Here is a 288358-nt window from a genome sequence, read left to right as displayed (position 1 = left end):
AGTAGATTTCTATTATCAAACCAATAATAATTTCTGCCCTTATAAACTTCAAGGAGACAGACTAATATTTTAATAATGGATTTCAATTTACTGATACAAAGGGCAGCTTGTCAGCTGCTATTCCTTATTTTAAATTTTTCTGTTGCCTGTCTCGGTGAATAAGTTCTAGGCTATTATTAGGACACAATGCATGTGAACATAGAGTGCGATTATAGGGAATCAAAATCAATATCCCGCTTTCAGCCTCTTATTATAAGTATAATACCGCTATTCAGTGCTTATTCTTTGATTTCAATCATAAATCAACAGAACATCAGATTGTAATGTGTAATGGGGTAATAATGCTGCTGCTCACAAAGTGATCCCCTATAATAACTTATGATTATCACGGCAGTATGCGTTAGACTAAGACACGTATTTGGATGGCAAAATAAGGTATCCCACTCATTGTATGCATTGTGTTGATTACACTGATCGGAGACTCTCTAACATAAACTATACCCCATCACAGCCACGTATTCAGACAGCAGGGTAACGTATCCCGCTTACTGCCTGTATTATAATAACATAAATTCATGCTGCTTGGTGGTTCTCTTATGTTAGCAGTTCCCTATTATAGTCATGAAATAATCTCCTGTGATGAATATTAGTTATCACAACAGTGTGCGCCAAACTAAGACACGTATCTGGATGGCAAGGTAGGATATGCCACTCACTATCTGTGTAGTATTGTTGGCACTACTCCGTGGTTCTCTTGCATACACTATTCCCCATCACAGCCACATATTGAAACAGCCGGGTAAGGTGTCCCACTTGCTGCCTGTGATCTATTGACATGAAATCACGCTGCCTAAAGCACTTGAGCCTAAAATTAAGATCCACATATGAATTAGCAGCGGTATATTTTAAATACACTTTTTCTTAACTTTTCACCTACTGAATTTTAATATTTCATCAATTCTCATATGATATTTATTACATACCAATAAAAATTATAAGTTTTAGAATTAGCTGGTTCAGAGTGCACCAAATATAATGCTTTCTTTCTTCTTGAATAAAATTGTCAATGTCATCATATCTGTTTATAAAAAAAATAGTTTTTTTCCTAATCCCCTAAAACAAAGATTGCCATATTCCCAATTGGTGAAAGCGACTTGCATTACCTTGGACTGTACTAAATTACCCAAATCATTAAACTCTATGGACATACAGTGTATGAAAGGAGGCCAAACAAGCTATTCAAAAATGCCTCAATCTGGACAGAAACAAGTTATTGAGCCAGAGTATTCTTTACAGTTATTTTTATCAGCACATACTCTATATCTTCCAAGAGAAACTCATCTTTGAAAATACATTATACTGTATCTTATGCAGATATCAGCATCAACACAAAAAGTGCCAATTGACTGCCAATTAAACCAGGTTCATACAAATATATGAAGGTATCAACTGCACACATGTTATGATTGGAGATATATTTTTACATCCTCTAAAAATCATTCAATATAAATTGAAATACAAGATGAATTATGAAGCAAATTTATCATATATGCAGTTGTGTGCCCATGTAATTTCATTTATGTTGCTAACACAATAATAAAAAATAGAAAGTAATTGCTCATCTATAAAGAATGCTAGATTTTTAAAGGATGAGAACACAAAATATTTGAGCACAAGGTCATTTCTTAAAGGATTTTCAGAGCCTGCCCCTTGATCATGACCCACCTCTCTGTCGTATTACTACAAAGCAAGTGTCAATGGATTTATTGCTTAAAATGTCTCACACCATTGGGTCCTAATGAAGAGTTCAATCTGTCCTGTTCTTTTTTTAAACATCAACATTTTACTGGGGACTAATTAACATTTTGTGATAGGGGGTCCACAATGTTTGAGGGGCTTCACATCAAAATATATTGGATGTACTGATCTGAAATTTGGCATGTTCATGAAGAAGTATCATTCAGTGCTGCATGCCAAATTTACGGCCAGAAAAATTAAAATTGTAATGATCAAAAGTTGAAAATCACATGGCTCTAAAAGCGACAGTGATTTTCACCCTGGGTACAACCTTATTAAAGAGATATCTATATTGGAGTGCCATATTAAGAGAAAATGTACTAAAAGATACCCTTCTAAAAAGACATTTAGCAGAAGAGGAGGAAGAAGAGTTGGAAAGCATAAGACATAATAAAAGACAACACAAGGTTTTTTCATTTACCTTTTAAATCTCCTACCAACTCAGAAGTATCCTTATTGAAGCAAGTTTTTTTCTTTTGCACCAATAGTTAAATATAATAGTTTACAAATGTTCACAGATCTTAATAAATTCATAAGGAAATTGAACCTAAAAAGACAACTTTTTGAGAAAAGACACGGCTATTATTTAAAATTATGAACAATTAGAAAATAAATCTGGTTTAAAAAATCTATCCAAGTATTATCCTCTTGAACCAAGAATAGCCAGATAGAGACTTTTTATGATTTTGTAAAAAGGGATCTTTACAAGGAGGAATATAGCAACAAGGGTACAGATAGCCTTAACGATTTTGAAAAACATGCACTCAGTAGTTTGGAAAATGATAATATTATAGTGATAAAATTAACAGATAAAGGTAGAGGTCTGGTGTTCATGAATAAAAGTAGTTAGAAGAAAGAGACATTCTGTTTATTAAATGATAAAGCCTCTTATAAAAAGTTAGCAGATGACCCTACATTATTATTACAAGGCTTACTTAAAGGATTTTTAAGTAAGGATGAGTACCAATTTTTTTGTGAAAATCACCAGGTTATTATGACATTTTGCTTTTTACAAAAAAAATATATAAGTATGTAGAAGTGTTTTTAAGTAAATATGTCAAATGTTTAAAATCTTTTGTAAAATATACCACAGCCTTGTGTGCAATTGATCAAAGAAGTACAGTTATTTTATACTTACATTAAACATGAAAAAGGTATAGAGTCTTGTAAAGAGATTTGAATAAATTATATGGAGTTAAGCCGCGAGCATAAAGATTGGATTTGACTACAGATTGAATTTATCCACACACACAATTATTTTACATTTTTAGAAGGATTTTATTGACAAAATTGTGGAACCACAATGGGGACTGTTTTTGGTCCCAAGTTTGCTATTTTGCATATGGGGAGCTGGCAATTAAATAAATAAAAGTTAAATCGTATACTTGAATCTTATTCTGGTTGGAAAAGATGATAATGTTGAAATTAAACATTTTATTAAAAACATAGACACTGTTATTTACATTTTAAAAGTAGACATTTGCATAGTTGTCAGACTATTATCTCTTTTTCTCAGTTCAGAAGTTTGTAAAGAAATTGTAGTAATCTAGAAGTAGATGATGAGCAAGTAAAAATCTATGCAGATCGGTTTCCAGAAAAGAAGTATCCAAACATCCTTGAGGAACAAGCGTTTCTTAAAATTAAAAATACTGATCATCAAAAAATTTTAGCATGTAAAAAGAAGGGTGACATGCAGGATACTGTCAGTTTTAAAAATCATTATAAAACTATTAAGAAAGTTTTAACACTGGGCCATTCTACAGGTCTGAAATTAAAAGAAATTGTACTGAAAAAACCTAAAGTGATATTTTGGAAGGCCAGAAACATTAAAGAAATTCAGGCACCTAGTATGCTTAAGAATTAAAAATAAAATTAAGAGTACAGTATGTAGGTATATGGGCAGAGGCGGATATACTGTTAAACTAATGAAGCTTAAGCTTCAAGGCCCCTAACCCCGGAGGGCCCCTGAAGCAATTTTTTTTAATGAGTGAATTTTTTAACAAAACCAATGGAGTTTTTTAAGTGTGTGTTATTAAAATAAGGTTATTTTAATGATAGAATCATAAGCCAATGAATTTGAAGTACTTAATATTGACCTTAGAATATGCTCTACAGTAGTTCATGTAAGGGGGTTTCTGAGTAACCAGAAACCCACCTGATTGCTGGCTGGCAGACACTCTATCTGCAGCTCTGACCAGGTGCAGAATAGAGAGCTGCTGTCAGTGTCACTGCTGAGTGCAGTACTGCCAGGTTCCACTAGGTGCTCCCATCTCTATTTATACTGTCTCTCCAGCCAGAAGTTGGTCAAGCAGTGCTGACCACAAACTAAAAGCTGAGCTGACTGAAGGATGGCATGCAGCTCAGAGGCAGGAGCACACAGCATGAGGGAGAGACCTGACTCAGAGGGATTCCAGATATCCCACTCAAGAGAATCAATAGTTGTAGTCCTACAGAGGAAGTGAGTAAGTTTTCGCTCTTTCACCTGGGGTTTTTCCTATCTATCTATCTCATATCTATCTATCTATCTATCTATCTCATAGCTATCAATTTATCTGTCTATCACATGTCTATCTATCTATCTACAGTCTCTCACTCTGGGGGGTTTCTACATCTATCTATCTATCTATCTATCTATCTACTGTATATATCTATCTATCTATCTGTCTACAGTCTCTTTTCCTGGGAGATTTCTACATTTATCTATCTATAGTGTCTCACTCTCTGGGCGGTTTATACATCTATCTATCTACAGTGTTTCACAATCTTGGGGGTCTCTACATCTATCTATCTATCTATCTATCTATCTATCTACAGTGTCTCACTCTCTGGTGGGTTTCTACAGATGTGTCCTCATACATCTAGCCTCCATACATGTTAAATAGCCTAGCCCTTCTAGTTGTGCCATGCCATGGCATGACTCGGTAGTGCATAGCGTCTTTTTCTGCAACTTATTCACACAGTGAAGCGAATAGCTAGAACAAGCTCCTTCTGCTGATTAAAATGATATGCAACATGCCTATTATCTCTGTACATCTGTGGGTGTTTCTGCATGTGAAATGCTACATTACAGTGTTATAGCAGCTGACACTGTAATGTAGCCTTACACATACAGATACACCCACAGATGCAAAGAGAACATAGGCATGTTGTATATCATTTTAATCAGTAGAAGCTGCTTCTGCTAGTTATTTGCATCACTGTGTAAATAAAATGCATTTGAAGGTAAAAAGTCACACAGAAGAAGCTCGGCACTACCGAGGCACATGGAGCTCATGCATAGTGTGGTGCGACTTGTAGCACATGGAGGATAGATGTATGTGGACACATCTGTACATCTATCTACATTGTCTAACTCTCTGGGGGGTTTCTAAATCTATCTATCTATCTATTTATCTATCTACAGTGTCTCACTCTCTGGGGCATTTCTACATCTGTCTATATATATACAATGTCTCACTTTCTGGGGGTTTTCTACATCTATCTACAGTCTCTCTCTTTAGGGGGTTTCTACATCTATCTACAGTGTCTCACTGGCTGGGGGGGTTTATACATCAATCTATAGTGTCTCATTCTCTGGGGGGTTTCTACATCTATCTACATTGTCTCACGCTCTGAGGGGTTTCTATGTCTATTTATCTACAGTGTCTCACTTGCTGGGGGTTTATATATCTATTTATCCATCTATCTACAGTCACTCTCTCTGTTGGCTTTCTAAATATATCTATAGTGTCTCACTCTCTGGTGGGTTTCTACACCTATCTACATTGTCTCACTCTCTAGGGGTTTCTACATCTTTCTATCTATCTATCTACAATGTCTGACTCACTGGGTGGTTTCTACATTTATCTATCTACAGTCTCTCACTCTCTAGTGGGTTTCTACATCTATCTATCTAAAGTGTCTCACTCTCTTTGGGGTTTCTACATCTATCTATCTATCTATCTATCTATCTACAGTGTCTCATTCACTGGGGGTTTCTACATCTATCTATCTATCTATCTACAGTCTCTCTCTTTTGGGGACTTCTACATCTATCTATCTATCTACAGTCTCTCACTCTCTGGGGGGTATACACATCTATCTCCCTACAGTTCTCATTCTCTGGGGGGTTTCTACATCTATCTACAGTTCTCACTCACTGGGGGGTTCTACATCTCCATCATTTGGGCCTCAAGGTCCTTGCAAGGGCAGCAAAATCCAATGGACCTTGTTGAATTTTGAGCCATTGTTGCTAGTTGCAAAGGAGGCCCCATAACAGTTCAAGCTTCAGGGCCCCAAAAATGTAGATCCGACACTGCATATGGGGTAACAAAATAAAAGGCTTTCACAAATGTGGCCACTAGTATATGTAAATTGCCACATTTTAACTCAAGCTTTTTCTCCAATTATGACAATACCAAATAATATCCTATTAAGGATTTTATCAATTGTTCTACTACCTTTGTAACATTTATTTTAGAGTATCTTTGTGGATATAAGTGTGTAGGAAAAACTAAAGGTTTAGTACACTACAGAATACAAGAAAATGTAAGGAATATCTGGAATAATTTTGACATTCATGCAGTTCCCAGGTACTTTTCTAACTATCATCAGATTTTAAAAATGTTTCCTTTATAGTGATTAAGCATGTGACATTGGAAGAAAGAGATGGAGATTTAGAAAACCATTTGGCTAAAAGGGAAATGTTTTGGATTTATCAACTGAATCCTCTTGCACCATGTGGATTAAATTAAGATTTTGAAATTGCCTCTTTTTTTATTAAATTTATTGTTCTATAGCTGTTTTTATAGTTTATTTTTACTATTATTTAACTGTTATTAACTTGTATTGTATTGTGAATATTCAATGAACTTTATATTATTTGTATTTATGTGCCTAGTTGTGTGAATATAGGGCCCGATTCAGAGCCGCTCGTTCGCTCCGAGCGATGTTTGCCCAACTGCGCATGCGTACGGATCGTAATACGCATGCGTGAACCAGTCAGTGCGGCCGAAAATCGTTTGTTCGCTAAATAGCGAATGCCTGCTATTTTGAGTGACAGAATGAGGCGTATGTGGGTGGTTACAGGGGATGGTGCTTGAAAACGGGGAGTGGAGATCCAAACGCAGGCGTGCTTAAAGGTCAAAACAGGCGTTTTAAGGGTGTGCATAATTAATACAGCAGCATCATTGACCACGTCACTTGGTTATTTTATAGCCAGAACTGCTCGCAAGATTGTGGTAGCAAAAAGCAACCACAAGAATAGCGAGCAGATCTTACACTGGTCGATGTACTCGATTAATCTAATAAATAGCGGACATGACGTAGGATGTGAGCGGCCAGGGGGCATATTTGTTCAAAAAACGACCGCAAGTTTTGTTCGCTTGTTCAGACATAGAGGCGTGAACAGACCGTAAAGAGCGAACGGATCATTTGAAAAGCCACCCCTATTTTCTGGACGAACTACCGCAAATAGCGTCCGGCTCTGAATCAGGCCCATAGTCCTGTAAGAAGTAAACATTTAGTGAGTGGTAATTAAGCAATTTATATAAGTTAGTATATAATGTAAGCACTTTACCAATAATAATATTGTAATACCTTATTTATATAGTCTATCAATACTGTAAATAAGTTTTGTAGGATGGAAGTGTTATATTATATTGTGTAATTAATGAGTATGGTGGCTAAGCACATGGTTTGGGAGATAACCATTGTTATGTAAAGTCGTGTCTAGGGGCTTTTCTGCACAGATGTAAAATCCAAGATTGTGCCAGAGACCTGTTTATGGTCTCTTAGATACTGCAGAAATCTTGCTCATGCACAGTAGAATGTGGAATATGCCCCATATATCAAATAACTGTATCTTATATAAAGGATGCCTTATTGAGTACTCAAAAATTATTCCCCTGAGGAAAAGGACATAGAAAATGACAAAACCTTTGATTTAGACAAGTCTGATTTTTATTGTCTATATGTACATATATATTATGTTGTTATATATATATAATAAATAGTTGTTTTTGAACATACTACGCTATGTAAAACCCCTTATTTTCCCTTTGAGATTATCAATGGTGGTTCCAGGAATATAGTCAATATTTTTGTTATTTAAGTATAGATTACTATCCAAAATATATCTGGTACAAAGTTTTGATGTCACACTCACATGTTTATTTATTTTTTTGCACAGGGTGTGCCACTAATGCACAAAAGGACATTTGACTAACCACGTGGTAATTTTGCATTTGCTTAAGAAGTTTGTTTTGTGCACCTTTTTGCAAGTGTGGCACTATAGCAGTTTATTGAATTGTTATATAGCATTAAGCTATGCACTTTATTTTTCCTTTTTGTGAAACCTGTTAATACTGGAACACAAGAAGTCAGGACCAAAAGTTGATGCAGATGAGCCTATATAATTTATGTTTTGGTATGTGCCCTAATTTGTTACAAATGTGCAATTGTCAACACTGATGAAATTAATTTTCCTATATGTTGTTTTAAAAATATGTATGAACTTCTGGAATAACAGTTTTCCAGTGAACAAACATTTGTGAATTAGCAACTCAACCATTTTGTGAGAATTCTGAATCTGCAGTTACCCACAGGGTGTGATGGCATGCCATATCTGTATTGTGTAAGGAACACGTCCATTAAGGCGTCAGCCTTAATTATCTGAATTTAATAGCTTTTTTTTGTTTTTTTAAACATTAGATATTTTAAACGGTAAGGTTTTATTTGTCTGTGGAATATAAATATATATTCACTGGGTTATAGGGGCAATAAGGTGAAACAATGTTTGCATTTCTTTTGTGTTCCTAATGACAATGCAGTAAAAGCATTGAAATATGTGATTATATACAGCCTGCTGTCTCTGTGAAACCTGAGTCTGCACCAAACCACATACTGTGCATTCAAATTATTTTTCCAGGGCTGGCCCCAGGTCTACTAGCACCCTGTGTGAGATGCACCCCCACCCCCTGTAACAAAAACATACATTGCCCCCCACAGTAACAAACAATACAAAATGGCACCAATTTTAAAAAATAACACACATTGCCCCACAGGAAATAAAATTACCGGCTTGATTACTCAATATTCTGCAATACATCCATGTTTTACATGTATCATGAGACTGATGGGACACTGAAATTATCTGCATTATGTGTCCTAAGAATGAAGGGAAACTGAGACTATGTGTTACTAGTGTCCAGAGAATAAGGGAACACCGGGACTGTCTTTGTAACATATATCACTACAGTGAGTGCATCTTAATCAAAATGCTGCACAGAGGCACAAAATTAATCCAATTAATTGAAAAAAAAACATCCCTATAATGAATTAATGTGTCCACTCTATCCCTTTGTCTCGTTTGTTATAATATTGTTTTGCAAAATGATATCTTGCTCTAGTGTCCTCATCCGTCATATCTTCTCCGTGTGGTCAGTGTCATGCTGCTACTCATCATCAGCAGGGCAAACAGCTGCTCTAGCACAGTGCATTATTGTATGCACTGAACTCAGCAGCCAGCATAAGGGAGCAAGTGCATGATCTCTGTACTGATGAGTGATACTAACAAGGGACAAGTTCTAAGAGGACTAAACTACAACCCCCAGAATGCCACTATCCAGGAAGAGGGCGTGATTTATGTCTTTCCACCATATTCATGTATTGACAAAGGCTCCCATTGAGCCGAAACTGGTAGACAAAACATCTAAAGGACTGTGAAACTTTTAACAAATGGAAGTTCTGAGGTAAACTTGCATCTACTTATATCTTATGATATGGGTTTTTTCTTTTTAATAATGGGTGTACTTTTGCTTCAGTTTTGTTATATTGTCAAAGAACATACCTTTTTTTAAATTTTGTATCTGTGTATTTTACCCCAACTATGGGGAATATACTGTATATAAAATAAACTTTTTTATTATACACATTGGTTTACATCCCTGTTTTTCTTGGTTTGCTTTCATATATCAAACTGAATATGGTGGAAAGACAAAAAATCTATCCAAGTATTATCCTCTTGAAACAAGAATAGCCAGATAGAGACTTTTTATGATTTTGTAAAAAGGGATCTTTACAAGGAGGAATATAACAACAAGGGTACAGATAGCCTTAACGATTTTGAAAAACATGCACTCAGTAGTTTGGAAAATGATAATATTATAGTGGTAAAATTAACAGATAAAGGTAGAGGCCTGGTGTTCATGAATAAAAGTAGTCAGAAGAAAGAGACATTCTGTTTATTAAATGATAAAGCCTCTTATAAAAAGTTAGCAGATGATCCTACCTTATTATTACAAGGCTTACTTAAAGGATTTTTAAATAAGGATGAGTACCAATTTTTTTGTGAAAATCACCAGGTTATTATGACATTTTGCTTTATTAAAAACAATATATAAGTATGTAGAAGTGTTTTTAAGTAATATGTCAAATGTTTAAAATCTTTTGTGAAATATACCACAGCCTTGTGTGCAATTGATCAAAGAAGTACAGTTATTTTATACTTACATTAAACATGAAAAAGGTATAGAGTCTTGTAAAGAGATTTGAATAAATTATATGGAGTTAAGCCGTGAGCATAAAGATTGGATTTGACTACAGATTGAATTTATCCACACACACAATTATTTTACATTTTTAGAAGGATTTTATTGACAAAATTGTGGAACCACAATGGGGACTGTTTTTGGTCCCAAGTTTGCTATTTTGCATATGGGGAGCTGGCAACTAAAGTACATCTATACCAGCAACCTCTCTAAAGATAACACTTTATCAAAGGTACATAGATGACATTATAACCATATGGAAAGATGATAAGCATAGTTTACTAAGCTAATGAACCACATCAATAATTATGAATACAACTTGTCATTTACATTTAATACAAATAAAAGTGAAATCGTATACTTGAATCTTATTCTGGTTGGAAAAGATGATAATGTTGAAATTAAACATTTTATAAAAAACATAGACACTTACAGTTATTTACATTTTAAAAGTAGACATTTGCATAGTTGTCAGACCATTATCTATTTTTCTCAGTTCTGCAGATTGTAAAGAAATTGTAGTAATCTAGAAGTAGATGATGAGCAAATAAAAATCTATGCAGATCAGTTTCCAGAAAAGAAGTATCCAAACATCCTTGAGGAACAAGCATTTCTTAAAATTAAAAATACTGATCATCAAAAAATGTTAGCATGTAAAAAGAAGGGTGACATGCAGGATACTGTCAGTTTTAAAAATCATTATAAAACTATTAAGAAAGTTTTAACACTGGGCCATTCTACAGGTCTGAAATTAAAAGAAATTGTACTGAAAAAACCTAAAGTGATATTTTGGAAGGCCAGAAACATTAAAGAAATTCAGGCACCTAGTATGCTTAAGAATAAAAAATAAAATTAAGAGTACAGTATGTAGGTATATGGGCAGAGGCGGATATACTGTTAAACTAATGAAGCTTAAGCTTCAAGGCCCCTAACCCCGGAGGGCCCCTGAAGCAATTTTTTTTAATGAGTGAATTTTTTAACAAAACCAATGGAGTTTTTTAAGTGTGTTATTAAAATAAGGTTATTTTAATGATAGAATCATAAGCCAATGAATTTGAAGTACTTAATATTGACCTTAGAATATGCTCTACAGTAGTTCATGTAAGGGGGTTTCTGAGTAACCAGAAACCCACCTGATTGCTGGCTGGCAGACACTCTATCTGCAGCTCTGACCAGGTGCAGAATAGAGAGCTGCTGTCAGTGTCACTGCTGAGTGCAGTACTGCCAGGTGCCACTAGGTGCTCCCATCTCTATTTATACTGTCCATCTTGCCAGAAGTTGGTCAAGCAGTGCTGACCACAAACTGAAAGCTGAGCTGACTGAAGGATGGCATGCAGCTCAGAGGCAGGAGCATGCAGCATGAGGGAGAGACCTGACTCAGAGGGATTCCAGAGATCCCACTCAAGAGAATCAATAGTTGTAGTCCTACAGAGGAAGTGAGTAAGTTTTCACTCTTTCACCTGGGGTTTTTCCTATCTATCTATCTATCTATCTATCTATCTATCTATCTCATATCTATCTATCTATCTATCTCATAGCTATCTATTTATCTGTCTATCATATGTCTATCTATCTATCTATCTACAGTCTCTCACTCTGAGGGGTTTCTACATCTATCTATCTATCTATCTATCAATCTATCTATCTATCTACAGACTCTTTTCCCGGGAGATTTCTACATCTATCTATCTATCTATCTATCTATCTATCTATCTATCTATAGTGTCTCACTCTCTAGAGGGTCTCCACATCTATCTATCAACAATGTCTCAGTCTCTTGGGGGTTTATACATCTATCTATCTACAGTGTTTCACAATCTTGGGGGTCTCTACATCTATCTATCTACAGTGTCTCACTCTCTGGTGGGTTTCTACAGATGTGTCCTCATACATCTAGCCTCCTTACATGTTAAATAGCCCTTCTAGTTGTGCCATGCCATGGCATGACTCGGTAGAGCAGAGCATCTTTTTATGCAACTTATTCACACAGTGATGCGAATAGCTAGAACAAGCTTCTTCTGCTGATTAAAATGATATGCAACATGCCTATTATCTCTGTACATCTGTGGGTGTATCTGCATGTGAAATGCTACATTACAGTGTTATAGCAGCTGACACTGTAATGTAGCCTTTCACATACAGATACACCCACAGATGCACAGAGAACATAGGCATGTTGTATATCATTTTAATCAGTAGAAGCTGCTTCTGCTAGTTATTTGCATCACTGTGTAAATAAAATGCATTTGAAAGTAAAAAGACACACAGAAGAAGCTCGGCACTACCGAGGCACATGGAGCTCATGCATAGTGTGGCGCGACTTGTAGCACATGGAGGATAGATGTATGTGGACACATCTGTACATCTATCTACATTGTCTAACTCTCTGGGGGGTTTCTAAATCTATCTATCTATCTATTTATCTATCTACAGTGTCTCACTCTCTGGGGCATTTCTACATCTGTCTATACAATGTCTCACTTTCTGGGGGTTTTCTACATCTATCTACAGTCTCTCTCTTTGGGGGGTTTCTACATCTATCTACAGTGTCTCACTGGCTGGGGGGGTTTATACATCAATCTATAGTGTCTCATTCTCTGGGGGGTTTCTACATCTATCTACATTGTCTCACTCTCTGAGGGGTTTCTATGTCTATTTATCTACAGTGTCTCACTTGCTGGGGGTTTATATATCTATTTATCCATCTATCAACTGTCACTCTCTCTGTTGGCTTTCTAAATATATCTATAGTGTCTCACTCTCTGGTGGGTATCTACATCAATCTACATTGTCTCTCTCTCTCAAGGGGTTTCTACATCTATCTATCTATCTATCTACAATGTCTGACTCACTGGGTGGTTTCTACATCTATCTATCTACAGTCTCTCACTCTCTAGTGGGTTTCTACATCTATCTATCTATAGTGTCTCACTCTCTGTGGGGTTTCTACATCTATCTATCTATCTATCTATCTATCTACAGTCTCTCTCTTTTGGGGGCTTCTACATCTATCTATCTACAGTCTCTCACTCTCTGGGGGGTTTCAACATCTATCTCCCTACAGTTCTCACTCACTGGGAGGGTTCTACATCTCCATCATTTGGGCCTCAAGGTCCTTGCAAGGGCAGCAAAATCCTATGGAACTTGTTGAATTTTGAGCCATTGTTGCTAGTTGCAAAGGAGGCCCCATAACAGTTCAAGCTTCAGGGCCCCAAAAATGTAGATCCGACACTGCATATGGGGTAACAAAATAAAAGGCTTTCACAAATGTGGCCACTAGTATATGTAAATTGCCACATTTTAACTCAAGCTTTTTCTCCAATTATGACAATACCAAATAATATCCTATTAAGGATTTTATCAATTGTTCTACTACCTTTGTAACATTTATTTTAGAGTATCTTTGTGGATATAAGTGTGTAGGAAAAACTAAAGGTTTAGTACACTACAGAATACAAGAAAATGTAAGGAATATCTGGAATAATTTTGACATTCATGCAGTTCCCAGGTACTTTTCTAACTATCATCAGATTTTAAAAATGTTTCCTTTATAGTGATTAAGCATGTGACATTGGAAGAAAGAGATGGAGATTTAGAAAACCATTTGGCTAAAAGGGAAATGTTTTGGATTTATCAACTGAATCCTCTTGCACCATGTGGATTAAATTAAGCTTTTGAAATTGCCTCTTTTTTATTAAATTTATTGTTTTATAGCTGTTTTTATAGTTTATTTTTACTATTATTTAACTGTTATTAACTTGTATTGTATTGTGAATATTCAATGAACTTTATATTATTTGTATTTATGTGCCTAGTTGTGTGAATATAGGGCCCGATTCAGAGCCGCTCGTAAGCGGCCGCTCGTTCGCTCCGAGCGATGTTTGCCTAACTGTGCATGCGTACGGATCGTAATATGCATGCGTGAACCAGTCAGTGCGGCCGAAAATCATTTGTTCACTAAATAGCGAATGCCTGCTATTTTGAGTGACAGAATGAGACGTATGTGGGTGGTAACAGGGGAAGGTGCTTGAAAACGGGGAGTGGAGATCCAAACACAGGCGTGCTTAAAGGTCAAAATGGGCGTTTTAAGGGTGTGCATAATTAATACAGCAGCGTCATTGACCACGTCACTGGGTTATTTTATAGCCAGAACTGCTCGCAAGATTGTGGTAGCAAAAACCAACCACAAGAATAGCGAGCAGTTCATATGCTGGTCGATGTACTCGATTAATCTAATAAATAGCAGACATGATGTAGGATGCGAGCGGCCAGGGGGCGTATTTGTTCAAAAAACGACAGCAAGTTTTGTTCGCTCATTCAGACATAGAGGCGTGAACAGACCGTAAAGAGCGAACGGATCATTTGAATAGCCACCCTATTTTCTGGACGAACGACCGCAAATAGCGTCTGGCTCTGAATCAGGCCCATAGTCCTTTAAGAAGTAAACATTTAGTGAGTGGTAATTCAGCAATTTATATAAGTTAGTATATAATGTAAGCACTTTACCAATAATAATATTGTAATACCTTATTTATATAGTCTATCAATACTGTAAATAAGTTTTGTAGGATGGAAGTGTTATATTATATTGTGTAATTAATGAGTATGACAATAAAGCAGCTCCTCTGAATATTTTGGACCTTTAAAACATGGCTGCTAAAAGTTTAGTAAAGAATATTGAATTGTATGTATACCAAAATATGGTGCCCACAGGTTAATGTAATGAGCTTCTAGAAAATGTCTGCTAGGTCTCTATATAATACATCGATTTGTGTCCATGGAGTTTAGCGGTATTTATGTTGGGATATAACCCAATTTATAAAGGTGGCTAAGCACATGGTTTGGGAGATAACCATTGTTATGTAAAGTCGTGTCTAGGGGATTTTCTGCACAGATGTAAAATCCAAGATTGTGCCAGAGACCTGTTTATGGTCTCTTAGATACTGCAGAAATCTTGCTCATGCACAGTAGAATGTGGAATATGCCCCATATATCAAATAACTGTATCTTATATAAAGGATGCCTTAATGAGTACTCAAAAATTATTCCCCTGAGGAAAAGGACATAGAAAATGACAAAACCTTTGATTTAGACAAGTCTGATTTTTATTGTCTATATGTACATATATATTATGTTGTTATATATATAAAAAAAAGTTGTTTTTTGAACATACTACGCTATGTAAAACCCCTTATTTTCCCTTTGAGATTATCAATGGTGGTTCCAGGATTACAGTCAATATTTTTGTTATTTAAGTATAGATTACTATCCAAAATATATCTGGTACAAAGTTTTGATGTCACACTCACATGTTTATTTATTTTTTTGCACAGGGTGTGCCACTAATGCACAAAAGGACATTTGACTAACCACTTGGTAGTTTTGCATTTGCTTAAGAAGTTTGTTTTGTGCACCTTTTTGCAAGTGTGGCACTATAGCAGTTTATTGAATTGTTATATAGCATTAAGCTATGCACTTTATTTTTCCTTTTTGTGAAACCTGTTAATACTGGAACACAAGAAGTCAGGACCAAAAGTTGATGCAGATGAGCCTATATAATTTATGTTTTGGTATGTGCCCTAATTTGTTACAAATGTGCAATTGTCAACACTGAAGAAATTAATTTTCCTATATGTTGTTTTAAAAATATGTATGAACTTCTGGAATAACAGTTTTCCAGTGAACAAACATTTGTGAATTAGCAACTCAACCATTTTGTGAGAATTCTGAATCTGCAGTTACCCACAGGGTGTGATGGCATGCCATATCTGTATTGTGTAAGGAACACGTCCATTAAGGCGTCAGCCTTAATTATCTGAATTTAATAGCTTTTTTTTGTTTTTTTAAACATTAGATATTTTAAACGGTAAGGTTTTATTTGTCTGTGGAATATAAATATATATTCACTGGGTTATAGGGGCTATAAGGTGAAACAATGTTTGCATTTCTTTTGTGTTCCTAATGACAATGCAGTAAAAGCATTGAAATATGTGATTATATACAGCCTGCTGTCTTTGTGAAACCTGAGTCTGCACCAAACCACATACTGTACATTCAAATTATTTTTCCAGGGCTGGCCCCAGGTCTACTAGCACCCTGTGTGAGATGCACCCCCACCCCCTGTAACAAAAACATACATTGCCCCCCACAGTAACAAACAATACAAAATGGCACCCATTTTAAAAAATAACACACATTGCCCCACAGGAAATAAAATTACAGGCTTGATTAATCAATATTCTGCAATACATCCATGTTTTACATGTATCATGAGACTGATGGGACACTGAGATTATCTGCATTATGTGTACTAAGACTCAAGGGAAACTGGGACTATGGGCCAAATGTAATAGGTAGTCAGTTTTAGTAACAGTACAAACTCGCACTTTCTCGCACTTTTAAAAAGTGTGAGTTTGTACTGAAACTCGCAAATCCAATAGCCTGCGAACTTTTCAGCTCGAGGCTACTGCATTTGCGAGTGCAGGCGAGTTTAGGACTATGTAAACTGACACCTTTTAATGCAAGTAGCATTAAAAGGTGCGAGCTTTAGAGAAGCCATCACAGATCAGTGAGATCCGTGATGGCTTCTGTATGTGTTAAAAAAAAAAAACGTGTACCCCCTCCCCAAAAGCATAACCAGCCCCGGGCTTTATAAAGCCTGTTCTGGTTCTAAAAATCCAGGGGCCAAAATGCGTAGGGGGCCCCTGTATATTAAGAACCAGCACAGGGCTTTGTTGAGCTGGTCCTGGCTCTGGAAAATCAGGGGACAAAACGAGTAGGGGTCCCCAGAAAATTCTAGAACCAGCACCAAACTCTTTCTAGCAGGTGGATAATGCCACAGCCAGGGAAAACCATTCACCGGTTTCCCCGGCCAAAGCATTATCCCTGACTGCTAGTCAGTCCAGGCCGGGGATCCCTGGGGAGGTGGGTACCCCCCCAATAAAGGGGTACCCCTCTCCAGGGCACCCCAGGCCTAGACTGATAGCCCGGGGCTATCCCTGGCACCCTAGGGCGGTTGGTGCCGGGTTGATAGTGTAAAGTGAAAGTGTAAAATTAAATTTACCATATTGTCTTTATTTGTAGAACCACAAGTACCAGCAAGCCTCCCCTGCATGCTGGTATTTGGAGAACCACAAATACCAGCATGCGGGCATTACGGGCCCGCTGGCACTTGTAGTTCCACAACTAAAGAAATACGTAAATAAACAAACTTACACCGTGAAAGTATAATTTTAATAAAACATACATGCACACTCACACACACTCACACTCACACATACTCACCTATTATCCGAAGTAATCCATAGGGGTGTACCTGAAAAAAAAATCCATACTCACCTCTCCTATGCGTAGATCACGTCCTCTTCTCCAAGTAGGCAATCCAGGGGTTAAAATAAGAAAATGAAAAAAAACCGAACCATACGGACTGAGCAAAGGTATGTGTGTACACATACCTTTGCTCCGCGTAAATGAACGGGGCACACGTGTGCCCCGTCAGTGTAGGGGCCGCCAGCCAATCAGGGAGCATCTCCGTTGGAGCAGCTCCCTGATTAACTGAATGCGGCCAGCCTCTGTCTCCCATAGCCGTCTGTGGTGAGAAATCCCCATAGCCGTCTATGGTGAGAGCCGCTACATAGTAACCGCAAGATTAATTGATGTTAATCTTGTGGTTACATCAATGATACAATGTCGCGAGATCTTCATACCTATATTTCTTTTTTATCTTGATATTTCAGAGACAGTACTACATACAGTATTGTATCTTTTAATTCTTATTTTACATGTTCTATAGACACAGCAACTAAATGAAGTCAAGAAGCACAAGATTAAGACAACAAACATCTATTACCTATACCTTCATGAAAAGGAACATATTGTATTCATTTTCCTTGTATTCTTATTTTATTTATAGTGCCTAGTGGTACACTTAAACACATTTGGGTGTGGTGACATCGATTTGACTGACAGATACGTATTATGGCTGCTCTGTGCATATTTTGAGGATTAATCCAATTTTCATTATATTAGAGGTCAAACCAAATCCATAGCTATTCTCTCAAACTGGACCACTGGCAAACTTCTATAATGTGGCATGTGACCAGGTACTGATGCTCAACGCAGGATGCACAGTTTTCAATTACATCTTTATGGACCACTGGTCAGAATAAAACACTGCACAATACAATCAGAATGTTATACCACTGGATTTCCTGCAGTTATGTGACCATGAGCCAGATCTAACACTATTCTTCTGTATGGCTTAGGAACTATAATTTTTTCCACAATATCTTCTCCTTTCTTGGACACTTGGTACAACAAATCTTGATGTACTGCCATGTGAGGGTATGACATTCTATAATCAAGCTCTATTGGGTTTCCATCAAGCACTTTTACATTCTCTATAGTCATTACCAGAGTAGGGTCTTTTAGCTTTCCTGAGCCAAAGAGCTTTCATCTTTTATCATTAGAAGGTACATTCTATACCCCACTACTGCTCTGGTCATCATCTGATTCACCAACCATGCTTGAAAAACTGAACACTCCCTCTGTATCAGTAATATTATTTTAGTAATATTATCAAATGGAAATGGGTTATTTACCACTTTAACAAATTGTATTTCCCACAGCTTCCAGAAGTGTGAAAAATATCTCCCCAATATTGCATCAAACAGCAAGTAAGGAACTAAGCATGCAGTGACTACAATGGGACCACACTGTGTTTCTATATACACTTCAGTAGACTACATTATTTTTCCCGTGACTTTTTAAAGGGGTTAACCAACTTAACTTTAACAAGAGTAACCAGGCTACCAGATTCTAACAGAGCCTCTACATATTTGCCTTCTACAGTAATTAGAGACATTTGTTTATCTGGATCAGCTGAGCATAGAAACATACTCTATGCTTCACATTAGCAATATCACATTGCAAATATTCAGTGAAAAGTTGACAATTAGCAACACATTTAATACATCTGATCATGTTTATTTAACTCTTAAATTCCTGGCACAGATGGCCTGTCATGGCCAGGGTATTTCAGCATGGCGCTAGGCGAGTGTTACCTGTGAGGTCATTGTGGCACGGGCTGTCTGGTGGCGGAGCTGGTGCTGGCGGGGGGCTTTGGCTGCGCGCGTTGTTGTGCGGGCCTGTTGTCACTCTGCGCTGGTAAGGCCTGGCGGCGTCTCCATTCCGTTTGGCATGGGCGCCGCCATCTTGCCTTATGGCCATGTGATGCGGCTCGCCAATCCTGGTGAGTCACATGTTCCCTCCGGCCAGTAACAGCACGGCATGGGGTATTTAGGAAGGATCAGTGCCTTCCTTCTTCGCCAGTGCAACGTGTATCTCAGCCTAGCTGAGAGGGAGTTCTCTGTGCTTTCCTGTTCCTATGAATTCGCTGTCTGACAGTCTGCCTGTCAGCTCCTAGCTCCCACTGGACTACCCCGCTTCCTCCATCACCCTTGCCCATACCTGAGTGCCTGAGCCTGCTGACATCCTGCGCTTCAGTTCACTACCTGCATACCTGGCTTGATTATTTTCAGTTCACTACCTGCATACCTGGTTTGATTATTTTCAGTTTCACTACCTGCACACCTGGACAGCTCTAATTGTTCTACTTGGACATTAACCCTTTTACTCCCACCACAGAACTCTTGTGCACATTTATATATTCCTGGACTTTTATTTACTGCCATTATATGTCTACTCAAGCACTTATTAAAAATCCTACTTTTATTTTCAAATCTGCTTCTGTGATCACTCCTGCTTCCACCCCGGGTCCACAAACAACCCAGAACATAACAGTTTGCACTGGCCCCATGGAGCCGGCCACGGATCAGGAGTCAGGAGTGGATTTGTTCCGGTGCATTTCTGGTCGTTTAGAGAATCTGGAAAACATGCAGCATCAGATGGCTCAATTTCTGCAAGAGATGTCCAAGCGACAGGATAGTTTGCAAACTTCCTTTTCTACCCCTGAAGTACCAGCATCTACATCCGCATCAGCATCTGGGAATACAGGAGGCAGATCATCTCCCCGCTTACATCTTCCTTTACCAAATAAATTTGATGGCAATCCTAAACTCTGCCGAGGATTCCTAAATCAGTGTGACATACATTTTACCCTGCAGCCTGACAACTTTCTAACTGCAAGAACTAAAGTGGCTTATATAGTCTCTCTATTATCCGGCCAGGCCTTGGAATGGGCTTCCCCTCTCTGGGAGCGCTCAGATCCGCTGCTGGATAATTATGCAGGCTTTGTGTCATCCTTCAGGAGGATTTTCGATGAACCTGGGCGTACTGTATCAGCATCATCAAACATCATGACACTGAGACAAGGAGTCCGTCCTGTCAGTCAGTATGCCGTGCAATTTCAAATTTTAGCATCAGAGCTCAAATGGAATGAGGAAGCCCTCACCTCGACCTTCTGGCATGGGTTGTCAGACCGACTAAAGGATGATCTAGTCATTTACCCAAGCAGGAGTGGGTCACACACCTGGTGCCCACACTGCACGGAGAAGCACTGGAGGCCTATCGAGGAGTGGCCACCGAGGACTGTGGTGACTATGACAAAGTCGTAAGGGCACTCTTACAGCGATACTTTGTCACTCCTGAGTCCTACAGGAAAAAGTTCCGGGACTTGCCCAAGAACCCTACCAGCACCCATGAGCAGTTCGCCACTCACCTGAAGCAGTACGTGGTGAAGTGGGTGAAGGGATCTGGTGCCACTACCTTGGATGCACTGATTGATCTGCTATGTCAAGAGCAGTTCTACCGCAGGTGCGCCCCAGAGGTGAAGGAGTGGGTGCTAGACCGGGAGCCACCCAGCTTGAAGATGGCGGCCCAGTTAGCAGACAAGTATGTGGCAATTCAGCCACAAGGGCAGAAGCGCCCGACTAGCAGCAGACCCCAATGGACTATACAACCAGGGGAACACCCCTCTTCTGCTCATCACGCCCCAAAGCGGGCATCCTCCAACCCGGGTGCTCTTGGCCAGCAATCGCCCCATCATGTCCTTGCAAATCAGCAGAGACCACCGGGGCACCGACTGGTCAAGAAGTGTTATGACTGTGGGAAAATCGGACATCTGAGGATGAACTGTCCCACCCCCAAAGCACCCCAGACTCGTGCCCTAAATCCGAGTGCTGGAGCCCGGCTTGCTTGCCTGACCCGGGGAGGTGAGCCCAAAGAGACTGTTCCTACTCCAGCCAGTCCAATGGAGTGTGGGGAGAATCAGGTGGACTCTAAGGTGAGAGTCACCTGCATGGCCAAGGGGCCACCCCAAAATATGTGGTGGCACCTGCAGACAGTCCAAGTGGGGCCCCTGCAGGGACAAGGATTAAGAGACTCTGGGACCTCAATCACTGTTGTGAGCCCCTGCCTAATTGATCCTGCCACAGTACTGCCAGGTCGCACTGCCAAAGTGACCATGGCAGGCGGAATGGAGCGTGAGGTACCTGTGGCGAGAATCTACCTGGACTGGGGAGCTGGACCAGAGTTGAGGGATGTTGCTGTCATGGATGGCCTTCCAACTGATGTGGTCCTGGGGAATGACCTTGGTGGTGGAATCGTTACCATGTTTGCTGACGCCATCGCCCGGAGTCAAGTTTCCAGATCACAGTCTACATCAACTGCACCAGAACAGCCCAGCCCAGAGGAAAAGACTACAGCGGCTAGACAACTGCCAGCACAGCTTACCACAGCATCAACCAGCACAGAGGAAAAGATTACAGCGGCTAGATCAGCACGACTACCCAGCATGCCTTTTGCCTCTGGTATGCCTACGTCCCCTAACAATGCAGAGGATGTTGGTTCCGGCTTGTTTGATCCTGTGAGAGTTCCCAGTGAAGCTACTGCCCCTAGTGGTTTGCCAACTCCGGCGGTGAGTATGAATGACCACACTGACTTCCCTTTGACTGACCTCAACCAGACTGACCCCAGCAATCCCAACTCATATCCCCCTGTAGACTGTCCCTACTTAGAAGGAAGTGAGGGCCCCAGACAGGAGTTCAGGGAAGCTCAGCTTGCTGACCCACATCTGAAAGGCATATCGTGCCAAGCTGGCAGCGGCCTTTCAGGGATAGCAGCAGTGAGTGTGACCTGGCGGGAAGGGTTAGAGTACAGGGTAGCCAGGGAGGTAGAAGGGGATAGGCCAGTTAGGGAGCAAGGTCCCCTGCTTGTGCCAAGTAGATCGGGGAAGACACGCAGCCTACCCGTGGTGGATTCCACACGGAGTTCAGAGGCTGGTGATCTGTCCGCCATCACTGTGGAACAGGTAGCGGACAAGGTGGTGAGAGAAGGCCTAGGTGACAGGGTAGGTTCCCCTAGTCATAGGTCATTGGAGGAGGATGGTAGGGCAGGTCTGACAGGTAGTGCAGACAGATGCCAGGTGGAGGTGACAGAGGTGCAGTGCCTGGTGTATAGAGTGGGGGGAGACAGTGGTAGGCCCAGACCAGTGGGGGTAGAGGCAACCAGAGACTGTCCCCGGCCCACAACCCCAAGACAGGTACTGACCTTAGAAACTGTAAGGCCCTATGGACGAGTTGTCCCTGACCTTAGTGCTGTAGTGACACCCCTTACAGAGTTGACCAGGGAGGGACTTCCCAAGTCAGTGGACTGGATCCCTGCTTGTGAGTTGGCATTCCAGTCAAGGCTGCTGGATGCTGCAACACCTTTTTTAAGGCTTTACGGTCTTGGTGCTTTTTAGTGTTCATCAATGGACAATTTATTTTGCAAATGGTTTTCCTCAATAGCGTATTGCTGTTGATTCATATCTCCTTAACATCCAATTACTGTTGCCTCCAGGCCTCCTCAATGGTTAACTGCTATATCCTGGTAGCTTCCTGCAAAGCCATGATTGCCTGTAGCAACAAATTAACTATGACTTATGTGTTATTAATTGGTGCAAGAAAGGAAGCATAATCTGGTTTCCCTAAGCATTTGATGATAAACACAAAGAAGTTCACAAAATAACAGTCATTAAAAAAATGGATGTCTGTTACTAAATAGAATTTTATGGCTACAATTTAAGTGAAATGTTCTCAAGATCAAGTTTGGGTTTCCATCTCCTGGTTTAAATGGCAGTACCATTCATGCTGCAGCTAACTAGTAGCATACCAGTACTGGGCCTTGATACAATTAACTACAGCTAGTTTTATTTGGATCACAAAATAAACAAATCATAGAATTAAATACTAGCCTGTCCGGCTCTATCTAACATACAATTCCCTCTTAAAATGTGGAAGGACCTAGTCTCCAACTCACAAAACAGCATTTAGCACAGCATTTACAATCACAAGCAATGGTGTCTCTCTCTGTCTCTCACTGCTCTCCAGACATTGAGAGACAGACTAGAGAAACTGCTGTATTTTTATCAACCTCTCACAGGTGGTCTGTCGAGGATGTAAATTAGATAACTGTCTACCAGACAGAAGCTACATACCTTGGGCATATATACCCCTCCTCTTCCCAACTTTCTCAGTGTTTTTGTCAAATATACTTTAAACACAGATTAACCTTTGAAAAACATGGATATACAGTAATAGCAACATGGATTATTACTGAGCAGATTTAGTAAAACCTCAAAACTGTTCAGTATCTAACTCTAGAGTGCACAAAAAGATCTGTCATTGAAGTACTCTGTTGCTGGACTATCATTGACCTATAACTTGCATGTATTTGGAATCCACATTTGGTAATAGCAATATGCTTAGTATCTAATGCTGTTCTTTCCTGATAGATAGCAATAACTTTGGTTTACTAATGACAATGCACAATAGACACAATTCTTCTTGCAATATATCCCAATTTTCTTTGCACTGCACAGTAGCAATGACTCAGTTCCAAAGTGCTCTTTAACTCAGCTCATTACTCACACAAAATGGCTGCTGCTCTTTACACAGACAAACTCAGGCTCTGTTTATATAGTAGCGCAAACAAAATGAATATCACACTGTTTATCCAAAATCAATTTCTTACTCAAGTCAGGATTACACAGAACTTTAAATATAGCAGATCTCTCAATACCTCTTAGAAATTCTCAGTATCTGCTGATAACTCTCACTATGTCTCATATACTCTTGACATAGCTCTATAACAGGTCTCAGTAGCTCTCAAACAGTAAGGACATATCCCTTTTACAGGTCTTACAGCCTCCACAGATCAAAGCTGTGGCTCCCATTGCTGTCTCCAGCTCTCAGTCTCAGAGTTCACTGGCACTTCTTCAGTGGTCACTTAGTGCACAATCTTTGGGTGTTCAGTGGCTTCTTTCACTTCACCAATTTAGCAATAACACTTTGCCCAGTCTTTTATTCCACATAGAAAACCTATGGCAGCTTACCCCACTCTGCACTCTTCTCCTCAGTGTCTCAACTGCACATGAGCAACCACAAACCCACTGTCCTGTTTCTGACTTGTCTAAGTTTTGGAACTTAATGACTAAACCTGTTTGCAGTCTCCTATATTGCAACATAAAATGGCTTCTGTCAGAGCCAGGGGAATCACAGAGTTCTTTAATTTTGAAATAATTATACTAATGTATGAATATATTACATCTACGAAAAAATTTGCATTACAAAAGATCATTTAGAGGACCAAATGTTATAAATTACAAATGGAACATAGATCAGTCCACTATGAGTATAGAGAAGTTTTTACTGTAAGGGAAGCTATGCTGTTATATCATACTGTCTGAGATAGTTATTCTTAAATACAATTTATAATGAATTGGATGCCTTTCTTTTAAGAAATGGTATTTGAACCTATGACTAGTAGAGGACATTAAAGAGAAGATTGACCCAGGATATCAAATTTAAATTTTTAGGGTCAGAATATTTTTTTTTCTCCTGTGTGAGACTAAATTGACAACTGTCACTCTAGGGGGTTTATGTTGGATTAATGCAATTAAAATGTATGAAGGGTTGAACTCAATGAACCTGTTTTTTTCTACCTTACTAATTATGAAACCATGTAAAAGAAAAATCAACCAGACAGATTTGTTTATAAAACATCAATGCAATTAACAGTATTCTGCATGGGCTGACATTCATGGATATAATTAAATGCAGTACACTGTTAACATATATTTCATTACTGAAAATGGATAAGATGTGTGTCATTAAAAAGTGACTGCCTACTGATTTCACATAACAACCATTAATACACAGGAGAAGTAATTTACACATTTGCATTTAATTGATAATGTTGTAATGACAATTAACATTACTGTAAAAAAGCTGTATTGGAGTATTGGAAGACCACATTTTAAATAAAATAAGAAAGTATTGTAAAGGAAGTATCAATATATAAATAAAAAAACTCTCTAACCACCACCATCACCATGAAAACACAATGGTGATGGATGCCGTTTGTATGGCCATTAAAAAATCTTATGACTGGTATTGCTGTACATTTATGACCTGAGGGCTCAGAAAAAAAACATTTGGTAGATCTAAGAAGAGGTGGTAAGTGTCAAATAAACTATAACCAGTGTTATTTGACACTTAAAACAAACTTTGGTATGTATGAAAGCAGATAACGTAGAGAAAGATATCTATGTTATCGGCAAATATCTAACAATTTCAAAGAAATCGCCATACTATTGTTTGGCAACAAAAATCATTCAGATATTAATAAGTGATAAGTGTTTCCTTTTGTTTTTCCACATATTGGCAGGAGTCAGGAGGTAAGACACAGCATAGTAGCTCTAGGCTGATGTGTTGTGGGTCTTGCAGAGATCTCTGGAGTGGGGAGATTCTCTCCCCCACTCTAGTGGCTAAGATATTAATCATTCTCAGTATTATTGCTGCCATGTTAAGTGCCACTATTGTACATCTCCCCATTTATGTTTAATTCTGATATTATATAGCAATATCACAAACTCTCATCCAAAAATATTTCTTATAGTGAATAGCATATCTTCATTGACTAAAGTGTGTTCCTGTGCTTTTGTTTTGTATTTTGAAAATACAGTCACAGCTGTAATATGATTTTATTACAATTCCATTTAAAGGGTGAAACTTTGCACCTGGAGAAACCATTTGTGATGCAAAGGGCACAAAAGCAATTTTTGTTCTTCATGAATCAAAAATGGTGCCTGTTTTTATTTAGCTTGGAAATACTAGACAGTGTTTCCTCAATATAGAGTTGATCTATAAAGTCCTCACTCCATACTTTAAATCTGTCCAAACATTTTAGGTGTGCCCCATCTCCCATGTACCATGATTTTATCAAAGTGCAAATTTGCATCTTCTAGCTGGATTGACCCCTAACTGTCAATGAGACCCTGAATGTATGGCAGTTATAATTATCAATTTCTAGAAGTTTATCATGTCTGCTTAGAACACCCATGTACAGCACACCAATACATGTCAGTGTTACCTTTACATTATATAGCCTACTTGTCCATATGCATTTTCTCTGTCTATACACCAGTATATACCCCAATTCCTATCCTCTTACTTATCATCATCCCCCAAATGTTCTGTCCTTTCTCTTCTTCATCTATATCTCTTTCCTCAGTGAGCTTTTTCTGCTTCTCCTTCCTTAAAAAGCCACATGCATTCCAATAATAGACAAATTTCCCTTCCTTCCCCTGAGCTCTCCCCTTCCATCCTCTCCCATATTGCCAGCTGTTTAATGACCATCTCCTCTTAGAAGTAATTGTCTTTCCACACTCCAAGATCCTTTCTCCTTCCCCTCTTCTTCTCAACTACCAATACATTTTTCTCTTTTGTCCCCCATGTCTACTGCCTAATCTTTTCCAATGACTCCACAGTTGTTGTCACCCTCATATCCAATCTCTCTCTCAAAATTGTAATTTCTACCACTAATATTTCCAGGATTTCCATTATTCACCCTGAAAGCTGTTACAATTTGTATTTACACCCATCTCATCACTCAACTACATTACTGCATCTTCCCCCCCCCCTGTGCCAGTCACCTCACTGGCTCCCTATCTTATTAAGAATTAAGTTCAAAGTACCTTCACTCACCTACAAATCTCCCACCTATTCTTCCACTCCTTTTATGTCCAACCTAATTTTTGCACAAATGAGAGATGTACTAAGCCTTGGAGAGACATACAGTAGAGAGAGATAAAGTACCAAACAATCAGCTTCTAATTGTTACTTTACAGGCTGTGTTTGAAAAATGACAGTTAGGAGCTGATTGGTTGGTACTTTCCACTTTATCTCCAAAGATTAGCACATCTACCCCAAACTCCCTCCCACCCACTTTGTTCTATCAACGACCTTACTACATTCATGATTACCTCTGTCACAAGCGTGGAATTTAGGAACTGTGTTCCCGGACTGGGCCTTGGATCTGTATTACTTGGCGCAGACGCTCGCTGGAGGAGACTTGGCTTAATGAAGTTTCTCCACATGAGAGGGTGCAGCGAACTGACAGGAGTTTGAGGAATGCGGCAGTAACGAGGTAGCTAGGAAGCTACGTGGAGCGGCTGGATAGCCGAGGGTAGACGTTGGTAGCTGAGCGGCTATGTGGAGCGGCTGGATAGCCATGGGTAGACATTGGTAGCTGAGTGGCTACGTGGAGCGGCTGGTTAGCCGTGGGTAGACGTTGGTAGCTGAGCGGCTACGTGGAGCGGCTGGTTAGCCGTGGGTAGACGTTGGTAGCTGAGTGGCTACGTGGAGTGGCTGGATAGCCGTGGGTAGATGTTGGTAGCTGAGTGGCTACGTGGAGCAGCTGGTTAGCCGTGGGTAGACGTTGGTAGCTGAGTGGCTACGTGGAGCGGCTGGATAGCCGTGGGTAGACGTTGGTAGCTGAGTGGCTACGTGGAGCGGCTGGTTAGCCGTGGGTAGACGTGGGTAGCTGAGTGGCTACGTGGAGGGGCTGGATAGCCGTGGGTAGACATTGGTAGCTGAGTGGCTACGTGGAGCGGCTGGTTAGCCGTGGGTAGACATTGGTAGCTGAGTGGATACGTGGAGCGGCTGGTTAGCCGTGGGTAGACGTTGATAGCTGAGTGGCTACGTGGAGCGGCTGGTTAGCCATGGGTAGACGTTGGTAGCTGAGTGGCTACATGGAGTGGCTGGTTAGCCATGGGTAGACGTTGGTAGCTGAGTGGCTACGTGGAGTGGCTGGAGCGCAGTGGGAAGGCTTGCTTAGCTAAACTAAGAAACTAGTTGCACTGGCAACTTGTGTGAGCATTGGGGATCCTTTTATAGTGGACACTGGGAGCTGACAGGCTGAGAGAGAAGGAGAAGGCTCCTCATTGGTGGTAGTGGGGTCACATGGGCAATCCAAGATGGCCGCGCCCATGGACCGGAGGACAGCGCTTCCTGGAGGTAGTCAGCGGGGACCAGCAGTCAGCAGGAGCCGACGTGGGAGCAGCACAGCAGCGGGACCCTCCAGAGGACAACAGCGGAGACTGCCTTGGGAGAAGAGAAAGGAGCATACAGCGCGGGAGCCGGAAGACAGCGCGGGTCAGCGCCCGCACAGGTAAGCGACGGGGTCTGATTCTGGGGTCTCCAGGCCGGCGTGTGACAACCTCTTCATAGCAGGATTTCTTTCATGCATTTCAAACTCTGGTGTGTCCTCTCACACTGAATTAAACCTCCATCCAGCTTTAAAATGTGCATTAAAAGTCAACTCTTCTAACGCCCTCCATCTCTCTCTTTGTTTCATCCTATCTGGAATTTAATCTATTTCTCTTTTATCTATTCAACATACTGTACATAAGTAATTTTGAGTTGCAATTTTACAATGTATATATATATATATATATATATATATATGTGTGTATATATATATACATATATATATACAGAAGGGTGGCACTCGATAGTCTTATTAATAATTATTAAGAAGGTCCTTTATTGCAGGAGACCACCAAAGAAACAGAGAATTTGGTTTTCAATTTATCATAGACTCCTTTAAATAATGCTGAATATAGTGTGTAATCCAAGGGATTGGCATTTTTTCCCACCACAGGAATTGATACCATCCAGTGGAAAGTGGATATGTTAACACTAGGGATGTGCAGGCTCGGATAAGTTTAGATTTTCCTGCCAAGTTCAGATTTTTCCCGCTAATTATTGGGTCTCAGAAAGAGGCAGAATGTAATCTTTGATGGACAGACATCATCATTCCTGGACAAAAGTACATGAAAAATGATGTTTGTCCACGACAGATTATGTTTTGCCTCTTTCTGAGACCCAATTTTTGGTGGGAAAAATCCAAATTTGGTGGGAAAAGCCGAACTAATTCAAGCCTGCACATCCCTAGTTAAAACTAAAATGGACATAACACTTAAAAGATAATTTTGGCAAGCAAAAGCCAGACTTCCTAATAATAGTGCAGATCCTATACTTCACTCATTGAAAAAGATTATACCCCATTCTAAATTTGATCTGGCATCCCAAAATGCATTCAATAACGCATTTACATGCCTTTTAGACCAGGAAGGTCTTCAGTCATCACAGGGACATTACCATCATCACAATTTAAATAATTAAGAATGTATTGCTTTAAAATCTCTATCTGAAAGAAATTATATTGTGATACGCAATGCCGATAAAGGTGGAGCGGTGGTCATGCACAATCTATCTCAATACAAAAATTAATGTTATCAGCAATTGAGTGACTCTTTAACTTATGAATGTCTGCCTAAAGATCCAACTCTGCCATATAAGCAAGAATTAAATGAGGTTTTGGATCAAGCGCATTTAGAAGGAATTATACTGTATCTACAGATTTAGAATCAGCATTGACAGTGGAGTATCCCATTACTCCACTGTTTTATACACTGCCAAAATTACATGAAAATTAACATATTCCACCTAGGTGTCCCATAATATCCACTCATGGTTCATTATACCATTCTGTCTCAGTTTTCCTGGACTCCTTGTTAAAACCATGTATCCAGAGACTTCCATCATATTTACAGGACACTAATGCATTGTTGGTAATTTTGAACGATTTACAATTTGAGGGGAGTTCATTACTGATGTGTACAGTGGATGTTACCAGCCTCTACACCTGTATCCCTCATTATGCAGGTGTGGAGGCTGTTAAACAACTGATCTTGGATGATCCTGAATATATTGGTCTTTCCGTGGATTTTTATGTAATGTTGTTGAGGTTAGCACTGATCTTAACCTACTTCCTATTTGATGGCAGTTTTGACCTGCAGGTAGCAGGGCGTGTGATGGGGTTCTATGTGGCGCAATCATACGCCAATGCTTTTATGCGCTCTGTTGAATATTTAATGTTTTATGATCAAAGTCATCCTAAAGCTGAAATAGCATTATATCTAAGTTTGATAGATTATTTACTAATTTTATGGTTTGGATCTGAATCTTAATTAATAGCTTTACTAGAAACACAGAATACATCAAACAGCACAGTTAAGTTGACACATCAGATTAGCCCATTTAAAGTGAATTTTCTTGATGTTCTTATTTCCTTTGATATGGGAAGATTTAATACATCTTTGTTCACAAAAAGCAAAGACAGGAACACTTTACTTAGTAATGACAGTTTCCATCCTTACCTCTTGAGAAAGGGGTTATCATATTCCCAACTCTTGAGAGTAAGACCGATTACATCAGATGTAAGTAAAATAGAACAGGCATTGCAAGACATGATAGAGAAATGTATCTGTAGAGGTTACAAATGTCAGGAACTGGAAGTCATTAAGAATAAATTATTAGGCATACCTCATGATGATCTTTTGGTCCCAAAAGGTAGATTAAATAAATTAATGGGAATTGAATACCATGGGTTAACCAATTTAAATTGAACAGCACACATATAGTTAAACAGGCCAACCAAAGGTGTCCCATTGTTAATACTGTCAAAGATTTGCCTGCTCTGCAAGGCACTAGATTATTGCCCAGTTTCACAAGAAGTAGGAATATTAGTGATCAAATTGTTCGGTTAGTCATCACAGAATTGATCCGTCATAAAAAAAACCACACACTTTTTGAGTACTAGGGGTAAGCTGAGAGTTTTTAGAAATGGAGATGATGTCCATAGCAACCATAGCAACCAATCCGATTTTAGAGATTATCTTCTAAAAGGTGATATTTAAATGTTAAGTAGAATCTGATTGGTTGCTATGGACAACATCTCCATTTCTAAAAACTCTCATCTTAGTAAATTTACCACCTAGAGTGGGATGTTTTCGCTGTCTTGGTTGTGTAACTTGTAGATCTTTACTTATTGGAGCACATTTTGCCACCTCCATACTGACAAAAGATATAAAATTAATTTTCACTTACCTGTTCAACCACTTCTCTCATTTACATGCTTACCTGTTCCTGTGGCTTGTCTTATGTGGGTAAAACCCAGAGACAATTCAAAAAGAGGATGGTTTTACATTGCACCACCATACGACAAGCCATAGAGAGTTGTTCCAGTGAGCAACCAGTAGCTCGCCACTGTGATCACTATAGACATGGAGAAGCATCCATCCATGCAATTCTGATTGATCATGTGCCCCCTTATTGAGGGATGGCAAGAGGAATAAATTCCTCATGCAAAAAGAAAGCAAATGGATATTTGTTCTCAATACCATTTCACCTAGGGGTCTGAATGAGTTCCTAGGACCAATGTTTAAAATTTGTTGAGTTCCATCCTCTAGTAGCATATATATATATTCCTTATTCTTAATGTACGTAGTACATATAAAAAATTTTACATTTGATATATAATTGTTTTTTTCTGTGATAGTGCTGAACCTTGTTCTATGTCATTTGTTAGCACAGTATTTTAGATCACTGTATATGTGTGTTTAATGGAGGTTTAATATCTCCATTTGTTTTTAATTTTTTCTTTCTATTTCATACACCTTTGTTTTTGTTGTTGGTTGCTTAGCAACGTGTTTATTTCATCACACTCCTGGGCAGGCACCGACTGATGATGTCACGAGGTCCACGATGTCAGTTCCCGATGCGCGGCCTCTGATGTCTGATGCTGGTGTCCTGCAGGTGAGTGGTATTATTATCATGATTGTGGCTATATATGTTTGTTTCATTGCTCATTTGTTTGTAAACTGCTGTCCCTGACAAAGGGGAAAACTCCAAAACGTTGTTATGCAATAAAGGACTATTTGTAATAATTATTAAAAAGACCATCGAGTGCCGCCTTTATGTTTATCTATGTTGAGTGAATGCACACACTCTGGGAAAGCACCAGAGCAATATGACTGATTTATCCCACCATGTGAGTGCCAGGTTTCTATAGTTGAATATATACTATATATATATATATATATATATATATATATATACATATATATATAGACGATTTGTAGTAGACTTGATGTGCAGCAACAGTAGTGCTCAGATAAATTAATATATGGTGTAGGTAAACGTGTTTATAAGAAAAAACATGTATAATACAACAGTTTAGATGTCTTTACTCACTACTACTAATAAAATTATAACTGTTAATATTTATATATTCTTGTGTACAATTCATATATAAAAGTGCAATAAAGTGTCAGTGCAAAGTGCAATAAAGTGTCAGTGCAATTGTGCAAAATAATTATTTGTGTAAGCCTATGTTCATACAATGTCATCACACATGAAATCAGTCTCTTATACTCTAATGGTGCATACACACGTAACGATTTTGTAACCAACGATTTTCTTTCAGATTTTCTGTCAGATGTTCTGTCAGATTTTCCCTTGAAAAAGTGAACGATTTTTTGGAAATGTAATGACGATTTTTTTGAACGATGACTGAATAATGTACCTTCCCTTAATGAAAATCGTCATGTTGGACAGTGTAAAATGGATGATGAATGATAACTACAAACTACAAATGGGAGTGCGCATTTGTGATTATTGTTCATCATTATAACTCATAAACTGAATGATTTATTTGAATGATTTAACGATAACGCCGTCGTTATCGACAAATCATTAAAAAAATTGTTACGTGTGTATACACCTTAAAAGACTAGATGACAGTCCCTTATTTCCATTTAACGAATAAAATATAAGTGGCAATTTATAAGAAAAATAAATACAGTTTTATTTGGCCAATAACAAAAGTTTATAATCTATAAATACATAAAAAAAATGTAAAAATATATAAAACACATATATAACAAGTTTATACCAATGAATTAATTAAAAGTACATTTCATGGTAAACATATATCATGCAAAGTAGAGCAAATAAATAAATGGCAAAGTGCTGGATGCTTATCTTATTTGGAATGCTTAGGCAAGTTCATGCAGGCCAAGGACATGGAGCTCCAAACACATTTCGTCTGATACACCGACTTCCTCAAGGGAAATGTGGCTCCATTAGGGTTTCTTGAGATATATACCCCACTAACTGGGATTAATTGGTAATAATCAATGACATTGCTTCCTGTGATAGGGATAGCGTTAGTTATATCCCTATCATTCTAATGAAATATATATGCATATTTCCTCTTTAGCTTACACTTGAAACTAGATGTACTTAAAAATGTATAAATTTGATATATCTTATAAAGAATATACTGTATAAACTGCCCAGACTTCCGATCTTAACTGGAGTCACTTCTGTCCATGACTTTCAGGTCTCTCTAATGCCCCCGGAGTGCCGTGGGTACCGCTCCGCCCTTCCTTCCTATGCCATGTAGCTCCTGCCAGTGTTCTCGGGCCATGTCACTTCCACCCATTATATTCTCCAGGACACCAAGGCCGCGTCACTTCCGCCAGTGACCTTCTCCTGGACACCCGGGCCACGTCACTTCCTCCAGTTTCCCTAGTGATTTGTGTCATATTTCCAATATTACCATTTGATGAGGACCATGGGTCATATGACCAATATATGATTAGTTTGCATATACAGACATGATGATTTCTTTGCTCTGCGGCATGTATAATTTAAATGTATATACTGTTGTAATTTGTTATGTGAGATATATGCTTATTTGTTTACCGGTCTCTTTTAACATGTTATATATATATATATATATATATATATATATACACTGAGAAATGGATTAGAGTATATGGTGCACTGGACACTTTATGCACAGTTTTTTCATACATTATCGTATTTTAATTTATATTATTGTATTGCCGATACTTGTTATGTTTCCATGGCACCGGCTCAGCCCCCAACTCCCGTATCATGCATGATGTCATCATGCCCACAACCGGAAGCTGTGTGGCCGCAGCCAATGCACATGAGGGTGATGGTGGGTATATAAGGTGAGTTGTTGTATGTTGTTTTATCCTTGACAAAAGATGTAGTAAACATCTGAAACATTGGCTGAGCTGGCTGTATGCTGTGACCATCATTTTGTTTAAGTTCCTGGAGTGCTGCTGTCTGAGACTCTGTGTGAGGGGTCAGTTTGGGCTTCTTGGAGGTGCACCTGGCCAGATTTATCATTTCCTTTGGAGTGCCGGCCTCTGCTGCTGTTTATATATATATTGTATATATATATATATATATATACAGTCAGGTGCATAAATATTGGGACATTGACAGCATTTTCATATTTTGGCCTCTATTCACCACCACAATGGCTTTGAAATTAAACAAACAAGTTGTGCTTTAACTGCAGACTTTCAGATTTAATTTGAGGGTAATTACATCCAAATCAGGTGAACGGTGTAGGAATTACAACGGTTTCTATATGTGCCTCCGACTTTTTAAGGGGCCAAAAGTAATGGGACTATCAACTCAAAAGCTATTTCATGGACAGGTGTGGGCTATTCCATCGTTATTTCATTATCAATTAAGCAGGTAAAAGGTCTGGAGTTGATTCTAGGTGTGACATTTGCATTTGGAATCAGTTGCTGTCGACTCTCAATATGAGAACCAAAGAGCTGTCACTATCAGTGAAGCAAGCCATCATTAGGCTGAAAAATCAAAACAAACCCATCAGAGAGATAGCAAAAACATCAGGTGTGGCCAAATCAACTGTTTGGAACATTCTTAAAAAGAAAGATCGCATCGGAGAGCTCAGCAACACAAAAAGACCCGGAAGACCACGGAAAACAACTGTGGTGGATGACAGAAGAATTATTTCCCTGGTGAAGAAATACCCCTTCACTACAGTTGGCCAAATCAAGAACACTCTCCTGGAGGTAGGTGTATATGTGTCAAAGTCAACAATCAAGAGAAGACTTCACAAGAGTGAATATAGAGGGTTCACCACAAGATATAAACCATTGGTGAGCCACAAAAACAGGAAGACCAGATTAGAGTTTGCCAAACAACATCTAAAAAAGCCATTACAGTTCTGGAACAACATCCTATGGACAGATGAGACAAAGATCAACTTGTAGCAGAGTGATGGGAAGAGAAGAGTATGGAGAAGGAAAGAAACTGCTCATTATCCAAAACATACCACCTCATCAGTGAAGCATGGTGGTGGTAGTGTCATGGTGTCGTCATGTATGGCTGCCAATGGAACTGGTTCCCTTGTATTTTATTGATGATGTGACTGCTGACAAAAGCAGCAGAATGAATTCTGAAGTGTTTTGGGCAATATTATATGCTCATATGCAGTCAAATGCTTCAGAACTCATTGGACGGCACTTCACAGTGCAGATGGACAATGACCGGAAGCAAGCTGCAAAAGCAACCAAAGAGTTTTTTAAGGCTAAAAAGTGGAATGTTATGCAATGGCCAAGTCAATCCCTTGACCTGAATCCGATTGAGCATGCATTTCACTTGATGAAGACAAAACTGAAGGGAAAATGCCCCAAGAACAAGCAGGAACTAAAGACATTTCCAGTAGAGGCCTGGCAGAGCATAACCAGGGATGAAACCCAGCGTCTGGTGATGTCTATGTGTTCCAGACTTCAGGCTGTAATTGTCTGCAAAGGATTTGCAACAAAGTATTAAAAAGTGAAAGTTAGATTTAGGATTGTTTAGTGTGTCCCATTACTTTTGGCCCCTTAAAAAGTGGGAGGCACATATAGAAACCATTGTAATTCCTACACCGTTCACCTGATTTGGATGTAATTACCCTCAAATTAAATCTGAAAGTCTGGAGTTAAAGCACATCTTGTTTGTTTAATTTCAAAGCCATTGTGGTGGTGAATAGAGGCCAAAATATGAAAGTTCTGTCAATGTCCCAATATTTATGCACCTGACTGTATATATATATATATATATATATATATATGCAATAGCATACAAGAGAAAATAACTTATAGACATCCTATAGTAATATATACTCATGCCCAAAGTCAAACACTAGTTATAGTTGCAAAATGTTCCAGCTAGTTAGGCATAAAACACACAATAGGGGAAAACAAAGAATATACAGATTACTACTGTGACTTCTTGAATATGGCCCATTCCAAGTGATTATAAGTCTCTGGAAACAAGATATAATATAATGTTGTTTGAAATTTAAACCCAATGATGAGCATTCAAACACCCTATGTCGAATATGTACTACACAACCAAAGTACAATGCTTCATAATGGATGTATTACTATCCTAATATAAGCCTCATTAGTATAGATATATATAATACATCCAAATACTTGGAATTTACTCTTTTGATCTTCTTAATAGGAGATGGATAAAATGGTGGAATAATAATTTTGCAATTGTGTACTCCTCTCTTCATATCATATAACATCTCAGTAATATAAAGCATGGATATCGGATAATTTTTTCATACTCTTCCTCTAAGTCCTCAAAGGATATAGTTCATATATGTAGGAATCTTTTGAATGGATTGTCAAACTGTAGTTGGTAGAAGGTGGTTCTATCTCATAACTTTCATTGAATCCTTTTGGGACCATAGTTCTCAATTCGAAAATTAAATACATTTCGCGTTGTGATAATTTTTTTTGAGATCTCTTCCTCTTTCTCCCATCGTTACTTGTTCGATTGCTTTGAAAGTTAGTTCCTCAGGATCTGAGTTGTGGTATAGCATGATGTGTTATGAGATGGCATGACCCTCTATCTTGTTCTTAATATTTCTTATATGCTCTTGGATCCTTAATTTCAGAGGTCTTTTGGTCTTGCCAATGCATTTGGTCCCCCAAGAACATTTGAGTAAGTATATAATTGACGTGGAGTTGCAGTTCATATTCTGCTTAATTTTATATTCTTTGGTACTTTTAGAGTTTGAAAACATCCTTCTTTGTGGGTGTACTTACCTACACACATTGCATTTCCCACACTTGTAGCAGCCCAAACATTTTGGAGAGATCCTTTTCCTTGTGTTGTAACAGTCCTGGTTGTGCTAGGTGCCAAGATCTCCTTTAAGCTGCAAGCTTTTTTTAAATACAATTGGAGGGAAGTTGTATTTCAATACTGAATCCATTAACAAAATGTTCCAGTGTTTTGTAATGGCAGTTTTAATCTTCTTCTAATGACCATTGTAAATAGTAATAAATGGTGTCAAATCATTCCCTTGCATATTTTTATTCTTATACTCCAAGAGTGTGGCTCTTTCCAAGTTATTGGTTCTGTTAGCAGCTTCACTCAATAATCTTTCTGGTTAATCCTTGGTTATAAAGCTCTGATTATAGAGTTGTATCTGTTCTTCACACGTTTGTTTTGCTGCAGTTGCATTTTATTCTGTAAAATTGTGAGTAGGGTTTATTATCCCTCCATTTCTTCAGGTGTCCACTCTTATAATGCAACTAACTATTGGTGTCCACTTCCTTGATAAAATTCTTCGTAACTATTTCACTCCCTTCTCCTATTAAGATCAGATCCAGAAATTCAATAGATGCAGCATTAATTTTATGTGTAAGTTTCAGATTCATGTTATTAGCAGCAATGTGGCTTAAAAATGACTTAAAATCTTATTCCGTGCCCTCCCATATGATTAAAATATCATCTATATATCTCTTATAAAAGATTATGTTTTCCTTGTATGGGTTATTGTTGTAAATAAAATGATTCTCCATTTTTAAAACACTCTTTTTGTCTTTCAAAATAAGATTGAAGCTCTACTACATATTTGCATAGAAAAAGGTCCAAATATTCTGACAGATGTGCCATTAAAGAATTAATTTCCGCTATAGTAGGTCTTCCTGGAGGCTCTGTTATAGACTTTTGGGTAGAAAATAAAAAATGGGGGTGAAGGGACTCATCTGCAGGAGATACTGAAATTCTTCTTAATTCAAAATACCATTATGTAGACCAGATACCAGTAGTGGTCTTAATTCTTCAATATACTCCTCCAGTGGCTCTTTTTCTAATACCATTTATGAAGCTGTGTCTCCTAGAAGTTTCCTGGATTCTTTAAGATAGTATGAGTGGCCCATGATGACTACCCCCCCCCTTTGTCAGCTTGTTTTATAATGATATCCTGTTTTTTTTTCAATATCATCTATGCTTCTTTTTCTGAGTTTTTATTGGTTGTGGGTATTCCTCACATAAGTCTATTTTGACTAGATCATAAAATATGTTTCTATGGTTACATTTAGATTCAAGTGGATAAAACTTAGATTTTAGTTTAAGGCCTGATATTGATTCCCTTGTATTTCAGTTATTGATTATTGCATCATCTTTCCTCAAAAAGTGCCTTTTCAGTTTTAAATTTCTCACAAATTTGTTTAAATCGATGAATGTTTGAAACTTGTTCATCTTGCTTGTTGGAGCAAAGTTCAAACCTTTCTTCAATAATGATATTTCTGGTTGTGTTAAGTCATATATGGATATGTTGAAGATGCCTTTTTATTGGGGGTTCATTGTAGGTTTCTCCTTTTGTAACTTCTTCCTCCTATCGCCCCATTTTCCTCTTCTTCTCTTGCTCTTCTTTTCATAGGTGATGTTAGACTTTTTGTTTCTTTGAAGAACATTTTTCTTGGGTTGTAGGTCATGTGGTCTGGGGATAAAAAATGGTCTATCGCTGTTTGAATATAGCCTCTGTAGGTTGTAGAATCTATTCCATGTATTCTTGAAATGAGGGGACTCTGTTTTCCATTGTTCATTATGGAAGCTTGGTTTCTTCCTATATGGTATTGTTCACCATTGATTATTTTCTTTACTGATTGCAGGTTTTAGGTGTACCGTTGATGATTTATAAAATCTGCTCCAATTTTATTGGATTCATAATCTTGTTTATACCTAATAAATGTATTTTCCTTGCCCTTTATGCCATCGTCTTCTTTTCTCTCTACTTTCTGAATTAGGACTTTATCATTATAATTGTATTACTTGTTCTGTGTCATTTGTTAACACAGTATTTTAGATCACTATATATGTGTGGTTAATGGATGTTTAATATCTACATTTGTTTATAATTTATCATTCTATTTCATACACCTTTGTTTTTGTTGTTGGTTGCTTAGCAACTTGTTTTTTTCATCACTCTCATGGGCAGGCGCTGATGGATGATGTCACAAGGTCCACAATGTCTGTTCCTGGTGTGCAACCTCTGATGTCTGATGCTGGTGTCCTGCAGGTGAGAGGTATTATAATCATGATTGTGGCTATAGGCTATATATGTTTGTTTCATTGCTCATTTGTGTGTAAACTGCTTTCCCTGAAGAAGATATATATATATATATATATATATATATATTGGGATGAGATCAAGTAACGTACAGTGTTTGCCTTTAAACATGTATTAGGCCTCCAGCTCTAAAAAAAGAATTTCAAAACATTCACTTTTAGGAGGTGGGCATAATCAGGTATGTGGACGTGGGTATTTTCCCTCTACAACAGAAGGATCAAACAGCCAGCTGTCAGGATTTAGAAGGGTTACCTGTACCCACAATTTGTTTTGCAGTAATGTAGCTTTTTAATGTGAGAGATCATATGGTAGGCTGTCACTGCAGTGGAAGTAGCAGAAGAGCTTCTTAAGATCTATATCAGAGTGTACCTCAGTCTCCAGTTTGGGGAGGTTGCCTGCCTTAATAGTAGAGATTTGCCAGGGGAGATTAATATGTTCTGAGGTGTGATCTGCGGGATGAAAGCTCAAGTTGTTTACATGAGCCAGGAGAGTATTACCAGTCAATTGATGCACAAAGTTAAATAAAGTAATTTGGATGGTGTTCCATGGCATTTATGTTTATGAATAGGAGTTGTGCAAAACCACATCCAGTTTTGGGGGGCACTAAGCAATACAACTTTCTTTTTAAACAAATACAGACTTCTTTTGTGTTGGAAATGATGCATGTGTGCAGGTGTTGATATTGCAGTGTCAACAGCGGTTGACTCAAACCATGAACAGCCCAGTTACTTAACCAGTGGTATTGGTTTATTGAAGTAAAGTAGGTACAGCCCTGCTCACTGTTACATGTTCAGTACACTGGTAATGGAGTGGTGGTTGAGTGCAGCTCACCAGTCAGTGATTGCATGCTGCAAATTGGTAGCGGTGAGGGATCTGGAACAGCTTCATAGCAGGTAATTAAAGATATGTCTCTCATAGGAGCTAAGTGAGAGTCTTCTGTCTCCTACCATGTCACTATACACAGCAAAGACAAGATGGACTCTTCACTTGCTCAGTAGTGAGCTCAATGGCTATCTAGGGACAGGGCATAACACATCCCTGGAGAACAAGAAGACTGGAGTCTATGCAGTAGTTTACTCCTCTTTCAACATTTTGACATGAAATGTCTTTGAATTTCATCCCATATATAAGCCTAAAAAAATATTTGTATTGCTTTTATGGACTTAATCCAAGGACCATATGTAATAGGGTGAGAGTTTACAAAATGTGAGAGTTTTGCAGTAAACTCTCACACTATTACATAAAGTATAACTTTGCATATATATGTAATTATTGAATTATTAGAATACAGAGGGGACAGGGCCCTGATCATGACAGTTTACAATCCAGAGGGGATATGGGAGGATAAAAAGACAGTGGGGTGGACAGAGTTGAGGAGTACAGAGGCTGGGGATTAAGACGAGGGGTGGTAGCCTTCAATAAAGAACCCAGTTTTAAAGTTGCTTTTGAAGTCTAGGTGGTAAGCTTGATTAGGTGTGGGAGGGAACTGGGTAGAGAATGACATGGGAGAAGTCCTGATGGTGATATTTGGAGGAAGTAATCAGGGAGGGGGAAAGGAGGCAAATGTTGGTAGAGCAACAGGTATGTGGGTGAGAGTGTGAGTGGAAATTAGACTGGCAATTTAGGAAGGAGCAGAGGATTTGATGGGCTTAGTTTAGTTGATGCTCATTACAGATGTGTCCTCTTACACTGCAGTTGTGCCAAACAGCACAATTCGGCGCTCCAGGTCCCATGTGAATCGGCTTGTGCTGAGCATCTTTTTTGCATATTTGTAGCCTAGAAATGCATCTAAGTCACAATTGGATGAAACAATCTGATTCACAAGACTGCACTGCATAATTTAAAATGCAACACTTGTGTATCTGTGTGCAACTGAGTCTGAATCTTAATATGAAGTGCTACAATGCAGCAGCCGTGGCATTTTTTCATGCCAAGTTCCAGTGTGCTTTGTATGCAGACTCAGATGCACGAAATTGTTTGTCACATCCAATTGCGCCTAAGACCCTTTTTTGGCCAAGAAAGATATTTGGCGCAAACCAAGTCACATGGGACCTGGCAGCTCAAGTGCTAGGCATCTTGCACAATATGGTGTATCTACAGGCAAGAAATAAGATAATTCGATATGGTGGAACTATGAAGTACATTAGTGTAAACTGAAAACTGAAAATATTACTTCTACTATCTTAGTAATATTGAGATCCTATGGCTAGAGCACTGGAAGAGGGGGGAATAATGTCAAAAGGCTCTTAAGTCCTTGAAAATTCACTGCCATTAAATCACAAGTCAGCAATCATTAGTAACCATGTGTCAGATATTTTGACACTCATCATTACATTATTAATGAAGTATATTAGTCTTATTGTGGATTCCAGAACCCTGTTAAACTTATCAATGAGTTTAGATCATAAGAGATGGTACCACACTGAAATACTAATATGAAAAGAGAGAGCTTAAAAAACAAGTTATAAGGTTTTAAAACAAAACAGAAAATGTTATGAAATCCTATCTTTTTAAGATTGATAGTTAAATTTGGGCATATGCTAAAACTATTCAAAGCATCCTCTATTTTATATTATTATACTAAACAAGGCTAATACATATATGACCTAAACACAATATTAAGTTTACATAAGGTGTTTATAAATAGTCAAAAGTGTTGCTGACAATCTGAGTCATAGCAAAAATATAAAAAACATTTACAGTAAAAGGTAGCACAGATAATTGATTAAATTGTAATTTTATCTATTTCATCTTCACTATAACACTACTCGTGATTATGTAAATATGTACAAATACTTCATTTTAGAATATAAATATTTAGGCAAACAAAATATATATATATATATATATATATATAGTACTGATGTGCCTGGTACTCCCAATGACACACTATAGATACCTGCTGCCGGTGCCTTCACATAAAGAAATTATACAATGTAGCAAGGTGCCGCACTCCAGGCATAAATAAAAACACAACTCTCAGCTGATATAGTCAACATTTCAGTTCTTAGCAGAACTTTTATCAAGATAACACAGTAAGTAAGTGTACATAACTTTATATAGCTATAGCACCACGAGTGAGGCCAAGTTCCGGGGCTGGGACCACTCACCCGCCCGGTTGGCGCATTGCGATGACGTCATGATGCTGGTCAGCGTGCATATGGCGTCCTCTCGCGTGTCACCATCACCATGACTACAGTAAACAAAACAACACATACATCGCAATGCACCAACCGAGCGGGGTGAGTGGTCCCAGCCCAGGAACTTGGCCTCACTCGTGGTGCTATAGCTGTATAAAGGTATGTACACTTACTTACTGTGTTATCTTGATAAAAGTTCTGCTAAGAACTGAAACGTTGACTATATCAGTCGAGAGTTGTGTTCTTATTTATGCCTGGAGTGCCGCACCTTGCTACATTGTGTATATATATATATATATATATATATATATATATATATATATATATATATATATATATATGTATGTATATATATATATATATATCTATATATATATATATATATATATATTTATATAATTTCAAACAAAATATATATTTAGATCATTTCCACCTGAAATGTGTTGGCTAATTTATTGAGTCATACAAGACTTGCACATCTGAAAATATTTTTTTGTTAATTATTTATCTCTGTAAAAATGTGAACACCAGCAAAAATCCACAAAATCAATTACTCTTTCATTCTTAATGTCAATTAATTATACCAACCATTGATTTTTTAAACATCATTCTCCGTTCACACATTCATGAGCTAACAAATTATAGATATGTAATCAATAAATGTGAATCTAAACTCATTTCATCCAACAATTGGAAATCCATAAAACACATTATATCAAGTGTGTGTGTGTGCGTGCGTGCGCGTGCGCGCGAGTGTGCATGTTTGTTTATAGGTGTATTATAAGTCCCCTACTGAAAATAATTATCAAATAATTACAATGTTCATTTACACTCTTAAGGTTGGAGGAGGGAGTGTTAATCATTTAATTGCAGTACAGCAGGTATTACATGAATTGAAAATCATACTTCATGAACCATCATATTACTGTTTTTGTCTTTTGAAGTTACAAATGTACATTTGTAAATACATATTAAAATATTTCATGATCTTGTTACAACTGAAAATAATGGATAAATGCACATTTAATTTTAATTTATAAGAAGAAGAACAGAAGAAATGTACTAAGCTTGCTGTAATACACATCAGAAAGTAACAAAGATAAACTGCTGAATAAGTAAGGAATTGAAAAACTGGACAATTTAACTCAAAAATTACAAATGGTATGAGTTGTACTTTTAACATAACATATGTTATTATTGGAGAGATAAAGAAACATACAATAAGAATACACATGGCCAAATACCTCTGACACAATCCTATAATCCATATGGTAATCATGCAGTATGTAAGTATATAAGAGTATGTATTATATATTTAATAGTATACTGTAGCACACTATAACCAGCATAGGTGGTAGGGGAGTGCTGGGGAGTCAGGACCAGAAAACTCCATCAAAGACAGTAAGCATAACAGCTTACATCTGATTACAAGGTAAGTGTGGCTAGTATAGCAAACTAAAATCAGCAAATTCAAAAATGGTGTTTGAAAGAAAAGGGGGTACCTCTATATTTGTGACAGTAAACATAACTTCTGCTAAAAATTACTTTTTCAAATTATGTTATTAAACCAGTAAATTGCAAAATGTACATTTTGTAAACTATGTAGATCATATCCCTTTATTATTACTGAACAATGTTAATAGCGATTCCCATTGCTGCAAAATATAAACAGTCTAGAAATCCTTGTGGCTATATTCTTGATTAAATCTGAGTAGAAATAAATAAACTAACAATATTATTGTAGCTCTTATGTTTTACAATGTATTGTAATATTTATACAAATGTTATAAATTAAAGCATTGATGGGATTAAGCAACACTGTATATGCCTACAGCCAAGGGAGAAAATAATGTAAATGCATACTTAGTTTGTTATTTGCTTTGGTTTACATGAAATGAAGTACTGTATAAACTTTTAAGTATTGGAAGCTTGCTTTTAAAATGTGAATTTATAAGATTCTAAGATACATTATGACTTTGATTCTATAAGATGCATTATGACTGTCATTCTGAGATACATTATGACTGGCGAGTCAGTGAATATATGTAATAAACAACATTAGATTTTCCCATTAGATTTCCTGCTTTTCTTAAATATTTTTTATAAACTTACAAATACATTTGGATTTATAAAAGGTACAAAGTGTGCAGTAATCATGGGCTCCTGGGTCCAGGGGGACCCCTCAGCACACAACCTGCACACAAGGTATATGTACTTACCTCGCTCAGGTTGTGTGCAAGCGGGTCCCTCTGCTACGTCATATTCCCAGTGACATATTCGGGAAGATTGCTGGCACTGTGGAGAGCCAAGACTCTGGTAATGTGCCAAAGCCTTTGCTCTCTAGTGCACATGTGCCATCTTCTCGAATATACCTGTGAAAAAATAAATGAGGGGGGTGGTCTGCACTTCACAATTGTGGTGTGGTGGTGGGGTTAGGGTGTGGGGACTGGGAGGGAGGTGGGATGAGGAAATGGTAGGTGCAGCAGCGTAAAAACAGGAGTACCTGTGCCTGTTGGTTCAGACAAAGGAATATGTGGTACATGTGCGCTCCTAAGGGTGCGTGTGTGGGAGAAACGGAAGGTGAAAAAAAGGGTTGTAGAAGGGGGGAGTTGTGGGATAGGAAGGGAGTGGAAATGTGGGGCTGTTGGGGAAATGGAAGTGTGGGTATGTGGCTGTTGTATAGATAATGTTTGTGGGTGTATGTGGGTGAATACAAATGAGGCAGACTAAGTGTAGGATCCAACTTTTTATTGGGTAAGGCACAATGCTTCCCTAGGTAGTTCCGTTATATGGTGTGGGGATTAGCAGATAAGTATTGTGATCCTCAGTTGGGGAGTGGGTGTACCCTTTCAGGGGGCTCCTTTCCATGCGGTCCTTAGTCTTGCACGTTCCACTGCTGGACCTTTGGTCTACAGTCTTACTGAACCAGGATGTGGGGTGTGAATAAATTCCAGTACTTAGTGCAGTAGCGGTGTCCTGCTCTGTCTCTGGGATCTTTGTACCTACCGGCAGGTGTAGATTGTCCTGTAGTTCTTTGTAGATTTGGCTGTGATCCCAGGTGTTAGCCGGATGTTACATGACACCTCTGCGAGCCCGCAGGTTGTCTGGCAGCCATGTGCCCGTCGACGTTCTTTGATGGTGTGATGTGATGCAGAGAGCTGCGTGGTGGGGTTGATCCATGGTCCCGTGAAGTCAATAGGTGGTATTGGGCACAGTGATGAGGCTGGTGGGGGGGACCCAGGGTCTGCCTTGAGGTGCAGTGCTGGATCCTCTGCAGCCTTTCTTTGTGGTGTGGTAATGAGTACAATGGCCAGAGTTCTGGTGGTTGGTGGAGGGTGTTGATTCACCAACGCGTTTCGGCACTGGTGCCTTCTTCAAGGAGGTGTGAAGATAGTGCCACAGAGGAGGAAGGTTCCCCTTGCTGGAGTGATGAAAGATATCTGCCCGGGATGGGGGTGCTGGTCAATTGAGGGAGTCCACTAAACACACTACACACAAGCCCCCTCAGGCTTTAATATGACCCTGAAGAATAGATACATTTGTAACCAAACCTGCATGAATTAAGCTTTCCAGTTCCTTGAGAGTTTTCATAGGCTGTATGTATATATATATATATATATATATATATAGGGCCTGATTCAGAGCCACTCGTAAGCGGCCACTTGTTCGCTCTGAGCAATGTTCGCACAACTGCGCATGCGTATGGGTCGGAATGCGCATGCGCAAACCAGTCATTGTGGTCGGAAATCGTGCACTCGCAAAACAGCGAGGGGCTGCTAATTTAATTGACAGAATGTACCGTTTGTGGGTGGTAACAGGGGAAGGTGTTTGAAAACGGGGGAGTGGAGATCTGAACGCAGGCGTGCCTAACGGTCAAAAGGGCGTTTAATGGGAGTGCAAAATTAGTAAAGAAGCGTCATCGACCTTGTCACTTGGTTGTCTTTTAGCCTGAACTGCTCGCAGCGATAGCGGTAGGAAAAAGCTACCACAAGCACTGTGAGCAGTTCAGATGCCTTTCGATGATCCGGATTAATCTAATAAATACAGGAGATGACGTGTGATGCGAACGGCAAAGTGGCGTCTTTACAAAATAGCGAGCGCATTTTTAGTTCGCTCGCTCAGACAGAGAGGCGTCAACAAACCGCAAAGAGTGAGCGCTCAATTTAAATAGCCGGCCCCTTTTTTGGAACGACCGTCTGCAAATAGCGTCCGGGTCTGAATCAGGCCCATAGTCACCATTAGCATCTCCTATGGGTATCGAAGTAGGACAAAAAATGGAAGAAAGAATAAATGAAAGAAAGATTAAAAGAAAATCCCAAATGACTGAGGTGAGCAATAAAAAGGGCGAGTCTTTATTTTTTTTTTTTTTTTTACATGACGGTGATGTGCTTATTTCTTAAACTCAATTTCACAAAATACCAAAATACCAGCACAAATTTATTATGTCTCCAGCCTCATTTCTGTCTGTGGTGTTAGTGTTCTTGTGAAACATGAGTTGATGGAGTCTCCAAGGACTTGATAGCTAATTACATCCCAGAGAATATAGATTAAAATAAATATGTAACAGAAAGCAACATTTTTTATCAGATGTATTATATATATATATATATATATATATATCTTGTTCATAACACACTGGTGGCCATTTTTATAAATATTTGAATCAAGCAAAACATATATTGGTAAATGTAATAACCTGTGAGATGCAGGCACCTGTTACTTTCTGGCGAGTTTCTCCAATGTTTTAGATGGCATTAATTTAAAAGGCAAACCAGGTTGCTTTTGCCTATTACATTAATACCACTTTCAAACATCAGGCAGACTCACCAGAAACTTGCACAGGCTATTACATTTACCCAATAATTTTTATCACATGCTTGTTACATCATGTGCACAGATTGACTTTGTAATTAACTCTTAATCTACTGATTGTTCAAATTTGCATTTGTAAAAAATCTTTAAGAATTCAATCTGGGCTTTTATAGTAGGCATTTACACCTAACTTATAACATAATGCTCCAAAATGTATAGAATATTCAACAATGCAGGAATGATTTCATAATATTACCCTCTAATGAAACCATCAATGGGTATTGATGGAGAAACAGGTTAGGATAGCTGCAAGGACTTTATTTGGATGCCAGCTCCATTTTCCACTTGATAAGGTGACTGTTTTCTGCTGCATTAACTACAAACCGAAACTGTCAGCTGAATTATTACCAAGTGCCTGGGAATCATCTCTGCAAGAGGGTAAGAAAACAATTAACAACCCTCATACTGCACTTATTGGTGTCCTGGACTGGAGATCATTTTAGGCTGTGAGGTTAAGCATAGCACTAAACCAGATACAAACAGCGGCAAGCACTCTCTCCCTGCCCCTAGCACATTGTGACAGCATTGGGATTCCCGACTTGGGGTTGAGCATAGCACTAAGCCAAATGTCACCAGCGGCTAGTGCTCTCCCCCTACTCCCGCCTCAAGAGGATAACATCTATAAGGCTTGCAGCATAGCACAGCATATTTGATTGGATATTTCTCTTTGCTATCCCCTTTGTGCATATACCTGACAAACAGGTGTGTATGATATTCATGATTGCAAAACAGAGACACTTTACCGGTAATACCTGGCACTTATTATTAATATCACCTAAGTGGACAACAATAAATACTGTACCTCTTTGGAGCGGAGACACTTGTTAGATGGACTGTTCTATAATCTATATGAAAAAGTATAACCTCTTATTGATGTGACTTGTTTATATGTACTGTATAATTGAATACATTTTTTGAATATATATATATATATATATATATATATTAGCAGATCAATCTTTGCACCCCCCTGGTGATAATTGTTTACCATCTAGAATATAACTGTATCAATTTTAGCAGAGCAGACATGCTAGCTGAGGTGCTGCAATCAAATTATTCAATTATTTCATCTTGTTTGTTCCCTGTTTATTGGTGGTAGTAAATGCGTTATTTACTGGCACCAATAAACAATTGGTGGCAGTAGTTCTATGTGTCTCTGATTTCATAATGGTATAGTACAGTATTTCATTATTTTATAAAAAGTTGCAGCAGTATATAGATAGTTTTGATGAGGGATGTCCAGAAAATATTGACAAGGGAGGCAGTGCCTCACCTGCCATAGACTTTTTACTCCAAAGGTTTGACTATAAAAATTATTAGAATAATACAAAGAAGATATTTATAATATTTTCTTCAAAGTGTTGACTATAAATATGATAACAAAAAATTAGAGTATACCTAAGTATGACAGGAAAGGTTCTGCAAACCTGCCTCACCTGACCACACATCACTGCATACAACATCAAAAGTCATTGCTTAAAACTGAGAACCTGTTGTAAGTAAAGATTGGAAATGTCCCATCAAGCAATTGCTTACTTATCATTGGTCAGATTCTGTATCAGAATGCCCAAGTTTTACTCAGGTAGGAATGCTTTGAAATATTGAAAGGGAGTTTGTGATTTTGCATTGCCAAAAAAAATCACAAACGGCTAATGCTGAAAAAAGTGAAAATGCTCAACTTATAAAAAATAATACAAAAATGGCTTACACATAATATCACCCCCTTATTATTATGGCTTTTGCTATTGTGCTAATGGGTAGATGTATGAAGTAGTGAAAAGCATAGAGAAGTGTACCAGTGAAGAAGTTGCCCATGGCAACCAATCAGCTCCTACCTATCATTTTATAGAATGTACTTGATAAATGCAACATCAAAGCTGATCAGTTGCCATGGGCAACTTCTCCACTGGCACACTTCTCCACTCTTTTCACTGCTTCATACATCTCTTTCTAAAATAACATCTGCAGTACAGTGGTGTCTGACTAAAATGTGAAAAAAAAGTCTGAAAGAAAACTACAGGACACTAAAGAAGCAATCATGCAAGAAAAAAAAGTGCCATACAGCACATGCAAGTAACAAAGACGTACAGGTGAAGAGGTTGGAGCAGACACAGGCCCTATTTGTGAGAGATAACAATGTGATTAGAAGTGGTCAGACTGAGACAAGGTTGGAGATATAGGGGAATGGCCTTGTCAGTGAGTAAGAGGAGTTTGCACTGTATTCTGTTTGGAACCAATGAAGTGACTGACAGAGCAGATAGGCAGAAGTTTTAGTGCTGGAAGTTGAAACTGAGTCTACTCATCACATTGATTATGGAGTAAAATGGAGAAAGATGGGTAAACGAGAGGCCAGACAGATGTGGTTGCATTTCTGAAGGTAAAATTTAGTGAGGGAATGGATGTTAGTTTTGTTATGGTCAAGGAAGAAAAACAGACTTAAGATGGTGACATTTGAAAGGTGGAAGTCACAAGATTAGGAGAGAGTTTGAATGTAGGGAGTAACTGAGAAAGAAAAAAGAGAGAATGCAGTTTCATCCATAATTTTAGGTTAGTGTTAAAACCTCTGTAATGGAGATATCCGACATAAAGAAGGACCTAGGGGAAAAAAGTAAGGGGAGAGGTTGGTAGAGAAGAGGGATTTGGGAGTGTCATTAGTGGTAATAGAGACTGCAGGTGTAGATTAATTCACCACTGGAGAAGGTATTTGCCATTTTCCCTTTGATTGTTTTAGAATATATGTTGTATGTACATAATTTAGTTGGTGCATTGCGCAATGTGTGCCTTCATGGCTTAGAGGCCCATCTGCACTGCACAGCATGCACCCATTATGGATATACCACTGGATACAGAAAAACTCTGTGATTGATGCATAGTTGATGGCAAAATTGGTGTATATTAATGGGCTGATTTTGTGCCATATGCAAAGTGTCTGTAGTTGCTAGCAGAAACAGAAGCCAAATATACTACCTGGCTAATGCGAGTATCCTTTCAATTAATGCAGGGGTTCATACATGTGCAAGTGGAAACCTGTGCCACCCATTATTTTATGCTGGCTGATGCAGCTGTCATTAGTATCTGCACTTGTATCAGCCCCTTGCTAGGATTTCAGTGTACAATTTACACGTGTTAATAAAAATTCCATTTTAAATGATTGAATCACATCATATGTTTTAAAGTGTGCCCCAGAAGAAGAGTTGACTAATTTTTGCTCTTTAGCAAAAAACCCTAACTTGAAAGGCCCCAAAAGAAACTTGTGCTCATGTGTCAATTCCCAGGTCACACAATTCCCGAGGAACACTGAATTTGGAAGCAACTGATACTTATTCTACCCAAAGGGCTAGGTATATTGCTATAGAATTGTTCACTACATGAATATTACAATATTTTTACATTTTCATAGAATACAGAAAAAGGAATGGATATGTACTGAGGCAGTCAGGAACAACAGAATCACAAAAGTGGTATTGTAAACAAAGTCAAAACCAAAGCACAGGGTGGCAGGGTCACTCTTCCACTCATGTGGATTTTCTGGTGAGGTGTACTGTGCTTGACTTCACAAGCCAGGCATTGATTGGCTTCACAGGCAGGGCATGAACAGCTCTGCCAGGATCACTTCCATTAAATGTAAAGAAGTATAAAATAGTGTCCAAGCTCTTACATTCCCTAAAAACTCAGATTACTCAGAAAGGGGGATGGCCTGAAAGATGATTTCTCCCCCCTTCACCTAGAACAGAGGTGGGTAATAAGCAGCCACCCATCTGTTGGTGAACTGCACATCCCAGCTTGCCTTGCAACAGTTCTAGCATGGTCAAATAGCAAAATCATGACAGAGCATGCTGGGATATGTTGTTCTACAACAGCTGGGGGCTGCTTATTGCCCACCCCTAATCTACAGAGTACTGGACCAGCACTGACTAACACTTGGTACCCTTGTTGAGTATCAGGATAAAAAAAGTGTAAAATAAGACAAATGCAAGCATGCAGTGCCGTATTATTGGCGGAATGGGCGTCCTGCCAAGTCTCCCACACATACAGAGTTGGTTAAAGGGGGTGCACAAGATCATGGCGCTGAGCCAGTTCTTAAAGAATTAAAGAGAAATCTGGCCAAATAGCTACAACTCTTGCTACAGTGACAATGAGAGAAGAGCAGAGTTGATCATTTCTGCTACAGTATTCTGTTATATTCCTGCTTCCTGCATTTAATAGAAAATAGAAATATATCTCCTTTAACATAGTATATAAATGTTGTGGGTCAATAAGGATAGATAGATAGATAGATAGATAGATAGATAGATAGATAGATAGATAGATAGATAGATAGATAGATAGATAATCTACCATAATTTCTACTATACAATGCTTTTCCTGCTGAACTGTAACTCTTTGCGCTATCATTTTTTTTTTAAATAATGGCATCCAACCTAGGATTTTGTGATTGTATGACTTTAATCATAATGTTTTATTTAAATCAGATTCAAAGAGGCATTTATTCTTGACAATAATGGTGATTTTCTAAAGGGTTTTAAAAACTCAAAAATCATTAAATTGAATCTCTATTGATTGTGCTTTCCTCTGTTTTACACAAAGGCACAAAGGAAACCAAACCCCAAGATACTGTATTATCTATTTTATGTCAACCCATTGTATGATGTCCAAATTTTGTATCAATTGATGGAATCTGTCAAATATTGAGATCATATGATGGCAAAATATAAAATAAGTAAAATCTCTATAAAAGTAAAGAATTTGTGCTATCTAGTTCTACAATAATTGAGCTGTATATTTGATAAAAATAAATTACTTTAATAAAAGTTGAACCATATGTTTTTGCAAACAACATATTAGAAACAATGAAAACTTTATATTATTATCAGTTTAGTTTCCACAAACTTCTATATCAATGAAATTAGCAAACTGTACATTTTGTGATGAATGAAAAGCCAGATAGTTATTCAGATTTATATACATCAAACAAACCTGCATGGATTGTATTAAGAATCTTTGAAACCTTCCTTCTAAAAAAAATAACCATATTTAATCTTTTTCTATTTTCCTTATAAAAAAAATAATCAGAACAAATCTGTAATAACAACTAAAACAAAAACTGGAGTAACTAAGAACAAAAATATATAACTCAGACTAGAAACACCAATAAGAAGAAAACAAAGTCAACGCCCAAAGTTTTATTTACAGTTTGTAATGGCTAAACTAGGCTTTTTGCAATACAAGTTTATGATTTAGACTAACACTTTTAGAAAATATTAATTTCAAATCATAAGGTGCTGCAAATTAAAAAGAAATCTGCACATAAATAAATGAGTTAATTAAACAACGTGCTAGCAATTAAAATGAAACAAAATAAAGAACAAAAAAGTTGAGTATTTGCAGGCTGTTTATTACACAGCATTGTGTAATAAACCATTTGCTCCTTCCTGATATCTGAAAAGTTGGACTTTAAACAGTATATACTGTACATATCATTTAAGAAACAAACTAATGGGGACATTTTGAAATCTACAATCAAATATCTCAACACTAACAGAAAATGGATGGACCTTCATGTACCTACAATCCTTACATGATATTATTTTTTTCCAAATTATAACATCTTTTACTTCCTCTCCCAAATCACACACCTCTCTCTACTTCATTTAGAAGGTGAAATATTGGTAGGGCAAAGGGGGCACATGGCACCAGCCTTAATCTCTCTGGGGCCCCCTGGACGGATTACCAGTTTTTCCCTCAAGAAGTATCAGACAACTAGCCCGATACAGCATGCACATACCCAGCAAACACAGGATTCAGCATACACTACACATGTTGTAGATGTGAGACAGATATGTAATTGTGTATTCCCTCAGCAACTCAGATGAGGAAGTACTGTGTAGAGATCCTTTAGCAACACATGAGCTCCCTCCTTCCTCTGTGGGCTCATATTGAGAGTGGTGAGTGATATCTGAGAATGCACTGCAGGAATAAACTTATTGGAATGGATTCTGAGAAGAACAATGACAATGAAAGCAGAATCTATTTGAAGAGTAGGAGAATATATCTCTCAAAATAGTTCTGGCAGGAGGTGTACTGTATAAACCATAGAGAACAGAGATCTGCAACTTGGGATCGTCAAGTCATATACAGATGACATCACATTGCGACTTAGATGTATTTTTGGCCAAAGAGATGCTCGAGTTAGCTCAAACCAGGTGTGCAAAAAGGGCTTTTTGGCAAGACTGCTGCAAAGACAAGTGAGGACACATCTGTAGCTCTGCAAAAACTTGATGTACATATATAACATTTGCTTCAGACAACTTGCACCCAAATACAGTGAGCATTTGGTTTTCAGTCTACCTGTGTCAAATATCATGTCAGGGGCATATGAGGAGGTCTGATTGAATGTCTTTGGCAAATATGGAGGTCTGATGGCATATCTAAGGCATATGAAAAAGTCTGATTTAATTTATTTTGCATATATGGAGGTCTGTTGGTATGTCGTGCATATGAGGAAGTTTTACACAGAGCTTAAAGTGCTCCTAGAGAGCACACCTTGTCACTACCAGAAGTGCAACTAGGGTTGCTGGTGCCAAGAACAAATTAAAAAAAATGTTGCTCCTTGAAAAATCCTGTCTCTATACTTATATTGATACTGAAATACACTTTGGAATAACAAATAAGGGAACCATGTCACTCCAACATTAACCACATTCACCTGCATCACTTCAGCCTAATTTCTGCCTGCATCTCACCAGCATAATATCCTCTTGCGGCTCTTCAGAATCCTTTTACTGTGTCTCACCAGTCTCATGCTCCATGCATTTCTCCAACACCAAGCCCCCCTGCATCTCTTCAGTGTCATCCCCCTGCATCTCTTCAACACCAACCCCCCTTGGGTCTCTTCAGCACCATCTTACTGTGTCTCACCAGCATCCTCCCCCAGCATAACACCAAAACCAACCCTCCCTGCATCTCTTGAGTGCCATCCCTTTGCTCATCCTGCCTGTGTCCAACCACAGCTCATCTCACCTGTGTTCCTCCTGCAGCTCACCCCACATGTGTCCCATCAGCAGCTAAACTTAGTGAATTAACTTGAATTCAGTGACTAGTCACAGCCTGAAGAGCTGGAACCACAAGCCAAGAGAGAGGGGCATCAGTGAGTGTCAATCAAGCCACATCCTAACATGTTTCATAATCAAATTTGTTAGAGGGGATACGGTGAATATGCCAGTGGACTGGATCCCGGATGTCAATATACCAACGCCGGAACCATAATGCCCATCAAAATTCTGATGCCGCCATCCTGAAGTCATCAGGATACCAATGTCGGCATCCTGACCACCAACATCTGGAAGGTAAGTATGCGGGTAAGTATGAGGGTTAGCCCGGGGATGGGGGGTTATGTTTAGGGACCTCCTGGGGTGGGTTAGACTAAGGCTGTGGAGAGGGGGTGTTAGAGTTGGGCACCACCTGGGAAGGGTTAGGTTTAGGGTGTGGGAAGGTGGGGTTAGGGTTAAGCACCACTGGGGGAGGTTAGAGTTAGGCACTACCGGGGGAAGGTTAGGGTTTGGCACCACTGGGGGAGGGTTAGGGGGGAAAGTGGGAGGGTTAGTCCACATACCAGCCCCTGTCGGTATGTTGAATATCGGGATGCCACTGTCGATCTTCTGACTGCCAGCATCCCACCTGCCAGGAAATCATACTGATTTCCATTAGAGGGCACATTAGGGTGTGGCTTGATTGATGCTCACTGATGCTGCCATTAATGTGCCTTTAACTTTATACAAGGTTCCTTCAGGCAATGTCCAGCTTACCTATACTAGATAACTAAACATTAGAGATCCCCCTTTCCATATTTCTGAGATTGATCTTAACCCACTATTTAAAACTGTTACATGAAAAGTAATTATCTGGACACATTGTGTCATTTTAATCAATAAAGTTTTTAGAAAAAAAGGAATCACGGAGGCAGGAATAAAGAGGCTGCCCAATGAAACAGACATCATCCTTAATAAAGTACGCATTGTATGAAACACGTTGGAGACAGAGCTGCAGGTCGCCCAACTGACTCTCTCCCCCATTAAAAGAAAGACGCCGCTGACCCCCTGTGCAAGTAGGCATAGAGCATTCAAGCCGAAGGGACGGAGAAGACGTTGCGCACTACGCTGTAAAGTGAACACCAGTGGGACGGCAACTTTAGGGTAAGAACAGGGACAACATTCTTAACTAGATTTATGTTCCGGCATTCACCGGACCACTTACGGATATTCCACTCCATACCACTTAATCAGCAAAAGAGCTTTAAACAACAAGTGTGTATGAGGAATCCATTTATTCATTTATTGTAACAATTAAATCATGGTATAAACACATTATTACATAATCAAGTGCTCTTTTAAAATCTATTTGTACAGTGTTTCTTATTGAGCTGCTAAAATTTGTGCAATCGCTGCAATTTCTATCTGATTATGGGGTTCACATTCGAGGTGCAGGGAACCCCAAAAGATTCTAGCCAAGGACCATCCCCAGTGCATCACACGAAAAAAGGAAAAAAGGTGATAGTGAAGTGTAAAGTATAGATGTGTAAAGATAAATCAATAGTGTTAATATAATGAGAGAGAATTAAAATTACATAATTAATAGACAAACAAATATAAAGTTGATGAAAAAATATCTATGTGAATTAAGTGGTGATGCCCTGAAAAGGCCCAGCCAGAGCAACTCTAGGGACCCCACGCCAAAACGCTCACCCCAAAATAATTTTTGCTACCTAATAGTAGCACCCACTCTGGGTCATATAATTACAATTTAATGTACTGCATGATGACAGCACATGTATAAGCTGAGAGCTGACTCACCTAGGAGGTACAAACAAAAATGGCAGCTGCTCAATCAATCTAGCAGTACTAATCAGGTGCATGAAAGGGAGGGATCAGACTAAGTAGAAAAAGGAGGGGGATTTAACCCCCTATTGTACCTCAGCACACTGAATAATACCTGCAACAATATATGAAGACTATATGGTCATAGAAATTCAGAGATATTAGTTGCATGCATTTGCAAATACATGGGAGGCTGCTGGGCCACGTCACGGCTTCTCTGTTACCAGCAGTCCCTAACACTAAGGGGTTCACGTCCAGGGCGCAGTGCACCCCAAAAAACGTCCAGCCCAGGACCCCCCCAGGGCATCACACGAAAATGGAAAAAGAGTGACAGTGCAGTGTAAAGTATAGCTGTGTGTGAGTAATCATTAAGTGTGGAATGAGAGGTTAAAATATATGTGAAAAAATACATGAATAATAAACAAACATAAAAGGTGATGTGAAAAGCAACTATGTGTATTAAGTGGTGATGCCCTGAGGAGGCCCAGCCAGACCAGTCCCAGGGGCCCTACGCCCAAACGCTCACCCCAAATGTAAAATATACCAATTATAAGGCCTCATGATAAAGGCACATATATAATTTTGTCAAATGTAAGGCCTCATGATAAAGGCACATACATAAATGCATCCAAATTGAGAGCCAGCTTACCTGGGAGTCACCCCTGGGAACTCCAACTAGCACTACTAGAACCAGCATGCCCTACTAATGCTGGCTCCTTCATGCAACTCATAACAAACAAACAAAAATGGCAGCTGCTCAATCAATCTAGCAGTACTAATCAGGTGCATGAAAGGGAGGGGTCAGACTAAGTAGAAAAAGGAGGGGGATTTAACCCCCTATTGTACCTCAGCACACTGAATAATACCTGCAACAATATATGAAGACTATATGGTCATAGAAATTCAGAGATATTAGTTGCATGCATTTGCAAATACATGGGAGGCTGCTGGGCCACGTCACGGCTTCTCTGTTACCAGCAGTCCCTAACACTAAGGGGTTCACGTCCGGGGCGCAGTGCACCCCAAAAAACGTCCAGCCCAGGACCCCCCCAGGGCATCACACGAAAATGGAAAAAGAGTGACAGTGCAGTGTAAAGTATAGCTGTGTGTGAGTAATCATTAAGTGTGGAATGAGAGGTTAAAATATATGTGAAAAAATACATGAATAATAAACAAACATAAAAGGTGATGTGAAAAGCAACTATGTGTATTAAGTGGTGATGCCCTGAGGAGGCCCAGCCAGACCAGTCCCAGGGGCCCTACGCCCAAACGCTCACCCCAAATGTAAAATATACCAATTATAAGGCCTCATGATAAAGGCACATATATAATTTTGTCAAATGTAAGGCCTCATGATAAAGGCACATACATAAATGCATCCAAATTGAGAGCCAGCTTACCTGGGAGTCACCCCTGGGAACTCCAACTAGCACTACTAGAACCAGCATGCCCTACTAATGCTGGCTCCTTCATGCAACTCATAACAAACAAACAAAAATGGCAGCTGCTCAATCAATCTAGCAGTACTAATCAGGTGCATGAAAGGGAGGGGTCAGACTAAGTAGAAAAAGGAGGGGGATTTAACCCCCTATTGTACCTCAGCACACTGAATAATACCTGCAACAATATATGAAGACTATATGGTCATAGAAATTCAGAGATATTAGTTGCATGCATTTGCAAATACATGGGAGGCTGCTGGGCCACGTCACGGCTTCTCTGTTACCAGCAGTCCCTAACACTAAGGGGTTCACGTCCGGGGCGCAGTGCACCCCAAAAAACGTCCAGCCCAGGACCCCCCCAGGGCATCACACGAAAATGGAAAAAGAGTGACAGTGCAGTGTAAAGTATAGCTGTGTGTGAGTAATCATTAAGTGTGGAATGAGAGGTTAAAATATATGTGAAAAAATACATGAATAATAAACAAACATAAAAGGTGATGTGAAAAGCAACTATGTGTATTAAGTGGTGATGCCCTGAGGAGGCCCAGCCAGACCAGTCCCAGGGGCCCTACGCCCAAACGCTCACCCCAAATGTAAAATATACCAATTATAAGGCCTCATGATAAAGGCACATATATAATTTTGTCAAATGTAAGGCCTCATGATAAAGGCACATACATAAATGCATCCAAATTGAGAGCCAGCTTACCTGGGAGTCACCCCTGGGAACTCCAACTAGCACTACTAGAACCAGCATGCCCTACTAATGCTGGCTCCTTCATGCAACTCATAACAAACAAACAAAAATGGCAGCTGCTCAATCAATCTAGCAGTACTAATCAGGTGCATGAAAGGGAGGGGTCAGACTAAGTAGAAAAAGGAGGGGGATTTAACCCCCTATTGTACCTCAGCACACTGAATAATACCTGCAACAATATATGAAGACTATATGGTCATAGAAATTCAGAGATATTAGTTGCATGCATTTGCAAATACATGGGAGGCTGCTGGGCCACGTCACGGCTTCTCTGTTACCAGCAGTCCCTAACACTAAGGGGTTCACGTCCGGGGCGCAGTGCACCCCAAAAAACGTCCAGCCCAGGACCCCCCCAGGGCATCACACGAAAATGGAAAAAGAGTGACAGTGCAGTGTAAAGTATAGCTGTGTGTGAGTAATCATTAAGTGTGGAATGAGAGGTTAAAATATATGTGAAAAAATACATGAATAATAAACAAACATAAAAGGTGATGTGAAAAGCAACTATGTGTATTAAGTGGTGATGCCCTGAGGAGGCCCAGCCAGACCAGTCCCAGGGGCCCTACGCCCAAACGCTCACCCCAAATGTAAAATATACCAATTATAAGGCCTCATGATAAAGGCACATATATAATTTTGTCAAATGTAAGGCCTCATGATAAAGGCACATACATAAATGCATCCAAATTGAGAGCCAGCTTACCTGGGAGTCACCCCTGGGAACTCCAACTAGCACTACTAGAACCAGCATGCCCTACTAATGCTGGCTCCTTCATGCAACTCATAACAAACAAACAAAAATGGCAGCTGCTCAATCAATCTAGCAGTACTAATCAGGTGCATGAAAGGGAGGGGTCAGACTAAGTAGAAAAAGGAGGGGGATTTAACCCCCTATTGTACCTCAGCACACTGAATAATACCTGCAACAATATATGAAGACTATATGGTCATAGAAATTCAGAGATATTAGTTGCATGCATTTGCAAATACATGGGAGGCTGCTGGGCCACGTCACGGCTTCTCTGTTACCAGCAGTCCCTAACACTAAGGGGTTCACGTCCGGGGCGCAGTGCACCCCAAAAAACGTCCAGCCCAGGACCCCCCCAGGGCATCACACGAAAATGGAAAAAGAGTGACAGTGCAGTGTAAAGTATAGCTGTGTGTGAGTAATCATTAAGTGTGGAATGAGAGGTTAAAATATATGTGAAAAAATACATGAATAATAAGCAAACATAAAAGGTGATGTGAAAAGCAACTATGTGTATTAAGTGGTGATGCCCTGAGGAGGCCCAGCCAGACCAGTCCCAGGGGCCCTACGCCCAAACGCTCACCCCAAATGTAAAATATACCAATTATAAGGCCTCATGATAAAGGCACATATATAATTTTGTCAAATGTAAGGCCTCATGATAAAGGCACATACATAAATGCATCCAAATTGAGAGCCAGCTTACCTGGGAGTCACCCCTGGGAACTCCAACTAGCACTACTAGAACCAGCATGCCCTACTAATGCTGGCTCCTTCATGCAACTCATAACAAACAAACAAAAATGGCAGCTGCTCAATCAATCTAGCAGTACTAATCAGGTGCATGAAAGGGAGGGGTCAGACTAAGTAGAAAAAGGGACTGCTGGTAACAGAGAAGCCGTGACGTGGCCCAGCAGCCTCCCATGTATTTGCAAATGCATGCAACTAATATCTCTGAATTTCTATGACCATATAGTCTTCATATATTGTTGCAGGTATTATTCAGTGTGCTGAGGTACAATAGGGGGTTAAATCCCCCTCCTTTTTCTACTTAGTCTGACCCCTCCCTTTCATGCACCTGATTAGTACTGCTAGATTGATTGAGCAGCTGCCATTTTTGTTTGTTTGTTATGAGTTGCATGAAGGAGCCAGCATTAGTAGGGCATGCTGGTTCTAGTAGTGCTAGTTGGAGTTCCCAGGGGTGACTCCCAGGTAAGCTGGCTCTCAATTTGGATGCATTTATGTATGTGCCTTTATCATGAGGCCTTACATTTGACAAAATTATATATGTGCCTTTATCATGAGGCCTTATAATTGGTATATTTTACATTTGGGGTGAGCGTTTGGGCGTAGGGCCCCTGGGACTGGTCTGGCTGGGCCTCCTCAGGGCATCACCACTTAATACACATAGTTGCTTTTCACATCACCTTTTATGTTTGTTTATTATTCATGTATTTTTTCACATATATTTTAACCTCTCATTCCACACTTAATGATTACTCACACACAGCTATACTTTACACTGCACTGTCACTCTTTTTCCATTTTCGTGTGATGCCCTGGGGGGGTCCTGGGCTGGACGTTTTTTGGGGTGCACTGCGCCCCGGACGTGAACCCCTTAGTGTTAGGGACTGCTGGTAACAGAGAAGCCGTGACGTGGCCCAGCAGCCTCCCATGTATTTGCAAATGCATGCAACTAATATCTCTGAATTTCTATGACCATATAGTCTTCATATATTGTTGCAGGTATTATTCAGTGTGCTGAGGTACAATAGGGGGTTAAATCCCCCTCCTTTTTCTTCTCACCTAGGAGGTACCCCAGAAACCTCAAAATGGCACTTTATGGACCAGCACGTCTTCCCAATGCTGGCTCCCTTCATGCCTCACAGAACTGCAGACAAAAAGTGTGGTGGTCAAAAATGACAATATGCATTCAGCTCAATGGTGGATAAGGATATTTATCTACCAAACCTGGCTAGACCAAGCCTGTTAATTGATTATCTGGCAAATATTCCCTTTTATTCTCTTGTTTACATTATGAGGATTTCCAAATTATCTGTGCAATTATACATCATTGCTTCAATTTACTCCCCAGGTTGTGGAGTATTACTACCAAAAATCCATAGAATAAATCAGTTTATACTTCTGTCCTCAGCCTCCTGACCAGCATTTCAGAATTCCTAGGACTATCAATTTAATTGTTCCAATTGACCATCAAATCTTTATTGAGTGTTGTTTTTATATATCCACCTTGCCTGCATTTAGGAGTCTTAGCTTCAATGAGATCCACACAGCCACTGATACTCAAGTAAGACAACAAATGGAGGAACATTGCTCAATAGGTGTTGGAGGCAGGATATCTTTAGTAGCCACTGGTAATATGGGGTGTCCTTGTCTCATATACAATCAAATATAGTATACATAAATAGGACTCTCCAAGATTACCTAAATATTTTTCAGTCCTTCTGTGAAATGGGGATGAGGGTCTAAATAAATGGTATTACAGTACATCAACAGTATACTAATAGAATACTGATAGCACAATCGATGTCCACTTCAATCTACTTGGATTGGTGATGTAATCAGTGAGGAATGTAGTATTCTGTAAATATTATATTATTATATTGTTGATGTAATACCAATGAGTTAGACCGTCATCCCTATTACACAGATATACTGATTTATATATATTCAGGCAATCTTGGAACAATATATATATTGATGCTCAAGCACTTAACTTATTTATCTTCATACTCTTGCTTCAGTCATTGCCTAGACACCATACAAAACCACTTGTTAATCATGACTCTCAAACTGCTTAAGCACTATGGACTTTAACATCTGTTTCTATTAGGGACCACCACTTTCAAAAGATACTATCTAGGTACCTCATACTCGACTCCATGGATGCTCCTATGGCTCCATGCATGCGCCGGATCTGCATACCCATACAGATGGGGATTGCTAGTGCATATAGATTGATCCATCCATCGATGGAGCACACTATTCATGAAATGGGCATTTCTGGGCGGTATCTGGGTAAAACTCTTCGGCCTTGTGGGATTGTCATCATCTCAGTATATGGGGGCATGTATGCTGTCATCCATGGTCAGACATAGGGGTATATTTACTAATGTGTGGGTTTTTAGAATTGGAAATGTTGCCCATGGCAACCAATCAGATTCTAGCTATTATCTTCTAGAAGGTGTTAGATAGATGTTAAGTAGAATCTGATTGGTTGCTAGGGGCAGCATGGTGATGGTTGCTGCTGCTGAAACTGCAGAGGAAACAACAGGTGGCTGGCGAGTCTTCCACATTCAGAATCACAGATTTTTAGTATACAAAGGTGGACTGACACAGTAGCACAGTAGCACAGCACAAGTTAGCACACTTTTACTCACAAGATGGATCAAAGTTATTATGACTTTATTCTCCCTGAAATTCTTAAACACATGATATGGATAGCAACAGCTAACAATTCATGTGGACTTTCATAGAGATCATTATATTGTATGTAAACCATGGTTAAAACTGCTTTTCCACTTAATCTGAGCCAAGCATGGCAAAGAATTATGCTGATAACAAGCTACAGCAAAATACATATTGTCATGTACTGTGGACTGTTTGCTGTATGTGACTGTTTTTTAACATGATCTAATTACAATATTTTATGTGTCATTTTGAACTAGTGATTTGCATATTACTGGCTACAGTATGTACTTCAGACAAACATTTTCTTTGTTTCAATATTTGATTTGAATCAAAATAATTTACCAACTGTATACATTTAAATACATCATTTACTTGGCACATTTCAGTGTGTCAATTTGCTATTACATTTGTTAGCTATTCTGTACTTCAATATACAGGCAGCCTTTAACTCTACAGTACCATAATACTTCTTTTCTACATCTAAATGAGCATCAGTACTGTACATATGAAATCAAATGCAATGTGTGGTGATTTGCAAATTCCCAAAATGTATGTAGTTTAGGTTTAAATACAAACCTCATACATCAACTGTTATATTTGAATCATGATTTTTTAATATGCAAATTTAATTTACAATAACACTTAAAATCTGGGTAATTGCAACTTCAGATCACCTATGAATAGTTTGGCTCATCCACATTATCTCTGTTAGTGGAGATACTGTAAGATAGGAGTATTACATTAAGATCTACGTATTATTAGCTGTTACCTAGCTCTTTCTATTTTCATGTGTGTCTTGTGTTTTGTTGTCTTGTCACAAATTTCTTATTCATTCCGTTTTCTTTGCATTTTACTTTTTGGGGTATATTTACTAAAGTGCGGGATTTTAGAAGTGGACATGATGCCCATAGCAACCAATCAGATTCTAGCTATTATCTTCTAAAAGGTGCTAGATAAATGTTAAGTAGTATCTGATTGGTTGCTATGGGCAACAACTCCACTTCTATAAATCCCCACTTTAGTAAATACACTATGCCCCTTAGTCTTGTCTATTTTTAGGGTTTATTCCAAATATATCTAACGATTTGATATACTGGTATTAGGTAAAAAAATGTTTTTATGAATACTAGAATGTACAGCATTTTGAAGAATTTTAGATATTAATATTAGATATTAATGTGTATTTACACATAAGACCTTGCTTCATACAGTATCTCTGTTATTAGGGTCTGATTCAGCATTGTATGCTATACTAATGGAGGGATTCTTTGTTACTGACCATGCAACTGAGTTGCACTGCACATGCGTCAAGGTACGTCACTGTAGTCACACGCTGCAAGTCTTTATTTGCAGTGTGATTGACAGTTAAGGCGTGATTGAGGAAGGCAACGGGGAGTGTCGGATAAAATCATAGACCTATCTCGACCACTTTGGGGTCGTGTCACATCCTACATCTGTGATTCTGTAATCCCGTATGCAGGTATCAAGGCTCTTCATCTCAGTTATGTCGTCCATTCTGAGTGACCATAGATTCCATAGTGTATGTGGATTTGCATGTAACTCAGCATTAGCCAATATCTATTTAGCATTTTAGTACTTTCCTTTTATTTCCCTTTTTCAAAGGCTGGCTACCATATATGTGGAATGATTGAATAAAATAGACAGATTTCCATAGTGTAAAATGTTAAAAAAGATTTGTAATTATAACTGCCCATATTTAATAAACTTGACAAAATGTCTATATGGTTGTGATAAAAAAAGTCCTTTAAAACTTCATGAAACATTCCGGAATGGCTGGGTAATGTCACAGTGACAAGTAGCCCCACATTTTTTTTGTCTTGGCTCAGCAGAATTGGGAATATTTCCCTGTGATAAATGCTGTTAGCACATTGTAATTTCTCAGCCATTGGGCAGTATTCAATTTGAGGTGAAAACCCGTAACGTCATTTTCACCTATTTCAATTATCCCCGTATTCAATTTCAAAGACTTTTTGCTGGTACGAAAAGTCTTTGTAAAAAAATGGGCAAAAGTTTTCACCCTGTTTTACATGGCGAATAAAAGTGCAGAATTGGGGTTTAGGGGTGCAGGCATAAAAAAATAGCCTTCACCCCTGGGAGTGTCTTCTAAAAATAAACTGTGTCAAAAAAGTAAAAAAAAAAAAAATCGGGAGAACCCCAAAAAATTTACATTCATTTTGGGGGTGAAAAAAATTAATTAGCTAAATTAATTCCAGAGGGTTTTCCAAATATGCGGCAGGTGTTTTATTCATTGTGGATGGTAGCGGAAGGTGCATTTTTGCAGAATTTTTAAAAATTACTTTAGGGACTTAAAAATATGCTTGCACCCATTTTGATGTACCACAAATTTGATGGAAATAATTATTTTTCCCCCAAAAAAAGCAAAGTGCTATTCTTCTCCACTTTTTCATAGTTGCATTTAGGCACCTTTGTTGTGGCTATTTAAAAACCCCGACAATATGCAGAAGGCTAAATCTGCAAAATCCCGAAAATTGACAGGACCTTTCGCCAGTGAGTTTTCTGCCGGGTCCCGATTCCGCATCTTTTAAAATGAATACGGGGATAAGCGGGCACGTGCCCGATACTTTATCCCCACTCAAACCTCCGATGTGGTGCAAAAAGTCTGGCATGTGAAAAACCTGGACTTTTCGCACCAAATTGAATACCCCCCATTATTCACCAGAAAAGAAGTAAAGAAGTGCTGCAGCTACACCCAGAATTAAGCATTTCTAGATGCTGGCAAAGAAGTCTGGTGCTTGCCATGTGCAGTTGGCAATCACAATTACTGTGTATCTGCTGACTGCCTGAATGGTCAGTAATTGCAGGTTACTGATGGTATAAGTACCATAGTTAGGAACAAGCAATAAAGCCACAGATATACAACTGTTGTAAGATAAGATAAGGCTACAGAGTAAGCAAGTCTGTATGGAAACTTGACATCTTCTTGTACCAGCACAAGCACTGAGAATACTCTGGAACTACTGCACATGCACATATCTCTGGGATAATGACAGTAGAACTGGCACATTTTCCTAGCGATTTCTGCAGCAGAAAGCTAATTATAGTAAATGGTTGCAGGGTGAAAAATGTGTGGTGCCCTTGTCTTTGTCTTAGCTGGTACTGACCTTACCCTTGTTCCCTCAAAACAATGCCTCAAGATCTGCTCATCTGACAAACCTTTGTGGTACTTGTCTACCCTAATTGTCAGACTTGCCAACCTAATCTTCCTTGACATCATCCTGCATGCCACAGTACAGATGATCTTCCTAGGTATCACTTTAAACATTATTGGAGCAAAGCCTTCACATCTTTTCAGTAGGTCATTGACCACGAGCTGGAATATGGCTCATGCATTTTTCATTCTAACTGTATGATCTTAAACTTAAACAAGTTAAATAGGGATTTGAAAGCCAACTGTTCTTGAGCCTCAGAGGTCAGTGGCATCTGTCAGTACAAGAATTATACTTTGCTTTTGCCAAGTTTTTGGAGATGTTGCTCATAGCAACCAATCAGATTCAAGCTATTATCTTCTCGAAGATGCTAGATAATTGTTAAGTAGAATCTGATTGGTTGCTAGGGGCAACATCTCCACTTCTAAAAACCCTCACTTTAGTAAATGTTACTATATGAAGGGATATCTCCAAAGAATATCTGGTGAATGTTTGTAGCTGCTCAGCAATTAGAGTGCATGTAGTTCTAAGGAGATAAGGAAAAGGACTCATAAAAATGCAGACGGATGAGGAATATATTTTTGAGGGGTTCATCAGGTTGATCTGAGTTCTGATTTTCAACAGTGGGGTGTGAAAGGGGAATACTTTTAAGCAAGAGTTGGAAAAGGTTAGCAGATTTGGGGTATGGTTTTTATAAGGGTTGGAGGTGGGGGCATGCAGGTTTGGGCCCAGTGAATGATTTTTAATGAGCGAGGAAAGATTAGATCTGATCTATTAATTGCAATAAAAGAGAAAGAGGGTTTGCAGATTTGGGGAATTATTTTTAATGAGGTATGTGGGAGGCAGATTTGGGGTATGATTATTTTAATGAAGGAAGGGGGATATATGAAATTTTATGTAAAAAGGTGACAGATCTGGTGTATAATTTTAAATGAGGGATTTAGGGGGTCAATCTGTAGAGTGATTTTAATGAAAGCATATTATGAAGTGGGGTAGAGCAGAGGGTGGGAGGCAAAGCATATTTCTGCACTTGGGGCCCACCACTCACTAATTACTCTAATGAAACCACAGTAACTGATTCAAAACATTTATGGTATTCCTTCTACATATTTGAATGGTAGGTACACTGTTACCTACCATCGCTATCAAATTACACTACGTAGGTGATGTTGCTCAGACATTTTGAAACAGTCCAGTCCAGTGGCAGCTCCAGAGGTGGGGCTGGAGCACAGTTCAAAATTCAAATAGAGGAGCCGCACCAACTGTCAGTGAGTCCCAGCTGGCACCTTTTGGCTGGGTTTGGAAGGGCAGTTGCTGTGGCTCCCCTATTTGAATTTTGAACTGTGCTGCAGTCCCACCTCTGCGGCCACCACTGGTCTAGTCCATGCATCTAGGACCTTGTTGTAATGTGTTGGCATCAGAACAAGCACCTTCTGTACAACATCAAAAACTCTCAAAACTTTTCTGTTTGGTCTATGCTTTAGCATTGCTAACAAGCCCCATGAAGTTCTCTAACTGATCTCTGAGCCTTATCACATATTCCACCACAGAGAAATAGTGGGTGGACAGTTCCCTTCCCAAAATTTCACAAATATGTTGAGGGGTATCTGAATTCTATGGCCATATAGTAATGTGATAATCCAGTTGTCTCTTTTATCACCTCTTGATATGCTAACAGAAGATGCAGCAGTTGGTACTCCCAGTCCCACCACTCCAAGTTACAAATGTCTGTATCATCTGCCTCTGAGTCCCACTGACACATTTACACAGTAATTCTAGAGATGGTAATGGGTTGTACAGAGTTGCTTTACTTCATACTGAATAAGTTCACTCTTGAACTGTGTATTTTGATCTGTTAGGATATATCTGGGGAACACAAATCTTCTAAAAATTCAATGCTGCTGCCATAAAAACTGGTTGTTACTTGGCTGAGAGAAGTCAGACTCTTAGCCAATCAGCGCTAAGGTGCAGGAAACCACGTGGGTCCTGTCCATAGGCAAAACTATGGGGTGGTCTAGGAGTGCACCGGACAACCCATTCGAATCGTGGCTGCATTTTTTAAAAATAACCTCTTCACATTCACATTGATGTGGTCTGGCGAGAAGCAGCTCCGCCCCCTGACTGACTCTGACTGCTCGTTTCACTAAACAACCTCAATAAGTGCCAGAAACACTACAGAATATTCATATTACTTTTTGATAAAACCCCTGTGAGAGAGGATTAATGCGCCAAGGGAAGCTACGAGATTCTGCAGTGTTTCTGGGACTTATTGAGGTTTAGTGAATTCCTTCATCTATGCGCATTATATTCAACTCACTACATCTGCCGCCTTACCCGCATACAGCTAACAGCAGTTCAAAAATCCGGATCCACTGTTGGAGATTATTATGGCGAGCGGCATCTGAGTGCGTGGAAACATCAGCAGGCTGAACATTGCTGGAGGCTGACCGTGCTGTGTCACTGCCACCACAGGAGTTGCATTGCGCCACATTGCAAGCTAGTGGTTACTGCTAGCCAGGATTTCGGGATATCTTTATTTGTTACTATACGGAGGAGTGGTGAGTGACATTTGCAATTGAGTCCAACTTTGTCGGCTTTCTTTCCCTGGACATTGGGAAGGTATACAAAGCATATATACAGTTACAGTTTGTGTTCCTATCAGGAGTGTATTCACACATCCTTGTCCTAATTAGTAGGACACTTATATTTGTCTGCATGATTTTTCTTGAAGAATTTTGTTTCCAGTTGGGACTATCAAATCCATTGGATATATATTTCAGCCTATATTAGTGCACTGATTGATACAAACTTTTTCTATTGATGAATTAACTTGTTATCTAGTATTCTTGGAACTGCAGTTCTCTTTTTTTAATGTATATTATTATATTGTATATTGTTGCAAATTAAATGGTGATTGAAAGCTCTGGAGTATTATTTATTATTAGTGGGTACAAGCGCAGACTTATATTTGTTCATTTTGGTTTTTTGAGGGTTTTTTTTGGCAGTATCCCCTATATGTCAGCTGTTTGTAATCCCCTTATGATCCTTGGTTAAAAGGCGCACCACTGTGTTATCCTATCAATTAATTTATTTAACACAGGTGACGGCAATCATAAATGAAGAGGAAAGTTCAGGAACAGAGTATTTTGTCCCTCCTGGAATGGGTCATGTTGGGAGGTATTCCTAAATAGAGATCTGTTAAAAATTGAAAATAAATTTGTCATTCACCAAAGCTCAGGACTCAGGATGAGTCATCAACTGGGTTAATGAGGTTATGTCATCGGATAATGTGTGTGTTCTCACCCTGGGGAAGCTTATACAGTATGATACATTTTGGTATCCTTAGCAAATATTTGATGGCATGAAGAAGATATTAAAAAAGAGAAATGCCCATAATAAATTATAAGATGGAATCAATACTTTTTTTGTACTCATATTTACCATTGTGAATGTCTTCACAACTTCTGATTAAGTTTTCATATATAAATTTAATTTGAATAATTTCTAACACATATTGTATATATAGCTGTATCAGTTTAGTGAGTGTGAAAAATATAAGGCAAAAAAAAAGTAGGAACAGCGGTGAATAACAATAAAGCATATGAACAACAGGAGAAAGATATAATCCAGTGGTGGCCAACCCGCAGCTCTCGAGCCGCATGAGGCTCTTCTGAGCTTCTAATGCGGCTTTGTTACTGGGAACGCTGGTTTCTAAAGCCATCAGAGGCTAAAGGAGCCTCTGATCGCCTCAGAGGCCAGCTTCACCAGTAATGCAGTGTGCGGGTGATGTCATGACGTCAGCTGCGATGTGAGAAGCCCACGCGTCTGCTGAATCCAGTTAGATCCAGCAGGCGGCAGAAGAAGAAGCAGCAGCAGCAACGGGCGGTGGCAGAAGCAGCAGCAGTGATGGCGCAGCAGGACTCGGGAGCCCTGACGCCGTGGAGTGGTGCCAGCACAAAGGTAAGTTTCTTCATAGGGGGGGAGCTAGTGCTGGGGGTACAACTACAGGGAGCATTGCAGGAGGGGAACTGCTACAGGAGGCATAGCTTAATGGGCACAGCTACAGGGGACAGCACAGAAGGGGCACAACTTTTGGGGGGTAATGCTTAATGGGCACAGCTACAGGGGGCATTGCAGAAGGGGCAACTACAGGGGGGCATTGCATAATGGGCACAGTACAGGGGGCATTGCATAAGGGCCACAACTAATGGGGCATTGCTTAATAGGCACAGCTACAGGGGGGATTGCAGCAGGGGCACAACTGCAGAGGGCATTGCATAATTGGCACAGCTACAGGGGCATTGCATAAGGGCCACAACTACTGGGGGCATTGCTTAATGGACACAGCTACAGGGAGCATTGCAGAAGGGGCACAGCTACAGGGAGCATTGCAGAAGAGGCACAACTACTGGGGCATTGCATATTGGGCACAGCTACAGGGGGGATTGCATAAGGGCTACAACTACTGGGGGCATTGATTAATGGGCACAACTACAGGGGGCAGTGCAGAAGGGGCACAACTACAGAGGGCATTGCGTAATTAGCACAGCTACAGGGATCATTGCATAAGGGCCACAACTACTGGGGGCATTGCATATGGGGCACAACTACAGGGGGCACAGCATAATGGGCACTGGCATTCTCAATGTATTTTATGTGGTTCTGGATTTCAATATGTATTTTATGTGAATGTGGCTATTTCAATGTTTTCTATGTTGTTCTGGCTTTTTCTTTCACTTCAACAGTGAAAAATGTATATTGGGAAGATTATGTAAAATGTTTATTTTTAATGTCCTGGGCTCGTCCCCAGCGTGACTAAAAATGGGGGTGTGACACAAGGTCATGCTCCTGCAAATGTCATACCAAAGGCATGCACACAAAAATGGGGCATGGCCTTGTGAAAGATAGGCCACGACCCCATTTTTGCCCGCGCCCGTAGCCGCTTGCATGCTATTGGCTCTTTCGATTGACTACATATATGTTTTGGCTCTTTGCCTCCGACTGGTTGGCCACCCCTGATATAATCACTGAGGCAGCCAATTATTTGTGAGTCACAGGTTGTTCTTGTGAGCAGTGGAATAGAGATGTGACCTGTAGAGAGTGGGGAAAATATAAGAGATTTCTTGTGGCTTTGGTGCAATAGAGTTCTGTATTTTAAGATACTGTAATTCTTCTCACAATCCTCTCAGATTTTTTTTGCAATCTAATGTTTATGAAGAACAGTACCAGCAAATTTCAAACATCATCATATCAACAATAGATATCTGAAATAACTAACTGTATACAGTTTGTGCAACAAAGGAGGGGACAGAAAAATGTGTGTGGGGGGAAGGGGTGTAGTCTCTCATTAGCCTCGGCCAAATCTCTCCACAGGGCAAGGTAGATGTCAACAGCATGACAGGGCATAGGGACATGTCACAAGGGAACATATGTAGGTGATTGAGACATATGTAACATGAAGGTTATAGGTCCATTGCATAGCAAATCTGGCTGAATGAAAATTTAGGCATGGTAACATAACCAGAATACTCTACAGATTGTTTAAATCTGATCCAGGAAACCACGATAAACTCGGAGTGTCTATCAAATACAGGGCCTGATTCAGAGCCGGACGCTCTGAAAGAGCGCTTGCTCTGAATCAGGGCATTTGTTTTTTTTTGGTGCAGCCTCCTGGCCACTCGCATAGCTGTTGGTGGCCACCCATGTCTATTGCAAGCGGCCAGGTGATGGTCGCGATGGTCGAGACCATCAAGATCATCCAGGCTTGCGACGATAACCTTGTGGTAGGATCTCGTTCCCGCAAGACCCAGAGAGCTTCAGGCTCTTAATAGACCCGGAAGCTCACCACTGATATCACTGGTGATGTCAGTGGGGCCGCCCTCAAATGGCAAGCGTTCCGTCGGGGACGCCTCTGTTTGGCCAGCTACCCACCCTGATCAACATCGACAGCCACCCCCTTTTGGTGTGAGACCCGGAGCGACGGAGCGCCCTTCGCTAGCCAGGTCTTGCGAATGCGCATGCGCATGTTGGAGCTGGCTCCGGCGTGCGCATGCGCAGTTGCCAAACATCGACGAGAGGGTCTGAATCAGGCCCACTGTTAGCATGATATCCTCCATTTCCATGTAGTAATCAATCTAAGCACCAAAGCTCAAATTGAGGAAAAAGAAATTGTCTCCAGAAAACTGGAATAGTGGCCTTTGCATCATTATTTAAATGGTATAAGAGTGATTTCCTGTAATTACAAGTGGGAACCGTAGTTATATCAGCAGGGACATCAGTACCAACAATGGACAGGGTGACAAGAGATTGCCGATAGGATGCAATTAGGGATGATAAACAGTAGATGGGTGCGATAACATCGTTTTTTGCGTTAATATCGCACTTTTTAACTTTTTTGCGTTAATATCACTGGTTTTAGTTTTACACCGTATTCAATTTCAAAGACTTATCGCAGTTTTGAAAAGTCTTTGCTAAAAAATGGGGATAAGTTTTCACCATTGAATAGGTGTCAAAAAAAAGTGCAGAATTGGGGTTTAGGGGTGCAGGCTTAAAAAAAATAGCCTACACCCCTGGGAACGACATTTAAAAAAGAACTGTGTCAAAAATAGTTTAAAAAAAAATAGGGACACCCCAAAAAATTAATTTAAAAATTGGTGTGAAAACAAAATAATGGGAAAAAATTGTTAAACAATAGGGAAATAGGTTCAGGGCTATTCTGCAAGTATGTGGCAGGTGTTTTCTAGAATAGAATTATAGCGGCAGGTGCACAAATGCAGAATTTTTAAAAACTGACTTTAGGGACTTAAAAATATGCTAGTACCCATTTTCATGTACCCCAAATTTGATGGGACCACTTAAAAAAACGAAACAAATAACCTAAGTGCTCTTCTGCATCACTTCTTCAATGTCGGAAAATAACACCTGCTGCGGCTATTTAAATCCCCGACTTTCAATTAAAGGCTAAAACGGGGGTACCCATAGTGTTCCCCCATGTTTTTACAACTTTACAATTATTTTAAGGAAAAATTCGTAACTTTGCGCAAATCCAACTTCGGAGTTTCCTGTTTTTGTTAATTTTATTTTGAATACGGGGATAAGCGGGAGCGCGCACCATACCTTTACGTAGAAAAAAACTCCATTATGAAACATCAACTTCGCCAGGGAAGTTAACCTTTCATATTGAATACCCCTCTAAGAAGGAAGGAGAATAGATATATGAAACGAGGCATGACATAGGTATGTGTATAGAAATGTATCTCTGAGGTTATTTTGCAGTACTTTGGAGCCGTTTTCTTCCTCTTGATCCACAGAATATGTTTATGGAGGATCTAAGTTTCATGTGTAGTCTTGGACAGGATGTTAGTGTAAATTGGAGAGCCTGTGCTTATTCCTATTCATATAATTGCTAGCTGCGGGCACTCAGAGGTAATCCAATTCTCTGTTTATAGGTAACTTATTCTGTAAGTGTGCCTGTGCTCTGCTAATGTCCTGCTTCTGTGTTATTGGAAGTGATTCAGACTAAGGAATGCATTATTGCAAGGTATCACAAATACCTGTACATAATGACTAATAACTTATATTTTTATTAATATGAATTTATGGAGTCACAATGCTCCTAAGTTATGTTAAAGGAAGCTACTGTATATTCAAGTGTGTCTCATGCTAATCTCTAATAGGTGACGGAATAGCATATTACAAGTTTGGTATAGACTTGATGTTATATAGCAGGACCCACATACAGTATGGTTATAGTCCTCCTTATTTAGGAAAGGCTGTCTGTAATTAAGGTAGGAAATCTTTTACTCCTGCTACATATTTTTAGTCCATTAATGGCAAGATATTAATGTGGGTGTCTCTTCCACAGATAATGTCTGACCAGCTCTTGTTATTCAAGCTAGTGGACTGTTGTAATTACCAACTGATGGTCTGCAAGCTATAATGGCAGCTGTCACAGGTGAGTATGTTCCTGTTCATTATCCACTGTTAGGATTTTCCCAGAAAGATGTCTCACCAGGGTATTGTGTGCATCAACACTTCATTTATAGTTCAGCCATCTCCCACTTTAGCTTGGACAGGAGTGACACCACACTCCCCAGTGTTTCCTGTAGCTACAGCTTTTCCCTTACACAGGAACACAGTAGGTATTTGCTCAGTGTTGGAGGCAAGGCTTTGCAACATTAATAGTTAATCCTTCTGCCACCAATTCTTTGTTGAACCATTCTTTTGATGAGGGCAAAGGCAGGGTCATTCATAGAACACTGGCCACTAGTTTAAGGTTAACAAAAATCAGTTAAGCGTATGTATGTGGGGTAACTGTAATGCAGGTGTCCTAAGGCGAGCTCAGGGAGGACATAAACCTCCCGTGGAGCAGAAGGGCAAACAAAGCCGGGACACAAATTAAAATTAGATGCTCCACCCAAAGGAAGTAAGAACAGATGTTTTTTTTTAAAGAAAGGCAAGACAATGTGTGACCACTATAGATAGTATGCTGCTAACCAATAGCCAGCTTTGATATTCACATTTTATACTTATATATGCAAACATATTAGGACTGTCAAATCAGCTAGTGTAATATTAAGTATCTACGGTAAATAATCGTTTTCTGAAATGTACATTAAGAAACATACTGCAGACCTGTTTCATTCCACAGTAGGTAACAGTTGCACTGTGAAAGATAATAGCAGAGAGCAAGGCTACACAGAGAGCTCATATATTTTTTAAATAAAACAATCTATCTCTGTCACAAAGTGATTATATTATGCAACTCCATTAACCCCATTGACTCTGTCAAGGCAGAAAGGCTGATGTTGCACTTATCAAACACTTTGCTACTAAAACATTGACAGACTTAATAAACACCCTGGAATGTAGCACACTGTTACCTTTTCTGCTGTCTGCTTGTTTATCTGATTATAAATATCTCTCCTTTAATATGGATGGAACACCCAGGTTGAGGAGCAGACAAGAAAGTCATTTGTGAAAATGTCATAAAACAAGATCTGCTTGATATGTTTTTTGCAGCTAATTTGAAGGCTTGGCCAGGATCGCTTATTCAACAAAGCTTAACTCCTATATATTCAGTTATATTTGCTATTTGTTTCTATAATATAAATAAGCATATTTGGATTTTCACATCAAAATATTGACTGAATAACACATATAAATTGGCAGATATAGAGACTGATGCTGAGATGAATTACACCAGCTTACACAGTATTGTAAAACATGCGCATTTTCACAACAGAACCTATATGTCGCCATTGCAGATTTGCATGAATCTGACAAATGTGCGTTCTTGTGCCTGTAGAGGTGGTAGGAGGGCAAAGTACAGGGCAAAGTACAGTACATATGTGTCTTCATACACTATTGCTGCAGGCGCACCAAATAGCTCTTTTCGGTGTGCCAGGTCCCGTGCTCCCTTGCACTAAGCTTCTTTTTTGCAACACTTGTGTCTAACTGCATCTGAATATGAAGTGCTATGATGCAGAGGTTGCGGCTACTTTCCACGCCAAGTTCCATTGTGCTTCATATACAGACTCAGTTGCACACAGATATACAAGTGTCGCATATGAAATTAATCAGTGCAGTCTTGTGAAGCCGTTTGTCACATCTGATTGTGATTAAGACAGATTTGTGGAGGAAAAAGGTGCAAATAAAGATGCTTGATGCAAGCAGAGTCACATAGGATCTGACGGCTCACTCGCGCCAGGTGTTAATGCCGCATGGAGTATTGACGCTAAGTGGGAATCGTGTTGGTGTGCGATTCCTAATCACAGCTCTTCACTGAAACATTTTTAGCTGCAAATCACACATTTACTAAGAAGCAACTTTGGCTCACTATGGCCCTGCTGTACATCAGCACCATTGTGTTCTTGTGTAAGAGGTTTTATGTTTTAATCAAACCTAATAGTGAATTTGTAGTTTGCAAGCAAAAAAATGGCTAAAATCACAGATGTAAATATATACAGGGGACAGGGGGAAACGCATTTTGTTGGGCCTAGCAGGTCTGGGAACCCATGCTGTCAGAGGTTTTTTAATGTAATTGCACCACCCAATGAGCTATCTGTGGTAGCCCAGTCAACCTTCACAGGACTATTTAATTCTGCTGGAGATACCTAAGTGTATTGCTCAACACTAATCCTGGAATCACCTCTTGGGTACACCTCTTGGATGCTCCATATCTGATCCAGCCTGCCATCCCTAAACTGTAAAGGCTCTTCCTACTCCATCCATCTGCTGGCCTCACTGATTGCATATGAGGACTCCTCATCTGTTCTGGTTACTGCAACAACACCTATCTAGGCCTTGGCTTCAGCAAGTTCATCCTGGACCCTTGAACCTTGTCTACTGAATCTGAAAGGCATAGCTGCTCCAGCACAATATTTTTGGATGCCTTTTCCCAAGCTACACTCCTGTCCAAATTACTAGTCTATAGACCTCCACCAACCTCCACTGATTCCTCCAAACCTCCCAGTATCGACCTCCAGTGAGCATTGTAGCTTCAGTCAACGTCCAGTACAACCCAGGTACCCTTTCCACCTACTGTACCTCAAATTATAGGCCATCATTTACTCATATAGATTTAAATGTGCATTGGCACAAATAAATAAGCATACTATTATGGTCAACACAGTTCAAATTCATACAAGATACTCCATATCAATTGGCATAGTACTCACTGTGAATAAATGTCTATCCAGTCCACTGGAATGTAGCACTGTGAAAATGTTAATTTAAAAGTAATCTGTCACCAGCATACAACTGCACATTAAATATAGCTTTTTTCTCTTTCTGCATTTAAAATAGACCTGTCACATATGAAGAACTACTTAAAAACTATTCTGTTCAGTAAAAAAAGGACATAATTACTGTACAAGTAAAAAAAAATACTGAAATTATTACTGACATAGTGGCAGAACAATGTGTCCTCATCTACTGTGGCTTCAGTTGTGCCAAACAACCCCTCTCAGTGCACCAGGTCTCCTGCGTGATTCAGCTACACCGAGCTTCTTTCTGACTAAAAATGTGCAAATCTCTCACATAAATAAAACTGGAAGCGACAAAACTACTCTGCTAAATTACATAGATCAATTTTACATCTGTGTGTGAAAGAGACCGAATCTGTATATAAAGTGCTACGATGCAGTGGCCGCAGCTTTTTCAGGCCAAGTTCCATTGTACTTCATCTGCAAGTTTGTATATGTTTAAAGCTAATTCTTGTGTGGTTAAATTTGCAGCCCAGCATCTGTAGTACACTTTTGCTGCATCTCTTATGCAAATAACATGCAAAATGTAAAAAAAAGATGGTATGCTACACTTCTCAGAGCGGCTGAGTCACGCCAGGCATCTTGCACCCCTATGTCGCATAGATGCTAGGTGTAATAGAACACATCTGTACTTGTAAACTTTTCTGCCTAATTGAGTATGTTAAAATTTAATCCATGGTGCCATTTATATAGCTTGTATGTTTTAACCATGTTTATGTGGAAATAGACCCTGCTGTGCCCAATTTAGAGGAGGACCAGTGTCCAAATCTGGAATAGGAAGAAGGTACTGTGAGTCATTAACATCGCTATAGCCATCTTCCAGCATTGGGAAACTCAAATCTATAAAGAACTCTGATTGGCTCACTGCTGCCTGCATTTTAAACTACAGTATGGTAAAAAGTGGAGGGGCTGGGCTGCACACCCTAATTTAAACATAATAAGAGGTGCTACCATGCTGAGACTTGTAGTTCTAATGCAGAAAAAGGGAAAATGCAGATGCACACTCTAAGCACTAAGAATAGTGCATTTTTCCCCTTCTTCTGCATTACAACTACAGGTCTCAGCATGGTAGCACCTCTTATTATGTTTAAATTTTGTAGCCCAATCCCCTCTTTTTTATATGTTTGTGTGTATTTAAGGTACACTTGAAGGTGAGACCCCTTCTCCTGGGCTAGCACTTCTCCCACCTGCCTCAGGTGATTTTAATTAGTATAGGTCCTTTTAATTGCAATACACATATTTAGTGGATACTATTAAAGGTAAGTCTTAGATAAATGTATATAATGTGTCAGTATTAGGGATGTTAGGGACCCATCTAATGAAGTTCAACATGACATGGAAGGTGGGCAAACATATTTGGCCAAGCATGAAATAGAAAAAGCAGCTGGAAAATCAGGTTGTGTAAACAATGTAACAGGTTCGTTAGTTTTATGTGAATATTTATTGTCAAAAATGTATCAAAAACATATATTATGCCTCTATTAGTACATGTTTTAAAATAAACATTAAAAACACAAATTGTTGCAGAGTATACAGTCTTGCGACTCACTTGGAGTCTGTGTGGTTTCTGGTGTATTTAGAAACAAGTTCAAAAGGTGTATAGATATACTTGCCAGCCAATCGGAAAATTGAAGAAGTATACTTCTATGGAAAAAGGTTTAAATACCACTGACAGCCAGAGTCCATAGGAGCGAAAAGTATTAATCCCGATGTCACTGAACCTAATTAAAGGGAGCCTGGATCTCCGTGAGTCTCCTGAACCAGCAGAATTTGTCCTGATTGGGGACACTGAACTCCTCGTCCGGGAGCCACCCCCGTTGGTAGCAGGGGGGGATATGTAAATGTGCTGTTATTTGCAAATGTCCTCTGTTGGAGCAGCGGAGTTCACGGTGTCGCTAGCAGGGCTCAACCTTATTGCGGGAGCCTGGATCTCCATGTAGTTTCCGCAGGAGTAACGGGTCTCTGTGAGGTTGAAGGTGAAATTCACCCAGCAGAGATCCCGAAGTGAACAGGCGTAATGAAGCGCTGGTAAGGATGTCCAAATGCAGGAGGAGAATCAAGTGGGCTAGTCAGCAAATGGTGTAACCGGCTTTTCAGTGAAGTGGCAGGTGGAAATAGGCCTGTGGGTTTAATCAAGGGATAATACCCTAAAAGCATCCATGCTTGAAAGTGGCTATAAATGGCAATGTGTCCTTTAAAGTAGATCTCTGCAGCAATAAGGAAATCTTGGCAGGGGAATCACCTACGCGTTTCAACGCTGTTCTGGCGTCTTTGTCAAGGTGTGGCCAGGCATGTCCTAAGAACCTTATTATAAAACCATATTCATTGTTGGAGTTTATTATACTGTATATATTTTAATAATCAGTATTCTTAGTGCTTAGAGTGTGCATCGGCATTTTTCCCCTATTTTATGTATTAAAACTACAGTATTGTATTTTAAAAGCAAGCCAATCATGGCCAGCAATTCACAGCTTGATGTGTAACTAGTTATGCTCCCTTGTATCAACTTATATTAATGAAGAGACATTTGAATGTCCGTCCATGGCCACTGGCTCCATGAAATGCAGATATCAGAGTGATATTATTCTAATACATTTTTTTATGTTTTATTTTTATTAAAGTTGCAACCTGTACCCATGTCACTTCAGTTTGGTGATACTTTGAAACTATATTTTGAAAGATCAATATCCATTATTTTGCGAAGAACTTCTCCAGGATGTTTTATACCTAAGGTTTGGTTTCTGAACATTTAGCATTGTCTGATTTAGCAAAAAAAAGGATTTTATATCAGCACTGGGTGGACATATGAAAGTGTTAGCTCATTTAAGGAAAAATGTATTAAAGAATTAGACCACTGGTTTTAATCCAAATCCATATAACATTTTTACCTTGGACATACTTTGAGGGTGTATTTTCATTCACTTTCTCTATCAGCATCATGCAAAAACCCTCTTTCTTGTACAGTACATTGACACTGGTACTTTAGTGGGAGGCGCTGTATCTCCAGGCTGCTAACAGGGAAAGGGCACTAGCCTACTTATTTTTATCACTGGATATTAGGTCCTAGTACCCATATCCCACCAGGACCTGAAATCCAAACCAATAGAGGCCTTGGACATGCCCAATTCCCTTTTTCCCTCCAAAAGACAGTGGTTTTCCTGTGAAAAATTGGGGTTTGAAATATCTCTAAAATTTAAAGGTATAGCTCCTGCTCAACGCCAGGCTGAATAAGTTACTTCTTGTCACCTGGATGTAGAGATCCCTTATTCAGGCAGATGTGAGAGACACAAAAATTGCCAGAGCCTCATACAGTAGGTGAAAAAGGGTGACTGCAGAACTTGTATCTGTGATGACCATACACCCCGAAAGTGCCACATTCCCCCTGCTTTAGATAGGTGAAGTGTCTTGAAGACATTTGGGCATGAATGTTAAGTACATCTTTTCACCCCTCTTACATTTCTATGGTTCAAAAACATACTGGTAGTCTAATTGGCAAATAACTAAATTGTGTTTTAATTGTGTACAAGTGGTGCAGAGATTTGATTCACTGGGACAGGGACCGATATGACTGAATGCAATTGTCGGCATCAGTGAAGATTATATTTGTGCATATTAATTAAACAATAACTAAAAGTACTGTAACATTTCATAGTTCAGAGTGGTTACTTTTCTGTTAATTCAATAATATATTTTCATGGTTTCCAGTGAAGATTTACATCTCAAAAAAACTAAAAAGAAGATTTGGCATATGGCAATTGTAGTCAAAAGCACAAATTGTCACATTTAGCTATTTCCTTTTATACTTTGTATAACAAAACATATTTTTTTATTGTAAAACAAATTTCATGAAAGTGTTTGCACACGCTGCTATTATTTGAAAGCATATCTCAAAGATCTCAAAGACTTTCAAACATGATATGACACTAATAGTCCAAAAATATAATGAAACCAAATAGACCTGTACACACACACTTTATGACAAGCATTCCCTTTGTTTTTAATCATTTGTGATGCTGCCAGAAACGTCAATGCTTGGTAAATACACTGCAGTTCTGAGGGGAGGTCTATAAGTACAGTACAAAGGGCTCTATTTAATTTAAAATAAGAAAATATTTTCTCCATCATTTTAGATACTTTACTCATCTCTATATTTTGGAAATTGAAAAGTGCAGAGAAATCTTTTTCATTTCTCTTGTCACATTCCTGTGCAGGAACAGAATTTATATAGATGAGAGAGAAAAGCATCATAACACAATCTGGATGTATTATGTGTCTATTTTACTTGATAAAAAAAAAAAAAGCGGCTCTCCAGTCCCCGGCTCTCTGCTTCCCTGGCCGGCTTTCCACTCCCCAACTGGTTCTCTACCTTCAGCACTCGCATGGCCGAGTCTCCAACAGTGCCTTATGCCATTAACACTAAGGGCCTGATTCAGACCGGCTCCATCGTGCGCATGTGCGAAACCCGGATAGCGACGGGCAAGCCGTCGCTCCGGGTCTCATACCAAAGGGGGCGTGCTGTCGATGGTGAGTGACAGCATGCCCCCTTTGGTGGGCGTGGCTGCCCAGACGGAGGCATTCCCATGGGAACACCTACCATCTGGGGCTGGCCCCACTGACATCACAAGTGATGTCAGTGGGAGTGCTCTCGGCTCTGATAGAGCCGAAAGCACTCCAGGGCTTGCGGCAACGAGACCCTACCACAAGGGTCTCATCGCAAGCCCAATGGTCGCGATGGTCTTGACCATCGCGACCATCTTCCTGGCCGCTCACTATAGCTGTTGGTGGTCACCCACAGCTATACGAGCGGCCAGGAGGCCGCTCTAAAAATTGAGAAGGCCGGCCCTGATTCAGAGCGTCCGGCTCTGAATCAGGGCCTGAGTCCCCAAAACAGTGCATGTGCAGCAGCATTAAAAGTGGAGCAAACATCTTGCTCTTATGCGAAATATGCAAGCAATCTTCTAGCTAATTTTTTATAAATATGGAAAAAAACATTTGGCGATAAGCTGTAATTTTTATGTAGATTCATTAGGAGTTTTTATTAAATAAACCTCATAGTACCCTATGCTGCAAGGAAGTTTTGTGACACATTAATAAATATGCTTCAAAGTTCAAACGCTCTTTTAGAGAACAAAATATAAGATTTGGCTATGATTTAATTAGCATTAATTTTCAACACCCATGTGTATAAGCCCTAGGTGTTTCTCTAAACTATAAGATTCATCATCATCAAGAGAGATAGACAGGAATGTTGTAAAGTATATTATATTGGGAACATTGGAATGTGTCCAAATAATCGAAGTGCATTCATTTCCCCCTGTACTGTGATAATAATGCTATATATAGCAATGCTACACAGAAAATGAGTAGCTGAAACTTGTTTTATTACTGAAAATTGCTGCGTCGTTCCTTGAAATGAGATTTCTTGCAAGTAGCCCTCGTTAATCAGTATATCTTCTCCAAACCATTTATTATTTTCATTGCTTAATTTTATGAAAGCATTTTGGGCTGATGCTTTGCAGGAGACTTGTAAACGTATTTAAACATGATATATTATTATATAAAATGAGTTTATGATTTACCAAAATGTGTGAAAAAATATACAAAGTAATTAAATTGTACAAAATCAGGAAGCAATGAGTCATTAAGCTATGACAAAATGTTCTATGCATATGCAACAATATGTAGTCATCTAAAATGTATCTAACTATTAGTGTACCTATACCACACTTCAAGCTAAAATTCCTGGAAATAAAGCAAACCTACTGTACACACACTTTAATATTAAAGTGAAATGTGGTTAGTACCACATATGTTTGAGTCATAACCTACTTATACATTTATTAGCTAATCTAATACTGAATATGTCAGATGAATTTGCTGTCTTCCTTATTATTATAACAGATTTAAAACCTGAATCATTTATTACAGAGATTGTATTTGACTGTACAATTTTCTAAAACTGATTACCTGGTGTACATTGTATAGCGGCAGGCAGGCATCAGAAAAAGGAAGTTGATTTTCTCTCCTGCACTCAAAACAACCACAACTTGTGGTTACAGTTGTTTCAGATCAGAGCTGGTTGAGGAGGTATGGAAGATCGGAGACTGTATGGACCGGGCTAACAGTTTATGATCTCTTCTATTTCCACGGATATAGTGCACTCATAAGGATGATTACATTTATTTTTATTGATATACTGTAGTTAAAAAGGTACCAGAACTGCGTACAACTGAGCACTGGCTATGTGTTTCCTTTGCCTGTGTGTGCCTGTGGGTGTGCATCTACATGGTAGTGTGCCTTGATAAATGTGTGACAAATACATTTACTTTGTTTTACATATAGCAAGCTAAGGGGGTGATTCAGAGTTGTACGCTTAGCAGTAGCAGCAGTCACTACTGCTAAATTATTGTAATGCAGCAGGAGGCGGCTTGTGTATATAGCCTTCTGCATGCTTGTGTGATCCGATGCTGCATTTGAGGATGCAGCCATCAAATCACTTGCAAAACCCTCAGGTTCCTCAGATACCAACCTCAGAATCGTAACAAAGCCCTGTAAATCTGCATCAGAAGACACAGATACTGGCTTTGGCACTCCCAAAAACAGTGGTGACATGCCCCCATTTTCTGGATCGCTCCATGGAGCCGCCCCCTCACATCCCTAAATGGCCACAGCCTTTCAATCAGGCTGTAGTTACAGGGCACTGTGTGCAACCACACAGGATCCGCTATGGACATGTGCAGAATGGGTCATGCACATGCACAGTCCTACTGCCATCAGACTTGTATACAAACCATTAGGTTTGCGTACAAGTCTGTATCAGGTTTATTGGGCCTATTTTCAGAAATTGGGCCTAATTCAGATAGCATTATTATTATTATCCTTTATTTATATGCCACAAGGGTTCCGCAGAGCCTAACAAAGTACGTTAAACAATTGAGCAGAACATGAGAACAGTGACTTACAGTACAAGACAATGCAGGACAAGAACATGGCATATAAACATTGCTATAATGGTCATACACTCAAATAAGAAATACGGTTGCAGAAGTCAATTGTTAGGTTTTGTAAGTAATAGTAATGGAAGATAGAGCACATGGGGAAAGAGGACCCTGCTCATGAGAGCTTACATTCTAAAGGGTAGGGGTAGAAAGACAGGGGTGACACAGATGGGGTAGAGAGTGAGCATGGGACAGAGGATTAGGATGAGAAATGGGCTTTGATGAAGAAGTGGGTCTTGAGAGCCTGTTTGAAGTTTTGCAGAGATGCAGAGTCTGACAGGGAGAGATAGAGATGGCTTACATACATCTCCGATGGTTCCCAATCAACACGAGTGCATGATCTGAGCTGCGCTTGTACTAATCTGTGTCTTCTACGATGCTCATAGTGCCCCCTAAGCTGCAAAATGCCTTATTGCCGCAATTAATTGCAGATGTATTAGGGCCTTTAAAATATATACTACTAGTCTATGCCCCCACTTTATAACAACATTATATTAAAGTCCTACCGATTAACTTCACTTGTTCTGCCTAAGATCTTAGAATAGTACTTCTATTGCTTTTTATCTCCAATGTAACTCTAATTGTTTATTTAGAGAAATTTCAGGTCTTTTAGGGGTTAGGTGCAATTATCAGAAACACATATTTCAGAGAGTGAAAATTACTGTTGTCTCATAGACCGAGGAAACATTAATCACATAGCAGTACTCCTTGATCGAAAGCCCAGGACACAAACCCAGAAGAACCTTAGCAAGGTTAGGAAGTGGGGGCAGGCTGACCCCCCACAAGATGGTGCCATTAATCTTAAATGTATACAAGAGAGTCCTAAACTCGGACAAATTTAATGTTTTGAAAAAGGGGCTTTCTTTTGTTCCAGCAAATCATTCAGAATTTGTTTGGATTATGGACCTACAAAGAATTGTACATAAACGCCATTCAAAATAACACTTTACTAACCACACGCCAACCCCCACATTGAATGTTGATGATTATTTTGAGAGGTTCTATAGGGAATGTCCAACTTTCATCCTCAATCTTCTAATGCTTCACTTAAATGTTTCACATAGTTGCTTAATGAAGCTGTTACTAAATTTAACTTAGAACAAAAAAAAGTGTTACAACTGAGGGGCAGTGCTACCCACATCAGTGACAGCCCCTAGGTAAAATTGGCCAAGCTAGTTTTTTCAATAGGCAGTTAGAAAAACATTGTTAGTTTTTTTTTTATAGTGCAGGGACATCATTTAATATTACTAACATAATTAATATTACTTGTGTGTGGATTTAAAAAAAAGTTTTTTTTATGCTAAAAACTTTAGGCCGTGATACTGTGTCTGTGATATATAACAGTCAGTAACAGTCAGTAGGTCAATTGTCACTGCTTATACTATGTGCGCAGTCTGCAGGTGGGTACTTTTTTAAATTAAAAAACAAATATATATTTTTTTATGCTAAAAACTTCAGGCCGTGATACTGTGTCTGTGAAACAGTATATAACATTTAAAAACAGTCAGTAGGTCAAGGGCCATGCAGTCAGTAACACATTTAAAAAATAAAATTGTGCTAAAAACTTCAGGCCATCCTACTGTGTCTGTGATATATAACAGTTAGTAAAGTTTACAATATCTGTGCAGTGTGTCGCACTCGGTGGACACTTTTTTTGTCAAAAAAAATAATATTTTTTGTGCTAAAAACTTCAGGCAGTGATACTGTGTCTGTGATACTGTATATAAACAGTCAGTAATGGTCAGTAGGTTAAGGATCACCACCAGAGGCATCACTAGGTCTGGTGACACCCAGTGTGCTCTCACCACCCGCACGCCGTGTGGCTTATATAAAAAAGATCCTGATAACATCACTCTGGGAGCAGCCCAGCATCACTGGAGATGTGGGGGTGCCCCCTGAGAATGGGCAGTTTTCACTGTTGGCTCCTCTTCTATGACAGGATCCGGGTGCTGCTGTAGAATGCCACATTGCAGCCCCTGGCTCCTGTCATTGTAGAGGAGCTGGGAATTTGGTGTCACCAACTCCAAGGGTGACACCCGAGTGCAACCCGCACCCCCCTCATGATGCCTGCCACTGGCCACTGCTCATGCTATCTGTGCAGTGTGTCACAGTCGGTGAGCATGTTTTGTTTTTAAATTATTTTTTGTGAAACATAATTCAGGCATCGATATGGAACACAATGTTCCATCAATAGATCAGCAGGAGCAGCAACCAAGCATGAGCACTGGAGCTGCGGCCACCTCCAGTCATCATAACAATACCTCTTTAGCATCATCTACTAAAGCTGATGCTCATGTACATAGAGACTTTCAGTCAGGGTGTCTAAAATAAAAAAAACATATTTTGCTATATTGTAAAATAATAAAACACCGTTAAGAAAAGGAAAGTTTCTGGCAGAAAAACATAAAATTGACAACATGTCATACACCACACACAGTGGCAAGTCAGGCATCTTCTTCTGCCTCACATGATGATGCAAGAGTGTCTGACTCTAGAAGAGGTGTAAAAACAATGAATAACAGAATATCATTGTTAAAAATCACAGACAGTAGAACAAACAAAACAAATCCCTGAGAAGTGTGTCCACGAATGCTGTGTGAGTCTGACATTTCTGATACTGTACTCATATAGAAGCCTCCTTCCTACAATTCTACACCTTTTGCCAATGTGGGGATGAGCAGCACAAGTCAAGATGATGCTGACCTAGAGATTAAGTATGCTATGGTGGAAGTACTACAGGATGAGTGGGATATTTGTGTAGCTGTGAACCATGACATAGGGAGAATTTACATTACTAAAGTGCAGTGAATAATGCTTTCCATGTTGTGCAAGGTGCTAAAACCCTTCAAAGTAGTCACATGTGAAATGAGTTTGGACACTGCCAGCTTGAGTCAGGAGATTACCCTACTTAGACTTTTGGAAAAGCAGCTTGAGAACCTGAAGGAGGAGCTAACACGGAGCAATTCCACTATGTATGTCGGACTTGTAGATCAAGGGTTATCAGCATCTTAAAATTGGCTCAATACATTTTGGCGACTTTGCTTGAACCTAGGTTTAAGTCATATGTCATGTCTTTCTTTCCAACAGACACAGATCTTAAGAGATCTTGGTGAGGAAGTTGTCAGCTCAAGCAGCACACAACACGCTGCATATCCTCCTCCAGTTTCTCCAGCAACTGCAGCTGCCAGGAAAAAACTCAGCTCTCCTAAGAGACCCACTGGTGATGCAGATGAGTCAACACAACAGTTTTGACATCTAGTCAGGTCTAAAAGAATTGCCTAAAATTAGTGACACCTCTACTGTGACTCCATCTGATATGGTCACCATTCAAAGAATGGTTGAAGATTATTTTAATGACAGAATCCAAATTAGCATATCAGACAGTCCCTTTGACTACTGGTAAGAAAAAAAAGGCAATTTGGAGTCCCTTGCACAAACTGCCAACCCTCCAGTGTGTAATCAGAAAAAAATTTCAACAAAGCCAGGAACTATGTCAGCAATCGACGTAGGAGGCTACTTCCTCAAAATGTAAAAAATGTGATGTTAAACAAAATGATCTAGAAATTCCATGAGGAAGACCTCTATTGGCAATTATGTCAAAGTCCAGAGGCACATGTATTGGTGGATTCCAGCAGGGAAAAATTAATATAATATAATAAAGATAATGTACACACTGATGATGGTGAGGATGAGACTGGTGATGACATCTTGCATCTGTTGAGCCAGTTTGTATGTAGAGATCACTGCCAGCAATGTCAGCTGCCCATTGGTAGCTTGTTTTGTAGGAGGCCAAACAAGCCAATCACTTGTTGCAGTACCTGTCGCTGAAGTGATTGGTTTGGTAAACTGTACATGTCCTTTTAATATACATCATAGGAAATGGTGTGAGAGCTCAAGGGCATTTCCATCTTGCACCACTTTTCATTATGGTCTTTGCCAAGATTGTGTGTGTTTTACAGGCAGTGTACTATATATTACTGTACTTTACTGGGGTGTTCATGTTTTTTTTGTATTTTGCAATGCCATCCATCACCAGCTTATCATCCAGGCATATAGGCTTCATTTACTGTAGATTCTGAGCAAATGCAGATCGAATCCAAAACTTGAGAAATCCGACATCGGGATGATGCAGTTTTGCCTCGAGTAGGGATCTGAGCCTGGCAGGAAAACATCGGATCACCCTCCTCCCTCATAAATTTGCTTCAGAATCAACATTTTGTATTACATTTACAAATGAATCAATCCTTCCTTTCCCTGTCTTCAACTACAGACATACTCCATCTCCATCGGGCCTCTGTTCTAGTTCTTGATTAATTAAAACATCCTTGGTTTCTAATATGGTGTTGTATAGCTTATTAAACTGCCATCCTGTCTGCCACTGCTGTGCCACTCTTTTTTCTCGATGTGCCATGTTAGAATTTGAACTGTCATGTGTTTGTGCCGCCCACTGCTGTTGCTTAGCTTACTCAACCAGCTAGCTTGGTGCAACATTTTGGCCTAAACTGGATGAGAACAATATTGTGAGCTGTGAGGTCATAAAAATTGACTGGAAATTAATAATAATGAGGTCAATAATACTGTAAGAACAAGAGAACCAGAACAGTATGAGATTTAACTGTTTTTATAATTAAAAAAAAATACAGAACCAAAATCAAAACCAATGAGAAATTAAAACCAAAACCAAATCACAGGGGTTATGTAGGGGCAAACTGGCAGCACTCACAGTGCATAGACACTAAATGGTCCACGTGACCTGCTCTTCAGTGTTTTAAGTTTTATGGAAAACTTTTATCAAATATAACAGTTAATGATCTTACCTTGATAGTGAACAATGTGTCCATATGTGGTGTTCTCATGTAGCAGGACTTTGCTGACATATTCTTTAGTGCATAGCAAACCTGAAGTGATGCCAGTAGCTGGAGTTACTGTACTAGTTGAAGTGTGAATTGTTTACCATCACCATGGATACAGAAAGGTGCAAGCAATAAGAAATATTGAAAATATGTTTATATAAACACATATACATATATCAAAAGACTACCAGGTTGCTTGAATTAAACATTTTTACAAGAAACAAGTAAGTGACAAGACTGTAATTTAAACAATGGGGCTGAATAGTATTCAAACTGCGAATCCATCTAGATTTGGTATGCAATAAGAATTTTGCCATCACCTCTTCTATGATCTTCATGCACAAAATAAATCATTGTGCAATGTAGCCAGTTTGTGAATATGCTCTTTAAAATTTCTAGCTAAAGGCTCATCATTAGGTTTCCCTTGTAATTCCTGCTGTATTGATATTCAATGTAGAACCATATGCTCTTTAAATTGCCTAGTGGTTTTTCCTATGTACTGTATAATAGGATACAAGGACATCTAATGTAATACACAATGATTGGGCATGTGCATGTTAAAGTATGCCTAATTTTGCTTCTTCTACCCAAATGTGGGTGTACAGAGGTATCCTTAGTTTCTAAGAAGCTACATGTAGTGAACCCTAAGCATTTATAATTGTCTTGTTTTTTTGGACAAAAATGTCTTTGATTTATTATGCTCTGTAACATCTGTGTGCACTACCCAGTCCCTAATGTTCTTTCCATGTTTGTAACATGGAGTAGGGCTGTATCTGTAAGCAAGTGTAAGTTAGGGTCTGTTTTGACTAATGACCAGTATTGATTAGCTGCCTTGGTAATAATCTGACTCAAAGTTGAGTACTTAATGACCAAAATGTCTGTATTCTTAAGTTTGTTATGAGGAGAACTAGACCATGTGTTTTCCCTAAGGACTGCTAATGTCCTATCTCTAGCTGATTTTAAAAGATTACTGGAATAACCTCTCTGCAAAAATGTTTCGTCATGTGTTCCATTTGCTTAAGCTCATCATCTAGATCACCACAAATCCTGTGTACAAGTAAATATTGTGTAAATGAGGTAATCCCCTTTTTAAGGGCTCCAGTTGATGATTTGCAGTAAGTGGGTTTGTGGTAGGCTGAAGTCTTTAGAGCCCCATTATGCTTACTGATGGTTACATCCAAGAGGTATATCTTACTTTCATCGATATCATAAGTAAATTTGATGTTATTATCTACTGTGTTGACATGTTGCATCATTATCTGATATTCTTCTTAAATGCCATTCCATATAGCATGAAAACATCATCTATAAACCTGGTTTTAAATAATATCTGTGATGAGTAATATTCATTGCTGAAAAATAGGTCCCTCTATACCCTGAATATAAATGCCTTGAAAAAGACCACATTTGGTTGAAACGTGTTGGATGACTCTTGGAGATTAACATATCCCTTGGACTATTTGCTTATGTTTACCAGGATCCCCTCATAAGGTAGATGCACTTTCAACTACTTGCACGGAAAAATTATTTGAACTTTGTAACATCTTGCATCCACCTTTTTTTTGTTTGGGGAACCAGGAACCATAAGATTTTTTTTATAATGAGATTGGATTATGCTTGAACTTTTTATTGAGTAAATACTCATGTTTTGGACTTATTCTGGTTGTTGCTGAGGAATTGTTTAAAGATACCTTTTTAGGAGGAGAATATATATCTGCTTTGTGAGTATGGTACGCTAGCTGATAAAGAAACCTTTCTTTGTTTGAATACACCTATGCTAGAGTGAGTGGGGTATGTCCCTTTTATCACTCCATTACACTGGGCGGTGGGATTTATGTAATTAATATTATACACCATACCACATTTAAAGGTGCATATTATTATTTTTAAATTTACCTTCATATTCATCCCACATTTCTATTCGGTGGTGTGGGACTGAGAAAGTGTCTATTTACCCACATATATGGGAACGATTCCACACATTGTTTTTTTCATATTTTTTCTATATCCACATCTGGGAGGGAAAGAAGGAGTCTGTGAGATTTAAAAGACCACTCCAAGGACCTGATTCAGACCCGCTCGCAAGCGCTGAGCGCTCGCAAGTGGATCGATGTTGCCCAAGTGCACATGCGCACGATGGAGGCGGCTCCGTCGTGCGAATGCGTGAGACCCGAATAACGATCGCCAAGCCATCATTATGGGTCTTGCACCAAAGGGTGCGTGCTGTTGATGGTGATTGACAGCACGCCCCCTTTGGTGGGCGTGCCGGGGGCGTGACTGCCCAGATGGAGGCGTTCCCATGGGAACACCTATCATCTGGGGCCAGCCCCACTGACATCACTAGTGATGTCAGTGTGAGTGCTTTTGGCTCTGATAGAGCCAAAAGCACTCCAGGGCTTGCGGCAGCGAGACTCTAACGCAGGGTCTCGTCGCAAGCCCGATGGTCACGATGGTCTTGACCATCGCGACCATCATTTTGGCCGCTCACTATAGCTGTGTGTGGTCACCCACAGCTATGTGAGCGGCCAGGAGGCCGCTCCAAAAAGGAGAAGGGACGGCCCTGATTCAGAGCGATCGCTCTGTCAGACCGTCCGGCCCTGAATCAGTGCCCAAGTTCCAAGAACTTCACTACCCCAGTTGAATTAAGTATTGCATCACATTCCAGTTGAGAAGCGCCTTCATCTGAGTCCCACATTTGTTTACGATTTACATTTTTGGAGTGGTAGGTGACACTCAAGCGCTCATTGAGGAGGGCCGCATCCATTAGCGTAGAAGTTTGGATTCACTTTCTTTCTACTGAATATAAATGCATTTGCCTAAACTGGGGCTACACATGAGCCCAGCACACATCTGAGTAATTGGATGTAGATTAAATAGTTCTCTTAAGCACCAAGTTCAACAAATCCAAAAAGAAAAATACATTAGGGCCTAGACATTTGGAATTATTAGTTAACAACCACCTTGTTGTATACGAAGGTATACAGACTGACAACGTCAACTATACATAACCAATAGGTAGAAATTAGATGTTTGATACCTTTTTAATGAAAGTGGTTGTGTCCTTCAGATATGTTTTTTCTTCTTGTATCACTGGCTGTAAATAGTAATCCAAGTATTTTGACACCTCATAAAAGATGGAAGTTCTAGCCAATATTATAGGCCTACTGGAGTGGATTTGTTTGGTGTTTGGGAATCTTAGGGATAGTATTGAAGATTGGTATTCTGGGGGATTCATTTAGCAAAGTTGATTGCAGTTTATTTAGTTATAATTTAATCCATGGCCCAGTTTAAATATTTTCTAATACTTACATGAAAATATTGGCTGGATCAGTGTACAATTTCCTATTTAATGTGTTTGTCAGAAAACTGCCTGTATGCTTCTATTATTTAATCACTTGTATCTTGTAAAACACCCCCTTATTTGCAGGGCAGATCTCTATATCTGTGTAACCAGACACATTTTTTGGTGCCAGTTTTGATATATTACCATGTGTATTAAAAAGGAAAGGATTCATACTGATAAGTACCTGTGGAAAGTACTTGTGTATATTCTGATGGAACTGTTTGTGGAGGTGGGATTAAATGATGATTTAGATTTAGTAGAGCATACTTAGGAAGAGGGAACAAATGTAGCCTTTGAAGTGCAAAAGTATGGAATTAGGGAAGCCTAGTGATAAGCCTGTAGCTGGGCATTTTAGAGAACATACAGTAGGCACAACCTGGCTGCACTACACTAAAAAATTATTAATTGACTGATTACCTAAAGATCATTGAAGAGGTGACAGAGTCTTGTGTTACTTTTCTTGTTACAATATTCAATTCAAGCAACCTGTGTATATATATATATATATATATATATATATATGAGAGAGAGAGATATATAATCGATGACATTCATGGCTCCCAAACCAAAATACACAGACTCTCTCACTGCAATGTGGATATCAACGTTTCAGAGACTTAACTCATTTATCAAGACATTGCGTATATAAATAAAACAACACATACCTTGATAACATCATCACCAACTGTGAAAAACTCCATCAGCACAGCTCCCTGCAGACCCAGTGACATCATCTGACAGCGCCGAGGTGTTCGGCGTCCCAGCAGCCCACAGGGGAGCCAGCTAGCCATGTGACCCATCACCATAGTAACATAAAAACACTGTTAAGAGTACGATGCTGCACATTAAATCTGCCCTAACATGATGGGACAGAGGAAATACTAATCTGGCAGCCAATAACAATACTTAAATGTGTAAATGCTTCCTAAAATGAGCTATTATATTTAAGCTAGACATCCCACAATCAAAAATTGATAGCTGACTATATCTGTACATCCAGTGTTAATAAAGTAACGTCCTTGGATTATTGTCAGAAACACATGATGATCTATACTGTCAAAATAGACAAGAAAACAAAACAAAGGAAAAAGGAGGGAGGGGAAAATAAGAGCAGAAAAAAAAATTATTCAAAACATGAAAAAGAAAGTAGCTCATTCATCCCGTATGGTTGGACCATGTTCAAGGTATGGACCTATCTTGCATCTCGTTGTAAAAGGAGGTGGCCACGATCACCTCCCCTATGTTGTACTTGGACCAGGTCAATCATTTTGTACTTAATAGTGGATTATCCAAGTTTATGGTCACAAAAGTGTCTGGCAACCGGCTGGTCTGATTCCTGTCCCTCAATCGCTGCTCAGATGGTGAATCTGTAAAGTGCCATCCGCTCTTTAAATTGGTGGGGTGGTCTAACCCAGAAACATAAGTCCACAGGGACATCTAATGAAATAGACTACAAAATTGCTCAAGCATGTGATGGGGTGTTTGATTTGAAATCTTCTGCCCATATGCGGGTGTGCAAAGGAGTCTCCTGTTACTAAAGAACTACAGGTAATGCCGGGAAGGCATTTGTAATTGCCTGGCTTGCGATGAAGGAAGTGAGAGGGATTTGGACCCTTCAAGTATATGATATCATTATGGACTACATAGTTTTTGATGTTTTTTGCCTTGTCTGTATGCTGGCATAATAACCAAATTCTTCAAGGCTGGCAATTGAGGGTCGTTTATGACCATAGGCCATAGGCGTTTGGCATCCAACATAAGTTTTTGATTAGACAATGAGTGATCCTGTGCCCATAACATCTTGTTCATTTGATCTTTCCCTATTGTAGGTTGCAGTATTGTCCTTATCAGACCTTGATAGTGACAATATGCTTTCCTTAGCTGATTTTAAAAGGCATGGGTGGTTGCCTCTTGCCAAAAATTTGAGTGCCATTAAATCAATTTGCTTGATGGCATCTTTGAGGTCACTGCATATATGAAATATGTGCAAGAACTGGGAAAATGGGAGCCCCCATTTTAATGCGGGTAAATGTTCACTGTCTGCAAGTAGGAGTGTGTTCCTGTCAGTCTCCTTTCTATAGACTGATGTTTGTAGATCACTGGAATTGTCTAATGACACTGCTACATCCAAAAAAATTATTTTATCCGGACTGCATTGGTAGGTGAATTTGATAGCTGGATCTTTTAGGTTAATGGCCTCCATCATTTCCTTGAAAGCTTCTTCACTTTCTGACAAAAGGAAAAATATATCATCTATGAATTATCCATATCCTAAGATGGTCATTGAAAAAAAAATCCTTTTCCATGTCCACTATAAATAGATTCTCGAAGCATGGTGCTGCGCAAGAACCACATCTGGTTTTTTGGATGAAGAGTATATTGTCAAACAGTAAATAGTTACGTGTAAGCGTGAGCTCCAAAACTGTAAACGTAAATAAATTCAATGTCAGGACCTACAGTATGTAGAATGGATTATTGGTAAGGATTCTTCGGATAGAATTAAGTCACTGTCAGGAACCGTGTGGGAAGTTCTTTGGGAGAAGACAAAAGCCTGGGGGTTAGGGTGGCTAGGGAACGGCCAGGTGGGTGACAGTACTAGGTCTCCCTATTGCAGCCAAACCCAGGTTTGGCTAGACCAGCCCAGAGGTGCAGAGTCTAACTCACTTGGTGGTCTGCACCAGTGACCTCTCCAGTTGGGATATGGGTTTTGTTGCACCACGTGAGCAGATTGTGGCCCTCTGGACAGGCATCTGGGAGTGGCAGGAAGACCGTAACTATATTAGAATGAATTAGCACTGGGAACCCTAGGAATGTAATAATACTAGAGCCAGTGTAATAACTAAATAGCTATGACACAAGGGATCAGCTAGTGAGCTGAAAACTTGGCACAGGAGATCAGCATATGAACTGAATACTTGAACACCAGAGATCAGCGTATGAACTAAATACTTGAACACAGGAGACCAGTGTGTGAGCTGAATACTTGAACACAGGGGATCAGCGTACAAACTGAATACTTGAACAGAGGAGATCAGCATATGAACTGAATATTTGAACACAGGAGATCAGTATACGAATTGAATACTTGAACACAGGATATCAGCAAATGAACTGAATACTTGAGCAAAGGAGATCAGCAAATGAACTGAATACTTGAACACAGGAGATTGTAACACAGCAATGCTCTGAGAATTGCAAAGGTTCTAGTTTCTGACTTCCTGTGAGAATACAGGGAAATGTAACACAGGAATGCACAGAGAATTGTAGAGATCCAGGCGCTGACTTGCACAGAGAAAAACAGAGAAATGTGGATACAGGTATGTATTGGAATTTGCTAGAGATCCAGCTGAGAGCTATCTAGTAATTAGCTTGAAAGCTGACACCACAGTAACACAGGGAGGCAGCTGGGGAACTGAACAGTACAATAATAACCACACAAGAGCTGTAATGAAAAGAACTAGAGTTCAGTGAGAGAACTGAAATGGCACACTGGAAGTCAGCATGGGAGCTTCTATAAATAACAATGGAGGACAGCGAGAAGACTGAAGCAACACACTGAGGACATTACATGGAGGAACACTGGTGAGTATGACATTCACTGGAACAGCGTAGTTGAACAGCAGTTTCCTGTTCCTGGAGTCAGACTTAAATACCCTTAGGTAGCTGGTCATTGGATCAGAGGATCAGCTGAGTGACCGCAGGACTACCATTGTGAGAGACTAGTCAGGTGATATGGACCAACATGGCTGCACACATACCCGGCACTCCTGGAACCAGGACGCATGCATGGAAGCCCTAGCAGACCCTTGGGAGAATACTCAGTCACCACTCACCTCCACTCCCAGCATGAACACCAATGACACCAGCGCAAAGGTGAGTAGTGGCCATTCCCAGGCCACATCCTGACATTCCCCTATTATGTGGGATACTCATGTAAAGGCTTGCAACATCTACTGTGCATAGGAAGAATTTACCGGTCATAGGTTTAAGATCTTGAAGTTTTAAAATAAAGGACATAGCATCTTTTAATATCGTGATTTGATTTTGAACAACTGGTTGCAGCAAATTGTCCAAATATTGGGAGATTGTGTAGTATAAAGAATCTTGGACCGCTATGATCGGGCAACCTGGTGGAGTTTGGGCATTTTTGTGCACTTTTGGAATGGTGTATAACACTGGAATTTTCGGATATTTGGAGCTTAGCATATCTGCTAATTTATGGGAGATGGTGGATTGGGCAACTGCTCTCATGAGGATCTTATCCAATTCCGTCTTAAAAATTGCTGTAGGGTCATGTTGTAACATCTCATAAACAGTCTGGTCTGAGAGTTGTTGATTGATCTAAGTCCAATAAGCCTCTATACCCACGCCTTTATCCACAGGGCATATAATGATATCGGTATATTGACTTAAATTATGCAGTGCCTTAATTTCCTCTGTTGAAAGATTGGAGGTCCCTGGTATGTTAGAATAATCAACTCGTTCAATGGACTCACTCATGCAAGTGGATAAGCTGGATAGGTCTATTTTTGACTCCAAAAACTTATTTTAATCTTACCCTCCAAGTCAATTTTATTATTAAATTTATTAGGGCAGCTGGCTGGAATGAAGGAAAGCCATTTATTCAATACACTTACTTTGGCTGGAGCCAATATTTTTTGGGAAATATTGTAAACTAAGTTATCTTTTTGTACCCTCGCTTTCCATGACCTCGTTCACTGAGCCCCTTGACAGGTGCATCCTCTTTTGTTCCATCTCCTCATTTCCTGGTGATTTCCCCTAAAGGGGGCCTCCGTAAAGTGGAAGCTGCCATCTCCCCTGCACATTCTGTGTCACTAGATGTTAGAGCCCCACTTGACGTATCCATTTCCAAGGGGAATCTTTTGTTTGCTCTAAACAGTGGTCATCTGTTGGTATTTGGGCCTCTATAGTTCACCCAACTATAGACTTTAAATTTTGAATAGTCTCTATTCACAGTAAGCAATTTGGCTTGTTTGAATTTATTCAAATCTGCCCAGTATTTGTCCACTTGACCAGCTAATTTGTTGATCCAGTCAGTTGATGTATCAGTTTGAAGTTTGTTGAAATTCATTTTTTCAAATCACTCTTTTTTTCTTTTCCCAAGTAAGTTCTTTCAAGGATTCTGTGATGACCAATAATATGAGGTCAAATGAACATTTGTTCAGGACTGCAGCCCATTTGTGGCAAAATTCCGGGTTGTATCTCCCCATAGTGGGAATATATTTTACTCTAAATCCTCATGGAATGTTCTTATCCCTGAAGTAGTCCGATAGAGTCAATCCATTAAATCTGCTCTAACATCAAGGGACAGAGGAAATACCTGTACTAATCTGGCAGCCAATAACAATACTTGAATGTGTAAATGCTACTGGGGGTACTATTAATTGGGGCATACTACTGGGGGCACTACTAATGGGGGCATACTACTGGGGGCACTACTAATGGGGACATACTACTATACTACTAGGGGCACTACTAATGGGGGCATACTACTGGGGGCACTACTAATGGGGGCATACAACTGGGGGTACTATTAATGTGGGCACTACTAATGGGGGCACTACTAATAGGTGCATACTACTGGGGGCACTACTACTCGGGACATTTATAATGGGGGTACAACTACTTGGGGCACAACTACTCGGGGCACTTCTAATGGGGCATAATATTGGGGGCATACTACTGGGGACACACTACTGGGGGCACTACTATAAGGGGCATTACCACTGGTGACACTACTAATGGAGGCATTAATATCAGGGGAATTACTACTGGGGGCATTGCATAGGGGGCATGACATTGTGTAAGGGACACCACTGCTGGGGGCATTGTCTAAGGGACACTATTGCTGTGGGCATTGTTTAAGAGGCACTACTACTGTGGGCATTGTATAAGAGGCATTACTACTGTGGGCTTTGTGTATAAAGGTCACTAATGTGGACATTGTGTAAAAGGGGCACTACTGTGGGCATTGTGTAAAAGGGTAGGTGGCCAGGAGGTGCTGGTGCATAATTGCTTAGTCAACTGGTGGGTAATGGTACTGACTGCGGCGTCCCGCTAGTCAGTGTTAAGTTCCTGAATAAGTGTGACTGGCGGTGCCCTGGATGAGATCTTCTTGGGGTGAGTGACACGGGAACTGGAGAAGGCAAGGGTATGCATCTCCTGGCTAAGCAGTCTGGTGACAGTACGCTGCAGCGATGCCCACCTGAGTGGACGGACAAGCACCGCTGGTGCACGTGAGTGGGCTGTGTGTGCCTGGGGATGAGGTGTGGCGGTTATGGCCCATGACATCAAAAACCGCAGCATCCGGTGTGGAAACTTATCTCCCTGTCGTCTCAACGGAGTCCCGATCCTCCCCTATCCGGTTGCAGTTGCTTGGAGTCCTCTCGTCTGCAGCTGGTACTTCTGGGTCACGTGGTTCAACAGCGGATAGTGGCAGATGAATGTTGCGATGGTGCGCGCACTAATTGATGGCTCCTGGTCACTCTCAGTTTGTGGGGGTGGTGAGGCAAATATCGTTGAGTAGACTTCAACGCATTTCGACCCTCTAGGGGTCTTCTTCTAGGCAGAACTGTATTGAAAAACTCTGTATAGGGAAGCTGTATGTAGTGGGTTAAAAACCCCGCCTCCTCTCTGATACGTGGTTGAGCGTGTCATCAGATTGGTGGATGTTCTTAATGTTCTCTGACTGGTTGGAGAACTTGTCAATCAAACACACAAGTTGATTTGCTGGATCATGCATATATCAAGAAAACATGTTAGAAGGTGTGTTAATGGCACAGTATAGCATGGAATAAAGGCTAGAATAAGTACTAAATTCTTGTGCTAATTTAGACTCATATCTAAGAGTGCAACAATGGGTATTATGTACTGAAAACCAAGAACGGTTAAGCAATTAATGAGTACATGAATCGTACTAATGAATAGTAGTGAGACCATAGGGGGGCATACATGGTCGTTAGTACATATCTATAGATTAAGCACCATTTTGTGACTGGTAGGTTGTGAGGAAATCTTCTGTTTTGTTGTGGGGCACAGTGGTTATAATGCTAAATGTATGATTAATATAAGTAATTAGGAGATTGTTTTATAATGATGGATTAATGCCTAAGACCTGTAGGTTTGGGGGATCAAATGAATTGGCATGCAGTGTAAAGATCAAAATATGTGATTGATGCTGATAGTTTGCTCCAGAATAGTCAAATGAGACCTGATGGTATTAATAATACTGAGGTTGTTGATGTTGTTAGTCACAGATAATAGATCTAATTTCATTGTCCCGATTGAGACCATGTGGGTGAATTGACCCCATGTTGATCATGATGCGAAACTCTTCTTATTAATCTGTTTGATATAATCACCGTCTCTCCAATTGGGTTTAACTGACTTGAGGGCAGTGAAATCTAGGACTTTGAGGTCTGACCCATGGTGGATTTTAAAATGCATGGTAATGGGGTGTTCTATGCAACCTTTCCTGATATTGCGCATGTGTTCACTAATCCTCATTTTAAGTGGGCGGATGGTCCTCCCTATATATTGTAGTTGACAGGGGCATTGTAGCAGATAAATGACGCCTTTGGTGTTGCATGTCAGGTTTTCTTGTATCTTGAAAGTTATGTTATTGGTTGTGGACTGTACTATTTTTATGGGCATGGTACTTCTGTTACTGGTGGTAATGCAGGCCTGGCAAATCCCACAATTAAAGAATCCTCCCCCATTGTCTCCTGATGTTTTCTGTTTCCAGATGTCAGTGAGTGTGTGTTGCTTTGGAGCTGACGGTGCTAGATGGTTCTTCACTAGTTTGGTTCTCAAATCTGGAGCTTTGCAGAACACTACCTGAGGTTTGGAGGGTAGGGAAGTGCCTAAAATCTCGTCTCCCAAAAGTATAGGCCAATGCTTGTTCACTATTTTCTTGATTTCCAGTGCTTGACTGTTGTATTGGGTTACGAAGAATATCTTGTTGTTGGTGTCTGCATGTGACTCTTTATTTTTGTACTCTAATAGTGGGCCTATTTCTTTTATGGTTTCTTTTCTTTTATGGTTTGGAAAGCTGCTTGTACTGTTTTTGCATTGTACTTTTTGTTGATTAATTGTGTTTTAAGTATGTTACCTTGTGTTACGTAATTGTTTAGTTTAGAGCAATTACATCATTTTCTCTTAAATTGTCCTGTGGGTATTCCATCTAGCCAGCTGGGATAATGACTTCTTGTAGCTAGAATAAAACTGTTAACGTCTACTTGCTTGCGGTATATATTGGTATGAATGTGATTGTTGTCAATGAAATTGTTTATGAACCCACTACATACAGCTTCCCTACACAGAGTTTTTCAATACAGTTCTGCCTAGAAGAAGACCCATAGAGGGTTGAAACACGTTGCAGTCTACTCAACGATATTTGCCTCACCACCCCCACAAACTGAGAGTGACCAGGAGCCATCAATTACTGCGCGCACCATCGCAACATTCATCTGCCACTATCCGCTGTCGAACCACGTGACCCGGAAGTACCAGCCGCAGATGAGAGGACTCCAAGCAACTGCAGCTGGATAGGGGAGGATCGGGACTCCATTGAGATGACAGGGAGGTAAGTTTCCACAATGGAGGAGGAGTGTGGTCTTTGGTGTCACAGGCCATAACTGCCACACCTCCTCCCCAGGCACACACAGCCCGCTCACGTGCACTGGCAGTGCTCGTCCATCCACTCGGGCAGGCATCGCTGCAGCACACTGTCACCGGACTGCATAGCCAGAAGATGCATACCCCTGCCGTCTCCGGTTGCTGTGTCACTCACCCCAAGAAGACCTCATCCCGGGCACCGCCAGTCACACTTATTCAGGAACTTTACACTGACTAGCGGGACACCGCAGTCAGCACCTTTACCCACCAGTTGACTAAGCAATTATGCTCCAGCATCTCCTGGCCACTTACCCACTATCATTTTTTGCATGACCAATATCTTGCACCTGCGAGTTATCCCGTTATATTGAATGTACTTTGACTTCCTACCTACTGTACCCATTATTCTCTATATTATACATTGACTATCAATATCACAATATTGAGCTCTACCTCAGGGCTATTATTGACATTTATTTGTGTATAACTGTAATGCACATTTTATCAAGTTCTATGTGTCATTAGTAAAACTTGTGAAATCACACCACTGTCACTGATCTATTATTCATTCAACACTAAGGGGGGTTTCAGAGTGCATTTACCATCTCCAAATCATTTTATACACGTGGAAGGTCAGACACCCTTCTCTGTAAGTGCAGCCACCCCCGCTAAATAGGTACTGTCCAATGCGCAATCTTACTCCATTTTTATATTGCATAAAAGGGGCACTAGTGTGTGTCATAACATAAATAAGAGACACTACTTTCGGTGTAATGTGAATCAGGCACTATGTGTGGTGTAATGTGAATAAGATTGAGCACTGTGACTCATTGGGCCATAACCCACTGTGTAAACAAGTACTGTGACTCTGCTGGCCCATTGCCACTGGATGGGTGGGAGGGTCCCAGGACAATTCCATCTTGCACTACCTTTCATTTCTGCCACTGCTGTGTGGCAATGTTTCATAGATGTGCTTTAAACTGTGGTGTCTGTGCCGCTACGCCACTGCTCTGACGCTTAGTAACCAGTCAGCTCACTGCAACTTTTTCCCAATAAACAATACTATAAGCTGTGAGGCAGTCTAAATTGACTGTAAATGACTGGAAATTAATGTTATTGAGGTTAATAATACTCTAAGAAGGAAACAAAAGCCCAATTTATGTGATTTTAGCTTTTTCTGTCAATATTTTAAAAAAATCCAAATCCACTCACCGCAGTTTGGCAAATCCAAATCCGGACGATGAATTAGAATCAAATCCAAATCCAACAAAAATGGTCCAATGTACATCCCTAATTCGAATTGGTGAATCCACAATGTGGAAAAACACAAGCACGACAATCACAGGATTTAGCAAAGTAGAATATACTATAGAAGCAGTGTCATGTTGCCAACATTTCTGGGCTACATAGAGCCTTATCATCAGAGTGCAGTCACAGGTGGATGCATTGCGCAAGCAAAGGGGAGTGATATATATATATATATATATATATATTCCCTAAACAAAAATCCTTCTGAATTTGTGCCATGCAAACTAAAAAGATCAATGAAATTACGATCATTAAGGCTAACCCCTTAATGGACGTGTTCCTTGCACAATACAGATATGGTGTGCTATCACACCCTGTGGCTAACTGCAGATTCAGCACTCGCACAGAGTGAGATTGCTGTCACTCACAAAATGGTGGAGCTGCTAATTCACAGAATTGTGTGCTCATTGGAATACACACATGCAGTCTATTCAACTGATGGCACACACATCCCACTGAGTACCCACAACCTTCCCATTTGTTCACCACAAAAATCCCAAAGGGCTTCAACATACTTCTTACTCCATACATCCATCTCATTCAAAATATGCATTCAGGGCCTGATTCAGAGCCGCTCGTAAGCGGCCGCTCGTTCGCTCCGAGCGATGTTCGCACAACTGCGCTTGCATATGGGTCGTAATGCGCATGTGCCAACCAGTCATTGCGGTTGGAAATCGAGCGCTTGCAAAATAGCGAGTGCCTTCTAACTTGAGTGACAGGATGAGGCGTTTGTGGGTGGTAACAGGGGAAGGTGCTTGAAAACAGGGAGTGGTGATCCGAATGCAGGCGTGCCAAACGGTCAAAATGGGCATTTTAAGGGTGTGCATAATTAACAAAGCAGCGTCATCGGCCACATCACTTGGTTGTCTCTTAGCCTGAACTGTTCGCATGATTGCGGTAGGAAAATCGTACCACAAGCACTGCGAGCAGTTCAGACACCTTGTGATGTACTTGATTAATCTAATAAATAGCGGAGATGACGTAGGATGCAAGCGGCCAGGGGGCATCTTTACAAAATAGCGAGCGCATGTTTCGTTCGCTCGCTCAGACATAGAGGCGTCAACAGACCGCAAAGAGCGAGCGCTCAATTTAAATAGCTGGCCCCTTTTTCTGAACGAGCGAGCGCAAATAGCATCCGGCTCTGAATCAGGCCCTCAGCTCCCTAATTGCTAAAACTATCATACTCGTGGCCATATTCAATTCCCGGTGAAAAGTCCCATACTTTTTGCATGCAGTACTTTTCGACCACTTCACTTTTTTTCAATGTGGAAAAGTATTGCACGCGTGCCCACTTTTCACCATATTCAATTAGAAATCTGCGAAAATGGGAGCCAGTGAAACTGTAATATGCAAAAAGTCCTCTCAGATTTGGGGAATACAGCCTGAGATCCACCAAAAGATGCACTGACATTGGGGATCACTGTAGATGCCCCCAAGAGCCCTGTTGAAGGTATTTGGGGTACTTAAATGTTCACAATAGCTGCTATTTAGTGTATTTGCTTAAGTGGTGAAGAATAGCATTTAGCAGTTTATTTTGGTGAAAATAAGCAGTCCCAGCAAATTTGGGGTACCTGAAAATGGGTGCTAGCATATATTTAAGTTGTAAAAGTGAAGATTTAAAAATCTTAAAAAATCCACCTTCCGCAAGCACCTGCACATGTAAAAACACCTGCCTCATACTTGGGGACCCCCCTGGAGTCGATTTTGCCAGTATTTAAGTTTGTCCCCCAACTTTGGACTTTCTCACCCTCAAAATGAAAGTACCTTTTTGGGGTGTTCTACAGTATTTTTGAAACTTTTTTTGACACAGTTTACCTTTGGAGGACTGTCCAGAGGGTGCAGGGGGTTTTCAGAAGTTTGCATCCCAAAACCCCAATTCTGCATTTTTTTCTGACTGCTGTTGATGGGTGAATCTTTTTTTCTGATTCCAATGCATTGAGTTTTCGCACCATTGAAAACACTTTGGAACTGAATACGGAGGACACTTTTCACATGGCAAAATTATGTCACTCGCTATACTTTTCCGCAGAAACTGACTTATCGTGGCTAATTGAATATGGGCCTAAGTCTATACATGTACACTATATGTGCCTCCATGCTGCTATAACTTCCCCAATCTCTATAGCTGTATGGTCTCCTAACTGTGCTAGTTCTTTATTCCCTCATCCGCACCAATCTGTTTTACCCAATCCACGTTGCCCTGTCTTACTGCATTTGTGCCACTCTGTTTCCTTCCATCTGCACCACCACCTTCCCCCTAGTCACACCACTTTGTCTTCCACTCATCTCTGCCACACTTTATTCCTGTATCTGCACCACTCTGCCCACCCTCCAACCATGGGAATATGTCTTCCCCCCTATCCACACCAATCTCTCCTCCCCAATCTCTACTGATGTGTGTTCTACTACTATGCTAGTCTGTATTCCCTCATCCGTACCAATCTGTTTTTACCCATCTGTGCTGCTCTGTCTTTCCACATCCATGCCACTCTGTACCCCCATCCACATTGCTGTGTTTTCCCATACTGTGCCACTCTGTGTCCCCTGAATCCACACAATGTTATCCACGCATCTGCATCACTTTGTACCCCCCATCCACACCACTGTTCACTCATCTGCATCACTTTGGCTTTTTCTCATCAGTACTGCTTAATCTTCGCCCCCTCTCCACGCCTATATGTTCCCATCCACACCACTCTGTCTCTTCCCACATCCACTCCACTCTTATCCCATCTGTGCAGGTCTATCTTCTGCTCAAACCTCAGCTGTATAGACTGCATGTGTGTAGTTCAATGAGCACACAATTCTGTGAATTAGCAGCTCCACCATCTTGTGAGTGACAGCAATCTCACTCTGTGAGAGTGCTGAATCTGCAGTTAACCACAGGATTTGATGGCATACCATATCTGTGTTGCGCAAGGAACACGTCTATTAAGGCATCAGCCATAATGATCGTAATTTCATTGCTTTTTTTAGTTTGCGTGGCACAAATTCAGTAGGTTTTATGAAATTTCAGATCATGTCTAAGAAGCATTAATGGGACATGTGAAACCATAAGGTTTTTTTGTCTGTGGAATTTCATTGCTTTTTTATAATTTATTAACCATCATGGTTTTGATGAGCAAACCGGGCCACCTGCAGGGCAGAAGGACAACAAATAGGTACACTAACACGGTTGATGGAGCAGACAGCACACAGAAGGTGTTTTAAGGGTGCAGAGGGAGAGACGGCTGTGGGGGCAGGCTGAAGGTGTGTGAGGCAAAGGCAGCAGCGGGGGTGTGGAGCAGTGGCAGCAACAGGGCCATGCACAGAAGCATCAACAAATGACAGAGGGACTCACTGGTGCTGGGCATGCACCTGAGAAAATCAAATCAATAAGACTCAGATGCATGGAGGTATCAGTGAGATCCAACCATGCATTGTTTTAAAAAATGAATGTGTAATATAAAAAAAAATGACTTGCCCCCACAGCACAACAAGCATCAAGCTTTGGAGCCCCAGTGCTGCTTGTGCTAACCACATAATAATGCAGATTAGGTTTGAAATTAATATATTCATATCAATTATGAGAACAATGCAGTATGTTTTTGAAATTACTATTATCTATATTGGTTATTGGAATCTCACTAAAGTTTTGACCTCACTTAAGTTGATCAAAGTTCCAAATAAATGTGATGAGTCCTTGTAAAAACCTGTTTCTATGATACTATGAGGTTGTGGGTTAACATGAGATGGATAAGGTTAATCTAGATTGTATATTAGTATTATTGTGTAATATATTTCTGATTGTGTTAATTATATAATAAAACTAGTAAAAATCCTTTTTCTTCAATATCTACATGTGTTCTTATACCCAGTATCTGTTCCATTTTACTTCAGTATATTTAACAAATTTCTAATAATTCCACAAATATCTCTTTAGGTGGTTTATTAAAGTGAGGGTGATTTTCTCTTCACCAAAATGGCCACGTTATTATCTCTGGCCAGGGTTAAATTCATTTGATCCTTTAAAGTTAGACAAAAGAAAAGAGAGGGTCTACATTTCCGTAACAGAAATGGAGGACACACCTCTGACAAAATCGCCAGGGGCAAAGAAACGCATTAGTGGTCCTATCATACCCATCAATCTCTTGCCTCAGTGTTGTAACCATGAGCCCTCCACTTTATGGAACAATCACACCTGCCGACATCAACCATCCCAGGCAGCTCCTGTGTACAATATCAGGAGCCAAATAGAGACAACTAAAGACGCTGGCTTAAAAGAATCTTCCCAGACACCCACAGGACTTACTAACCTGTAGCGGTCACAACTGGCCGGTGTGGTCTGCTTGCAGACGGGATAAGGCAGGATGCCATGTAATCAGATCATCACCTGTCCATGTGACCGTCTGCAACTATACAGCTGACGGCGCAAAGGAGAGTCTCAGGATTAGACCAGGGGGTGAGTGTGTACTACGGTTATATAGAAACACACATATTGAATATCTAATAAACCATCACTATCACCGCACTGTCGGGTTTCAATTGTGGAGGAGCTGTGCTCATTTTTCTTTACTCTCAATTATAAAAGATATTTTCTGATGAGAATTTTCTCTAACTGATACTAAACTTTGAGAAGAGACATTTCAGATGTTCACTGGACAATAACAAAAGAAATAAAGTAAATTATAGTGGTGCGCTCTGGGACAATACGTAGATGTAACTTAATGAAAGTGTCAATGCATTAGTGATTCGGATTTGACCAATATCGTGTAGATAGATACCAAAGTCCCAATTTAACGGCTGAGAATCTGTCAAACTGTAGGCAGGGTGTTCTTAAAAAAACGTTGTTATAAATAACTTACTGGATGGTGTTACGATGTTTATCCTTATCCGGGATTGCGTCTGTGTAGAAGTAGTGCTATCTCTCATCTAAAAAATGTCCTTGGATGGTCCCATCGATACAGCTGTAATATTATCTGTAGGGTGGGTGTTCTTACAGTGTGCTTCGAGGTATCTGTAGGGTGGGTGTTCTTACAGTGTGCTTCAAGGTATCAGAACCGCCTTTAACTCCTCTCCACCTCAACTATAATAGTGGCAAAGTATCAGGGATCTTAGAAAACGCTATCATGCAGGTAAGTAAGAAGGAATCGTACTTACCCCGTATGCTGTATTGCTCCTGCTGGTTCTCCTCATCCCGGTGCTTGTATGGATATATATGAGTTGATATGGTGGGTAAGGACTGCTGATGTGCACTGTTATAAGCTGAAAACAACTACAGACTCCGGTCTGAATTGAACTACTTTATTTAAACTGAATAAAAAATCCAGTAGGTCATAACATCTAAAAAAAGCTTCCTGACATAGGAAACATATGGCTGAGAGCATAACCAATATGGGAATATGGGAATATATAGAAAAAGTCTCACTTGTGTTCTATCATATTGTTTAGCTGAGAATTGTTCTTTCAATATTTGACCTTGTATTTTATATTCTTTTATATCTGTACAGTTTCTGCGGATTCGTGTGAATTGACCCTGGGGGATGCTGCGAATCCAACTTGGATGGTGGTTACTTGTGGCCAGAATGTAGCTGTTTACATCTACTTGTTTGTAGTGTGTTCTGGTTTTGATGCATGAATTTTCAATATATACATCTAGATCAAGGAATTCCACTTTCTCTTTATTGTATTTGGTTGTAAAGATCAGGTTTTGATTGTTTGAGTTAATGTGCTGTGTGAACTTATGCAGTGATTTCTCATCTCCCTGCCATATAAACAACACATCATCAATGTATCGTTTCCAGAGGACCAAGTTTGCACCGAGCTCATGAGCGCCCCATATGTTCCTAATCTCCCAAAAGCTCATGAACAGGTTCACATAGCTCGGTGCAAACTTGGTCCCCATCACGGTGCCGCGGCGTTGTAGGTAAAATTCTTCCTCAAACCACATATAATTATGGGTGAGTATGAACTCTATACCTTGTAGTATGAAGTTTATCTGTGATGCATCAAGGTCAGGATCTTGTACTATAAAATACCTAATGCTTTCTATACCTTGTTTATGATCAATTACCGTATATAAAGATGTAACGTCACTCGTTGCTAACCAGTAATCTGTCTTCCATTCTAGACTCTGTAAGATGTTTAGGGTCTGGGTGGTGTCCCTAAGATATGATCTTTGTTCCTTGACGTATTTCTGCAGAAAATGATCTATATATTGTGAAAGTGAAGCTGTTAGTGAGTTTATCCCTGACGTGATGGGTCTACCGGGGGGGGTTTTACTGTCCTTATGTATTTTTGGCAAATAATAGAACACGGGGATTACTGGTTGATCATTCCTAATAAATTCAAACTCATGTTTGTCCAAAATGCCAATTGATTTGCCTTCCTGTAGTATTCTATCTAATTCCTTTTGGAATTTGCATGTGGGGTCTCCCTTGATCTTATGATACGTGTCCGTATCAGTAAGGATTTTGTATGCCTCTTTGAGGTAATCCTCCTTATTTAATATCACAATTCCCCCCCCTTTGTCTGCGGGTTTGATCACTGTCGTGCTATCTTTTTCCAGTTCCTGCAGTGCATTGATCTCATCTTTTGATAAATTATTACACATTCCTATATTTTTGTTGCTGAGTCGGCGTAAATCCTGTACAACAGCTTTCTCGAATTGTCTGCACAAAATTCCCTTTTAAATGGCAGGGATTTAATTTGGATTGGGGCCTCAGATCCGTATGCTGGTATTTGTTTACTTGACGGTTTTTTATAATTGCTGAGTTCTGGTCCATAAAATATTTTTTTAGGGCTAATTTCCTAGTGAAGTTCTTAACATCTAAATACGTTGCAAATTTGTCTAATTGATTACTAGGGGCAAATTTGAGTCCTTTGTTAAGTAATGTGATCTGAGAGGGTGTCAATGTTTTGTTGCTCAGGTTAAAGATACCTATTGATGTGGTGCTGTTTGGTCCTTGATTTCTATTCTGCTTTTTTTCCCCTCCCCTACATCCCCTTCTATGTCTTCTAGTTTCCTTTTGTTTGGTGTCATTGTTTTTTGATCCGTCATGTGTATGCAGACTCCGGTCTCAATTGAATCTAGAAATCGGGAGATTAGATCAGAAACTAGAACCTCACAAAACAGACGAGGAATACATAACTCTAGAAACACTAATCTCAAATAGATTAAAGAAAAGAGAGGACGATATTGTAGAGACAAAAAAATCCAAAATCCTAAGGGACAAATTTGGAGTACACAAACCCTCTCGACATTTATTGGGAACTAAAACAAATAAAAACAAAATAAAAAAGAAGAAAGTTAGTAATAACAATAGCATCAAACCAAGGAATGAAGGAACCCCCATTTATAAAAAACTCCGATTAACATACCAACAGTACATGACTAAACTACACGCGAAACAACCAATAGAAACACCAGAAATAGATTTACTGAACCTCACCACACACAGTGAAGATGAAGTAGATAGTTTTTCTATCTACACCATAGAGGATACACGAGATAATGACGATGATTATGTAAACACAGTCAGATGTTCATTCGAACAAGGATGGAGGGATGTAGCTACCAGTAATATCAAGACAGATATTAGAAGACCTTTAGACAGAGTCAGTAATTTTGAATACAACATTCCCGGAGTCACCAACAAGAACACTACACAAACCCTTTTTGAGACCATCCAAGAAGATTCCAACACAGCCACAAAATGGTCAGATCATTTTTTAGAGCTAGGGACCAGCATACACATGACGGATCAAAAAACAATGACACCAAACAAAAGGAAACTAGAAGACATAGAAGGGGATGTAGGGGAGGGGAAAAAAAGCAGAATAGAAATCAAGGACCAAACAGCACCACATCAATAGTTATTTTTAACCTGAGCAACAAAACATTGACACCCTCTCAGATCACATTACTTAACAAAGGACTCAAATTTGCCCCTAGTAATCAATTAGACAAATTTGCAACGTATTTAGATGTTAAGAACTTCACTAGGAAATTAGCCCTAAAAAAATATTTTATGGACCAGAACTCAGCAATTATAAAAAACCGTCAAGTAAACAAATACCAGCATACGGATCTGAGGCCCCAATCCAAATTAAATCCCTGCCATTTAAAAGGGAATTTTGTGCAGACATTCGAGAAAGCTGTTGTACAGGATTTACGCCGACTCAGCATCAAAAATATAGGAATGTGTAATAATTTTTCAAAAGATGAGATCAATGCACTGCAGGAACTGGAAAAAGATAGCACGATAGTGATCAAACCCGCAGACAAAGGGGGGGTAATTGTGATATTAAATAAGGAGGACTACCTCAAAGAGGCATACAAAATCCTTACTGATACGGACACGTATCATAAGATCAAGGGAGACCCCACATGCAAATTCCAAAAGGAATTAGATAGAATACTACAGGAAGGCAAATCAATTGGCATTTTGGACAAACATGAGTTTGAATTTATTAGGAATGATCAACCAGTAATCCCCGTGTTCTATTATTTGCCAAAAATACATAAGGACAGTAAAAACCCCCCCGGTAGACCCATCACGTCAGGGATAAACTCACTAACAGCTTCACTTTCACAATATATAGATCATTTTCTGCAGAAATACGTCAAGGAACAAAGATCATATCTTAGTTACACCACCCAGACCCTAAACATCTTACAGAGTCTAGAATGGAAGACAGATTACTGGTTAGCAACGAGTGACGTTACATCTTTATATACGGTAATTGATCATAAACAAGGTATAGAAAGCATTAGGTATTTTCTAGTACAAGATCCTGACCTTGATGCATCACAGATAAACTTCATACTACAAGGTATAGAGTTCATACTCACCCATAATTATATGTGGTTTGAGGAAGAATTTTACCTACAATGCCACGGCACCGCGATGGGGACCAAGTTTGCACCGAGCTATGTGAACCTGTTCATGAGCCTTTGGGAGATTAGGAACATATGGGGCGCTCATGAGCTCGGTGCAAACTTGGTCCTCTGGAAACGATACATTGATGATGTGTTGTTTATATGGCAGGGAGATGAGAAATCACTGCATAAGTTCACACAGCACATTAACTCAAACAATCAAAACCTGATCTTTACAACCAAATACAATAAAGAGAAAGTGGAATTCCTCGATCTAGATATATATATTGAAAATTCATGCATCAAAACCAGAACACACTACAAACAAGTAGATGTAAACAGCTACATTCTGACTGCAAGTAACCACCATCCAAGTTGGATTTGCAGCATCCCCCAGGGTCAATTCACACGAATCCACAGAAACTGTACAGATGTAAAAGAATATGAAATACAAGGTCAAAAATAGAAAGAACAATTCTCAGCTAAACAATATGATAGAACACAAGTGGAGGAAGCTTATGAGAATGTAAAAATGAGACCAAGGGAACAATTATTAATATATAATGACAAAAAGAAGGAGGAGGATACAAGTAAGAACGAAGTATACTTCGTCACAAATTACAGTACATCAGCCCCCAAAGTCAAAAACATACTTAAAAGACACTGGTCAATTCTGAAATTGGACAATAAACTGTCAACCATTCTGTCCGACCAACCGAATGTAGTGTACAGAAAAGCCCCTGATTTAAAACAAAAATTAGTTAAAAATCATCTGAAAGACATCAAAGGTAGAAAACAATCCACATTAGATGGTAATTACATCAATAGTGGTTTCTAACACTGTGGACAGTGTTTACCATGCAAATCCCTAGGATACCATAGCACTATTCCAACTAACAGTGATTGCAGCAACATAACCAAACAAGATTACAAAATAAGACATAGTTTAAGCTGCAATAGCAAAAACATTATTTACATTCTCGAGTGCCCATGCGGGCTTCAGTATGTAGGTCGCACCACTAGAAGTCTAAAGATAAGAGTTGGAGAACATATACGCAATATCAAAAAGAGGTTTGAACAACATAGTGTGCCGGAGCATTTTAAGAACAAACATAACATGAACCCAAAGGGGTTAAAATTTCTAGCGATAGATCAAGTTGCGCCATACTGGAGGGGGGGTGACCATAACGCTAGAATTGATATGATAGAAAGTAGGTGGATATTCAACCTATGCACATTGGCACCAGAAGGACTGAATATAGATCCGTAACCTACTATCCATGATGCACCCAATCAGGTGGCTAATATTTGAGACGTGAACATAACTACAAACAATGCAAGAACATACGTATGTCCATATTTAGTTCTCCTTTATGTTTTTATAACATTCACCAATTATTGATTCAACCAAACAAGGAGGTGGACACCAGCACTCTATAGTGTTATGGTTTCACAGTGCACTATACTAACAATATCCCTATACCGCTTGGGTGACGTGTATATATAATTATATAATTGTGGATCATATAATCAGTTATGGATAACTATATAACAAATTCTATAAGGAATGATTATAGTCCTTCCATAGTATATGATTATAGGTGAACCAAGGTACTATTAATTAAAACAAAATGCTGGCATTCATTAGTTTTGAATAGGGTTATTAGCGTAAGCATAAGAGGAGGATTATATCAAGATCATATTGATTGCAGTACAACAAACTAAGAGCAATCATCCCATGTATAAACATAAATACTGGTCCTTTAATCATTAACAGAAAATAGGGACAGTAATTTGTTGAAAGAATCACCATATTAATTATTAATTATTTATCACCACTTCTTAGAACAGCCACCTTATGATTGTGCAACTGTGTTAATATTGCTAATAATCATGGACAAGATGGCTTCCGTTTAGACATACAATAAAGTGTCAGCAGAGAACTATTAACAATAGGATGCAGGGCTAGAGATAGCCACAAGAGACCGCGCATGCGCGGACACTTTATGGGGACTTCTATGCACAATCCAGCGCTGGCTAATACATCAGCGCTGTTACATTGGGCTGTACCTATGACAAAATGGCCGCCGGAGACCGCACATGCGTGGCCAGCATATGGAGAGTCCTATGCACACTCTAGTGCCAGGCAGCACAACAGCACTGAGAGAGTATGACGCGTGTGCGCACATGCGCGCAACCAGGAAGTGCATGCAGCACATAGAGAAGCCACAGCCAGCCACAGCCTATATAAGGAGACTAAACAGGAGGGTGGGCACCCTTGAAAAAGTCCGCGAAAAACGGATGAAACGTGTTGGGACATGCCCCCTATTGACAAGGACTTTTATGAGAGACTTTTTCTATATATTCCCATATTGGTTATGCTCTCAGCCATATGTTTCCTATGTCAGGAAGATTTTTTTAGATGTTATGACCTACTGGATTTTTTATTCAGTTTAAATAAAGTACTTCAATTCAGACCGGAGTCTGTAGTGGTTTTCAGCTTATAACAGTGCACATCAGCAGTCCTTACCCACCATATCCCCTCATATATATCCATACAAGCACCGGGACGAGGAGAACCAGCAGGAGCAATACAGCATACGGGGTAAGTACGATTCCTTCTTACCTACCTGCATGATAGCGTTTTCTAAGATCCCTGATACTGTGCCACTATTATATTTGAGGTGGAGAGGAGCTAAAGGCGGTTCTGATACCTCAAAGCACACTGTAAGAACACCCACCCTACAGATAATATTACAGCTGTATCGATGGGATCATCCAAGGACATTTTTTAGATGAGAGATAGCACTACTTCTACACAGATGCAATCCCGGATAAGGATAAACATCGTAACACCATCCAGTCAGTTATTTATAACAAAGTTTTTTTAAGAACACCCTGCCTACAGTTTGACAGATTCTCAGCCATTAAATTGGGACTTTGGTATCTATCTACACGATATTGGTCAAATCCGAATCACTAATGCATTGACACTTTCATTAAGTTACATCTACGTATTGTCCCAGAGCGCACCACTATAATTTACTTTATTACAATTCAGAGAGGGTGGGATACCTCTATTGGTGGTGCAGCTAAGGACAATTTATAGGAGAGACCCAGAGCGCTGTAAAACCCTACTTGTCTATAACAAAAGAAGGGTTGCTATAAGTAACAATAGTATTGGACTGTGTTGCCAAACGTATCTTTTCACTAAGCTTATTTATTTTATATGGTTGTCTGTTCATGAAATGCTTTGTATTGTTTGGGTATGATCTAATTGATCTATTCTTTATATTTTCATGTTTTTATTTTTTTATTATTGTGGTCATAATTGATGAGGATATTTTTCATTGTTGTCTTTATTAAATTTATATACTTTTGGTCTCATATATTCTCTCAAATTTAATTTATAATGTACATAGATTTGATAAATTTGGACAAAGCGCTGCTGTAATTATTTATTTTTGGGTTTTGCTGATCTTAAGGTGGTAGCAGCCACCTGTCAGCAGCTGATGGTCTCTTTTTAAATTGTGCTCAGTGCTTGGGATAACTATCCAATATAAGGTTAATCTAGATTGTATATTATTAATATTGTGTATCATATTTCTGATTGTGTTAAATATAGGATAAAACTAGTGAAAATAATTTTTCTTCAATATCTATATGTGTTCTCATACCCAGTCTATTCCACTTTACTACAGTATATTTAACTAATTTCTAATAATTCCACAAATATCTCTTTAGGTGGTTTATTAAAGTGAGGGTGATTTTCCCTTCACCAAAATGGCCACGTTATTATCTCTGGCCGGTGTCAAATTAATTTGATCCTTTAAAGATAGACAAAGCAAAATGAGGGTATACATTCCCTTAACAGAAATGGCCATGCCCATATTTCCGGCCAGTGACTCTCATACGGTGGAGTGTGTTTACAGAATAGTGGTGATTTTTGGACACTTAATACTTTGTATTGGAATTAATATATAAACAGGATGTTTCAGGTCATTCTTTTTTTTATCCTAATTCCTTTTTTACACATGAGAAAGTTTAACATAGGTAGATAAATTACTCCCGTCACAAGAACACAGTGGAACTCTCCTATCACCAAGTATTGTATTCACACATCTCTTATCATGTTCTTTACCAAGTGGTTTATACAAAGAAGATTGAGTGTAAACTCTTCATTGAAACAATATATTTCTTAAATTTAATCTCTAATGGGTTACCAAGGATACGACTTAACAACTAAACCGGGACCATTGGCTACTGGTGATTGGGTGTCACATGTTTGGTTTCATTCTATAATATTGTTCGTTTAGATTAAAGTATCAATGAAATAAATGTAACTTTAGATCTCCAACAGTTTTTATCACTATTATCATCATTGTTTGTCTGTGTATATGTGACCATATGAATATTTTTATAAATAAGTTCTAAATTGAGTCATAACAACTCCGCCTTTCCCAACATAAGTGAACCTATTTTTGGTCTAATGAGAAAGGGTATATATACTCCTATATGTGAGAGATATACCAATTGCCTCTGAGGAAGCTGTCTACAGACAGGGAAACATGTTGGCCTACAATCAGCGCTGAGACTTTTAATGACTTGTCTCTGATTACTATTTGCCTTTTGCATTTTGGGACATTTTGGAGTACCTAGCTGGATCATCCTATATCCTAATTGTAAACATCTGATAATAAGGGAAATATTATATATATAATATATAAAGACCACATTAATTTATTTCAATATCAGTATGTCTTATATACAGACTTACTGATATTGAGATAAATTAATGTGGTCCTTATATATTATATATATAATCTTTCCCTTTTTTGTATATGTCTAATGCCAATCCCAGTACGGTATTCAATTTATTTTGAAGTTTAGATCAATTTGAGAACATGGTGAGTTCTCGTGAATACCATAAGGGAAGGCTGCTAGTGAGCGCACTGTGGGTATTCAGTTTTTTTTTCTATAATCTGATAATAAGGGACTCAATTGGCAGTGGCCAAGATCCACAGAGTGGCTGCTTGGTGTCTCAAGTTAAATTGATATCAAGGTATTCATCTACAGCAGTTGGATTCCACAGAGCGGATTGCTCAGGTGCTCTTTATTGCTGTCCTCTATAGAATGGAACTCCCACGGCACCATTTAGAACCTTATTTGGTTCATCACTAACTAAGCATCTTATTCTACCACCCTACGGTGAGTCCCTTGGAATTGCAGGATTACTTCATGTATACTGACTGTATACTCAGAATTTTCTATTGCTGCTTCATATACGATCGTGGATTATTGCATATTTCCTATAGAACTTTGTAGATACTGGTAACTATGTCCACCAACAACATTGACTTTTATTGGCAAAAGTAATTTTACACTATTATCAACACAAGTCTGGTAAACCGAGTATGTTTGCATTTAATCTACTTTTGTATTTATTTTTGTAATTTATTTTAGATTAAATTTTATTGTGCACAAAAACATTTCATATGGTCATTTTCTAATTTTTAATTTACTCCTGAGGCCATCATTATGTATTTTTTGACATTTTTGTGTTTACCTAGGTGACTACTAGGTCTGAATGGCTGCATAAAGGGTTCCCTATTATGCACATATTTTTGTATTTTTTCAATGATTTTTTCATTATTTCATTAATATTTATTTAAATGTCTAGGTATTTTTAAATTTTTTCCACATTCAGGCTGACACCTGCCAGCGCCTATCTCTTGTGTTACTCTCTTTTTCTACATAACTACTATACTGGCCTGTGGTTGAGGCAGATGAAGAGGTGGCTGCACTGGCATCATAAAATTTGGGACTGAAATATGGATAATTATTATATAGAAAGTTGCATTGGGATATATTGTGCATCATTTACTATATTTTTGTATATATATATGGGCAATTCCTATTGGAATATCATAGGTCCAAATGAATTCCCCGAGGATTCAGGATCTCTAACATGCCCACCATAGGCCGTACTAGTGCCCCCTTTTGTGGTAAATGGTGTGACATACTGAACAAGGGTTCATTAGATCTGATTTTGTTAGTGATTGAGGAGGTCAGGTTGGAACTGGTTAAAATCAGGCAAGAAATTAGCAACCTAGAGAAAGTTAGCCTCCCCACTTTAAGATCAGATCAAACGGACAAATGGTGTGACAAATTGCAGTTACAAATAGAGTCCTTTAAAGAGTCATTAATTTCATTTAAAAGAAAAAAACTGCAGACTGTCACCAATTATTATCTCACCCATCAGATATATTGATGGCTGATGGGTGATATGTCCAAGGGGCAGTAGTCAGAGGTACTTTAGAGCAACTCAATCTAGGGGTGCTGAACAGTTGGAGTCTGCATCTTCACATTCTTCATTGACTCCGATGTGCCCACCTCTCTCCCACCTCTCTCCTTCCAAGTGGTTTTTTAGCCACAGCTGAGAGCGCAGGCTGGCACTGCTGTATGAGGTCCCGTAGGCCCCATCTGAGGCAAGGGGGTCACAAGGAGAAGGGGCAGACGCAGGAGGAGTTGAATTTAATATTTAATTGGTCAGGCTACCAATTGTCTACTAATGAAACAGCGCTATTATCCTTGGGTATGTCATTTGTGCCGTCTTTTCGACATGATGATTTCAATCTGGCTGTAGATCAGTTTAAGTTTGGCCATTAACTAAGACTGAGGGAACATTTTGGTACAATGAATAAGGATCAGATACTGAGTGAGTGCAGTACTTTGACCTTGCGAAAAGCCCAGCTTGTTTGACCCCCAGTCATCAAATGCCAGTATACGTACATTTTTACGGATGATGCAACAGGATACCAACTCATTTGTACCAAATAAGACAGGTGGCAATTTGACACCAGAATTGATACAAGCATTAAAATCTTTGCAGAACAACCACTCGATAGTTATACGCCCAACTGAAAAGGGTGGGGCGGTAGTTCTGCAAAACTCTGTTGATTATGACCTTGAGACCTTGAGATAAGACGTCAATTATCTGACCAAAATACTTACTCTATGTGATGGTAACCCCCATGCCTAGAATCAAGGGAATTATTGATATGGTCATTGATAGGGCCTTGGGTTGTGGGTGGCTCACCGAGGAGATTGTTGCATATTGTCTGGTGCTTTACACCCTACCCAAGGTCCATAAGTCATTGGTCGCCCCCCTGGCAGGCCTATTATCTCTGCCAGGGGTTCAGTATAGCAGCCACTGGCCGTTTTTGTGGACAAGTTCCTTCAGGATCTTGTCCCATTGGTGCCCAGTTATGTAAAGTATACGGGTGATTTTTTGGATAAAATTGCACTATTGACTAATCTACAGGATAATGATTTGCTGGCCACACTCGATGTGTCCTCTTTGTACACTGTTATCCCCCATGTGGAGGGTCTCCTGGCAGTGAAGTCTTTATTAAGAGAAAGGGGCAGTTGTGGGTTGCCCACTGAATTAATTTTGGAGTGCCTTGAACTTATTTTGGTATATAACCATTTCATGTATGAAGATGCATATTATATGCAAGCTGCAGGAACAGCTATGGGGTCCAATGTGGCCCCCATGTATGCCACCATCTTCATGCATGCATATGCGACAAGTTATATCTTACCTAAATTTGGTGATATGATAATTTATTTCAGTAGATTTTATCGATGATATTTATTTGATTTGGAGGGGCACCGAGGATGGTTTTAAGTTTATGTTAAATGAGCTAAAACACCTAGATAGCACAATACGCTTGACTGGTCATTGTAACCATGACACTGTTAACTTCCTGGATGTCACCATTAATCACTTAGGTTACAGTTTGAGCACTACACTGTACAGGAAGGAGACCGATCTGGACACTATCTTACAGGCAACAAGTAACCACCCACCAAATTTTAAGAATAGCCTTCCTGTCTCTCAATTTATGAAGATCATAAGAAGCAACACAGACCCAGAGGTGGCTGAGATACAGTTGGGTGAGATGTTTAACCGCTTCCTCGATAGAGGATACAAGCGATGCATGATTGAGGGTTGTCTCACCAGAGCACATAAGAGAGTGGATGCCAAAGTGAATAAGACCAATGAGCATATGATTTTTGTTACTCAGTTTGATGTGGTCTCATCGCAAGTGTAAAAATCAATCAAGAAACATTGGCCAATTATAGCTTCTGATCAGAGTTTGGGCCTAACATGCAGAAATCCTCCAATGATGGCATATAGATGTAGCAGGAATTTGAAACAACTACTGATGCACCCAAATAGAGCCCATGTTCCAGGTGATCGCACCTGGCTTATGACAATAAAGCCCGGGTGTATTAAGTACACAGGTTGCACCACCTGTCGCTCGATGATTCCGGGTCCCAGCTTCCCGCATTCACAGAATGGAAATCCAATTCGGATACACTATAAGTTACACTGCCAGTTAGATCATGTGGTGTATTTACTAATGTGCCCATGTGGACTGTCATATGTGGGGATGACAACTTGTAAATTTTGGGAAAGAATGGTGAATCATCATATAACAATACGCCAGGGTTTATCAAGTGGTGTGATGGACAAACCTGTGGCTTATCATTTTCTGTCTCTAGGACATCAGCTAACTTCTTTGAGATGCTGCATCAATGACTGGGTGCCACCTCCAAAACTTTGTTAAAAAAGCTTGAAGCGAGATGGATCTTTCGCCTTGGGACTGTTTCGCCAAATGGCCTTAATGAGGGCAATCCACTCAATATTTTTTTGCATTAGCAAAAAGTCTTTTTTGGTGCTTGGAACAGCTTAATAGTGGTAACATCAATGTCTGTGGTGCTACAGCTCAATTTTGAGTTTTGTTTAGTTTTTTTGCTCAATACAATCTCATGTAAACTTTTTGGTTATGGTTTTGGTTAGATGGGGGTATATGTCTTTGTGGTTATGCATTATGTGGTTTTATTATTATGATAATCGGTCACTTTTGACCGCCTGTCGGTATTTGTGACTATGGTCTAATTTGGTTGCTATAGTAATGGCTCCTGATGTCGTTTTCAGCCAGGTTGTCATGGTAACGGTCACTGGGCAGACCCTGGTGATGTTGATGCGCCACGGACAATGATGCCTGTTTGATTGGATCTGGGTGTGTGGTTGGCACTGGTGACGTGTGTGTTCCAATTACCAGAACCACCGTCGCACTATCTCTGCTGCCTCTATATGTGGCTCTCACACCGGAAATAGCGGTGTGATTATGCCGCCTGACACTCGTGGGTGCCATGGGGTAAGTCCTGTTTGTTTGATTAAATAACTATTAATGGCTGGTAGCTTTTTGATTTGGTGCCATTTTTGACTGATTGGGGTATTTAGTGACCCAGTGGGTAATGTTCAGCATACACGGGATCCGCGAGGATTGGCTGATCTTTTGACATGCATGATGTACTGCTGTATCTATTGAGGTTGGTCCGGATGGGGCCGAAACATCGAGACTGAATTACTTATTATGTGAGGAATAAATTTTTATACTTTGTATGTGCTAATCTGGTGAGTGCCCCTTATTTTTTCTATATTTTTCTGTATTTTTGGACTTTCCATATGGACATCATGGGTGACATTCCAGGATATTTGAGTGATTAAATGATGGGAGTGTGGCCCTTGGACTGGTATATATATATATATATATATATATATATATACCAGTCCAAGGGCCACACTATTATATTATAAGGGCACAGTCATGCCCTTATATTAAGTTTGAATTCTCCTGCAGAGATTTCCTGAGAGGGGGGCATGGTGTTTCAAGGGCTACACCTCAAAATCTATTGGACCTACCAAGCTGAAATTTGGCTTGTATGGGTAGAACTGTTGCTCGGTGCTGCATGCTAAATTTCAGGTTAAGAATAATTAAAAATTAGTATTTGGGAACAATCTCAAGTTTAAACTTTCTGCCACTTTCAGTTATTACCACTTTTCTGCTGTAGTCTATGGGGGATTTTTGGGAAGGCATAAGTCAGGGTAGAGGGCAAATTTAGACTTGAGTTTGTTTTATTAGGTAGCTCTTGTTCAAGGGTAGGTGCTTTTGGGGATGAGGTAATTGAGTTAGGTGGCACATGCCAGGTGAAGACCCTGGAAGCCTTGGCGCCCAGCAGGCAAAGATGACGGAAGCCTTGGGGCAGTAGTGGCCCTGTAAGAGAGTTCGTTGGCCACTGCCAGGTAAAGATGTCGGAAACCCTGGTGGGGCACCCACCAGGCAAAGATGACAGAAGCCCTGACAAGTTGGTGCCCAACAGGAGACTATGACAGAAGCACTGGTGGGTTGTTGCCTGCCAGGTGAAGACATTGGAGGTCTGGGGCAGCGGTGGAACCATAAAAGAGCTTAAAGGCTGCTGCCCCAGGTGAAGATGCAGTAAAATAAACATTTTAAATATTAAAGTGTATTGTGATTATTTTAATATTGTCTTCACAGGTGGACTACAGGTGCCAGTGGACCCATAATGCCCTGCATGCAGGTACTTGTGATTCTACAAGTACCAGTATGCAGGGCAGTTTTGCTGGGACCTGTATTTCACCTGCAAAGTACAATTTTTTTTTACATTACACTTTACACATTCAACCTGGCACCCAATGCCCACGGGTGCTGGGGATAGTCCCGGGCTATCATCCTAGACCTGGGGTGCCCTGGAGAGGGGAAACCCTTTATTTGGGGGGTACCCAGCTCCCCAGGAATCCCTAGCCTGGACTGACTAGTGGTCAGGGGTAATGCTTTGGCTGGGGGACCCAGTGAAAGGGTTCCCCTGGCTTTGGTATTATCCCCTGACTAGAAAGGGCCCGGTGCTCGTTATGGCAAATACAAAATACAGGGGGCCCCTATGCTTTTTGTCCCCTGTATTTCCAAAACCAGGACAGGCTCAGTTGAGCCCAGAGCTAGTTGTGCTAAATGGGACCCCTATGTCATTTGTCTCTTGTATTTAGTGCTAAATAAAGTGTCTCCTGTATTTAGTGCTAAATAAAGTGGACCCCTATGTCATTCATCCCCTGTATTTTCACAACCAGGACCCTCTGTGAAAAGCCCAGGGGTGGTTGTGCTTTAGGGGGCTGGCACTTTATGCAATCAACCTGGCACTCACTGCTTATGGGTGCTGGGGATAGCTCTGGGCTATCAGCTTAGGCCTGGGGTGCCCTGGAGAGAGGGACCCATTTATTGGGGGGTCCCAATCTCCCCAGGGATCCTCAGCCTGACTAGCAGTCAGGGGTAATACTTTGGCCAGGGGACTTGGTGAAAGGGATCCCCTTGCTGTGGCATTATCCCCCTGCTAGAAAGAGCTTGGTGCTGGTTATGGATCATACAAGGAACACATACTATTTTTGTCCTCTGTATTTAAAAAACCAGGACTGGCTTGACTGAGCCCAGTGCTGGTTGTGCTAAATACAAGGGACCCCTACATATTTTGTCCCCTGTATTTTGACAACCAGGACTGGCAGTGAAAAGCCCGGGGCATGTAGTGCTTTTTCGGGACATGTCCTTTTTATTTTTATATAACACATTCATTTTTTAAAACAATGCATAGATGGATCTCACTAATACGTCCATGCATCTGTGTCTTATTGATTTTATTTTCTCAGATGCACAGCCAGCTCCAGTGAGACCCTCTGTCACCCTCTGATGTCCCTGTGCACTGCCCTGCTGCTGCCACTGCTCTGCATTCCTGATGCCCACTGATGCCCCTGTGCACTGCCCTGAACAGCTGCAGCTCACTCTCACAGCCATCTCTACCTCTGCACCCATAAAACACCTCCTGTGTGCTGTCCCCTCCTCTATTCGTGCTAGTGTACCATTTGTTGCCCTTTTAACCTGCAGGTGCTCAAATTTGCTCTGCCAAACCCTGATGGTTAATAAATTCTAAAAAAGCAATGAAATTCCATAGACAAAAAACCTTACAGTTTTGCATGTCCCATTAAGGCTTCTTAGACATGATCTGAAATTTCATAAAACCTACTAAATGTCTGCCTCTCAAACTAAAAAAAGCAATGAAATTCCAAACATTAAGGCTGAAGCCTTAATGGACATGTTCCTTGTAAAATACAGATATGGTAATCACATCCTGTGCTAACTGCAGATTCAGCACTTTCACAGAGTGAGATTGCTGTCACTCACAACATTTTTGAGCTGCTAATTCACAGAATTGTGTGATCATTGGAATACACACATGCAATATATGGTACTGAGGACTGAGCCGAACATAGAGCTGTGCAGATGGGATAAGAGTGGTGTGAATGGGGGTAAGAGACAGAGCAGTGTGAATGGGGGAGACAAAAAAGGCATGGAGAGGGGGGAAGATTAAGCAACTAGGATGGGGGGAAGCCAAAATGATGCAGATTGGTTTTCAAAACAGTGGTGCAGATGAGAGATGATGACAAAGTTATGCAGATGGGTGGAAAACAGTGGTGTGGATGGGGGAGGGAATGAGTGGCATGTTTGGGGGGACAGAGTGACATAGATGGGGGGGTACAGAGTGGACACAGAAATACACAGCAGCACAGATGGGTAAAGACAGATTGGTGTGGATGATGGAATACAGACTAGCACAAATTGGAGAACACACAACAGTAGGGATTGAGGAAAGCAGGTTGGTGCAGATGGGGGGAAGACTGAGTTGGGTGGGTGGTTGTTGGAGACAGAGTGGCATGGTTGGGGGGGACAGAGTGGTGCAGATGGAGGAAGAAAGAGTGGAACAGATGAGGGGAAGACACAGTGGCATGACTAGGGGGAACGCAGTGGTGCAGATGGAAGGAAACAGAGTGGCGCAGATGCAGGAAGACAGGGCAGCGTGGATGGGGAAAGACAGATTGGTGCAGATGAGGCAATATAGACAAGCACAGTTGGGATTGGGGAAGATACAGCAGCATGGAAGCATATAGGGAAGAAAGTGTACATGCATAGACACAGTATGATAGTTTCAGCAATTAGGGAGATGAATGTGTATTCTGAATGAAATGGATGCATGGAGTAAGAAGGATGGTGGAACCCAGTGGGATTGTTGTGGTGACCGAATGGGAAGATTTTGAGCACTGAGTGGGATATGTGTGCCACATAACTGCTCAAACCTCAGTTGCATATAGTGCATGTGTGTATTCCAATGAGCACACAATTCTGTGAATCAGCAGCTCCACTATTTGTGAGTGACAGCAATCTCACTCTGTGAGAGTGCTGAATCTGCAGTTAACCACAGGGTGTGATGCTATGCCATAGCTGTATTGCGCAAGAAACATGTCTAACAAGGCGTAAGCTTTAATTATCGGAATTTCATTTCTTTTTGTAGTTTGAGTGGAGGAAATTCAGTAGGTTTTGTGAAATTTTAGATAATTTCTACGAAGCCTTAATGGGACACGTGAAACCATATGGTTTTTTGTTTGTGGAATTTATATATATATATATATATATATATATATGTGCGTGTGTGTGTGCATGTGTGTGTATGTCCTAACTCACTGACTCATCAATGCCCAACTCAAACACCTGGACTAGAAATGTAAAAATCAGGGAGAATATTCCTTCCATGATGTTAGTACCCTCTAAGAAGGGATTTGTCAAAATTAAACTCCTAAGAAAGTGAAAAGGGCTAAAATGTTTCAACCCCCTGTGCAATGCCCTGAGTGACTGCCTCATTGCCACTTTTAACAGAGTTCAATATGCAAACACCAACTGTCATCCCAAGTGCTGCCAAGCATTACTGGCAATTGCTGTGGTCCCCTATTTGAATAGTGAGGGAAGGGAATGTGTTACTACAGAGGTGAGTGAGGAAAATGTGTTACAACAGCAGTTAGAGAAGAATGTGTTACTATAGAAGTGAGGGAGGGGATTGTGTTACTACAAAGGTATGGGAGGGGAATGTATACTACATAGATGACGGAGGGGAATGTGTTACTATAGAGGTGATGAAAGGAAATGTGTTACTACACAGGTATGGGAGGGGGATGTGTTACTACACAGGTATGGGAGGGGAATGTGTTAATACACAGATGAGGGAAGGGAATGTGTTACTACACAAGTGAGGGAGATCACTGTCAAATGTGTTACCATGGGGTGAGGGAAGGGAATGTGTTACAACACAAGCAATGAAGGGGAATGTGTTTACTACAGTGTGGGCAATATGCTACTGAGGTAAGAGAGGGGAATAATTTACTACAGGTGTGAGTACAGGTGTGAGGGAGGGATTGTTTTTCTACACAGTTGAAGGGTTGTATGTCGAATGTGTTACAACATGGATGATGGAGTGGAATGAAGATAGACAGATAGATAGATAGATAGATAGATAGATATTAAAAAGTAAGGTGACAAATCCTCTCAAATGTGTAATGTTCTCTTTTTCATTCTAATTTCCCACCAGGCCAGAGCAGATAAAGCATTGCTACCCCTCATAACCATTAGATGGCTTCATATCAGTCATACTGTCCCAACACCATTTGTAAGATGGCAGGGCTGGCAGAAACATAGTCAAACATTGAAAGGCATAGTGTGATCTGATTTCTGCATCTAAAGGGCACATCTAATTAATTGTCAAATTGTCAAGGTGTACAGTGATAATGTCATGTCACGGAAACAGGTATGGGTTTGGTGCACCGCCTTTGATACCGGCAGGACAAACGTTCAAGAAGAAAAGCGATCCAGCCAGCCAAACACATCCACCACACATGACAATTTGTGCTGCATTGAAAGTATGATTCAGGATGATAGACGCATTTGAGTTAGTGAAATTGCTGAATAACTAAACATCTCAGTGGGTACTATGCACAACATTGTTCATGAGCAACTGGGGAACAGGAAAAAGTGTTCCATCAGCACAGAAGGTCATGAGGACCATGTTTTGGGTCCACAAAGGCATGCTTCTTGATGATTTCCTCACCAAAGGAGATATTGTGAATGCTGACCACTATTGTGATACATTGAGCTGGCTGCAGTCGGCAATTTGTCAAAAATGACCTGGATTGCTGCAAACAGGCATCATTTACCTGTACGATAATGCCAGGCCACACTCAGCCAACTGCATGCATGAGTTGTTACTGTGCTACCATTGGTAGGTACTGGATAATCATCCAGTATTCTCAGGGAATAAACCCTACAACATTGCAGGACTTTGAGGAGTATTTGAGAAATCCAGTGAGTGCCGTGCTTCCCTGTGTGTGTATATATATATATATATATATATATATATATATACAGTCAGGTCCATAAATATTGGGACATTGACAGAATTTTCAGATTTTGGCCTCTATTCACCTCCACAATGGCTTTGAAATTAAACAAACAAGATGTGCTTTAACTAAAGACTTTAAGATTTAATTTGAGGGTAATTACATCCAAATCGGGTGAACGGTGTAGGAATTACAACAGTTTCAATATGTGCCTCTCATTTTTTAAGGGGCCTAAAGTAATGGGACTATCAACTCAAAAGCTATTTCATGGACAGGTGTGGGCTATTCCCTCGTTATTTCATTATCAACTAAGCAGGTAAAAGGTCTGGAGTTGATTCTAGGTGTGACATTTGCATTTGGAATCAGTTGCTGTCAACTCTCAATATGAGATCCAAAGAGCTGTCACTATCAGTGAAGCAAGCCATCATTAGGCTGAAAAATCAAAACAAACCCATCAGAGAGATAGCAAAAACATTAGGTGTGGCCAAATCAACTGTTTGGAACATTCTTAAAAAGAAAGAATGCATCGGAGAGCTCAGCAACACCAAAAGACCCGAAAGACCACAGAAAACAACTGTGGTGGATGACAAAAGAATTATTTCCCTGGTGAAGAAAAACCCCTTCACAACAGTTGGCCAAATCAAGAACACTCTCCAGGAGGTAGATGTATATGTGTCAAAGTCAACAATCAAGAGAAGACTTAACAAGAGTGAATATAAAGGGTTCATCACAAGATGCAAACCATTGGTGAGCCACAAACACAGGAAGACCAGATTAGAGTTTGCCAAACAACATCTAAAAAAGCCATTACAGTTCTGGAACAACATCCTATTGACAGATGAGACAAAGATCAACTTGTACCAGAGTATGGGAAGAGAAGAGAAGGAAAGGAACTACTCATGATTCAAAACATAACACCTCATCAGTGAAGCATAGTGGTGGTAGTGTCATGGCGTGTTCATGTATGGCTGCCAATGGAACTGGTTCCCTTGTATTTATTGATGATGTGACTGCTGACAAAAGCAGCAGAATGAATTCTGAAGTGTTTCGGGCAATATTATATGCTCATATTCAGTCAAATGCTTCAGAACTCATTGGACAGCGCTTCACAGTGCAGATGGACAAACTGCAAAAGCAACCAAAGAGTTTTTTAAGGCTAAAAAGTGGAATGTTATGCAATGGCCAAGTCAATCCCCTGACCTGAATCCGATTGAGCATGCATTTCACTTGATGAAGACAAAACTGAAGGGAAAATGCCCCAAGAACAAGCAGAAACTGAAGACATTTGCAGTAGAGGCCTGGCAGAGCATCACCAGGGATGAAACCCAGCATCTGGTGATGTCTATGCGTTCCAGACTTCAGGCTGTAATTCCCTGCAAAGGATTTGCAACAAAGTATTAAAAAGTGAAAGTTAGATTCAGGATTGTTTAGTTTGTCCCATTACTTTTGGCCCCTTAAAAAGTGGGAGGCACATATAGAAACCGTTGTAATTCCTACACCGTTCACCTGATTTGGATGTAATTACCCTCAAATTAAATTTGAAAGTCTGCAGTTAAATCACATCTTGTTTGTTTCATTTCAAAGCCATTGTGGTGGTGAATAGAGGACAAAATATGAAAATTCTGTCAATGTCCCAATATTTATGGACCTGACTGTATATAATGTACTTTATATATTTATAATGTATATGTATGAATGTACGCCCTCTGGTGAATGTTCTAATGTTATTTAAATTCTTAGCCCTGATTTGGCTCCTATTTGGCTCCTTTAGTTTGTATTCATCAAGAAATTTGCATGTGTTATCTGTTGAATTTCACAAATAACAATATAGGATTTTGGTTAAGTTAAAAGTTGCCTAAACATAATGTATTGCTATATGTTATACGTTAGTTGTCATTTAAACATTTATGTAACATAAAAGGCATATAACTATTTTCTGATCTTGGTCAACACAAACGTTACCTATCAATTGCTTCATAAAACTAATCAATATCACGAAAGCTTAGCTGTAATATCAATTAACATTGAACACATTTTAATACTCCAATATAACAGTTTTCTACAAAGAAAATGTTCACGTTTTACAAAAAAAATGTTACTAACAAACAAGTATTTTACCAATTTTAAAGTCCCTTCAGAATATAGGAAGCCAAGTAGTAAAATATTAGCAATGATTTTTTTCAATAGTGATTGATGCTCAGGGTCTGTGTATGTAAATATGCATTGATTTTAACCAAATAAACAGGGAGTCTCTTAATGTCAGTCCATATTATTGATGATAAAAATAATACCGCATTTGACATATGTTCTTAATTAGGTGCTGTACATGCAGAAACATGGAGCAATTAAAATGTTCTATGAATAATTTAAAAATGAAGACAGATTTCTTCATTAGTTTAGCAGGCGTCATTTTAAGTAACACATATAGGATCTACTATATCAAAATCTGTTTTCTGTAAGAAAAAAGTTATAAAAAACATATTTTTAATTAAGTTTACTCAAAGCAAAATATATATTTTACTTGAATAATTGCTATGAGCCAATATATTTACTGGTATAAAAAAAACACACTTAGAATATACTTTCAATATGTTTTGTAAAATTATATGAGGTTTTAACAATAATAATCTATGTCATTATAAAATTTTTTATAGTTTTGATCATACTGAATAAAAATATTGTCATAAATAAGATGATAAGAGCAAAAATGTTTTGAAACCCATAGCTATCAACCAAATGTGTTAATGTTGAAGTGAAAATTAGACAAATTAAAGCAGATCTATAAATGGTTGCTATGGGTTGCAGAATATACAATGGAGTCAATAGGAGGATGTGGGCCACACTGGGTGACACCATCTGAGCAATGTAATGAAAAGCTTCATAAACAAATCCTCACTCCCACAATTTATTTAAATCACAAATAAATGAAAATATATTTTTTTTCAATGAAAGTGGCAGGGGTACAGTGAGTAAAAGGTTGAACTGTTTTATTTGACACAATGCACATTTTTTGTATTGCTTAGACTTGCGGTGTACACCCAGCTACACTATTAGTTTGTTGAGGTGTCTCCAGAGGGGATGTAATCAAAGTTTTGACATTCATGATGTCAGCATTGCAATGTTGACAGTTATGATGTTGATTTTGTTGAAATGTCGATATTGAACATGTCGGTATGTGAAGAATGTCGACATGTGAAATGCTGATATTCTGCAGCGGGTTATGCTGGGTACATACTAGATGATATGTCATCCGATCCAGTGGATCGGACCAATATATATCGGGCACATCATCTAGTGTCTACCTGCTATGTCTACCTGCTATGATGCACACATCATAAGCGACATCCTCCATCGGCCCTACATGCACAGCCGATGGGTATTGTCATTAGTGAGGGCCATGCTGCCAAATGCATGCCCCCCACATTTGCTCCATCACTGCCCTCATCAGCAAGTGTGTATGCACTTGCCGATATCGGCTCCTGTCTGTGAAGATGTCAGGCTTGGGTACACATCGTCTAGTGCGGGGGAGGTTAGAGTTAGGACAGAAGTTCCTAAACTCTGCCATTACAGTCCAGGTTTGAAGGTTATCCATATTTGAGTCCAGATGGTTAAATCAAATTGACAGAGTTACTAATTATGTCACCTGTGCTCAAGCATGGATATCCTTAAAATGTGGACTGTAATGGCGGAGTTGGGAACATTGGGGTTAGGCTATGGGAGTGGAGGCTTGAATATCGACATTATAAATGTAAACAAAATATACCAGATACCTCCAGAGAACAAAGAGTAAACATACACGTTGATGTGTGCTGGCCGTGCAGTCCAGGTGGTTGCAAAATCAAAGCATTTGCAGTCTACAGACAGAGAGGTTAGTAAATGAGGTCCAATGTATAGAAATATTAGGTAATTCAGTGTTTTATTTTGTATATTGTATTTACTAACTTTTGCATTAAATCCGTTTTAACCTTGCCATTTTTTACTGCACACAGTATGTGCGTTATAAATACATTAGTAAATGGGATGTTAAAGACCTGATGTCATTATGCTTCATTTCATTTTTATTATAAATGTTTGTATGTGTATATAAAGCTGAGAATGTTGAGATATGAATGACTACAAAATCAATTGTTTCTAAATTCTATAAAATGTTGTTAACTTGTTTGCGGCACTTAGTCCTCCCACAGAGTCATCACTATTGTCTCATATTTCACTTTTCTCCTCCCAAAGCCATTTTGTTAGTCTTGTTCATCTGTAACAAAACTTTCACAGTTCAGCTGCTTTGCTGCACAGGCAGGAGCATTATATAATTTGGGGCATTGGCAATATGTCATAGAGATAGGGCAAGGGAAGTTAATAACGTTTTAACCCTTAAGTGTGTTTTTACCTGGCATAATGGCATATATACTGTAGGAATAACGAAACACTATGCTTAGCATATGCAATGCTGAGTATTAAGCACAATGATGGAAAGAACATTCCTGAGGTTATATGGTCTGTAAGCTTTTCAAATAATCTGTTTATTTTCACTTTAGTTTTTGTGAACTTTGCAATATTATGTTCCTAAACTGTCATCTTACAGTACGGAGCAGAGTCATACTTGCCGACTTTACGCTAGGACCATCCAGAAGATGCCAGGGAGGAGGCCCAGGTGGGAGAGCTGTGGGTCATGGCGGCATGAATTGTATCATCACAGCCTTGCCCCCTATAGTAGAGGCTTTTTTACTTCCTTAAAACAACTTGACTGTTACTCATACTCAAAGATGTCAAAGATCAGATATCAGTCTTTATTTCATTGGGACAATTTAATAGATGGGGACATTCTGGACCTGGGGCTTGATTCAGACCCGCTCGTTAGATGCGTTCGCATGCACCCAGTGTATTCAAATTTGGCACACTCCCAGCAAGGCAGGCGATCGCACGGCAAGGCATTAGCATGACCACTTTGTCTTGGCGTGCAATCGCTTTGTGTATGCAGATGCCCACCAGCCTGTCTTAAGATGCCCACTTGCACATGTCATCTCCAGGAAGTGTATGTAACCATCGGAGCCATACGCAGCACTTGTGGCTAACCATACCCTACTGCAAGCACTGCGAGCACTTCAGTGTAATATTCAACCAAGTGACGTGTACTATGATGCTGCCTCTTGGTTATGGACGCCTCTGAAACAGCGTTAAGATGCTCAGGCATGCCTGCGTTCGCACCTCTACTCCCCCATTTTTAATGACCAGCCCCTGTCACCACCCACAAATTGCTTCTCCTGTCGCTGATTCAGCCGGGCTGTCTATGCGCGTCGAGAGAACGCTTTCTGATCGCTCCGATTGGTTTGCGCACATGCACTGCAATGCATACGCATGTGCAGATTACAAAAAATAATCTGTCTGTGTGTGGACGCTTCCTAGCGAGCGGGTCTGAATCGAGCCCCTGATTCAAAGGTGTACACTAATGTCGCCATGACTGTGTCTTTTTATGCAGTGCGACTATGTCTTTATGCTAATGCTGCAGCTGATGGGATTTATACAGAGATTCCCACCGGCTGTGGCATAATACACTGCTGTGTTTACAAATACGCACCATAAGTCGCACATCGGTCACACATCAGTCCCACCATTGGACAGTGCACCACCCCTAGGGGAGCGCTGAATGTCTGTCTGAGCAAGGCCAACAATAATTAGTGCATTGTGGAAAAGACGCAGTTGCTGACTGTGATATGCTTGCGTATGGCCAGCCACGCTCATTACCATCCAGGAATGCCCACTGAAATTGCTTCTCTTTGCACTAAGTTAATTCTGTGTCCCCAGGCAATAACCATCGGTACACATGCGCAGTGTGACTCAGACGCATTGGCAGACATAATATCACCCAATTGCGTCCGACATCAACACTGCATCCAGCTCTGAATCAAGCCCTCTTCCATGAGCCAGCATGTGGAACCCCATGATATTTTGCAATACCACAAATGGTTGTGCAAATCAAAATCAGATATACAGGTATGTTGATGTAAAAATTATATACTGTACATCTGCATTATTCTGATATTTAGATAACCCTAAATCAATGCCTACAATTGCCCATGGTCTGTTGCTATGATGTCAAAAGAGCTCATATCTCATTTACCATATTAGAAAGTACATGGGATTATGGGGGTCATTCAGACCCACTCGCGAGCGGCAGTATGCTCGCAAGTGGGTCGATGTTCCCCACTGCGCATGCGCACGACGGAGGGAGCTCCGTCGTGCGCATGCGCGAGACCCGACGAGCGAAGGACTTTCCTTCACTCGGAGTGTCTCATCAAAGGGGGCGTGCTGTCGATGGTGACTGACAGCACGCCCCCTTTGGTGGGCGTGCTGGGGGCGTGCCTGCTAGACGGAGGCGTTCCCAAGGGAACGCCTACCGTCTGAAGCCGGCCCCACTGACATCACTAGTGATGTCAGTGGGAGTGATTTTGGCTCTGATAGAGCCAAAATCACTCCTGGCCTTGCGGTTGAGAAACTCAACCGCAGGCTTTTACTCGCAGTTCCGATGGTCGCGATGGTCAAGACCATCGCGACCATCATTCTGCATGCTCGTATATGCTGTGGGTGGTGACCCACAGCTATACGAGCGTCCAGGAGGACGCTCCATATTAATGGAGGTGGGCCCTGATTCAGAGCGAGCGCTCTGGTCAGAGCATCCGGCTCTGAATCAGGGCCTATATCACATCCAGATACAGTAGCATGGTGCGCGATTAAGATGTAAAAAGCTAAATCACACTACAGTATTTTACTAGAGGTTAGGGTTCCCCAACGTACAAATTCATGTTTAAGGTTCACATAGTTATTGTATACTCAAGAAAAAATTTTTTTTATTCTTAAAGATCTTAACATTTAAAAAATATTTCAGACAAAGCTATAATTGCAATGAATCCTTTATTATACATCTACACCATACATGTGTGTTGCACTGTCACTTATAATACCTTGGTATTTTATGATTTACCGGCACCTAAATGACATTAGATTTTTGTTTAGCTAAACAAGGCAGCAGAATGCCACAGGGATTCCAACAAGCTACTGTTTCCCAGGACGACAGAGTTAAGCAATATTTTCTATTTACATGGTTTACTTCACAAGTGCCTGACTCATTGGGCAGAACTTGCACAGTAAAATTACTATTTGCTCCATTTTATTGACTACAATTCAGGGCTGCTGCCAGCCTCACAAATTTAATCCCTCAAGCTCTTTGCCAAGAACATTACCTTTTATTTTCAGTGTTAAACTGTATAAGATACCCCTAAGGCTACATGTGAACTCACTCTCCATGATGGAAGGTAACCGAGTGTATCAATTGTTCATGATTTCCCGTTCTCCTGTAAATTGGGAGAAGCAGTAGAATGTGAATTTCATTCAGTCAGCAGTTTCTTTTTTTCCAAGCTGTGTTTCAGACATTGACTGTTAGGTAATTAATTATGTAATGTTCTCCACTCCAGGATACCATTTAGCAGCTTGTCAGAGTCTAAGCTTGGGAGCCAAATGGATATATTTTAATGTTAGTTATAGAGGAATAATTTATAAATATTATAGCTTAAACCAAATGATCTGAATTTGTTTACAATGAAACAAAAGCTGTGAATGGAAAATATAGTCATTAAAAAATGCATAGTAACCTAAAAGAGGAAGAATAGATTTATGCCAAAAGGGTCATATACTAAGTGGAAACAGTAGTGCTTCTAGCTTTGCAAAAATAAATTTCTATGTCCTCCCAAGTATATACATAGGTGCACATCAACATTCCCTTATTGGGATCTGACCCATATATTGTGGATATTGACCCTTGAATAGAGGTAGTGTAAGAAACTTTATCCAAATCATATACACTAAAGGTGTAGAAGTACCCTACTTTATATACATAAGGGACAATAATCTATCAACTCTGAATGAGCTGTCTACAATGAGAAATAGGGAATACGCTATGCGGCATATTACCTGCTGTCATATAGCTGAGTCTTTTGTTTAATGCACGACTGACATAAACTTTGCACATATGCGACTGTTTCAGACCTGTATGAGATATGGAAAATGCACATGTATCATCATTTCTTTGAACCTTTACACCTGCACAACTCTGTTTTCCGGCAAGCCATCAGCATGCCAATAATATATAAATATATGCCAATGATGTTTTAAATATATATATATATATATATATATATATATACATATATACATCATGTTACCCCTTAGTTACTCTCGTTCACAGTGAAGTTATGTCTGAGATGCATAATGCTTAGCATCACTTGTAGTTGTGTACACTTTGCTCCGGAGCATGTACAGTGTGAAAATACACAAGATACTTTGCTAAATTGATTTGAGTTCAACTCTGCAACAACCACACAGTTAACTTTGCTTAAGTTGGCGGCATACATGTTGCATCAGAGTTGGCAATGTGGGTGTATGCACTATGAGGGAGTCTATAGGAGTTCATGCAATTAAAGGATATATTAGAGTGTATCAGGACCATACTGTAGCTGGACATAATACAACCCTGTTTTGCCCCTAAACTTATGAAGTCAAGACATCACAATGGTGGGGCAGGGTCACCAGGACCAGGATGGAGCAGAGCACCCAGTGTATCATAATGATGCTCCAGGAGGCTCTGCAGCTTCAAACAGAGCAATAAGGATGCTCTGGGTTTCTCTCTAGGGTGCACCCTGCAAACTGAATGCTGTTGCTATGGTGGAATGATGGTGCCACCCAAATAGCCCTGTGGCCTGGGTGGTGGCACAGTTCACACACCCATGGTTACGGCCCTGGTCTATGCAGTAATCCACTTTTCTTAATTGAGTGGTTCTATCGGGGCCCATTTAATGAAGGACTCTATGTAGATATCTGCAATAAGTAAGTCTGTAGTGACCAGTGCCTTGCAGATGTTCCATGTAGTGTTACTGACATTAGGTTCTACAAGTCTTATCTTTGTAAACTGCCAAAACAGTTGTTCCATTGCCAAAGTTTCACTCTAAACTTAGCTTGTACATTTGGGGGACTGCAACAACCCGGTCTCTCTAGACAGCATGCCCATATTTGTAATTATCAAATAAAAATACATTAATATGAACAACTGAAAAGTATTACATTTGTTTTATATATACATTTTTCACTATATACATTTACAACTACCACAATGTTATACCCTTTTTCCACTGTTGCCGTTTCAACCCGGGTAGTGGCTCAGTGGAAAATGCTCCTAGGAAAAAATCCCAGGTCGATTGACCCGGCATATCTTCCTGGGTCTTGAGCAGGGTTTTACGTGGGTAAAACTCTGGTCAGGCTCAGAGGAAATGGGCAACCTGGGTCTTATGACCACAGAACTGTTTACAGCTGAGATTACATTCTCCCAGTATGGTCTGGACCTTTCCGGTTTTTACACCATCCCCACTTCATATGGGGAAGTTGTAATCTCTAACCTGCCCATATCCCCAGTGACAGCTGTGACATCACAGCCTCCAGAAAGGACACCTCCCCTGGGCACGACCACCCCTCCCCGGGAAGGACCCCCTCCCCTGGTCGCCGGTCAGCTCCGGTATGTCGTTCAGGGGAGAGCTGGGGTTTCCGGGGCTTGGTGAGTACATCATCTCCAAGCTCCAGAACTGCACCCATGTACAGCATGAACGGTGCCAACAGTGTTCCAAATCCCAGGACAGACCTGGGATTTTAGTGGAAAATGGGTATTAGATATATCTAATATAGATCATGTAAAAGTATTTTGGTTTTATTTCCAAAAACATCCTTATGTTTTGGTGTTGGTTTTGGCAAAACCAGGCTGGAATTTGTTTTGGCCTCTAGGACGTAGATGTGGTGACGTCAGACGCTGGTTTACCGGCACCCGAGACTTTGGTCTGTGTGATCACATTGTGCTTGTACGGATGTTTGTCCAGTGACGGGAGACGGACTGTTTTACTATCCGGAAGTATCGGAATGGACCCCGGGACTCACAAACTATACATCACATCTGCTGTTATATTCTTTGATGTAAGTGAGCTACACATTTTTTAAGTAAAATGCTGTATATATACTCACCAGTGCGCCCTCCTGTTTCTTTCTTTTTTATGTTATCTTGTAATACCTGTGGTAAGGTGATTATCGGAGGGGCTGAAGTGCATCTTTATCTGCTGGAAAAAGACTGTTAAATTTATGAACATTTAAGGACTGTTGCGCATTCTTATGTATGTATTATTTGGAATTTGTTTTGTATTTAGCTTTAGACAACAAAATTAAGTATTGAAAAATGATGAGAATACTCCTAAAATCATATCAATTATATCTGTTCTTTTGGCAACTAATTTTTATTTACGTAATGTAATATTATGCTGGTTGTTTTACATGTTTTCCATTCCAAATGATTGTTATACAGTCAGTTGTACCATAACACCACACTAATAGGCAATGCTTAGTTTTAGAAATTTAATCTGTAACTGAGGTTAAGATTCAACAACAACCACCTTAAGACCCTTCTACCAGTGTTGCTATTAGCTGATGCTGTACTGACTGTTACCATGAAACATTGTTATATTTGTAGGAAAACTCATGAAGTCACCTTGAGGAGGTGACTAAATGGTCTGACTTCATACATCTACTTACTTTGGCATAACAAAAGTTATAGATGTATTGACATGTTTTCCGGGTTGTGGTAGATATATTTTCACATGCAAGAGGTGGATTTGTCTTTGGCGCGCATCACAATGTGCAAGTTTAGAGTATTTCTGGGGACTACCTTATTGCTTCAACACAATTAACATCATCATTTTCATCTTGTTCAATCCCTGTTCCCAGTGGACATTTTCCAACACACGGTTATCGCTGAAGAAATATCATGTATTTGGGTAAAGATGTGCATGACAAGATTTATAAGGTTATATAAACAAATTGCAGTTTATTATCAAAGAACAAACCAGAGGTAGAAATACAGTCTATTGGTGCATTACAAATGTCAAAGGTCAATTATGTCTTTCATATCTTTATGTGAGGTTTGCTTCATATTGATAATGGATGGTCACACTTGCAGACATCTAAGCACAGGTGCATGTCATTTCACTGCCTTAGATACATTCCCCATTCTTCCTTTTTACTAATTATTTTTCTAATCTTCCCCACAGACCACACTCTTCATAAACTCTCCTTTTTGCTGACCACACTATTCTGTGTCTATCTCACACTAACCATTCTTGGCATGTGGTTTGTTCACACCATATAAAGTAACTCTATTACCATTGTTTCTTACGAACTCACTGCACCTAGGTCTCTTAATGTCCTGTTTGACCTAACAGTTGCCCATTCTCTAAAAATAAACATGAACAAATACGGCATGGCACATTTTCTGCTTGAGAAATGTAGAAATTAAATTATTAAACCTATGGTTACAATCCCAACACATACAAAATCATTGTTATCATCATCTTAATTATCATCTCTCTCAAACTCTAACATAATAGAAACATTTAAATTAGCATCTTCAGTTTCTAAATCATTAGGTTTTATTGGGTTGAGAAGTTGGAAAGGACTGAAAGATGCACAATATTGTCAGAAAAACTACTCATGGTCACTCTCAGACTCTCTCAGGATTATGTGAAATCTTAATTAGTTCAGTTTCAGTGTTCTGTTTAATGCGCCTTGCTTAGAGCTAGAAGCTAGTGACAGATTTCAGGAAGGTGTATGGGCTCCTGTATTGCACTGTGCATTCTAGTATGAGCAAAAAGTGTCCATGCTCAGAGTTCTCCTTCTATTGGATGTATAAGGGATATTGACATATTATTTCCATTAGCATTATGTTAATGGCTGTCAGAGCTATTGTTCTTTTTTCGAAAAGGAGGCTATATTATATCAACATTCATTGGGTTAACATGAGAATATCAACATGGTTTTATAATGTTAATATTGAAAATGTCGACATTGATGTAATGTAGACATTGTTGAAATGTCGACAATCTTTGTAATTCTATACCAAACCCAAATGGTAACCTAACCCTAACAGTAAGCCTAGCCATAAGACTAAAGCTAATCCTAATGGAAATGGCAATATTTTGACAATGTCGACATATAAAACATATATAAACATATGTATAAACATATAAACATCATAAATGTCAGTATTCTGACATTGTGAATGTCAACATTCTGATCAGTGACTGACTGCATACCGAATAGCACAGATTGGGATGGATATCCTTGCACACAGAGGGCCTCATTCAGACCCGCTCGCAAGTGGGTCGATGTTGAGGCCCTGCATACGATCAGCGGCCACACTGCGCTTGTGCAAGCCCCAGAACGAGAAAGGAATTCTCTCGCTCCAGGTCTTACTACAAAAGGGGCGGCTGTAGATGGTGATCAACAGCTCGCACCGTTTTGTAGGCGGGGTGGGGGGGTGGCTGGCCAAGCGGAGGCATTCCCAAAGTAACACCTGCCATTTGCGGGCGGCCCCACTGACATCACTCGTGATGTCAGTGGTGAGCTTCCAGCTCTATTAGAGCTGAAAGCTCTCTGGGGCTTGCGGCAGATGAGACCCTACCACAAGGGTCTCATCGCAAGCCCCAATGGTCGCGATGGTCCTGACCATCGCGACCATCAACCTGGCCACTCGCCCACAGCTTAGCAAGTGGCCAGGAGGCCGGATTTTTAAAAAGGAAGCGGCCGCCCTCATTCAGAGTGAGCGCTCGCATTTTGCGAGTGGCTCTGAATGAGGTCCAGAGTGTGTGTTTGTGTAACTAAGGTAAGTGCTGCTGCCACGAGTGGGGATACCTGTCCCCACTGGGTATACTACAAAATTGGGTTATGAAGTGCTCAGACCTATTGCTAAGTGGTATTGTTTCAAATGATTGGGTGATGTGTAAAGAAGAATGGACCCAAAATGTTGCAAGATAATAGTTTACTGGTCTCAATAGACTGCAGCAGTAAACAGAATATTGGTGCTTGTACAGAGAAATGTAGCAATCATAGATGTGGGTTGGTTGGTATGGGGATTTAAAACCAAAGTGACTTGCTGGAGTTAACTGTAGGAAGTAGAATAAAACTTGCTGTTTTTTCAAATTATTAATTTTTATACATAATTTGTTTCATGTTGCCTGATTTCAATAATTGTAACAGTTGAATTCCTTTATATAGTACTGTACTGAGAATTTTTACTTATTAGCAAAATTTTGGGAGATGGGTGCTCACCAATTGTTTCACATATAGGCCTCTATTTATTAACATTATTTTTACTAAAATAAAGTGAAAAAGGGTGTTTTCACACCCTTTTCACATTATTTTAGTTTCACCTACAGTTACTACAGGGCAATTGGAGCAGAATTCGTAAAATTATACTCCAAGCCCTAAGTATCACTTATTTTTAGTAAGCAGATCACATTCCCCATAATTGTAATGGCAAATGTGATCTGGCCAATAAATTGGAGAAAGCCCTGTGATAATAACACCACCTGGAGGTGGCGTCATCCAGGGCCTCCCCCGGTTACCGGACTCCAGCTCCACTCTGACAGGGAGAGCAGAGCACGGAGCCAGCCCCAGTGATCAGCTGTGTGGTCTAAACAGACAACAAGCTGATTCACTGTTAAAAAAAGAAAAAAAAAGGAAAAAAAGAACAAACTTACCTGAGTCCAGGGACCGGAGATCTGGGCTTTGGTGATGTCCTCTCTCTGGTCAGCTGGTCTCCCATGTTGCACTGCGGCCTGGTCATCACCTGACAAGGTCCCAGTGCAGTATGGGATGTCAGCTGACTGGAGGACATCACCAGAGCCCGGGTCATGCAGGTAAGTGTAATTAAGGGAGAGGCGGGGTCGCGGGGGGTCCATGATTGCAGGGGCGGGGCTTAATGACGGGGTGGGGTTTAGCACCGGGGGATAGCAGTGGGGACTGGTCGGCGCATGTGCGGGGCATATGTCACGGTATTTTTTTGCGAAAATACCATGACTAGTGTGCCAAGGGGATTCGCAGGGACAGAGCTTTCTCGCAAGCTCTGTCCCTGCAAGGGATTTGTAGTAAATCCCTTTGATATTGCCTGAATTCGCAATGCGAATTCACTCGGTAATATCACACTACAATCTGAATTACCAATGTGGATTGTAGTAAATAGAGCCCATAGTATATCTGTTTTCTCTCTCTCTCTTCCTCTCTCTCTCTCTCTCTCTCTCTATTTGTCTTTCTCTCTGTCTCATACTTTCTCATATGCTTTCAATAACTAATTTTCATTTTAATTCAATTGTTCCATGTTTTCTGATCCAATAAACTTAAGTAATATATTGATGCATTGTTTGGCTGTTTGCTCCTCTGTCCTTTTCTTAAATGTTCTGTCTTATCTATTAAACTATTAATCACATTAATAGTTCAATAACATTTTACTAATTAATTAACAACTTGTTAAGTTTTTTTCCCATTTATTTGTGCTCCACTCTCTATACTCCCATGTTCTCCCACCCACTACCAAAGACATAATGAAAGCTGTCATGAAGGAATGGTATAAACAGTCAGAGACCAAAGTTTGCAAGATTGTGTCGCCACATGAAAGTGATGTAATTCCCTTACGCTTGGATCCTAGGAGCACAAGCCATCCTGAGTCAGTTCAAAACTTGATCTGGGTATGTAAGTTAGATGTGTCAGATTAAACTAATTCTGTATCTAATAATTTTAAATTTTTTTTTGCTTTATAGCTGCTCATCAGACTTAGGGCCTGATTCAGACCTGCTCGCGTGCCTCCGGCGTGCGCATTCGCGAGACCCGTACTACAATGGCAGCTCCGTCGCAATGGGTCTCGCTACAAGACTGGGCGGCTGTTGATGTTGATTGACAGCTCGCCCCGTTTTGTAGGCGGGGAGGGGGTGGCTACACAAACGCATTTGTGGGCGTCCCTACTGACATCACTCATGATGTCAGTAGTGGACTTCCTGCTCTATTATAAAGACACCAAAAAGAGACACAATTATGCATGCATGCATGTGAGATTTTTTATTATTGTCTAGAATACATATGGTCAGACATATGTACCCAGCCCATTTAATCATACACATGTGCTAAAGCCCCCATACATCAGAAATGGAGTACATGCATAATGAGTGTTCATTAAGAAAAAAAGAGCCACATCAAACATTGCATCCAAATGGTTATACATATTCTTGTTTTAAATCCATTGTCTCCAATATGTTTTGTTGAGATGTGGGTTGAAAAAGCAGGTATACCCAGTATGTTAAGTGCTAACATAGACGTCTGTCAGTACAAACGATACCAAGTGTAACGGCAGTATGGAGCGTGGTCCACGTGTCGATACAATAAAAGTTACATTTCAATTAATATCATATCTGAATTATCATTCAAGTGTGCCCCAACAAAGAGCCTTTCTTTCTCTCTTGTTTTGTTTCATGTCAAAATCTAGGCTCTGGGAGCACCACCAACACTACTAATGATAATATTTTTTCTATAAATGTAGGATGGTTGGTCTATAATAATTAAACAAACTAATAAATAATTCATAAGCTATACAATTATTTATATAGAACTAATTCAGTGCAGAATCCTCCTACCCTCTGCTTAGAATACTCTCCTCACAGAGGAGCTCATCGATCTCTAGCCCCTAGTGCAGATAAGTGTAATTATTATTAGTATTTTATTTTTTTATTTTTATTGTAATCAGCCTGTGGACTATCAGACACACAGATTAATCATAGAAGCATACTCCAGGCTCTGCTTTCCCTGTTAGTAGGCAGGGAAGGCTGAGCTGGAGTAGGTGAAATGTGGGAAGCTATCTCCAGATCGTGTTATTATCACAGGGCTCCCTCCTGGAACATTTTCACAATTTATTTTAGTAAATCTGAAACAGATCGCATTTCCCATTACAAGTATGGGAAATGCAATGTGCTTACTAAAATAATGTGAATTTAAAGGCTTGCAGTAGTTTATTTTTACAAAAATTGCTCCAAAAGCTCTTTAATACATTTGAGTGATACTAAAATAATATGAAAAGGGTGTGAAAACATAAATTTCACATCATTTTAATACAAATAATATTGATAAATATGCCCACTTACCCTGTGCAAATAAAACACTTGCATAGGGTTAAGTCTGATGGGCAACAAAGAGTACAATTACAATAAGTTTGTTTTTATGATATTAGTTTTTATGCTTAACTTTTTTGAAAACACATTGATATTTACACAGCTTTATCAGTAATCAATTAGTACCTATGTCATTCATATGTACACAAAAAAACCATTAAATGACAGATTTAATGCTATATTTGTGATGCACAGCTGCAGAGTGAACCTACAGCCCTGCTGGTTTCTCCTTAAATGTTCTTGTGTTTGTAAAGAGACATTAGTAACCCTCTAATATAACAACTACTGATCACAACTTGTGATTGGCCACCAAAAGTGATTTTCTTGTGTTACAGTACAGTAAATCTTCAGGTAGGTACCTGTTTATAGGAAATCATGTAGGCAACATCATAGCTTAGCCCTATACATTTTCTTTAGAGATAAGTATTTGTAAAGGTCAGCTACAAAAATGTTAAGAATGCAAATGTGCAGAGTTATTCTATTACCACAATCAATCAAATACATGCGTAAGTAGATGTTGGTACAGAATGGTGTTGGGAATTTTTTACAGGAAACCAAACTACTGCATTGTTACTTTTGTGGAGCCTATCTGGAAATGTCCATGCTACTGTAACAACATGGAAATACTACCCTAATATGCATCACACTATTTATAATCAGTTCTTAATAAATCTAAACATTTCCATTTTTTCCAAAATGTTACTCATTTCTTTTTTGTGTGTCAAATTAAATTTGATTGCAAGATGACATGAAATTGTATATTAGATTTGCACCTGTGTTGCTGATTTGTTTATGCTACATTGATGAAAAGAAGCCTAGAACATAAATATATCATATAAAGTGCACCTGAAAGGTGTGAAAAGATATCTCAAGATTTATCCAGTCTCCAAGCACAAGGAAAAAACAAGTAATTTTGCAAAGAGAAAAAGTCTTTGTTGCACCACCAGCTAATCAGGGAATATACTTTAAATATTTACTGTATATCCGCCAAAGTAAAATCTTGTATTATCACATGCAAATATTTATGTATTCATGCACATATCCCACACTTATACTACTTTTATACCTAAATTCCAGGTATGACCCGGAGGTTGGAACATGGTTCCAAACCGGATCAGACCCGGAATTTAGCCGGCGCCGACCCAGGAAATTCCCAAGTCAGCGCCGTTCACACCTGAGCCGGATTTGCAGTGGCCCGGCTCTTCCAGCATGGAAGTGGACACTTGGAGATGACGTCATCTCCAAGCACCACTGAAGCCGGCCAGGTCATCGTGACCCGGATCACGGCATTTACACTGCAGGGTTTCACGGGTCATGCCGTGTTAAACCCTGCAAGTTACCTGGGTTGGATTGCCGGGTCACTCGTCACGGGAATCCAACCCTGTCCCCTTTTACACCAATGAGCTCCCCGGGTTAACCCTGCAATAACCCGGGTTTTAGCTCTGGTGTAAAAGGGGTATCAGTAAAGAAAGCTCCTAACCCACCCATCAGAATATGCAATAGTGTTGTGCCTTGCAGATGTCATCATCTTGGCCAATAAATCCACCTATTTCTGTGTGTGTGTTTCTGTGTGTGTATGTTCATATGTTAGGGAATTTAAACATAAGCTCAAGTGGGGCAGGGACTGATTGAAGAACAGAATAGTTTCTTTACAGCACTGTGTTATTGATGTTGCTAAATGAAAAAAAATGGTGACACAAGCGCTGCAGTAAACAGTTATGGCTTTTTCTGTGTATAAAAAATACCCCAATTTAACCCCAGTTCATTGAGTTTCATTATCTTAAACTTGTCAGTAACTTCTATTCTTGCAAATTTGCATATGACCTATGTAAAAAATGATCTTGTTAAGTAATACATTAATAGCCAAGCTTTTTCATTTTTTATTTTGACATGATATACAGCGTCCGCGCATGATGGCATGCCGGATTCACATGAAAGTCCTCTTAGCCCCATAGACATTGTCTAAAATGGTCACAGAGAAGAGGTGGAACCCCCCCAACTTGGTGCTTTTTTTAAAAAAGGGGCAGCCTGGGCATGGTCTCAAAAGAAAGGGGTGTGGTCACACAATAGTATTCCCAATTTAAATTATGCCACACAGTAACACAACCTTATTCACATTACACTGCACATAGTGCCCCTGATTCACATTACACCATGTAGTAATGTAGTGTCCCTTATTCATGTTATGACACACAGCAGTGCCTCTTTTACACAATGCCCACATTTGTGCCCCTTGCACACAATGCCCACAGTAGTAGTGCCCCTTATGTAATCCCCACTGTAGTGGTGCCCCTTATACAATGTCCCCAGTGCCCCCAGTAAAGGTGCCCCTTATGCAGTGCCAACAGTGGTAGTGCCCCTTATGTAGTGCCCTCAGTGGTAGTGCCCCTTATGCAGAGCCCACAGTAGTGGTGCTTCTTATGCAGTGCCCCAGGAGTGGTGCACCTTATGCAGTGCCCCCTATGCAATGTTCCCAGTAGTAATGCCCCTGTAGCAATACCCCCTCTAGTAGTGCTCCTTGTAGTAGTGCCCCCTGTACTAGTAACCCCTGTAGTAGTGCCACCAGTGGTAATGCCTCTGTAGTAATGCTCCCTGTAGTAGTGTCCCCTGTAGTAATGCCCTCTGTAATAGAGCCCCCTGTAGTAATTCCTCTTGTAGTAGTGCCCCCTGTAGTGGTGCCCTCAGTGGCAATGCCCCCAGTGTTAATGACCTTGTAATAGTAATGCCCCCAATAGTAATGCCCCCTGTATAAGTAATTCCCCCTGTATTAATTCCCTCAATAGAACTGTCCCCTGTAGTAGTGCCCCCAGTAGTAATGCCCCCTGTAGTAATGCCCATAATGCCACCAATAGTAATGCCCCCTTTAGAAGTAATGCCCCCTGTAGTAATACCCCCTGCAGTAATGCCCACAATAGTAATGCCCCCTTTAGAAGTAATGCCCCCTGTAGTAGTGCCCCCAACAATAATGCCCCCCTGTGGTAATTCACCTTGTAGTAATGCCCCCAACAGTAATGCCCCCTGTAATAATGTTTCCAATAGTAATGCCCCTGTAATTGTGCCCCCAATAGTAATGCCCCCTGTAATAGTGCCCCTAATAGTAATGTCCCCTTTAAAAGTGCCCCCAATAGTAATACCCCCTGTGATCATACCCACAATAGTAATGCCCCCTGCAGTAATGCCCTCTGTAATAGTGCCCTCAATCGTAATGCACCTGTGATAGTGCCGCGCACACACATACACACACACAGAAAAAAACAACACAATACTTACCTTAAGCCCCGCTCCTGCATACGCTGCCACCAGGTCCACCTGGCTGCTCTTTGGAATTATGGGGGAGACATCATGACATCATGACATCTCACTCATAGTGCCCATTGGGGGAGCCGGAATCCGGAGCAAAGGAGTGAGCTCAGCCTTCGACTGCCACTGGCCCTGTGGGGAAGGAGCCGGGCGCCCGCGGTGACAAAATCTCAGCAGGTGCCTAGCAACTGGAGCCTCCCTGTGGCGCTGGGCTGAGGTGGGCCAGAGGAGGCGGAACTGGCTCAGTCTCCAAATAGAAGTGAAGGAATGCAGTTCTGGCACCCTTTATGGCCACTCATATGGCTCCGAACAAAATTAAGTGGCTCCAAGATTGGAGCAGGTTATGAAGGGTGTCAGGTGTGGTGCCATTGCCGGCATTTAGCATGGAATAGGATTGACCCATTACAGTTTCACACAGTTCTGTCATATTTTGACTGTCAATTGAAGGGGCACAACTGGGAGGTAATGGAGAAATCACAAATGTTAAGGGTGTGTGAATGGAATTGCAGGCTATGCAGAGTTGTTCATACTCAAAGAGACACTTGTTTTCAGACACATGTCTTGCACTGAGGGTAGGGTTGGTGCAAGTAAGCAATACTAATGGTGACAACTATGAAATTAACTGTATACTGTAGATGCGTGTGGTGTTGTCACTTAGATGCATGCAATTCCGTATAGTTGCCCTTTTCTGCATGTTTATCTGTGAATGTAGAATTGGGGTAATGTCATAAACCCCTAGGGGTATTAGGCACAGGTCATCTGTCTACTCGAACTTTGCCACCACAATATATTAGTAAAATAATATAACCTCTCTCTGCAAACGCTGCTTTCTTGGCCTTGATTGCTGCCGAGAGTGTGACTGGAGCTCAGGGTAGCCTGACTGTGGTGGCTTATGATGCTCTATGTTTAAATAAAAGTCTCCAGTTGTAAGATTGCCTAGTATATGAAAAAAAAATTATAAAAGAGTTAATGAATTATGTCCATCGATGTATATATGTGTATCATATCGTTATGAACAGCAATGCTCAATTTACTTTTATTGTATATCACGCATTTGCATTACTTTCTTCCACATGTTATATATATATATATATATATATATATATTATAGTATTTGTGCATAGTATCGATTTTCAGCTTTAAAGGCTAGTGTCATTTCAAAACAAAATAAATGTGTATGCTATTTAGTATCAAAAATCAATATGTAAGAAAAGAAAGTCCTCGTAATTGATGTGACTGATATAGCTTAAATTGCTAAAGCACTGTAATTACTCCTTGACGATACAGTTATGTTCAACATTGTTCTATGTCTACTAAAATAGCATGTGGATAAATTGTATTCTGTTAAATGTACAACTTGTCACAGCACTGGCTAGAATACGTTAAATTTTACAACAATAAAAATTACTTTGTTGTAACAAGAAGATGCAATCCAAACCAATCATTAAATGGTTTATGGAATTTGCTGTGTCCTGCAATTCATATAGCCATATACTCATATTTAAGAAGAATCTATTACACCCTATCTATAACCTGATATTAAATTTTCCAATTTTTTTTTCTTTCTTCATTGTTCCCGTTTCGTGACCTCTGGAAAGATGCTATGTCAATATGAGCATTGTATGGCAAAAGTAAAGGCAAACCTTTCAGATGATAACAATCTGTAGAAAAGCCATCCCATGAGCTTGGAGACAATGTCACCTTTCTCAGTATCAGTAATAATAAATATAAGTAGGCCTAACCATTTACAGTGACATCCAATTTTTATTGTGCTGAAAAGTCATACTAACACTGCACTACTGTTAGTTTACACAGATAGCAAGTGACAAATTAATCTAGGCTAGAGAAAAGTAAACATTTTGTATTAGTTTGTGCTATAAGGAGGCTAGGGAGAGGCAAACTATAAGTAGAATAAAAGTAATCTTTCTTTGAGCCTCTTGTCAAAAATAAGCAATTCGACATTATTAGAAAAAATATGAAAACAGTGCAGGACAAGTGTATAACATATATTATTGTTTTTTTATCCTTTTCACTGTGATTTTCAACCTACCTAATACCCTGGCACAAAATTGTAAGTTTAAAGGTAAACCTTGTTTTAATTCAGTTATTTTTACACTCAAATAAATAAAAATCCTTCTGCACTTATTTAAAATAATGTATACAGCTATGAAAACAACAATGAAAAATAAAATGTTACAGTTACCAGGCTCTTAAGTATATTGCGAAAAATACACTAATACCAAATTCAACACTTGATTTAATCATTATTTTGATCCAATAAGGTGTGAAAAGTATTAAACCATTTTGACTTCAAAATGAAATCACTATCTGAATCGCTATTATGCAGTACTTGCACTAAAAATATTTAAATAACAAATAATCCAAATATTTTTATGCTGGTCACTGAGTCTGCTGAAATTATAGCACATTCTTTAATTTAAGTTATTTAAATTACTTACCTCCCATCTGTGAACATGTGGAACCTGACGCTCATCGTCAGGTTGACGAGCATGTTCCACAGATAGTTGGGGTTAGTTGGGGTTGCGCGTGCACGCGCATCGCTGGTCCTTGCCGGCTATCCATTAGAAGACTTCCTCCTGGTTTTGGTCGGATCGTTCAAAAAGTCATCTAATGGATAGGCCCCATCTTTGCTGTTACCAACTATAAAGCTGTTCCAGATGTGGTACGTTTGCAAAGTCTATTTCATCTCATATATTGGCTGAGCAGGTTGTGGGTTATTAAAGTAGGAATTCCTGCTAAACTTATGATTAAAAGTCTCCCTTTCCTTCTCCAGTGACTTCACTATAAATGTTGAAATTTGTGCTGCTAAACTGGCTTTAAAGTTTGTTATACCCCATGTATATATAATGGCATAAGCATAGATATTTTACAGTAGTGAAGGTTTCAGTCTATAGCTTTTCCTTTTAAATGCCATTCCAGTAAGTACTTGGTATTAGATAATGTGTTAACCTGCTTTTTTGTAGGTAGTCTTAGGAAGTGCACTCTTAATACTGTAGTTGTGTCAGAAACCTTTACAGACATGCTAGTGGTTACCTTTACAGCAACCTGACTGTGGACAGCTCCTCCTGACTGATATCAGAGAAGAAACTGCTCCTTTTGGAGAGATAATGGAGCCTCCCCTCCTTATCTGACTACTCTACAGGGACTCTCCCTTCTTCCCTCAAGCTGGTGTCATCTACTCTGGTCTGGAAGGTTGAAGGCCCCCAATTGTATTTGGGCAATTCCCTGATCTCCAGATGCTGAGGACAGGGTAATAGTAAAATCCAATATGTTGGACTCCCCTGATTTGTAGATACTAACCAATATGATTGGGATTTGCAAATTGGGGATTTTAACATGCAGAATTTTGCTGAGCGCCCAATGGAATGGTGAACATTGATGGCTGATGATCGGCATTTCTGGCCAGCAGTTCTGGTTGGATTGGAGGATTGACAAAATGGGCAGCAGATTATGGGGGGCATGAGGCAGCTGTGAAGCACTTAATCACGACAGCACAATTCGACAAGTCCCATCTCAGGTAAGTCCCCATTTAGCTTCTGTGCTACTGCTCCTGCTACCACAAGAGCAGAGCTCTCTCTCCTTTCAGCGTTCTCCTCATGTAATCTTGATATCTGCTTCAGCATTTTCTTCTTAGCACTGGTCTGCTGGAGTGTTCTCTATCACATCCACTATCACCAATGTTATACATATTTACTGATAACCCTAAACCATAGTGGCAGGGGCATTTCTAGAAAGGAGAGGGCCTGTGTGCAGTCTCTGACATGGGCCCCCTCCTCTCTGTCAGGCGGTCGGCAGTGCACTGAGCTGTGCGCGGCCAGCACCGGAGTATAGACTCTGGGCACTAGAGTGTGCCCAGAGTCTATAGTGTATGCACAGGTCACTGGGAAAATGGCCACAGTGGCCATTTTCCCGGTACTGCGCATGTGCAAACTACGGTAAAATGGCTGCGGCTGCCATTTTCCAGTCATTTTACAGTGCCGAATGCCCGCGTCGACGTGGGACTCGAGAGGTAAGTAATATTATGGGTGCAGGGTGTGCGGTGTGGGGCCCCCCTAGACCCAGAGGCCCATGTTCCCCACACATTATAGATATGCCCCTGTGTAGTGGTTACAACAATGCAATACAATATCATATTTTATGCTGAAATGTGTAAAAAGGCAGGGTCAATCCTGTTTGTTTTTGTCTTGCTGAAATTTATCTTAAATGTTATTATTATAAAGTTAAGCATTATTGGAAATTATTTACCTTTACAATCCATTTGGCAAATTGGTTCAAGCACCACTTTAAAGCAAATCCAAGCATGACTATTAATAGCATAGCATAATAGCATCATATAACTAATATGGCATTCTGGTATACATGTGAGTTTCTTAGAGAGAAATATCTAACTCTCTTGTCTCTCTTTACTCAATAATACAAAGTGCAACTAAGAGCCAGAATGTTAAAAGATATTTCCAACATTGTGGACATGTTTTAAATAAATTAATTTGTTCATAAATTAATGAATTCATTTAATATACTTCTAAAATCAACCCCCTTACTATCTCTATTGTTACAGTAGATATACACTCTAATAAAGAATATATAAAATGTACTTGAGACTGGAGACATTCTGCAGCTATTGTCTTTGGGTTGTCACTCTTTGCTGATATCGCCTCCTCTACACCAATAAGTCACTATGCTGTTATCAGCGAGTTTCACAAACACTTAAATGCTGGCACAATAATGATGTGGTGGTATTGGGAAAGTCTACAGACATGCCCATCTAAGGACAAAGCATGCCACAGAATTTCTCTAGTTACAAGTACATTTTAATTACACTATATACAGTATATACTAGTGTATTGAGAAAGGAGATTTGAGAGGTTTGTCCCCATTTCATCATTAATGGCAAGCATAGTGTACAGTATATCCAGTAGATCACTAACGCAAAGTCCCCTGAATGTGAAGGCTCAGGATTTTCTCTATTGCATAACAAGTAATTAAAAGTTGACAGGTATTTAGAAAATGGGCCCATTAAGTTTGTTATACTTATTTATTTTAAAATACTATCCACATAGGAGAACATGTGCTTTAATCTCAGGAGCATTATAAACCGGAAAGGTATGCAGTCGGGATGCCGACGGTCTGAATGCCGACCATCGGCATCCCGACTGTCTAATTCCGGCAAGGGTCTAATGACAGGCGTCAAAATCCCGACGCCTGTAATTTTACCTACGCCGGGAGTCTGGCGCCCGGCATCCCGATCAAAGGTAAGCCGGGTGCCGGACATGGACAGCCGCAGTGGGGAGGGTTTGGTTAGGGGCTCCTGGGGGGGACTTAAGGTTAGGCATCCCCCCGGGAGGGTTAGGGTTAGGCTAGGGGAAGGGGGGGTTAGGGTTAGGCACTTAGAGGGGGGATAGGGTTAGGCACCCCTAAGGGAGGGTTAGAGGAGTTAGAAAGGTTAGCGATACTTACCTTATTTTACAATCAGGATTTTCACCCTTGCCGGGCTGCCGCTGTTGGGTAAATCATACTGATTCCACAAGAAAAGTCTCAGTGTGAAGGTGACTGATTTATTGTCAGCACACTCCATGGGATGCGTTTGGCATCCCGGTGGTTGGGATGCCAACGCTTACATTAGCGGCGCCAGAATACTAACGCTGGTCAGAATCCCAATGAAATATGTAGCCCACTGCTAAAGAGTTACCTACTTCAGTGGAATACTGTAGGATTTTCTACCTTTCTACTTTCAGTTTTATAACATTTTAGTACAGTAATTGTCAGGCCTGAGGCCTCTTATTTTGACTCTTATTTTTATTCTATTTATTCCGTTCAGCCTGTTCTTTTTTAATGCCTGATGATAGCACTATACATATAGACACAACAGTGAGCTCAGCAATTCTATTCCTACCCACTGGAGATTGCAGCAGGACAAGCGTATCAGCTGTGGAGCCAAAATAATAGGGAAGGGATTTTTTCAGTTGTCAAAACAACACAAAACCAAGGCGCAATATAGCACATAATCATAATTGATAATTTCACAATGAAACATTAAAATGACAAAGCAAAAACATAATTGTCGTCTGATAAAGATTCCCTTTAAATACAGGAAAGCCAGTTAGAATTATTGGATACTCAACTGCAAGTCCAGTCCAATGTGTGCTTGAGGCACAAAGGCAGATGAATCAGGGTTTAAGCCTTTGCTGGTGAGTTTCCCTTTTTTTCTGTAATAAATAAATAAAAAGTAGCCTAAGGTACAAAACAGAGAATTTTTCCATTTCACATACAGTATATGGGACGATTTAATTTAAAATGTGTCCATCATCCTGACTACTATTTACTGTTGACATGACTGTAAGTATACACGTACCATTTCTAGAATGTATTTAGTCCTGAAAACAATTCATATAGGTCATGTATTTTAAAACTCATTTTATGGTCATAAAAATACTAGTATTTATTAGTCCAAAACATAAAAATTACTGTATGCGAATTCCATCTTTTGAGCCATTTTGATTGTATGCTACATATGATTGTATGTAACAATTACAGTTGACACTGCATAATAAATAAAAACTAATGTATATACAAAAATTGGCATAGCATGGCCCTGGCCATCAAGCTATGTTATATTTTGTTGAAAAAAACAGTTCCACAAACAAAACAACAAATTTAAGTACATAAAGTACTTTGTAAAAATATTATTCACTAACAAATTCATTACTCTTCAGGACCATTTCATGCAAGACCACTCCTAACATATCCTGTTGTCATAGATGATTTGGGTGAAGAGTCACATATAATTTTAACAGTGGTCCAGTCAACAGAGACATTAGTGCATGCAGACAACACAGCACAAGAAGGCAGAAATTGAGTTCCAGGATCAAGTGTCTGCCCAACCAAGAACATGCCTACCATCTGTGGAACCTATGTTCCATTCCCTAGATAACTGTTGAAAAATGCAAAAAAAATTTACGGATAAACAAAAGTGCACAAATGAACTGAGTTTCTTCCTAGCTCAGGAAAATAGCACATACAAATGCCACAGTGCAATCCACATATGGATGGTCTCATCGCTCACTTACCTGCTTAAGTAAAAAAAAAACAATCAGAGAACATACTCATGCATTACTGTTAGTTTATAGAGAGCTTCCTTTGCAGTGAGAAACTCTTCCAGCTCCATTCACCTCAACAGCGAGTAGGCAAACTACCACACCACCTTCTTCTGCTCCCACCAGACCACTGTGCACACGTGGAGTGCTGAGTAAAGGTGTAGGTAGGAGTGATGACATTGACACTCAACCCCAAAAAACATAATGTCCCCCACAATTGTTTATGGTTACTTTGTATGCTTTTTGGAACTCAGGGCGTGATTCAGAGATGTATGATATTGCTCAGCCTCTGACACTTTGCTAATGCCGAAGAAGGCTTCTAGCGTAAAAAGATGCCTACAGCTGGCATTGCAGATCGGGAGTGTCCAAAGATGCAGCATCAGATCACTTTGTATGAACTTCAGTCATCTGAAAAACCTTCAGACTCGGGAATTCTAGATGCTGAAACCAGTGAAGCTATTTCCAAGAGCGCAGCCACTGGCTTCAGCGTGCACAAAAAATGGTGTGTACATGCTCCCATTTTCAGAGATGCTGCTTATCACCACCACCCAACACAAGCAACATGTAAATCTTGCTGTGGAATTTGAGGCACTGTGAGTGAAATTGCAGCCCCAAATCTATTTTTGTGTAATGTGGCTATTATCACACTTTTCTACACAACAATTTCAAACACCAAATTTAAACTATAAGAAGTTTTGTTAGCACCTCACATAGGTACTGTATATGTAATAAGTCTCTATAATGTAGAATAAAGGATTTGAACTTATTACTACACTTACAGGAAAGCATTCACCCAGTATGCAAGGGTTGGTCCTAATGACTTACATGTGAAGTACTGGCTGATTGTCCTCTCTCTAAACTGCTTTCCTCCCCTAAGTAATTACCACATAATGAGATGGTAAAGGAACAACAGGCTAAATGCTGTTTGTTTCAATACCACCCTGATCTTCACTATCTTGAAGGCAATATTATTAAGCTTACAGCATGCATTTACAATGTCACCCACTTTTGCATGGTTCATAAAGCAATACACTACTTGACTTTTACAGACACCTGAATCTTCTCTCCAATAGTCCAATGGTGCATTTTGTCATGTTCTGAGTCATTTGAACTCTACAGATATGTCATAAGCCTGGGTTAACACCCATATCCTAAATCACTTGCAAATAAAAAAAACAATACTGCAATACAAAGTTCAACAACCAAGTTTGTGCTGAAAATATGTGTGTGCAGATTTGAGAATATAGCAGAGATTTTTTATACACCAGTGGATGCCTTCCAACTATGAATATCCCAGATACTTAGTTAGTGGAGTGGTTTATTGATGTTACACAGTGTACAGCCGTACACCCTGTTATACATACTCTGGTCATGGAGCGGGGTTTTAGTGGAGTGGGGTGTCATACAGCTCACCAGCCAGTGAGTGTATTCAGTTTTCGGGTAGTGGGGCAGGATGCTGGAAATGCTTTGAATGCAGGTAACAACAGGTCTCACTAGAGTGGAAAACTACTGTATCCCTCTGTTGGGCTCTAACATAGTGACAAGATGGCACCACACATGTTCAGTACTTAGGTTAACAGCCATCTTGGAACAGTGAATGATGCCCTCTGTAAAGAGCATGGAGTCTGTGCAAAAGAACAATCCATTGTCAACACCCCCCTTGCTGCAAGCTTCTTCATGTTACGCAAACATTCAATTAAAGATTCTCTGTTGCAACCTAATAGGGAAACATGGTTAAGCAGATTAACTTCTAGCTGCTGGCCTGTCCAGTAACACATACATTATCTGTGTATCAAATTCCAGCTCTTCTCTAACTTGCACTGTTTCTTTAAATATGACACCTCTAGATTAGACAAGCTTTATGGATTCTTGGATTCCGTAGGCTTTACTTTAATGGTAGTAGTCAAGCATTATGCACTTTACTGATTTTGATTCCGGCTTGGGTCTTCTTTCTTTTGGTATGTTTATGTAGGCAGTGCTTCTAAAAATTCTAAGAAGTGTTACGCCTATTTTTTTCTTTTACCATACTTCAATAGATGTAATATCCATTAGTTCAACTGCAGGAGAATAGTTTTTCAGATACACTTCCTTGGACATGGCTTCCATCCAAAATGGCTTATCTAGGCCTGTGTCCTTCATCATACATATTGCATTCTCCACTAGTGAATTATTTTCTCATTTACTGACACCATTTTGCTCATGAGTATAGGCAATGGTCAATTGATGCTCTATTCCACATTTTCTCAAAAATCCCTGTTTAGATAATCTCCACCATTATCAGGTCTCAGGGTCTGTGACCAGTTTTGGTTCTCTACAAGTTTCTTGTAGTCTTCTTTACTATTTCAGATTTATCTGATAAAATTCTAGTGACATTATCTATAAAGGTCACAAAGTATCTGTATCCACTTACTGACTTTACTTCAATTAGACCACACACTTCTATATGTACTATCTTAAGTGGTGCTGTAACTCTGCTTGTTGACTTAGGAAATGGCTGATTACTTTGTTTTCCCACTATACAGCTCTCACCCATGGGTTTCTCTGTGTCATTCACTAACATTCATGTGAACATCCCATATTGTTGATTTTGAACACTGTTGTATCCAAGGTGATCAAATCTTCCATGCCAGCATTCCAGTCACTGTGACTTAGTTGTCATCATTGCATAACAGTGCTGTCTATCAAGGACATACAATTGCCAACACCTTGTGTCTGTAGCTATGATAATTCATCTTCTGTTCCACATAATACACTTTCCTATAGCAAAGGGAACTCTGTGTCCTCTCTGTTCTAGGACTCTGATGGCTATAAAATTTGTTCCCATCTCTGGTATGTAGAGCAAGTCTTGGATTTCTGTAACTGCTCTTGTTCCAATTTTCAAGCTGGATTTAATTATTCTAAATTTTGTAAACATAAGGGCTTGATTGCCATTACCTTTGATTGTGATAGGGTCACTTTTTGTTAATGTAGTTCACTACTCCTCATTGCAGCTGAAATGCCTTGTTGTGCCTGAATCGATATACAAACAATCTCTTATGGAGTTATCTGTAACACTCAGGACTGATTCACCCTTGCATTTCTTGCTTTGGGTAGGATTAACATTCTTTTTCTTGCAATTACTTACTTAATTACTTTGAAGCCTATCTTGTAACACTTGAATTTATACTTTCTTACTTTTTCACTTTTTGTACAAAATGCAGTACTCTCACTCACAGGCAGAGTTGCTGGCAGCCCTGCTCACAGGCTACATGTTCATGGAACTGTAGTAACTTTACTCTGACTATGTTTGTGGTTAACTTTGCTGTGTTTGTCTCAAACACCATCACTACAGTAGGAAGTCAAATACAGACGTTAAGTTCTGCAGCATTGCTATTCAATCTCTTCATCATCTACTTGCACTCCAACAGATGTTAGTTGCTGTGAAACAGACATCAATCTGTCAAGGTAATCATAGATACTGCCACTGTTTAGATTTGCTTTATACTTTGCACTATTTTTAGCACAGGCACTTTATCTATGTTACATAGGGCCTGATTCAGCATGGATCGCTATTCTGCTTATTTGCATGCAACACAGTTGCTAATATCAGTGGTGATATGTAAATGCAATATAATCTATGAATTCGGTGCCAGTACCTATAATTGTAGATTAATCACTAATGTGATTTAAACTTTGCGAAACACAATGCAAGTAATCCCACAAGATGTTGATCTACATGGGTGTCAGCTCCATGTCAGTAGTCTGTAGTATTGGTGTATTACTACTTTGTAAATAGAAAAGGGGGTTTATTGACAGTGGGCGATAATACTGCTATTGGTACAGTGGGTAAATAAATTATGAAAAGTGCTAAGTGCAAAATGTGCCTATTGATCAAACAATAATTTAAAACAACAAATTGCATTAACCAATTGAAAAGTGCTTAGTGCAAGGATAGACCAATAAAGTTATAGGCAATTGCCAACATAGTTTAAAAGATGCAAATTTAATCTAAACAAAATAAAAACAAATACAAATAAACACTGTGGTTCCTTGATGAGGCAATACCACAAAGAATACAATATTAAAAAATATAATAATAAATAAGTAAAGATAAAAACAGTTCGTTTGCAAGGTAGGATAAAAGAGATTTCCCAATGCATTTTGTCTGCTGACTTCTTCCTGGGGATGAAGGTTAGGGAATGGTGATCACCTATTTATACCCCTATTTGTGATATGTAAATGTTTGCATTTGCATTGCGATCGCATCCTAACATAAGGACGCCCACTTCCCCTTACTCATATCCGTATACTTTGACGACATAGCTGAAAAATCTGTAACATCGAATAACATAGGACCCATATGCACAGAGAAGGCGGTCAGACCACACTCAGGATTGCTTACTTCAGCGCACACTGTGAGGCCTCAGGCGGCATCTGGTATCGCATTGGCTAATTTATGCATGCCCATGCAACAGCGTTGAAACAAACTAACATGCTTGTGTTCACCCGGCCACACCCCCATCACCACCCACAAATGAAACTTCCTGTCAATCACTCTGCCATGGGTCTGCGTTGCCTCTGCTATCGCAGTCCCGATCACTGGCTAGTTCATGCACTGCGATGCATACGCATGTGCACTACACAACAATTGGCCGATTGAGTGCATCAAAAGCAACTGCACTCCTTGCTGGATCAGGCCCATAGATATCAGCATTTTTCTGACTGAACCATATATGAACTGCTACAGAAAGAGCATTTTCTCTGAGCTTTTTTCTACATACAGTAAAGTATATGCTATTTTCATTGATTGATGAAAATATGTTTAACTTGATTAAACACTTGCTGCTGTAATTTTAGTCTTACAACAGGATGACCTCTTTTTTTATGCTGATTTGTGTTTTTTGTCATCCACTAAGAATGATATGCATTTATATATTAATCCACACAACAAATTGTATCCGGATGAACTTTATGGGATGTGATATAAGTATTTGAACTTCTTAAACACTGCCATGAATATTTATGAACAAGCAATTATTATGAAATATTAATTTTTACATATACTGCTGAAAAAAATGTATTTCTCTGCACTTTAACAATATGAATATGAATTGCTTAGAACTAACCATTAGAATCTTGTGTTTATCTTAGTTGCTACTGTAGAGCACTCTGCCTTATTACTATATTCTATCAATTTTCCTATCTATTTCCCAAAACAGCTAACTAGTTCTCTCATCTATTGTCCTATACCTAATGGCAAGACAGCAGAAAGCAGAAACAAACAGCTGTACCAGGGAGTTGATACTAGCTATTGTTTCCAAAAGAGACTGTCGGTCTTTCACTTCCCATCCTATGCCTTAGGCAAGATGGGAAGCAGCAGAACCTGATGCATAACAGATTTCCATCTCTCTGACTTAATAACTTACTTCCTATCTAGTGCAAATACTCTATGACAGCATTCTACATTTATAGTTTATGTTCATATATATGGTGCAGTAATCAATGTAAATTCTATTTCTACATCCGCAGCAGGGAAGGGGGGGGTTAGGGTTAGGCACTTAGAGGGGGGATTAGGATTAGGTACTTGGGGGGGAGGTTAGGGTTAGGCACCGCTAAAGAGGGTTAGGGTTAGGCGGTTAGGTTAGGTTAGTAAGTACTTACCTATCGACGATCAGGATTTCCAGTGCTGTCGGGCTTCCGCTGCCGGGAACTCTGCTTTGCAGCCGGTGGTATTTCATACCGATTCCACACCAAGCACTATATACCTAGAAGCCACCCTATGGCATCTTACAGGATTCACATTATTCCCATAGGACTGACTGGTGCAGGATGTAGATATCATAACAAGACCCAGGATAACCTGTTAAAACAATCCTAATTTTGAAGTTAACATCACAGACAACCTGCACATTAAAGGAGTGTAAGCGATACCTTTTGACAAACATTTAATCCTCAAGAATGGTGCTCTCATCTTAATATGAGCACAATAAATGACTCCAAGGACATTAGGGAATCCTAAGAACCTATAGAAGGCAATCTTAAGGTCCTGTCAATCTGATTCATGACTGGGGAAGGCTTAATATGTACGACACTATATGTGGCACTTGAGTTAAATGGTTTGAAAAAGTAACCTGGATAATTCCTAACATGACAGAAGCACTGTCATGTAGAGCTCATAAGAGTTTAAATAAACCGTCATCACTACAGCACAGTGAAATGAAATTAGTTCATGTCATGTTTATATAGGGTTTAAATGTATTCAAATTGTTCCCATATATGTGATAACAGGCCAAGATGCATAATTTCATTAATCTTTCTGGGCTGGAGGCTGCCTGTTGTTTTGCAAGTTTATTCTTGTGCATGCATTTACAGTGAGATTACAACTCGCAAGGCTATTACTGTACATGCAGCCAGTTGTATGTTTATAAATGAGAAACATCTAGAGGGGGCATTGTGGTGCAGCAAGCATGGTAGATGCAAGATTGGAGCGAGTTAGCATGTACTTACATTCTATTACATATGGCGACTCCAATTTTGCAGGAATCTCACTACAATCTTGCACATTTACCAGGCTCACATCTTATTACATTTACCCCTCAATGTATTGCTCTTGATCAATTAAATGTAGTGGTATCTCAATGTAACATCCATCTTGAAAAGTTCAACTCAACAATCTATATCCTATCTTTTCCAGCTAGACCAAAAACAGAATAGAAACCATGGAGTGAAAAAAGTCCCTCAATGTATTACTGGTGACAACTTCAAATGTGCCTGCTTTCTATATTAAGCAATCTGCCATGAAGAACTAAGATTTTCAATACAATTGAAATATTTAGATTCTTGTCATTGTGAAAATGGTGATTATATGGCTACATACTAAAACCCCTACATTCTGGGATATTTCAAGTTTCATAATTTCAATAAGCAAGAGCTTGGAAGATAGAGTGCATACAGGTTAAAACAGGTTACAAACTATCTTATCATGACCCAAATTTCCCTTTAAATGCACTATCAACCTAGAGTGGTGGCAACTTTTTTGTGGGCTGAGGTATCAACCTATGAAACAACTAAAAACTAGTAACATCACAAGGCACATTTTTGAACATCAAAAAGCATATCATGGTGTAATTACATGCCTGCATAGCACATCATATGGTGCACACCCATTTACTTGTTTTGGAACTGTTGTGAAAAGTTACTGTAGGCTTTGCCTAGTTTTATGGGTTTGCAGATCCACCTGATAATGTACATTGTAAACAGAGAGAAACATCACTTTAAAAACCTAACCTATAAACACTTTAGGACTACACCGTTAAGTAATTTAAACTTTACTTTTTTTAATATTATTTTTATTGAATCTGAAGCTTATAAAACAGTCTCCAATGATAATATCATGTAGTGCAACTGAATGACTAGAGCAACAATTTACGTAGATAAACACAATGGTTTTACAAATGATCACAAACCTACTCCAAATCATAATAGACTAATATCATGTAGTGCAACTGAATGACTAGAGCAACAATTTACGTAGATAAACACAATGGTTTTACAAATGATCACAAACCTGATCCAAATCATAATAGACTAACAAATTCAACAGTTTACACAATTAGAGGACGGTTACAAATGTAAAATGTTGTTGCTGTGGGGAGGGTCCCTATGAAGCTCTCTAATACTTTTTTTTTATTCGAGTCTCTTTGATCATTGTAAAGTTTAGACAGTCCATTCTAAAGATATGAAACACTTTATCTTAAATACTTGGCATATAGTCCTTGCTGTTGTACTAACAAGGAGACTCCTACCACCCTCAACATTCTTTGGCCTGGTGGGGTTGTCCCCAAAATTACCCACTGAAGTGAACAGGAGATAGTAGATAATCCATAGGAAATTTGATGCCAAAAATGTCTCACAAAAGGGCTACTTCATAGACAGTGTAACAAATCTTCCTCCATCTACTGGTTCCTAGAGCAGTTGTTGGATGGAGACAAGCTTACTAAAGAGCTGTGGTGTGGGAATAAATATGTTCTATGATATACTGTACATTGTAGAGTAATTCAGTTTCATGCTTGCTGGAATTATGTGGCAGGAATCCAATTCTAACAAAGCAGGAAAATGTTGCAACCACTGGCAATGTTGTATCTGAAAAGGTAAGGGGCCAAGCAAACTATATTTCTAAAGTGCTTGAACATAATTGGTGCATAATTGGTTTATCCACCAGACATATGATTGCTGTCATACCCTTTTATTCTATGATGTAAAGGGGCAGGATGGTATGACCTCCTGACTTTCAGGGTTTTGAAGTAAATTTTTAAATGGAGTTTTGTGAGCATTTAAGTTTAATTTGTGCCATGGAACATGAATCACTCTTAGGGTGGACCAGAGAATGGGGTTTTCACAAATACAGTATGTTGGGTTATTTCCCAGTCATAGAGGTATAGAAAGGAGACTAAATTTATGTTTGAGAGGAAGGACTCATCCAGGGGAATATCTGTATATCTCTGTCCTGTGGAGCCAATCTCTAATGTGGTGAAGAATGGGCATGTGGGTGTATTGGGTAACATTGGGTAAATCGATTAATTCATTTGTATTTGGTTGTGGTAACTTGATTGACCCAATATGTGGGTGTTTTTCATTCCTAATGGATTTTCAAAAGATAGAGTTCATTAATTTAGTGTTTTCTGAGTAAAACTGCATATCCACTACACGAGAGTGGAATGTCTGTAATATTACAACATTGTAATCGTTCAATCGTTCATCATCCTGTGCAGTGGATAATGTGCCCACACTGAACGATATGTCATTCAGTGCAGACACCCTCCCTTATCCCCGAACATGCATAACCTGTCGATATCGACAGGTTTGCCTGCATATTCAGGCAATGACAAATGTCGACAACAACCAGCGGGATCGCGCATCATTGGTCGTTGCCGGCATTTTACTGCACGATTAATAAACAATTGAATGATAATGATGTCATAATCGTTCAATGGCTAATTTTTCTCGTCTAGTGGATACGCGCCTTGAGAATTAGCAGTAAAGATTGAAGTACAGTATGTAAATTTTATTTGGGAAGGAGACCATCTTGGTAAGATTAGTTTTTCCAAGGAAGGAGAGCTGGATATCCTTCTAAATCTTGATCAGAGTAGTTATAGTTTGATAAATATTCAGTTGAATTAGCAATGAGGGTTTTTAAGTTTTTATACTCCAAGATAAGAAATGCATTTCTTGGCCCAGTCAAATGTCAAGTGTGTTTGCTCTATGTGAGGCAGGTGAGTTCCTGCATGTGAGGCCAGAAATGAAGCCATACTCTCCAATGTTATTAATTATTGGGTGTATTAACAGAGAAGGATTTTAGAGGTACAGTATAGCAAGATGTCATTCCAAAAGGCTGTTACTATAATTTCTTGATTGCACACACAGAAGCCTTGAAACTCCTGAGGACAAATGAAGACCTTTTGAAGCACATTTTAAACTGCTTTAGTATCATTTAAATATCTTCCTGCAAAACAAAATGACCTTCTATATGTGTGTGCAAAAGTTACTACTCTCATGAACCTTATTTGTGCTCACAATGGGAAGCCTCTGAATTGCATTATTGCTCTCAGCACATCTTAAAATCATTTGCACGCCCATCAGTGTCCCTATCTTTGCCTGTCATACAATTCCCTGTAAGAATGGATGCATGGCATGTAGAGTGTGCATTAGCAGTGCAAGTTTAGACTTTTGCTTTTCTGCAAATGATCCTTACGTAAACTAGGTCCACAATGGGATGTAGCTACTATACCGACATGCAGTATCCCGGCTGAAGAAAGCCCAGCACCGGAATGCCACTGCCCAGCTACAAAACCAGCACTGGAATACTGACAGTAGGTGACATCCCAATGCCAAAATCCCGACAGCCAGGATGCTGAAGGTGATTATAGTGGGGCTGGTTAGGACTTAGCTACAGGGGGGAGCATTAGGTTTAGGTGTCATGGGGGTTAGGGTTAGGCTAGGAAGGGGGAGGTTAGCATTAGGTACACCCAGAGGTGGGTTAGGGTTAGGCACCACTGGGGGGTTATGTTTAGGCATTAAGGGGGGAGAATTAGGTTTAGGCACCAAGGGAGGAGGGATAGGTTTAGGCACTAATGGGGAGGGTTAGGGTAAGATGGGGTGGGGGGAGGGTTAGAGCTAGGATGTAGAAACAGGGTTAGGGATAGGGGGACAAGTGGGGAGGGTAAGTATACTTACCTGACCCTTGTTGGGATCCTGAGCATTGGGATGCCGCTGTCAGTATATTGACAGCAGGCATCCCGACTGCCGGGATATAATACTTATTCCGTCCTCAATATAAGATTATCTGTCTAATCTGGCTGGCTGGAAAGAAAATCTGGTAATGTATAGTATGCAAGCAAATGACGGAAAATAGAAAAAACGGGCGTTTGGACTAATTAGTTAAATCAAATGGATGTCAAAACAGATATTCATGATGATGAAGACTGCAGTGAGCAAAGAGCACCAGCAATCCAGTATCTGATACATGGTTCAAAGGATCAATTTGCTTTGTCTGCATGCATGTACTCCTAAATATATTTAAATATAAATCTGGGTGCTAAGTGATCTATGGTAATGATGAAAGTAAAGCGACACTTTGTATGAAAATATTTCAAAATAATAATGCAATTATATTTTAATATGTGGTCTGCTTTCTGCCATTTTTTCTCTTTTGTTTAATATAAAAGATAATTTTTCTGCACATGATGTGACTTGGCAATGTGTTATTTCTCATGAAGTGCTTTTTGCTTTTCATCTTAACAATAATATCTCAGGTGTCGTTGACATGATTAATTGTACTGCATGTATTTACAAGTCGTTTTACTTTTACATGTCTGTTGATTCTCTGTAGCATTTCCGTAATGTATCATATAGAATTACCATTAAATCAGTGGGTGTGAAATTGTACCTATGTACAACACGCAGCATAATTTAATTAGATGCCATACACATCAGACATTTTAGATATTTTAAAAAGTAATCCCATTGATAGATTATTGTTTGGGTGTAAAGTCATTATGCATGTTAGCCATTCATCATTGTAAGAGATAGCATTCAGATGACTACAGATTAAATGATATGGAAACATTTTGTATGGGCTTTGCTTGTTTAAATCTTTGAACCAAAGAAAGCAAGTGGGAGTAAAATATTATAGTGTAATACTGTAGATAACACAGCATAACACTAATCAAACAATTATAAAAGGTGATGGTTAATCACAACATTATTCTCACAAGATGGAAAATGATTAATATTAGTTTTCTTATATTTGTATAATGCCAACACATCACTTTTTTCATTTAGAAACCTCCCTTTGCGAGTGGAGCTTAGAATATAATTTTCCTACTTTTAGGAATGAAAACTGCTGTCCTCGTGGACTGAATTATTGTTGCAGTACATTGCTAAATTAAGTTATTTTTCCATTAGGCAGGTGAGGCACATGCCTAGGGGTGCCACTTGCTGCAGGGCAGCACTCAGACATTTGTTTTATCACTGTCAGTCCAAAATGTACTAAATTATTTCCACTGGATGGGAAAGATAAGAGCAGACTGCCCCTGTAAACTGTCCTACCTAGTAACAATGTATGCATAATTAAAAATAAAATTAATTGTCAGAGCTTATGACTTGCTTTATTATTATATTAAACTGTCAATCACCAAATGAGGGCTTATAAACAAGCAATGAAAATAGTATAATTGTACAATGGGAGAGCAGACCAGGGCCATCTCTTCCATTGGGCTTGTTGGGCAGTTGCCCAAGGGCCAGAAGCTTCTAGGGGCCCACCAACCTGCCCCCCTGCAGCCGCTGCCTGTTGGTAAGTTAGTGATATTTTTAAAGGCTGGCGGTCGATGCACTGTATTACTCCGCTCCTCCTCCCCCTCACGGGTGACGAGCATAGGCGAAACTGGGGGTGATCCGTGGGTGCACCGGACAACCCATTAGCCCAGTTCCACCATATTTAATGGAGACAGCAGTGCCTATTTGGCTGGGCTGCCTGCTGCTTCCTGACACAATGAAATAGCACCAGCAGTATATCAAACATCATCCTGGCCAATCATAGCTCCTGGAATGGCAGCCAATCAGGTGTGGTGCTGCAGTCAGCCACAGGAGAGCTGCACAGCAGCCAGGAGTCTGGGCTGTGTGTTCTGCTTCTTTTCTATTGAAACCATTACAGTAGCTCCGTGGGTGTGAGAGTGACATGGTGCTACCGGGAGCCATCGAGATGTGCTGCGGTTATAACTTATACTCCCTAGGCAATGCTGGGATTGCAGGGTGCTGGGAGTCCAGGAATTTGTTGGGCTTATGGTCATGTGGCCCTGGATGAGGTGGTCGCATAAGTAACTGAGTGAGGGGGCTTGACAGGAGGCTGAGCACAACAACATGGTTTACAGGATAAGGTGAAGAGAGACCAGTAGTATAGGGGATTTGAGGATGGAGAGTGGTGATATTTGTTGGGGTGTCAGAAGTATAGGGGAGATAGGGGGAATGGATGATCTTGTCTCCCTGGCCTGTTGTGGGGTTTAGATGTGTGTGTGTGTAGGTGGAAGTTCTGCAGAAGGGGGACACTGGACTGAGTTTTTGTTGGGGGATATTCAGGGGAGGGGTACAGGACTGAGGTTGTGGGGGTCAGATATAGGGTGGGTATGCAGAGGTGGGGTACAGAACTGAGTTTGTGACACTGATATTGATGCAGAGGTGGAGATAAGTCACTGAGGCTGTGGGGTTTAGATGTGCAATGGATACAGGACTGAAGTTTGGTGTTTGCTGAAATGGGGAACAGGTGTGGAGGTTATCCATATTCGCCTTTTCATCTGCCGGGATGCAGCAAGCAGCCGGGCATGGTTTCATCATTGCACATAGTTCCCCTTCAGTCCTGTTTCACTGTGCCTGGCTTGCTGCCAGTGCACAAGGTACATATATTATTACCCTGCACCTGTGCACACCCCTGTGCAGCCACCCTTCCCTGCCCTGTGGCTCCCACCCCCCATCAAAGTCAAGTCTTCCCTACCCTGTGAGCAGGGACTGATATGAATGGGTGGGTAGAGGCCCCAGTGCATTGCTTTGCCCAGGGCCCACACTGCTGTTAAGACAGCCCTGGGCAGACATTAATTTAGGATCTAGGTTTGCCTTGATCCTTAAATCCACCAGAGTGGCTACTGTGTGCTGTACATGTGTCATTATAACTAGAGATGAGCTGGTCTGGTTCTCAGAGATCCGGACCCACCTGAACTTCCAGATCCGAGGAGAGGACCGAGCTCAATTTGGGTTTTCTCTTCTGAGTCAGATCTCAAAACAAGGAAAAATGTCATCCTCCTGCTGTCGGAATCTGGCAGGTTTTGGATTCTAGAAATATCCCGGTGATCACTGCCATTTTCACTCTGGCTGTGGAGAGTGAAGCTAGCAGACTTGTGTAGTCATTGTCACTAGTGTAGTTAGTTACTTAGAAACTTGTGAACTTACTGTGTTGTCCAGTCGGGGCCTGGGGCTGAAGGCTGCTGCTGTTTTGTCCATAAAGGAGCAGGGGTAGCAGTATATAAAGGGGGGCTTCAGTGGGTGCTGAAGCTGCTGTGTCACTTGTCCTGTCAATCAAGGGGCTAGGGCTGCAGTCCATAAAGGGGTGCTGTGTTATCCAGGGGGGTGCTCTGTCAATCAGGGGTGCTGTTCCCCAGTGTAAAAAAAAATTAAAGTGCTTTTTTAGAGTGTGTGTGTGTGTGTTAGCAACTTAGTTGCGCTATTATTGTTTGGTGACACTGCCAGCCAGACCGCAGTTTATCATCCACGTATTTGTGACTCTGCAGGTAGTCTGTCCACACTCCGCAGGGGTTCTTTTGTTGTCCATAAAGGAGTGCTGTGGTGTTCATCAAGGGGCTGCTGCCTCATCCAGTAGTGCTGTAGTTATATTTTTCTTATTCATAAAAAATCTTGTGACACTGTAAGTGGTAGCAAAGGGCCTGATTCAGACCCACTCGCGAGCGGCTGTCCGCTCGCAAGTGGGTCGATGTTATGCACTGAGCATGCGCACGACGGAGGGAGCTCCGTCGTGCGCATGCGCCAGACGCGACAAGCGAAGGAAAGTCCTTCGCTCGTTGTGTCCAATCAACGGGGGCGTGCTGTCAATGTTGATTGACAGCACGCCCCCTTTGGTGGGCGTGCCGGGGGCGTGCCTCCCTGACGGGGGCGTTCCCACGGGAATGACTCCCATCAGAAGCCGGCCCACTGACATCACTAGTGATGTCAGTGGGAGTGATTTTGGCTCTGATAGAGCCAAAATCACTCCGGAGCTTGCGGTTGAAAACCTCAACCGCAGGCTCCGGCTCGCAATTTCGATGGTCGCGATGGTCTCGACCATCGCGGCCATCACAAAGCACGCTCGTATAGCCTGTGGGTGGTGACCCACAGCTATACGAGCGTCCAGGAGGACGCTCCATGAAAATGGAGCCCGGCCCTCATTCAGAGCGTGCGCTCTGCTCAGAGCGTACGGCTCTGAATGAGGGCCAAAGTGTGTTATTTTTGTCTTATTCATAAAAAATCTTGTGACTGTAAGTGGTAGCGAAGTGTATTATTCATAAAAAATCTTGTGACACTGTAAGTGGAAACTCAGTGTAATATTCACAATTAGCAATAAAAAATCAATTGTGAAAAAATGATTAGTCTACACACTGACTACAATATCACAACAAAGTGCTAAATAATGTGCGTAATATATAGTGTCCCTACCCATGGCCCCTCGGATATAGTGTCCCTACCCATGGCCCCTCTACCTGAATTTTAACAAGTCAGATGGGCAACTCCATGCAACCTTATTCCAGAGTGCAGCTGCTCCTCCTGTAGCCCAGGTCCGAAGATGCATAGGGGTGTGGTGATATGGAGCTCACATCCACTGAAGTAGACAATGAATCCCCAATCTAACAGGGAGCACAGCTGTAATTTATACACAACACAGGATGGACTGATGATATAGACTTGGGTGCTGGTATAATCTGGGGTGATGGTATATGCTGGGGTAATGATATAAACTGGGGTTATAGGCTGAAGTGATGTTGGGCATAAGACCAGAAAAGCCATGTCTTGGGTGTGGAATTTTTTTAACCCAAATCTTGACAACAGTTGTCAAGCTATCTATACCATTTGTAAAGCCAGAGTAATTACATGCACCTGCTGAATGGTGAAAATTTACAGAATTTTTTTTTGGGGGGGCCACTGAGAGCATCTCCTGCATGGCCCTATCATTTAAAAAAAAAATTGCACCACCAAGTTGATTGCGTGAGCAAAACATGGGAAGTGTTGGTATTCACCCAGCTATAATGCTCTCACAATATTGGTGGCGTTGTCAGAAATCACAAATCCTGACTAGAGTCCAAACGACTGAATTGGCTCTGAGGCTTATAATGTGCACTAGAAAAATGTAAGAAGTTACTAGTGTCAACCACTTTTTTGTAATTGACTGTCATCAGAGTTGAGCCCTCCGAAGAGATCGTGAGATCAAAGTAATTCATCCTTTCGTGACTAAAGCAATGTGTAAATTTTAAATTATAATCATTCTTATTAAGAAAAAAAACAAACTCAAGTGCTGTATATTCGTCCCCATCCCAAATAATAAAAAGATCATCTATATAACGGCCATAGAACAGAACGGGCGATCCCATGACTGTATCAGAAGTACCAAACCAACATCAAACTGAAAAGGTTTTTAGGGACACAAACAATGGACAAGTATGTACATCTAAACCCTTATGCTTCTCTTGCAGTAGGTACACCAAAAATATACAGGGATACAGAGGAACAAGGGCCGGAAGAAAGACACATAAGAAAACAAAGGTTCCACTAAATAGGGAAGGGATTTTCAATTTGACCAATAAAAATTTAACAGAGGGCTCAACTCTGATGACAGTCAATTACAAAAAAGAGGTTGACAGTAGCAACTTCTTACATTTTCCTAGGGCACATTATAAGCCTTGGATTAAAAATATTCCTCAGAGCCAATTCAATCGTTTATGCCGGAATTGTTCAAGTGTAGAGTCATATAGAACACAAGCCGACATCTTATGTAATGACTTCAAAAAAAGAGGCTGTCCTGGACCTTTACTGCTTTCTGCATCCAATAAAGCTTTAGAACTAGATAGAGTGAACCTTCTGGTTCCCATAACCAAACCATCTTTGAGCAATCAAGAGTCCTGTGAGAACAATAGTGATCAATTGTATTACATTTCCAAATTCAACAATCAGTCCACCAAAATGAAGAACATATTAAGATACAATTTTGGTTTACCTCTACAGGATTATATTCTGAATAGAGCAATTAAACCAGAGTTTAGGGTTATATTCAAGAAAAATAAGAACATGAAGAGTATATTGGCTTCAAGTGCTTTGCAAAAGGCCAAGTAAGCTCAGATGCAGATAGGAAAAAATTGGTCCCTTACTCCCCCTTTAGTAGGATGTTATAGTTGTGGAACCACGAGATGTATCACATGTGGTTTCATTACAAATAAAGTAAATAACATAATTTCATCAAAAACAAAATAACAACATAGTATTAATGAATGTATTAATTGTAATATTGTTTTTTTTGTATTTACGTTTTGCAGTGCCCTTGTGGCCTGCAATACGTAGGTCGTACCACTCGGTCTCTTAAAATGAGATTTAGGGAGCATAGGTTAAACATAATCAAAAAATATCATCTTCATAGTGTTTTTAACAACATTTCACCAACTTGCACAATGGTGACTCTACTGGACTTTACTATAACAGGGGTTCAACACATGGCTCCCACAAACAGAGGTGGTGATAGGTATAGACGGTTGTGCAAAAAGGTAGCTTTGTGGATGTTTAAATTACAGCTACAATTTCCCTCTGGACTCAACGATAATATTGACTTTGAATCCTTTGCTTAAGACTTTAGATAAATGAGACCAGTGGTTGTTTCTTATGGGGCCTATGGGACTAAACTCTATTGGGGTATATGGTTTCCAAATTGGGAATTGGGGTATATTTGGTAGGTTATCTGAATTATGCTATTTGGACATTTATCACTTTAAGGCAGCGAGCAATACGTTGAATCGTTACTGCTCATGTATATTCCCCTTTTTTTCCCAAGAAAACAGGGTTTTTGTGCGAGTTATATATAATTATTGATTATTTCCAATAAGATTCAACAGAGGGATTTTGTCCTGAATATTACCATAAAATATACATAATAATGAATTATACTGGTAATTCACTCGAGACAAGAATAGAGTATAGATTAATGTAGTTATATTGACTATGTTCCTAAATAATGAGGGTCAGTAAATGTATGCATTTTGTATAGGAGCTGCTTAGTACAATGGTAACAGAACTGTATGTGTACTAAGGAGACCAGAGTTTGAATCCTGGTACAGGAGGGATTTTTCTCTCTTTTTTCCTATTTATTTTATATATATTTTTGTTTTTTAAGCTTAATACCTTGGGTTTTTGTTTTTGTTTTTTGTTTTGTGTTTATTAATACAACCTAATCAAGATGCTATAAATTAAGATTTGTATTTGAGATTGCTTATTCTATTTTATCTGCAGCAGCAACTTGATTAAATTGATTACACCTGTTATAACAAATGTCCATCATTTTATTATATGGGCAGATATAAAAGAGGAACCAGCACCATAGGTCCTTACACTCTTTGATAAAGCTTGCATCTGGATGCAAAACTGTTTAGAGGACCTTATACAGCTTTTGGATTATATTGGATAAAGAACATTTAAAGTAGGGATGTGCAGGCTCGGTTCTACTCGGTTCCGTTCGGTTCTTTTTACCGGATCTTATTGGGTTTCAGCTGTCACGAGTTTTGGATAGCCAATAAGATTCGGTAAAAAGAACCGAACGGAACCGAGTAGAACCGAGCCTGCACATCCCTAATTTAAAGCCTACTCCACATCTCTCTGTGTGCCATACCAACAGACTTAATTTGGAGGAGTGTACTACACTGTAAGTGCTTGTACCTCCAGCCTCTGGCAACATTGGAGGCACGTAATTTACCTGAATGCCACCCAGCATGGGATCACCTATGTAAACAGCGACCCCAAGGGCTGTCACGATTCTGACCTAACTACGGCCTGCAAAGCCACCAGCACCAAAGGAGATATAGTGCCTTTTTTACACAAAGCAATATTGCGCCTTGGCTGTGAGCCACTATAAATCTTCGGAGCCCTGCTTGTAGAGGAGCCGTTATATTTAATCTGCTTGTGACAGGAATGGGTGAGACTCTAAAATGTGGAGACAGTATTTGTAACTTTGTCCCATTAAGGGTTTGGACATAGAACCTTAATTGTCATATACATTTATCCAAGCATATTTTATATGTATTCATTGATTATAGTAATTGCTTCTATATTAATGTTATTGTGACTGTCACGGTTACAGACACTTGAGACTCCTGGGAATAGTTAGGCTTAGTAGGTAGTATGAGCTGAGGTGGTTTTAGGAATGACCTTTTCATGAAATATCAGTGGCACAAAATAAAAGTACATAGAATTTATTCAAGAACAAAAACTGTATGGCAAAGTTCCACATTAAATCTCAATAACACAAAGTTCATGACATGCACTAACAGGTGCTGGAGTATGCCCCTGTGAGAAACAAAGTTCAAAGTACACACTGAACTGGTGTGGGGTGAAACCCCGAGTCTGACATGAGGCTATAGCCTCAGGATAGGATGGAGGTCAATAACAGAGTTGAGCCCTGTATCATGACGGAGGTCCATAACAGGGTTGAGCCCTGAAATGTAACAAGATCTGGAACGAGGTTAAGCCCTGAGATGTAATGAAGATCCAGAACAGGGTTGAGCCCTGAGACGTGATGAGGGTCCGGAACCGGGTTGAGCCCTGAGACGTGATGAGGGTCTGGAGCGGGGTTGAGTCCTGCGATGTGATGAAGGTCCAGAGCAGGGTTGAGCCCTGCAACATAATGAAGGTCTGAAGCACGGTTGAGCCCTGCAGCAGGATGACGGTCCGGAGCAGGGTTGAGCCCTGTGACATAATGAAGGTCTGGAGCAGGGTTGTGCCCTGTGGCAGGATGAATATCTGGAGCAGGGTTGAGCCCTGCGATGTGATGGGGTTCCGATGAGGATAGACTGTAACGGTGCAGTTGACAACTGTAGAAGAAGTAACCCTAGTGTCCGTTTGAGTCATTTATAACAAATAAACCAAATAGTGTAGCGTAGAATGGAATAGCAGTAATAGAGCAGGAAAACAATGGAAAGACAATGGCAATGCTGAGCTCTGTAGTGCAGCTGATAACCTGTATCAGAACATGAACTGGAACATGAGCACCAATGTAGCAAGGTCCACCGCATACAACAGGCACAGCGGGGATCTGGCTGGTGTGTCCAAAGAAGACCTGAAAGTAACGTTGGACAGACAATGAGGCATAGTTAGTAACAGGCTTTATAGCAGAGGTCTGTGATCCATAGGAAGTTCAGAACATGTAACCCAAATAGAATCAGGTTTGGAATAATAAGCAATCAAGGAATCCAACAACCTGACGACACCTAAGAAACAGATGATCACTTTAACTCTCTGCAAACTTCATGCGATGAATGCCAGCAACCAGGATAGATCCTATAATGACCACAATGGAACTTTGGCAAGTATAGTTAATCTTTATGTACTGAAATAGTCGAAGTCCTGACAGTGTAATTTTTATATTACATTATAAATAATATTGTTACATAGTTTGACATTTTGATCAATTCTTTTCTGCCATATCCAATATATTTGGTTAAATTCATATTATTTTACAAACTAGCGCTGGACTCTTTCTTCATCTCAGACTCCAGGAGTGTCTAATGCACCGGCTCTAGAAGGGATGCCTGATTTATCAGGTCCAGGAAGGGAGCCTAAAAAATGAACCCCATATTGGGAGTCCTATGTAATGACCCCAGATGAAGGGGATAATGTCCGGTCCCTTGAAAGGGTATCCAAGTCTCCAGTTCCAGGAACAATATTGGATCTGTCATCCTCAGGATGGACATTTGATTCTGTGGCCTTAGAAAAGCCATTTGACTTTGCAGCCCTAGAAAAGGCATCTGTATCCATTTCTTGTACTGTAACCCCTGGAGTGGTATCTGATTTTGTGTCAAGTTCTGAAGCCCCAGAAGGGGCATCTGTCTTCATGTCTAGTAATGTAGCCCCTGGAGGGGTATCATTTCTAGTTGAAACCCCAGGAAGTGGAGTAGATTCTGCCAAATTCCTTGAAGGGGAGATTCTAGCTGAGACCCCAGGAGGAGTAGATCCTGCTGAGTCTCCTAAAGGAGTGATTCCAGTCAAAACCCCAGGAAAGGTGGTTCATCCCTTGTCTCCTAAAGAGACTTCTGAATATCCAGCTTCTGGAAAGACTTCTAGCCTGTCAGTCCTGGCAGGGGCACCGCACACTGTAAAGTCTGGAAAGAAATACCAACCAGTTATTTCTGCAAATAATTCACTGCATCCTCCTAAAGAGCAAAATTTGGATCCAGTCATCTTCTGTGGGAAACTACTACAGTTTTATGAATTAATGTTGCAGGCTCAGGAGTTGGCTCCACTCTGTTCTCTGGCAGAAATTGTGACAGCTCTTCTCATGTTCAGCAGTGGGGAGGCTAGGAAGTGGGCTAATCTGTTAATTGTGTCTATTCTGCAAGATTTGGAAGCCTTCAGCAAAGCCATGGTCAAGAGGTTTAGTGAACCTGAGTTTGTTCCTGCTGAATCTCCTGCAGATTCTGTTTCACTAGTCAAGGACTCTGTCCAACAAAAAGGGTCAAGCTCACAAGAATCAGGCTTTGGAGAACTTTCAGTCTCAGGTTGATCACAGCACAGTATTATCTTCTTCAATGTCTCCAACCAGGAAGTTAACTGTTGGCTTGATCCCATTGTCCTCATCTTGCAAAGGAGTTTTGAACAAATCTGACCTATTGTTTCTAATAGCCATCCAGGCCGTTGGAAATTCTGCTGGTGCCCAATCTAATTGTGTTTCTTTTCTGGTACCATCTGTCTCTGAGAAGAACACTGCAATCCTTCCTTTGGATGTGGATTCTAACTCTGAAAACAACTCTGAAGCGGGAATAACTCCTTTGATTGAGGGTACCATCAGTTCTGACAATATTTTTGGTCTTACTTTGGTTAGACCTCAGCAATCTTTTAGAAAGGAGAACAAATCTTGACTTAAATCTAAATTCTGCCTTGTTCATCTGTTTTCTTGTCTTCTGTTTCTCTTCCTATTGGGGTGTCTGGAGTCCACCCTCAAGGGGGGGTTACTGTTACATGTGCTGCTGTGGCTCTCTGCCTGATTGGCTCTCAGTTGCTTCCTAGCTACCTAGACTCTGGCTGCTACATGCAGCTACTGACCTGTTGGAATGTCTTATTACCTGACTGTTCTGTCTCCACCTCCCTACACTGATTGGTTCTTTCCCTCTGCTGGTTCTCTGCTCTAGTGCCAGCTATAGTGTTTGTTTGTGGCTTACGGTTCTCCTGTGTGTTCCAGCTCCTCATGTCCCAGCATCTGTGTTCTCTCTGCAAGTTACATCTAGCAGTGGCTGCCACTTCCCAGTGTCAGTGTAGATTCTCTGCAAGTAACATCAGAGCAGTGCCTGCCACACCTCAGCATCTGTGTGGATTTCCTGCAAGTACATCATAACAGTGTCTAATTTGCACTTCAGTACTGTGTAAACTTTTTGTGTATTCATTCCAGCAGTCTCAGCAGTTCATCTGTGTCTGTGTGGCCAATCAGACAAATTACACCCAGCTGTCTTCACTGAAATTCAGTGTTTATGTGCACTATCTGCACTTTACAATTCCTCAGTTCAGTAGCAATTTGTAGTCTGCATGTTCAAACAGCAATTAACATTCACAACAGTTTCTGATATAGCCAAGTGCATACCAGCTCTCAAGGCTGCAACTAACACCAAGTGCATTCCAGCTTTCAAGGTTTCAACTTGCCAAGTGCATACCAGCTCTCAAGGCTACAACTAGCCATGTGCATACCAGCTGTCAAGGCTATAACTAGCCAATTGCATACCAGCTCTCAAGGCTGCACCTAGCCAAGTGCATACCAGCTCTCAAGGCTGCAACTTGCCAAGTGCATACCAGCTCTCAAGGCTGCAACTAACCAAGTGCATACCAGCTCTCAAGGCTGCAACTTGCCAAGTGCTTTCCAGTTCTCAAGGTTACAATCGGTTAAGCATATATCAGCTTTTAGGCCACATTCCTATCAGGAGCCATCTATCCTCTCAAATCTGTATCAATCAACTCAAGAATCTTTTATCAATTGACTCTTAATCAATTGACTAACCTAGCTGCACAATCAATCAACCCTCTATACTATACTGAGCTCCATTTTCCTGCTAATGGTTTCACTGTGAATCGTCCCAGAGATTCATAATAACCTCTTAGTGAAACAAGTGATACACAGAGTAGCCTGGCTTTGAATGAGCTGCTGTTTCATAGATGCTGCTTCTGCTATTGGTGCCACTGAAGGCAATGCACCCACCCAGTTGGCTGTTACAGTCATGTAATATTGCATTTGCTCTATTCTGCTTGTCCACATTTCTGTTCCTAAGTGGACAGTGGGTACAATGGCATTTTGGAGGATACTAATTAAGTTTTTTTAACATCACTGTACAGGTTGGGAATTGTTTTTCTAGTGAAGTGAAATCTAGATGGGATTTGGTAGCAGGGACACAGGACCTCAATTAACTGTCTAAAACCCAGTGCATTGTAGGTGGATATTGAATGCACATCTAATACCAACATAGATGTTATGGTGTCAGTGATCCGCTGTGCAACTGGGTGACTGCTGTCATACTTGCTCCCCCTTGAAAAGTATAGTTTAACAGTCAATTGTTTTTTAAAGTACTACTAGTAGTCTTCCTGGTCCCCTTCTGGGATGAAAATCCACTCCCAGCAGCAGACATAGCGCTCAAGGATTATTCAGGGGCAAGGACTGACATGAATGAATTCAATATTTTTGTAAATGCTTCCCCTCCTCCCTCATAAATTTGCTTGGGAATCAAAAAATTAAATTAAATGTACTACTAATCAAATCTTAATTTCCCTGCCTTCAAATACTGTACATACATACTCCAACTCCCTCAGGCCTCTTGAATAATAAAAACATTTGTTTCTTGATGTGCCATGTTGGAAGTTGAACTGCCACTGCTGCTGCAATCTTTGACATGTGGTTGCTGAATACAAAAAATGTTCAGAAATGTTTTATGGCCACATACAGCATCTCCTGCATGTCTTGCATGCCCCTTTAATTTAAAAAAATTATTCTGAACCACCAAGTTCATTTTGTGGGCAAAACATGGGACATATTGTTCACCCATGCTCTCCCCTCCTCCCTCATAAATTTGCTTCAGAATCAAAAAAATATAACAAAATTTACTACCAATCAACCCTTCCTGTCCCTGTCATTAACCACATACATACTCCATCTTCTTCAGGCTTGATTAATGAAACTATATGTTTCCTTATGTGCCATGTTGGAAGTTAAACTGCCACGTGTTTGTCACATTATTCCTTCAGTGGTCTTGTATTAGTATGATTGGACTTCTATCAGTGAGTCATTTTTCTATTACAGTACATAAGATATGTACTCATACACTGAGCATCTTTGTACCATATGTCGTGAGACGCCTGACATGACTGAAATGCTCTGCAACAAGAAGCGTAACATATTTTTCTTTAACTTTTACATCTCACTTGCATTGCAGGCACAGTGAAAAGCCACTCGCAGTGTACCAGAGGAGCTAGGCTGTGACTTTAATTACACAGGAATTGGTATAGCACACGTTCAAAGTTGCATATAAAGCACAACGGAAATTGAAATGTGGAAAAGCCATAGCTGCTTGTATCAGAGCCATTTTTACACAAAATCAGACTCATTCACACATTTTGAAAGAAAAAGATGCTTGGCACAGCTGGGTTGCAGAGGATTTGGCCGAGAGGGGCTATTTGGCGTGACTTGAGCCATAGTGTATGAGGACACAGGTAAAGTGAGCTGAGTGCAACTCACCATAGGAGAGCTGCAGAAGTGTGTCTGATTGGTTATTATGGGCAACATCTCCATTTCTAAAAACCTGAACTTTAGTAAATATACCCCTTAGTCTTCAGAGATTGTCTCTGATACTGTAGTTAATGCCACCTGAAGATTAGTGAGAGCTGATTGCCCTGATGGGTAAAACCCAGCCAGTGTGGGAACTTCTGAACAAGGAAGTATGGTGATAGTAAAATATATCATGACACTTATGTCTTCCCCAGGACAACATTTTATCACTATGGCTTCTTGAAAATTTGTTCTGAAAAATCATATTTTAATGCTGCAAGAATTGTATTTGAATATTATGTTTTAGGGTTTTTTTTCATATGGATGCAATTCAAGGACCAGGTAAAGAATCAGCTCATGCTTTGCTGTGGATGCCTTAATCTTCCTGCCATTTATGTATGTTTCTTAATTAGTGGAACAACAAGTGTCACACCAAAAATTGGTGTGGCATTTAAAGGTACTCGGCTATATGAAGATGCAACTACTTTAAGTAATTACTGTAAGTCCACCGAACAGTAACACATCACACTTTCATTCCTTGAACAGGAGTGACAAAGAAATAAATAATACAGAGACAGAGCTGAATATCTGTTAATGAAATGTAAATACATATCAATTTATTTTTAATAAATGGAGATGTAGGCTGTTTGTAACTGTGCAGTTTATATATGATTGCATGTACCTGGTGTTGGAAAATGGTGTGTATACACGCTTGAGGATGCAGCAGAGTAACAATATACACCAGCAGATGCCTAACAACTATGAACAGCCCAGTTGCCTAATCAGTGGAGTGGTTTATTGATGAAGTGATGGGTACAGCATTACTCACTTAGGGCTCTATTTATTAACATTATTTTACTAAAATAAAGTGAAAAAGGGTATTTTCACACCCTTTTCACAGTATTTTAGTATCATCTATAGTTATTACAGGGCAATTGGAGTAGAATTCGTAAAATTCTACTCCAACCCCTAAGTAACACTTATTTTTAGTAATCAGATCGCATTTCCCATAATTGTAATGGGAAATGTGATCCGACCAGAGTTACTAAAAATAAAATGTGAAAAAAATACCTAGGGAGGCCCTGTGATAATAACGCCACCTGGAGGTGGCATTATCCAGGGTCTCCCCCGGTTACCGGACTCCTGCTCCTCTCTAATGGAGAGAGCAGAGCCAGGAGTCGGTCCCAGTAATCAGTTGTGTGGTCTAAACAGACCTCAAGCTGATTACTGTAAAAAAAAAGAAAAAAAAATTGTCAAAATTTTTTTTTACTTACCTGACTCCAGGGACCAGTGATCAGGCCTCCGGTGATGTCTCCCCTCTGGTCAGCTGGTCTCCCATAGTGCACTGTGGCCCGGTCATCAGGTGATCGGGTCCCAGTGCATTATGGGATATCACCTGACCGGACGCATGGAGGACATCACCGGAGGCCCAGATCATGCAAGTAAGTGCTATTAAGAGAGGGGGGTTGCAGGGGGAGGGGGGTCGTGGGGGGTCCGCAATCCTGGGGTGGGGCTTAGTGCCAGGGCAGGGCTTAGCACCGGGGGTAGCAGCGGCGGCTGGTCGGCGCATGCGTGGGGACTTTGTCACGGTATTTTTTGCGAAAATACCATGACTAGAGTGTGAAGGGGATTCACAGGGACAGAGCTTTATCACAAGCTCTGTCCCTGCAAGGGATTTGTAGTAAATACCTGTGATATTGCCTGAATTCGCAAATCAAATTCAGTCAATAATATCACACTACAGTCTGCATTCAATAAGCAGATTGTAATAAATAGAGCCTTTAGATACATACTGGTAAGGTGGAGCAGAGTAAGACAACATACAGCTCACCAGCTTGTGAGTGTATGCAGGATGCGGGTGGCGGTGCAGGATCACTTTGGAAATGCTTTTGGAGCAGGCAAATTGCAGGTTCCACTGGAGCTAAGTGGTACACAGCCATGTGCCACTGCATTGCTCATACACAGTAACAACATAGCAATGTGCATTCACAATACTACAATACTGGCCTTACTACATGTGGCATGGATGCTACATGAGCAAGTACACATCTCTAACATGGAGTATGTATAGTAGCACACTCCATTTTCAATGCCTCCCCCCCTCCCCTCCAAACTACCAGCTTCTCAAACATTCAATAAAGTTTTCTCGTAGTGACCTGAAAAGAAAACAGGGTTAAACACATAAGGATATATCAACATATATCACATGACATAGGTCTGATATTCTTAGCAGATACTGTATATCAGTAACAGTCACCTTAACTGATAGCATGGACTTACAGTCTCTTGACAAACAAACTTGGGACTGCTGTCACTGTTATGATACTTGATGTCTTTTTCACTTGAGACCTTTAAATCTTGCAAAATCCTTTTGCCTTTATTGAACTTCCACTCATTTTAGTCAGACCTTAGATTTGGCTTTCGGGTTTTTAGAGAATCATTGAATGCTACATATATTCACAAATTTGCCAATATTTGAGCTTGCAGAAGATCATTTCTGTGGTAGTCTCTGGTTCAGATACATCTCAAGTTGCTGGCATGTTCAGTGACAAATACTCGTTCTACATATCAGATTCCAGCTTTTGTGTGACAAGCTGTTTCTTTTAATATGACATCTACTGTATAGACTTGAAGCACTTTTTGGTACTTGGATTCCATAATCTGTAGCGTTAACTTTCATGGCAGTAGCCAAACATGATGCACTTTAGTGATTTCAAAGCCAGCTTGCATCTTTCTTCTTTTGGTATGTGAAAATAGGCAATACTTCCAAAATTTCAGACATGTTTTACACTTTCTTTTCTCTTGATCACATTTTAATAGGTATTATGTCTTTTAGGGCAACTGTAGAAGAGAGATAAACTGCTTTGGACATGGTTTTTGCCCAAAACTGCTTGTCTAGGCCTACCTTTAACATACAACTTGCTCCCTCTATTAGTGTATGGTTTACTTGTTCACTTACACTGTTTTGCTTAGGAGTGTAGGTAATGGTCAACTGATACTCCTTTTTATTTTCCACCATTATCAGATCTCAGAGTCTTGAGACTTTGACCGGTTTGATTTTCTACCAGCCTCTTGTAGTCTGCAATCTTCTACACTACTTCAGCTTTTTCTATGATGAAGTACATGTGAAGTCATCTATGAACATCACAAAGTATCTGTATCCACTTACAGACTTTACTTCCATTGGACCACACATATCTGAATGTAATATCTCAAGTGATTCTGTAGCTAAACTTGATGACTTTGGAAATGGCTGACGACTTTGTTTCTCTACTATGCAGCTCTCACATATGGATTTTTCTGCATTAGTCATTGACTTCCTGTGACCACCCCATTCTGTAATTTCTGAACATTGTTGTATGCAAGGTGACCAAATCTTCTATGCCTGAGTTCCAGTGGCTCAGTTGACATCATTGTGTAACAGTGCTCTGTGTCAAGGAGGTACAATTGCAGTCACCATGTGTCTGTAGTTATGATGATCCTACTTCTGTTCCACACAATACACTTTCCTTTGAACTCTGTGGCCTATCTGTTTCAGGACACTGATGGCTGTAAGATTTGTCTCCATTTCTGGTACATAGAGCAAATCTTGGATTTTGGTGACTTTGTTCTTGCTCCAATACTTAAACAGCTTTAATTGTTACAACTTTTGTAGCTGTAAAGACATGAATGCCAATTCCTTAAGTTGTGATAGGATCACTCATACACAGCGACAAGATGGTACCAGGCATGCACAATACTAGGTTCAGTGGCCATATTGGTTAGGGAAGTAAGTCTACCTTTAGGAACTAGCATGGAGTCTGTGCAGTAGCAAACTACATTTTCAACACCTCAAAGAAAAGAGATAATATTTTGACAATGTTTTAGAACACAATCTAAGTGTATTGAAATTAGTTATGTATCATAGTCTAGTTTTAAGTGTTTTACTCAAAATTCTTATTACTTTGTCACAGCCTTTTTGATCTGCTTCCTCCAACCTCTCTCTTTCTCACTAGTATAATATTTAGGAAGATGGTTCAATCCACTAGTGCTCTAGAAAGTCTTACTTGGTTAGGCTAGCAAAATAAGTAAAATAAATAATTTCAGAGGAAGCTAACCACTTTTATCCTCATTCATAGTTCATCAAAAGAATGTCTTATAATGATTAAATCTGTCTGTATGTCTGTTCTGTTATAAAAAATATAAACAGAATAGCAAAAATCATGACCCCCATATGCATTAGCAATGCAGCAAATGGCAGGTTCCCATAAATGGCAGGTTCCCAATGAGCATAGAGTATCTAGCACCAAGATTAATGATGGGAATCAGCTCCAGATAGTTTTAGGGATACTGGGGCTCATTCAGACCCGGTCGTTAGCGCCGATGCGCTCGGACCGGGTCGATGGCCCCCCACAGAGCATGCGCACGATGGCGATGGCACCGTCGTGCACATGCGTGAGACCCGCTACAACTGACAGCGCCGGTCGTAGCGGGTCTCGATCCAAAGGGGGCGAGCTGTCGATGTTGATTGACAGCTCGCCCCGTTTGGAAGGTGGGCCGGGGGGGTGGCAGCCCAAATGGAGGCATTCCCATGGGAATGCCTACCATATGGGGGCAGCCCCACTGACCTCACTAGTGATGTCAGTGGAGAGCTTCCGGCTCAGACAGAGCCAGAAGCTCTCCGGGGCTTACGACAAGGGAGACCCTACCCTAGGGTCTCGTCGTAAGCCCCGATGATCGCGATGGTCCCTGACCATCGCGACCATCACTGGAGCAGTCATTAGAGCTGTGGGTGTTAACCCACAGCCTAATGACCGCAACAGAGGCGGGCGTTCAGGATGCAAGTGGCCGCCCAGTTTCTGAGCGACCGCTTGCATCCTCCGACCGCCTCTGAAAGAGGCCCACAGTCTCTTAGAGAGCTCTGCAAAAAGTGTACTATCAACAGGCTCCCCTTTACAGTAAACGAGCTCTGGGCTAAATAAAACTGGGTCACTTTCCGGCACCACTGTGGCAGCAGATGCAAGGGTAATGCTACTGTAAAACATGCCACTCCTGTAGTTTCAGCAATTGTAGCACTGCATTGACTTTGTGAATGTCTGAGCTTTTGGAATTACAAGCTCCAGAATGCCCTTGGTGGCCAATGTGTGCTGTGGTGCAAGCAGTTCCACATGAAAAAGGAGACAAAAAAAATCTAAGGTACCCCCAAATTATTCTTTTAACACTATATTAAGGTTCCGTAATTTACAATTTGAATTTCTATACAGAATGTAGTAAAATTGGATATTAAATAAGAAACCCTATGAAATGGACTGCTCCCTAAAAGCATCCACTGCATAATGACAATTATCTACTGTACATATGTTTAAAAAAGTATTTACTAATTAGCCAATCTCAAGCAGTTTTTCCACACTGGTTGCTTTTAATTAGAAAGGCCACACTTTATTTTAGATCCCTTTTACAAAAGGCAACTAGTCCAGTAGTTGGCAATTGGAATTATGAGTACAGCATGTTCTGGTTGTCCATAAATTCTAAAAACAGCAGAAGCTGGCTAGCACTGTCGCCATATTGGGCAGAGGCCTTTTATGACAAGGGTCCTAGAGAAGTAGAAAAGTCACCATCAAATTAGGGGGTTTCATTGATTTGCTAGCAACCACTGGTACCAGGATGGGTAAGAAAAGAACCTGGATTTATTCAGTACTGTCAAAAACTTTATAAAGAAGACATGTCAGTTTTCTCTGCAATACAATGAGGATCCACTGTTTTGCTGTATAATTAAAGGACACCTTCATTTCGAAAAACAATGGTTTTATAATTATACATGCCATATAACACAATCAACAGTCACCATACACTATTACTTTTTATATAATAAAAAACCAATTTCATAAAAATAGGAAATCAATTTTATTTGGAAATCAGTCCTCTGATTCCCCAATATTGCAATTAACCTTAATTCCTAAATATTCTCAATGTACACAATACTGTATTGTAAAATTGTGTTTACATTTACAATTTATTTTTTTATTCTTTATTCAACTATACATATAATGGTAAAATACATGCAGCAAACCAAACTAGAAAATGAATGCATCAGAACACTATTTAAGTTGCAATTGATGCACAAGATAAACAAGTTGAACACTTGACTACCTTTACTAATTGGATTGTTGCACCATTTTGCTAGCATACTCAGCCTTTTCTGTTTTTATTGCTTTTTGTCAGGGTTGACAGTAATCCTTTTAAAGCTTGTGCTGCTGAAAATCAAGAATATTTGGAAGAAAATCAAACTTAATGGGAAAGGAAACAAGTGCTGGCAATCTGCGTTTTCACATTCTCAGGACTGTAGAATAAGTGAAACACCTAATGAAGATGAGCTGGCAGGCTGCTTAAAAAAATAGTCACTTACATGAAATTCAGACAATGATCAAAAGGAATGTTTCTTCTAGACGTAAGAATGAGGTCAGTTCAGCATAAAGTTTCTCTATTTTAGCCACATGGTCCATATACAAGTGTTTCATTTTCGGAGACTAGCTAAATTTTACAATGAGGTCAGTGACATTTCCTATCAGAGATGTGTCTAATTCCACTCTTGACAGGTACTATATCAAAATATTCATGCTATCCTTCATTTTCATAATTATAATGCTGCTTCCATATTTTCATTTTTAGGTATTAAAATATAATATCAGAGTTCAGTGGCAGATCTCAGTCCCATTGAAACATTTTGGTTAGAGACTAATAATGCAGGGCATACACCGAAGGCCCCAACACTGTTCTTCTGGTGTAACTGTGCATATACTGTACTAGCTCTTCACATGCTCCAGAGCAGTGTTGGTACCATGGAATGGTGAAAAATAATTAATGAGGTTAAGGGAAAATTATATTAAGAATAAGGGTGTTAGGATGAATTGGTTTAATTATGAGGATGAAGTGTGTAATGCTTTTAAGGGTTAACTAAGATTCAGGGGTTATGAAACTTAAAAAGTAATTTAATAGTTAATTGATGATGTGGGCATAAAATAATAATGGGCATGAAGGAAATTATTTTAAAGGGGTTAATTATGTTAGGTGGTTATGGTGACCCTGAAGAAAGTAAAGATTTTTGAGGAGCTAAATAATGCTGAGGGTTTTTCCATTGTATGGTGGTAACTGTGATGTACTCTGTTTTGTATTGCTGTCAGTAGCATGCTCTCTGTATTGTATGGAAGTCACTGGGATGCTCTCTATATTGTATGGCAGTCAGTTGAATAGTCTTTGTATTGTATGTCTGTCAATAACATATCCTTTGTCTTGTATGACAGTCATTGTGATGTTTTCTGTATTGTCTGGTGGTCAATAGGATGTTCTACTTTATGTATTCAATGGTTGTCAATAGGATATTTCTGTACTGTATAACAGTAAATGGAATATTTTACATTGTATGACAGTTACTTGAATGCTTTCTGTATTGTATGTTTGTCATTAGTATGGTCTCTGTATTGTATAGTGGTCAAACTAATACTCTTTGTATTGCATAGTGATCACTAGCATGCTCTCTGTATTGTATGGTCATCAGTAGCAATGCTCTTTGTATTGTATGGCAGTCACAGGGTGGTTGTCTGTTGTATAGTGGCCACTACAGATGTGTCCACTTATACCATTCCTTTTTTGCTTAATTTGGCACAAGATGTCAGTACGGCTAAGGCTCTCTATGACGAGTAGCAGTTGGATGGATCCCAATTTTTTTTCCTGCAAAAGTATTCATATAAAGTAGCAGATTAAAGATGAAACTTTTAAGAAAAAAATCACAAGATGTGGCTATGTCACAGAATAAATGGCATGGCAAATTTGCCCATTTAGCTAGATTTTAGGAAAGGTGTATGTGGTCACATCTGTAGGTTACTCTCTGTATTGTATGGAGGTCAAAAGCATACTCTCTGTTTTGTATGGTGGTCAGGAGCATGCTGTCTGTATTGTATGGTGGGCAGTAGTATGCACTATGTATTTTATGATTGTCATTTGTGTTCTCTCTGTATTGTATGGCAGTCACTCAGATTATCTCATTTTTGCATGACAGTCACTTAGATGCTCTGTATATTGTACTATGGCTAATAACATGCTCTATTGTAAGGTGGTCAATAGCATGCTCATTGTATTGTATGACAGTCACATTGTTGTTATCTGTATTGTATAGTGGTAATTAGGAAGCACTCTGTACTCCATAGATGTCAAAAGAATACTCTCTGTATTGAATGATGGACTGTAGCCTGAATTTTTATTGTATGGAGGTCAGTAGCATGCTTTCTGTATTGTGATGTAAACAATGTCATGGAGTGGCAAGTCCAATGGGAGCTAAAGCGATATGGAGGGTTTTAATTTAGGAAGTATCTATCTTAAAGCGTAAACAGACAAAGGTAGGGAATTTATCAAATCTTGCATTGAGATAAAGTGGTAAAGTTGCTCATAGCAACAAATCAGTTTCTGTAATTTTCTAGCACATCCTATAAAATGAGTTAGAATCTGACTAGTTGGTACTTTATCTCTATCCACTTTATCCCTCTCCAAGATTTGACACATCTTCCATTAAGTCAGGTGCCTATGGAAGAAATTGGTTAATGACATGGGGAAGGAGTAACCAATTGGAACCATTTGGCTCATTGACCATAATATTCTAATAGTTACAATCACTGATCAGTGGACTACTAATCTAAATGCTAGTAAGTTGATGTTTGATAACACAACAAAATGTAGTTGTAAATAGTTATTCCATAAAGGTATTATTAATGATATTACAAAAAAAAGAATAATAATGAAAATTATTTGCATATAAATTATATATTAAATATTCTTCAAGATAAGATCAGATGAGATAAGATTACCTTCAGATATACTATAATTTATTAAACAATGTATAATCAAGAGCAAAATAATAATAATAATAATAATAATAACAGCAATTATTATTATTATTATTAGTAGTAGTAGTAGTAGTAGTAGTAGCAGTAGTAGTAGTAATCTTTCTCTCTCTTTCTCTGTCTCTCCCTCCAAAGTAGTTATAATAATTACTCTTGCTCCAGCTCTGTATTTAGCTAAAATCACATTTTCTGTAAAAGTAACTTAAAAAAAAAAACAACCTGCCGGTGCAAATCACACTAACCTACAAAGTAGAGTCAAAAGAAGGCTTCCACATGACGAGTAAAGTAACATGTATGAAACTGTTTTCAAAAATATTTTAAATAACCAATTAAGTAATTCTGTTCTATATAACTGGAAATCCAGACACCAGTAATACCATATCTCCCCCATGCATTTGTCTATAACTTGGACATTTTTTTGAAACTCTCTACACTCTTATTCGGTTTCATTTATGGAGAGTTTAATTTGCAACATAAATATGAGTTGCTTCTAACAACTTCACTTCCACTTTGTTTAAAACTTAAGGAAGATGTTGGATGGCAAGGTTCATGATCAAGATTGATTATGCAAAGTAATGTGTGGAGACAGATGTTGTTGAACAACCAGGGGAGTTCTTAAATTATTAACAGGTTGTATGTTTAAATAATAAAACCTAAAGGGCAACATTGCAGGTCTGTTGAATCCTTATTGTAATAAATTACTTCAAAGCTCAAGATTTAAAATATTTTAACAGTGTGCTACTAATTACAAGAAACCACAGTGTTCCTCAGTTTTATATATATATATATATATATATATATATATATATATATATATCAGTGTTCCTTAGTTATATACAGTATATATATATAATTTATTTTTTTAAGCAAATGCCACAGGTTTTCCAGATATTTTGCAGTTGAATATGCTGTATTATGTATTTTTTTGGCCTCGATAAAGAAATGTTTCTAATAAAATGTGCATGTTCTAAACTGTTGTATTTATTTGTAGATTATTTATTCATTATAATAATAGGTGTATTTCACTGGAGGACAATGTTAGGTATATATGTCATGTCTTTTTTTACTGGCTCTTTTATGGTCTTTTGCACATGTTCCTTGCAGTTTAAGATATGCTAAGATTGTTTTTGCAAGTTATATTGGAATCCACATCAATGCTCGTTTCTGTTATACACCTATGTGCTGGCGCAAGGCTGAATCTATGAATGTTGGAACAAATGTTTGGCTTTGCTGTGTCTATAGATAGGTATTATGTATTAGAAAAAGCCAGTTTCATGCGCTTAAAAGTAGAGTGAGGAACGTATTAATGTACAGTTTTAGTACTTGGACTATGTGTTTGTCTGGTGCCTCTAGAAGAGTACCTGTAACATACTTTGCTGACTCACCCTGAGTTTCAAGGGGAATCACTAGTTGTGATTTCCTTGACCTGTAGTCTAGCAATCTCTCTAAAGTCAAGCTGTGTGGGCAAAACGTAATGATGATGTCACTCATCATTCTCTGCCCACCATGGAGGACTGGGAAAAATAATATGAAGGATGTGGGCTACGAAATGGCAGCCGCTCTCCAGCACACTGATACAAAAGCTACTTGAGTATCTGTATGACCAAAGATGTGTGATGAATTATATGTGATTTGTGCCAGTGAAGTGTTTGATTAACTGGAGATTTGTGCTTCATTACAGGGCATGAGTGTTGCATTACATGGTGTGTGAGGTAGATTATATGGGATATTTGCCTAAGGCTGTGTGCTGCATTATAGGGGTTGTATGATGTACTGCACAAATCTGATGGAAGGGAGAGTGTTAGAGGTGTCATTTAAGATGTTAGAAAAAAGTGCAGCACAGTCACACCTATTGTAAAAAATCTCATGTTAGGAGTAAAGATGAGAGGGTTTGGTTTACTGGAAACTAAACACACCCAAACTTCGGGGTTATGAGTCAAATCAAGCACCAGCTTGGGTCTTCCTACCAAGTTCGGATCCCAAAATGAGGCAAAATGTTATCTTTCCAGTGCTCAGATATTTAAAAAACAAAAATGCCATAGGGTGCCACTGACATGGGAACACTGTGTTGTGTATTCAGGCACTATGTTAAAAAAGACATTAGGAGCACTGTGTTAAAGTGGCACTGTGCTATTAAAAAAACTCCATTAGGGTGCCACTGCCATAGCAGAAATGTGAGGCACTGTGTGTTCTTTGGCCACTGTTTAAAAAATAAATAAAACACTGTGTTGTGAGTTCAGACATGGGCCATCATTCAGACCCACTCGCAAGCTCTATGGCTCGCAAGTGGGTCGATGGTGGGGCATTGTGCACGTGCCACGCGTGCCGTCTGCATGCGCAAGCCCCGGAGCGAGTGAGAAATTCACTTGCTTTGTTGCTCTCTACAAATGGGGTGGCTGTCGATGTTGATCGACAACTCGCCCTGTTTTGTAGGCGGGGAGGGGAGGGTGGCTGGACAAACGGAGGTGTTCATGAAGAAACGCCTGCCATTTGTGGGCCGCTGCTGTATTAGAGCAGGAAGCTCACTGGGACTTGCGGCAGACGAGACCTTACACAAGGGACTTGTCGCAAACCCGATAGTTGCGATGGTCGCTACCCTCGCGACCATCACCCACAGCTTAGCGAGCGGCCAGGAGGCCAGGTTAAAAAAAAAAAGCGTCCACCCTCATTCAGAGTGAGCGCTTGCTTTTTGCAAGTGGCTCTGAATGAGGTCCATGGTGTTAAAAAACACGTCATTAGGGTGCCATAAGGAGTGCTGTGAGGCATTGTGTTGTGTGTTCAGCACTGTGTTAACAAAAATGTCATTAGGATGCCATTCGTAGAAGCGCTGTGAGGAACTGTGTTGTGTCTTCAGGCACTGTATTACAAAAAAAGTCATTAGGGTACCATTACTATGAGCGCTGTGAGGGACTATGTTGTGTGTTCAGTAACTGTGTTAAAAAATCCCATTAGGGTGCCATTAAAGTGAATCTGCACCTTTTTTTTCTTAAGAAAATCCATCACTGCATTATACTATATTGTTTATTTGTCCAAAATATAGTATACTTTATTGTTTTTGAGGTCGCTGCAACCCAAGAAGACCTCTTTGTTTTGACAAGTTCCAGTTATATAAAAAAGTTGTAGTCTATAACAAAAAAAACCTGCAGTATTTTCTAATTGATTTAAAAATGATATTGTGTATTTATTTAGTGTTTGTTCAGATGAGTGACACATAGCATATATTACTGTTCTGTGTGCAGTGGTATCCCCCCATCATCTACACCCCAAAACAATTCTCAAGTGTAAAAAACTAATTTATTGGCTTTTGTGAAAAATAAAACCAATCTTGGATCAGTCAAACAATAGCAGGAGCAGTAACCCTGTATTAGTGCAGTCATGATAGTACTTCAACATCTACTGTACTAAAGCCGGTGGTCAAGGGGAAAGAAAGATTAAGAAAGGGCACCTGAAATTGAAACAATATTTCACAATGTTAAAGAAAACATCACCTCTAATAATAAAGGGAAAATTTGCTGCCAAAAAAACTTAAAATTGCCAACATTGATGCCTCTACCATCATTCAATCTGATACACTATGCATCAATAGAATGGTGGAGGATTATTTCAATAACAAAGTACATACCGTATTACCATGTCACACAGTCCCTTTGAATACTTGGAGGAAAAAAAGGCAATTTGGAACCCCTAGCACAAACTGGCTTGCTTTACAGTGTGTACTCAGAAAGAGTGTTTAGCACAGCTGCGATCCTTGTGTCACAAGCTTGGAATTCTTAAGATCTGACCCCGGACCTTTGGGGTCAGGGCCGCCATCAGGGGGGGACTGGCAGGCCTGGAGAGAGCGAGGGCCTGGGTGACAGCAGTACAGAATATATGAATCGGCAGCTGGGGAGACACAGCGCCGCCGGTGGTATTTGAAATATCGCACCGGCCGCAAGACATTACAGATCTCGTACCAGCAGCCAATCAGTAGGAGCAATTGCGGATGCTCCTGATTGGCTGCCAGTCCACGAGCTGTGATTAGCTCGCGAGCAGCATCATATTTCAAATACTGCTGGCGGCACTGTGTCTCCCCGGCTGCTGTTGCATATATGCACTGCTGTCTCCCGGACCCGCTGAAGAAACAAGGTAGGAGTTCCTGCCCTGTGCCCCTCCAACTAGTACAGCAAGCCTTCCCTGCCCTATCCCTTTTCTCCAGCCAGCCTTCCCTGCCCCATGCTCCCCTAGTCCAGCCAGCCTTCCCTGTACTGTGCTCACCCTAAACCAGCCAGCCTTCCCTGCCCTGTGCCCCCCTAATCCAGCCAGTCTTGCCTGCCCTGTCCCCTCCCCAGTCCACCCTTCCCTGCCCTGTGCCTCCCCCTAGTGTACCTAGCCTTCCCTGCCCCACCCAGTCCAGCCAGCTTTTCCTTCCCTGTGCCCCCCTATTAAGGTCCAGCCTTCCCTGCCTTGTGCAACCCCAGTCCAGCCTTCCCTGTGCCCTCCCAGTCCAGCCTTCCCAGCCCTGTGCCCCAAATGTCCATCCTGCCTTCTCCACCCCAAACTTTGAGAATTTTTAAACTGGGTTATGCACTAATTGATGTCCAACCCCCCCTGTGTAGCTCCACCCACATTATACACAGCTCCACCCACCTCTGCACCATCCCCTGCCTTCTTTGTCAGTACCCCCCTCAATTTCTGATGGCAGACCTGCTTGGGGTAACTGAAGTGCAGGTGGAGGTTGTCTATAACTCTTGCACATGAGCCAGACAGGTAGTAAGGTACACTAGTGACAAGAATATGAACCACAGATAGTAGTTATGTAGGGATTCGGACCAAGAACAAAGTAGAATCAACCCATGGCCCTATGGGAAGCACTTAGATCAGAGGTTCCCAAATGTGGTCCTCGAGGCTCTCCAACAGTTCAGGTTTTAGAGATATCCATGGTTGAGCACAGGTGACTTAATTAGTACATAAGCCAATTTGATTTAACGACCTCAACTATGGCTTTATCTCAAACCCAAACTGTTGGGGAGCCTTCAGTACCATGTTTGGGAACCTCTGCCTTACACCATTAACCAGAAAAGACCAATAGAACTAAGAACACACTCCAGGGACAAAGGTGACCACCCTGGAACTCAGGCCAATATAGTACCAGCAGAGTGGAACTCAGAATTCAGCTCAGGAATCAAGTATTATGTATGCAGAGCAAAGCTTGCAGAAGCAATTATTCTGGCACTGCTCTGTTGAAAGACATGGAACTGGTACCTAGTTAGGAACTCTTACACTGCAGGATCAGGATAAGAAATACAGATCTGCCAATCACTCAGGCATTAATACTGTATTCTGCATACTGAACATAGGGCCTGATTCAAACCTGGACGCTATTTGCGGCCGATCACTGGCTAAAAGGGGCTGGCTATTTAAATCATGCGCTCGCACTGTGTCACGTACAGCCGCCCACTAATAGCAAGCGGCCACACTATGCGCTCGCACCTGTATAAAGACGCCCCTTTGCCACTTGCAACACACGTCATCTCCAGCAGTTGTAGGATTAATGGGGAACATCGAGAGCCATCGGAGCTGCTCGCAGCGCTTGTGGTAGCCTTTTCCCACCACAACATTGTGAGCAGTTCAGACTAAAACACAACCCAGTCACATGTGTAATGACGCTACTTTGCTAATTATGCACACCCATTAAACGCCGTTCTGACAGTCGGGCACGCTGTGTCCGCACATCCACACCCCTGTTTACAAGCACCTTCCACTGTTACCACCCACAAATGGCACTGTCACTCAAAATAGCGGCCCGACTGTGGGCTATGGGCGAACACTTTCTCATCGCAATGACTGGTTCGCGCACGCGCATTGCGACTCATACGCATGCGCAGATTGCAAAAAATTGCTCAATGCGAGCGAGCGCAGCATAGTGTCCGGGTCTGAATCAGGCCCATAGTCTAACCTGCACACCTTCCGCAGCACCAGCCCCAGAAAACAACACACACCACAGGAAAACCAATACTCTTTCAGCATAACAATGTAACAGCTAACCTGAGACAGACCAGCGGAGAGGTGAGTGTAACATGGAGTACAGAAAAAGACTTGCACACAAAGGGCCTGATTCAGAACCGCTCACAAAAAGCGAGCGCTCGCTCTGAATCAGGACAGCCACTTTGTTTTAAATATCCTGGCCTCCTGGTCACCCACAACTTTAGCGAGGCGCCAGGTGATGGTCGCGATCATCACAACCATCGGGCTTGTGGTAGGGTCTCGTCTGCCGCAAGCCCCAGTGAGCTTCTGGCTCTAATAGAGCCAGAAGCTCACTACTGACATCACAAGTGATGTCAGTAGGGCCGCCCACAAACGGCAGCCATTCCTTCAGGAATGCCTCCATTTGTCCAGCCACCCCCCACCTAACCTACAAAATGGGGCGAGCTGTCGATCAACATTGACAAACGCCCCGTTTGTAGCAACCCCCGGAGTGAGTGAATTTCTCTCTCACTTCGGGGCTTGCGCACGCGTATTGTGCACACCGTGCTTGCACAATGCTCCACCATCGACCCGCTTGCGAGCGCATAACACTTGTGAGCGGGTCTGAATCAGGCCCAATTTCCCAATAGTACAGCTGCTGGATGACACAGATGCTAGATGAATTCCACAGTAACGGAAGCTTGACAGTGAAACACAGTGTCAGGTTGTAGTAAGCCACAGATGGTAATGCCGGCTCTGTGGATGTTGAAGATAGGTATAGTAATGACACTTGGATGGAGCTGTATGCAGTATGGTGGCTTGAGTGCAGGTAACAGAGGCCCTCATTCAGAGCCAGACGCTCTGAGCAGAGCGCTCGCTCTGAATGAGGGCCGTCCTCCATAAAAATGGAGCGTCCTCCTGGACACTCGTATAGCTGTGGGTCACCATCCATAGCTCATACGAGCGTGCAGGTTGATGGTAGCGATGGTCTTGACCATCGCGACCATCGTCAGTGCGACCAGAAGCCTGTGGTCGGGGTTTTCGACCACAAGCCCTGGAGTGATTTTGGCTCTATCAGAGCCAAAATCACTCCCACTGACATCACTAGTGATGTCAGTGGGGCTGGCTTCTGACGGTAGGCGTTCCCTTGGGAATGCCTCCGTCTGGTTGGCACGCCCCCGGCACGCCCACCAAAGGGGGCGTGCTGTCAATCAACATCGACAGCACGCCCCCTTTGATCAGACACAACGAGCGAAGGAAAGTCCTTCGCTCGTCGCGTCTGGCGCAAGCGCACGACGGAGCTCCCTCCGTCGTGCGCATGCGCAGTGCACACCATCGACCCACTTGCGAGCGGACAGCCGCTTGCGAGTGGGTCTGAATGAGGCCCAGAGTCCACTAGAAATAACGTATGAAGCAGAGGCACCTGGAGGCCATAGAGGTAGCAAGGTGGCAACTAGAGCAGTCCACGGAGAGGTAAATATAGTTCACAGAGAACACGGAAACAGAAGACATGAGTACTGGTGCAGGTTTAAATAGGGAGTAGTTCAGTATCATTGATCTGGCAGATCAGGTGAGCACACAAATGCATCAGGTGATGGATGTGGAATGTCTAAGAGGTGCTTTGAAAGCAGATATGGAGCAATGTCTGAGTCTGTATGAGATGCTGACACCCTGATTTGTAACCCCTTATGAGCGGTTGGCATAGGAGGCTACTTCCTAAAACTTGGAAAAACTGATGTTCATAAAAAAGAACTACAAATTCTATGAGGAAGACCTTAGCCGCCAATTACATCAAAACACAGAGACTTCTGTAATGGTAAATTAATATTGCGTGATAAAGATATTAACACTGATCAGGGTGAAGAAGATAACAACATCTAACAACTGTAGACGTAATTAACAACACTGTTGACTGCTTTAAGCCCATTGATAGCTTGTTTTGCGGGGGCCCAATGAAACCAGGCACTTCTGCCACAAAAGTGGCAGTCCCTGTCGTTGAAGTGTTTGGTTTATTAAACTGTGGATGTCCTTTTTAATACACAATATAAGGCTGAGCAGGACAATTATATCATGCACAGCTTCTTTTTATTATGAGCTCTTTTTTTGTGGGGGGCAATAATAATGGTACTCTGTCTCTTGCAAGTCGATACTTTACCAACTTGTCTTTTGTGTGCTTGACTGGCAGCTTATAATAAATTTTAATAATAACAATCATATAATACTATATTTTGGGGGGGCATTGTTGACATTCTTCTGTCTCTCGCAAAGCCATTTGAATCTCTTGTATTGTCCCGAGGTCTGTGATTTGCTGCATGGATCAGTTTCCAATTGCATTACATGAAAAATAAACTCATACTTGGATGCTTGTGTTTTAATAGTTTGCTCTACATCTCAAATTTTATTTTCTTAATCAATCAACCAATTCTTTAACTGCCTTCTACTAAATACCATTGGACCTCTGATCAGTATTTGATTAATGAAAACATTCTTTCTGTTGAGTCATGTAGTTTATTAAACTGCCATCCTGTCTGCCACTCAGGGGCATATTAAGAGAGGAGGGGGCCCATGTGCATTCCCCATCCAGGGCTCCCTCCTCTCTCCCCAGAGGCCAGCAGTGCACTGACCACAGCAGTAGACTCTGGGCACTAGTCTGTGCCAAGAGTCTACTGTGCATGCACAGGTCACCTGGTAAGTGGCTCGCCCACCATTTTCCTGGAGATTTCCCCACTGCACATGCGCAAAATGCCACAGCTGCCATTTTCCAGGCATTTAGTGCAGTGCTGCTACAGCTGATGCAGGACTATGGAGAGGTAAGTATTGAATAAAATATGGGTGTAGGGTGTGCGGTGTTGGCCCCCCTGGACCCAGGAGCCTGTGTGCACTGCACACCGTGCATCATTATAGATATGCCCCTGCTGCCACTGCTGTGTTGCAAATCATATATGTGCTATATTCTATTAAACTGTGTGTCTTTGTACTGCTGCTCTGTTGCTTAGTTTAGCCAGCCTTTGGCCAAAATTGGGGAACAATATTGTGAGCTGTGAGTTGGTCAAAAATTTACTCTAATGACTGGAAATTTTATTAAGGTTAATAATACAGTAGGAACAAAACAGGCCCAAATTACATGATTTTAGCTGTTTTTTATTAATTTAAAGAAAAAAAAATCCCGAACCAAAACACTTGAGGGTGGCTTTGGCAAAAAAAAACACGATGATGAATTACAACCAAAATAAAAACATGGGGGTCTGCGCACATCTCTAGTTATTAGGTTAATGGGGTAAAGAGCAGATGTATTGGCCAATCTGTGGAGGCTCTTTCTGTAGGCAAATATGACCTATACACAGGTGATAAAAATGCTCAGGGTATAATTTGCACTCTCCAACCCTCCAGCAAACAAACTGCCTTCTGTTACAGCCAAATATTAAAAACTTTTACTTATCAGTACAGAGCACCTGCAGCCATTTTCTGCATCCCATTTCCAAGGTTTTTGTGCATAGTTGAGTCGCTTGGCCTTGCTTCCACATTGAAGGTGTGGCTTTTGGCACCACCTTCAGGGATTTAATAATCACATTTCTGCCTCTTTAATTTGTAAAGGACAAATTTTCCTTGCTGCACTTTTCAGTGTGTGCTTGCCCACATTCTCCACCAATTGTAACATGGCCGGATTAGGGGTCCCTCTCCTTGGGTAGATGGACTCCCTCTTCACACACACAGCAGCCGGAAAAATAGTACACCAGTCTGGGGTCTCTTACTAGCTAGTCGGTACCAGTATTTATTGTGCAACATAAAAGGAAAACAAAACATAAAAGTAAACACTAGCCCGTCTTGGTGCTAACTAGACAAGAGGTTCCCTCTCTCAAGATATAGTGGGGCCTACTGCCTCCACCATCAACACAAGCATATGCAAAAGACTCACAGGTAGTTTTCTAGTTTTCACCAAGTGTCCCTCAGCCAGCCAGTCTGCTTGCTCTCCCAGGTATGAGACACTAGCTTACAATCACACACAGCCTATATCAGTCAGTTCCAGGTGCAGACCCTAATGAGCCTGCTAACAGGCCAAGAAGGCCAAAACCTGGAGTGGCCTGTGGATGGAGCCCTCCCTCTCCTCACATCCACACCCCCAAGACCAAACAGGCTTTTCAAAAAACCGACACTCAAATCTGCTTCACTGCAGACTTTTCTCCTGGGGTTTTTTAGAAAACATAGGTCAAAAACCTAGGACAAATGTATCTACCACTGATCACTTTACCAGTGTTCCTATCACATATCCCCCCCTCTTTGTTTTGACCTGTGGGGTGGAACAACTGAAGCCCCCAAGCAATGAATGCATAACAACGCATCTGCATAAGCCAGCTGGCTTCCTGGCCTGTGTTCTACCAAAAATTTAAAGGTTTGTAGCGCCAAGAACCATCTCGTTATTCTTGTGTTACTGTCCTTGTATTCAGACATCCATTTCAGAGGGGCATGGTCAGTAATCAGTTCTTCCCACTGAATTTTACCTGAGAGTTTCTAACACCCATGTCAAACCTGCCTTAAAGATGGAGTCTAACACTGCTTGTACTCTGGGTAAGTGAGACTGCCAATCAGGACTACGTATGACCACATCATCCAGATAAGCCTCAGCATATCGTCTATGGGGTCTTAGAATCCTGTCCATCATTCTTTGAAAGGTAGCAGATTCCCCGTGTAGCCCAAAGGGTACCATCTTGTAATGAAACAACCCTTCTGGTGCAGAAAAAGTTGTTTTTTTCTTTGGCGTTTTCGGTTAATGGCACTTACCAATACCCTTTGGTTAGGTCCTGAGTGGTTAAATATCTTGCTGTCCCCAGGCCTTCAGTTACTTCATCCACACTTGGCATCGGGTAGGCATCAAATTTTGAAACACTGTTCAGCTTTCGGAAGTCATTACAAAAATGCACACTCCAATCGGGCTTTGGAATCAGCACAATGGGACTAGACCACTCACTATGTGATTTTTCAATTACCCCCAATTCTAACATTTTTTTAATTTCCTTTGACACAGACTCTCTTTGGGCTTCGGGCAACCTATAGGGCTTTAGGTTAACTTTAACCCCCGGGTCAGTGATTATGTCATATTTGATGACCGTGGTTTTTCCTGGCAGGTCAGAAAACAGTACACTATTTCTGATCCAAAATTCCTTGACCTCCTGCTGTTGACTGGCTGACAGGGTTTTCGCCACTGTCACTTCTGGTACCACGAGACCTGAGTTTACTGGAGGGGCTTGGATGACTGACAGTGCTGCTCTATCCTTACAGGGTTTTATCAGGTTCACATTATATATCTGTTCTGGTTTTCTTTTCCCCGGCTGGTAAACTTTATAGTTGACCTGTCCCACTTTTTCTAAGATCTCAAAGGGTCCTTGCCACTTAGCCAACAGTTTACTTTCTACTGTGGGAACCAACACCAACACTCTCTCCCCAGGAGCAAAGTTTCTTAACTGTGCATTGCGGTTATATACCCTCTGCTGCACTAGTTGTGCCTGTTCCAAGTGCTCCTTAACTATTGGCACTACAGCTGCAATTCTCTCTTGCATTTGGGAAACATGTTCAGTCACTGTTTTATAAGGACTGGACTGCCCCCGATCCACATCTCCTTGGCAACGTCTAGTAACCCTCTTGCATGTCTCCCATATAACAAGTCGAAAGGCGAAAAACCACTGGAGGATTGGGGTACCTCTCTTATGGCCAACAGCAGATAAGGCAACAAATAATCCCAATCTTTACCATCTTTGTCGACTACTTTCTTTAACATATGTTTTAAGGTCTTGTTAAACCGGTTTGGGGGTGATAAACTGAGGTCCTTAACTGGTTAATCTTAAACAGGCTGCACAACTCCTTCATAACTTTTGACATGAACAGGGTACCCTGGTCAGTTAGGTATTCCCAACCTGCTAAAAACATGGACCAGCTCTCCAGCAATGGACTTGGTTGACATATTGCGTAGTGGTATCGCTTTCAGGTATCTGGTAGCGTAGTCGAGAATTACCAGAATATATTGATGTCCCCGGGCAGACTTCAACAAGGGTCCCACCAAGTCCATAGCTATTCTTTCAAATGGTACCTCTATAATTGGTAGTGGGACTAGAGGACTTTTGAAATGTGGTCTGTGAGCATGATACTGGCATTCAGGGCAGGAGGTGCAAAAGTCAGATACATCTTTTTGGACACTGGCCCATTAAAACCTCTGCACGATTTGCTCAGTGATTTTCTCTACCCCTAGGTGGCCTGCCGTTATATGACCATGGCCAGATCTAACACCGTTCTCCTGTAAGCTTTGGGGACTATTAATTGTTCCACAATCTCCTCCCCTTTCTTAGTCATCTGATACAACAGATCCTGACATATTACCATGTGAGGATACGTCAAGGGACTATTGGGATCTACGGGTTTACCATTGACCACCTTGACATTCTCCCTGGCTTTCACCAGAGTAGGGTCATTTAACTGCTCTATGGCAAAGACCTCTCTTCTGACCTCTAAATCTGGCAGATGATCAATGGGCTCTACAACACTTGGCGAGCCACCATCACGCTCCGCATTCTCTAGTTCGCCAACCATATTAGAAAATGGGAACATCTCTGACTCTGCCACTACATCAGTCACTCTTTCAGACGAGGCAGGGTGATTTACCACTGTGCAAAACCGGCTTTCCCACAACTTCCTGAAGTGAGCAAATTCTCTTCCCAATATCACATCATACATTAAGCCCGGTACCAAACCCACAGAGACTACTGCGGAACCACATGGCATCTCGATGTTCACTTCGGCAGTAATATAATAAAGAGTATCCCCATATATGCATGTCACACCAACAGTTTTTCCCTTATGCTTCAAAGGGTTCACCAACTCAATTCTCAAAAGTGTAACCAGGCTACCAGAGTAAAACAGAGCCTCTACTCAGTTGCCTTCCACAGTGAGTACACACATGTGTTTATCTGTCTCAGCCTGCCGGTCAGCAGTACAGGCTGGCTGTGCAAAGAAAGAAACCCTGCGGTTGACAGAAGCAGTATCACATTGCATGGGCTCAGAGATAAGTGAACAATTAGCTGCTATATGGCTGTAGCCACCACATCGGAAACATTGAGTCACATTAATGTCTAATCTTTTGCGGGGTAGGAACCTTCCTGGCCTGGCAGGCCTGTTCAGGTTCCCCACCCTCAGTCTTAGGCACATTCCACCGCACAGCACCCTTCTTCCCAGGAACAGTCTTACCATTGTTGATGGGAGTTTGCCGGTGTGCCATCGGGGCTCAGTGGGGCAGACTCATCAGCTCCTCAGCTGCCATGTACCTCTCCACCAGTTTGACTAAGTGGTCTGCGGACTTAGGGTTGGCATGGCTCACCCACTTGCGCAAGGATGCAGGTAGGGATCACAGATACCGGTCCATCACGACTCATTCGATGATTTGTGGTCCTGTAAGCATCTCGGGCTGTAGCCATTTGGTGGATAGAAGGACAAAGTCATGCATCTGTGAGCGTAGAGGTCGGTCCATTTGGAACTTCCAGCAGTGGACCTGTTGGGCACAAACAAAGGTGGTGACTCCCAAGCGAGTTAGGATCTCCCATTTTAATTTCACATAATCCTTAGCATCGGCCAAGCATAAATCGTAATATGCCTTTTGTGGCTCCCCAGACAGGAATGGTGCCACCAGACTTGTCCATTGCTCCTTGGGCCAACTCTAGCTTTCGGCTGTTCTCTCAAATGCGGTGAGATATGTCTCCACATCATCACCCGAAGTCATCTTTTGTAGGAAGTGACTGGCTCGTATGGAGTGAGTAGTGGTGGGAGGACCAGTAATAGCATCTCCAGGCCAGATGACCAGGTGCTGTACCACCTCTTTAATAGCCTGGTGGGTTTCTTCGAGGGTGACTTGTTGATGCCTCTGGGCTGCCTCCAAGACCATCATTTGTACATAGATAGCTTCCTGCTGAGCCCGGATAGCTTCCAGCTGTACTCCGGTAGTTTCCTGCTGAACTTTATTAGTTTCCTGCTCAGCTGCCGTAGCCTGAAGCAGGGCTTTTACAACGTTCTCCATTTTACCTCCAGGTGCTGGTTGGAAGCTGAACCTTGCCTCTATGAGCATTGGCTGATGCCACCTTCAGGGATTCAGTAATCATGTGTCTGCCCCTTTAAATTGTAAAGGACAAATTTTCCTTGCTGCACTTTTCAGTGTGTGCTTGCCCACATTCTCCACCAATTGTAACACGACCGGAATAGGGGTCCCTCTCCTGGGGTAGATGGACTCCCTCTTCACACACACAGCAGCCGGAAAAATAGTACACCAGTCTGGGGTCTTGTACTAGCTGGTTGGTACCAGTCTTTATTGTGCAACATAAAAGGAAAACAAAACATAAAAGTAAACACTAACCCGTCTTGGCGCTAACTAGACAAAAGGTTCCCTCTCTAAAGAAATAGTGGGGCCTACTGCCTCTACCATCAACACAAGTGTATGCACAAGACTCACAGGTAGTGTTCACCAAGTGTCTCTGAGCCAGCCAGTCTGCTTGCTCACCCAGGTATGAGACACTAGCTTACAATCACACACAGCCTATATCAGTCAGTTCCAGGTGCAGACCCTAATGAGCCTGCTAACAAGCCAAGAAGGCCAAAACCTGGAGTGGCCTGTGGATGGAGCCCTCCCTCTCCTCTCATCCACACCCCCAAGACCCAAACCAGCTTTTCAAAAAGCCAACACTCAAATCTGCTTCACTACAGACTTTTCTCCTGGGGTTTTTTAGAACACATAGGTCAAAATCCTAGGACAAATGTATCTACCACTGACCACTTTACCAGTGTTCCTATCACAGTTGCATACTTTGGACGCTGAGATGAGACCTGTGCTGCAGGGTTGACACATGCCGCTGGACGCTGGTTTGCACACTCAGGACTGCGAGTGCACTCTTTGCCACCGAGATGACACAAGTGGCTGCAAGCTGGAATGTGCACTGTGCCGCCTAGATGACACAAGCGGCAGGTGGCAGATGTTATTCGGACCGTGCCACCTCCTCAATACAATCAGCGGGCAAGAAATAAGGCTGACAAGATAACTGGAACTTGTCTGGAAACAACAGGAGACTAACCACAACCAGAAACATGTGAAACACTATCATCGGCATTCACACCAGGAGGAAATAGAAGCAGGAGCATATCCAGATCGATCCCAGGCATTATGGACAGGATGTAGGAGGAGTTTCATTGAACACTAACCAGGCATTCGCTTCGCCCTTCATATGCAGTGCAGTGGCTTGTGACATGCACCTTTGTCCCACTGGTTTGTGCCAGTTCTGAGCCGAATGGCTCGAGAGTGGTACAATAATAAGTGTCTGCAGGCAACTGCGAAGCATGGTGGAAGTTTCTTGCAAGTTTGGTGTTGCATTTCAGGAAATGGAGTTGGGGATTTGGTCAGGATTAATGGTGTCCTCAATGCTGATAAATACAGGTAGGTACTTATCATCATGCAATACCATCAGGGAGGCATCTGATTGAATCCAAATTTATTCTGCAGTAGGACAAAGACACTAAACATACAGTCAATGTTGTTAAGAACTATCTTCAGCGTAAATAAGAACAAAGAGTCCTGGAAGTGATGATATGGTCCCCACAGAGCCCTGATCTCAATATCATCGAGTTTGTCTGGGATTCCATTAAGAGACAGAACGATTTGAGCAAGCCTACATTCACAGAAGATCTGTTGTTATTTTTCCAAGATGTTTTTAACAACCTCTGCCAAGTTCCTTCAAAAACTGTGTGCAAGTGTTTAAGGCACCCTGGATGTGTTTTTTGCTAAAAAGTTTTTTTTGGGTGCTTTAAATGTTTATGTGTCACTTTAATATCTATTAAAATTCTCGATTAAATTCCATCTTGATTGTAATAGTGTATATGTAGTTTATTTTACATACTTGTCTCTGTGGTCTTTCATACATTGGAAAGATGCAATCTAAATTCAAGGAAAGGATGGTGCTCCATCGTTGTGCGATATGAGCAGCCATCCAGAATGGCACTAGCGAGCAGCCAGTAGCTCAGCATATTGCTGAAGCAAGACATAATTTAGCTTAAATACCACATGATAGATCATGCCCCCCTCTGCTTAAAGGAGGTGATAGATCCACAATCTTGTTGAGACCTGAAGCCTTTTGGATAGACAAGCTTGACATCGTAAATCCAAAGGGATTAAATTAATTATCAGTCACCTTTTTCATTTAGATATTTTAGATTTGCCTTATACAGTATATGTTGAAATTGACTGTATAATATTCTTAATTAACTGAGGTATGTTGGGGATATATGATGTATCTAACCCTGATACTATAGTGATTATTCTTTATTTATGTCACCATGAGATTTGTAGACTTGTACCTAGTTGATATGGATCCTGATGTATTATTTACTTTTATCCTTTTCTCAGTTGAATCATGTATGTAGTTGCTATGGTGATGGAGTACACTAGATCGATTCATGCCCGGCTATTGCCACTTGCACATGTTGACATCACTGACTTGCACCGCTAGATAGGTGCTGGGTCCTGTTTCCAGCTTCAGCTCTCACTCTGGGTGTGCAACCTTTATAAGGTAAGATATATTTCTTGTATGCTTTATATCCTGGCAAAAGTGTTATTACACTGAAATGTTGATGTACAGACCCATTGTGTCAGAGTCTTGATTGATGTATCGCACAAATGTCACACCTTCTGTTTACTATGCATGGTTTTTCTGTGAGGGCTGATGGGACTCCAGGAAGATCCTCACATATTATGTCATCCACAGATACCCTTTACCAAGATAACAATAAACATATACACAAATAGGTGAGGAAACACTAAAACCTGGCTACTGTATATGCAAATATATATAGGACCACCTTTATCAGCAGCAACTACTAGCAATAATCACTATATTCTGGAAACGATCATCACTTAAGCAAATTTTCATAAATAATAGTACAAAGAGAAATATATAAAGTATTAGCATATCTTATCATATCCAATATATTGTTCTATTACATTAATCTACCACAGTACAAATACTATGATTATGACATTACAACTTAATCACCGTTCAGCATTCCTAAACTCTGTCAAACAAAGCAATGCAAAGCCATGCTTTCATTAAGCCCTCTCAGGGACATTGTTCTCAGACTGTGTACCACTGTGATTCACAGCACAATCATTTTCCAGAATGGTCACCCCAGCATATGGATTCAGGTATATGATCTATTAAAATGAAACGAAGAGTAAACAAACTGTATCCAGCATTCAGAAAGTGCCAGGCCATGGGTTGATCACTCTGCCCATTAGCAAGTGCACTTTAATTGCTGAATGATGTATCACCATCCTTTCGCATATAATGCATTCAGTTTTCCCCACATAACTGAATCTGCATGGACATGTGATTAAATATATAACAAATTTCGTCTGACATGTCAAGCGATACCTAATCATCATGCACTTACCACTATGGGGGATATCTAAACTCAGCGCCCACATTCATATACCTACATGTCAGGCAATTCAGATACCTGAAACATCCAGGTTTGAGGGTCACAAAATTAGAACCAGTCGTCCGACTAGACCTGATTCCTGTAATATCAGTTCTCATAACCAGATCTTTAATATTACGCCCCCTGGTATAGCAGGGCATAATGTGCATCTCACATAATTTAAGAGAATCATCACTTTGTGCTATCAGCCATAATTATTTAGCTATTCTACTAATCTCAGTACTAATAGGATTATAGTGGTTCACCCACGGTAATCGTTCCTTGGCCACACTAGGTTTCTATCTACATAAAAGTTGTTCCCTGGGTACTGTATATCCATTGCTCATTATTTAGCCTTAAATAGTGCACCATACTCATAACCCCGTGCTAGAAACTTATGGATCATAGCATCAATATGTTGCTCAGCAACCATATTGTTACTCCAAATGCATTTAGCCCTTATAAACTGGGAGAATGGCAGAGCATATTTACATGGTCGCAGGTGGAAACTGCTTGCATGCAATGTAGTGTTCCGATCAGTAGGCTTGTAAAACAAAGATGTGGTGATCAGACCATTATTCAAAGTAACCTCTACATCCAAAAAGTTCACACAATGGGCATCAATTTTATATGTAAACTTAATGGGACCTTGCAACACATTATGACCATCCATGAATTCAACAAATTGTTGCTCCTTTCCAGACCATATGACGAACAGGTCGTCAATATAGTGGCAATATGCTCTAATATAGCCAGATACTCTACTATTCTCAAAGAAGATCTTACGTTGCTCTACTAACATGTAGGCATTGGCATATGATGGGGCAACATTAGACTCCATCACACACCCGGAGGTCTGCAAGTAGAACTTGCCATTAAACAGAAAATAATTCATTACCAAGTCCTGTGTACCACTGGTTACCCTCAATTTGAGATCATACTGCTGTTAACCCATCCTTGGTAGGAATAATGGTGTATAATTTAGAAATATCTATACTGCACAAAAGGCAACCTATAGGTATCTCCGCAATATCTTTCAACATATTCTAGAATGCAGTTGTGTCTAAAAGATAACCAGGACTGTTGGTAATACATGGCTGCAAGAGAGCATCTAAGTATGTAGCAACCACTTGAAATAATGAACCCCTTGCTGCTATTATGGGCCTCCCAGGGGGTAGGTTGCACTTTTATGCAGTTTGGCTAATGTATATAACAAAGATATCACAGGATTAGTAGGAAACAAAGCTGTTCGTAATTCCCCCGAGCTGAAGCCATTATTAACTGCATTCATCAGTAATGATGCTAAATTTGACAGTCTGATCACTAAGCAACAACTGTTATACTGAACCATTGGGAAATTGCCTTTCAATTTCAGCCATATATGCATCCACATCCTGAATTACAATAGCCCCACCTTTATCCGCGGGGCGTATTATAATATCAGTATAACCAGACAGATCGTGTAAAGCCTCCCATTCGACCTTACTCAAATTGTTATAAGAATCACATATCTGACCATGCTTTTTATTAATCAGAACCTCCATTCTACTATCAAGCACACGTGAAAAAGTTCTTATTGAGGCATTGTTGGTATTAAGATCAAAAGTACTCTTCTTCTGTGATTTTCTTAATTGATGAAGAATCTGTGTATCTGTTCTTTCACAGCCTTGCCTACTAGCCTTAGAACCTCTGAAATGCTCATGTAATTTAAGTTGTCGTGTCAGTTATACTTTTCCACTTCCCACTGTAACTCATTAAGAGGCACAGTCAGAAAAGACTAACGCCTCCATGGTAATGGGGGTCTGCCCACTCTTCCCCTGCCTTTTCCTCTGACCACCCTTCTTGTACACTGCAGCTGGCATCTGTAACACTGTTGCAGGTGATAACCCCTAAAGGGGATGTTACGGGACCATGGTGACTTATTACCTGTCCATCAGAATCACTGGTAGAAGTTAGATCTTGGTAGAAGTCAGACTGCATATAATGTCTTCGGAAACGTCGCTGTTGGTGGCGCCCCATTCATATTGTCCTCTTTCTCTATTCCCTGCTCCTACTCAGTGATAAATGCAATTTTGCTCATACTCCAAATTGAATAGGGCTAATTTCTTCTTTTTAAAGGCTATTAGATCACGTTTATACACCGATATTTGAGTGGTCAATTTTTCTATCCAATTAGTGGATGCATCGGACTCAAATGCTGTTTTATGTGCAGCTTCGAATGTTATTATTTTGTCCTTAATAATGGACAATTCCCTAGATGATTCCTCAATTACTAATAGCATGAGGTCAAAGCTGCACTTGTTCAGCACAGCAATCCACCTCTTGCAAAAAGAGACATTGAATTTCCAGATGGTAGGTGCATTTCAAACCCAAAAACCTCTAGGAATGTGTTTCTCTTTGAAATAATCGCTCAGTTATTCCATGATATAAAAAATCAGTCTCCTTCTGTTTAAGTCGAATCCAGCCCTTATATAAGTGTTCCAAAGATGTAGCCTCGTTTTCATCAATCAGGTGTCGCTCAAACAAAATTGACTTGGCTTCTGTATCAGAAAAACTCAGTATGGACCCTTTTCTTTGCATAGCCATGTTTACATTTTCCATCACCTCACCCGTAATGTTGTGAAACTCTGCCATTCTGACAGAGCTATTTGCCTGACATATCATGGTGTCACAAGGAGTAGCTTACTCAAAGATGGGTGCTGTTGCGATAGCCGTGATGCTCAATAACATAAAATTCCAATGCAGGCAACATTCCAAATAAATACCGTTACACTATCGGTGCCCTCCTAGGAATCCTCACTTGGTGGATCCCAAATAAAGCAAATGTCAGGCGGCACTCGGACAATAAATCTTCACACCACAGCAAAATGTAAAGTCAATGTTTTGAGACTTTTTTATTGTCTTGTCATCAGGATAATACAAATACATACAGACTGACCTTAAATACACCATCACCCTCACCACGTGCAGCGTCGGCTGACAGAGCTCCCAGAAGATGCTCACATATTACATCATCTGCCTAAGTCCCCCTGGGGGTCCATAAACATTACCCCCCCCATCCCCAGGCTAAGTGTATACATACCCGGCAGAGAGGATGATCAGTCTGGTGTCCTCGGCATTCCGGTGTCAGGATTAACAAAGGCGTTAGTATTTCTGGATTACACTGTCGGGACTGAGACCGGCGGCCACATCATAACTACATTCCCTGTTATCTATAGCAGTTACAGTCTAAGATCAATCTTCATTCATAGTTTCTGTTTCATGTTCAGAAATCTTTCATTGCAGCCTATATTGGTTTCTTATTATGCCTGCTGTATAGATGTTAAGGAAAGACACATATTGTTACAATGTTGTCACATTCAATTGGTTTCAAATTGAATAGGTTCCTCTATACAGGAGCTGGTGAACTCTGGATGGAGCGGAGAAGGCTTTCAGCATAATGAACAGGCCGGGTCAGAACCAAACGGACAACAAGGTACCAGGGAGCAGATGTGTGCAGGTCGCAGAGGATAGCCAAGGTCAGAACCAGATAACCAAACGCAGTACCAGGGATTAGACAGAAGCAGGTCAGAAACAAAGCCAGGGTCAGGAACAGATTTGCAGAGGCTGATTGCAGGAATCCTCTAATCAGTGCAGCTGGTGATTTCACTGAGCTGGATAATAGACTACAACTGATGTTTGCTGAGTAAATTCACTGGAACAGCTTGTGATTCCTAAACTGGAATACAAAGCACACAAATCAGGACACAGAAACTGTAGATATACTGTAGAGCCAGGTAGCAGTGATGGTTTTCTGCACAAAGGAGCCACAGGATAGAACTTAACACTAGGAAGTAACTATTTGCTCTGGCACCAGTGGGAGTTCTCACAGGGGATATGAATCTGCTGCCAGTCCCTGATAGGCTCCTGAGGTCAGCTCAGGCAGGAGCACTCCCACTGGAAGAATGCTAGCAGCTCACATAGTGTATGATTCTTGAACAAGGTCAGACAGAAATCCTGACCTGCAGCAAATGGCAAAGTAAGTCACACAATTTGAGCAGAGTGTGACAAGTGCATAGTGAAAAATAATGCTATTATAATTGTCCCCAGCTCCCTCCAATCTCTTGCATAAAGATCCGTTCCCATAGGACCAATCTCCCCCTTATAAAAAGGACCATGGTAAATGCCTATATTAGATGATTGTATTTATTATATAGCGATGGTTTGGGTTCCATCTTAGTTGTAAATCATATGTCTATTGATTGTAGATGATGATCCCTTATACCTCTCTCTATTTTATTCAAATATTATTAACCATCTAAAAATACTACCTCCTGTTATTACCTTAGACTCATATCTCTCTTAGGATTAGTTGATTCATATGGATTTTTTGGAATACGAATACATTTAATTCTCCATAGTTGCCATTAACTGAGGTTAAATATCTAATATAATAGATTTCTTGTTGATTAAATACAGTTTTAATGTTTATCATTATATGTAGTTTTGAATGTGGCAACATTGTTACAATATGTGCTCTCCTGAACGTCTATACAGCAGGCATAATAGGAAACAAATATAAGCTGCAATGAGAGATTTCTAAACATGAAACAGAAACTATGAATGAAGGTTGATCTTATGCTGGCCACACACATAGCGATATTTTACACGACCTGGCCGACTCCGACACATTGGAACGACAGATCGTGTGAAATATGGCCAAATTATGAGAAAATCATGAGTCCCCACTCACGATCATGATGTGATGCGCGTCCCCACCTGTCGTACATTGTATGTTCAGATCTGCCGTGCTGTAGGGCAGACCTGCCAATCTGGGATACAAATTCACTGGAGAAGTTTCCTGGCTGCACAATAGATCGTTTGAAGATTGGACACTGCAAACACCAAATCGTGTGCAGAGCTGCCGAGGAGAGTTTTCAAGGGAAATCGTGCATGATGTTGGATCGTGAACACATCACTATGTTTGTGGCCAGCTTTAGACTGTAACTGCTGTAGATAACAGCCTTGTATACTATTAAAGGTCACATTAATTAGATGACATATGGCAAGTTTGGGATAATCTAAATACCCAAGACATTTATTTAGGGGAAAGAGATCGGCGAACCTGTTGGAGCTTAATATTACTAAAAGTGGTAATACCAATTATAAAGCCATCATTTCGTCACATGTAGTAATTTCCATCATATTTGTATAGTATAATTTCTTGGTTGTCAATTAATTATATTGGTGCCTTTAATTACCATATGAAGCACAAAACATATTGATTTATAAGCTAATAATAAGTAAGAGATGAAATTATTATGAACGAATTTACAACAAGGTTGAATAATTGGATTGAATTAATTATGCAATCCTTGGTCTCAAATGTATGGAAAAAGATATAATTATCCAGTTTACAATTTATACAAAATTGATCCACCGATGAGAGAACAAATGCACTAGATCTTATTCTATATGGTGTAAATATATTAATTGGACAAATCAAGACATCCACACATAATAACTATTAAAGAAGCCTATCTGAAGACCAATTGTGTGGGTATCATATATTAGGCTATTTATTATCGGCTATAATTGGCTGTAACGTAACTTTCACTCTCTCATTACCGATATGACTCAGAGTTAAATATAAATATTCAAATATATATTGCAATGAATTAACCACACAGACACACAGCAGGGATAATCTTTAATATTTTTAATATACATTTTCAGTATATATTTTCTTGTCACTAATTCTTTAATCAAATTTTTAACCTCTATTTCACTGTCTCTAGTCCTAGCAATAAGAGACATTCTTTTAAAGTGTACCTAATAAATGTTAAGTTTTTATATAAATTAAGATTACTTATTTAAGATAATTATACGGGGCCCTTATATTCTAATTGGTAGATGTGATCAGATGTACTTACCCTTTTGTATTTGTAAATAGTTATACCTGTAGGTAGGTCCTTTCCATGAAGGGGATCTTCATCTAAATGGACCCTGCTACCCACTGCATGCTTCCCCCCAAAGCTGCTGGCGGGTCAGTCAATCCTGGTAAGCAGCTGTTACAGACTGAAAACTGGTTCTGGTGAATAGAGCTAGGCCACGCCCTCTTGCAATAAAAGGCATGGCTATGAATCAGCGGGGCATATCGAGGATTTCTCAGAATACCTGGTGGCCTAGTCCGAGTCTGTAAATACACCACTATTGGGTGTGTGGTCATGCTCGGATATAAGCATGCCTTGGGCAGTTGAACACATTACACATATATGTTTCAGCTTATAAGCTGTAGGTGCTGTTTCATCTACCCCTTTGAGGTGAGATAAGTGCTTGAAACGCACAATTTATTTTGAGCACTTAAGCTTTTATGGAAGATATTACACTATTAGGCACATGTTCTTTTTAATTACTCTTTTACAGCATATATATATATTTATATTTACATAGAAATATCCTCATCATATACATATAAACTCACTGTGAATGGACCTAATATTTTCATTATTAATTCCATGACTTTTAGCAGAGATCCAATTCGTAGAAATTGGAAACTTGTGTTCATTGCCTGTAAGGAATTATCCATTTCCGTTACTACATATATTTGTAGGCCCCAGTGGCAAGTGAATAAAGTTGAGGCCAGACAGCGAGACGTAACCAGCTTGCGGGTTTATTAGTAACAGCAGGGGTTAACAGATGCAGTAGTGGGAGATGTAGTACAAGCAGGGGTTGCTGGGGTTTGTAGTGCACCAGGTGCAGAATGGGAGGGTTAGGGTTAATGGTTAGTCTTACTTTCTTTCCTTATGGGTGTCGAGATTCTGACTGTCGGGATGCCGCTGTCAGTATTCTGACCAGCAGCATACCCAACCCATCGGAGAGACCTCCATAGAGAGCCACAGCAGGTTCTAGTGCCCACAGACTCAGGCAAACAAGGTGAAGACTGCTCAGAGTGCTGCTCCTTCTAACAATATTTGCAATTGCGTATTTCTTCTAATATTATGTTGCTATTGTCTTGACTAAAACAGCTCTCAACTAATTTATCTTTCTCTAGTATACAACCCCATTTCAGCCTGAATAAGCATCCACTAAAATATACAGGGAAACACACTCGGCTGATAAACTAATGATTAGTTTGTCAATAATGTTTAGAACCTTTCACCAATGTAGTTCTGAGATGTTCATGTTAAAAAAAAATATGTCACTGTCTACCGAAAGCTTTTCTGTACATCAGGAAGAAAGCTCTTTAAATATTAAAATGCATTAGCATGGCACAAAAAGTATTGCCAAGAAGGACTCTGGAAGAAACATTGTTAGTATATAATCAAAAAACAATTTATAGGAAAATCCATGTTGTTCACTAAGGTTGTATATCATATTTTACCACTAAAAGGAAGTTTATATTTACATGCTCGCCATCTTACTGACAGTGAAAATAATTGTTTTATTGCCATATGGTAAATAAGCTGCTGTTCATCACTCACAATCAGTCAGTACATTACATATATTTTTCTCCAATTCCTTCATAATATCTTGAATGGAAAATGCACCCATAAAACCAGTTATCTTTAGCTATTTGCAAAGCATGCCAGCAATTATATGAATATGTAGTCCATGCAATGGAATATTAGATTCTGATTTGCAAAGGCATTTTATCTACAGATAAGGTATGCAGAATTATACTGGTTTATGATGTGACAGTAGAAATATGTGACAGGTAACACAAATTAAAAAACAAATGCTAGATGTATAACTTTCTTCAAACAAATATATGAAAAGAGAAACTTTTATTTTAATTTGTACTGTATTTATTTATTGCTTTTTGTGTAAACTAATGCTATTTGAAGGCTAACTACAAGTGCAAAAATGAGTTAATATAGACCTACTGTGACTTGTACTAACAAGCAAAACCATTTATTGACTGATAAAAAGAAATAGATGTATAGTAGACTGATATAAGCAATAGATTGTATGTACAAAAACCCCTTCTTACACGTACAATTTCTGTAAATCATTACCACAAAATTTCTGCTTCATATACAGAATTCCCCTATGATTCTCTTGATAAATCATGTTTAGAAATAGCATATCCTGTAACGGGACATTACAGTGAGTTTCCTCCCATTAATTAGGACAAAGGTCCAACGCCAGAGGTTTCCAAACTCCCCCATTACAGTCCAGGTTTTAAGGATATCCATGATTGAGTTCAGATGGTTAATTCAAATTGATTGAGGTTAAGTCACCTGTGCTCAAGCATGGATATCCTTAAAGCATGTACTGTAATGGCAGAGTTTGGGAAACTCTGGTGTAGGACCTCCCTTTGATCACAGACCAGGCTGAATTCTTTACCTTCAGCAAGGTGCTGGAAACATTGAACAAAACACTCATTATCTCAAGATTGTGCCACAAATATGGCAATGAGTTAACTGCAATACATTGACCTTCGCAGTTCACAGTCACCAAACCAATAGAGCATCGTTGGGATGTGGTGGATCAGGAGATTTGCAGCATGAATGTGCAGCACTGAATGATACTCTCATATCAACATTGGCCAGAATCTATAAGGAATGTTTCCAGCATCTAGTTACAGGGGTGCAGTTAGGGAGACTGGAGGGGCAGGTGCCTCTGGTGATGGAGATAGGTACTAGTGGGGAGATCCACAGTTGCAGCTGTGCCAGCTGTGATCCCAATTAGCATGGTGAGAAAGGAGGAAGGATGATCAGCAGACCGTTATCCCATTCCAGGAGTCGAGTGTTGTAGCAATAGGTTGTACTTTACCCTGTCTGCCCTATCTCTGCATGGACCCTCCTAATCCCCATTGACAGCAGCCTTAGCGAGACCTATCTGACAGACTACTGCTGCTTCCTGTATCCCTAAATGCTGCTGTGTGGTTGCAACATGAGATATCCAACATGGAAGTAAGGATATATCGAATGGGGATGATTGTGTATTGTTGATGGTAGTTAATACTAAATCTGCATTCACACAGCTACAATTTAGTAAATGAACGATTTTAGTAAACGATTTTCATTAATTTTTTTCAAGGGAAAAATTAACGAAAATCGTTTACTAAAATCGTTCATTTACTAAATGTAATGAGCGATTTTTTTGAACTACAAACGATTTTTGCATATTCCCTTACTGAAAATCGTTGAATTGGTCAATCTGACTGAACTACAAACGTGAATGTGCATGAATGATAATCGTTCATCATTTTTACTCAGAAAGTGAACAATTTTTTCAGCGATTGAACGATAAACTATATTATTATCGATAATCGTTCAAAAAATTGTTGTGTGTGTGCACCTTAAGAATTAAAGTAGTATATAATATAATGGAGTTAATAAAGATGAAGGTTTTTTTAATGTGACTGAGGGAAGTAATTAGTGGTTTAATGTACATAAATGTAATTATTTGATGACACTGGGTCTAATTAATAATGGGGATTAGAGAGGTTAAGTATAATTATATTACATGGAGTTATTACTGTGAAGCTGAAGTAGTTTGTGATTTTGAGGAGGGTTTGATTATTGATGAGGGAATGATATATTAAAACTATCAAATAAACTCTCTGCATTGTATGCCTTTAATGCTCCTCTGTATTATATGGCAGTCACTGAAACCCACTGTATTATATGGGTGTTGCTTATGCTCTTTGTAATATATTGCAGCTCCTGATGCCTTCTGTATTATATGGTGATCACTGACCTCTGCCTTATAAAGTGGTCACTGATGCTATCTGTATTATATGGTGGTCACTGTGATGTTCTGTGTATTATATGGCAGTCACTTTGATGTTCTCTGTATTATATGGAGGTCACATATGCTCTCTGCATTACATGGTGGTCATATACTGTAGGTAATTGGTGTCAACTATCTTCTTGTAGATGCCAAGCTAAGTCTTTCCCCATGTGACAGAAAGCTTATGCCACAAGCCGCATCTTGGGACCCCAATACTTGGTTAGGTGGTGTGTCTTGATGTCCATCAGAGTCTCCACATCACAGCCCCAAACACTAACCTGTAATGTACTTTTTCACACATTCTTTACCTTTGTAACTATTTTAACACTTATTAACTACAGTACCTTCACACACCTGATACTTTATAACTCTCCACTGTCACTGTTCTTTCATGTGATGCTTGGGGGGATCTTTAGCTGGGCTGTTTATTGGGTTGCCCTGAACCCCAGATGTGAACCACAGAGTGTTAGGGACCTGCTCGATGAGGTGTCCTGGACATTGGTGGGCAGGCCGGTATCATTGGCCAACGATGTGCTAACTACCTCTGATATGATATTTAATTACAGTATACATTTAAATTTGAACAGTAATGATCGCATATTATATTCCTGTGTATAGTACTTCAAAATCGTAGCATAATAGCACGTTTCATTACTATTAGAGTGTGCAGTCTAGAGCCACTACCCATACTCTAGACTCCATGCATCACCTGGTTCCCTTCTTCTCTTCCATGCCCCTTTATATACAGCTTCTGAATCGCTACTCCGGGACTTCTGGCAGCAAGTAAGAGGTTCTCTTGCCATAACATTGCAATGCTAGAAATTATACTCAGAATACAAAAGTAATGAAAAGCCATTCCTAAACTACAACTTGAAGATAAGGTTTGGTTGTTCACACTTAACCTGCACCTTCAAGTACCCTTCATGGAGTTTACATTGGTCCTTTCAGTATTTCTCAAGTCTTCAATCCTGTTTCATACAAACTTCATTTACCTCCTTATCCACATCCCTTCTCAAACCATTTGTACTCAACCAGTTCTATTCCCCTAGTTGAGGTTCCCCCAAAAACCAGACCTAACATAGAGTAAAGTATAAAGTCAAAAGCATCCTTAACTCTTGTTTCTGACAAGGCCATCTCCAATATCTCAATAATTGGAAGGAATATGGTCCTGAGGAAAGAGCTTTGGTTAACACTTCTAATGTGCATGTTCCAGTGTTGGTGAAGTCAGTTTCTTACCATGTCCCAAAGCAATTGTCCAGTGGCCACTACTAAAGATGGGGTACTGTCACACAATGAATCCCCAGGCTCTGTTACTGGGTCTGATGATGTGTTTTATGCCCATCAGAGTCTCCGCTGTGCTGCCCCACAGACCCAAACACTTACCTGCAAGTAGCTGAAGTCCTCCTCCCATTGGCTCCTGTGGCTCTGGTCCATAGAAGCCATAATCTTGGAATAACGTCAACCAGCCAATCAGTGAACAGCAGTCCCCAATCATGTGATCAGATAGACCAATCACTATCCAAGATGCCCTATTTAATTAAGGAAGTGCTGGCATAGGATGGCCAATACTACACCTTTTCAATAGGCTATTACCTTGGCCCCAGGTTGCTGTTCTGCATTCTTTATACAAGTTGCTGTATTCCTATGTTAATACATTGGACATCCTGAAAACCTGCTCCAGTGTTCCTACATTGGACATCCTGAAAACCGGCTCTAGTGTTCCTACCTTGGACATCCTGAAAACCTGCTCCAGTGTTCCTACATTGGACATCCTGTGAACCTGCTCCAGTGTTCGTACCATGAACATCCTGAAAACCTGCTCTAGTGTTCCCACATTAGACAGCCTGAAAACGTGATCCAGTTTTCCCACAATGGACATTCTAAAAACCTGCACCTACTCTCGTGTTCCAGCATATGGGCAATCCAATAACCATGCACCTGCCCTTGTGTTTCTGCATACAGGCAATCCCATAAACCTATACCTGCCTTTTTGTGTCAGCATTTGGGTAATTCCAAAGGACTTTACCTGCACACCCACTCTCAGTCGATCCTGAAAACTGCATCCTGCTCTAGTGCTAACATCGGCTATCCTCTCCTGCACAGCTAACAATGCTCTTATTATCTGGAAATATGACAATGGCATCCTTTCAACTACAGCAGCTCACCTCCTCACCCAGGTCCTCATTAAGAACAGCATCATTAGGCCATCCAGCTTCTCCAATATTCAAGTATACTTAGCCCAAGGGACCCTTACCTGAATCCCAACCCTCCTAGTGCTATGATAGCCTAGCTTCACCCCTGCCTAGCTGAATCCATGCCACAGAGAATCACACTAGTCTGGAGGCAAAAAGCTCCTGCCTAGTACTATAATGGTGTATGGCAGATATAAGGTGATAAAGGGATCAGAAATACATGGCTGGTTGTATATAGGAAACTCACAGCAATGAAGTCAAAGATGCAGTGGGCAGTGGCATAGCCAGTGAGGTGCAGGCTGAGGGATAGTCACTGGTGTACTGCAGGAATTTAACATCATACAATTCTCAACTACATGTCAGATGCCTAATCAGTGTCTATGCTGGTCAAAGTGACTTGGCTTACTCACAACACTTTTAGTCACTGTCTCTGCACCATTGGTAAAATACCTCTTAAAGTGCCTGGTTAAGGTGCCCAGTTCCCAGTTTCCAGCATCATTGCTGACATAATGTAATGACATTGCAATGCTCTCAGTTAGAGATAGTCAAAACTGCAGAGGACTGGAGGATGCCACTACACTGAGCTGTAGCACACATGGTTAGAGGAGCACAAGAGGATGGCATGCATGAACTAGGTTAATGTGTGTGTTTATTTGTGGGGGCGAGGGTTGGTGCTGAGAACATAGAGCCTGATTCAGCACGGATCACAACTGCAATCGCAGCTGTGTAATCGCACGCAAAAAATCTGCAAATATATGCTAATGTCTGCCACCACTCAGCCAGCATAGAGACGCCCACTATTGCCTTCTCACATTTGTAATACCGCACAGTAATGTGTATACATTGGTAACATCAGATAACATTGGCCCTTCATGTACAAATACAGCAGTTCTGACCTGTCTCAGAATTTCCAAGTCTCGTCATACGCAGTGGCTAATTTATGCAGACCATTCAACAGCGTTCCAACGGACAGGCACGCCTGCATTTCTGCATCCACTGCCATGTCACCACCCCCAAAAATGCATGGCCTGTCACTCACTCTGCGAAGGATTACACTGTGCATCCGTAATCACAGTGCAATCACCGCACATGCGCAGTGTGGTGCATACACATGCGCAGTACACAACAATCGGAGAGGGAACAAATGTAGATGGGGGAGCAGCATAGTGTAGAAAATACAGAAGGGATGTTGGGGTACAATACAAAAATTAGGGATGTGCGCTGACCCCCGTGTTTTGGTTTCGGATCTGTATCTCCTTTGTTTTTTGGATTTGGTTTTGGCAAAACCGCCCTTGTGTGTTTTGGTTTTGGATCTGTATTTTTTCTGAAATTCATAAAACAGCTAAAATTGCATAATTAGGGCCAGTTTTTGTACCTACAGTATTAAGAACTTCAATAACATTTATTTCCAGTCATTTCCAGTCAATTTTGACCAACTCACAGCTCACAATATTGATTTCATCCAGTTTAGGCCAAAAGGTTGCATTAAACTAGCTGGCTGACTAAGATAAGTGACAGCAGCGGCCTGCACTAATTTGTGGAAGTTCAGCTTCCAACATGGCACAGAGTGGTACAGCAGTGGTAGACAGGATGGCAGTTTAATAAACTATATGACTCCATAGGAAGTTTAAAAACCAAGAATGTTTTCATTAATCAAGAACTAGGTCAAAGGCTCGAGGGAGCTGGAATATGGACTAAAGTCAGGGAAAGGATGGAAGGATTGATTAGTTTTTAATTTATTTATTTTAATGTTTTGATTCTTAAACAAATTTATGAGGGAAGATCAATGTAGGAACAAGTTCTTCAGTTCATGAAAGACATCTATGATCTGGAGGAGGTTTTTTATACAACTAATAGAAATGTGGTGGCCTTACTTGTGGAGGTGCTGCTAGTACACACTGCAAAATGTACACACTGTAAATAGACATTTACTTTTCGCTCAGGGAGGTTGTTAGAGATAATGGGACCAAGACTTGCTGTTAACATCAGAGGAAAGCAAGAACAGATTTTTCTCCGGTTGCACCAGACACCATGCATGCCCTAATATATATTAGATTGAGGTGAGCCCCACAGATAATATTTCTCTATTTGAAAAAGTGGGGGTGCTATCACAGACACATTATTAGATCGTATATTGATGCAAGAAAAAGAGAAAAGAGAAAGTGTCCATAGTGGTGCACTATAATGAATACTCATAAAATATAACTTTTAATATTATACTTTTAATATCAAAGGACTAAAAAGCGAAATTATTAAAAAAGGTTATAGTGTATGTAGTGTAAGTGACTTAATAAAAAGGCGTACGCTCCTAAACCACTCAATGTCCTATTAATGATGTTAAGTATATCAGCATGTATCTAATCAGTATTCACAAGTGTATACAATATATCCAATTTAACTGCTTCCACTTATCATGTAGTGGATTTGATATATGCTTATCATTGAAGCATGTATATAGGAATAATATTCTTCTACCAGACTCAATCCTGTGAATCTCACAGGTATATAATGTTATATTTCTGTTTTTAACCAAGTTCTATGGTGGCATATATATTACGTACTTCTATTCAGTTGCTGCAGCGCTCACAGCAACTAATTATATATATTGTCAGTATGTGTTTCCACTCTCAGAACCCTATTTGAATAGTATCATGAGTTTTGTACTCAATTGCTCCTATAATGCATGCAGTCTATTGGTATATATTGTAAAACACTCTAATCTTTCACAGTGACTAACGCATAGATAGATGGGAAAAATGTATGCAAATAGGACTTCCCTCTGCTCCTACTCATATCAGCACAATATATATTCCTTTAAATGCCAACTTGCATATCTTAAAGATTATTTTCACATGATAATGCTGTACTTCATGATCACTTTTGGTTCAATTCAGTGTGATTGGTATTGTCACTGAATATAATACATTTAGATCAGATGAATATAGTCTTCTATATCCCGCGTGTCAACACACATCTCTCTATTATGTATCACATATCTCGGATATTAACGCTGGGATATAGGACTATTATAGCAAGAACACAGTGGTATGGAGCGCCGCTGACCGACGCGGCGTTTCGCTGTATAGCTTTGTCAGGGTAAGCCGAGCCGCTTACCGGAAGTTCATTAAATTCCCCCATATTGCCTTCATAGCCAATCCAGGATTACTAGAAATAGGATCCTCCAATCGGATAGTTCCAAGTGCTTTGATACCTCCTCTATCATTTGAGATTGACATGTATTACACGCCCCTATTACTAGTGATGATGCCTCACGTCTCTCAGACATAACTAATCGAATCCAAAATAAATATCTGAATAGTAGACACCATAATCAGATATCATTCTTTGTGCTCACATGTCATAATGAAAAAATGTTTCAATTAATTGCTGCAGATATATGCATATTCATATAGTGGAGAAGTGACAGAATTTTTATATATATTATTATATTCATCCGATTATTAATCCAGGTTTACATGATGATTGTCGAAAAAAGGATTCCAAATGGTCTATATAGCAATTTATTAAGGATTCTTCCAATAGTATATATTTAATATGCAATCCTAAGATTTTTATATGTGTAAGAAGGTATGCTTTCTATAGTTACTCATAATAGGACTAAAAAAGTTTATTCCATTTTATGGGTAAATCTTTCCATCCATATTGATATATCATAAGTGTTACCTTATCAAACATCCTATATAATATAAGCTATAAACATATAAATTATATTACAAATCATATTCCCTTTATAGATGATCACATAAATTATAGTGCTATATATACAAATATTTTTAATCCACAATCTTCCAATAAGGTAAGATATAATTCATTGAATATCATATCCATAGTGCCCAAATTAAAAGTATAATCAAATTTAATGTGTGATATGTGTACTATAAAATATGTAATAAAATAAAATAAAATAAATAAATTCAAATTATAATATACGTTATTTCTTACCATATTAATGTAACACATAAACAAATAGAAAAATATATTATGTAATATACATCCCTATATATATGTGTGTATACACATATACACACACATATACACGTGCATATACCAACATATCCTCTAGGATTCCGAGATATGAATATTCTCAGAGAAAAAAATAATAAATAATAAAATTATATGTGCCCCATGAAAGTGTATATTAATGAACAAACGTGCCAAATGTGAATAAAGTGAGTAAGAGAGGAAATTATCATATCCTCATACAATAAGTGTTAAGAGAGAAATCATATTTTGGGTCTAAAAGACTATAATCAATTAGAAGGAAACCCTTCTCAGCATGTTAGGATTACCTATAATAACATTTAGTATTAACACTATTTTCCTTACATTATTCCCTTAAAAAGGGTATGTAACTATTTTCTTCATTTAGACCTATTGGTGTAACAGTATTCATCAGAAAAATTAATCGGGTTTCTTGTCTCAAAAGTTCTGTGTCTATATCTCCTCCTCTAATATTGAGGTTTACTTTTTTCATCCCATAAATTTGTAGTCCAATCGGATTTCCTCCATGAAACTTAAGAAAGTGTCTGGCTATCGGGGTAAGAGGTTTAAACAATCTTTGATCCCTTTCTGCATTCCTTATGTTATTTAGATGTTCAAATATTCGCTTTTTAAAGGGTCTTTTTGTGTTTCCAATATAGTTTTTATAACAGGGGCACTGCAAATTATACACAACTGCCGTCGTGTCGCAGGTGATATATTCATTAATGTACCATTTTTTATTAAATTTATCACAGTATGAATCAGTCAGGATCATAAATGGACATGCTCTGCATGTTCCACATTTTCGAGAGCCCTTTTTAAAATATAATTGTCTAGTCGGAGGTTCCAAATGACTTTTCGTTAATATATCTTTCAAATTCTTCGATCTTCGCCAACTTACAGATATTCTGCCGCCAATAATTTTAGCCAAATCATTGTCTGTGTCTAGCACATTCAAATGTCTCTGTAAGATATTTTGAATATCTTTCCATTCAGTGCAGAAGGTTCCTATAAATCTTATACCTTCATCTTGTTCCTTATCTTTTTTGGGGGTCAGTAATTGATCTCTTGTATACTGGTTGGTTTCTTTATATCCCCTTTATTTTTAGTCCTTTGATATTAAAAGTATAATATTAAAAGTTATATTTTATGAGTATTCATTATAGTGCACCACTATGGACACTTTCTCTTTTCTCTTTTTCTTGCATCAATATACGATCAGAGGAAAGCAGCCTGTAGCTCTCCAGCTGAACTAGAACTCCCAGCATCTGTGATGTTTGCCGGGCCTAGTGAAGGCAGGCAAGTAATGCACCAAATAATTGAGGAAGACAAGTCAGATGCTTGTTTGCATAGGTAGAGGAATATGTAGCAGGAAAAAATAAGTAATAATGCCACTGTTTAAGTCATTGGCATGGCCTCATCTAGAATACTGTGTTCAGTTCTAGAGGCCATATCTCCAGAAGGATATAAATACATTAGAGATGGTAACAAAGAAGGGTAACTAAAATGGTACATGGACTACAGTACAGAACTTAACCGGAAAGAGTAAAAAAAACTATATATATAGTTTGGAGCAGAGAAGGGAAAGGGGGGACATTATAGAAACTTTCAAATACATCAATGGTTTTAACAAGGTACAGGAGGGAAGCATTCTTCAAAGGAAGAGAAGTACAAGAACACGAGGAGATGCACTGAAACAGGACTGGAGGTAGGCTCATAGGAAATTTGAGGAAAAACTACTTCACAGAAAGGGAAGTTAATAAGTGGAATAGCCTCCCATCAGAGGTGGTTGAAGCTAAGATGGTGGAACAATTTAAACATGCCTGCGAAAACCATAAGAATATCCTTAGGAGAAACCTAAGGAGCAAATAAGGTTGAAGTTACCAAAAGGAAAAATGAAAATGGGGAGGATAGATGGGCCAAGTGGTTATTATCTGCCATCAAATTCTGTGTTTCTATGTTTCTACTGGAAGTTATTTGACAACAACAGGTGGTGTGCCTCAGTTTACCTCAGCGTGCTTTATGCACTGTATGTAATTTCTGGACATATTTGGCATTCAGCAACTTTATTTGGAAGATTTCAGGTGCTGTGTCAGTTCAACTTCCAACATGGCACATCAGGAAACAAATGTTTATATTATTCAAGAGGTCTAAGGGAGATGGAGTATGTATGTAGTAGAAGGCAGGGAAAGGAAGGGTTGATTAGTAGTAAATTGAATTTATTTTTTTTTATTCCAAATCAAATTTATGAGGGAGGAGGCATTTACAAAAAATATTAAATCATTCATATCATTCCTTGCACTATGCCTGATGCTGCTGCTCCTGGGAGTGGGTCTTGATCCCAGTAGTAGTTTAAAAAAACAATCGACTGTTAAACAATCCTTTGCAAGGGGGAGAAAGTATGACAGCAGTCACCCAGTTGCACAGCGGATCACTGACACCATAACATCTATGCTGGTATTAGATATGGGTCCAATATCTGCCAATAATGCAGTGGGATTTAGTTTTAGACAGTTAATTGCGGTCCTATGTCCAGGGCTGTCTCTTCCATTGGGCTTTTTGGGCAGCTGCCCAAGGGCCCAAAGCTTCTAGGGGCCCACCAAACCGAACCCCTGCAGCCATTTTTTAAAACAGAGTGGGTCCTTGAGGACGCACTGTGTGTGTTCTGTGCAGGTCTGCCAATTGGGGGGGACTGCCGACACAGGCAGAATCAGAGGGGGCCGCTCCTACCACTGCTGCCTGCTGGCCCGCACTAATTTACGGAGGAATGTGCCTGCTCCAACCTGGGAATCCCCCCATGGACTGATTACCCGATTGGCCGATTCTCCTCTTCAGTCGCTGTTGCTGACCACAATGAGGGTGGAGCCAATGCGACAAGCCCCGCACCCATATACCCGTGAATCACGGCATTATGGAGGGGGCAGAGCCTAATCATGTGAGGTGCATCCTGCTGTTGTGTTAAGTGTAAGTAATATGTATGTATTGTATGTGTTTTAGCATGTGTATGTATGTGTCTAGTGTTGGTGTGTATGTATGTGTCTAGTGTTAGTGTGTATGTATGTGTTAGAGTGTAATTATGTGTATGATAGTTAATCTTATTGAATATATACATATATATATATATATATATATATATATATATATATATATATATGTGTGTTAGTGTGGATGTATGTGTTAGAGTGTAATTATGTGTATGATAGTTAATCTTATTGAATATATACATATATATATATATATAATATATATATATATATGTGTGTTAGTGTGGATGTATGTTCATGTAGTGTGTATATATCTGTATGTATGTGTTAGTGTGTATATAGGGGGCCCTGCCTATTTTGTCAGTCCCGGGCCCCAAAATTTGTGATGGCAGCCCTGGTTCTGTGTCCGCAGCAGCGATTGGTTTGGGAGACACTGCCGGCAGTGAATGGTTGCTGTGGACATAGCACACACAGCGCGTCCTACAGGCCCGCTCTGTCAGCCAATCTCTGCTGGCAGCGTCTCTCAACCAATTGCCGTTGGCAGCGTGTCATCCATCACTGACCAAAGACCACCTTGGAGCACCTCCTTCCCTCCCTGCCCACCAGTGTATTCAGTCCTTCTCGACATCGGCGTGGCGGATCCCGCTTGGTTGGCTGCAGCTGCACCGCCTGCACTCCTTCCCAGCTCACTACATGCAGGAGGCCACCCAGAGGAAGGAGGTAACAGTCCCAAATGCTATCTCTTAACCCCTTCCCTACCCCCAGTGCTGCCCCAGCACTGTGCACTTCCATAGAAGCATCCTCAAGTTCAGCATGTTCACTTGTGCTTAAGTCATCATAAGAGGCAGAACCACCAGTCATAAATAAAGGTCAAGGCCTTAGCCTTTACTTGCCACTTCGTGTGGTGAAAGGCATATTGCCAATTTTATGTCTTTCTGCAGCTTACTTTCCCTTTGATGTTTTTTTCTCTACCACTGTAAAAGATTGGTACATTGATTTTAGATGCCCTGACTTAAGCCCTGTATGCCCTTTGGCAAAGCCTTTAGGAGATGATGTAGACAGGCTAGTATCATCATGACTGGTGTCATTGGCAGCAGCTCCAGCACTAGTATGTGATTCCTGCTCTCCTCTCAACTCATCGTTCTCCATATCAACAAACATGAATGAAGTGGGGTACAGCACACACAACAATTTGTACCAATTTTAAATATTACACTGCAATATCAATGACCTACAGTGTCACAATATTATTTTTTATGAATAAGAAAAGAATAACACACTGTGCTACCACTTACAGTGTCACAACATTTTTTATGAATAAAAATAACACACTGTGGTATGACTTATAGTGTTACAATACGTGGATGATAAACTGCGGTCTGGCCGGAAGTGTCACCGAACAATAATAGCGTAGCTAGCACACACAAAAAAAATGTATTTATTTATTTTTTGTGGAATGCTAATTTTTTTTACTTATCTTTTTTACACTTAGGAAGAGCACCCCTGGGCGAGGCAGCAGCCCCTTGATGAACAACACAGCACCTCGTTATGGACAAAAAAGTACCCCTGCGGAGTGCAGATGGACCACCTGCAGAGTCACAAATACGTGGATGATAAACTGCAGTCTGGCCGGCAGTGTCACCGAACAATCATAGTGTAGCTAGCACACACAAAAAAAAGTTTAAAAAAATTATTATTTTTTTCTGAAATGATTATTATTAATTTTAACTTTTATTTTTTTTACACTAGGGAAGAGCACCCATGGATTGACAGAGCACCCCTGGGTGACACAGCACCCCTTTATGAACTGCAACCCTAGCCCTTGATTGACAGGACAACAGTGACACAGCAGCACCCCCCACTTTATGTACTGCAGTCCCAGCCCGACAACACTGCACTCTTGAACAACAGAAAATAACAGAGCCCCTTGATTGACAGGGCAACAGTGACACAGCAGCAACCCCCACTTTATGTACTGCAGCCCCAGCCCGACAACACTGCACCTTGAACAACTACCACACTGCACCCTCGAACAACAGAGAAGAACAGAGCACGTCTGTTCTGTACACTCTCCACAGATGGAGTGAAAATGGCGCCGATCACGGGACCTTTATAGAATCCAAAACCCATGAGAATCCGACAGCTGGATGATGACATTTTGCCTCGGTTTGGATTTATTCGGGAAAACCCAAGCCGGACTAAAATCCTACTCGGATCCCATATGTTCAGGTGAATCCAGTTCTCGGAGAACCGGACCCGCTCATCTCTAACAAAAAACATTGAAATAGTGGGCTGTACAGTATACAGATAAGGGGATATAGAACTTAATACAGATCAAACTGATAAAGGGGGAGAATACAATACAGGATATAAAGATGTGGGGGAACACATTACACATCAGGCTGCACAACATTGGACACACAGATGAGGGGTGCACAAAACAGGAAATACAGATGGGGCCGCATGTGTGGGATCTGACAAAGGGCACATGGGAAACATCTGGGTCTGGGGAGCCTATTATTTTTCCATGTTCTCTCCCACTCATGTGAAAAATTTTAATACCACTGCTTAGAGGAGGCTAATAACGGTTCCAGGGAACAAGACTTGTCAATAATCCTAAAATTGACATAATTGGTGATGTTATGCTGCTAACTATTCTGTGTTTACACCTTTTCACAGTTCTTTATGCTTGTGCTATTGACCAGTACATGTTTATTGTAACTTATTTCCCTCACAGCATTTGATTTATTACTGAAACCACAAAACCTGTATTGAAATGTTGTATTCTGGGTAATAATAAATAATAAATGAAATACTGTACAAATTCTAAATAACGTTTGACATCTATCTGTAATAACAAAGTGTTTTTCAGACTTGTTCAAAGCAAAAAGGCTTTTAAGATACTGCAATGAAATGTAATCAGCAAGTACAGTCACAAGCAAACTTGAAATACATTGATACAAAGGTTGTTATCATATAGAGAAAGACAAGGAATTACAAATAAATATTAAACTATTAAAACACTGCCTGCCTTTCCATGTTGGATGAAATTCAGTTTGATGACATTTGAAATTATAATGACAATTTTTATTGTGAACAATTCTTATAATGTAAAATTAAGGAAACAATAATTTCTATTTTAAGCAGTTTTACAACATGCCTGTACTTTATTGCAATACATTCTTTTCAGCATTCTTAAAATCAAGTTATAGCTTTGGCTGCAAGGGGAAATTGTTCAATGTAGACTACTAAATTAAGTTTTGTTACTGTGAAAAAAAAACTACAAATTGAATTGCTTTGATATTTAAATATTCTTGGTTACTGCAAACTTAGCTAACAGAATAAACGAGGAAATTGTTTCTTATTATCATACAATTCATTATTTATAAAACAAAATGCATAAACACTAAAATATTAGTTTATCACAAAAGTTTTTGGAATATATTGTATTTAAAACAATAATATTCTGGGCTTTTTACATCAAAGTTGAAACACTTTGTAGATTACATTACTTTGCTGAACATCAAAAAAGTAAGCAGTTTACAAGCTAAAAGTAGCAAGTGTATTCTCACCCGATTATTAAAGGTCTTCTTACTTTTGGAAATAACTGCAGCATCTTACAGTAACTCAAAACCATCGTCACTGATTCACAACACTATAACTAGACTGGAAAGGTTTACATGGCCTTTGGGTTTATACCTCTGTAGTAGACTTATATTCAAGTTAAGCAACAGCAGTGAAAATGACTTACCAATAATTATTTGTCATTCTCCTCTTGCATTTCAATGACCTACTCGTATTTATGTATTTTCAACAGTCTGCAAAGCCAAAAAGAACACCTCATTACAGAATATAATCAAAACTTAAATAGATTAATTTATATTTCAATATTTCATTTAATTCAAAACACCCTAATGCAAAGAAAGCAGATATATTCCTTTAAAAATACTGTACACTAACCATTTTTGCTAACATCCACTGTTGAAGTCTTTTAATCATTACTTAACATTAAAGTAAAACTGCAGATTAAAAACTATTTTTATTTTCAGACACCGCTATTTAGTATTGTGAAGGGCTTTATAAACAGGAATTTAATTGCTGTAATGTTATTGTTTCATATTAGCTATTTTCTGACAGCATTTTACTGTCTGATGTTGCTAACATGTATGAAAAATAGCGTTGATAATTGAACACATTTATATTTGTAAGCAAAAGATATGTCTCCAATGTGACTGTAGGTAGAGGAGAAACTTTATAATATTTAAACATAAAGCTATTTATTTTATGAACCAGTTTGTATCAAAGGGACCTATATATTTCCTTCAATGTCCCTGCATTCCCCTCTCTCCACTGTATCTTATCTAGACATGCAACCAATCACCTCACTCCTCATACAATGATATCAGAAAGCAGTCCGTAATGATTGGACTGTATTAAATGATAAACACATGCTTCATTCTGCAGCAAGTGGTCCGCAACCACTTATGCACATCTGATGTGCACAGAAGCACATCAGATAAGGCTCCTCCTAGGAGCAGAGGAGATATTGATGACTGAAGAGGGAGTGATATTATTCTGGGAGGATGATGGGGAGATGAGGGGTCACAATGATGGCATAAAGATGCTGTAAAGCTTATTTAAGTAAGTGGTGCACCATGGATACTAATGTAGTGAAGAATTACTAATAAGTGTCTTTCAGATTCCTAATTTATTTAGCCAGTATTTGCTCTGGATAGCTTTCAGGTCCATTTCTCATGCAGGTACATGAGGGTCCCTGTGAACTGGAGTTGAGAACTGACATTCTGAGTATAGTATTGACACAAGGCCCTAGGTCAAGGCTTGTTGTAGAATCAAGGCTACCCAAGTGGTATAGGTCAGTGCATTAAGCCCTGCTTAGTGACACTATGAAAGTGTCTTAGGAAGGAACTGATAGAAACACATAAAGAATATGGAGTTTCTCTTGCAATTCTGAAAATTTACTCAGTGAGTAATATAATTTAGACATCTTACACCACATCTCACCAGGGTTTCAATTATAAAAAGGAATGTCCTGGTGGAAAATGCAGATATTAGAAAAAAAGGTTGTATCAGTGATTGCCAAAAGAACAATGTCCGCATAGAGGGTGATATTGTTACTGTGAGTACAGATTTGGGTTAGTACAGATCTTAAGAGGTTCAATTATTATGATAAAAAAAGGGGAGAGGAGGTATCCCTGCCAAGCATTATTGAAAATTTTGAAAATCAAAGATCGTACTCCATTACCAATTAATGTAGCTATGGGTGAAGACACATAGCAGACAACACACAGTTTTCTAGCAACCATAGCCATGGTCAGGATAAGGAAGAAATCAGCAACAAATCACAATGTAAGTTTTGTGCAGTTTGTAAGAGTAGGGCAGCATGAGTGCTTTTCTTGGCAGTCAGGCTCTGAACTCCCTGCTATTTAAACCCCAAAGAGCCAATCAGAATGTTCCTTAGGGGTAAGCCCTCAAACAAGACTAATAACAGTTGTGTAAATGCCAGTAATCTCGGCAGTGGCATCCTGGTTTCTTAGCAATGGGTAGCCAGGAAGGAGAAGAACATGGCAGCCACTGCTTGCACACAAAATTGTACCAATTTGCACTACAGCTCCCGATATATCTGACGTATATCATATATTGTTTATCTGCCTTCTTGCAAATGGTTATAACCATTTTAATTCTCTTCCATTACCAAATATGTAACTACAATCCCTTCTACCTTTACTGCATCTGAATGTTATCTGACAATAACCTTTGTTTTCTTTGTACCTTCATCAAAGCATACCTTTATTTGATCTGAATCTCACATGACAGCAGGGGAAATCCAGCACAGAGAGGTTAGAAAGAAAAATGAAACAGGCTGCAAAGTTCATGATGGATTGATGGGGAAAAACAAGTTAAGGGAGGCCAAAGAGAAGGAGCTTATAATAGTAGTAACGGGAGATAATGAGAGTATTGACAAGAGATTAGGAGCTTATAATAGTAGTAGCGGGAGATAATGAGTGCATTGACAAGAGATTTGGTGGCATCAGGTGAGAAACGACCTGATCTTAGAGATATGTCATGTGACAGGAATAACATAGATTGAATGTGCATGACAAAGGATAAGAAGGAGTCAAGTATGTTGCCCAAGATGATGAGTTCAGATTTGGACATATTTAATTTGAGAAAGAAATGGCTTGGTGTGCCTTATTTATCCAAGTGTTCTATTCTTTTATTCTTGATGTGTATATACCCATAGATGCCTATTTATGTACAAAGTATACATGTTATACTGTACACAAGTCCGCAGTACAGTACTTTAATATTTATACCTAGTGCTTTTTGAGGTGGTACTCAATGGTACGCTTTAAGGTCACTTTTCATTTTGGTATAATTTTTAGTTCTTCTAACTAGTTTCAGAAACAGGAAGAAATCATATAAATAATTTCAGACGTGAATAAGTATCTAAAGACTTGTAAAGTATATGGTAGATTTGTTTAATTTTGAGCAAACTTGTAACTTTATTTGAGTATCTGTACTTTATTTTCACAGCACTAGCACCTTTTTTCATAGAGAAAAGCACTGCTTTTACCTGTCCTTGAGTCTAATTATGGCAATTTTGTTTAAGATTTTTCCAAGAAGGTAGGAGCGATATAGGGGAGAAAGTTTTAATTACTAGCACTGTGCACTTGACCAAATGAGACCTGAAGCATACTGTTTTTCTGTAAAAATACTGATTGGTTCACACTCATTTTTGGATTAAACTAATTAAGGGACTGAAGGGCTCTTGGGACTTTCTTTCTATATATGTTATTTTTGTGCATTTAAAGATATATTTAATATATATATGTATATGTACAGTATACTGTTTCTCCGTATCTTTTTTATAAGACTCTCAGTTTGATGTTCCCCATAAATTATATTTATAGACTAACAACCTATATAGGTAAAAAAATAAATCAACCTCCCAAATAACGAAGTCACCACCATTTCAATCTCATATTTCATGATCATTAATCCAAATGAAAAATAGGACTCTACTGCATAAATCAGGGCTGTTGGGTGGTATACCATTATGAAAACCTACAACAAGCTTTGCATCAGCATCAACAGTATCATACATTATGAATATCCTGAATCCTTGTTTTGTTTTTAAACTCACACTTAACACATTTAGACGATGACTACCATAGTACATAGTACTAGTACTCAATCATTCTTAGTGATGCTGAGTTTATAATTTGCCGGTATGGTCTGGAGATTTACTGTATAAAATTAGCCCCTAAGAATAGACAGTCTTCAGAAAAATTATACTAGACAGTTTATCTGGCAAATTATTACATACAGATGATCAATATATCAATTTATGCAGTTTTGTGTATACAGATGTATTTGTTTTCAATGTTGAGGTGCAACTTGATGAAAGGGGAGTATGCTACTGTGCATACTTCAGTCTTCCTGTCCCTCTAGGGAGGCTTTATGTCCTGTCCCAAGATGGCTGCTGTGATCACCACTAAGCATGTGCAGCTGCCATTATGTTTGTACTGTATGAGAGTGGCATGGTGGGAGACAGAAGTCTCCTACTTAGTTCCTATGAGATACCTGGTTTATACATGCATTTAGAGCTGTTCCAGCATCCCTGCACCACTACCTGTTTGCAGCATACACCCACTGGCTGGTGAGCAGTATAGAACCTTGTTTCACTCAAACTCTGCTATATCACCACTGTACATGTGATAGTGAGAATGGCATACTTGCTATATGTATCAATAAACCAACTTATTACTGGATGATTAACTGGGCTGTTGGCTGTTCATAGTTTGAGTCATCCTCTTGTGTATGCCTACATAACTGCAATATTACCCATGCACACTGTTAGGATCTGCAGTTAATCAGATTATATTGCTTGGAGTTCCAGCCCTAGTAGCTACTGAGGCACTGCACTAATTACTGCCTGTCTGTGTGCAGTATCAGGTGCACTAATTGAGTCTCCTGTCTGTGCACAGCCCAGCTGCACAGTAATCTGTCATTAAGGGAGATTTGCTCTGATTGGGCTTTGTCTCTGTTAATTCCAGCCAACCCTTCACTCCATGCCGGTGATAGAGTTTTTCGTACTTCCGATTCCTGTCTCCTGCTTGTCAGTCAAGTTATTGAGTCAGTCTAGCAGCGTCTTGTGTGTGTCGTTTATTCCATCCAGGCGGCTCCACCTGCATCTCGTCCACATGTGCTGCTTGTACCATCTGGGCAGCATGGAGAGCTTCCTACCCGAGAAGCATCTGTCACCATCTGGTGACTTGTGTCAACTCGGTGGCACCAGTCGCAGTTTAGCGTTCCAGGTGTGCAAACTAGCACACCATTGCCAGGGTCATCCCAGTGGCACTGGTAGCTACTCTGCTTGCCAAGTGCGCAACTTAGCACACTATCGCCAGTGTCATCCCAGCAGTGCTGGTAGCAGCTCTGCATTCCAGGTGTGCAACTTAGCACACTGTCGCCATTGTCATCCCCGCGGCATTGGTAGCAACTCAGTGTTCAAGGTGTGCACTCTAGCACACCATCGCCAGTGTCATCCCGGTGACACTGGTAGCCACTCTGCATTCGAGGTGCGCGACTTAGCACACCATCGCCAGTGTCATCCCAGTGGCACTGGTTGCAACTCAGCATTCCAGGTGCGCTATTAAGCACACTGTCGCCAGTGTCATCCTGGTGGCATTGGTAGCAGCCCCATGTTCTTGCTGCATACCTCACCTGAGTTTTTTCAGCCCAAAGGCTGCAATGGTCCTAGGGCCCTCAGGCCACAATCAGCCCCCAAGGCTGCTCCAACAGCCCAAAGGCTGCTTCACACCATCAGTCCCTTGGCCACGACTATAAAGGCCACCATCAGCCTCCAAGCCTGCTCCAACAGACCCAAGGCTGCTTCACATCACCAGTCCCTTGACCATGACTATAAAGGCCACAGCCAGCCCTTAAGGCTGCTCCTACAGCCCACAGGCTGCATCACACCTCTTGCCCTCGGCACAACTAGTCAAAGCAAACTAGCCCCAAGGCAGCATCAACAGCCCAATGGCTGCAACCAAATCCTTAACCCTTGGCCATGACTAGTACAATACATTCCAGCCCTCAAGGCTGTCATCAGTTGGCTCTACATTAACACAGTCCATTTTCTCCAGGAATCATAACATTATCACCAGCCAATAATATTTTTAGAGCCACGGGTTGTGATCATGGATCCCGGTCAGAATCTAGCTCAGATTCTTGCTGCCCAAATATCGGTCCTGATGCAAAAGGTCCAGGAACTATCTCTGCGGGTTGAGGATACACGGGCAGCTCCACCCTCAGCTTCAGTTTCAGCCCCAGTTCAGCCCCCAGAGCACAAATTCAACCTGCCAAATCGTTTTTCTGGTAACTGTTAAGATTTTCTGAACTTCTGAGACAGCTGCAAACTGTACTTTAGGCTACAGTCTGTTTCTTCTGGATCCGAGACTCAACGAGTCTGCATTATTATTTCCTTGATTCAAGGTGACTCCCAGAATTAGGCCTTTGGTCTACCTCCAAATCATAGTGCTCTCCAGATGGTGGATGCTTTCTTTACTGCTCTAGGCCTTCTCTACAATGACCCAGGCAAGACGGAATTAGCCAAGTCAAAACTTCAGTCTCTGTTGCAAAATCAAAGGGCATACAGCCTTGAATTGTCCTGTTAAATCAGGAAAAGGCAAGGTCTAGGTATCTTGGGAGAGCTACACCTAGGCATTGCATCAGTCTCTCCCACAAACTCAGTCCTAATCTCCACCATTATTCAGGGAAAAGGTGGCCAAGTTTCTGTTCCAGCATTCCTAGATAGCTGTGCAGTAGGGAACTTTATGAACATCTCCTTCTTTGAATCGTTTGGACTGACATCCGATTCTCTTCTACAACCCCTCTCAGTAGTTGGGCTAAATGGAGAAGAACATTCCAGAGTATTCGTTGTCTCCCAAACATTTCCCATCCAGTTGTCCATCGGGGATCTACATTCTGAGGAGATCACGTTCTTACTGCTCCAGTGTCTCTGACTCCATTAGTTTTGGGTCTTCCTTGCCTCAGAAGACATAACCCTGTCATTAATTGGCAAACTGGAGAAATTCTTCAATGGAGTAATGCCTGATCCTCTACCTGCATCATGCTTCCTGTCTGTCTGGCTGCTGCCATCCAACCTGAATCAGCGTCCAGGATTCCGGCTCCTTATCAGGACTTGGCAGAAGTCTTTTACCAAAAAAGGCAGATACTCTTTCACCTCACTGCTCCCATGACTGTGCAATTGATCTCCTTCCCGGTGCAAAGCTTCCCAAAGGCAGACTCTATGCTCTATCCCTTCCTGAAAGCAAGGTTATGGAGGAATTTATCCAGGCTGCTTTGGAGAAAGGATTTATTCGGCATTCCAAATCACCAGTCAGAGCAGGCTTCTTTTTTGTGCAGAAGAAGGATGGCTCTCTTCAACCATGCATAGACTTTAGGGGTTTGAATAATATCACGGTGAAGAACCTACCCATTGCCCTTGATTTCTGTGTTGTTTGATCAGCTCCAGGGGGCCTCTATCTTCTCCAAGATTGATCTCAGGGGCGCATATATATTGGTCTGTATTAGAGAAGGTGATGAGTGGAAAAAGGACTTTAACACCCATTCTGGCCATTACGAATATCAGGTGATGCCGTTCGGCCTGTCTAATGCCCCAGCTGTCTTCCAGGACTTAATTAATGATGTGTTAAGGGAGTATCTCAGGATATTTGCAGTGGTCTACCTCATTTATCCTTATTTATTCCAGCTCCCTTGAAGAACACCGCAAGCACGTGAGACTGGTGCTGCTTAAACTCCTGGAGAACAATTTATATGCGAAACTGGAGAAATGCGACATTGAAATTCAAGAAGTGTCATTCCTTGGGTACATTATCTCCTCTCAAGGATTTTTGATGGATCCGAGCAAAGTTAAGGCCATCATAGATGGGGTTCAGCCCACCAATCTAAAAACAATTTGCTTCCTTGGCTTCGCCAATTATTATAGGAGATTTATTGATTCCTTTTCAGCCATAGTCATGCCTATTGTGGAGCATACTAGAAAAGGAGCTGATGTGGTGAACCAGCCAGCCAAAGCTCTTCAAGCCTTTGAATCCTTCAAAACTGCCTTTACCTCCACTCCAGTTCTTCGGCATCCCAATACTGACCTTTCATTTATTGTTGAAGTGGATGCCTCAGAGATTGACGTGGGGGCTGTACTGTCCCAGAAGGATCCTGAAGATGGAAAACTCCATCCCTTTGCTTATTTCTCTTGCATATTCACCTCAGCAGAGAGGAATTACGACATAGGGAATCATGAGCTATTGGCCATCAAGTGGGCATTTGAGGATTGGAGACACTGGTTGGAAGGAGTGAATCATGTCATCACGGTGCTCACTGATCATAAAAATCTTTCTTATATTGAGGTCCGCCAAAAGGTTGAAAACCAGACAGGCTCGGTGGGCATTATTTTTTACTCACTTTAATTATGTCACCTCGCCCCGGCCTGGCTCCAACAATTTAAAGGTGGATGCGCTGTCTCGCAGTTTTCAGCTAGTTCAACCACTCACCATACTGGAAGAGACCATCATCCCTACCTCTAATATCCATTTTGCTGTGACCAGAGATTTTGCGGAACTTATTTGTACCTGCCAATCGGAAGCTCCAGCAGAAATACCACCAGGGGTCTTGTTTGTTCCGGAAAGATTTCGGAAAGCAGTGCTATTGGACTTTCATTCTTCCAAACCATCTGGGCACCCAGGCATTGTGAAAACCACCAAATTATCGTCTCGTTCTGTCTGGCGACAGTCTATGGGTAAAGACATTCGAGAATTTGTGTCAGCATGTGATGTCTGTTCTTGAAACAAATCTCCTCGCACAGTTCCTCCTTGTCTCCTGCTTTCCCTCCCTACTCCTTCCAAGCCATGGACTTCATCATGGACCTGCCATCTTCTTCCCTTTGTTCTGTCATCTGGACAATTGTTGACTGGTTTAGTAAGATGGTGCACTTTGTTCCACTCTCCAAGCTACCTTCTGCTAAAGAATTGTCTGCTTTATTCATGCTTAAAATTTTCAGACTCCATGGCTTGCCAATTGATTTCGTCTCTGACTGGGGGATGCAGTTTGTGGCATGGTTTGGGAAGAACTTCTACTCGGCTTTAGGTACAAACATCAGTCTGTCTACTGGGTATCATCCACAGTCCAATGGGCAGAGGGATGGGTGAATCAGTCTCTGGAACAGTATCTTCGATTCTTCATCTCCAAGTGTCAGAACGACTGTCTCTTCTTCTTATGGCAGAGTTCTCGTTCAATAATTCTTGTCACTCCTCATCATCTGTATCACCTTTTGACTGCAACTATGGGCTGCACCCTAGAGCAAACTCCTTTGAGATAGTTTCAACTGGTATTTCATCCTCCACATCTGTTGCAAGGTTGCAGTCAGTTTGGAAAAAAGTTTGCCAATATCTGATTAAAGCATCCTGTTGTGCCAAAACTTGGGTGGATAAGCATCGATGACCAAGCAATTTCAAAGTGGGAGATTTGGTGTAGCTGTCCTCCAAAAATATCAATATCCGCCAGCGGTCACAGAAGTTAGGTCCCAGGCTTATTGGGCCATTTAGGATTGTCTCTCGAATTAATCCTGTGGCCTTCCATCTGAAGCTGCCCGCTAACCTCAAATCAATAATACTTTTCACTGCTCATTACTCAAGCCGGGGTCTTCTTCCCTCAGGTACAGCTCTAGATGGCCAGCAAGACCTCCACCCATCCTTGTCCAAGGATGCCGAGAGTTTGTGGTGGAGAAAATTCTGGACTCCAGACTCTCACGAGGAGCCTTTCAGTTCCTGGTCCATTGGAAGGAGTATGGGCCAGAAAAATGGTCCTGGGTTCCTATGAGATCCTTGAATGCTCCTGCCTTGGTGAAAAAATGTTTTCAGGACTTTCCAGACAAACCAGAGCTTAGGGGTTCATTCACCTCTCGTCAAGGGGGGTACTGTTAGGATCTGCAGCAGATCATATTGCTTGGAATTCCAGCCCTAGTCGTTACTGAGGCACTGCACTAATTACTGCCTGTCTGTGTGCAGTACCAGGTGCACTAATTGAGTCTCCTGTCTGTGCACAGCCCAGGTGCACAGTAGTCTGTCATTAAGGGAGACTTGCCTTGATTGGGCTCTGTCTCTGTTAAATTTCAGCCAACCCTTCACTCCATGATGGTGATAGAGTTTTTCGTACTTTCGGTTCCTGTCTCCTGCTTGTCAGTCGAGTTCCTGAGTCAGTCTAGCTGTTTTTCATGTGTGCCGTTTATTCCATTCAGGTGGCTCCACCTGCATCTCATCTACATGTGCTGCTTGTACCATCTGGGCAGCACGGAGCACTTCCTACCCCATTAGCATCTGTCACCATCCGGTGACTTGTGTCAACCTGGCGGCACCAGTCGCAGTTTAGCATTCCAGGTGTGCAATCTAGCACACCATTACCAGTGTCATCCCGGCGGCACTGGTAGCTACTCTGCATTCCAGGTGCGCAACTTAGCACACCATCGCCAGTGTAATCCCGGCAACTCTGGTAGCCACTCTACATTCCAGGTGCACAAATTAGCACACCGTCTCCAGTGTCATCCCAGCAACACTGGTAGCCACTCTGCATTCCAGGTGCGCAAATTAGCTCACCGTCGCCAGTGTCATCCCGCTGGCACTGGTAGCAACTCAGAGTTCCAGGTGCGCTATTAAGCACACCATCGCCAGTGTTAGCAGCCCCATGTTCTTGCTGCATACCTCACCTGAGTCTCATCAGCCCAAAGGCTGCAATGGTCCTGGGGCCCCAGTCCACAATCAGCCTCCAAGGCTGCTCCAAAAGCCCAAAGGCTGATTCACACCATCAGTCCCTTGGCCATGACTATAAAGGCCACCATCAGCTTCCAAGCCTGCTCCAACAGACCCAAGGCTGCTTCACATCACCAGTTCCTTGGCCGGGACTATAAAGGCCACAACCAGCCCTCAAGGCTGCTCCTACAGCCCACAGGCTGCATCACACCTCTTGCCCTTGGCACAACTAGTCAAAGCCAACCAGCCCCAAGGCAGCATTGACAGCCCAATGGCTGCAACCAAATCCTTAACCCTTGGCCACGACTAGTACAATACATTCCAGCCCTCAAGGCTGTCATCAGTTGGCTCTACATTAACACAGTCGATTCTCTCCAGGAATCGTAACACACACATATCATTTCCAACACAGCTGACCAGTGCAAAGCCTTTCCAATTAAAAGCATGACTTGATTTCCATCATCAAATAGAGCATAGATCAGAATCAAAACGATTGTGCATTCATCTTGAAAGCATAGAAGACCCCACAAATTATGACTCCAAAACCTTATCTCATTTTAATCTTCTTGTTATACAAAATTAAATCTATTTTTTTGCAGTGTTCTGAAAAACTACTGTAGGTACACTAATGTTGTATTTATCAAGATATCCCATCACTCTGTCCCAACCCTCCCAATGGAAAACCTCTGACCTCCTGCATAAGCCATATTCTTAGTTCACAAACCCCTGCTCTTTGGCAGAGATCCAGGTGCATAAATTAAGGCCCAAAAGACCACCAAAGAGGATTTCTCACTGTGCCTCGGCTGTATTACTTTTTGTAAGTAAGGTACATACTGTGTGAACATGAAAATAATACATTGTGTTTCCTTTCAGGCAATGGAAGAATTGTAAAGACAAGTTGAGGCAGGCAGCTTGATTGAAACTATCAGGGGACTTGCTGGATGTTCAATTATGTTACTTTTTTTCCCCAATGTTATTGACAAAACACTCCACACAATGGCACCTTCATTACCTCTTATTCCTCTTTCCTATGACTAAGTGAAGTCCTTGTGTTTTCAATTCAAAGAATCCAAATCAGAGTTAATGAAAACAGTTATCCTGAGCACTGCTTTTGTGTAATATTGCACACTTTATTGTACATGTTCAAACACTTACTGATAATATGACTAGAGAAATCCAATACAAAATATCAAGGTCTCTGAAAGCAGGCAATATGGCAATAATGGTTTTCAAGCCCATAGCTCTTAGGCTTTTATGATTGTCTTGATTTGATATATTGATTTTAAATTAGCAAATGTTTATTTATGCACTATACAGTGTTTGATGTTTTTTTATTGCATATCGTACATTACACATTCAGGCCATTGCTTTCTACCATAAGAAAACTGACTAGAATGTGTTTTATAGTAATGATGAAACACATGCTGCGTTTAGCTATCGCTTTAGAATATTATAATATTTGTCTGTTTGTGTTTGGTCTGGGAGTGATGAGGTGAAATGATGAAGAGAAAGGATAATGGGATGGAAATATCCCCCTGAAGGCTCTCCATAGCCGTGCACACAGGTGTGATTGCCAATGAGCTCAGGTGCTTTAAAAATGCTAGTAAAATGCATGTAACAAACGCCGGTGGGCATGAGTTCTCACAATGGATTCTGCAGGATTAAAGACACACTTTTATTATCAATTAAATATGACAAGAATACCTTCTAATTATTATTACATAAACATGCACTTGTGTTATTTCTATATTCTCTGGATCAGCTTTCCATTCATCCTACAGTAATATTTGTCAACATTCCTTTGCTTGTGTCGCACCAATCTGCATTCTGCCCTACTGATAAACAGTTCCTCTAAGAGCAGATAGTGTGTGTAGTGTTTTAATTTGATCTATATACAATAATGAAGATAATGGTTACTAAACCTTCAACTCTTCCATACTGTAGGCCTATTCTGAAGAATCTCCTGTACTGATATTATTACAACAAATCTCTATTATTATTTTTTCAAAAGGTGGTTAGAATTCTTGTCAGATTATAGTGTTTTATATATAATCTTTACTTCCAGCAATTCGTATTGCTAGGAAATGGAAGCATTCACATTACTGTGCATTCATATTACTGTAAGTAATATAAAGACAATGGGGCTGAATTAAAATGTGCCGAGAGATTATGGGGCCTATTTACTAAGCAGTGTTAGGAGACAGAGTGAAAAGTGATAAGATGCCAGCCAATCAGCTCCCAACTGTAATTTTTCAAACACAGCCTGTGAGATGACAGTTAGGAGCTGATTGGCTGGCACCTTATCACTTTTCACTCTGTCTCCTAACACTGCTTAGTAAATAGACCCCATAGAATTGAAATTGGTGGTTCCAAAGTCAAATCTAAATTGCAGTATAATAAAAATACAGTTGTTCAATATTTTACAAAGTTACTGTAGTTGATGCTTTTGCTTGACTCACAACTTAGGGGTATATGTACTAAAGTGCAGGTTTTTAGAAGTGGAATTGTTGCCCATAGCAACAAATCAGATTATACTTATCATTGATTTTGTATGTGTCTGCCCACAAGGAGGATGAGATAGTCAGGGCCTGCTCTAGACCAAGTGGAGCTCAGGGCAAAATTGTCCTCTGGAGCCCAGAAAAAAATATTTATATATCACACACATATATACATAGTCACACTGTAGTTACATACACACGCGTACATAGTCACACTGTAGTTACACACTAATACACATACATACATACATACATACATAGGGGTCTTTTTACTAAGCAGTGTTAGGAGACAGAGTGAAAAGTGATAAGAGAGTGATAAAGTGCCAGCCAATCAGCTCCCAACTGTCATCTCACAGGCTGTGTTTGAAAAATTACAGTTTGGAGCTGATTGGCTGGCACCTTATCACTTTCTTATCACTTTTCACTCTGTCTCCTAACAATGCTTAGTAAATAGACCCCTATGTCACACACTTATACACACATACAACAGTCACACTAATACACACACATACATAAATACAGTCACAGTCACACACTAATACACACATACATCTACACACTTATACATATGCGCATACATTCATAGTCACACACATACTGTAAATAGTCAGACACACATACATACAGTCACACACTTGTACACATACATACATACATACATATATACTTACAGCCACAAACTTGTACACATACTGTACATACAGTACCACATATACAGACAGACAATATACCATAGTGCCTCCCCTCCTCCCTCCCCCTCACCTTGCAGGCTGCCTTATTCCTTTGAGCACACAGCTTGTAGCTCCTCCTCCCCTCCCCTTATCTGCTGCTCTGACACTAAAGCTGGCCATACACTATACCAACTTCCATCCAACCATCCAACTAGTTGGTTGGTTGGAATGAAACTCTTGTAAGGCTATGGGAGCAAATGACAATCAGCCATTTGCTATGGTCTCTGTCATTCAGTGCAGTAGAGATGTACTGTATGTGTTAATACAGACACCTCTACATGTCCGATATGGATCAGGTACCTCGTTTTTAATTATGTCAAGCCCCGTGGAGCCTACAGGAGAAGGGGACAAAAGCTACGCCAAGAAGTAGGTGAGTATTGGATTTTTTTTTTACAAATAAACCTGTGGGAATTCTACTGGAGAAGGAGACGTGAACATCTGGTAGAAGGTAAGTATGTGTGAGTGTGTTCGGTATGTAATAAACTTTTAAATTGTACGGTGTTTGTGTACTGTCTTTTTTTTACTATTTTTTTTACAGTGGGGGTACGTGTGTCAGCCACCTTCTGGCACTTGTAGTTCCACAAGTGCCGAAGGGCAGGCACCTGTAGTTCTACTGTAAAAAAAAATAGTATATTTTGGGGGATCCCCAGCTTGTGCTAACTAGCTTGTGGTGTTAACACTTTGGCCAATGAAAGGGTCCCCTTGTTGTGGCATTACACCCTGGCTAGATTTGAGTCCAGTGCTGGTTTTATAGGGGGAACTCCACACATTTTTTTCCCCCTATTTTTAAAACCAGGACCAGCTCTGGGATCCCAGTGCTGGTTCCTAAAATACAGGGGAACTCAACACATTTTTCTCCCCATAATTATAGAACCAGGACTGGTTCAGGAGTCTGGGGCTGGTTATGCTTTGTGGGTGGGGGCACGTATTTTTTTTAAATTAACAATTTATAGAAACCCAAAAGGCAGAAACATACACGGATCACACTGATCTGTGTATGTTTCTGCTAGACACGCTGCTCAGGAGGGGGTCTATTTGTAAGTTCTATTTTTACACTGTGTTTGGTTTTATTAGACCTGTGATTCTAATCACAATTTTTGGTAAATTCCCATTTTCTATTCCTGTCTAGGGAAAGTACTGCCATGTTAAGACAATGCTGTATTCATTTCTAGTTGTATTTTCAGGTGCATTTTTACTTCAAAATCGTCCGTGATCAGCTCTAAAGATACAGAAAATACCCCTGTTTTTTTCATAGTAAATTCCCATGTTTGGAAAATTGTCAATTTACCGCCAGTGATTGCAATCTAGAACCAACATGATTCTTAATAAATTTACCCCTGAGTGTGAGCAAAATGCTCATGTTCAGATTTTACTGTTTATTTTCAGTTCTCAAGTGTCATGAATGTTTTTTCTATACTCTGCCCATTTTCTTTCAACAGCATTACTATGTTTAATATGTGAACAAGTTTTTTTTTTTTAAACTATAGATTCAATTGTAACTGACACTTTCTGAAAACTGGAAACTCATATTACCTGTGTTTGTTTCAGTGGGTGCAGTCCATATCTTCAAGAATCATAGAACATGCTAATGATATGTCTTGCATAGGGGTCTCAAACATTACATAGACACTTTCAATATAATATCTGCAACACATTCTGGTCAACAGATTAAGAGTCCCTTGAAATTGTGGCTATTGAATTGACCTCACATACATGCTATTGGTCAGCCACACTTATGACCTGCATCTCCAAATCTTTGCTCCTCAAAACCTTCTGGTGCCTTTTACCTTTGACTATCTCTTACTCTTTGAGTCCCTAGTAATCAATCATCACCCCCACCCTTTCCTAATATGCTGCCTGCACAAGTGATCTGGCTGACCCATCCTGCTTCAGAACTCCACCTGCATCCAAGGCCTACAGCAAAATACCAGCCTTTATATCTACTACCAGAAAGGGCATGAAGCCAATCCACATTGATTCTTCTTTGATTCTCCTCTGTCCTATCTAATAAGGACCAGGGCAACCAGAGAAGAACTTAACTACTGCAGCACCAATATGGTACACCATCTGAGACTCTGCTCCCTCTAGGTCCCTGCACATCAGGACTGTCTAATCCTCTGCAACATCATGGCATCAGAGTCTTTCTAGCCTTTGTTCCACTTAGCCTATAGTTTAATTGCTCCTCTACACTATTATGCCTGTCCATTCTCCATTGCTCTCTTTTGTATTACCTCAAGATTCATAATTTCCCCACATATTACAAATCCCACTGTAATCTATGTAATGTGCCCAAGATGTACTTTTGTGGGTAAGAGTGAATCAAATTAAGTTATTGGTTAACCTTTATATCATATGCGATATTTTGTATTTTTCCACAATGTGTATCAATGTTGATTTGATGCATAGTATCTCCATTGATTGGTTGTCCTGCCCATTGCAACCTTTGTATTGTGTCCAAGTCAGTTGCACTGCCTAGTATATTTGGAAGTATTATGAATAATCTGTATAACTTTTGTATCTTGGTGTTTGCAAATCGTATTTTATACTTTGTATCTCCCCAAAGTGCTATCATATTTCTATGTATTTCTGACCCCCACTTTTTACTTACTGTCCCTGTAAAGACCGGGATCCTGATGATTCCCTTGCAGTGGCAGCTAGGTCACTGTCACTTTCCTGACACCGGGAGATAGGCATCCGGCATCCCGATCGAAGGGATGCTGGGCACCGCGAGATGACAGCCGCGGGGGGAGGGTTAGGTTTAGGGCACACGGGGGGGACTTAGGGTTAGGCACCCCCCGGGAGGGTTAGGGTTAGGCTAGGGGGAGGAAGGTTTAGGCACCCCCAGGGGGACTTAGGGTTAGGCACCTCCCCGGGGGACTTAGGCAGGTTTAGGCAGCGGGGAGGGGGGGTTAGGGTTAGGCACTTAGAGGGGGAGGTTAGGGTTAGGCACTTGGGGGGAGGTTAGGGTTAGGCACCACTAAGGAGGGTTAGGGTTAGGGGGGTTGGTTAGGTTACTTTTTACTTACCTTAGGGATGATCGGGATTTCCAGTGCTGTCGGGCTTCCGCTGCTGGGCTCTACTCTTTTGTCGGGCTGCCGCTGCTGGGAATCGAACTGCCGGCCATGCGGCAGCCGGGATTTCATACCGAATGCGGGTGAAGGGTGTTGTGCTGGGTGATGCGTGCTGAGATGTGATCTGTGCTGGGAGCACAGAACATTGGGGGAAGGGGCCACAGCACAGTGAAACCACGTCCCTTCCATGAAGTCACAACCCCTTTTCAGGATACCACGGGGGAGAGGAATAACCCAGAATCTTACCTAGGGCACTTATTGGGCTAGGGCCGATTCTGGGAGTGGGTGAAGGATCAATGCTGCTGTAAGCAATCTGTCTGTGTAGAATACCCGCACTCTGCAGCAACACTTTCTGTGCCCACCAGCTTGATCTCCAGTGCAGTGTCATGCTGCCCATGCTTTTTCTCGAACCCCATGCTGGACTGATGACTGAAGTCCTTGATCCTCTCCATACAGTTGCACTCCAGACCCTGCTGCCACTCTCCCTTTAGTAAGCTCTGCCAGGGTACCTGGTAATACCAGACTAAGTCCTTCTCTAAAACCTGCATGCTCCAAATTGAGCTGCATCAGTAGATAAATATCATAGATTTTATAGATAGATAGGGTTAAGTACAGGATGCTGGCACTCAGGATCCCGGCGCCAGCATCCCGACAGGGTTAGTATACTGACACTTGTCAGTCAGTATCCTAACCCTTCCCCTCTCCCTACCCTAACCCTAATCCTCTCTTCCTGGTGCCTAAATCTAACCTCTCCCTAGTGCCTAAACCTAACCTCTACCTTCCTGCAACCTAGACCTAACCCACCTATACCTAACCCTGCTCCTAGTGTCAAACTCTAACCCCTAACCCTCCTCCTATACCCAGTACTTATCGCCATGATGCCGGCAGTCATGATGCCGGGTACCAGGATTCTGGCGCTTAGGATGCCGGTGCCAGAATCTAAACACCTGCCAGAATCCTGGCATGAGCATCTTGAATGCCAGAACCCCGATGGTGAGTACTGGGGTTAGGGGGAGGGTATGGTAGGGATACATTCCAATAACAACCATGTCACAAAGGTTCTTACCGAATCATGTTAGCTGCGCAAAAACAAACTATGTCACAGCCCCATGGTGCAAACGTATTTAGGGTGTATATTCAAAAGGTTTCACGCTTAGATAATTGTAACAGAATATCTCCTTTCCTATCATCTAGTCTTACTTGTTCTGTAGCCATATATATATATATATATATATATATATACTGTATACAGTATGTTGTTATGGGATGTGGTCACTATCCCGGCAAAGGGGATGCCGGTGCTTTGAATACCGACACAGGAATCCCGACACCTGTCAGCATCCCAAAAGTAAGTCACAGGGTTAGGGGGAGCTTTAGGGTTAGGCACTAGGGGAACTGTTGGGAATAGGCAATATGGGGGGAGGTTAGCTTTAGGGTGCAGGGAGGGGGAGGTTAGGTTAGGCAATGGGGAGGAAGGGTTAGGGGTAGGAGGGTTAGGATACCTACCAACAGGTGTCGGTATCCTAACCGTGTCGGGATACTGGCATCGGGATTTTTACGGCCAGGATCCCCAGTGCCAGCAGAAAAGCGAACCCGCGTATAGCCATGTGCATCTTGCTTGCACCTGCATCCAAAGGATGGTGTGAACGCTTCTGCAGCAGACCATGCACGGGCGCGACAATTGGCATCTTGCGATGTGTGCGCACATTTGCAAGATGCAAGTGGACACATTTTTACACACATCCAAGAAAAAAAAAATTTCTAACAAGTACCAGGGGGGAGTTGTACTTTGTGACCACGAGTGCCGGCAGTTCTGGACTGACTATATATACTGTATATGGACTCGGCATTTAGCAGGTCACCTCAGTCTCTGCCTCATCCCACCCTCCATTCTACCCTGTCCCGATCCACTCCTCCCGCTCTGTGCTTATACAGCATGCAGCGTAAGTGTGGTAAAAAGTATTATTGCATGCTTTATTTTTTCCAACTATATGGCCATTTTTTATTAGTCGTATTATATTTTATTGTTGTTATTTTTATTTACTATAGATGAGGCTGCCATTTAGTATAGTACCTAGATTTCCATGAATAGTTAACCGTGTTACTTGTGTCATGAGAGACATATTACTGGATTAATCCATCTATGTACCAGAGCTATATTTGTGTTACTCTTTTAAGTGTATATTACAGTTTTCATTATTATAAACGTTATATTGGATTTATGTTTGGGTGTGCAGCGCTTTTCCACCTAATTTTTACCATATCTGTTTTTCTAGGGAAGAGTGGCATCATTCCCAGGTGGTGAGCAGCAGCCCACACGGGTTTTTTGACTTGACTAGTGCTCTCTCGGCGCCTAGTATTCCAATCCTTGTTTGTAGTATCCATCGTAAGTGGCAATAAAAGAGATTGTGACCACAAGACAGTCTGCATCTGCAGCAATAAAGATCTCGGCCTGAATCAGAGATGGACATAGCAGTGATGCTAACATATGCTAATGCAGCAAGGTACATTTTAAAAAAATAGCTGCAGGAGATACTAAACTACAGGTACAAAGACAGGCTTGTATAGAACATATATATAAATGATTCAGAGTGCGCAAACTCTAATCATCAGCTGCCCATGTGACACAAAAAAAGCCTTCACCAAACTTCTAAACAGCAATTATAAATAACAAATTGTGTCACACAGTGGTGCACTTAGATGGAGATATTGGACAGCGTTATTTCACCTGCAGGGGAGGGGAGGTACAGTGGAGATAGGGCTGTCCAATAGCTGCAGGTAATGGTAGAGCAGCCTGTGGTGGTGTCCTCCTATACAGGGTTTCCGGGGCATGCTGTAGGTGACTCTGAATTAAGAACATGGATGGATATCCATGATTTTTCCTCTATGCTGTTGACCATTAAAGAATTCACCTTATGGTGATACATGCTGTTTTATTTCTTTGAAACGTGAGTGCAAGATGTTAGAACAAATTCTTATTTGTTTTATGGCAATATTGCACTATTTGTTCTTGTTCTTGTTTCCTTTGAGATACAAGCATTATTGAAGGATTGTGCTGTTTATCAACATATGAAAATTAAAATTGGATTCGGAATATATCACAAGAGAAAAGCTTTGTATGTGTAAGAACCTTGGAAAGAAGTACTTTCATCTAAGTGTGGAGTGAACTTGTCTATGCACCACTGTTTGTTATTTACAAAGACAAGCTTGCACTTGTGACTCTCTAAGTGCCAGCTTGCCTTGGCAGCTGGACCAAGCTGGGACCTGTAGTTCACTATATTAGCTGATGTACCCGGTTTCACCCGAGTAGACCTTAGATATTTACTGTTTCCATTACCATCTCGCCACTCTAATAACACATTAATCCTTCACCTCTACAGAACTGCATCACTGTTATAGTAAGGCATTACCTTCCCTCACCTGAGTGATAACACATTCTACTCCCTTTACCTCCTTCGACCAAGTTGTCACACATTCCACATTCCCCTGCCTCACCTCTGTATATATATCCCCACCTCTGGAGTAACACATTCCATCCATCACCCCTGTAGTAACACATTCCCCTCCCTCGTCCATGTTGTAACACATTCCTTTCCTTCACCCCGTAGTAACACATTGACTTTTCCCTCCCTTACCTGTGTAGTAAAACATTTTCCTCTCTCACCTCTATAGTAACATATTTCCTTCCTTCACTGTTCAAATAGGGGAGCCACGCCAACTGCAAGTGGTTTTTGGCAGCACTTAGAATGACAGTTGGTGTTTGAATATGAACTGTGCTGCAGCCACAATGAGACAGTCAGGTAGGACATTGCACAGGGGAAGGAAACATTTTAGCCCTTTTTGCCTCCGTATGTGGGAGGGCCTGGGTAAAATCAATTGTGAAGTATGTTTTTTTTGGCTGCAGAACTTAAAGCCAATAAAAGTTTCTTACCACCATTTGTGACACATTCAGACCTGGGGGGGACCCAAATCTAGCCCACTCTGGTGTTAAGGGAACATAATTGATAATCATGCACTCTGTGTCCCTCTTCATCCTCATCCAGAACCCCTGATTATGGGACAATCTCATAGGGAATGGTACAAATCTGCCATCTCATGATGACATTTAGGACATCTATCTGAGGAAGTCAATCCCATGAGGTACTGCCTATTAGGAGAGAGATAAGTTCTATAAATTATGTTGTAAAACAATTCTTGGTACATGCTTGAAGACAATAGTTTGCAAGAAACATCAAGAAAACACAGAAGATCCTGAGTGGAGAAAGCCATTGTCCCATCACTGTTTGTGAGGAAGTATGTTCAATGGGATTTTCTATTGATACATAGTAGTGAGAGATAGCTTTTCTAGTAATGGGTCCCCACCTTAATAATTTATCAAAAGGGTTTTCCCAGTCCAGGTCTCCTAAGTCTCCAATTAAAGTGGAAATGTAGTGCTGTGATTGCAAAAATGCTACAGGATAGGCTCAAAGTATCTCATATTTAGTCACTACCTCTGAATTCAAACTTGGTCCTCAGGGCCCCACACAGTTCACATTTTACAGGTCTCCTGGCAGGTGCACAGGTGTAGTCATTACTCATTGACACGTTTTAAAAGATCCACAGGTGGAGAAAATTATTCACTTGTGATTCTGTGAGGAGACCTGGAAAACATACACTGTTTGGGGTCCTGAGGACAGAGTTTGAGAACCTGTGGCATATAGCTATAGATTTCCAGCATTACCCTTTCTTTTGTAAAGCAATACATAAAATACTAGATGTTTTCATAATAACATGCTGTAGTTTTAGTTTTGTAAATTCACAGAATTATTTTGTGAAATACCTCTATAATACTCAGATCCATTTGTTTTACAAATGTACAAAAATATTTTGAATATTTAGATACCTTTTACTATCTGAATTACGTATCATTTTTCATAGTTATGAAAACCCACTGTCCTAGTTTTGTTTGTTTTTTTGTGTCGGTTTTATAAAGTCGGTTTTCTAAAGTATTTGATATATTTTGTATTTCCCTTTGTCCTATATTGCTGTATATAAGATTGTTGTGTTTCTATGCACACCTGATTTAAACTATTTAAAGATTTTCTCCATAGGGACAGAAATATAGTGACTATGATAAAAAGAAGCAATTTGCCCTGTTTGCCATGCAAGTACTTATGAAACACATTTGTACTGCATCTTAGGGATTTGCAAAGCTTTATTGTATCACTTTATTAACACAATTCCCTCAGCCTTAAACAAATGTTCTTTATAATATAAAAACAACAACTACAACAATGTAAAGTACAAGTAAATTGCATTATTTCATTACTACCAGCAAAATCTGTGTCAGAAATAATTACACCTCAGGGTGCTATTTGCAGGTGATCGGCTACTACAGTAGGGATCTTGCAATATAACGCAGGTTCTTCAGTTATTGCACACTGATGCATTGTTGTCACACATTTAAGCATTTCATACCATTTTATGAAAAAAGAGACAATGAAAAAAAAAAGTAAATGTGAATTTGATATTTGGTTATATTATCAACATCAGAACAACATTATTGTTAAGTCTATATACTGGGAATTCTGAATACGTTTATAAATCTTTATTTATTGTACATAAAGACACATATATTCCATACTTCAGGACTAAATATTTGTATTGTCTAACTTGTCAACTATACTGTATTTAAAAATAACAATAATTCTAAACAAAATAAAAATGCACCATAATATAATTCTCACAATGTTTTAGTACCCAAATACAGCAAAAAGAAATAGGAGTACATTAAACTACATCAAAAATATATAATGCCCTGTGTCACCTGTAAACCAGGTCATACATGTGTTATATAAAGGTTGCCAGCTGCTGTTGTATCAATCTGAGGTCGGATTCAGAGTCGCACACACAGTGGTTGCAATTGCAGCCGGCAATCAAAACTCCATGCAAACATCCACCTGTATTCAGAATCGGACACATCTATGCGACAGCACCACCCTCAGACTGTCTGATTTTGAGAGAAGCCAACATCACTATTATCTACATGTGCACCAACCCTATCATTGGTACAGTAGAGGCTTCTGAAGTCAGACAGATCTCTGCATACAATCATCTCTGAAAAGCTTGCATATCCATCTACACACCCATGGGGACACTAACATGTATCTTATGTGTGGGTGCCACCTTGCCACCCAGTATTGCCCATTCAGCCACATGATTTTGACTTGCTTGATCTAAGGTGTGTATGGACTTTGCTAAACAATCCCAAGATCTGCTTTGTATTCGGAATTGCATGCAACTCTGCTAGATTCAGTGTGGCCCTCATTTAAAGTTGCATGCAACTATATTTGCACATTATAACTTGCGAAACAAACCAGTGGTGACTGAAAACAAAAAATAAAAACAGAATATGTTTATTTATTAATTTTATTATTTGTAATGTTCAAAAATTCAAGGTCTTGAAAAAGCTCCAAGTACGGAGCGAAACGCGTCAACCGAAGGATTCATTTCAACCACAGGCTGTCTCTTTGGGTCCCAGTGAAACTTGTTCAGCTGCTACCGAATGCCAATCCAGCTTACTTATTAAATATACCGCTTACCAGTACCAGCTCCAAGGGAGCATGAAAGGAGAAGACCTGGCTGAAGGAGGTTCTCTATACACCGCAGCGGCCACTGTTTAAAAGCTTGCGCCGCGGTCTCCCTAGGTGCCGGAGAAAGAACACCAGTGCACTGCTGTTACATTGTTTTGCAAAGAAGGAAGGTGAGGTGTGCGATACAGGTTGAGACAGCAGCAATGAGATAAATTGTGCTTCTGCCTCTCTATATTGAATATCAAAGGACAAAGTAATTTATTCCATTATACCGGTGAGCATACTATACCTCACATATATTTTCAAATATACAGGAACTTTTTGCCCTTTATATTCATGATCATAAATGATATCCTGGACTCAATTAAGGAATTCACTATTAATAATTAACTAATAATGCAGTCAAAGTGGGTATAATATATTATTTCAATTACTCATTTTTATTGTTTTTTTTCTGACTCTATGTAATTGTAATTTTTATTATATTTGTTTTTATGTTCTGTGTGTTTGTTTAATAAATGTTTTAATTAAGAGAAGCCTTGATTTGTAGTTTATAATTCAATGAAGTACTACTACTATATACAAAAACAGCTCACCAGAAGCGCAGTCTACTTTCATGTACAGTAATTGTACTCTGGGTATTTTTTCCAATACTGTACCTCCAAATAAGATTTTTTGTTCACATTCTTGATGAATGTCGACATTATAACACAATCACTACTTGTAATAAAACACGTTGCAAGAACTAACACATGCCTTGTTGACATGTGTAGACTTCTGTATACAAAAAGCATTGTGCAGTCTACAATGGAAAGCACCTCTTTAACTGAAAATAATCGGCTCAAAAAAGGTCCACATGAGCTGGAGTCTGACAAAGGGACTCCTTGGAACCAGAGGTTTGATTAGAGGGCACTCCGCAAAATAATCCATCTGTGACCACATTAAAGAAAACACATATAAATGGTACCTGGTTCCTACTCAGCTTTGAGCCATCTTCCCCTCAACATCAGACTATTGTTCCTCCAGCTCCTGTGGTCATGGAGGAACCTTTGTCCATATAAGGTGGCACTGCCCAGAAATAACAGCCGGCGCTGATGCAGGAATACATGTGAGTATGCCCGTGTGTTCATAACCTGATCCTTAGTACCACAGGTTCAATGTCCCCCATTGCTTGTCATACCCAGGTCAATCCCAAATGTTTATAACCACTTGTTATGTACTCTACTCTGTTAATTGCTTAATTACTGCTGCATGACAAAAGGAAGAACTCCTCATCCCCTTGCTCTTGTTGACTCCTCTTTAGAATACATACCACATTGAACACATGATTAGCATTTTACCTGACCACCCTTTCAAATTAAATAATGCCCTGATATGAGCTTGCTCAAGCTTCAACCCGATCTATGGTAGAATTCCTTTACTCTTGCCATCCTTTTTTTCATTCTTTCTTTATGTCATCAAACAGTCCATCAATAGATGAGGAAACCACTGTATGGGTAAGGCAGAAATTCCACTTCATTGCTCAATTTCCGCACGCCATAACGTCTGGGGCTAGTGTCTAAAACTATTTCTTATTTTATCATAGAAATCTAAAGTATATATATATTTATATTTGATGATGCGACTGTCGGTGGCGTTTAACTCACCCATCAGTATTACAGCGTGCATGGGCACTAAAAGTGGGTGTCTCAGTCCTGGTACATTCAGCCTTATGGATGTATAGAAGGGAAGGAGTTTGTAGGCCATTTGCATAAACTCGCATATGAGTGACCAATGCTGCTGCATTTACTTTTGTGTGTGACTCAGAATCAAGCCCCAAGTGACAGATTGCCTTCCTGTCATTAATATTGCAATTCCACATGAAGTTCTACACAAGTGCCAGCATAACCAAACAGGTTATGGCTGCCAGGGTTTGTGAGATGAGTAATGCCACATAACAAAATAGTATTGTGAGCATGATTCCTCTAAGGAACAAATAGCGGCTGTGTAACATAATACCTGGGTTTCCCATCCTGTCATAGCCCAGTACTGGTTTCATTATTTGTAGGGGAACCCTACAATGTTGTTCCCTCACAATTGCCACAACCAGCTCAGACTATGAGCTCTGGTGCTTTTATCACTTTTAGGAAGGTCTCCTTTTTTATTAAATATATTAAATTATTCTCATTATTATTTTCATTATTTATTTCACACTGTGAAAGTTCGTCCTGATGATTGCTATTATCAGCATGGATCTTTGCTCTTGGGGTAGAGAACCCACAATATAATGTATACAGTAAGCCTTCTGACAGGCCTATATGCAACTTTCTTTGACTCTACTGTAAGTAGAACATGCTTTAACTGTACTTAGCTAGTTTTACCCCTTCCCACTTCTTCCCCAGACACAAGGAAAAGTAAGGGATAATAACATAGCACATGTGCAGTTTGAAAAAGCATTCAATTAGCCACAGTAGTTTACCATGTGCTAATTGATCCCCCAGGACTATTCAATTAGCCCAAAAGTGCAGCACTTATTGGGGTTTCTTTTTTCACCACTGCACAAGCAGTAAAATAAATCCCCGATAACTAGGTGGTTAACGGGTGCCGTGACCCTGTGAATGCACAAATCTGTGAACTTTTCACGGATCTCTGTATTAACGCCCATTAACACTTCCATTTAACGGGTGTTAACAAAGGTATCAGGTGAAAATGGGAGTCCTATGAATAGCATAGGGCAATAAGGCCTAGGGTAATAAAGCCAGAGGCTGCCTCTCTTTTTCACAGCTAACTGAATTCCTCCCTAATCTTTCAAAACTAGACTTCGATCCCCTATGTGTCTAATTAAGTAAACAAAAAAACAGAAAACGATCATATCACAGGTAAGAAATTCAAAAGTTATTTTTGTGCTCTACCTGACTCTCCCAACCCTGACTACAAGTAGCTGGTCAAGAGGTTGCTACATACAGTAGATCACAGGTTCTCAAACTCGGTCCTCAGGTCCCCAAACAGTGCATGCTTTCCAGGTCTCCTCACAGAATCACAAGTGAAATAATTTTCTCCACCTGTGGATCTTTCAAAATGAATGACTACACCTGTGCACCTGCTGGGTGACCTGTTAAATGTGAACAGTGAACTGGCTGACACAGGACTCAGCAAAGGTAAATATAATTATGGATGCAGGGTGTGTGGTGTGGGCCCCTCTGGACCCAGGGGCCCATGTGCAGCGCACACCCTGCACTAATTAGAACTATGCCAATGAATACAACGCTTAGAATAACTTATCAGTGCATACACATGCAGAGTGCTGTGGTCATATAGAGGCCAATAGTTTATCAAAAGGCTTCAATTAGAACTTTAAATTATTGATGCTATTACAGTATATACTTAACAAGTTCAGTGCAGATACATGTCAATAGTTTATCATGATCCACATGTACTGTACATTGGAGAGATAATTTATTGATACTGTTAAATATACAAATGCTTTTTAGATACAAATCAATAGGTTATCAGGATACACATACAAATTTGACATGGAATTGTATATTTCAGTTACCAAGTAAATTAGAGGTGAGGAGAACATTTGCTGTAGAAAGTTTCTCAAAATTATTTTTTTTAAAGGAAAAAAATGTGATCATACATATATATTAGTATACTCTACATCTGTTGTTCATGCCATAGTGCAGCATATAATACGGAATCATTTTGGGCAGTTGCGTGAGACACACACTCTGGGGAGGTTTACCTTTTTTTAATTTTCATTGGTTAAAGTGGTGTGGGATGTTAACTCCTTCACTGCAAAGACATTTGTTCACCCCTGTGCTGCTATGCCTATTTCAGCACTTTTGGGTTTTTCACATTTTTGCTTTGATGTCAATATTTTTTTTATGTTGACCTAGATATATCATACCTGAACTTTTTTGTTTTTAGAAAACATCATGATTTTTTTTTTTTTTAAATAATATAATACAAGAATGGACGGTGGTTTTTCAGAAAGTGATGTAATAGTAGAAAATATTATTTTTTATTTATTTTATTCATTTATAAAAAAAAGTTGAACTAACAACTGAAAAGAAGGAATTGTTACATCATGCTAAATAGCTCCCTGTCCCAGGTCTTCCAAAAATGGTACCCCAAACATAATTTGTTGTCAAAATATAAAAAGACTAAATAGTAAGGGCTTCCTAGTTTGAAAGAATGAACTTCCTGCTTTAAAATGTGGGAGTCTCTGCCATACTTGCCGACATTCAGCTCCCTCCTTCCGGGAGGGAGCTGAATGCCGAACACAGCGGGGGGCGTGGCCGGGCAATGGGTCTATTTTGGGGGTGTGGCCAGGGGCGGGCCGCACAATTGTGTCACTGTGGCCCCGCCCCCTCCTCACAATGCCAAATATAAAGGCATTGTGAAGCAGGGGGCGGAGCCACTATGACGCAATTCAGCATGAATCGAGTCATCAAGCCACCTACTGCGGGGGTTTCTAGTAGGTAGTCGGGAGGGCAGGCGGCAGCCGGGAGGCTTGCCTGCCTTTCCGGGGGTATTCGGGAGGCTCCCGACCAAATCGGGATGGTAGGCAAGCCTGGCCTCTGCATATTTTACAAATGGATTGGTTTCTAAAAGAGCTGCCACAATTGTTTGCTTAGCACTCCTGCAAAAATTTTCATATATGATGCAGTGGTGCAAGTGTTTTATAACTTACTGAATATCACATTAGATTAGGTACAGCAGAAATCTCCCTGCATTTTTATTAAGCTGAGACTGGGCTACAGTGTTTGAATGCACAGCTTTACAAATTAGCTCATTTTGGGGATATTACATATACCCACTCCAACTGCCTCCCTTTGCCCCTTAATTTCCCTCACACAACCATAACCAAAAATATCCACACACCCCTTACGCATACCCATTGGCTTGCTTATTTGCACACAAAATGTTTAAACTACCTCAATCCACATCTTCAACACATTGAATGTCTATATTTTGGACTATATCGCGCTCTACAAACAAAAAACACCTCTTCTTTCTGTTACTTATGTGCTCCCAACACCACAGTGGAATGCAAATGTGCTTTTCTTAAATAGCCAGAAAAGTAATGGATGATGTGGAATACATATATCTTAAAAGTAAGTACAAACAGTAAAGAAGGTATACGCTTTAAACACTTAACTCCCACATATGATCAATAAAAGCCTTCTATGACAAACATTGGGAAAAATATAAGAGATTAATACTGCTTGTGGAGCTATACCTATTTAAGGGGAAATGTATCAAATTGTCAAGAGAGATAAAGTGGAGAAGTTTCTCATAGCAAGCAATTAGGTTCTACAGCAGCTATCATGTACCTAGCACAGTCTATAAAATAGCAGCTATCATGTACCTAGCACAGTCTATAAAATAACAGCAGCTTTCATGTACCTAGCACAGTCTATAAAATAACAGCAGCTGATTGGTTGTTATGGGCAGCTTCTCAACTTTATCTATCTCAAAAGTTTAATACATCTACCCCTTAGACTCTAAACATACATGGCAGATATATTCAAGTTAAAAGTACTAAATAACAACAAGAGCTATTAACAGAAAAAAAGAGCTAGAGCATATAACAACAAAACTATATTAACAAAATAAACCACAAAATAGATGATTTTTCTGAAAAGATTCATCACCCCATCTCTACAAGGAAAGCCATCACATTTTTCCACTTTTCTATCTTGTGGATGCAACAAGCTACCTCACACACTAAGCCGTGCCTCAAACCAAGCCCCCCAAGTCTCTCTCCCTAGACTATGCACAAATGGGGGCATTTTCAGATGACCAGACAATTACAAAACAGCCATATCCATGATCAACATTTTAAAACAAACAGACAAAAAGAAAATAATGAAGAGCGCTGGACAGAGGTAAATGTTTTAATAATCAATGACAATTAACATATCATAATATATTAAAAAACTAACAATTGTAAGCATAAATATCAGTAGAAATTCATGAATCCCAGATAAAATAAACCACCTGAAATCCTCTAAAAGGCAATCAACATATACTGTAGCAAAAGGCAGCATGCACCAAACAGCTTTTGTAAGCATAAAATTAGTAGCAAAGCATCTCATGCATTCCTCATTAGAGCTGAAAAAGCGTTAGTGAATCGGGCTGTTAGTAGACAAGAGGCTTGCATGCATAATGTCATTGCAGCTGGAAAAGGGGTATCAACTCAGGACAATAACAGCAGTGTGCGCCTTGTGTAGGTGTCAAATGACAGTAGAATCTTACCACCTTTAAAATGATAGCTGGCGTCCCGGCAAAGTGACTGGGTGGTGTCTGCTGCTTCTCAGAGCTGAAATGATGTAGACAGTCAGCCGTCCAGGGATAATAAATCACTGCCTGTTGGCCACTGTAAGTCCAAGCAGCAAGAGGAGGGGAAAAGCCAGGGGCGGAGGTCCGGGTAACAGCTCCAATATAGCTGATGTGTAACAGCGTGTCCGCTGTGTGTTAGCCGCTAAGGTCCAAGCGGCAAAGGGGAGCCAAAAGCGGAGGTCCACGTGATAGCTCCAATGTGTGTGTCCCAGTAGGCTGTAGTGCGGCAGCGTATCCGTCTCTGCTCACCGGAGCAATGGAAGCAGAGCCAGCACTGGCAGTGTTTACACAGCAGCAATCAGAAGACTCCCATTCCCTGCAATCCCGTTTTTTTGGGTTGAGCAGCAAGACAGGGGTAATTTGTGTTTAATTGTTTATAATTTATTACATGCATGTGTCATTTTATATATATTCTGGGATAGAAAATCTTTGTGGAATAGACATATTTATATATTTTTTCGTTTAATTGGACACCTATTTTCCTTAGCGCTTGGTAGATCCTTTCTTCCACTTTAAAAGAGAGTCATCAAAGTTAATTATCCCTCAAGGGTAAGCCCATCACTTTCTCTGAACAAATAATTACATTTACTACAATAGGACATTTGTGTCATGGGGTCGCCTCTCAGATCTTGGATTACAGGATCAGAACTCCTGAAATCTCTGTCTAGGCAGCAACAACTACATATCAATGTTTACGCAGGCAATCCTGATCACATCCTACCACTTGAAAAATTATTTTTTAAAACAAAATTTGTGCCCATCCCTAAAATCAATATCTAGCTACAGCCTGGAGCTGTTTCCTACTAGACACATGTACAAGGGCTGATTGATAAGTAACGAGACCTATCTTTTTATTCAGAATCAGATGACTCCACAGGATCTGAACATTTTTCTTTTACTGCAGTACGGATAATTGTTTCTCCACCATATGCTGCTGTAACATTTCATGAATTTCATTTCTGCTTTTTCCAAGTTTAACACAAAATTCAATCACACATCTCTGATGTAATCTCACAGACACGTCTTCCTCATCCGCCATGATGAAACGTATGAAGATCTTCCACTCGCTGTGACCAAACCAAGAAGACTACAGAAGTCCAACCACAGGCTCAGACACATCGATCTATGAGCTCCATAATAACCAATATAGCGTTGCCACATCTGCCTATGGGAATCCACACACAAAGTAGTATAACACTACAATTCCTGGCGCTGGTAATGCATATAAAAGATCTTGATTAATAACTGCTGCAAGTAATTTAGGTTCTAGTTAGGACCCAAAAGACCCAAAGATCTCTAGAAAGTATACAATGAAAAAAAAATCACTGCACTAGTATTAATTATTCTATAATCCACTGATTCCGCAATAATATGGTTAAAAAGTCTGGAGGAAGAATGAGGTACACGTGCGCTCCTGGGTGTGTGTGCTGGGGTATGTCCGGGAGGGTAGTTGGGTGAGAAGGGGGCGGAAGGGGGAGGGGAGGGGCATGGGGAAATGTGCATGTATTGTGTAAGTGGGTAGTGTAGGTAAGTAAATGAGGAGGCAAACACTGTAAGTCAAATCCAACCTATTTTATTGGGTGAGGCACAATGCTTCCCTAGGTGGTTTCGTAATGTGGGCTTGGGGATGGGTGAATGGCTCCGTGCGATCCTTGGTCAGGGAGTGGGTGGACCCTTTTAGGGGGCTCCTTGCCATGTGGTCCTTACTTCTGCACGTCCCCTTGCTGGACCTATGGTCTACAGTCTTACGGGACCAGGATGCATGCGTTGTTAAGGAAGTCCAGTACAGTAGCAATAGGCGGCGTCCCACACTTGTTGGAATACAGAAACCTACCGGTAGGTGGAGGGATATTCCTGGTTCAGTGCAGCATTGGTTCTGCTCCCAGGTGTGGGCCAGGTGGTTCCTGACACCTCTGCGAGCCCGCAGAGTGTCTGGTGGATGGGCACCCATCACTGTTCTGCTCTGTAGGTCGGGGTTTCTGTCCTCATTGAGATCACCTTAGGACACCTGCATTACAGTTTCATGTGTGTACTGCCCCAGTCAAACTTCTCCCTTCCCCTCCCCAGATGTTCCCTTGCTACATAAACTAATTCACATTATGACATGCTGTAGGTTTCCTTTTAAAGTGTTATCCAGTCCAGCTTGTGAACACTGGTTTTGGTTATCACTTCAGCAGGTGGACCAGCTCAGAGGAGCATTGAAGTGTGTAGACTGGGAAATACTGCAAGTAGAAATATAGAGACCAAAGGGAAGTCTAATCCCAAATTATAACATATAATATTTTCCCACTAAAAGACAAAGGGCCTGATTCAGAGATGGATGCAGTCCGGCTCGCTGCTGCATCGTTAGTAGCAGCGGATCCGAGAAATTATGCCAATGCCGCAGGAGCCGTTTGTAAAAAGTCACTCACTGTCGGCTTCTCAGATCCACTGCCTGTGTCAGAAGATGCAGCGTCAAGGAAACAGCGGCAATATCACAGCTACCATTGGACATCTGAGCAACCCTAAAGTTGCTCAGAATGTCCAACACAACTAAACTGCCGAGACCAGTGAATCTGTGTCTGAACACGCATTCGCTGATATGGCATGCACCTAAAATGGAGATGACACGCCTTGTTCTATGTATGTTTTTCTTGACCACTCCCCTGTCACCACCCCCAAATGCTGACATCCCATCACTCACTTTGCAATGTCTTTGTATGTGCATACGTGATCACAGTGTGATCGCAATACTGGCGGACTCACACGGACTGTTGCGATCCATGGTGAATCAGGCCCTAAGTCACATTGTGATGTGACAATAATTTGATATGCAACACTTTTACATTTGTGTGCGACTGAGTCTGTATACAAACACATTAGAACTTTGCATGGGAAAAAGTTATGGCCAAAGTAGCTCTTAGTACTTTTTATAGATTCATAGACTCAGTCACACACAGATATACATGTGACTCATATCAAATTAATCAGCACAGTAAGAGACATATATTCGGCAAATAGACCCCTGGCACTAGCAGAGTACTGTAGCATGGGACCTGGCATGCTACGAGGGGCTGTCTGGTGTTACTGCAGCAATGATGTATGAGGAAACATTTGTATCCTTATCCAATACACTCAATTACCATATCTCTTATACCATGTCTTATTCTCTTATTTTATACCATCTTTCTGTTTACCTTTATCTCTCTTTATCTCTGCTAGCTAACATTTCAGCTTAACCATCTCTACAGTATATTACTTTCCCTGCCTATAGCTCCATATCCTCTGTTCTCTGCACCCTCCTCATTACCAAGCCTACATTAACAGGAACTACTCTCTCCTCACCATATGCCTTGCCCAAACCCAATTCTCCTCTTTCCATTTTCTCAACTCACCTTTTACTGTGTGCACCACAACCTATTCCACTCTAATTATTTTAGTCTCCATGCCATTTTTGAAGCCTGGCTTTCTCTCTCTGACACTTTTTCCCTTGCAACTTTTTCCTAAAGGTGATTTCTATTTCATTCACACTCCCTATCCAGGTGAAAGACAAAGTGGTGAATTTTCCTACTAATCTTTGGATGCTCCTTCCATATCTTTGCTCTTGAATCCTCCATCTTCCTCTCCTATTTTGTCCATTCCTTACATCTCATTGTCCAGTCCACCTTCATGGCCAGGAATCCTCCCCACAGCCCAGTTTCACAATCCCTTGACAACTTTGCCACCTGACCTTCTTTTCTAGTATCTGCTGTTTGTGCAGTATAAACACTATGGGCACTATCACCTCTAAACTCCTCACACTTACTTTCTCCTGTGGTCTCTAACAGTGGACATTGTCTTCTACATGATATTTCTTCCATCACTGCTGACAACTTTCTCACCTACTTCAAAACCAAAAACATCATCATCCATCAAGAAATCTCCTGTTATCAGATCCATCTAATCTTCCATCACCTACAGTACCTACCAAGCTTTTTCTATCATGTTACTGAATATTATGTTTTCCCACTACCTTCTTCTTCATCCCCTACTTCCTCCCAACTACACCAAACTCAATACTTGCTCATATCTTGATCAACATTTCAACTTGTATCTCTTTAATTAAACTTTTCTTGTAACTTCCAATATACATTTATCTCTCCTATCCCCAAGAAACCATATCTTCATTAACTCTCTCATTTTTTCTCCTCTCCTTTGCTTCCAAATTACTTTAATGGCTAGTGTAGCACAGTTATAACAACTTTCTCTCCACTTACTCTATTTTTGACCCAATCAGGCTTTTATCATCTACACTTTCATTGAAACAATTAGGCTTTCATCCTCTACACTCTGTAGCTTATACCAGTGGTTCCCAAACTTTCTATGTGCATGGCACCTTTATTTTTATTTTATTTTTTGTGGCACCCCTAAGCCAAAGTTCACACATAGACACATACATACACATACAGACCGGGTCATATATTCATACACACATACAGACAGGGTCACACCTACACATACATACATACACACACACAGGCAGGGTCACACAGACATACATACATACATACATACATACATGCATGGTCACACAGACATACACACAGGTATATATACATATACATACACACATACAGGCAGGGTCACACAGACATATATAGGCAGGGTCAACAGAAACATGCATTCACACAAGCAGGGTCACATGACATACATAGACACAAGCAGAGTCACACACATATACACATACATACATACATCAGGGTCACACATACAGACAGACTGCGGTACCTCTATAACCTTGCTTGATGTGGAGCCAGCAGCTCCTTCCTCCATGCTGTACTCCTGTCCTCTCTGCTGGGGTCACAGGACCATGTGCTGAGCTCCACCAATCAGGACTCAGCACATGCTCCTCTGAAGCTGAGTGTCACCAGCATTTAGCACCAGGAAGGAAGATCTGGAGCTGACTGCTGCTCTTTATCCCAGCCAACACCCGGCTCTTTCCTAATGTGGTTCTCTCAAAATCAGAAGAACCACATTGCTACAAAGACTGGCTGGGGAGAGCTCATTGTTCTCCCTATGGCCTGAAAAAAAATATAAAAAATGCCCAGCAGTAGACGGGCATGTGCAGCACCCCTGTAAGTGTGCTGCGGCACCCCAGGGTGCTGTGACACACAGTTTGGGAAACTGGTTTAGACCAATAAATTGATGCCTGATCTACTGTACTCATTACTAATGAAAGAGTCACTTCTTCCTGCTTATTCTTATTGACATTTTTGCTGCTGTTTTTTTTCTCCTAGATTATCTCCTACCTTTCTGAATATCTACTACTGACATCTTTCCCCTCAACTCCATCTATTTGTTAGGGTTCCTCAAGGCTATGTTCTTGGTCTAAGGCTTTGCTCTCTTTATACTTCTATCTGTGAAAAATTATGTTGCATCAGCCTCCACTACCCCATCTTTATTCAGACAGCATACATCTACTGTACCTCTCCTCCATTGACCTCTCTCCTTCTATTTTTTCCGGTGTGTCAAATTGCCTGTCTGCCATCTCCACCTAGCTATCCTAATACTACATAAAGCTCAACATAAATATAAAAAAGCTAATTATCTTCACCTCTCATAGAGTAACTACTCCTCCTCTAGTTTCCCTTACTCTTTCCCCTGCTCCCCAGGCCCAATACCTTCATATAATCCTTGACTCCACCTTCAGTTTACTTCTAACATTTAGTCACCTGCATATCCTAAAATGAAATACATACACCCCTCTTTTACAACTTTCTTATACAAGAAGATCTTAATTATCAACATAGACCAAAGGGACTATTCATCATCAAATAGACCAATTAGAAAATAGATAAAAAAATATATAATGCAGACATAACTTCTCATTATGGAGTTCTGCTGCTAAATGGCATTTAAATGAATGAAGCTATTGCTACTCAGTCAATCACAAGTGATTTTTCCCACACCTGCCAGTTTTGATTGCTTGAGTGGGTAATTCAATTCATTGTCAATTAGCGGCATCATTAACCCATATCTTTACATCAATGTTAAATTATTAGCTTCCAAAGAGACATATCTAAAGAGTTGTCCAAGTTTAAAAAGGATACACTTGTAAGGTGCATTCTACTATAATGTGTACATGCCCTTGCTATTATGAATCAAGCCTTCTGTAGATGCAAAGAGTCGCAACCACAATTGTCATGTAACCCTGTGCTCTTTTTTTGCACATACATGAAAGTGCATTTTACAAAATGCGAATGGATTTATATTCATATTCATGTTTTACGCCCATATATATGTTGTCCTAAAGATAATTCTCATTGCAGCCCACAAGGTTGGAGTTCTAGTTAGATTTGGATTTCATTTTTCAAGATAAGTGAAGTTAGAGTGAACATTGGAAAAGGAAATTAGCGCTAAGCTCTTTAAAGGACATCTGCTTTTATTCGGGAAGTAACGATCTTAATAAATTCTCTTTTGGAACTATTGTGGGTTCCTTTCTTGCAAGATGCTCTTCAAAGTATCTTAGTATGTTGATAAGTAGTAAATGAACCAAGGAAATGGTGTGTAGATCTCTAGAGAAGCAAGAAAATATTAGTCTGTAAATGAACAATACTTTCTAATAAATGATGAGTTTATTATATTTAGTTCCTATAGTAAAAGGAAAATGTCATCTGTTTTTTTCCCTGGTGTCCAGATAATCATAATATATGTGGTATATATAATATATGTGTTATTTTATGTTCTAGCAAAACTTTCAGGATGGTTTGTTAAGGAATAAAGAAGAAATAAATACAGATGTGTCCTCATACATCGAGCCTCAATATGCCTTACAGTGTGAGAAGCCTGGCGGCACTTAGCAGCGCTGATTTATGTAGCATAGCGACTTTTTCTTTAAATTTGCATCTTATTTGCATTGCTAAGGCAGTAAAACACCACACAATCTGTACTAGAGATGCTGGGCTGTGACTTAAACTGCACAAGAATTAGTTTTAAACACGTACAAAGTCGCAGATGAAGCACAACGGAGCTTGATGTGATAAAAATCAGTGGCCACTGCATAGTTGCATTTCATATACAGATTCAGACTCAGTCACACACAGATGTATAAATGTAGAAACATCAAATTGATCAGTGTAATCTAGCAAAGGACTTTACTCTCATCAAGTTGTTTTAATAGTGCAAATAAGACTCAAATTTTGAGAAAAAAAGAATCTCAGAGCGGCTGAGTCGCACTAGACTTGGCACGATGAATAAGGCTGTTTGGCACGATGGCGGCAATGGTGTGTGAAGACACATCTGTATGGGACTCCAAAGTTCCAAAGAAGTTTGCAGACGGTGAAATTTTCAGTTTCAGTAAATCATATACTATTTATAGAATAATACATTTTCAAGTTATATTTTCTAAAAACATGTAATTTTTTTTCATCATGGATAAGTTATTTTGCTTAATTATTCAGGATTTCATCATTTTAAATTTCAAAATCTCAAAAAATAGTTTAGAAAATACTCTATAAAATCTTAAATATGTAGCCTAATCAAATAACAGAAAAAAAGAGAATAGTGAAGCGCCGTGTAGAATTCAGTAAATAATTTATTTAATACATAATATTCCTATAATGTCAAAATGATGTTCTCAGCCAAGAAGGGTAATTGTGAAATGTAAAAACTAACAAGATATAATTATACAAACTGTTTAAATTTCTGAGAATCTGTATAGACATATATAAAAAACATAAAATATTATATATCAGAGCAATAGATTCCTATAGGATTGTTTGAATACAGGTCGCTCAGATATTGGAACAGTTTGTATAATTATATCTTGTTATTTTTTAAATTTCACTTGGCTGAGAACATCATTTTACCATTATAGGAATATTATGTATTAAATAAATTATATACTGAATTCTACACAGCGCTTCACTATTCTCTTTTTTTGTGTTTGCTGACTACTTGTGGGATGCAGAGCCCACTGTGATAGCTGCCGAACTGAATGCAGGGTATTAATTGGTTAAACACCAGCGCACCTTTCTCCTATATCTCTTTAATCAAATAACAGTCTACCATCCTATTCACAGTAATTAAAAATTCAGTCTTGTGAACAGTGAGCTGAAATGTTTTTATGACAAATGACCAAAAATATATCAACCATGGAAAATCCTTTAAGCTCATGAGATCTAATTAATATGAAATTGGTGCCAATTTTTGTTATGGAAGAGTTCACTAATCCCACATCCTGTATGACGACAGACAATTTTGTCTGTGAAGGCTGCTATCACACACATTTAGGCAGTATGTGATCTTGATAATTGTTTAACTATTTAGTAACAGAAATAATTTACAATGTGGTACTAATTATGTTGATTCAAGACTAAAGGAAAAATTACAACAAATATATAAATGAGCAGAATATAGTAACTCTTAGAATGTTTTTTCCATGTATTGAGAGCATGATTCTGAGTATGGAATAAAGTAAGAAAGAGCAAGTAACTGTTGTAAATACTCGCTACTGTTGCTTTTAGCCCACATATTCTGGACAGCTTTATTTTTACACAGCAAATTAGATTTCAGGTTGGACATTCCTCTCTCAAATCTGTCTTTCTGCATATTTTAATTCTGCCCCACCTGCAATACAGCATAGTTTTACCGAGGTACACAGTTACTTGCTCTTTTTTACTTTATTCTCAAATCAGAATCAGGTCCTAATTCATACTCTCCCAGAAGTTGCAGGAGACTCATGATATTTCTGGTAATCCCCTGCAGACCCAGAAGAGGGTGGATATTCTGCATCCTGCCCATTTACTAGAGATAATTACTGAAAATGAGGGAGAGAAGCTAAAATGAGTTGTCAGCTATATTTTAGCCCCACTCTCTTTTTGAAGAACTGCCAATCATGGGGGCGAAACCTAATGATGTAAAGAGCAAGGCCATGCCCTGTAATTCATCAGCTGCATTACTTCTCTGGCCTTCTTCCTGAGAGGAGATGTAAAATTTCAGCAAGTACTGTGTTTCCTGAGTCTCTTCCTGAAGACTATGTTGCTGCAATTTCTTTCATACAGTAACTGGATTTGCCAAACAAGAAGTAACCCTAAATATACCACAAATATGCCACATAAATATATTTGGAAGAATTACACTGTTACATTGTATATAAAAAGATCTTGAATATAATGCTAAGAATACAACATATATTTTTTTGTGTAAGTGCAGATACCTACACAGTATAAAATATATAGGGTTTAAAAATTAGGTTGGTAAAAATCCAGTTGTTGTGATCTATCCGCACCAACAGTCTCTCTCCCTAAAAAAATAGGTTCAGTTCAATCATGGCTATTTGTACACAAAATTCTGAATATGAGACAAACCTGAACAATACAGAACCTAGGTGAAATAAATGGTCAGTAGATTATACTGTAGTAAAAACAATAAGAGAAATGTTTTAAAGATAATGATTAGCACAAATACTTAAAAGTGGCACATGGCAAAGTAGATATCTTATATTTATAAAGTGCTAACAGTACTGTAGATTAAATCATGATGCAAACAAATAAAACATGATAAAGATAGCCCTGCTCAAATGGGTTTACAATCTAAGATGTGCATTGAACACTAAATACATAGAGCATAGTTCCCAACATTTGGGATAGGGAAATAGGGACCTTGTGAGAGTATGGGCTCATGCCATGCAGTGGCGTAACTAGGGCAGGGCGAGTGGGGTGTGTGCCCTGGGCGCCGTGGGACCGGCGGCGTGGGGGGCGCCACCGGCAACGGTACCAGCCCGCCCGCCCTAGTTAGCCAGTGTAGCGCCAACCGCAATGAGTGCAGTCAGCGCTACACATTTGCACAGGACCGGCGCTAGGCTTCCAGCGCCGGTCCTGTGCTGCACAGCTGAGCCCATTCCCTCCCCCTGAGCGCTTGCCCAATAGCACTAGGAGGCGGGCTCTGGCTGTGCATAACACACGCATCGTGTATTAAACAGCAGCCAATGAGAGTCAGATAGACTCTCATTGACTGCTGCAGCACCCACTGCAAGAGCCGGGCTTCCGTCTGGCTCCTGCAGTGGGTAATGGGACAGACGTCATGACATCATGATGTCTGTCCCATAATGCTGAGCGCGCCAGCCCGGGAGGACTGGCGGGCGGCGGCGGCGGGAGCGGTGTCGCGGATCGGAGCAGCAGCAGTGTGGATTCAGGTAAGTATATTTTTATATATATATTTTTTAAACCTATCTGCACTACTGGGGGAACAACGTGGGAGGGGGTGCCTACTACTGGGGGGACCTCTACTGGGGGTGGGGGCACAATGGGGGAGGGGTGGCTACTACTGGGGGCACCATTATTATGAGGACCTCTACTGGGGGGGCTACTACTGGGGGCACTTAATCGGGAGGGGGAACCTCTACTGGGGACTACTACTTGGGGGGAGGGGGGAACTACCACTGGGGGCATTATAAAAGGGGCCTACTACTAGAGGCACTGCACTGGGGGGACCAGTACTGGGGGCAATAATAGGAAGGGCCACTACAGGGGGCACTGGATAGGGGGGATCACTACTGGGTGCCTGCATAAGGGTACCATTATTGGGAAAACTGCATAGGGGGACTACTGCTGGGGGCACTATATAAAGGGCACTGCATAGGGGGGGGAACTACTACTGGGGGCACTATATAAAGGGCACTGCATAAGGAGATACCGCTACTGGGCGCACTGCATTGTGGGGACAGCTACTGGGGGCACTGCATAAGGGGGAACACTACATGGGACACTGCATTTGGGGGGCCACTACTGGGGGTACTGAGTAAGGGGAACTAATTGGGGGCTGTATAAGGGGGACCACTACTGGGGACACTGTATAAGGGGCACTACTATGGGCCTGCATAAGAGGGACCACAACTGCATACTGGGGGTACTGTAGAAGGGTTACTACTGGGGTTAAGGTGCATATGGATAGGAATGTTCAATGTGAAAATAAAGGGGTGTGCCATTTTTAAGTGACCACGCCCATTTTGTTGCCACGCACGCCTTCGGCGCGCACACATCGGAGGGGGGGCTCCCTTTTCAAATTTGCCGTGGGCTCCAAATACCCTAGTTACGTCACTGATGCCATGCCCCCACTGCACATCACATAGGGCATGATACACATTACACAAGCACAACTTGAGCTGCCCCAGCCTCTCTCTTTACAGTTTAGCTGAATCCATGAATTCCTCTATGCAGAGAAGCAGATACCAGAGTGAAAGTGGGATGGTGGGAATCTTATTTCTAAGTACCTGTACCTTGCATTCATACAGAAGTGTCCTGTGTGTAGGTACAGTACTTTGCAAAAGTTCAGGCAGGTGTGGAAAAAATGCTGCAAAGTAAGAATGCTTTCAAAAATAGAAATGTTAATAATTTATTTTATCAATTAGCAAAATGCTAAGTGAACTAATAGAAGAGAAATCTAAATCAAATCAATATTTGGTGTGACCACCCTTGCCTTCAAAACAGCATCAATTCTTCTAGGTACACTTGCACACAGTTTTTGAAGGAACTCGGCAGGGAGGTTGTTCCAAACATCTTGGAGAACTAACCACAGATATTCTGTGGATGTATTGTAGGCTTGCTCACATCCTTCTGTCTCTTCATGTAATCCCAGACAGACTCGATGATGTTGAGATCAGGGCTCTCTGGGGGCCATATCATCACTTCCAGGACTCCTTGTTCTTCTTTACGCTGAAGATAGTTCTTAATGACATTGGATGTATGTTTGGGGTCGTTGTCCTGCTGGACAATATATTTGGTACTGTATATCATATGTATTCCTCAGATCCACAGTTTTCCCCAGTACAATCATTCATCAGTAACTAAAGAACATTTGAATAGCTCATAATTCTAATAATAATTTTAATGTATTAGAACATAGTTCTCAGTCTGTGTTACTCCTTCTCTTGTGCTCTACTTCTTTCAACTAAAAATACATGGAACAGATTGCAGCCTAAACAGATAGATTGTAGATCTCTTTAGAAAAAAAATCATCTTAGCCAGTGCTTTAAAATAAAGATTGTAGATTCCTATGATGATTACATGCATAAATTACAGATAACATAATGTGTAATGCTCTATAACAAAGACAAAAAAAGAATACTGAATGCTACATTTATGCTCCATTGAGCACATAACCCTGCAATGCCCCTAGTGGCCATGCAAATTTAACAGTGTGCATCTCAAGCAGTACCCTAGCACTGTCAGTTCCAGAGTGTACAGATCAAGGGATGTATGAATTGAAAGTGCATCAATCATTAAAAAAAAAAAAAAACACTGCAAAATGGCATCACTCTCCGCACAATAGTACTTTCAACATTAACACAACATTGGGCTTTGAAACTGACTATTTGATCTTTTCTTTTTGCATAAATGCAATACATATAGCAGATTAATTACAATGAGATCATTGGATTGTATTCAATGGTGTCAAAGTTATTGGCGATCTGGAGAGAATCCAGAATTAATTTCTATAGATCACCTCAACATTATAAATGATAAATCAATATGTTTAATACTTCCACTTTGTAATGTATTCGAGGGAATAAAGCCAACATAGCCTCAAATAATATGCATATTAAAATAAAAAGATCAGGCTTTGAATGTAATGGAACTCAAAATATATATTACAGCAGGTTGGAAAAACTAATAGCATCAGGTTATTCAATCACCATTCCTGCATTGGAAACTCTTAAATCAATGTGATCACACCAGCATTACATTTATTAAATTCTGCTTGTATTAGAAAAAAAATATATATGTGCTGAATAATTTTTTTAACACTATAATATTTGTATAATGCTAATAATGAGTTTATCGGAAATCAGAATATATATTTTCCAGTGTGTTTCCCCACACTAAGCACTGAATAAAAATTGGTTCACAGCATTTAATTTCAATAAAGTACAGTACATGAAAGTGCAGTACTTTAAATGAAAAAAATATTTACTTATTTATTTTAGGCCTATTGCATTTGGAGAGTTGAAACTGCTTTAACTGATTTTATTTACTTCCTTTTAGAAGGTAAAATAAGTGATAATTGTGCCTGTCCTGTTTAAAGGTGCCACTTGAGATCAGTATATTTTTACGCCAATAAAATCATTGCTTTTTTAATGCAGAAATCTTAAAAGTTGCCAAGGAATCAGGCACAATAATGGATTCTGGTATTACTTCATGAATCAGCAGCAGTGTGTTGCTAGTGATGTGACGTTACTAGATAATGACCTTGCAGGTTTGCCTATTCCAAATATTTGTTTATTTATTGTACCAGCTGGTGAATGGAGCAGAGGAGGAATCAGCAGAGTGGAAAAGTAAAAGCGAGCTAATTTTCTCTATAGTCACTAAACTAGGGTATGTTACAGATAAAATGTTCATATTTGAAGGTGCAATTCCACTAAGTAAAACAAACACAAACAAACACACAAAATGGCACATGACAAAGACCATTCCAAAGTCCATTCACTCAAGTAATATAAGACATTAATAAACTACTAGTCTATTTAAAGTTACACAAAGGGGGCAAATATGGAGTTAGCCACAATTGCTACCAAAATCGTGTTCACTTAAAAAGTTGAAATTGCATGTATATGGGAACTATACTCCACATAAACTTTATAGCTATTTACTTAAATATGGGTTAGAGTTAGGCTACAGGAGGGGAGGTTAGGCGCTATAAAAAGGGTTAGAATTAGGAGTTTGGATTAGCTGGAAGTCATCATGACGTCATTACTGGACTCATAAGACATCACTGGAGCAGTTGGATCCGCCGTACAATTATGTTTTTATGTATAGTATCTGAAATGTAATAAAATAACTCAAAGTGGTGCTAAAGGTATAGGTAATCTTCAATCCATGTAGTGCAGATATATATGTTATCTAAACACGTTGTATGGCAACATTGTATTTCATTTTAAAAGACACTAATTGTGTGATTGTTTCAAAGTAAAATAGATTCCTCGGCTATATATTCATCTTAAAATAATTCACTTCATACTAAAAACATAAAAATATACTGTAATCACAATTAATTTCCATGCAATCATTTGTGTTGTGGAAAAAATTATTATTCACCAGCTAGTTGCTAAAATCTTGTAATGGTTCCTTTTGTTAATGCTTAATGTGTCTACAGATAAAGATATCAGTGGGCCTGATTCAGACCCACTCGCGAGCGGCTGTCCGCTTGCAAGTGGGTCGATGTTATGCACTGAGCATGCGCACGACGGAGGGAGCTCCGTCGTGCGCATGCGCCAGACGCGACGAGCGAAGGAAAGTCCTTCGCTCGTTGTGTCCGATCAAAGGGGGCGTGCTGTCAATGTTGATTGACAGCACGCCCCCTTTGGTGGGCGTGCCGGGGGCGTGCCTCCCTGACGGGGGCGTTCCCACGGGAACGCCTCCCGTCAGAAGCCGGCCCACTGACATCACTAGTGATGTCAGTGGGAGTGATTTTGGCTCTGATAGAGCCAAAATCACTCCGGAGCTTGCGGTTGAAAACCTCAACCGCAGGCTCCGGCTCGCAATTTCGATGGTCGCGATGGTCTCGACCATCGCGGCCATCAAAAAGCACGCTCGTATAGCCTATGGGTGGTGACCCACAGCTATACGAGCGTCCAGGAGGACGCTCCATGAAAATGGAGCCCGGCCCTCATTCAGAGCGTGCGCTCTGCTCAGAGCGTCCGGCTCTGAATGAGGGCCAGTCTCCATAGGATCCACTATGTTATTGATTTCATAACAGCTCTTGGTGTATTTAACTGCAGCTTGGTGCCAAATGGACGATATCAACATACTATATCTGTAGCCACATTGTGGACATTTGACTATCATAAGCAATAAGAAGTAACAAAAGGAACCATTATATGATTTTAGCAATTATCTGGTGAAATGTGATTATATTTAATGTGTTTAGTATGATATGAATAATTTTAAGATTAGTAAATATTTGAGAAGTCTCTTATACTTTGAAACAATCACACAGCTCTATTAGTGTCTTTTAAAATTAAATACAATGTTGCCATACAAGGTGTTTAGATAATATATATATATATATATATATATACATTTCATGGTTTGAAGATTACCTATATCTTTATCGCCACTTTGAGTCATTTTGTTACATTTATCTATAGCCAGACGACTACCTGGTTCTGTTAGCGGCAGCTATATAAGGTGATATTAGATTATTATTTTAGATTATTATCCCAACAATTGATGGTATTATCAATACAGGTTGAGCCTCGCATATCCAAATATTCCGAAATATGGAATAATTTTGGCATGACTGAAATAATGAAACCTTTGATTTTTGATGGTTCAATGTACACAAACTTTGTCTAAGGCACAAATTATTAAAAATATTGTATTAAAGTACCTTCAGGATGTGTGTATAATGTGTATATGAAACATAAATGCATTTCATTTCTGTACACAAACTTTGCTTGAGCCACAAAATTATTTAAAATATTGTATAAAATTACCTGCAGGCTGTGTGTATAAGGTGTATATAACACACAAATGCATTCTGTGTATATATTGGGGTCCCATTCCCAAGATATTTCATTATGGTATGCAAATATTCCAAATTACAGAATATTTCGTTATCCAAAATACCCCTGGTCCCAAGCATTTTGGATATGGGAGACTCAACCTGTACTACTATAACATATAGTGTATTCATATTGCATTTTTTTATTCAAAAGTCACCATTTGGCAGCGTGTCATTACTTTCTTTCTAGAATAGTATATGTAATACAGCATTTTCAATATATTTATCATTATTATAAAATGCCCTATGGGCCTGATTTCGCAGCGTATGCAGTTGCAACTATGTATGCAGATCAGCCAATTGTTCAGCACTGCGCATGTGTATGCACCGCACTGTGATTATGCATGCAGATAGGAATCCATCGCAGAGTAAGTGACAGGCCGTGAGCGTTTGGAGGTGGTGATGGGGGAGTGGTTAGATAAACACAGGCGTGTCTGTTTGAATGCCGTCACATGATCATGCATAAATTAGCCACTGCAATTGCATAGGCAGCTTTAGTACTCACTGTGTGTGACGAGACTTGCAGTTTCTGCAGCTGGTCAGACCTGCTGCAATTGTGCACGAGGGGCCGATGTGCTTCGATGGTACCAATGTATACAAAGGACTGTGAGGTATTACGATATGAGAACGCAGCAGTGGGTGTCTCTATGCTGGCTGAGCTGTGGCAGGCATTAGCATATTTTTGCAGCTTCATTGAGTGTGATTACGCAGCTGCGATTGCAAATGCAATCCATACTAAATCAAGCCATATGTTTGTAAAGGATTGTATTCAAGTTTTTAAGATGTAAAGAAACATTTTCACTGCCCCATCTATGAATAGGAGGGGGATCGTATTCAGGATAAATATAATTTCAGGATGAAGAGTCACCACTACCTTGAGAAAGACCACCTCAGTTGGGGTAGTGCTGTAGGACTTTAATTCTACTTACCAGTGATCCATTACCTAACCATTTTGGTGAGACTACCCGGATTTAGTTTTATTTCCATGTGTTTTTTTGTTTGTAATGTGGATATTTTAAGCCACAAACTTTTAATGTTTCATTTTTTAACTATTACAGGTTGAGTCTCCCATATCCAAAATGCTTGGGACTAGGGGTATTTTGGATAACGGAATATTCTGTATTTTGGAATATTTGTATACCATATTGAAATGTCTTAGGAATGGGACCCAAATCTAAGCACAGAATACATTTATGATTCATATACACCTTATACACACAGCCTGAAAGTAGTTTTATACAATATTTTCAATAATTTTGTGGTTTAAACAAAGTTTGTGTACATACATGAAATTCATTTATGTTTTCTATACACATTATACATAAAGCCTATAGGTCATTTTATACTTTATTTTTAATAATTTTGTGCCTTAAACAAAGTTTGTGTACTATTCAATAGTCCTATCAACAAACCAACCTCTGTGTCTCTTTGTCTGTTCTTTTTGTGTAAAAACGAAAGTATTAGACAGACACAGATAGATAGATAGATAGATAGATAGATAGATAGATAGAGTAAAGAGCGATAATGTGCTATTTTATGGTTTGCTTTCCAGCAATTCAGGTTTTACTTCCTTGTTATGTGTAATGAATGGTTGCAGTAAAAACTAATCAAGCAAAGAAAGATAGTTTCCTACAAGAAGAAGTAAACAAGTTTAAGCAGGTTTTACTGCAAGTCATTTCTTCGCTGATAAAGAGATCAGATACTTTTGTTCTCCATAAACCAGTTAAATTATATGCAGTTGTATCATTGATTTTTAAATGTTGATTATTCTTATCAAACTGCATCTGCTCAGTTATACAGCCTTATATGCAAGTCTTTTGAGTAGACCATGAGCAACCCTTCTAATTATTCAACAAAAATCAAATAAATGACCTGTAATCACTGTAATGGCTTGGAATTTGGAATGGAAGAGGGCGCTATTTTTTCCTTAAATAATCATTAGCTTTAAAATGGACTTGATTGACTCCTGAAAGGCCAATTTTATTGCCATTTAAATTATTTAGAATCAATATAAGGCATTAACTGGACTTGTTAAGCGTTAGAAATGAATGAAAGTCTTAAAAGCTAAATTTTTTAATGTTGAATAATTGCATATTGTCTTAAAAGATAATGGGTTGTTTGCTAGGCATTAGCATTTGAAGAATATCTTTATTTAACATAATGCAATGCAACTATTTTTCATTCTTCAGTGTCCTGTCCATAAGGAAATTACGTTTAAATGTCCTCTTTGAGTTTCATTCTTCTTTCTATGTCTACATAACATATATATTCAGCACCAGTTCTTGTTATAAATGAAAAAATCATTAGCTTTAAATTACCTTTGTTAATTGTTTTGATTATTGATATAAATTCTGTTATTTTCCTGTAGATAGCATATACTGTATGTTTTCTCTTTTACAGTATGCAACACAAAAGAAAAATCTAACATTCAATGCTAAAAAATAAATAATCATTTTATGGTCTAGTAAGATCTTAAATATTGCCTTTTTCCTTATGCAGGGTCATGATGTGTGATTTCAAAGATAGCTATGAAAATCGCAGTTGTGTGTAGGTGACAGATACTCTTTAATACAATGTTCAATCTAAATTGTTAATTCTATATGCAAAATATATATTTATCACCATTAGACTTCTTCATATTAGAGATTTACTAGATAACAAGCTAGTAATGAATTCTCTAGTCCTTCCTATCCCTACTTCATTATGTGTTTCCTGCAACCTGGATTGGTGGTAGATAAAAGTATTTTGGCACCTGCCGTTACTTGTCAGTGCATCTAAAAAAGCCTATAGGCCCCCATACACGGGTGATTTGTATTAGATACGATCTCGCATATGGTTATCTTGAAAATTCTTCCCTTGACATTCTATACGATTTGTATTTAGAAAAGGTACGATTGTACAAACGACCATACGATCCGATGTATTAAGATGTGTCACATCATACTGATCTGTTGAAATCCTTCTGCAAAACCATCTGATCTACGATGTCGATACACGACTGCGGAGACGCGCATCGGCATCGTAATCGTCTAGAAAATGCCATTTTTTATATGATTGGTCGTTACGATCAGTCGAAAACAGCCATATCGTGTGATGGGGGCCTTAAGATACGGCCCTCTAAAAAGAAAAAACACTTGAAGAGCCAAAAAATACAAATGTTAAGAGAAACCACATTGATTATGAACTTTAAAAAAATAAAAATAAAATAGCCAACATCTCATACATCACTCACACACACTAACCCTGGAAAATACATGCCCAGTAATGACCTGCTGCAAATAATTGGTATGGTCTGCAAGAAATATGTATTTGTGCAGGATGAAGATTTCTCTAACTTCTCCAATGACATGTACAGTACACACGAGCAGCCATTACTGATGGCAAATAGCACAGGATGCATTCCATTACTGAAGGAAGTCTCTCAGAGGTGCAAACTACTGAGTTAATAAATACTTGTTTTCTTTTTTAGCCCATACAGAGATGTTCTGCCTATTCCAACAATGTCCTTGTTTTGTTACATTTCTGGTAGTTGTAAAACATTTTAGCAGCGGTTACACATTTGCCCCTAAGTTATGTGTTCCTTTAAAATGCCATTGCACTAATTACACATGTGTCCTCACTCACCTAGCCTTAAATCATGCCAGAGAGCCCCATTTGGAGCAAACTAAAAAATGCGATTAAGATGTGGCATGTATCCCGTCACTCAGTATTTTTTACTGGATTTGCGTCTTTTTGCACTGCTAATGCGATAAATGCACATAGTGTGTGTACATTTTACACCACTAGAGGAGTTGGGTAGTATAGCACTGCAACAAGAACGCTAAGCTGACAAAAAGATAAGAAACCAGGGGCTGATATGACTGAGTCACACCATGCATCTCACCACATAACATCATGCGAATTTGCATTGGCACAATTGCAAGAGCAGTACATATTCTAAGTCTCCATTACATTACAATGCTGTTTATATGCAACTGTGGGTCTAAAAAGAGGCTATGGAGAGTGAAAAAGATGCTTTAGTGGGAAAATCCAAAACTAGCTATCTGTGATGCGGCATCTAAGTCACGCCATTCTTCTCGTGCCATATAGCTAAAAAATGCTAGGTGAATATGCGCATATCTGTATACAGATCTGTCACATTCGGCACTGTTAAAGTTAAGAACTACATGAAATAGCAGACCATGGGGTCTATTTACTAAGCAGTGTTAGGAGACAGAGTGAAAAGTGATAATGTGCTAGCTAATCAGCTCTCAACTGTCATTTTTCAAACACAGCCTGTGAGATGGCAGTTAGGAGCTGATTGGCTGGCACCTTATCACTTTTCACTCTGTATCCTACTGCTGCTTAGTAAATAGAACCCTCATATGTGTATCATAAAGGGCAGAAACAGTGCCTCAAGTGCCACCCTGCAGAAGAGTGACCACACTCGAAACATGTTGGTACTGGTGTATGGACCCATCTGCACTTACCTGTTGAACCTAATTGACCTTCCATGGATGGCCTAGCAGTTGGGAAGGATTCTGGATATCTCACACTATACTCACTTTGTGGCACCTGGCCAGGTGCCGGACATGGTACGGTACAAACTTTTATCAAATAGTCTATTGGAATTTTGGAATTTTTATTATTTGTTTTTTACTGTGCACTTTATTGTTTGGTCTTTTGTGTACCTAAAAGTGACACTTTTAATTTTTGTTCATGAATAAATATGTATTTGTTTTCTAGACCTATTATACTATGGTCGTTGTCTTGTTATTTATCGTTTTATGAGAATTTGGATGCACATTGGATTATTCTTTGGTGGAAAACCCAGAATATCATTTAATATACAACACCTCATATCTCGTGTGGGAATGTGTGTACATCAATGCATCAGATAAATTATATGAAAGCAGGAAAAATGACAGACTAGTAGCACCACAATTGTCATAAGAATTTTGTTTTTGATTATTGATGCTTATTTGGGACTTGGTGGAAAGCCATAGTTTGACGCTGTGGCTGCTTGAATCCTAGTGTGCTAGTGCTTGTTCACAATTTCTACTATTTGTATTGCCTTAAGCATTGTCCTTATTCTCCTCTGAGTCTAGTACTAATACATAACAGGCCTGGTATTTTGGGGTCTGCACTTGTGCAGAACCCATTCTGCTATATAGCACGCAGATGACCAAGCCGTAGTATGACTGACTTGCTGCAGCATCTGGGGGATGGAGCGGGGGCATGGTTGACCAGTGTTCCCAGAAATGCGGGCATGTAATTTCACAGGAGGGAAATGGTGGTATGTCATTTTACAGAAGGGATGACGCCAGGGTCTGCATTGGTAGACGCAGATTTCCTGGCCTTGTAGGCTGCCAGGAGCCAACCATGGTGAGTAAGTCTCAGCTTAAACAGCCTGACCAATGGAGCAACCATCGAGACTGATGGTCACAATGGTGATCATGGGTAGCATCTCTGGACTCTGTACTCGGATCGCAGATGCAGCAAGGAGGTGTCTATTTCCTGCAGACACCTCCTGCTGCATTTGCATTTGGGTTGGACAATATTGCTCAACCAATTCCTTGTGGCTTTGCAATATGGTCCATCTCTGAATTAGACCCTTTTGCTGGCTTTACTAAGAAGCATAAAGATTGTGAATTTCATTAGAAAAACATTTCAACCACCAACATAGCCACCTAATTTATTAACAGCCCTAAAATTAATAAGATTGCTCTTGTTGTGAATGCTAAATTGCTTGGAAAGGGCAGGAGGGCAGAACATTGCCATGGATATGGATATTTAAATATGGACTTGGGAATGAGAAAGAGACGCTGGAGGTTGAGAATGGGATTTGTGAGGAGAAAAGGCAGAGTGAGGTTTGTGCAAGATGAAGGGAGTGAGGAAGTAGGTAATGTGAAAGGGGGAGTGAGACAATAGAGATTGTGTAGGAGGTAAGTAAAGATTGGGCAGGAGAAAAGGGAAAGTGAGGCAGTAGAATGTGTGCACCAGAAAGGAGGGAGTGAGGCAATAAAGATTTTTTTCAAAGAGAAAGGGGGAGTGAGGCAGTAGATATTGTGCAGGAGGAAGGAGGGGGAGTGAGGTAGTAGATATTGTGCAGGGGGAATGGGGAGTAAGGCAGTGAAGTCTGTGCAGGAGTGCCAACATCCCTGGGCAAGTACAGACTACTCTGAGAGAAGAAGTCGAGCTCCTGTGAAAGCTGCGTAGTCAGAGAACGTAAACTTGCACAGAACATATACAGATCTGCCCAGCTATTTTGTTGCTCATGACGTGGCGTGAGTCGCGCCATGGACTTGTGGCGTGGCATGCAGGCCTCTTAGTCGTGCCATGGACTTGTGGAATACCATGGTATTCTTCAACGAAGGATATGCTACGGCATGTAATACAGTGCTTAACCGCTGGGTGGCGAGTGCTCCACTTTTGTAATTGCATGTAATACAGTGCTTAACCGCTGGGTGGTGAGTGCTCCACTTTTGTAATTGCATGTAATACAGTGCTTAACCGCTGGGTGGCGAGTGCTCCACTGTTGTAATTTTTTACTGAATGCCTTGTACTGAATGCCATACTGTTAAACTTACAGTAAATTGGATGGATATCACATTCACAGCATTTGAATGTTCGCACAACCAATACTGTATTTTTAATGTCACATAATGTACATACAGTACAGTACTGTACCGTACAGTAAGATACTGCACATACAGTATTGTACATACGGTACGGTGCAGTAACTGAACAGTGGAGAAGTTGCCCGAGTTTTTGTCATGGTATAACCAATACTGTAGATTAATGAGATGCATGCACAGCTTTCACAGAGATGGGATGAATTACAGTATGACAATTTTTTTTTAATTAAAAACAGCAGCGGGAGGAGTGCACAAGGATGAGGCCGCTCTGTGCGGTTCACTGTAGCTGTCGTGTGGGCTAGTGGTTAGGTGATCACTTTGGTAGAATTATGGTCCTGGGTTCGATCCCTGGAAAAGAATATACCATACCGTATACTGTATATTTTTTTTTTATTGGCACTGTCTGCTCTGGACACTATAGTGAAACTACTTTAGTAGTGTTGTACTGTAATACTGTAGTGTTGTTGTTTAAAAGGCTGCTTAAAAGTAAGACATTACAAACTGATTGTGTGTTTAAATAGTGCAAAACTTTTGTCAATGTCTGCGCTGTGGTGGCTGTCTGCTTCGAGGGGTTGCAATGGGATTTCATGCGCATGCCCAGTGGAGGGGTTACAATGGGATCTGTAGCGCCAAGAGAGGGCTCTGTATTTCAAGCAGTGCACCTAAACCGCAAAACGCAAACATGCGACAACGCAGATGCGGTCTCGGCAATGGTTATGCTCTTCCAACCTTGCACACTAAGTACGGTAGTAGTGGGATCTGTATGAGAGAAAGCTCTCTCTATTACATGGTTGGCGCTATGGTGGCTGTCAGCCATCTGCGATGGATTAGAAATGGAGGGAGTACCTGTACAATGGGATCTGTGGCACCAAGCCATACGCCATGTAGTGCTATGCCATCTCTGGTGGGCGCATGCCCAGTAGTAGGGTTGCGATGGGATTTCATGCGCATGCCCAATTGAGGTGATACAATGGGATCTGTAGCGCCAAGAGAGGGCTCTGTATTTCAAACTGTGCGCCTAAGCCGCAAAATGCAAACATGTGACAACGGAGATGCGGTCTCGGCCCTACACACTATACCGACGTCTCTTGGACTTTGTCTGAGTGTGGTTTCTGACTGCGAGAGAGCTCTCTGTGTTCAAAGCTGACTGTGCGTTTGAAGTGCAAAATAGCGTTGCATCGCAAACTTATGACAATGGTGATGTTCTTCCAACCTTGCACACTAAGTACGGTAGTAGTAGGATCTGTATGAGAGAGAGCTCTCTGTATTACACAGTTGGCGCTATGGTGGCTGTCAGCCATCTGCGATGGATTAGAAATGGAGGGGGTACCTGTACAATGGGATCTGTGGTGCCCAGCCATACACCATGTAGCACTATGCCATGGCATATGGATGATCATCACTGAGCATGCGCAGTCAGTTGGCTATATTATTGCAGTCGGTATGCTGTTGAATTTCCATCTCTGGCGGGCGCATGCCCAGTAGTAGGGTTGTGATGGGATTTCATGCGCATGCCCAATGGAGGTGATACAATGGGATCTGTAGCACCAAAAGAGGGATCTGTATTTCAAACTGTGCACCTAAGCCGCAAAACGCAAACATGTGACAACGCAGATGCGGTCTCGGCCCTACACACTATACCGACGTCTCTTGGACTGTGTCTGAGAGTGGTTTCTGACTGCGAGAGAGCTCTCTGTGTTCAAAGCTGACTGTGCGTTTGAAGCGCAAAATAGCATTGCATCGCAAACTTATGACAATGGTGATGCTCTTCCAACCTTGCACACTAAGTACGGTAGTAGTAGGATCTGTATGAGAGAGAGCTCTCTCTATTACATGGTTGGCGCTATGGTGGCTGTCAGCCATCTGAGATGGATTAGAAACGGAGGGGGTACCTGTACAATGGGATCTGTAGCGCTATGCCATGGCGTATGGATGATCATCACTGAGCATGTGCAGCTAGTTGGCTATATTACTGCAGTCGGTGTGCTGTTGATTATATTACTGCAGTCTGCATGCACCCGCCATCTCTGGCGGGTGCATGCCCAGTAGGAGGGTTGCGATGGGATTTGTGGCGCATGCCCAGTGGGCCGAGAGTCATACACAGTGCATCAGGTCCCTTCCCCCAAAGCAAGCAAGAGCCTCTCATTACCATAATAAAGGACGCTTTGTTAATCCATTTACTGTAAGCAGTCAGCTCTGCCCTAGTGTCCTGAATAATGCTATGAATAGTGACCATTGCCAAGGACACCATCCCCCGTCTGCTAGGACAACTAGTGTGCCGCTATGAATGTGCCTGTACTGTATATTAAAAACTGACGGTGCCTTTGAATTTTGCACCACACAATAGTGATTTCATAACTGCAGAAACTGGTAGTGAATGGACTGTATAGAATGATAGACAGGGCTCTGTAAAATGCAAAATGCAAACATGCGACAATGCAGATGCGATCTCGGCCTTACACACTATACCGACGTCTCTTGGACTGTGTCTGAGAGTTGTTTCTGTCTGTGACTTTGCCACTACAGTTATGACTACATTACAGTGCACCACAGATGCCTGCCGTAACGAGTGAATTAGTGTCGTCGTGCGCCGTGCGCCATTCGTTATGCGCTGTGCGATGTACGACGTGCGTCACTGGCTATTCAAAATGGATGCTACTAGGGCACGATGGTTTTCATCCGGCGAGCTCTTTGTCTTGGTGAAGTGGAGAGACCAAGCCTTCGCAACAAACCAAGACAAAGAGCTCGCATACAGAAGTGCGAGCCGAGAAATTCACAGGCTGTATGGCCTGCGCCGCAATGTCAGGTCACTGCAGCGCAGGTGGTCTGACCTGCTGAGGAGGGACAGGCCTCGCCTAGAGGGCATCCGGAGGCGTATAAGGCGAAGTAAGTACAGTATTGCTGTATAATCACATGAATTACAGTATACTGTACAATAACGAATACAGTACAATGCACGACTCTGACACACTCTACATTACTGTACACTGCACTGTAGGGTGTTGGATACTACAGTATCTGGCGATGACTGACAGTTGTTACCACATACTGACATGACTGGCAGACATTTGATTGACAGGCTGATTAAATCTACAGTACTGTAGTATACATGGACTAAAGGGTGACACACTATTGGTCGACATGGCTTGTTTGATTAATAAACCTACAGTAACAAAAGGCAAGTTGATTGATCCACCATTCTACTGTCTGTTGACCAAATCTATGTTAACCTACAGTACTGTACACACTATATTTCTGTGCTGGGCGTGCCATAAAGGGTCTGACATTATTACTGTACGTCACGGACAGATTCAGGGGTCTCCAATCAGCTCCCAACTGTCATCTCACAGGCTGTGTTTGAAAAATGAAATTTGGGAGCTGATTGGCTGGTATCTTATCACTTCTCACTCTGTGCCCCATTTACAAACGAAGGGAAATACCAGGGGGAATTTTCGTTTAGTATCACTGTGTATTCCACTGGTACTGTATTTATTAATACCATACTTACCCCTCCGATGAGGTCCTGCAAAGTCCTCAGCGAGGTCCTCCGCTGGGTTCGGGCTCCAGTGTCATGCGCATGTGCATGACAGGGAGACCCGGCAGTGCCTTGAATGCTTCGTTGAAGCTGGAAAGGCACTGCCGGGTCTCCATTGCCGGCAATGGGGCCCACTTCGCTCTCGACATCTTTTGGGCCATCTTGTACAGCTCATGGGGTGGCGACAGTGCCACCCACAGAGCCTCTGTGTGACGTTGCACCACTTGGTCATACAGTACTGGACTGTATATTTTTTTATATACAGTACAGTACAGTACCATACTGTTTTATGTTGGGCCTAATGCCAGCTTCACAGACTACAGTAGTTTTTGTACTACAGTATACTGTATTGGTTTGTATTTTAATCAATAGCTAATTCCCTAAGGCCATCTACAGTACTGTACCGTAATCCCTCTACAATTTGGAATAGAGGTCTGAACTCTTGTTTTCAAATGCTCCTTAATGACGACATGTATTTTTCCCCACAGGGCAAGAAGCACCCCCTGCCCCAGCAGCGCCACCACCACCGCCGCCGCCATCACCACGACCACCGTCGCCACCCCCACCACCGCCAGCAGCCGGGCCCAGTGGGCTGAATTGTCGGAGTAAGTACAGTACACACTACTGTACACTGTTCTCTCTCTCCTTTCTCTCTCTCTCTCTCTCTCTCTCTCATTTGTGTGTTTGTTTTTGGTGTTATGGAGACTCTGGTCAAGATTTGTACAGTTTATTTGTTTCAAAATGGTTTTGAGGGAAACTGACAGTACAGTGTTCTTTTTCCACAGTCCTACCTCCACGACCACCACCACCACCTTCTGCAGCCTCCTCCTCAAATGACAGTGGTAATGATTACAACAGTTACAGTATGGACACAATAGTGTCATGCTACTGCCTTTTTGATTTTTTGTATAATATTTTTTTTCTTATATTGTACACACAGACAGACTCGTCATTGATGAGCAGGCTGCAGGTACTATAAGCCCCATGCCATGTAAGTACAGTACACCACATTGTTTTCTATAGCACTGTATATCTCTCCTTTTCTTCCCTTGTCAGTCTCTACCTACGGTATCTCTTTCTCTCTCTCTCTTTATCTCTCTCTCTCTTTCTCAGTGTCTCTCTTTTCTGTACTTGTGTAATAGTAACATTATTTTATTTCAAAAGTATCACCAAGTGAAGGGTACATCCGGGCCCAGTGGCCTCATCTGGCCGCGTAAGTACACTACACCACATTTTTTTCTACAGTACTGTATCTCTTTCTCTCTCTCTCTTTCTCTCTCTTTTTCTCTATTTAGCTCTCCCTCTCTCTTTCTCTCTCTCTCTTTATCTCTCTCTCTTTCTCTCTCCCTCTGTTTTTCTTTCTGTCTCTCTTTCTCTCTCTCTCTTTCTCTCTCTCTTCCTCTTTCTTTCTCTTTATCTTCCTCTCTCTTTAATTTTCCTCTCTCTCTTTTTTGCTCTCTTTCCCTGTTTTTCTCTCTTTCTTTTTCTCTCTCTCTTTCTCTCTCTCCCTGTCTCCCTCAGTTTCTCTCTCTCTCTTTTTCTCTTTCTCCCTTTCTTTCTCTCTCCCTCTGTTTTTCTCTTTCTCTCTAAAAACATCTCCAAAGTCTTCTCCTTACACAATAATTGTTTCTGTCCTTGTGTATTTTAGTTGAAGACATTGAAGGGCCTCAGCCCTCCCCAGGGCAAGAGGAGGACCCAGACTCCCCTCCCCAGCCAAGTAAGTACTGTATACAGTTTTATACTGTAGAACATTTTGTATTAATACTGTAATACAGTACAGTATATACTGTAGTAATGTTACTACTCTCTCTCTTTCTTTTTTTTTCTCTCTCTCTCTTTTCTGTAACATACTGTCATTTTTTTCAACAGCATCACCAACCAGTGATACACGTAAGTACAGTACTGTATCTCTCTGCTTTATTTCCCTAGTCTCTCTCTCTTTCTCTCTCCCTCTCTCTCTATTTCTTTCTCTCTCTTTCTCTCTCTCTCCCTTTCTTTCTCTTCCTTTCTCTCTCTCGCTTTCTCTCTCCCCTCTATCTCTCTCTCTCCCTCCCTCTTTCTCTCTCTCTCTCTCTTTACATGTTTTTTTTTCCCACAGTTCCAGAGACCGTACCCCCAGCCGGCCCCAGCGAGAGTCTGCGTAAGTACAGTACTGTATGCTACAGTACATTGTTCTCTCTCTCTTTCTCTCTGTCTCTCTCTTTTTCTCTCTCTCTTGCTTTTATTTCTCTGTCTCTTTCTCTCTTTTTTTCTCTCTCTCTTTTTCTCTCTCTATCTCCCTCTCTCTCCCTCCCTCCCTCTCTTTCTCCCTCCCTCTCTTTCTCTGTCTCTCTACCTCTATCTGTCCCTCCCTTTCCCCCTCCCTCTCCCCTCCCTCTCCCCTCTCTCTCTCTCTCTCTCTCTCTCTCTTTCTCTCTCTCTTTTCTCTCTCTCTCTTTTTCTTTCTCTGTCTCTTTCTCTCTCTTTTTTTCTCTCTCTCTTTTTTTCTCTCTCTCCCTTTCTTTCTCTCCCTTTCTCTATCTTTCTCTCTTTCTCTATCCCTCTCTCCCCCTCTATCTTTCTCTTTCTCTCTCTCTCCCTCTCCTTTGTTTCTCTCTCTTTCTTTCTCACACTCCCTCCCTCTCCCCCTCTCTCTCTTTTTCTCTATCTTTTTTTCTCTCTCTCCCTCTCTTTCTTTCTCTCCCTCCCTCTCTTTCTTTCTCTCCCTCCCTCACTTTCTCTCTCTCTCCCCCTTTCTTTCTCTCCCTTTCTCTCTTTCTCTATCCCTCTCTCCCACTCTATCTTTCTCTTTCTCTTTCTCTCCCCTGTTTCTCTCTATCTCTCTCTTTTTCTCTCTTTTTTTCTCTCTCTTTCTCCCTCTCTTTCTTTCTCTCCCTCCCTCTCTTTCTTTCTCTCCCTCCCTCTCCCTTTCTCTCTGTGTCTCCCTCTCTCTCTCCCTCCCTTTCTCCCTCTCTTTCTCTCACTCTCTCCGGTGTTTTCAGGGAAAATTAAATTTTTTTCCCCACAGTTCCAGAGACCGTACCCCCAGCGTGAGTCTGCGTAAGTACAGTACATTGTTCTCTCTCTTTTTCTTTCTCTGTCTCTTTCTCTCTTTTTTTCTCTCTCTCGTGTGTTTTCATAAATTTTTTGACTTTTCAACATTTGTTTTTTTTTGACACACAGATGACTGCTTTATCATGGAGGCAGGCAGCAGCCCTGCCCCGATATGTATGTACAGTAGTGTACATTACATTGTTCTACCACTGTATACTTACTGTCTCTCTCTCTCTCTCCATGCATCTCCAACCTCTTCTCAATACACGCTAATTCTTCCTCTCCTTGTGTTATTCTTATTTTCCAGTACTGTACAGTATGTTTCGGTGACCTGTCTTTAGGTGCATACACGCTAGATGATTTGGATGAATGCTAACAATATTGTTCAATGATACAGTACAGTACATTATACAGTGTTGCTCATATCATCTAGTGTGTACTGTAAATCACCAAGGATGCGTGTGCGCACTCCCCCAAGGCATCAACGATATCCGCAGTGGGCTGTACATGCAGGTCAATCTATGGATATTGTTAACCCTCCCACCCCCTTGTCTTTCTTCGCTGCTGGCATCAGCAAGTGTGCATAGGGTACACTTGACAACGCCGGCACTGTGACGAACAATATCGCCTCATATACTGTATATAGTACCTGGTTTAATGCCCATGTCCCACACTATACAGTAAGTGGATACTGTCATTAAAGTGTAATAATACAGTAGTAATAGTACTGTCAGGCTGAATTATTGACATTTTTCCATATTTTTTCATGCAAAATGACAATTTTTTTTACCCACAGTGCAAGGCACAGAAGGGCACCAGCCTATAGACGCCTGGAAACGGAGACAATCTATTTTCTGTAAGTACTGTACCGTACACTACTTTACATTGTCTTCTACTGTATCGCACTCCTTTTTTTTACTTTCACAGTGTCTTTCTCACCCTCCCGTACTACAAAGACCCATCTCACTTGCTCCAGGGCTCGCGTGCGCACTGCCGGACAATCGACCCGGTTGCGCGAGGATCTGAATCAGGCCCTACTGTAATTCTTTCTCTACTGTACTTGAGTAACAGGAACATTCTGGTTTTTTCCCCCCACAGTTCTGCAACAAGGAAAGCCCCATCACCAGCCCCCCACTGACCCAAATTTGGGTTTTTGCCCACGTAAGTACTGAACCTTACACTACTACAGTATACAGTACTGTAAATTGTCTTCTACTGTATCACTCTCGTTTTCTGTGTGTTTGTATTGGTGTTATGTATGGAGGTGTTATTTTTTTTTCCGTATAATCTTTTTTTTCTTAAACACACAGTAAAAAAATTCAAACAGGAGCCACCCAAGCCACAGCTCCCTGGCCTCTGTACGAGTAAGTACAGTACTGTATCTTTTTCTGTCTCTATAATTTTCTCTCTCCCTCTCTGTCTTTCTGTCCCTCCCTCTCCTTCTCCCCCTCTTTCTTTTTTTCCCTCCCTCTCCCCCCCTCTCTCTTTGTCTCTCCCTCTCTCTCTTCTCTCTCTCCCCCTCCCTCTCTTTCTCTCTCTTTTTCTCTCTTTTTCCCACTCTTTCTCTCTCCCTCTCTGTCTTTCTCTCCCTCCCTCTCTATTTTTCTCTCTCTCTGTCTTTCTCTCTCCCTCTCCCCCCCCCCCTCTCCCCCCTCCCTCTTTCTTTTTCTCCCTCTGTCTGTGTTTGTTTTTGTTGTTATGGAGGCTCTGTTCAAGATTTATACAGTTTCTTTGTTTCCAAATGGTTTTGATGGAAACTGTTCTTTTTCCACAGTCCTACTACCAACAGCGGCGGCAACACCATCACCACCCAGTGGCGTCTCCATGCCACGTAAGTGCAGTACACCACATTGTTTTCTTCAGCACTGTATCTCTCTCCTTTTTTTCCCTTGTCAGTCTCTATCTCTCTCTTTCGCTCTCTCTCTCTCTCTGTCTTTCTCTCTCTATCTCTCCCCCTCCCTCTACCCCTCCCTATCTTTCTCTCTCCTTTTCTCTCTCTTTTTCCCTCTCTCTCTCTCCCTCTCTATTTTTCTCTCTCCCCATCCCTCTCTTTCTCTCTCTTATTTTCTCTTTTTTTCTCTTTTTTTCCCATTCTCTTTCTCTCTCCCTCTCTATCTTTCTCTCCCTCCCTCTCTATTTTTCTCTCTCTGTCTTTCTCTCTCCCTCTCTTTCTTTCCCCCCCTATCCCCCCTATCTATCTCTTTCTCTCTCCCTCTCTCTTTCTCTCTCTCCCCCTCCCTCTCTTTTTCTCTCTTTTTCTCTCTCTTTTTTCCTCTTTCTTTCTCTCTCCCTCTCTGTCTTTCTCTCCCTCTCTCTCTCTTTTTCTTTCTCTGTCTTTCTCTCTCCCTCTCCCCCTCCCCCCCTCCCTCCCTCCCTCTCTTTCTCTATCTTTTTCTCTCTGACTTTCTCTCTCCCTCTCTGTCTTTCTCTCTCCCTCTCTGTCTTTCTCTCCCTCCCACTCTCTTTTTCTTTGTCTTTCTCTGTCTTTATCTCTCCATCCCCCCTCCCTCTCTTTCTCTCTCTTTTTCTCTCTTTCTTTCTCTCTCCTTCTCTGTCTTTCTCTTCCTCCTTCTCTCTTTTTCTCTCTCTCTCTCTTTTTTTCTCTCTCTCTTTTTCTCTCTCTGTCTTTCTCTCTCCCTCTCCCCCCTCCCTCTTTCTTTTTCTCCCTCTGTCTGTGTTTCTTTTTGTTGTTATGGAGGCTCTGTTCAAGATTTATACAGTTTATTTGTTTCCAAATGGTTTTGATGGAAACTGTTCTTTTTCCACAGTCCTACCACCACCACCACCACCTGGCCCCAGTGGCCTCTCCGTACCGCATAAGTGCAGTACACCACATTATTTTCTACAGCACTGTATCTCTCTCCTTTTTTTCTCTTATCAGTCTCTCTCTCTCTCTTTGTCTCCCTATCTCTCTTTTTCTCCTTCTCTCTCTCTTTTTCTCTCTCTCTCTCTCTGTCTGTGTTTGTTTTTGTTGTTATGGAGGCTCTGTTCAAGATTTATACAGTTTATTTGTTTCCAAATGCTTTTGATGGAAACTGTTCTTTTACCACCATCACCACCAACGGCGGCGGCACCACCACCACCACCCCCCCACCCCCCAGTGGTGTCTCCAGGCCGCGTAAGTGCAGTACACCACATTGTTTTCTACAGCACTGTATCTCTCTCCTTTTTGTCCCTTGTTAGTCTCTCTCTCTCTCTCTCTCTCTCTCTGTTTCTCTCCCTCCCTCTCTCTTTTTCTCTCTCTCTCTGTCTTTGTCTTTCTCTCTCTCTCTTTTTCTCTCTCTCTCTCTCTGTCTTTCTCTCTCCCTACCCCCCTCCTTCTCTTTCTCTCTCTTTTTCTCTCTCTCTTTCTCTCTCCCTCTCTGTCTTTCTCTCCCTCCCTCTCTCTTTTTCTCTCTCTCTCTCTTTTTCTCTCTCTGTCTTTCTCTCTCCCTTTCCCCCCTCCCTCTCCCCTCCCCCCCTCTCTCTCTCCCCCTCCCTCTTTCTTTTTCTCCCTCTGTCTGTGTTTGTTTTTGTTGTTATGGAGGCTCTGTTCAAGATTTATACAGTTTATTCGTTTCCAAATGGTTTTGATGGAAACTGTTCTTTTTCCACAGTGCTACCACCAACAGCGGCGGCAACACCACCACCCAGTGGTGCCTCCATGCCGCGTAAGTGCAGTACAACACATTGTTTTCTACAGCACTGTATCTCTCTCCTTTTTTTCCCTTGTCAGTCTCTCTCTCTCTCTTTCTCTCTATCTCTCTCTCTGTCTTTCTCTCTCCCTCTCCCCCTCCCTCCCTCTCCCCTTCCTCTCTTTCTCTCTTCTTTTCTCTCTCTTTTTCCCTCTCTCTTTCTCTCTCCCCCTCCCTCTCTTTCTCTCTCTTTTTCTGTATCTCTTTCTCTCTCCCTCTCTATCTTTCTCTCCCTCCCTCTCTCTTTTTCTCCCTCTCTGGCTTTCTCTCTGCCTCTCTTTCTTTTTCTCCCTCCCTCTCCCCCCTCTCTATCTCTTTCTCTCTCCCTCTCTCTTTCTCTCTCCCCCCTCCCTCTCTTTCTCTCTCTTTTTCTCTCTTTTTCCCATTGTCTTTCTCTCTCCCTCTCTGTCTTTCTCTCACTCTCTCTCTCTTTTTCTCTCTCTGTCTTTCTCTCTCCCTCTCCCCCTCCCTCCCCACCCCTCCCTCTCTTTTTCTCTCTTTTTCTCTCTGTCTTTCTCTCTCCCTCTCTGTCTTTCTCTTCCTCCCACTGTCTTTTTCTCTCTCTCTCTCTCTGTCTTTCTCTCTCCTCACCTCCCTCTCTTTCTCTCTCTTTTTCTCTCTCTCTTTTTATCTTTCTGTCTTTCCCTCTCCCCCATTCCCTCTCCCCTCCCCACATCCCTCTCCCCCGACTCCCTCTTTCTTTTTCTCCCTCTGTCTGTATTTGTTTTTGTTGTTATGGAGGCTCTGTTCAAGATGTATACAGTTTATTTGTTTCCAAATGGTTTTGATGGAAACTGTTCTTTTTCCACAGTCCTACCACCAACACCACCAACGGCGGCAGCACCACCACCACCAATACCCCCACACCCCAGTGACATCTCAATGCCGCATAAGTGCAGTACACCACATTCTTTTCTACAGTACTGTATCTCTCTCCTTTTTTTCCCTTGTCAGTCTCTCTCTCTGTCTTTGTCTCCCTCCCTCTCTTTTTCTCTCTCTCTCTCTTTTTTTCTCTCTCTCTTTTTCTCTCTCTGTCTTTCTCTCTCCCTCTCTCCCCTCCCTCTTTCTTTTTCTCCCTCTGTCTGTGTTTGTTT

General features: G+C 40.4%; 1 long non-coding RNA gene across 1 annotated transcript; it reads left to right on the top strand.

Moving 5' to 3' along the window:
* The first annotated feature begins 68295 nt into the window (after positions 1 to 68295).
* On the top strand, positions 68296 to 244538 carry LOC148534526 (uncharacterized). Its single transcript, XR_015877647.1, has 4 exons — positions 68296 to 68735; positions 74042 to 74131; positions 201873 to 202035; positions 244264 to 244538. It is a non-coding gene; the product is annotated as an uncharacterized LOC148534526 (long non-coding RNA).
* The last annotated feature ends 43820 nt before the right edge of the window (positions 244539 to 288358 follow it).

Source organism: Taudactylus pleione, unplaced genomic scaffold (genome assembly GCF_031769625.1).
Source record: "Taudactylus pleione unplaced genomic scaffold, aTauple2 ptg000066l, whole genome shotgun sequence".
NCBI classification, from domain to species: domain Eukaryota; kingdom Metazoa; phylum Chordata; class Amphibia; order Anura; family Myobatrachidae; genus Taudactylus; species Taudactylus pleione.
This window is presented reverse-complemented; position numbering and strand designations above follow the sequence as displayed.